This window comes from Salmo salar, chromosome 09 (genome assembly GCF_965601325.2).
Source record: "Salmo salar chromosome 09, fSalSal1, whole genome shotgun sequence".
Taxonomy (NCBI): domain Eukaryota; kingdom Metazoa; phylum Chordata; class Actinopteri; order Salmoniformes; family Salmonidae; genus Salmo; species Salmo salar.
The window spans coordinates 130,263,835-130,552,192 of NC_138299.1; the positions used below are offsets into that span (position 1 = coordinate 130,263,835).

General features: G+C 45.0%; 12 protein-coding genes and 2 long non-coding RNA genes across 21 annotated transcripts; 7 read left to right on the forward strand and 7 right to left on the reverse strand.

The window, feature by feature from the left end:
* Positions 1-7,706: 7,706 nt before the first annotated feature.
* Positions 7,707-10,279, reverse strand: LOC106612912 (uncharacterized). Its single transcript, XR_014378888.1, has 3 exons — positions 9,241-10,279; positions 8,825-8,946; positions 7,707-8,671 (listed from the first exon to the last, which is right to left on the reverse strand). It is a non-coding gene; the product is annotated as an uncharacterized LOC106612912 (long non-coding RNA).
* Positions 10,280-12,568: 2,289 nt separating this feature from the next.
* c15h3orf80 (chromosome 15 C3orf80 homolog) lies at positions 12,569-14,152 on the forward strand. Its single transcript, XM_014214570.3, has one exon. It carries the CDS (start codon positions 13,258-13,260, stop codon positions 13,900-13,902), a length of 645 nt encoding a protein of 214 aa, XP_014070045.1. The 5' UTR covers positions 12,569-13,257; the 3' UTR covers positions 13,903-14,152.
* An 8,605-nt stretch (positions 14,153-22,757) lies between these two features.
* LOC106612779 (intraflagellar transport protein 80 homolog) lies at positions 22,758-105,057 on the reverse strand. The gene is given in 22 exon segments (XM_014214253.3): positions 22,758-22,931; positions 38,135-38,225; positions 38,536-38,574; positions 38,576-38,678; positions 38,896-39,031; positions 40,164-40,228; positions 40,492-40,655; positions 41,538-41,609; positions 41,611-41,692; positions 41,695-41,716; positions 48,813-48,943; positions 48,946-48,970; positions 87,975-88,010; positions 88,012-88,113; positions 88,266-88,355; positions 89,891-90,004; positions 93,567-93,631; positions 93,763-93,792; positions 93,795-93,869; positions 103,417-103,701; positions 103,860-103,893; positions 105,034-105,057. Coding segments are annotated over 22 exon segments (1,959 nt in total).
* Positions 105,058-106,058: 1,001 nt separating this feature from the next.
* LOC145858082 (uncharacterized) lies at positions 106,059-109,776 on the forward strand. Its single transcript, XR_014378887.1, has 3 exons — positions 106,059-106,279; positions 107,790-107,941; positions 108,919-109,776. It is a non-coding gene; the product is annotated as an uncharacterized LOC145858082 (long non-coding RNA).
* Positions 109,777-110,061: 285 nt separating this feature from the next.
* On the forward strand, positions 110,062-128,524 carry LOC106612778 (structural maintenance of chromosomes protein 4). Its single transcript, XM_082955536.1, is given in 21 exon segments — positions 110,062-110,067; positions 110,834-111,011; positions 112,715-112,719; positions 112,991-113,155; positions 115,168-115,295; positions 115,472-115,606; positions 115,853-115,997; positions 117,248-117,394; positions 117,546-117,773; positions 117,880-117,940; positions 117,943-117,996; positions 117,999-118,048; positions 120,779-120,940; positions 123,091-123,313; positions 123,407-123,486; positions 123,598-123,773; positions 124,157-124,164; positions 126,156-126,324; positions 126,909-127,044; positions 127,173-127,387; positions 127,604-128,524. Coding segments are annotated over 21 exon segments (2,655 nt in total). The 3' UTR covers positions 127,788-128,524.
* A 138-nt stretch (positions 128,525-128,662) lies between these two features.
* Positions 128,663-139,947, reverse strand: LOC106612909 (tripartite motif-containing protein 59). 2 transcript variants are annotated; one of them, XR_014378886.1, is made up of 2 exons: positions 132,814-139,887; positions 128,663-132,731 (listed from the first exon to the last, which is right to left on the reverse strand). XR_014378886.1 is itself a non-coding variant. In XM_014214569.3 (2 exons), the coding sequence occupies exon 2, from the start codon at positions 136,725-136,727 to the stop codon at positions 136,200-136,202; it is 528 nt and encodes a 175-aa protein (XP_014070044.1). In that variant the 5' UTR covers positions 136,728-137,097; positions 139,895-139,947; the 3' UTR covers positions 128,663-136,199. The 2 variants fall into 2 exon arrangements, 1 of the variants encoding a protein (XP_014070044.1); XM_014214569.3 differs by adding an exon at positions 139,895-139,947 and having other exon boundaries at positions 128,663-137,097.
* A 487-nt stretch (positions 139,948-140,434) lies between these two features.
* kpna4 (karyopherin alpha 4 (importin alpha 3)) lies at positions 140,435-155,131 on the reverse strand. Its single transcript, XM_014214567.3, has 17 exons — positions 154,895-155,131; positions 152,228-152,272; positions 151,800-151,889; positions 151,279-151,308; positions 151,135-151,187; positions 150,720-150,815; positions 150,332-150,417; positions 150,059-150,145; positions 149,752-149,921; positions 146,679-146,723; positions 146,360-146,491; positions 145,514-145,642; positions 143,390-143,494; positions 143,200-143,271; positions 142,908-143,070; positions 142,681-142,775; positions 140,435-142,567 (listed from the first exon to the last, which is right to left on the reverse strand). The coding sequence occupies exons 1-17, from the start codon at positions 154,961-154,963 to the stop codon at positions 142,469-142,471; spliced, it is 1,566 nt and encodes a 521-aa protein (XP_014070042.1). The 5' UTR covers positions 154,964-155,131; the 3' UTR covers positions 140,435-142,468.
* A 5,165-nt stretch (positions 155,132-160,296) lies between these two features.
* On the reverse strand, positions 160,297-210,915 carry LOC106612907 (protein phosphatase 1L). Its single transcript, XM_014214565.3, has 4 exons — positions 209,950-210,915; positions 171,547-171,745; positions 163,963-164,124; positions 160,297-162,532 (listed from the first exon to the last, which is right to left on the reverse strand). The coding sequence occupies exons 1-4, from the start codon at positions 210,346-210,348 to the stop codon at positions 162,183-162,185; spliced, it is 1,110 nt and encodes a 369-aa protein (XP_014070040.1). The 5' UTR covers positions 210,349-210,915; the 3' UTR covers positions 160,297-162,182.
* A 189-nt stretch (positions 210,916-211,104) lies between these two features.
* On the forward strand, positions 211,105-222,713 carry nmd3 (NMD3 ribosome export adaptor). Of its 3 annotated transcripts, none has more exons than XM_014214564.3 (17): positions 211,105-211,355; positions 211,639-211,779; positions 212,326-212,398; positions 212,561-212,695; positions 212,873-212,969; positions 213,083-213,163; positions 213,709-213,837; positions 213,939-214,029; positions 214,558-214,636; positions 216,075-216,171; positions 217,016-217,133; positions 218,635-218,780; positions 219,951-220,063; positions 220,218-220,290; positions 221,598-221,704; positions 221,852-221,922; positions 222,063-222,713. In XM_014214564.3, the coding sequence occupies exons 3-17, from the start codon at positions 212,355-212,357 to the stop codon at positions 222,194-222,196; spliced, it is 1,515 nt and encodes a 504-aa protein (XP_014070039.2). In that variant the 5' UTR covers positions 211,105-211,355; positions 211,639-211,779; positions 212,326-212,354; the 3' UTR covers positions 222,197-222,713. The 3 variants fall into 3 exon arrangements, with proteins under 3 accessions (XP_014070039.2, XP_045580467.1, XP_014070038.2); XM_014214563.3 differs by having other exon boundaries at positions 211,148-211,471; XM_045724511.2 differs by lacking the exon at positions 212,326-212,398 and having other exon boundaries at positions 211,147-211,471.
* A 1,787-nt stretch (positions 222,714-224,500) lies between these two features.
* Positions 224,501-234,632, forward strand: sptssb (serine palmitoyltransferase, small subunit B). 2 transcript variants are annotated; one of them, XM_082956293.1, is made up of 3 exons: positions 224,501-224,855; positions 226,131-226,253; positions 232,828-234,632. In XM_082956293.1, the coding sequence occupies exons 1-3, from the start codon at positions 224,842-224,844 to the stop codon at positions 232,952-232,954; spliced, it is 264 nt and encodes an 87-aa protein (XP_082812419.1). In that variant the 5' UTR covers positions 224,501-224,841; the 3' UTR covers positions 232,955-234,632. The 2 variants fall into 2 exon arrangements, with proteins under 2 accessions (XP_082812419.1, XP_082812418.1); XM_082956292.1 differs by lacking the exon at positions 224,501-224,855 and having other exon boundaries at positions 224,862-226,253.
* Positions 234,633-243,995: 9,363 nt separating this feature from the next.
* On the forward strand, positions 243,996-251,193 carry otol1b (otolin 1b). The gene is made up of 5 exons (XM_014214560.3): positions 243,996-246,439; positions 248,818-249,236; positions 249,339-249,428; positions 249,544-249,615; positions 249,818-251,193. The coding sequence occupies exons 2-5, from the start codon at positions 248,837-248,839 to the stop codon at positions 250,711-250,713; spliced, it is 1,458 nt and encodes a 485-aa protein (XP_014070035.1). The 5' UTR covers positions 243,996-246,439; positions 248,818-248,836; the 3' UTR covers positions 250,714-251,193.
* Positions 251,041-259,911, reverse strand: LOC106612904 (high affinity immunoglobulin gamma Fc receptor I). Of its 2 annotated transcripts, none has more exons than XM_014214561.3 (6): positions 259,789-259,911; positions 259,626-259,661; positions 258,550-258,840; positions 257,332-257,598; positions 256,869-257,144; positions 251,041-251,513 (listed from the first exon to the last, which is right to left on the reverse strand). In XM_014214561.3, exons 1-6 carry the CDS (start codon positions 259,811-259,813, stop codon positions 251,314-251,316), a joined length of 1,095 nt encoding a protein of 364 aa, XP_014070036.1. In that variant the 5' UTR covers positions 259,814-259,911; the 3' UTR covers positions 251,041-251,313. The 2 variants fall into 2 exon arrangements, with proteins under 2 accessions (XP_014070036.1, XP_045580468.1); XM_045724512.2 differs by having other exon boundaries at positions 258,550-258,771; positions 259,789-259,904.
* Positions 259,912-260,670: 759 nt separating this feature from the next.
* LOC106612901 (rab5 GDP/GTP exchange factor) lies at positions 260,671-273,692 on the reverse strand. 3 transcript variants are annotated; one of them, XM_014214557.3, is made up of 9 exons: positions 273,499-273,692; positions 272,237-272,465; positions 271,698-271,873; positions 263,979-264,148; positions 263,641-263,722; positions 263,313-263,445; positions 263,120-263,211; positions 262,730-262,986; positions 260,671-262,601 (listed from the first exon to the last, which is right to left on the reverse strand). In XM_014214557.3, exons 2-9 carry the CDS (start codon positions 272,413-272,415, stop codon positions 262,200-262,202), a joined length of 1,491 nt encoding a protein of 496 aa, XP_014070032.1. In that variant the 5' UTR covers positions 272,416-272,465; positions 273,499-273,692; the 3' UTR covers positions 260,671-262,199. The 3 variants fall into 3 exon arrangements, with proteins under 3 accessions (XP_014070032.1, XP_014070031.1, XP_014070033.1); XM_014214556.3 differs by having other exon boundaries at positions 272,237-272,439; positions 273,499-273,689; XM_014214558.3 differs by lacking the exon at positions 273,499-273,692 and adding an exon at positions 273,243-273,264 and having other exon boundaries at positions 272,237-272,439.
* Positions 273,693-274,115: 423 nt separating this feature from the next.
* caspa (caspase a) lies at positions 274,116-278,951 on the forward strand. The gene is made up of 8 exons (XM_014214559.3): positions 274,116-274,322; positions 276,369-276,653; positions 276,786-276,895; positions 277,333-277,509; positions 277,613-277,853; positions 277,951-278,079; positions 278,169-278,278; positions 278,399-278,951. The coding sequence occupies exons 1-8, from the start codon at positions 274,316-274,318 to the stop codon at positions 278,489-278,491; spliced, it is 1,152 nt and encodes a 383-aa protein (XP_014070034.2). The 5' UTR covers positions 274,116-274,315; the 3' UTR covers positions 278,492-278,951.
* Positions 278,952-288,358: the final 9,407 nt, after the last annotated feature.

Consider the following 288,358-nt stretch of genomic DNA (forward strand, 5'->3'; position numbering starts at 1 on the left):
GTCTGAGTTTTGGAGTGTGACCCTGGCTATCCATAAAAAAAAAGAAATTGTGCCATCTGGTTTGCTTAATATAAGGAATTTTCAGTTATTCATACTGTTACTTTTAATATTTAAGTATATTTTAGCAACTACATTTACTTTTGATACTTAAGTATATTTAAAACCAAATAGTTTTAGACTTGAAAGTGCCCTAAATCCAGAGAATGCCAGACTTTGATGAAAAAGTTTCATGACCGAATTTGCCCACAAGAACGGCTGCCGCACCACCTTCCTGTTCAAGTTAGCACAGCACAACGCTGAGTCCAAGAGTGTCTTGGAGTATGCTGCTGCATAAATTATGTAATATACCAGGGAGATATGTATACTGTAGCTAAAAAAGTCATACTAAGTGTATGTTGTGTAGTAAACTGTTAGTTGCCCATTTGCCTCCCTTTAACTTCATAACTTAGCCTACTGTTCTGACTTGATGTAGCCTATATGCTGTTTTAGAGAAATGTCATCATTGAATATTGTAAGAGCTTTCATTGTCTATTTATATGCCCCCTTTATTTATCATATGGTTCTGACTTGGTGTACAGGAAGAACACTGTAAGATCAGTCCATTTCAAAAGTGCTGAATAAATAGTGATATTGACTATGTCCGTCTTAGCTCAGTCATTAATGTTTTCATTGAAATTACGGATTGCCTCTTATCCTGTCATCATTCCCTTATGCCATAGTTTGTATATCTCAATTGTCAGTAGAAACCACATTTGTTTAAGCAAGTCAGCCATATCAGTTATGTTTTTTAAAAAGGCAGTAAATGAGGCTGAATGAACTGTTTCACTGCCAGACAAGCCTCCGCTGATAACCAGATGTAGCGGTGGTAAGGATTCACTCCATGGTGCTGAAAAGAAAGCTCTGCTGTTGGGACAGCTTTATGTAGGCCCTAACAGTTTGTGGGCACCGTTTGTCACCATCATAGTGCAATTACTGTAGTGTTGTGTTGTGTAGTGTCTTTGCTGGCATGCATAAAAACATTTTTTTTTAAAGAGTTTGTCCCACCAAGATTTACATGCTAAAATCGCCACTGGTTAAGGTTAGGGGAAGGGTTAACTAACATGCTAAGTAGTTCCGAAGTAGCTCAAAAGTAGTTACAAAATTGGTAATTAACTGAAGTTGTCCGTGATGAGAATCGAACACGCAATCTTTGGGTTGCTAGACATTCGCGTTATACACCCATCCATCCTACACTGTTTATATAATAGCCTCAGCTATGGGACTTGCATCTAAATGGTTGTATGAAATGTATTAATAAGGATAAAGCTTTTTGTAATACATTGAGGTGCTATGTACTGATGTTAATGTGACAGAATGTATTTATGTTCAAAGATTAAATCAGTCATCGGCACGCCCCCAGGGACACAGACAGGACCAGGCGTCATGTGACAAGCCTGTTCTATGTTCAAGTAAAAAAAAACACCCTGATTTACTTTCTTCAGACCAGCTTACCTCAGAAGAGAGAGCCAAGGTTTTACCACCCAATTCCTCTACTGAAAGTTACCTATACCACGTGGTTAAACTTATAGACTATCGAGACCGACAGAATAAGAACAAGTCTTTGATATTAATTATTAGTCTGCAGCTAAGTAAATTATATCATTGAACGCGAAGACCAACGAAACATCCATTCTATAACGACATTAATGAATGTCGCTTTGAAAGATCCATTCTAACCGAGAGAGAGAGAGAGAACTCTCCAACAGAACGACTCTCCAACAAGGATCCCGACGACACACTGAGCGTAAATATATATTGATTGCAATTGTTCCCGAATGAGTGAGCGTTCATGTGCAAAGGATTAGCATATCAATTGTTAATATTAATGAACTCTGTGTGCCTTCTCAACTGCCCTTTATGACCCTCTGTTTAACAGGCCGCCATGCCTGTTTAGCCCACTAGGGCACATTACTCTACCAATTCTTTGTGACGATAATTACTGTTTGTATGCTTTCTGTGAATTACTTAGTTTAGTAAATTAATGATTTTAAGACAATTGATATATGGATGACTTTAGTAAAGGCTGGATTCGTGCAGATACAACAATTAACGACGTTTGGAGACTGGACGCGAGGTAAAATACACCATTTAAACCAGAAGATAATCGGCCTATACTATAATATAATATAATATATAATGTTATAATATAGGAAAGTTATATTAGGAAAATTATAACTTTGTAATCTGAATATTTTCCTTGGTGCCCCGATCTCCTAGTTAATTACAGTTAAACGATTAATCAGTTTAATCACGTAATAATAATTACAGGGAGTTAATTGATAAACATGTCTTCAGTTTAAAGGTGCCCAAAGACACGACACATGGAATTCTGTAACATATGCAGCTCAGAGGAAACCTGGCCCAGGTTTTCTTCACAATCCAGATAGTTTATTCAACCCTTTCAGGAGAGCCTTGCTCTTTGGAGCTTTGGTGAACTCGTCTTGGATGACCACCCAAAGCTGATGTGCCAATCAGAAGTGCCTCCTCACATCTTCACAATTCACATGGCAGGTTAAATTGGAAAGATGGTATGGACACATTTGTCTATGATGTCCAGAAATAGGGCATAAGGGACATTACCAGTGGACGTTAGTGTCCAGTAGCTCACAGCTTTGTGTTCTCCACAGTATCCAGGTCTCACTGGTTACTGTCCATACATATTGGGAAGGAGGTTCATCATGGCTCTCACAATCAGGCAGGCAATGTCTCTGGACACCATTTGGCTCCTGGAGGAGACACTACACTGAAAGATCATCTTGGATTCTGAGCTCTAGGCCAGTTGATCATAGACAGAGGCTACAACCTGTTTTGTCTCTGCTGGTTTCAAGTAGAAGTTTAGCTCTGTTTCTTCACTAGCCACTGACATTCCAAGGTGGTTCTTCAGATCATCCAGAAAGGGCAAGTGCCTCAGGAAGAGTTTGGCATCCTCCTTTGGGGCACCATAGTAGATTTGGTGCAGAAGTTTGGTCACAATAGTGTGCAGTGTGGCAGAACCAATCACAAGAAGTTCTCCATAGACAAGAGGGGGCTTACTGCCAAGGTGTGTCTCGGAGTTCTGTATAAAGTAAAGGTTTACACAGGAGGAGGGTCTAGTCTTGTGGCTACATGTGATAAGCTAACTGACACTTAGAGAGATCAGCTTTCATGACAGTTCTGGTAACTTTGCTATCTCCAGCACTGAAGGCTTTTCTCAGGGCAATGGGGCCACCAGCCACACTCAGCAGGTCATTAAGTATAGAGCTCACAATCCTGAATCCCACAGGCCTGGAGAAGAGGATCTGCTGCTGCTTTGTATCATTGAAAGCATCTGTGAAGTGCAGAGTACAAGCCAGGTCCTGCAGCACAGACATCACCACCCACATGATCAGGTTGACCAATGCAATGCTGGTGATCCCTCTTCCTCAGAGGAGTCTGCAGGGTTGGCTCTAATGCTAAGAATCAGACTGGTGACAATTTCCACCACCACCCAAAATGCACTCTGTAGATGGGAGGCTGGGAGGTAGGTCAAGTGACTGACAATGTCCTCAATGGCCCTTTGGAGTAAGCTTCTGCTCGTAAACCCAATTGATTTCCTTTGAGCCACAGTCTGATCTCCACTTGCAGCGTTTATGCTACCCGAAAAACAGAAAATAAAGGCCACAAGTTCAGAGACTATAAAAACACCTATAAACACCTGTATCAAGTGAAGTGACAGACTCATGGGTTAAGAGAGGAAAGGGAGGAGCACAGTGACTCTCCATGCCCATTCAGTCGCTGAGAGAATGGTCTGTCACTGTGGGATTCAGTGCAAACTACAGAAAATGTATCTTGTACTAGGTCCAACTCCCTCTTATGGAGTTTCAGGTGAGTGTTCACCTCCCACACATTAACAGTGTTCATTTCAACAACAAAAATAATGACAAAATTCTCTGTGACTAGAATCTGACTAAGTGGACTGGACTAGAGTTTTTGGAGAGATTGAAAGCTTTTCAGTGATAAGCACAAATAATATTAACAGGACCGATGCACAGCGCAGTTCTGTTCAGCAGTGGGAAGGTTGCGTCCCACCTGGCAAACACAGCCTACATCAGCTGGTGAACTGTGGTGGAGCAAGCAATGAGTGTGGGCAGACCAGGCCCCAGTGTCCGGTCTGGAGCGTGAAGTCAGGAGCTCTGCTGGTCTGCTAGCGGTGCCAAAAGCCCTGGTCTGCCTAGAAAGCCGATGTAAATTATGATCGACAGAACATCCAAACAAAAAAAGGCTCCCGGTTGACTCTGTCAGGCATGATGAAAACGACTACATCGACCATGATCCTTTGCTAGTTACGACCACTTTCACCATGATCTTTAGCAATTTTATGGTGTCATTCAGTCCAACTCAGCCCTGACCTTATTCTATTTATATTATTTTAGGTACTTTAATTTTTGAAACTCAATTAACGTTTAATGTTTTATTTTATTTATTTTTTATATTTACTTTAGAGTTATTTGATATTTCTTTAGAGAAAATATACATGTAGTGATTGTTTATGTATTGTAATTAGAAATGTAATAATAAAAAATATATATTAAAAAACTCGCTTCAAATTCAAATGCTTCCGGCTTCATGCGCCATCGGGAGTTTTACATAGGAATGCGTGGATGACGTCAGCGCTATCATTATCTACTGGTTTTAATAGAGAGCAATAGTAATGCCGTCTTTTTGTAGGCACTAATTCCACCATGGTTCGTTGGACAAAGCCTACAGGAACATGAAAGGATGTCACGACTTCCGCCGAAGTCGGTCCCTCTCCTTGTTCGGGCGGCGTTCGGCGGTCGACGTCACCGGTCTTGTGGGAGCTAGATGCTGACATTGAGCAGGCGCTACGTGCAGAGCCCACTCCCCTCCAGTGTCCCGCTGGACGTCTGTACGTTCCGTCTGTTGTCCGTGACCGGTTGATCTATTGGGCCCACACGTCACCCTCCTCTGGTCATCCAGGCATCGGTCGGACGGTGCGCTGTCTGAGTGGGAAGTACTGGTGGCCCACTTTGTTAAGGACGTGAGGGTTTATGTTTCCTCCTGTTCGGTGTGTGCCCAGTGTAAGGCTCCTAGGCACCTGCCCAGAGGGAAGCTACACCCCTTACCCATTTCACAGTGGCCTTGGTCGCACCTGTCGGTGGATTTCCTTACCAATCTTCCTCCCTCACAGGGTAACACCACGATCCTGGTCGTTGTGGACCGGTTTTCTAAGTCCTGCCTTCTCCTCCCTCTGCCCGGTCTCCCTACGGCCCAACAGACTGCGAAGGCCTTATTTACACGTCTTCCGGCACTACGGGGTGCCTGAGGATATAGTGTCTGATCGGGGTCCCCAGTTCACTTCGAGGGTCTGGAGGGCATTCATGGTACGTCTGGGGGTCTCGATCAGCCTTACCTCGGGTTTTCACCCCGAGAGTAACGGGCAGGTGGAGAGAGTGAACCAGGATGTGGGTAGGTTTCTGAGGTCTTATTGCCAGGACCGGCCGGGGGAGTGGGCGGCGTTCGTGCTATGGGCAGAGATGGCCCAGAACTCGCTCCGCCACTCCTCCACTAACCTCTCCCCCTTCCAGTGCGTACTGAGGTACCAGCCGGTTCTGGCGCCTTGGCATCAGAGTCAGATGGAGGCTCCTGCGGTGGACGACTGGTTCAGGCGCACGGAGGAGACATGGGACGCCGCTCATGTTCACCTTCAGCAGCCCGTGATGCGCCAGAAAGCCAGCGCAGTCTGTCACCGCAGTGAGGCCCCGGTGTTCGCACCGGGGGACCGGGTCTGGCTCTCGACCCGAAACCTGCCCCTCCGCCTGCCCGAGGTCAGTTACAGTTTACAGCTTCCCCCCGATTACCGTATTAACCCCTCGTTCCATGTGTCTCTCCTCAGGCCGGTGGTGGCTGGGCCGCTCCAGGAGTCTGAGATGCAGGAGGTTCCTCCACCCCCTCTGGACATCGAGGGGGCACCGGCGTATTCCGTTCGCTCCATACTGGACTCGAGGCGTCGGGCGAGGGGCCTTCAGTACCTCGTGGAGTGGGAGGGGTACGGTCCGGAGGAGAGATGCTGGGTTCCGGTGGAGGACGTGTTGGACCCTTCAATGCTGCGGGAGTTCCATCGTCTCCGTCCGGATCGCCCTGCACCTCGCCCTCCGGGTCGCCCCCCAGGGCCGGTGTTGGCGCGCTGCTGGAGCCGCGCGTCAAGGGGGGGGGTACTGACACAACTTCCGCCGAAGTTGGTCCCTCTCCTTGTTCAGGCGGTGTTCGGCGGTCGACGTCACCGGTCTTCTAGCCATAGCCGATCCACCTTTCATTTTCCATTTGTTTTGTCTTGTTTTCCCACACACCTGGTATTCATTCCCTCATTACATGTCGTGTATTTAACACTCTGTTCCCCCCATGTCTGTGTGTGTAATTGTTTATTGTTGAGGTTGGCACGCTTCCGGCTGGTTTGCGCCGGGTTTATTTTATTACCCATGCTTTGTGGCAGCCTGTACTTTGTACTTGTGTTTTTGTACTTTGTGCTGCCTCACTGGTTCGTTGGGCATTTGTTTTGTGACGCAGTTGCGTTCTGTGCAAATTATTGCCTTAGTAAAGTGCTTTGTCCACTCATCTCTGCTCTCCTGCGCCTGACTTCGATGCACCAGCTACACTCACCTCTTGACAAAGGAGTTATTTTTGGATTTTTGGATAAATATCGAAATAAGGTCTGTGGTAAACACAGGCATTGGAGATCTTATACGTTTTGTTCTATGAGATAAACTCAATCAGCTAACGTCACCTCTTGTGAATTTTGAAGCATTTATGTAATCAAAAAAGCACATAAAGGCTTCATAATTCATAAAGGTCATGTTAACTGACTGATATTATCTCATAGAACAAAACGTATAATATCTCCTAAGCCTGTGTTAACCTCACACCTTATTTTTGAAGTTTATCCCAAAACCCATTTTTTTCTACATTAATTTTCCCCATAGGAATAGAGTGCCACAGTGGATACATCATAATACCCATATAACCTAGCTGTCAAACAAGGAAATTGTTCTAAATGTTTTTTCACCATTCATTTTTCCCATAGGGGATTTTAGAACCACTTCAAACAAGGTCTGTGTTTCATGTAGGCTTTCACTGGTGTGACATTTTGATAACTGTGTAAATCTCTCACGGACAAGTTTACTTTTATCAATATATTCGTCTCTATTTACTCTCAGATTCGAAAATGCTAATTAGCATCAAAGTAGAAAGCATGCAAGACTACAAATCTCTGCAAGCTCCTGCACGTCATCTCTAGCTGACACCTTTGCTGTCAGCTAGCTAGCTACCTTGATCCAAAATGAACAATGAAAATAGAAACTCATATGTGCTGGTTTATTTATGCATTTGGTCTTCTGTCTTTTACAGAATACCATCCTAGTAGCAGTCAGGTATTTACATTGTTCCATGAATATTATACTTTTGCAAAGTAGCTAGCTACCCACCTACATGATATTAGCAACATACCCTTATTTTACCATATCCTCTTCTCCTTCAGCCAGGGGAGGTCTATATTTAATCTCTTATAATTTCTGCCAACTATATGAACGAGGTGAAATCTACTTCCCTTCATGGTGTCAGAATCCACTGCTGTATTAAAGCGATTCAGAACTAACTTGTTGCCATGTTCTGTTGCAGATTGAAAGCCAGATTAATTCATTGCAGAATGTATCCATAATCATGAATAAGCATATTTATTTGATAGGAATGCATCTAGTCACCCATCAATCACATCAAACACCTGAACTCCAACAATGACATTGTTTTAAATAAACAAAAATACTAAACAATGCATACATATGCCTATAATACATAACATATAAACATCTGACTTGAAGTAAAGATTAAATGATGTATTAATCAATGCTACAAACCTGGGACATCGAAGATCACCATATGAACTTCTATTACTATCAGAGAGCACACATGTTCTTCTGATTTTCCATTTTAGGAATTAAACCAGCACAAATAACACAACATGTAAAACAGAATATTGTGATTTTTGGTGGGTGAGTTACAAATGGAGAAACAACTGGATATGTAAGGTAGGTTTAATATAAAATACTAGCTCACCTCCAGCAGAATAAGAAACACACTTAACTTACTCAAAACAAGGAAGCCATGCCTGAACGCAGCTATATCAACACCCTTCTGGTCAATGTAACAGGCCCATATTGCTGATGTCAGCTGTGAGCAGAACATTTACCACTGCATTCAGTCTGAACCACAAAATAAGCAGGACAGTATTACACTGGTGAAAAAAAAGTTACAAAAACAGTGCACCACAACACTTTGTAACTTAGTCTAGACGTTATCAAATCAGCAGAAGAACCAATGTAGGAAGTAGCATAGAAAAAATGGGTGAAGTTAGGGTGGGTTTATAGAGATAGGATGGAGAGATCCAAAGTGTCTGAAGTTGAGGGACCATGGGGCATGAAAGGCAGTGTGGAATAAGGGGTAGGTAGAGGGATGGATGGCTGTGGAATAAACATAAAATGGGGGCTGGTGTGCTTCTGCAGCCCCTTTAGGTCGTTGTCACAAATATCCAGTCATACACATGTTCTCTGTGTGTCCCTCATTCCGTCTCAGTTGCAGCATTCAAACCGTGGTCATCGTGTGTCTGTGAATCACAACATTAAAGACAATGAGTGATCACAGCATTTCCAGAAATGAAGCCATACCAAATACAACTTAAGCATTGAGGACAGCCTTTTGTTGACAACATGGCGGTTTACACTATGTCTACTGTGTGTGAATGATAGAAGAATCTTACCCAAGCTGTAGGTCCATTTCAGTGTGTGGTCACTTAGGCCTGCACATCAACCAGTATTGGGACAATTGGAGACTTGGGATGCTTGCTCTCAAAGTTCTGCTTGAATGTCTTCTGGTCTGCGTCTATAAAGGTCAAGTACAAAATGGAGGAAGTTAATCTGTGGATTAGATTGAATACAAATTTGACACCAGAGGAGGCTGGTGAGAGGAGCTATAGGAGGATGGGCTCATTGTAATGGCTGGAAAGGAATATTGGAACAGAGTCAAACATGTGGTTTCCATATGTTTAATGTGTTTGATACCGTTCCATTCCAGTCATAGCAATGAACACATCCTCCTATAACTCATCCCACCAGCCTCCACTCGTTGAAACAAATAATAAACTAGGCACACACAGTACCAACCAATACTACTCACCTGACAGACAAGGCAGGTGTGGACCAGTGCTGCCTTCGCTGCAGTCTTCTGGTCCACAGCTGCTCCCTTAGCAGCCACTGCCTTGGCATCAGTCAACTAGTTCAACTTCAAATTGAGAGTGGAGCATGTGTTATACAGTTGAAGTCGGAAGTTGACATACACTTAGGTTGGAGTCATTAAAACTCGTTTTTCAACCACTCCACAAATTTCTTGTTAACAAAATATTGTTTTGGCAAGTTGGTTAGGACATCTACTTTGTGCATTGACACAAGTCATTTTTCCAACAATTGTTACAGACACATTATTTCATTAATTCACTGTATCACAATTCCAGTGGGTCAGAAGTTTACATACACTAAGTTGACTGTGCCTTTAAACAACTTGGAAAATTCCAGAAAATTATGTCATGGCTTTAGAAGCTTCTGATAGGCTAATTGACATAATCTGAGTCAATTGGAGGTGTACCTGTGATGTATTTCAAGACCTACCTTCAAACTCAGTGCCTCTTTGCTTGACATCATGGTAAAATCAAAAGAAATTAGCCCAAAAATTGTAGACCTCCACAAGTCTGGTTCATCCTTGGGAGCAATTTCCAAACACCTGAAGGTACCACGTTCATCTGTACAAACAATAGTAAGCAAGTATAAACACCATGGGACCATGCAGCGGTCATACCGCTCAGGAAGGAGACATGTTCTGTCTCCTAGAGATGAACGTACTTTGGTGCGAATAGTGCAAATCAATCCCAGAACAACAGCAAAGGACCTTGTGAAGATGCTGGAGGAAACAGGTACAGAAGTATCTATATCCAAAGTAAAACGAGTCCTATATCAAAATAACCTGAAAGGCCGCTCAGCAAGGAAGAAGCCACGGCTCCAAAACCACCATAAAAAAGCCAGACTACGGTTTGCAACTGCACATGGGGGCAAAGATCGTACTTTTTGGAGAAATGTCCTCTGGTCTGATGAAACAAAAATAGAACTGTTTGGCCATAATGACCATCGTTATGTTTGGAGGAAAAAGGGGGAGGCTTGCAAGCCGAAGAACACCATCCCAACCGTGAAGCACGGGGGTGGCAGCATCATGTTGTGGGGGTGCTTTGCTGCAGGAGGGACTGGTGCACTTCACAAAATAGATGGCGTCATGAGGAAGGACAATTATGTGGATATATTGAAGCAACTTCTCAAGACATCAGTCGGGAAAATAAAGCTTGGTCGCAAATGGATCTTCCAAATGGACAATGACCCCAAGCATACTTCCAAAGTTGTGGCAAAATGTTTTAAGGACAACAAAGTCAAGGTATTGGAGTGGCCATCACAAAGCCCTGACCTCAATCCTATAGAAAATTTGTGGGCAGAACTGAAAAAGTGTGTGAAAGGAAGGAGGCCTACAAACCTGACTCAGTTACACTAGCTCTGTCAGGACAAATGGGCCAAAATTCACCCAACTTATTGTGGGAAGCTTCTGGAAGGCTACCCGAAATGTTTGACCCAAGTTAAACAAATTAAAGGCAATGCTACCAAATACTAATTGAGTGTATGTAAACTTCTGACCCACTGGGACCCATTGTGATCCTAACTGACCTAAGACAGGGCATTTCTACTAGGATTAGATGTCAGGAATTGTGAAAAACTGAGTTTAAATGTATTTGGCTAAGGTGTATGTAAACTTCCGACTTCAACTGTATATCAATACTATCTAAATTAATCCCACCGATTGTACCCATAGTACAGAATAATGACTTAAAAGGGTGGCCATCTCCAGATTTGAATTGTAGGGGTGTGTATAAGCTTTTGTTCCAGACCAGCTCATACCTGAATACAAATCATAGCCTATCACCGTGATATGTTGATTATTTAAGTCAGGCGTTAGAGCTGGGCTGGGACAAAACCCTTTACACACTCTTGCTCTACAGAACCTGCAATGATTGAGCTAATCTTACCCCACACATCTATGCTTGATTCAGATTTTGTCCGGTCTGGACCGGCCTTGATTTCAATGTCCACAGTCGTCCGGTCTGGACCGGCCTATATTTGGCCCAAACATAGATGTCTATAATTGGTTCAGATTTGGTCCGGTCCAAATCTGAGCCAATCATAGACATCTATGTTTCACAAGTTTGGACAGAACAGTACAGCACAATGCAGAACAGTAGAGCACAGCAGAGTACAGTAGGCCTACATTACATAGTATAGTACAGTACAGTACAGTACAGTACAGTACAATACAGTAGAATATAGAGTACAGTGAAGTAAATAATAGTAAAGTATAGTGTACTCTATTGTATCCTACTTTACTCTAATGTACTCTACTGAATTAAACTCTACTGTACTATACTCTAATGAATTAAACCATACGGTACTGTACACTACTGTAAACGATTCTGTACCATACTGTACTCTACTGTAGTCTACTGAATAAAGCTCTACAATCCTGTACCATACCATACTGTACTGTGCTCTACTGTAGTGAACTGTGCCGTACTGTACTGTGATGTTCAAACTTGTGAAACATAGCCTAGACATCTATGACTAGTTCACTGTAGGGATGGTGCCAGGTTTCTACCAGACGTGACGCTTGGCATTCAGGCCAAAAAGTTCAATCTTGGTTTCATCAGACCGGAGAATCTTGATTCTCATGGTCTGAGAGTCCTTTGGGTGCCTTTTGGCAAACTACAAGCAGGCTGTCATGTGCCTTTTACTGAGGAGTGGCTTCCGTCTGGCCACTCTACCATAAAGGCTTGATTGGTGTAGTGCTGCAGAGATTGTTGTCCTTCTGTGATGTTCTCCCATCTCCACAGAGGAACTCTGGAGCTCTGTCAGAGTGACCATCGGGTTCTTGGTCACCTCCCTGAGCAAGGCCCTTCTCTCCTTATTGCTCAGTTTGGCCGGGCAGCCAGCTCTAGGAAGAGACTTGGTTTTTACAAACTTCTTCCATTTAAGAATGAGGGAGGCCACTGTGTTCTTGGGGACCTTCAATGTTGCAGACATTTTTTGGTACCCTTCCACAGACCTGTGCCTCGACACAATCCTGTCTCAGAGCTCTACAGACAATTCCTTCGACCTCATGGCTTGTTTTTTGCTCTGACATGCACTGTCAACAGCGGGACCTTATATAGACAGGTGTATGCCTTTCCAAATCATGTCCAATCAATTGAATTTACCACAGGTGGACTCCAATCAAATTGTAGAAACATCTCAAGGATGATCAATGGAAACAGGATGCACCTGGGCTCAATTTCGAATCTCATAGCAAAGGATCTGAATTCTTATGTAAATAAGGTATTTGTTTTTTATTTTTAATACATTTTGCAAAAATGTCTACAAACCTGTTTTCGCGTTTTCATTATGGGGTATTGTGTGTAGATTAATAAGGGGGAAATCAATTTAATACATTTTAGAAATGTAATACATTTTAGAATAAGGCTGTACAACAAAATGTGTAAAAAGTCAGGGGTCTGGAAACTTCCCGAATGCACTGTATGTGCAGTTGAAATTTGTCCATCGAATTTACTGCTGCTAATGTTGTATTTTCAACATCTGGAACATACATATTTTTTTTACATCTGGAAAATAACAAAAATACGTATTTTCACTTTTGTTTCAGCACTTAAAATGCACTGGATTTCAACAAACCCAAAATACTTATTTAACGTCTAGAAAATACACATTTTCGACAACCGGAAAATACGTATTTTCACCTTTCACTCGGCACCTAGAATGCACCTGACTTCAACGTCTGGAAAATACGTCATTTTGCTTACTGGGGGTCTTGTCCCGCGCACTCACACCCTGTAGAAGAGGCTACTCGTCTCACTCGCAGAACCGGAGGAGCTGGTGGCTATATTATTCTACAGTAGCTGTCTCCGGAGAGCGAATGAAGGAAGAGGATTGGAACAAACAGGCAGCAGACATAGTAGCTAAAACTGCTGTGGACTCTAACTCACCAAAAGAGGAACCAGACGGCAGGCAGGCACGGACGCACAAGTCTATCCTAACCGGACGAACCGACTAGTAAATGGACATAATGTTTAATCTATCCACCGGCAGCAGAACGTTCATATACAGCATCACCTTTCTGTCCGCGGTCGTGATTTCCTCCTGCCACGCGCTCCGCCGCTGTGGGGACGTCCAGTGCGTTGAGGGCCAGCAGTGCTGCCCCCCTACCATTACCGGCAACGGTAGCGCGAGTTCCACGGTGCGCTGCTGCAAGCTCCCGCTGCATATATTCTTCGACAACGTGGGCTGGGTGACGCGCAAACTATCGGGCATCCTGATCCTGCTGCTCCTCTTCGCAATGGGCTACTTCATCCAGCGCATCATCTGCCCACGGCCGCGCCGACACCCCGAGCACCCCGAGGAGCCCTCTCTCTTCCACGGACACGCCACCGCGTCCCAGGACTCCCTACTGGACCGGTACCCCGAATACAGTTTTGGGGACTTCACCTCGCCAGTGCTGCTACCCGCATATGACGAGGTGAAGTACCTGCCGACCTACGAAGAGACCATGCAGGAGGTGCACAGAGACCAGTCGGATGATAACTTACTGGTCCGGTCGGAGGAACCTGCTGCGGACCGAGGGACGAGGGGAGGACCGATACCCAGAGAAGAGGGACAGGATACTTCAGGACACAACACACGCGCGTCACGGAATTCTGTCTGACTAAATGTGATGGACTATCCAATTTAAGAATTGTTATTTTATTATGAACTAAAGGAGAGACTTACAGGCTTTATATATAATAACTTAAGTGCAATTACAATCTGTTGCAATGAATGTTGAAAATAATATGAACTGGCAATTTGGTCAATGACGTGAGTTTTATATGATTGGGCGGATGATTCCCCTTTTGTAAGCAAATTAAGACTTGGTATGAGAAAAGGAGACAATAAAAGAGATATGGTTGCTATAATTGGCCCTCTTTTGTGTATTGACAGGCAGCTAATTTGGCGCCGGTACAATCACATTAAGTTTTGCTTAACGGTTCAATTTACAAAGGCACCGTGAGACAGTTGGCTTTCTCCATATTTTTATTTTATGAGATGAGATGAACAGGCTGAGAATGAGTTTTTGAGTCTGCTGGGCCTGAAATACGTCTATTCATTCTTATATCTATATCCTAGAAATCATGTCATATAATAGTATTTGTCGTTTTTCACACATGTACAACTGTGTATTAATATGCATGCGAGAATTGGAAATGTTTTTGTTTTTTTCTTCATATCACAACTCTCCCAGTCACAGGCTGGGTCTATGAGAATCACCTAGTGCTGTGCAGTTTTCAGTAGCCTAGTGGGGATTCAAAATGAATAGAATAGTCACACCATGAAATGAATACAAATACTCTCTCCAACACATCTACATAAGCTATGCCTGACATTTTGTTACATCAGAAAGTTCTTTTATCCAATGTATCAGAGAGCTCAGCTCACACATACTGCATCACGAACACATTATCTCCTCCCTCCCTCCTCAATGAGAGATGATGATGATCCTAAATACTGATCCAAGGTCTAGTTACCATGTGAGTGAGCAGACCACCTCTGATAGTTTATCTTTGATGTAGTGACCATAGTTGAATGACAAAACATTCACCATCATCAGCATTAGAGCACTTGATTACAGACATGCCTTGCATGGAAAAAGGCAGGAAGATGACTGATAGACAATACAGACAGTCATAAAGACAGAAGTATAGAATAGACAGCAGTAAATAAAGAGCTAAGCTGGCAGACATAAAGCTGAAGCTGCAGACTGAGATAGCTGGTATACAGGAGAGATCAGTGAACAGAGATTACACCCTTGTCTGTTTATTGATCTGTCTGTCTGTCTGTCTGTGTCTGTCTGTCTGTCTGTGTCTGTCTGTCTGTCTGTCTGTCTGTCTGTCTGTCTGTCTGTCTGTCTGTGTTGCTGGCAGACAGCAGACCAGTTAGCAGGCAGGTACATTTCAATATCTTAATGCTCAATTCTAAATCGATTTGTAGCCCAGGAACCAGAAATAATATACAGTTGAAGTCGGAAGTTGACATACACTTAGGTTGGAGTCATTAAAACTCGTTTTTCAACCACTCCACAAATTTCTTGTTAACAAACTATAGTTTTGGTAAGTCGGTTAGGACATCTACTTTGTGCATGACACAAGTCATTTTTCCAACAATTGTTTACAGACAGATTTCACTTATAATTCACTGTATCACAATTCCAGTGTGTCAGAAGTTGACATACACTAAGTTGACTGTGCCTTTAAACAGCTTGGAAAATTCCATAAAATGATGTCATGGCTTTAGAAGCTTCTGATAGGCTAATTTACATAATTGTTGTCAATTGGAGGTGTACCTGTGGATGTATTTCAAGGCCAATCTTCAAACTCAGTGCCTCTTTGCTTAACATCATGGGAAAATCTAAAGAAATCAGCCAAGACCTCAGAAAAAAAATTGTAGACCTCCACAAGTCTGGTTCATCCTTGGGAGCAATTTCCAAACGCCTGAAGGTACTACGTTCATCTGTACAAACAATAGTAAGCAAGTATAAACACCATGGGACCACGCAGCCATCATAACGCTCAGGAAGGAGATGCGTTGTCTCCTAGAGAGGAACGTACTTTGGTGCGAATAGTGCAAATCAATCCCAGAACAACAGCAAAGGACCTTGTGAAGATGTTGGAGGAAACAGGTACAAAAGTATCTATATCCAAAGTAAAACGAATCCTATATCAACATAACCTGAAAGGCCGCTCAGCAAGGAAGAAGCCACTGCTCCAAAACCGCCATAAAAAAGCTAGACTACGGTTTGCAATTGCACATGGGGACAAAGATCATACTTCGGGGACACATGGGGACAAAGATCATACAAAGATCATGTCCTCTGGTCTGATGAAACAAAAATAGAACTGTTTGGCCATAATGACCATCGTTATGTTTGGAGGAAAAAGGGGGAGGCTTGCAAGCCGAAGAACACCATTCCAACCGTGAAGCACGGGGGTGGCAGCATCAGATTGTGGGGGTGCTTTGCTGCAGGAAGGACTGGTGCACTTCACAAAATAGATGGCATCATGAGGCAGGACAATTGTGGCTATATTGAAGCAACATCTCAAGACATCAGTCAGGAAGTTAAAGCTTGGTCGCAAATGGGTCTTCCAAATGGACAATGACCCCAAGCATACTTCCAATGTTGTGGCAAAATGACTTAAGGACAACAAAGTCAAGGTATTGGAGTGGCCATCACAAAGCCATGACCTAAATCCTATAGAAAATTTGTGGGGAGAACTGAAAAAGCATGTGTGCGCAAGGAGGCCGAAAAAACCTGACTCAGTTACACCAGCTCTGTCAGGAGGAATGGGCCAAAATTCACCCAACTTATTGTGAGAAGCTTGTGGAAGGCTACCTAAAACGTTTGACCCAAGTAAAAAAATGTCAAGGTAATGCTACCAAATACTTGAGTGTATGTAAACTTCTGACCCACTGAGAATGTGATGAAAGAAATAAAAGCTGAAATAAATCATTATCTCTACTATTATTCTGACATTTCACGTTCTTAAAATAAAGTGGTGATCCTAACTGACCTAAGACAGGGAATTTTTACTAAGATTAAATGTCAAGAATTGTGAAAAACTGAGTTTACACGTATTTGGCTAAGGTGTATGTAAACTTCCGACTTCAACTGTAGCTGTGTCCAGCTAAGCTTATGATAGACTAGGTGGCATTTTTGGCCATACTTTTTCAACCTTACCTATCCACTCTTCTCAGATCTACACAGAAAATGACACAGGGAGTAGGGTTCTATTTGGAATTGGGCAATAGATTTCTACATTTACAAACTACTCCTCTGTGCACAGCCTAGGATACAGCCACATCCTCTCCACAGTAGGCTGGGAAAGAAAAGTCATCAATCTTTCTGTGGAACAGTGGACTGTTGAGATGCACCAACTCTCCAAGAACTGGTTTATCTGAAGTGCATAAGAGTGGATAAGCAATGAGAAACTAAAGGATACTCATTAGGAGTTTGGGTTATAGGAGTGATGTCAGATAAATACTGTATGTGCTTTAGCCAGGCTTCCTAGTCTCAATGATACCATCATCTTCAATAGGGATTCTGACCATGGCCGTTATGGATCACGATAATGGGAAAGCTAGTCTGTCTGACTGGAGGGTAATCCTATACCGTCCAGCCAGGGCCGGCCTGTTGTGTTGGACACTGATGGATTTCCTCCACAGAGGAAATTGGTGGATAAGAGGAGTTTACACAAAAAAGCATTAAATCCACTGATGGATGAATGGAGGGAATGAGACAAGATGCAGACACATTACACATCACAGTACGTTTTAGTGACAGAATACAGATATGGTATTACTGGAATTTGTGATTTAACAGTAGAGATCACATTTTTGCATCTTCGGCTCTGAGGCTCTCCCACTCTGCAGTGGAGACAGCCTCTACAAGTCCTCTGCACTCAGGCTGTGAGTTCAGGGGCCTAGGGCACGCTCCAATCCTCTATAATCCCCAGCATTAATATTTCATCAGATGGAGTAAAACTCTGCTATTCTGCGCTTTGAGGAGTCACTCGAAGGAGATCTGAATTCAATAATGAGACAGACTGCTGACATGACTTGCTGCCACCAGCATACCACTCTTCATCCCACTGCTGGCGTACTTCTGAAGCTAAGCAGGGTTGGTCCCTGGATGGGAGACTAGATGCTGCTGGAAGTGGTGTTGGAGAGCCAGTAGGAGGCACCCTTTCTTATTGTCTAAAAAAATAATATCCCAAAGCCCCAGGGCAATGATTGCCCTGTGTAGGGTGCTGTCTTATGGATGAGATGTTGAACGTGTGTTCTGACTCTCTGTGATACCTAAAGATCTCATGGCACTTATTGTAGGAGTGTTAACCCAGGTGTCTTGGCTTAACTCCCAAGCTGGCCCCCATACCATCACAGTCACCTAATCATTCCCAGCTTACAATTGACTCACTCATCCCTCTCCCCTGTAACTATTCCCAAGGTCGTTGCTGTCAATGAGAATGTGTTCTCAGTCAACTTACCTGGTAAAATAAGGTTTAAATATATTTTTTAAATAGTGTCACCAGCGCCCCTGGAGTGTTGGTTAGAGTACATTGCTTAAGGTAAAAGTATTGTGTAGTTGTGTCTACAATCATGACAAGACAACTCATAAGTATTGAGATGCTTTGGAAACCCAGGCCATTTTTATGGGGTGTGTAACAGCCCAACCCGAGTGTGAGAAAAATAGACAATATACGGTAATTCTGTGTATCTAACAACTGATTATGCCAATGGAGCAGTTATTCAATGCATTAGTGGGAAAAACAGCAAAGAAACCAAGGCCAGATCAATGTGCATTAAGCTCCTCATAAATCCTACATTATGCCCCGTCAGGGTCTGAGCTTTGGTAGTAGCAGCATGGTTTGGATAAAGCGTATTCAATTCAGTTTGTGTGTCTGAGTGTTATCTGTGTGCTGTGTGTTTGAACATACTTGTGTAAGAGTTCAGGGAACACGTGCTTTGAGATGTGTGTATTCCGGTGGTAAGACGTAAAACCTGACTCCTGGCTGATACAGAGTGCTGCTCCTCTTGGGTCAGAGATGACTGGAGAGCTTCCACACTACCACTGGCATCATAGCTACCCGTCCCCCTCTCTCTAACTTTACTCTAGACAAGAACGGCCTGACTGCAGTTAGCTGGGGAAAGATGGAGGTAGTTCATTCTAGCCTGCACTTAGGACAATACCTGAGTGAACAGGGATCGATAGGATACAAAAACAGAGAGAAAAAGAGAGGACATGAAAAGAAGGGGGTGTGAGAGAGGCTGAACTTAATGATTCAGTCTTGCTCTGTAATAGTGTATGACAAGCAGCCCTAGACTGCTCCTCTACTGCGCCCGTTAGCCATCATCCTGTATCCATCAGGAACCCAGGAGCGCCGGTGGCCAGACCAGAATGACAGGGATCCATCCTGCTGCTCCTGGCTTCCATGCTGGGGCTGTGTTTGAGTGTGTGTGTTGGGAGTGGAGATCGATAGGGTGTAATGGCAAATTATGGGCTGGACCTCTGTCAGGGGAGGAAGCTGTTTCCCACCACCACAGAGAATACGCGTAAAAGCCTTAATACTTAATATAAACACAAATATCTATGATTACAATTTTTTAACGTTTTCTTTACCCCTTTTTCGTGATATCCAATTGGTAGTAGTAACAGTCTTGTCTCATCGCTGTAACTCCCGTACGGACTCGGGAGAGGCGAAGATCAAGAGCCATGCATCCTCCGAAACACGACCCGGCCAAGACACACTGCTTCTTGACACACTGCTCGCTTAACCTGGAAGCCAGCCCCACCAATGTGTCGGAGGAAACACTACAACTGAAGTCACCGTGCATGCGCCCGGCCCGCCACAAGGAGTAGCTAGAGCGTGATGAGACAAGGACATCCCGGTCGGCCAAACCCTCCCCTAACCCGGACGACGCTGGGCCAATTGTGCACCGCCTCATGGGTCTTCCAGTCGCAGCCGGCTGCAACACAGCCTGGGATCGACCCCGGATCTGTAGTCACGCCTCTAGCACTGCGATGCAGTGCCTTAGACCACTCCGTCCCTCGGGTGGCCTATGATTACTAGTTAAAACGGACTGGGCTGGGGCTGACTGCATTGAATTGAAATAGCAGTTGAGGAGATAAAAATAAGTCAGCAGAGTTGATCGATCTGATAAATATGTATTTATTAAACGTCTACATATGTACATTCTCAGAGATTAAGGCATTTAAGTTAATTGTAAAAATATATACTGCTCAAAAAAATAAAGGGAACACTAAAATAACACATCCTAGATCTGAATGAATGAAATAATCTTATTAAATACTTTTTTGTTTACATAGTTGAATGCGCTGACAACAAAATCACACAAGAATAATCAATGGAAATCCAATTTATCAACCCATGGAGGTCTGGATTTGGAGTCACAATCAAAATTAAAGTGGAAAACCACACTACAGGCTGATCCAACTTTGATATAATGTCCTTAAAACAAGTCAAAATGAGGCTCAGTAGTGTGTGTGGCCTCCACGTGCCTGTATGACCTCCCTACAATGCCTGGGCATGCTCCTGATGAGGTGGCGGATGGTCTCCTGAGGGATCTCCTCCCAGACCTGGACTAAAGCATCCACCAACTCCTGGACAGTCTGTGGTGCAACGTGGCATTGGTGGATGGAGCGAGACATGATGTCCCAGATGTGCTCAATTGGATTCAGGTCTGGAGAACGGGCGGGCCAGTCCATAGCATCAATGCCTTCCTCTTGCAGGAACTGCTGACACACTCCAGCCACATGAGGTCTAGCATTGTCTTGCATTAGGAGGAACCCAGGGACAACCGCACCAGCATATGGTCTCACAAGGGGTCTGAGGATCTCATCTCGGTACCTAATGGCAGTCAGGCTACCTCTGGCGAGCACATGGAGGGCTGTGCGGCCCCCCAAAGAAATGCCACCCCACACCATGACTGACCCACCGCCAAGCCGGTCATGCTGGAGGATGTTGCAGGCAGCAGAACGTTCTCCACGGCGTCTCCAGACTCTGTCACGTCTGTCACGTGCTCAGTGTGAACCTGCTTTCATCTGTGAAGAGCACAGGGCGCCAGTGGCGAATTTGCCAATCTTGGTGTTCTCTGGCAAATGCCAAACGTCCTGCACGGTGTTGGGCTGTAAGCACAACCCCCACCTGTGGACGTCAGGCCCTCATACCACCCTCATGGAGTCTGTTTCTGACCGTTTGAGCAGACACATGCATATTTCTGGCCTGCTGGAGGTCATTTTGCAGGGCTCTGGCAGTGCTTCTCCTGCTCCTCCTTGCACAAAGGCGGAGGTAGCGGTCCTGCTGCTGGGTTTTTGCCTTCCTACGGCCTCCTCCACGTCTCCTGATGTACTGGCCTGTCTCCTGGTAGCGCCTCCATGCTCTGGACACTACGCTGACAGACACAGCAAACCTTCTTGCCACAGCTCGCATTGAAGTACCATCCTGGATGAGCTGCACTACCTGAGCCACTTGTGTGGGTTGTAGACTCCGTCTCATGCTACCACTAGAGTGAAAGCACTGCCAGCATTCAAAAGTGACCAAAACATCAGCCAGGAAGCATAGGAACTGAGAAGTGGTCTGTGGTCCCCACCTGCAGAACCACTCCTTTATTGGGGGTGACTTGCTAATTGCCTATAATTTACACCTGTTGTCTATTCCATTTGCACAACAGCATGTTCAATTTATTGTCAATCAGTGTTGCTTCCTAAGTGGACAGTTTGATTTCACAGAAGTGTGATTGACTTGGAGTTACATTGTGTTGTTTAAGTGTTCCCTTTATTTTTTTGAGCAGTGTATATAATTTTATAAAAAACACAAACACAAAAATAACACTAACCATGTTTGATAAATGACCACTTGAAAATATGATGTACATTTGGTCCCTGGATGAGGTCAGAGGTGTGGGGTCAAGGGTCAGCATCAAGAGGCCAAGCTGCTCCTGACAGAGGTGATGGCAGCCTTCTCTCTCTCCTTAACCTTCGCCTGGATCTTTTCCCAGTTCATCTCTACCTGATGGGGTGGGGAGAAAGAGAAAGAGAAGAGAAAAAGAGAGAGAGAAAGATTAGAGAAGTGCGTCAGTCTAATGGGACATAGTGTGATAGAAAGGGCACATTGCCTCTTGTAACAAAATACTGTCTAGTTTCGAAGAGAAGAAGTCTTTACTACTATAGCTGGTTAGTGTTCACTATATGACAGTCAAAAGCAATGACATATCCTACCCTGTCAACGTACTGCATGAACCTCTTGTTGGTCTCTAAAGTCCTGCAAGAACTTGGAGTCTGTAGGCCAGCACTGTGTCCACATGGGTCTTATGTTTTACTGCCAGCTCCAACACCCTGAGGACACATGAAGCTTTCAGTCCCAATCACAGATGCATATGTAAGTATACACAGACAGACAAACAGAAAGACATGTCATAGAGACAGAAATATTAAGATTCACAGGCAGACAGACATTTAGAGACAGACACACACCCCCACACCTGTCCCGTTGTAGAGGTTGATGTGGACCTGTATGGCTTGGTAGACCAGGCCAGCCTGTAGCCGAGTGGACAGTAACATGTGGGCCACTAAAGATTCCTTAGATGGCAGATCCTTGATAGAGTTAATATACTGCACCTTATCCACCTGGAGAGAGAGAGAAAGAGAGAGAGAGAGAAAGAGAGAAAGAGAGAAAGAGAGATTGATGGAGGGTCTTACCTCTCCAATGGCAGCGTAGGCCACCTCCACTGTCGTCATCTCCCTATTGGCCATTGCCATGCCAGCGAGACACGCCCACAGCAACTAGTCCTATAGAAACAGAGACAGACATTAAGCAAATAGGAAATGAAATTTGCCATGCACACATTGTCTTAGCATAAATAAACGCATACACCACATACGCACGCATACACACACGCACGCACAAACAAACACACACATCCACACATGATAGGGAGCAGGCATGAGTGTCAGGGGACAGGGAGCCGGGGTATGGGGCTATTTGTCAGGGGGTGGAACTGCTGCTCAGCCTGACAGGCTGGTGGTGGCACCGGGGCGTAGCGCGTGGCCCAGCCCTGACCACAAGGCCCTGCACGGGGGGCTAGCTTAGCCCTGCTCGCCTGGGTCATTAAAGGGACGGGGCACTGAGAGAGAGGAGGGCTGTGTGTTATTAGAGGGATGGGAGGTCCATTACACTGGCGTCTCTACAGGGACACTCTTCCCATTACCAGTCTGCTCATCCTCACAACACAGGCCTTGTTAGTGTCACTCTGCAGGGCACACACACTCACACACACCCTGTAATCTGACTTCCGTGTGTGTGATTCTGATATCATACTCATTCAGGACACGCAGACGTACTTAGACAAACATGCAGGCACACACGCACACAGACATAATGTCACTCCCATTCACTCTTACAGTCACACTCAAACTACGCCACTCAACAGTATCGTTGAAAGCAAAGCCCAGAACAACATCCTCATGCATCCTGTCATCTCATCTGAATCCTTCATTAAGACAAACAACATTGGCCATAAAACTGTGAAGACAACAACAAAATCATCCTTTTCTAAAGCCACTAAATGCTGGTCAGAGAGTCAGAGAGAGATGGGCCAGTTTCCTCCAATCAGAGGAGAGATTGTGGTGTTGGCTCACTGTTAGAGCCTGGCTTGGGATTTAGTCACACTGCTGGGCTGCCCATGTTTGTGTGACTGTGTACAGTATGGTTGTTTGTGTACAGGCCTATCAGCATGTGTGTGTCTATGTGTGTGCGTGTGCGTGTCTGTTACCAACAATCAGTGCCATGAAAGTATCCACAAGGGGCTAATCCTCCATACCTGGCTGACAGGGCTTCCCCACAACACTCCTCCCACTCCGGGAAAAACCACACCAAACGGCCACGAAAGACCAAACCCTTACCAGAAATGGGGGGAGGAAGGAGGAGGGGTGGCTATTAAAAGTGGTGACGCTCCTTCTTCCATACAGTGCATTCAGGAAGTATTCACACCCCTTGACTTTTTCCACATTTTGTTGTGATACAGCCTGAATTTAAAATGGATTAAATTGATATTGTGTGTCACTGGCCTACACACAATACCCCATAATGTCAAAGTGGAATTATGTGCAAATTAATAAAACATTTAAAGCTGAAATGTCTTTACCCAATAAGTATTCAACCCCTTTGTTATGGCAAGCCAAAATAAGTTCAGGAGTAAAAATGTGTTTAACAAGTCACAATGAGTTGCATGGACTCACTCTGTGTGCAATAATAGTGTTTAACATGATTTTTGAATGACTACCTCATCTCTGTACCTCACGCATACAAACATCTGTAAGGTCCCTCAGGTCGAGCAGTGAATTGTAAACAAATATTCAACCACAAAGACCAGGGAGGTTTTCCAATGCCTTGCAAAGAAGGGCACCTATTAAAAATATACTTAAAAAAGCAGACATTGAATATCCCTTTGAGCATGGTGAAGTTATTAATTACACTTTGGATGGTGTAGTAATACACACAGTCATCACAAATATACAGGTATCCTTCCTAACAGTTGCCGGAGAGGAAGGAAACCGCTCAGGGATTTCACCATGAGGCCAATGGTGACTTTTAAACAGTTACAGAGTTTAATGGCTGTAATAGGAGAAAACTGAGGATGGATCAACAACATTGTTGTTACTCCACAATACTAACCTAATTGACAGAGTGAAAAGAAGGAAGCATGTACAGAATATGCAAAACATGTATCCTGTTTGCAACAAGGTACTAAAGTAAAACTGCAAAAAATGTGGCAAAGAAATTAACTTTATACCCTGAATACAAAGTGTTGTTTGGGGAAAATTCAACACAACACTGAGTAACACTCTTCATATTTTTAAGCATGGTGGTGACTGCATCATGTTATGAGTATGCTAGTCATCGGCAAGGACTAGGGAGTTATTTTAGGATAACAATAAACAATAGAGTTAAGCACAGGCAAAATCCTAGAGGAAAACCTGCTTCAGTCTGCTTTCCAAAAGACACTGGGAGACAAATTCACCTTTCAGCAGGACAATAACCTAAAACACATGGCAAAATATACACTGGAGTTGCTTACCAAGACAAAACAATGTTCATGAGTGGCCTAGTTAAAGTTTTTTACCTAAATTGGCTTGAAAATATATGGCAATACTTGAAAATGGCTGTTTAGCAGTGATCAACAACCAACTTTAAGAATAAAAAAAAAGAAATGGGAAAATATTGTACTATCCAGGTGTGCAAAGCTCTTAGAACCTATCCAGAAAGACTCACAGCTGTAATCGCAGCCAAAGGTGATTCTAACATGTATTGAATCAGAGGTGTGAATACATTTTCAATCAATTAGCTTTTTTTTTTACTCATTAGGCCAGACAAAGTTGAATTACAGGCTGACTACACCGCTCACATCGAGTGCGCGATAGTTGCAAAATAAATTAAGAAATCTATATTATTCAATTATTGCACCCACACTGCTCGCACACGCCAACAAGCGTCTGCGTTGCCAAGGGCTAAAATAGAAGTCAGTTCTAAAATGCACAGCCAGTTTGGATTCCGTGTTACTTTTTATTTTGGCCAATATATGCGGCTCTTTGTTTATAATGCACTGTCCGCTCTCCCTTGATGACATGGAACTCAAACCGGCTGTGCGCGCACGCCATCGTGCATACATTTATTTTGTCCCCCCACACCAAACGCGATCACGACACGCAGGTTAAAATATCAAAACAAAGTCTGAACCAATTACATTAATTTGGGGACAGGTCGAAAAGCATTAAACATTTATGGCAATTTAGCCAGCTAGCTTGCACTTGCTAGCTAATTTGTCCTATTTGGCTAGCTTGCTGTTGCTAGCTAATTTGTCCTGGGATATAAACATTGAGATGTTATTTTACCTGAAATGCACAAGGTTCTCTACTCTGACAATTAATCCACACATAAAACGGTCAACCGAATTTTAGTCATCTCTCCTTCTTCCAGGATTTTTCTTCTTTGAACTTACAGTGGGGGAAAAAAGTATTTGATCCCCTGCTGATTTTGTACGTTTGCCCACTGATAAAGAAAGGATCAGTCTATAATTTTAATGGTACGTTTATTTGAACAGTGAGAGACAGAATAACAAAAATATCCAGAAAAACGCATGCCAAAAATGTTATAAATTGATTTGCATTTTAATGAGGGAAATAAGCATTTGACCCCCTCTCAATCAGAACTATTTCTGGCTCCCAGGTGTCTTTTATACAGGTAACGAGCTGAGATTAGGAGCACACTCTTAAAGGGAGTGCTCCTAACCGCAGCTTGTTACCTGTAAAAAAGACACATGTCCACAGAAGCAATCAATCAATCAGATTCCAAACTCTCCACCATGGCAAAGACCAAAGAGCTCTCCAAGGATGTCAGGGAAAAGATTGTAGACCTACACAAGGCTGGAATGGGCTACAAGACCATCGCCAAGCAGCTTGGTGAGAAGGTGACAACAGTTGGTGCGATTATTCGCAAATGGAAGAAACACAAAAGAACTGTCAATCTACCTTGGCCTGGGGCTCCATGCAAGATCTCACCTCGTGGGGTTGCAATGATCATGAGAACGGTGAGGAATCAGCCCAGAACTACACAGGAGGATCTTGTCAATGATCTCAAGGCAGCTGGGACCATTGTCACCAAGAAAACAATTGGTAACACACTACGCTGTGAAGGACTGAAATCCTGTAGCGCCCGCAAGGTCCCCCTGCTCAAGAATACATATACATGCCCATCTGAAGTTTGCTAATGAACATCTGAATGATTCAGAGGACAACTGGTGAAAGTGTTGTTGTTAGATGAGACCAAAATGGAGCTCTTTGGCATCAACTCAACTCGCCGTGTTTGGAGGAGGACGAATGCTGCCTATGACCCCAAGAACACCATCTCCACCATCAAACATGGAGGTGGAAACATTATGCTTTGGGGGTATTTTTCTGCTAAGGGGACAGGACAACTTCACCGCACCATTTGACGGGGCCATGTACTGTCAAATCTTGGGTGAGAACCTCCTTCCCTCAGCCAGGGCATTGAAAATGGGTCGTTGATGGGTATTCCAGCATGACAATGACCCAAAACACACGACCAAGGCAACAAAGGAGTAGCTCAAGAAGAAGCACATTAAGGTCCTGGAGTGGCCTAGCCAGTCTCCAGACCTTAATCCCATAGAAAATCTGTGGAGGGAGCTGAAGGTTTGAGTTGCCAAACGTCAGCCTCGAAACCTTAATGACTTGGAGAAGATCTGCAAAGAGGAGTGGGACAAAATCCCTCCTGAGATGTGTGCAAACCTGGTGGCCAACTACAAGAAATGTCTGACCTCTGTGATTGCCAACAAGGGTTTTGCCACCAAGTACTAAGTCATGTTTTGCAGAGGGGTCAAATACTTATTTCCCTCATTTAAATGGAAATCATTTTATAACATTTTTGACATGCGTTTTTCTGGATTTTTTGGTTGTTATTCTGTCTCTCACTGTTCATATAAACCTACCATTAAAATTATAGACTGATCATTTCATTGTAACTGGGCAAATGTACAAAATCAGCTGGGGATCAAATACTTTTTTCCCCCACTGTATATGGTGATTGGCATCTAAACTTTCATAGTACTACCACAACGACCGACAACACAGTTCGTCTTTCAATCACCCACGTGGGTATAACCAATGAGAAGATGGCACATGGGTATCTGCTTCTATAAACCAATGATTAGATGGGAGAGGCAGGACATGCACCGCGATCTGCGTCACAAATATAACTGACTTCTATTTTAGCCCTTGGCAACGCAAACACTCATTGACACTGAGCTATGTGGGTGCAATAATTGAATAATATAGATTTCTAAATTTATTTTGCAACGCTCGCGATGTGAGTGGTGTAGTCAGCCTGGCTTCCCAAGTTGATGCCCAAGAGACCAAACAGCCTCAGATCACGCGCTCAGATCATGATCACGCGCTCAGATCATCACGAGCCTCGGATTGGACAGTGAAATACACATGCTCGCACCTGCAGGTGATGTGCAGTTGTTTAATTTCATGCCAGCGCAAATTCCTACTATTTATGTGTCGAGGTTAAACGTGGGACGTCCCTCATAAACAAACAGTCAGTTAAATTCATGGTGATGCCATCATTTTCAGATCTATTAGAAGCGATTAATGGACGAAACAACAATGTAATTTAACCAATTGACTGGCCAGAGATTAGAGCATTCATCAGCAAAGACGCAGTGCAAACTGATAGTATTTTCGATAACCAAATTGAAGTCAAAATGATTGATGAAATCGGTAAAATGTAAGTTATGAATCGCAAATCACCATACAGCTGAGTATGGTGATTTGCGATTCATAACTTACATTTTACCGGTAGTAGTAGGCCAACCGATAACACCACAACGGAATGCGTTTGAAGTGATGATGCACCGCCGAGAACAGCTAGCATATCCAGCAAAGTACATCGCCAGTGGCACGCACACACTTCGTGCAGATTAGCAAATGGGGGCTTTCCGTGGCAGCAAGACGAGACAATCGAATGAGGATGAGGTGAGCAAAGTTACTGGGCTCGAATTTAGTCACGTTTACTCTATATATATTGATGCTTCTAATTGTGCATGTTATAAACACACTTTTTTGGGGATTAAAGGTTACACTCTATGGCTGGATTTATGTATTTTTTTCTCAATGCTACATTCATTTGGCAGACCTAACTTGATTGACCCTCTTTTTACAAGGCCTAGTCTACGAGAGGCCTAATCATATTTGATTGAATATTTTGTTAACCTGTTGGGGATAGGGGGCAGTATTTGAACGGCCGGATAAAAAACGTACCCGATTTAATCTGGTTACTACTCCTGCCCAGTAACTAGAATATGCATATAATTATTGGCTTTGGATAGAAAACACCCTAAAGTTTCTAAAACTGTTTGAATGGTGTCTGTGAGTATAACAGAACTCATATGGCAGGCAAAAACCTGAGAAGATTCCTTACAGGAAGTGGCCTGTCTGACCATTACTTGAGCTTCTTGACTCTGTTTATTGAAGACTGAGGATCTTTGCTGTAACGTGACACTTCCTACGGCTCCCATAGGCTCTCAGAAGGCGGGAAAAAGCTGAATGATGTAATTCCAGCCCCAGGCTGAAACACATTAGCACTTTTGGCAAGTGCTCTATCAGAGGACAATGGGCTGAGGCGCGTGCACGAGTCGACCCCATGTTTTTATTTTCTATCGTCTTTGAACCTAAACACAGATTCCCGGTCGGAATATTATCGCTTTTTTACGAGAAAAATGGCATAAAAATTGATTTTAAACAGTGGTTGACATGCTTCGAAGTACGGTAATGGAATATTTAGACATTTTTTGTCACGAAATGCGTCATGCGCGTAACCCTTATTTACCCTTTCGGATAGTGTCTTGAACGCACGAACAAAACGCCGCTATTTGGATATAACTATGGATTATTTGGGACCAAACCAACATTTGTTATTGAAGTAGAAGTTCTGGGAGTGCATTCTGACGAAGAACACCAAAGGTAATAACATTTTTCTTATAGTAAATCTGACTTTGGTGAGTGCTAAACTTGCTGGGTGTCTAAATAGCTAGCCCTGTGATGCCGGGCTATCTACTTAGAATATTGCAAAATGTGCTTTCACCGAAAAGCTATTTTAAAATCGGACATATCGAGTGCATAGAGGAGTTCTGTATCTATAATTCTTAAAATAATTGTTATGCTTTTTGTGAACGTTTATCGTGAGTAATTTAGTAAATGTTTAGTAAATTCACCGGAAGTTTGCGGGGGGTATGCTAGTTCTGAACGTCACATGCTAATGTAAAAAGCTGGTTTTTGATATAAATATGAACTTGATTGAACAAAACATGCATGTATTGTATAACATAATGTCCTAGGTGTGTCATCTGATGAAGATCATCAAAGGTTAGTGCTGCATTTAGCTGTGGTTTGGGTTTATGTGACATTATATGCTAGCTTGAAAAATGGGTGTCTGATTATTTCTGGCTGGGTACTCTGCTGACATAATCTAATGTTTTGCTTTCGGTGTAAAGCCTTTTTGAAATCGGACAGTGTGGTTAGATTAACGAGAGTCTTGTCTTTAAAATGGTGTAAAATAGTCATATGTTTGAGAAATTGAAGTAATAGCATTTCTAAGGTATTTGAATAACGCGCCACAGGATTCCACTGGCTGTTACGTAGGTGGGACGATTTCGTCCCGCCGACCCTAGAGAGGTTATCGCCTAGGCTATATAGATGCATTCAGGTACTGAACTTATTATTATGCATCAACATTTTAATTTGCTGACAATTATTTATTGTCAATCATTCTTTAATTTGTTAGGCTATATAATTAAGTAGATTAATGAACTGAATACATTCATACATAACTTATTTTTCTAATAATTTTTGAATATGATAGAATATTGCATTCTATTATACATCCTGAATAATGTTCATTTGTGTATTATAATAATCATCTGAAAATCAGTCTGAAATTGAATATTTCTCCTATTGTTCATGTCCATATAGCAGCCCAGGACAATGTGGTAAATTACTGTTATTCCTTTACCACCTAATGATTTTATTTATTTATTTATATATATTTTTTTGCTCGCCCACCTCACTTTTCTGGGGGGAAAATCCGTTAAACAGTGAATCAATTTTGTCTGGACTTATGGGATATTGTGTGTAGCTGGGTGAGGACGAAAAAAAACAAACAATTTAATCAATTTTGAATTCAGGCTGTAATACAACAACATTTGGAATATTCAAGGGGTATGAATACTTTCTGAAAACACCCACTATACCCTCCCTCTACTCTACTCTCCCCTCCCCTGTCCCCTCTAGCCATCCTTCTCCAGGGTTGTGGTTATTGCATCATATCCAATGCAGTGCATAGGCTCTCACTGGGGTTGGCTGTGTGTGTGTGTGTGTGTGTGTTTGTGTGTGTTGGGAAGGTTAAATATACGGTAAATGGTGTCACCCAGGCTAATTAGAAACTAATTCAAAGCTGCTGGTCGTGTCTCGTTAAAGCTCCACTCCAGTGGCTCCGTCATGGACCCTTCACCATTCCAAGGCCCAGGGCTAAAGGCGTCACTACAGACCCGGGTTCAATCCCGGGCTGTATCACAACATGGAAAGACGTGGACATGGAAAGACGTAAATGAACGAGAGAGAGACTCACCTGCTCCTCAGAGACTCAGTGGGGGGTGTGAGACACCAACACAGGAGAGGAACATCACAGCGACAGACATGATGATGGCTGCCGTCTTATCAGCTTTTAATCAACAATGCTATTTTGTTTAACTTGTTTTGTAAATGATTTTATTTAACCTTTATTTAACTAGGCAAGTCAGTTAACTTCTTATGGCTTGGGGGCGCTATTTTCACGTCCGGATGAAAAGTGTGCCCAAAGTAAACTGCCTGCTACTCAGGCCCAGAAGCTAGGATATGCATATAATTGATAGATTTGGATAGAAAACACTCTGAAGTGTTTGAATAATGTCTGAGTATAACAGAACTCATATGGCAGGCGAAAACCTGAGAAAAATCCAACCAGGAAGTGGGAAATCTGAGGTTTGTAGTTTTTCAAGTGATTGCCTATCCAATATACAGTGTAAACTTGGTCAGATTGCACTTCCTAAGGCTTCCACTAGATGTCAACAGTCTTCAGAACGTTGTTTCAGGCTTCACTTGTGAAAGGGGAGAGAATAAGACAAGTCACAGTAGATGGCTCAGCTGAAAGCCTTTAGTTGTTGATCGCGCAAGCTCCGTTCCCTTTCCTTTCTAATGACAACGGAATTGTCCGGTTGGAATATTATTGAAGATTTATGATTAAAAACATCCTAAAGATTGATTATATACATCGTTTGACATGTTTCTACGAACTGTAATGGAACTTTTTTGACTTTTCGTCTGGACTTTGTGCTCGCGCCTTGTGCATTTGGATTAGTGAACTAAACGCGCGAACAAAAAGGAGGTATTTGGACATAAATATGGACTTTAACGAACAAAACTAACATTTATTGTGGAACTGGGATTCCTGGGAGTGCATTCCGATGAAGATCATCAAAGGTAAGTGAATATTTTTAACGCTATTTCTGACTTGTTGACTCCACAACATGGCGGGTATCTGTATGGCTTGTTTTGGTGGCTGAGCACTGTACTCACTCAGATTATCGCATGGTGTGCTTTCGCTGTAAAGCTTTTTTGAAATCTGACAGCGGTAGCATTAAGGAGAAGTATATCTTTAATTTTATGCATAACACTTGTATCTTTCATCAACGTTTATGATGAGTATTTCTGTAAATTGATGTAGCTCTCTGCAAAATCACCGGGTGTTTTGGAGGCAAAACATTACTGAACATAACGCGCCAATGTAACTTCTGATTTTTGGATATAAATATGAACTTTATCAAACAAAACATACATATATTGTGTAACATGAAGTCCTATGAGTGCCATCTGATGAAGATCATCAAAGGTTAGTGATTCATTTTATCTCTATTTCTGCTTTTTGTGACTCCTCTCTGGCTGGAAAATGGCTGTATGTTTTTTTGTGACTAGGCACTGACCTAACATAATCGCATGGTATGCTTGCGCAGTAAAGCCTTTTTGAAATGGGACACTGTGGTTGGATTAACAAGAAGTTTATCTTTAAAATGGTTTATAATACTTGTATATTTGAGGAATTTTAATTATGAGATTTCTGTTGTTTGAATTTGGCGCCCTGCAGTTTCACTGGCTGTTGTCAAATCGATCCCGTTAACGGGATTTGAGCCATCAGAAGTTATTAAGAACAAATTATTATTTACAATGACGGCCTAGGAACAGTGGGTTAACCTGTTAGGGCTAGGGGGCAGTATTGACACGGCTGGATAAAAAACATACCCGATTTAATCTGGTTACCACTCCTACCCAGTAACTAGAATATGCATATACTTATTACATATGGATAGAAAACACCCTAAAGTTTCTAAAACTGTTTGAATGGTGTCTGTGAGTATAACAGAACTCAAATGGCAGGTCAAAACCTGAGAGATTCCTTTACAGGAAGTGGCCTGTCTGACCATTTCTTGAACTTCTTTTCCATCTCTATCTTTTACTAAGGATCTCTGCTCTAACGTGACACTTCCTACGTCGTCCATAGGCGCTCAGAGCCCGGGAAAAAACAGAATGTCGTCATCCCAGCCCCAGGCTGAAACACATTATCGCCTTTCTCAAGTGGCCGATCAAGGGACTCTGGGCTTAGGCGCGTGACCCGACCGCCCCCGCCTTTGTGATTTTTTCCTCTGTTTGCCGAAAAGGAGATTCCCTGTCGGAATATTATCGCTTTTCTACGAGAAAAATGGCGTAAAAATTGATTTTAAACAGCGGTTGACATGCTTCGAAGTACGGTAATGGAATATTTAGAATTTTTTTGTCACGAATTGCGCCATGCGCGCGACCCTTCTTTACCATTTCGGATAGTGTCTGGAACGCACGAACAAAACGCCACTATTCGGATATAACGATGGATTATTTTGGACCAAACCAACATTTGTTATTGAAGTAGCAGTCCTGGGAGTGCATTCTGACGAAGACAACAAAAGGTAATCAAACTTTTATAATAGTAAATATGATTATGGTGAGTGCTAAACTTGCCGGGTGTCTAAATAGCTAGCCCGTGATGCCTGGGCTATGTACTTAGAATATTGCAAAATGTGCTTTCACCAAAAAGCTATTTTAAAATCGGACATATCGAGTGCATAAAGAAGGTCTGTATCTATAATTCTTAAAATAATTGTTATGCTTTTTGTGAACGTTTATCGTGAGTAATTTAGTAAAATGTTAGCGAATTCCCCGGAAGTTTGCGGGGGGTATGCTAGTTCTGAACGTCACATGCTAATGTAAAAAGCTGGTTTTTGATATAAATATGAACTTGATTGAACAAAACATGCATGTATTGTATAACATAATGTCCTAGGGTTGTCATCTGATGAAGATCATCAAAGGTGAGTGCTGCATTTAGCTGTCTTCTGGGTTTTGGTGACATTATATGCTAGCTTGAAAAATGGGTGTCTGATTATTTCTGGCTTGGTACTCTGCTGACATAATCTAATGTTTTGCTTTCGTTGTAAAGCCTTTTTGAAATCGGACAGTGTGGTTAGATTAACGAGAGTCTTGTCTTTAAATAGCTGTAAAATAGTCATATGTTTGAGAAATTGAAGTAATAGGATTTTTAAGGTTTTGAAAATCGCGCCACAGGCTTCAAGTGGCTGTTACGTAGGTGGGACGAATTCGTCCCGCCTAGCCCATAGAGGTTAACTGCCTTGTTCAGGAGCAGAACGACAGATTTGTACCATGTCAGCTCAGGGATTCGGTCTATCAACCTTTCAGTTACTGGCCCAACGCTCTAACCACTAGGCTACCTGCCGGTCCATAATGTTGCTGCTACCGTCTCTTATGACCAAAAAGAGCTTCTGGACATCAGAACAGCGATTACTCACCTCGAATTGGACAAAGAGTTTTTCTTTAATGCATCAGCTGGGAAGGATATACTACAAACACCCGAACAGGCCCTTATCCACGTCATTCGCTCGAGAAGGAAACAAAGATTTCATGGAAAGAGATCAGGGTGCCTTGTGAGGATCAGGCGACGAGTGGCTAATCTGCCTTTGCCATCCGTCCTGCTAGCTAACGTTCAATCACTAGAAAATAAATGGGACGAACTGAAAGCACGTATGTCCTACCAACGGGACATTAAAAATGTAATATCTTATGTTTCACTGAGTTGTGGCTGAACGACATTAATAACAGACACCCTATCGGCAGGATAGAACAGCAGCCTCTGGTAAGACACGGGGCGGGGGCCAATGCATATATTTAAACGATAGCTGGTGCACGATATCTAAAGAAGTCAAGGTTTTGCTCACCTGAGGTAGAGTATCTCGTGATAAGCTGTAGACCACACTATCTACCTAGAGTGTTTCTGTATTTTCCGTAGCTGTCTATATACCACCACAAACCGATGCTGGGACTAAAACTGCACTCAGTCAGCTGTATACCGCCATAAGCAAACAGGAAAATTCTCATCCAGAGGCAACGCTCCTAGTTGCCAGGGACTTTAATGCAGGGAAACTTAAATCAGTTTTACCAAATTTTTATATCAGCATGTTAAATGTGCAACCAGAGGGGAAAAAACTCTAGACCACCTTTACTCCACACACAGAGACGCTTACAAAGCTCTCCCTCGCCCTCCATTCGGAAAATCTGACCATAATTCTATCCTCCTGATTCCTGCTTACAAGCAAAAATTTAAGCAGGAAGCACCAGTGACTCGGTCTATAAAAAAGTGGTCAGATGAAGCAGATGCTAAGCTAAAGGACTGTTTTGCTAGCATAGACTGGAATATGTTCCGGGATTCTTCCGATGGCATTGAGGAATACACCACATCAGTCACTGGCTTTATCAATAAGTGCATCAAGGGTGTCGTCCCCACAATGACTGTATGTACATACCCTAACCAGAAGCCATGGATTACAGGCAACATTCGCACTGAGCTACAGGGTAGAGCTGCCGCTTTCAAGGAACAGGACTCTAACCCGGAAGGTTACAAGAAATCTCGCTATGCCCTCCGACGAACCATCAAACAGGCAAAGCGTCAATACAGGACTAAGATTGAATCGTACTACACCGGCTCCGACACTCCGTCAGATGTGGCAGGGCTTGCAAACTATTACAGACTACAAAGGGAAGCACAGCCGAGCACTGCCCAGTGACACGAGCCTACCAGATGAGCTAAATCACTTCTATGCTCGCTTTGAGGCAAGTAACACTGAAACATGCATGAGAGCATCAGCTGTTCCGGACGACTGTGTGATCAAGCTCTCCGCAGCCCATGTGAGTAAGACCTTTAAACAGGTCAACAAGGCCACAGGGCCAGACGGATTACCAGGACGTGTACTCCGAGCATGCGCTGACCAACTGGCAAGTGTCTTCATTGACATTTTCAACCTCTCCCTGTCTGAGTCTGGAATACCAACATGTTTCAAGCAGACCACCATAGTCCCTGTGCCCAAAAACACTAAGTTAACCTGCCTAACTGACTACCGACCTGTAGCACTCACGTCTGCTTTGAAAGGCTGGTCATGGCTCACATCAACACCATTATCCCAGAAACCCTAGACCCACTCCAATTTGCATACCGCACCAACAAATCCACAGATGATGCAATCTCTATTGAACTGCACACTGCCCTTTCACCCCTGGATAAAAGGAACACTTATGTAAGAATGCTACTCATTGACTACAGCTCAGCGTTCAACACCATAGTGCCCTCAAAGCTCATCACTAAGCTAAGGACCCTGGGACTAAACACCTCCCTCTGCAACTGGATCCTGGACTTCCTGACGAACCGCCCCCAGGTGGTAAGGGTAGATAACAACACATCCGCACAGGGGTGCGTGCTCAGTCCCCTCCTGTACTCCCTGTTCACTCATGACTGCACGGCCAGGCACGACTCCAACACAATCATTAAGTTTACCGATGACACAACAGTGGTAGGCCTGATCACCGACAACAATCAGACAGCCTTTCTGGAGGAGGTCAGAGACCTGACCGTGGGGTGCAAGCATAACAACCTCTCCCTCAAAGTGATCAAGACAAAGGAGATGATAGTGGACTACAGGAAAAGGAGGACCGAGCACGCCCCCATTCTCATCGACGGGGCTGTAGTGGAGCAGGTTGAGAGCTTCAAGTTCCTTGGTGTCCACATCACCAACAAACTAACATGGGCCAAGCACACCAAGACAGTCGTGAAGAGGGCACTACAAAACTTATTCCCCCTCAGGAGACTGAAAAGATTTGGCATGGGTCCTCAGATCCTCAAAAGGTTTAAAAGCTGCACCATCAAGAGCATCCTGACGGGTTGCTTTACTGCCTGGTATGGCAACTGCTCGGCCTCCAACCGCAAGGCACGACAGAAGGTAGTGCGTAGGGCCCAGTACATCACCGGGGCCAAGCTTCCTGCCATCCAGGACCTCTATACCAAGCGGTGTCAGATGAACGCCCTAAACATTTTCAAAGACTCCAGTCATCCTAGTCATAGACATGGTCTCTCTGCTACCGCACGGCAAGCTGTACCGGAGCGCCAAGTCTTGGTCCAAGAGGCTTCTAAACAGCTTCGACCCGCAAGCCATAAGACTCCTGAAAAGCGAATCAAATGGCTACACAGACTCATTGCCCCCCCTTCTACGCTGCTGCTACTCTCTGTTATTATCTATGCATAGTCACTTTAATAACTCTACCTACATGTACATAATTACCTCGACACCGGTGCATCCGCACATTGATTCTGTACCGGTACCCCTTGTATATAGCCCCACTATTGTTATTTACTGCTGCTCTTTATTTATTTGTTATTCTTATCTCTTACGTTTTTTAAAGTACTGTCTTAAAACTGCATTGTTGGTTAGGGGCTTGTAAGTAAGCATTTCACTGTAAGGTCTACTACACCTGTTGTATTCGGCGCATGTGACAAATAAAATTTTGATTTGAATAAACAACCGGACAGACACGAGACAACAAGACCGACATGAGACAATCGAACAGACATGAGACAACCACAGAGAAATGAGGAAAGAAATTTGACACACTGAGACCTGAGACAAGACATTGAGATACACACCCCACTTCCAAAGAGTGACAGTGAGTTCCCACGCTGCCTGTTGTTCCCACACTATGGTGGGGGGAACCCATAAGGTCTATCAGAACACAACACTAGAACCCTGGAGAAATCCCATTCACTGATCTGTGGCCCCCCAGCCCGAGTGGCCCCTCTCGGGGGCTGAGTGTTTCCCCTGGGACCAGGGCTCTGGTTCTCTGGTCCCTTTGGCCCTGCTTTGCTCTGCTGCAACCCACAATGTGCTAGCAATTACAGGCCGCTAATTACACCATTTATCCTAAATAACTGGCTTTAAGAGAGGGCTCAGAGCTCATGGCTCAGAGCAGCCCTCCTCTCCTGGGTAGAGTAGGGGCAGGGCCAGGGAGACAGCAGGCCTGGTGTTAGACATTTGGCACTGGATTATTTCACACCATTATTCTATTTTCAACATAATGTGAAGAGTTTTTTTAAGATGTGTTTTGTACAGTATTTGGTGTTGAATATGATGTGTGCTCTGCTCTATACAGATCAGACTCATTCTGCAGCGGACCAGGGAGTCACCAGAGAATGTCTCCATGAGAATGTCCCCTCTCCTGTCAGGTGTGTGTTACCTTGGCAAAGCGGCAGAGGCGCAGTGCGTCCTCCCAGCGAGAGGAGGCGCTGTACTCGTGCAGCACGGTGGGGTAGGAGACACGCTGCTGTACACCAACGAGCCGTCACCTGGGTCCCGACGTAGTTCAGGATGTGGGCCACACGGCTGAACTCAGTGTGGAGGGGGACAGACCGACAGATATAAAAATACATTCTGTACACACAGCCACTTAGCCTAAGGGCAGCCACTCAGGAATCTCTTTTAAACAGCTTTTACACAACATGAAAACATTTCAGATGAAGCAGTACCTTTTATTTCTGATAATGGGGAACTGTTTTCTGTGTGTGTGTGTGTGTGTGTGTGTGTGTGTGTGTGTGTGTGTGTGTGTGTGTGTGTGTGTGTGTGTGTGTGTGTGTGTGTGTGTGTGTGTGTGTGTGTGTGTGTGTGTGTGTGTGTGTGTGTGTGTGTGTGTTACCTGGCGTCTTTCATGTAGAGTGTTTTAGCCAGCAGGTCCAGTGAAGACCGCACTGGGATAGTGCCACACAGTGAACTGTGTGTCCTGAATACCACACAGGATGTTAGAGGAGTCGTTCCAGGACATAGTGTGGACCACAGTACCTATTGAGCAGGATAGAGACAGACAACACACTCTTACTGACAACACCCAGAATAACTAACTATAACCTCTACCACATGGTGTGTAGACCATAGTGCATGTGGGTTATGGTTAGAAAAATCTATCTGGTAGGCTTTAGGTGCTTAACAACACAAAGCAGTTGGAAATCTATCTCCCCCTCCCTTTCTCTCCTTCCCTCTCTCCTTTCCTCTCTCCTACCTATCTTGCAGATGTTGTGTTCTTTGTTAAGGCGATGGACAGCGGTCAGATACAGGTCACGGTTCTTGTCTATGACTGCGATCTTCCTCTCGCTGGACGGGCCACACTGGTCCAGAGCTATCTCCACCACCTCCATCTGGAACACACGCACGGGCACATGCAAACACACACACACACACACACACACACACACACACACACACACACACACACACACACACACACACACACACACACACACACACACACACACACACACACACACACACACACACACACACACACACACACACACACACAAACACAGTGAAATGGGAGGCAGAAAGTTGTGTGAGAGAGGCCTGGTTCACATGAGCAGGGCAAACTGAACCACCAGTGTCAAACCCCACCAGTCCCCATAACACATACAATATTGTATTTTGATACACTTCTCTTCTCAACACATGATCACCCATATCCCAAGCCCTCTCCTCTCCCCCTCCACACTCTCTATTCCCCAGTACAGCCCTGAGTACACAGCCACAGGAGGACTAGGAGGGAACAAATGAGCCCAGATCAGAGGGAAGATACTCAACTCAGAGGGAAGAGGTGGAGGAAAGGGGAGACGAGGGAGAAATGGGGGAGGCAAGAGAGTGGAAGGGGGTGCCAGCAGTCTGACCCCACAGCTCCTGGCCCATACTCCCCAACAGGAGTGTATATGCGTGTGTGTGACTGTGTGTGTGTGTGTCAGAGCCAGCTGGCTTCAGTGCAGTGCTCCTCTGTCTTGGAGCTGTGGAGTGCTGGCAGAGACAGTAACTACTGATCCTGGCTACTTCTCCTCCTTTTCTCCCTCTCTAATTCACTCCTTCTCTCTTTATCCCTTTCAGTCCTGTTCTTACTCCATAACCCTCCCCTTTTCTCTCCATCTCTTTCTCACACACATGCACTCATTCCAGTTTCCACACAAGCTGTATGTCTCCCTCTTAACTATCAAGTTTCTTCTTTTCCCTCAACACCACTAATTCTTCTCTGTCTTCTATCCATGGCTCCCTGACCTTTTCACCCTGGCCGTTGGGGGCACTCGAACCCACAGCTACCCTGAGGCACAGATCTAGGATCAGCTTACCCTCCCCCAATCCTAACAGGTTGCTCAATGTAACAGTATGGATTAAGATGTAGGCAGGTGGAGATATGCACAGTCTTCTCATGTCAGTGTGTGCACACTAACAGGAGAGTGTAATGTGTGCTATGACTGACTGTTGGTGTGTGTTGGTTGGTGAATCACCCACCTTGTCAGTCAGGGGCTTCCCTTCACCCAGGGCTTTCCCCGTCAGGGCATCAAACAGAAAGATGACTGGAGGAAAAGAAGAGAAGAGAGGAGAGGACGGAGAGAGAGAGAGCAGGATAATGATGGCAAACGGTCATTGTTCCAGTCCTGCTTAAGTCATTTCTCCAGCGTTTTATCTCCTGGTGAAGTGTAATCCTCTTGTTGGCAAAGTGCTACTGATGTAAATGTCATTGAGTGAAGAAGCCTAAGGCAAATCTCGCCCTGCTCTGTGGACAACAAAGTTTAGTATTGTAGTAGTGAAGGAACAGCTCGGCTGGCCTTCCACTCACCCTTCTCATCGCTCTTGTCCCGGAAGGCGATGGTGTCGTTGCTAAGGGAGACTGACTGGGCATTGAGGATGTCCGTTCTCATGCCGGGGAATCTGGGCGTGGAGATGAGACGGCCCTCGTAGGAGAACACATAGACCCCCGTTCCATCCACCAACAGGAAGTGTCTGAGACAGAGAGGAGCCAAAACAAAGAGGAGAAAGGGAAAGATAGAGAGATAAAGATGGGGGGAGTGATAGAAAGCAGGGTTAGGGACAGAGAGATGGAGAACAGAGAAGAGAACGAGTGATAGAAAGCAAGGTTAGGGACATAGAGATGGAGAAGAGAACGAGTGAGAGAATGAACAAACAATACTCTGAGCCACAGCTCCATACTACTTGTCAGAGAGCTGATGCTATAACCTCCTTGTTGGGGTGGGATTGGCGTGGGGTGTGGGGGGTCCGAGTGGGCTTTTGAACATTTCTTCGGATCCTCGTGTCTTACTCATTGTTATAAAAAAGTTTGGTCCAAATCAGATGTTAGGTACTATATTTATTTAATATATTATGAATCCTATAAATTAAAATGGCCAATTTGGGTGCAATGAATTATCGTAATTTCTCAGAGATCAAATTATATTTCAACAAAGTAATGTTGCAGGAATGCTCATCTGTTTCTATCAACAGAAACAATTTCAGAACAATCTGAGATGGTGGGAGTTGAAATTCTCTTTCTGGTGCTTTAAATGGTGGAACGACCCAGAGGAGAGAATGATAAATGTCCATCTCTTTGTTCCCCACTGCAGTTAGGCTTCCACAGCAGGACCTGCTCTGCTAATGGCACACACACACTCTCACACACAGTTCTCACAAACACACACACTCACACACACACACAGACGCACACACACAGAGTGTATTTGGCAGGAGAGAGGGGGAGGGAAAGAAAAGGAGAGGGGGTCCAGAGATCGGCGCAACAGGGAGATAGGCCGCAACAGAGATAGACGAGACGGGAAAGACTAAGAAATGGAGGAGGGACAGAATGAGATACAAGGCTAAAGAGAGACTTACTTCTCAGCCTGTACAATGAGGCTGATGGTTCCCTCCTTCAGGTCAAAGATGAGAGGATGGTTCCAGTTCTTAGCACTGGAGAGCGGTGGTGACCACCAGGTGACCGTGGGCCAGAGAGGCTTTGATGACCTGGTCCCTGAACTCCAGAACATCCCCGCATCATTCACCACGTTCCTCACCTGGGTGATGGATAGAGAGAGAGAGAGAGAGAGAGGGACTGTTTAGGAACACACACACACACACACACACACACACACACACACACACGTAGCTCCTCAGATCTTGACACACATAAACACATTGAGTAACAAATAATCTGAAATACTAACAAACTAATTGTAACAAACAGACTACAGCAGACACACACAGGACATATTTTCTGAGACACTCATAGATGTATAGTCGGTATGGAGGCACTCACGTAAACTCCAGAGTGGATTAACTGTTGATATATACAGGAAACAGCCCATGTCTAAGCATAGGACAGGAGGGGACAGAAACGCCTGGTGTGTATACGTACGTCCGCGTGTGTGTTTCTACTTTTTTCACCCGTTGGGATAAAAATGTTCTTCCACATTTCCCCTGTGAATGAATGAATGAATGAAATGTGGTTTTCCACCAGCAGGTAAAAGGTGTGGTGGGTATTTATTTAACGGTTTAAGCATCATCCTTCTTTAACCCCCACTAACAACCCAAATTTACTCACCAAACAACCAGGAATAAAAATGTTTAACCGCGAAGTGGTAAATTTAGCCGCCTGATTCACAAACCATTGGCAGATGTGCACTTTTAAAAAAGAGAGGGAGAGAAAAAACCCTGCAAGGCTGAAAATAAATGGCTGAAGACCCAGGTTTGTTTGGTTAACGCAAACAGTGCTCAGTGAGGGCTGTCTATGGTGAGAGTGCACGTATGTGTGCGTATGCGTTTATCCACGTGTGTGTGTCCATTACAGTGTGTGTGTGCGCGGGGGTGTGTGGACCGCGTGTAAACGCTACCTTGTGGTTTCTGAAGTTTAAACACACTCGGTGATGGAGGCTGCTATACAGGCTGGCCATTGTCACTGGTCCACACTGGGAGGCTTATAGCATAATGTATAGCCACAAGTACCCAGGCCTGGGGAATAGTCTGGCCCTTTAAATAGCCTGTTAACTTCACCTCACTAGCGTCTGCCTCTCACACCGGCCCATTCACCCTCAGTTAGCTGTCTCATTAATTCATTTAGGCTCGGGGACTGTTTGGCTTCTTAGGTGAAGTAAAGATTAAGACTTTTTCTGGAGGTTTCTCCAATCATATGGCATAAGGAACCTGAAACACCTGCATGGTTCTCCTCTTGGTGAGGGTGATCTGTGTGTTCTACCTGCGTGGTCCTCCTCTTGGTGAGGGTGATCTGTATGTTCTACCTGTATGGTCCTCCTCTTGGTGAGGGTGATCTGTGTGTCCTACCTGCATGGTCCTCCTCTTGGTGAGGGTGATCTGTGTGTTCTACCTGCATGGTCCTCCTCTTGGTGAGGGTGATCTGTGTGTTCTACCTGCATGGTCCTCCTCTTGGTGAGGGTGATCTGTGTGTTCTACCTGCATGGTCCTCCTCTTGGTGAGGGTGATCTGTGTGTTCTACCTGCATGGTCCTCCTCTTGGTGAGGGTGATCTGTGTGTTGTACCTGTATCGGCCTCCTCTTGGTGAGGGTGATCTGTGTGTTCTACCTGCATGGTCCTCCTCTTGGTGAGGGTGATCTGTGTGTTCTACCTGCATGGTCCTCCTCTTGGTGAGGGTGATCTGTGTGTTCTACCTGCATGGTCCTCCTCTTGGTGAGGGTGATCTGTGTGTTCTACCTGCATGGTCCTCCTCTTGGTGAGGGTGATCTGTGTGTTGTACCTGTATCGGCCTCCTCTTGGTGAGGGTGATCTGTGTGTTCTACCAGCATGGTCCTCCTCTTGGGGAGGGTGATCTGTGTATTCTACCTGCATGGTCCTCCTCTTGGTGAGGGTGATCTGTGTGTTCTACCTGCATGGTCCTCCTCTTGGTGAGGGTGATCTGTGTGTTCTACCTGTATGGTCCTCCTCTTGGTGAGGGTGATCTGTGTGTTCTACCTGCATGGTCCTCCTCTTGGTGAGGGTTATCTGTGTATTCTACCTGCATGGTTCTCGTCTTGGTGAGGGTGATCTGTGTATTCTACCTGCATGGTCCTCCTCTTGGTGAGGGTGATCTGTGTGTTCTACCTGCATGGTCCTCCTCTTGGTGAGGGTGATCTGTGTATTCTACCTGCATGGTCCTCCTCTTGGTGAGGGTGATCTGTGTATTCTACCTGCATGGTTCTCGTCTTGGTGAGGGTGATCTGTGTATTCTATCTGCATGGTCCTCCTCTTGGTGAGGGTGATCTGTGTGTTCTACCTGCATGGTCCTCCTCTTGGTGAGCGTGATCTGTGTGTTCTACCTGCATGGTTCTCGTCTTGGTGAGGGTGATCTGTGTATTCTACCTGCATGGTCCTCCTCTTGGTGAGGGTGATCTGTGTGTTCTACCTGCATGGTCCTCCTCTTGGTGAGGGTGATCTGTGTGTTCTACCTGCATGGTCCTCCTCTTGGTGAGGGTGATCTGTGTGTTCTACCTGCATGGTCCTCCTCTTGGTGAGGGTGATCTGTGTGTTCTACCTGCATGATCCTCCTCTTGGTGAGCGTGATCTGTGTATTCTACCTGCATGGTTCTCGTCTTGGTGAGGGTGATCTGTGTATTCTACCTGCATGGTCCTCCTCTTGGTGAGGGTGATCTGTGTGTTCTACCTGCATGGTCCTCCTCTTGGTGAGGGTGATCTGTGTGTTGTACCTGCATGGTTCTCCTCATGGTGAGGGTGATCTGTGTGTTCTACCTGCATGGTCCTCATCTTGGTGAGGGTGATCTGTGTGTTCTACCTGCATGGTCCTCCTCTTGGTGAGGGTGATCTTTGTTCTCTACCTGCATGGTCCTCCTCTTGGTGAGGGTGATCGGTGTTCTCTTCCTGCATCGTCCTCCTCTTGGTGAGGGTGATCTATGTGTTCTACCTGCATGGCCCTCCTCTTGGTGAGGGTGATCTGTGTGTTCTACCTGCATGGTCCTCCTCTTGGTGAGGGTGATCTGTGTGTTCTACCTGCATGATCCTCCTCTTGGTGAGGGTGATCTGTGTCCTCTACCTGCATGGTTCTCTTGGTGAGGGTGATCTGTGTGTTCTACCTGCATGGTCCTCCTCTTGGTGAGGGTGATCTGTGTGTTGTACCTGCATGGTCCTCCTCTTAGTGAGGGTGATCTGTGTGTTCTACCTGCATGGTCCTCCTCTTGGTGAGGGTGATCTGTGTGTTCTACCTGCATGGTCCTCCTCTTGGTGAGGGTGATCTGTGTGTTGTACCTGCATGGTCCTCCTCTTGGTGAGGGTGATCTGTGTGTTGTACCTGCATGGTCCTCCTCTTGGTGAGGGTGATCTGTGTGTTCTACCTGCATGGTCCTCCTCTTGGTGAGGGTGATCTCTGTGTTCTACCTGCATGGTCCTCCTCTTGGTGAGGGTGATCTGTGTGTTCTACCTGCATGGTCCTCCTCTTGGTGAGGGTGATCTCTGTGTTCTACCTGCATGGTCCTCCTCTTGGTGAGGGTGATCTGTGTTCTACCTGCATGGTCCTCCTCTTGGTGAGGGTGATCTGTGTATTCTACCTGCATGGTTCTCCTCTTGGTGAGGGTGATCTGAGTGTTCTACCTGCATGGTCCCCCTCCTGGTGAGGGTGATCTGTGTGTTCTACCTGCATGGTTCTCCTCATGGTGAGGGTGATCTGTGTGTTCTACCTGCATGGTCCTCCTCTTGGTGAGGGTGATCTGTGTGTTGTACCTGCATGGTCCTCCTCTTGGTGAGGGTGATCTGTGTGTTGTACCTGCATGGTCCTCCTCTTGGTGAGGGTGATCTGTGTGTTCTACCTGCATTGTTCTCCTCATGGTGAGGGTGATCTGTGTGTTCTACCTGCATGGTCCTCCTCTTGGTGAGGGTGATCTGTGTGTTCTACCTGCATGGTCCTCCTCTTGGTGAGGGTGATCTGTGTGTTGTACCTGCATCGGCCTCCTCTTGGTGAGGGTGATCTGTGTTCTACCTGCATGGTCCTCCTCTTGGTGAGGGTGATCTGTGTATTCTACCTGCATGGTTCTCCTCTTGGTGAGGGTGATCTGAGTGTTCTACCTGCATGGTTCTCGTCTTGGTGAGGGTGATCTGTGTATTCTATCTGCATGGTCCTCCTCTTGGTGAGGGTGATCTGTGTGTTCTACCTGCATGGTCCTCCTCTTGGTGAGGGTGATCTGTGTGTTCTACCTGCATGGTCCTCCTCTTGGTGAGCGTGATCTGTGTGTTCTACCTGCATGGTTCTCGTCTTGGTGAGGGTGATCTGTGTACTCTACCTGCATGGTCCTCCTCTTGGTGAGGGTGATCTGTGTGTTCTACCTGCATGGTCCTCCTCTTGGTGAGGGTGATCTGTGTGTTCTACCTGCATGGTCCTCCTCTTGGTGAGGGTGATCTGTGTGTTCTACCTGCATGGTCCTCCTCTTGGTGAGGGTGATCTGTGTGTTCTACCTGCATGGTCCTCCTCTTGGTGAGGGTGATCTGTGTGTTCTACCTGCATGATCCTCCTCTTGGTGAGCGTGATCTGTGTATTCTACCTGCATGGTCCTCCTGTTGGTGAGGGTGATCTGTGTGTTGTACCTGCATGGTTCTCCTCATGGTGAGGGTGATCTGTGTGTTCTACCTGCATGGTCCTCCTCTTGGTGAGGGTGATCTGTGTGTTCTACCTGCATGGTCCTCCTCTTGGTGAGGGTGATCTGTGTGTTCTACCTGCATGGTCCTCCTCTTGGTGAGGGTGATCTTTGTTCTCTACCTGCATGGTCCTCCTCTTGGTGAGGGTGATCGGTGTTCTCTTCCTGCATCGTCCTCCTCTTGGTGAGGGTGATCTATGTGTTCTACCTGCATGGCCCTCCTCTTGGTGAGGGTGATCTGTGTTTTCTACCTGCATGGTCCTCCTCTTGGTGAGGGTGATCTGTGTGTTCTACCTGCATGGCCCTCCCCTTGGTGAGGGTGATCTGTGTGTTCTACCTGCATGGTCCTCCTCTTGGTGAGGGTTATCTGTGTGTTCTACCTGCGTGGTCCTCCTCTTGGTGAGGGTGATCTGTGTGTTCTACCTGCATGGTACTCCTCTTGGTGAGGGTGATCTGTGTGTTCTACCTGCATGGTCCTCCTCTTGGTGAGGGTGATCTGTGTGTTGTACCTGCATGGTCCTCCTCTTGGTGAGGGTGATCTGTGTGTTGTACCTGCATGGTCCTCCTCTTGGTGAGGGTGATCTGTGTGTTCTACCTGCATGGTCCTCCTCTTGGTGAGGGTGATCTCTGTGTTCTACCTGCATGGTCCTCCTCTTGGTGAGGGTGATCTGTGTGTTCTACCTGCATGGTCCTCCTCTTGGTGAGGGTGATCTGTGTGTTGTACCTGCATGGTCCTCCTCTTGGTGAGGGTGATCTGTGTTCTACCTGCATGGTCCTCCTCTTGGTGAGGGTGATCTGTGTATTCTACCTGCATGGTTCTCCTCTTGGTGAGGGTGATCTGTGTGTTCTACCTGCATGGTTCTCCTCATGGTGAGGGTGATCTGTGTGTTCTACCTGCATGGTCCTCCTCTTGGTGAGGGTGATCTGTGTGTTGTACCTGCATGGTCCTCCTCTTGGTGAGGGTGATCTGTGTGTTGTACCTGCATGGTCCTCCTCTTGGTGAGGGTGATCTGTGTGTTCTACCTGCATGGTCCTCCTCTTGGTGAGGGTGATCTGTGTGTTCTACCTGCATGGTCCTCCTCTTGGTGAGGGTGATCTGTGTTCTACCTGCATGGTCCTCCTCTTGGTGAGGGTGATCTGTGTGTTCTACCTGCATCGGCCTCCTCTTGGTGAGGGTGATCTGTGTTCTACCTGCATGGTCCTCCTCTTGGTGAGGGTGATCTGTGTGTTGTACCTGTATCGGCCTCCTCTTGGTGAGGGTTATCTGTGTGTTCTACCTGCATCGTCCTCCTCTTGGTGAGGGTGATCTGTGTGTTCTACCTGCATGGTTCTCCTCTTGGTGAGGGTGATCTGTGTGTTCTACCTGCATTGTCCTCCTCTTGGTGAGGGTTATCTGTGTGTTCTACCTGCATGGTCCTCCTCTTGGTGAGGTTAACCTCGTGTTCTACCTGCATGGTCCTCCTCTTGGTGAGGGTGATCTGTGTGTTCTACCTGCATGGTCCTCCTCTTGGTGAGGGTGATCTGTGTGTTCTACCTGCATTGTCCTCCTCTTGGTGAGGGTTATCTGTGTGTTCTACCTGCATGGTCCTCCTCTTGGTGAGGGTGATGTGTGTGTTCTACCTGCATGGTTCTCCTCTTGGTGAGGGTGATCTGTGTGTTCTACCTGTAATGTCCTCCTCTTGGTGAGGGTGATCTGTGTGTTCTTCCTGCATGGTCCTCCTCTTGGTGAGGGTGATCTGTGTGTTCTACCTGCATTGTCCTCCTCTTGGTGAGGGTGATCTGTGTGTTCTACCTGCATGGTCCTCCTCTTGGTGAGGGTGATCTGTGTGTTCTACCTGCATTGTCCTCCTCTTGGTGAGGGTGATCTGTGTGTTCTACCTGCATGGTTCTCCTCTTGGTGAGGGTGATCTGTGTGTTCTACCTGCATTGTCCTCCTCTTGGTGAGGGTGATCTGTGTGTTCTACCTGCATGGTCCTCCTCTTGGTGAGGGTGATGTGTGTGTTCTACCTGCATGGTTCTCCTCTTGGTGAGGGTGATCTGTGTGTTCTACCTGCATGGTCCTCCTCTTGGTGAGGGTGATCTGTGTGTTCTACCTGCATGGCCCTCCTCTTGGTGAGGTTAACCTCGTGTTCTACCTGCATGGTCCTCCTCTTGGTGAGGGTTATCTGTGTGTTCTACCTGCATGGTCCTCCTCTTGGTGAGGTTAACCTCGTGTTCTACCTGCATGGTCCTCCTCTTGGTGAGGGTGATCTGTGTGTTCTACCTGCATTGTCCTCCTCTTGGTGAGGGTGATCTGTGTGTTCTACCTGCATTGTCCTCCTCTTGGTGAGGGTTATCTGTGTGTTCTACCTGCATGGTCCTCCTCTTGGTGAGGGTGATCTGTGTGTCCTACCTGCATGGTCCTCCTCTTGGTGAGGGTGATCTGTGTGTTCTACCTGCATTGCCCTCCTCTTGGTGAGGGTGATCTGTGTGTTCTACCTGCATGGTCCTCCTCTTGGTGAGGGTGATCTGTGTGTCCTACCTGCATCGTCCTCCTCTTGGTGAGGGTGATCTCGAAGCTCCTCCACTTCCAGCGCTGCTCCACCACGTAGGCGAAGATGACGTGTCCTTTCCCACAAGCCCTCGTGAGCTGCGTGCCGTCTGCTGACCAGTGTTAGGCTTCTCCAACGCATACGACCACTAGAGAGAGACAGAGAGAGACAGACAAAGTGAGAGAGAGACAGACAAAGAAAGAAAGATAGAAAGAGAGAGAGATACAGACAAAGAAAGAAAGAGACAGACAGACAGACAGACAGACAGACAGACAGACAGACAGACAGACAGACAGACAGACAGACAGACAGACAGACAGACAGACAGACAGACAGACAGACAAAGAAAGAGAGACAGACAAAGAAAGAGAGAGAGACAGACAAAGAAAGAAAGAGACAAAGAAAGAAAGAGAGAGAAAAAGAGAGAGACAGACAGATAGAGAGACAGAGAGAGAGAAGGAAAGAGGAAGTCAGAGAGAGACAGAGAGAGAGATTGTTGAGTAAATGGCAAAAAAAAAATGTATTTGGTAGTACTGTACTTACTTAATCAATGCACAATTTCAAACAATAAGACAGATACTGTGCAGACACAAAGGGCTATAAGGGGTACAGTAAGCCAGGGCGGTTAGGGATAGAGAGAGGGGTGGGGGTGAACAGGGATAGGTGCAGTATGGGGGTAGTGGGGGTTTTGGTTGGGTGCATGACAGCCCCCCCCATGTAAACTGTGTGTAAGAGACACGGGTTGAGTCAGGGCCCAGACACTGAGCTGTGATGAACTGTGAGACACTGAAGGAGCGTTCAGGCCTGCCAAGTCCAGCACTCGCGCTCGTAAACATGCACTCTGCTATCCTCATCTATTACAACTAGCCAGAGTTCTGGGGGGGGGGGGGGGGGGGGGGGGGGGTGCACACACAATCAAGAGCCAAACAGTGATTACCCAAACCTTTTCCTTTCTTTTTAAAGGTATATTTTACGTGTGTGTGTGTGTGTGTCGGGGGTGTAGCGGAGTTATTTTGGTGTGTTGGTGTGAGTCAGTGACACCCATCGAGGCAGCTGAAAAGAGGCTGCAGCTCCTACCAACTCCCCAGCATGCCGTTTGGAACACACCACACCACCACAACAACACAGTTACTCACTAAGGCCACTAGAACACCCCCCCCTCTCCAAGATATTCCTTCGCACTCTTTTCTTCTCTCACTGCTCTCTCTCTCCTCTCTCTTAGCGTTCTGCAGAGTATCACACAAAGCCTATTCTGTTATTTGGCTTCTGGTTTAGAAATCCAGCCTGTCAGAGGGCTTATGATTGAGATGAGATAGTTTGAGCTTGCAGTTGTGTTTTTTCAACCTGTTGGGGTGCGTGTGAGAGAGAGATCTCAGTGTTGATGGATGATATTTGGGGCTTGACTTATGGAGAGGTCAGATTAGCAATGCCAAACTTAAACAGCTAGCTACACAAGAACCAGGACTGTAGTGTGAAAGGGAACTCTCCTGCTTCCCCACTCAGTCTCGTCCGTCGCTCTTTACCCTTCTTTCTCAACTATGTCTCTCATTCTCCACCCTCTCTCTCTTTACCCCTCACTACCCTGTCTCTGTACCCCTATCTAGCCCCCCTCTGTCTCTCCTTTACTCCTCCCTACCTCCTTTCACCCCTTCCCTCTCTCCTCTCTTTGTCCACAGTCTAAATTAGGGACATTCCTCCATGTGCACCCAAAGACAATGATGACCTTCCCTTGGTGACCTTTAACCCCTGACCCCTCAGCCCCTTCCATTGTGCAGGTGGCTGGCAGGGCTCACCAGCTTTACCAGCCATCCCTTTTTTCTGTGTCACCCCTCTCCTCTGGTCTAGTCTGTGACCCCTGACCTCTATGCCTCAGCTCTTTCCTGTGTGCAGGTGGCAGGGCTGAGGCTGCTTACAGAGGGAGAAACTGCTAACACTAACATTACCCTAGCGCTGCCTGTTAGAGACTGGACGGGACGCCAAGTGCTGCGCTGCACAGAAAAGGTCTGTGTTGGTTTCATGTGCTGAGGTGTGGCTTTGTATACGGTCTCAGCCAGCAGGTTGGGGCAATCTCTCTCTCTCAGAGTGGCCGGTGGCCACGGTCAAAGCAGAGGATTTCCTTGGTCAGCTTCCTCCCGTGTAGTACTGTATCAGGACCCCAAATAGCCACAACAAAAAAAATGATATAAAAAGACCCTCTTTACCAATCTGGACAATACATTTCTTGTTAAACTCATATCAAAGGTGGTGTTTTCTGTCATTTCGCTTCTGCACGGCCTGCTCCTTTTACCTCTACCGCGCTCTCCCTCCTTCCTCATAAATCCTGCGATAGAAATTACTTTCCTTATTTTTCGGTGTACGCGTGCATGTGTGTGCTGCAAAGATAAACAGGGTCCGGCCACATAAAGGCCGCTGCAGGGCTTTGAAGTGTACTTTTATATACCTTTCGTCCAAACATCAGCGCTGTGCTTGGACAGGCTCCACCGCCAACGAGAGCATACACGCTTAAAATAATAATACCCCATCTATTCTTCAGCAAAAATCCAAGCCGCTACGTTTTAGAGCTCCCCTGAGGGAGAGGAGGGGGCGGAGGGGGGAGAGGGGGTCAGAGATGCAGCTGAATGTATACACATGATATCGGCCTGAGAAGCATTTTTGGATTTGTGCTTACTTAATGCTTTTAACACATTGGGCCATTTGACTCCTGCTGCAGCAAGCATACGTTTGTGCGTGTATGAGAAAGAGAGAATACGGGTGTAGAATGAAATGTGTATAAGACAGATGGTGGGGTGTGCAAATGTAATGTATTCACAGTGTGTGTGTGTGTGTGTGTGTGTGTGTGTGTGTGTGTGTGTGTGTGTCTAAAAGGTGAGAATCCCCGGACTCAGTTGCACTTTTGTTGTCAGGCAGTGAGTGAGTTTGGGACACTGGGGGGAGTCCTGTAGCTCTTGTGAGAGAAGAGGTTACTCTACCTCTTTCTGCTCCCTTCTCATTCTACCCCCCCCCCCCCGCCCCCCTCCCCTCCCCCCATGAATAACCTCCCTTTCACTCTCCTTTCTCTACCTTTATCTTTCCCCAGGACTAGCCCCCCTATCACACTCTCTCTTTCGTAACTCCCTTCCTCTCACAAAAGGTGTCAGCATTAGGTAGTACTGTAGCAAGTGCTTCCCAAAAGCGCAGAGTCCTATTATGGCCCTCTTTAAGATCCCGGGGGTCCACTCCACAACATAGATCTGTCGATAGACTGTCTCCAGACTGCAGGAGTAAATCAGGACCTGCCTGGACCTGGAGCAGTGCTGGTTCACCTCTGGGCCACAGAGCTCCACTCCAGGACTCTCTGTTCTCAACCACAATTCAGTATTAGGAAGGTCTCAGCCATAGACAACCATAGAGCGCTTCAGCCATAGACAACCATAGAGAGCTTCAGCCATAGACAACCATAGAGAGCTTCAACCATAGACAACAATAGAGAGCTTCAGCCATAGACAACAATAGAGAGATTCAGTCATAGACAACCGTAGAGTGCTTCAGCCATAGACAACCGTAGAGTGCTTCAGCCATAGACAACCGTAGAGTGCTTCAGCCATAGACAACCGTAGAGAGCTTCAGCCATAGACAACCGTAGAGTGCTTCAGCCATAGATAGCTTCAGCCATAGACAACCATAGAGTGCTTCAGCCATAGACAATCAGAGTGCTTCAGCCATAGACAACCGTAGAGAGCTTGAGCCATAGACAACCGTAGAGAGCTTGAGCCATAGACAACCGTAGAGAGCTTCAGCCATAGACAACCGTAGAGAGCTTCAGCCATAGACAACCGTAGAGAGCTTCAGCCATAGACAACCGTAGAGAGCTTCAGCCATAGACAACCGTAGAGAGCTTCAGCCATAGACAACCGTAGAGAGCTTCAGCCATAGGCAATCGTAGAGAACTTCAGCCATAGACAACCATAGGGAGATTAGTGATAGAGTGGGAAATAGGGAAGAGAGGAGCGAGGGAAGGGGAGAGAAGGATGAGAGGAGGGATATAAGGGCTGAAAGGGGATGAGAGGAGCGATGGAGGCGGATCAGTCAGCAGTAGATTTGCTGACTAGTTTGATTGGAGCCAAAAGGGATGATCCTGGCCCTGCTTCAACCACTCTGCTCTCTCCTCAAGAACACTTGACTAGCTAGGGGATATTCACAATCACTCTGGAAACTGGGGAGGGAGAGAGAGGGGGGAGCAGCAGGAGAAGGGGAGAGCCCTGTGAAGAAGAAGGGTGGAGGGGTGCTGGTAAGGGTCTGCTCTGGTCACTGAGCCGTGTCTATAATGGGCAGCTTTGTGGCCAGAGGGAAGGTGACAGACATGACGTGGAGCTCTGCTGAGGTCTGTGGGAGAGAGAGGGGGGAGGAGAGAAAGAGAGACCCTTGGCTCTTACAATGATCTCATGCACACAGACAGCACACAGCAGCTTAACACTATACAACATATACACACAGCAGCATAACACTATACAACATATACACACAGCAGCATAACACTACACAACATATACACACAGCAGCATAGCACTATACAACATATACACACTGCAGCATAGCACTATACAACATATACACACTGCAGCATAACACTATACAACATATACACACTGCAGCATAACACTATACAACATATACACACTGCAGCATAACACTAAACAACATATACACACTGCAGCATAACACTATACAACATATACACACTGCAGCATAGCACTATACAACATATACACACTGCAGCATAACACTATACAACATATACACACTGCAGCATAACACTATACAACATATACACACTGAAGCATAACACTATACAACATATACACACTGCAGCATAGCACTATACAACAAATACACACTGCAGCATAGCACTATACAACATATACACACTGCAGCATAGCACTATACAACATATACACACTGCAGCATAACACTATACAACATATACACACTGCAGCATAGCACTATACAACATATACACACTGCAGCATAACACTATACAACATATACACACTGCAGCATAGCACTATACAACATATACACACTGCAGCATAACACTATACAACATATACACACTGCAGCATAACACTATACAACATATACACACTGAAGCATAACACTATACAACATATACACACTGCAGCATAGCACTATACAACAAATACACACTGCAGCATAGCACTATACAACATATACACACTGCATGATAGCACTATACAACATATACACACTGCAGCATAACACTATACAACATATACACACAGCAGCATAACACTATACAACATATACACACTGCAGCATAACACTATACAACATATACACACAGCAACATAACACTATACAACATATACACACTGCAGCATAGCACTATACAACATATACACACTGCAGCATAGCACTATACAACATATACACACAGCAGCATAGCACTATACAACATATACACACTGCAGCATAGCACTATACAACATATACACACTGCAGCATAACACTATACAACATATACACACTGCAGCATAACACTATACAACATATATACACTGCAGCATAACACTATACAACATATACACACTGCAGCATAGCACTATACAACATATACACACTGCAGCATAACACTATACAACATATACACACTGCAGCATAACACTATACAACATATACACACTGCAGCATAGCACTATACAACATATACACACTGCAGCATAGCACTATACAACATATACACACTGCAGCATAACACTATACAACATATACACACTGCAGCATAACACTATACAACATATACACACAGCAGCATAGCACTATACAACATATACACACTGCAGCATAACACTATACAACATATACACACTGCAGCATAACACTATACAACATATACACACTGCAGCATAGCACTATACAACATATACACACTGCAGCATAACACTATACAACATATACACACTGCAGCATAACACTATACAACATTTACACACAGCAGCATAACACTATACAACATATACACACTGCAGCATAACACTATACAACATATACACACTGCAGCATAACACTATGCAACATATACTGCTCACATGATCATTCAGAGAAGTAAAGGATATACACACACCTGTCTAGAGAGTTAACATGGGTGTATTAACCTGATTCACACCTCACCCTCACACACTCCTCACCCTCACACTCTCCTCACCCTCACACACTCCTCACCCTCACACACTCCTCATCCTCACACACTCCTCACCCTCACACACACCTCAGCCTCACACACTCCTCACCCTCACACACTCCTCACCCTCACACACTCCTCACCCTCACACACACTCCCCTCACCATCACACACTCCTCACCCTTACACACACCCCACCCTCACACACTCCTCACCCTCACACACTCCTCACCCTCACCCCACCCTCACACACTCCTCAGCCTCACACACTCCTCACCCTCACACACTCCCCACCCTCACACACTCCTCAGCCTCACACACTCCTCAGCCTCACACACTCCTCAGCCTCACACACTCCTCACCCTCACACACTCCTCACCCTCACACACACCCCACCCTCACACACTCCTCACCCTCACACACTCCTCACCCTCACACACTCCTCACCCTCACACACTCCTCACACACACCTCACACACACACCTCAGCCTCACATGATCATGCGTTAGCTGCACTGTGGTGATAAGCCCGGTGGCTGAGGAGAATAGACTCTATGGGATGATGTTACTAAGGAGTATGATTTGTGAAAGTGGCACTTTGTCCTCTCCCCCTTTGTCTTTTCATTGTCTGGATCCCTCTTTCTTTAAAGCTCAAACTCACGCGATGTTCCAGACTATGGGTTCCAGCACGCAACCACCTACACACGCAGGCATACATACAAAGAAACACACTTCAACAGAGACACATACTTGTACACACACAAGAAGATAAACTCAGTCACTCACTCAAACACAAGCCCCCTCTCTCTTACACACACAGGCAACAGACCAGTCAGACAACAGTGCCGCCCTCTTTAGGGAACATTTGCTCCCTCCCTCCGTTTCACTGCACATACGTTTGCCATTAAGATTGGCAGGTGCTGTGAGCCTGCCGCTTCTCCCGACTGCTGTAACGTGCCACAGCGAGCTGCAGGGAAAAATACTTCAAACTGATCTCAAAGACATGGAGGCGGTAACTACTCAAACCCCCCATCCTCACTACAGCACCAGCCAGAGAGGCAAAATTCTCCCTCCCTCCCTCCCTCCCTCCCTCTTGGTTTTTTGGGAGGTTGGAGGAGAGGGAGAGATAAAGAGAAAGACAGTGATTTTTAAATAACAGATCGGTCCTCCCTTCATCCCTGCCCTGAGTTCTCTCCACCTGGAGCAGTACTTTGGGCTGGGGGCTGGAGGGGGGACTTGGCTGGGACTGCAGAGGGGACTGGGCTGGTCTGGGGCAGGGAAGGGGTTAATGACACATGTTTGGGCTAATGGCTCCCAGCGGAGCTATCTGCTGATTCAGCCCCATTACATCAGACGCATTAAATATGTCTGCACTGACCGCTGCAGACAGGTCTGCTTCTCCTCACAGCACGCTAATCGGCAGGGTGGCATGTCCCTCATCTCCCAGGTCTCCCCCTCCTGAAGGCCTCCCTACTCTAAAGGGAGAGAATAAAGGAGGGGGACAGAGTGAGAAAGAAGGAGAGTGCAAGTATGTGTGTGTGGTTCCTCTTTATCACTGTTTAAACCCACTGTCTCTCTCTGAAGACCTAGTCTAGCGTTTGCTTAACTTAATAAAGTTAGTTAGCCTAGCTCTGATCTATCATCGACAGTGTGGCTAATTCTATATTAGGCACACCAGTGTGGCTAGCCTATAGCTTGGTTAACATGATAAATCAGTTTGGCTACTGGATAGCTGGCTGCTTGAAGAGCCCAGCTGGCCTCAGTTAGCCTCAGTGTTCCTGAGAGACGACCTGGCAGGGCAGATATGGGGTGTAAATCCCTACACGAACCCTCACATTAATGTACACTACCACGCAGGCATGGACAGACACACACGTGCGCACACACACAAGCACGAACGTGTGTATGCACGCAAGTGCGAGCTCGCACACACACACTCTTGATGGCACTCATAACTCAATATTTTGTCGATCCGCTGGACAGGGTGGATGAGAGCGGTTAATAAATAGCAGCATAGCATCTCCATCTGATTGATGCACACTGAGGGAGGGAGTCGGACCATTAGAAGACTCATAGAGCATTTCCTGTACACACACACCATCTTTCTCTCTCTGTTCCCCGAACTCTGCCAGCTGCAAGAAGCACCAAACAAACAGCAAGCCCAATAAAGGGGAGCATAAATCTGCTGCTAGTAGAACAGTGTGTGTGTGAAGGCATAGACATCCATGGAGTCTAACACTCATGGCTTGTTCTCTGCAGACATCCACAAACAAGGAGAAAAATGCTCACATTTTCCACTGTTATTATTACTGTATCTAGTGTCACAGCTCTGTCATTATTCTTGTAAGTAGTGTAAGAAAGGCTAAAAGTAATCCATGTGTTGAGGTGGAGGAGGGAGAGGTGGAGGTGGAGGGGGGCCCATCAATCTCTCAGCAGATTAGGAGGAGTTGTAAACATCGCTCTGCAGTGACCCGGGCCCCCCTCACAGGCCCATGGAGCTGGGGCTGTAGTAGCTGGACTGTGTTGGGTTGTGCTTTGTGATCTGGGTTGGTACTTTGGCCTGTGCTGGGCTGTGCTGAACTGGCATGGCAAGGCTTGGGCGTGTTCTGGGATGTACTGGGTCGTGCTGGGGGCTGGAGGTGAGGAGGTAAGGAGCTCCCAGCTAGGGAGAGGAGCTGTAGGGACGAGCTGACCCTGTTTAGAACACCTCTCCAAGGTGGAGGGGGTGGTGGCGTTGACCCCGTACAAACCAACCCCTCCCTTGACCTTGTCCACCCCTCCCCAGGGGCAATCCATCATACCAAACACACACATACAACCGTCTGCCTAAAACTATATCTGCAGATAAAAGTCTTTAAGAGGGAGTAGAGAGGCAAAATGTCAAGGGCTCTTTGGGAGCAAAATGATGTGCATCTCTTTCTAATAAAGCCTGGCCCACTGCATTAAATTACACGCTATCAAACAGAACCAAGACTCAGGCCCATAAAAGAGCTGCTTTGAAACGTCCCATGGCACCGCATAGTCTGAGCTTCCTTAATCACACTGAGACTCACACACACGCTCTGCTCAGACCCTCTGTCTGTCTGCCCACTGTCTCAGAGAGAGAGACACACACACAAACACACACACTTGCATGAATACACACACACACAAGCGCACTGATCCACTTTTCACTGTTTTTTTGTGTAACCAGTCACCTGTGAGGAGAGCATATCCGTGTGCAAAACTGAAGTGGCCCCCTATTCTCAGCCTCTGGTCAAAACTAGTGCACTACATAAGGAATAGGGTGTAATTTAAGATGCAGCTTGTGTATTTTTACCCCGGCAATAGGAACTTAAGATTGTAAAATAAACTAGCAGTCAGGAAGGCCTAGTTCATCAGCACTGGAAGAGGTCTCCACAGAATCTCTTTCACATTACTTTCTCTCTGCCTCTCTTTGCTTTGGCACTTTTTTGTCAAAGTGAGGGTATTCCGAAGTAAAAAAATTCAGGAGCCCGGCTTGTGTGTGAGAGAGAGCGAGAGAGAAAGAGAAAGAGAGAGCAAGTGTGTGTGATGCAGAGCATTCTAGAGGGAGCCAGGATTGCGTCCCCTCAGTGAAATTCAATGCCTTAATAACACTGTATCCATAACACATCCCAACTACGTTTCCGTCTGTCAAAAGAATTGACACAATAAAGGCTCCAACTCCCGTCTACCTAGAGACCATCTTTCAGTCTCCGCTAAACGTGAAACATTAAGACATTCTTAGAAACTGTCTATAATAACACACAATAGTCCGTATATAGAAGTAAAAGCTAGAGATAAACATAGGCTGGTGAAAAGCAGGCCATCTCTCTGCATTGTAATATAGGCTTGGCTCCCAAAGACACAGAGCCTTGGCCTGGGGGTTGTATCGAGTGGCACAAGTCAGAGATTTGGCAGGAAGGGAGAGGGTAATGATATACACATGGCTTCATGCTGGAGCCTCAACACAGTAACCATAGACACATGCTGGGGCCTCCTGGGAATCATCAGCAGGACACAGCTGTGTGCCCGCCAGCAGAATTCAATTAGCACCACTCAGTTGGGGGCACTACACAGCTGGGGGCACTACACAGTTGGGGGCACTACTCAGCTACGGGCACCACTCAGCTAAGGGCACCACTCAGCTAGGGGCAACACTCAGCTAGGGGCACCACTCAGCTAGGGGCACCACTCAGCTAGGGGCACCACTCAGCTAGGGGCACCACTCAGCTAGGGGCACCACTCAGCTAGGGGCACCACTCAGCTAGGGGCAACACTCAGCTGGGGGCACCACAGAGCTGGGGGCACCACAGAGCTGGGGGCACCACTCAGCAACGGGCACCACTCAGCAACGGGCACCACTTAGCTAGGGGTACCACTTAGCTAGGGGCACCACTTAGCTAGGAGCACCACTCAGCTGGGGGCACTACTCAGTTGGGGGCACAACTCAGCTAGCAGCACCACACAGCTGGGGGCACAACTCAACTGGGGGCACTACTCAGTTTGGGGCACTACTCAGCTAGGGGCACTACTCTGTTGGGGGCACTACTCTGTTGGGGGCACTACTCAGCTACGGGCACCATTCAGCAGCTAAGGGCACCACTCAGCTACAGGCAACACTCAGCTAGGGGCAACACTCAGCTCGGGGAAACACTCAGCTCGGTGCAACACTCAGCTCGGGGCAACACTCAGCTAGGGGCACCACTCAGCTAGGGGCACCACTCAGCTAGGGGCACTACTCAGCTACGGGCACCACTCAGCTACGGGCACCACTCAGCTACGGGCACCACTCAGCTAGGGCACTACTCAGTTGGGGGCACAACTCTGTTGGGGGCACCACTCAGCAAGGGGCACCACTCAGCTAGGGGACTAATCAGCGGGGGCACTACTCAGCTACGGGCACCACTCAGCTACGGGCACCACTCAGCTAGGGGCACCACTCAGCTAGGGGCACCACTCAGCTAGGGGCACCACTCAGCTGGGGGCACTACTCAGCTAGGGCACTACTCAGTTGGGGGCACAACTCTGTTGGGGGCACCACTCAGCAAGGGGCACCACTCAGCTAGGGGACTAATCAGCGGGGGCACTACTCAGCTACGGGCACCACTCAGCTACGGGCACCACTCAGCTACGGGCACCACTCAGCTAGGGGCACCACTCAGCTAGGGGCACCACTCAGCTGGGGGCACCACTCAGCTACGGGCACCACTCAGCTGGGGGCACTACTCAGTTGGGGGCACAACTCAGTTGGGGGCACTACTCAGCTGGGGGCACAACTCAGTTGGGGGCACTACTCAGTTGGGGGCACAACTCAGTTGGGGGCACTACTCAGCTGGGGGCACCACTCAGCTGGGGGCACCACTCATTTGGGGGCACTACTAAGCTAGGGGCACTACTCAGCTATGGGCACCACTCAGCTAGGGGCACCACTCATTTGGGGGCACTACTAAGCTAGGGGCACTACTCAGCTAGGGGCACTACTCAGCTGGGGGCACTACTCAGCTGGGGGCACTACTCAGTTGGGGGCACTACTCAGCAAGGGGCACTACTCAGCTAGGGGCACTACTCAGTTGGGGGACTACTTAGCTAGGGGCACTACTCAGATAGGGGCACTACCCAGCTGGGGACACTACTCAGATAGGGACACTACTCATCTAGGGGCACGACTCAGATGGGGCACTACTCAACTATGGGCACTACTCAGTTGGGGGCACTACTCAGCTATGGGCACTACTCAGTTGGGGGCACTACTCAGCTATGGGCACTACCCAGCTGGGGACACTACTCACCGAGGGACACTACTCATTTGGGGCACGACTCAGCTACGGGCACGACTCAGGTAGGGGCACGACTCAGGTAGGGGCACGACTCAGGTAGGGGCACGACTCAGCTAGGGGCACGACTCAGCTAGGGGCACGACTCAGCTGGGGCACTACCCAGCTAGGGACACTACTCAGCTAGGGGCACTACTCAGCTGGGGACACTACTCAGCTGGGGGCACAACTTATCTGGTGGCACTACTCAGCTGGGGGACACTTCTCAGCTGGGGACACTACTCAGCTATGGGCACTACCCAGCTGGGGACACTACTCAGCGAGGGACACTACTCATTTGGGGCACGACTCAGCTACGGGCACGACTAAGCAAGGGGCATGACTCAGCTGGGGACACTACTCAGCTGGGGACAACACTCATCTAGGGGCACTACTCAGCTAGGGGCACCACTCAGTTGGGGGCACTACTCAGTTGGGGGCACTACTCAGCTAGGGGCACTACTCAGCTAGGGGCACTACTCAGTTGGGGGACTACTTAGCTAGGGGCACTACTCAGATAGGGGCACTACCCAGCTGGGGACACTACTCAGATAGGGACACTACTCATCTAGGGGCACGACTCAGCTAGGGGCAATACTCAGCTGTGGGCACTACTCAGCTAGGGGCACTACTCAGCTAGGGGCACTACTCAGCTGGGGACACTACTCAGTTGGGGGACTACTTAGCTAGGGGCACTACTCAGATAGGGGCACTACCCAGCTGGGGACACTACTCAGATAGGGACACTACTCATCTAGGGGCACGACTCAGATGGGGCACTACTCAGCTATGGGCACTACTCAGTTGGGGGCACTACTCAGCTATGGCCACTACTCAGTTGGGGGCACTACTCAGCTATGGGCACTACCCAGCTGGGGACACTACTCAGCGAGGGACACTACTCATTTGGGGCACGACTCAGCTACGGGCACGACTCAGGTAGGGGCACGACTCAGGTAGGGGCACGACTCAGCTAGGGGCACGACTCAGCTAGGGGCACGACTCAGCTGGGGCACCAGTCATCTAGGGACACTACTCAGCTAGGGGCACTACTCAGCTGGGGGCACTACTCAGCTGGGGGACACTTCTCAGCTGGGGACACTACTCAGCTATGGGCACTACCCAGCTGGGGACACTACTCAGCGAGGGACACTACTCATTTGGGGCACGACTCAGCTACGGGCACGACTCAGCAAGGGGCATGACTCAGCTGTGGACACTACTCAGCTGGGGACACTACTCAGCTGGGGACAACACTCATCTAGGGGCACTACTCAGCTAGGGGCACCACTCAGTTGGGGGCACTACTCAGTTGGGGCACAAATCAGCTGGCGGCACTACTCAGCTGGGGGACACTTCTCAGCTGGGGACACTACTCAGCTATGGGCACTACCCAGCTGGGGACACTACTCAGCGAGGGACACTACTCATTTGGGGCACGACTCAGCTACGGGCACGACTCAGCAAGGGGCATGACTCAGCTGGGGACACTACTCAGCTGGGGACAACACTCATCTAGGGGCACTACTCAGCTAGGGGCACCACTCAGTTGGGGGCACTACTCAGTTGGGGGCACTACTCAGCAAGGGGCACTACTCAACTAGGGGCACTACTCAGTTGGGGGACTACTTAGCTAGGGGCACTACTCAGATAGGGGCACTACCCAGCTGGGGACACTACTCAGATAGGGACACTACTCATCTAGGGGCACGACTCAGCTAGGGGCACCACTCAGTTGGGGGCACTACTCAGTTGGGGCACAAATCAGCTGGCGGCACTACTCAGCTGGGGGCACTACTCAGCTGGGGGACACTTCTCAGCTGGGGACACTACTCAGCTATGGGCACTACCCAGCTGGGGACACTACTCAGCGAGGGACACTACTCATTTGGGGCACGACTCAGCTACGGGCACGACTCAGCAAGGGGCATGACTCAGCTGGGGACACTACTCAGCTGGGGACAACACTCATCTAGGGGCACTACTCAGCTAGGGGCACCACTCAGTTGGGGGCACTACTCAGTTGGGGGCACTACTCAGCAAGGGGCACTACTCAGCTAGGGGCACTACTCAGTTGGGGGACTACTTAGCTAGGGGCACTACTCAGATAGGGGCACTACCCAGCTGGGGACACTACTCAGATAGGGACACTACTCATCTAGGGGCACGACTCAGCTAGGGGCAATACTCAGCTGTGGGCACTACTCAGCTAGGGGCACTACTCAGATAGGGGCACTACCCAGCTGGGGACACTACTCAGATAGGGACACTACTCATCTAGGGGCACGACTCAGATGGGGCACTACTCAACTATGGGCACTACTCAGTTGGGGGCACAACTCAGCTATGGGCACTACTCAGTTGGGGGCACTACTCAGCTATGGGCACTACCCAGCTGGGGACACTACTCAGCGAGGGACACTACTCATTTGGGGCACGACTCAGCTACGGGCACGACTCAGGTAGGGGCACGACTCAGCTAGGGGCACGACTCAGCTAGGGGCACGACTCAGCTAGGGGCACGACTCAGCTGGGGCACCAGTCATCTAGGGACACGACTCAGCTAGGGGCACGACTCAGCTGGGGCACCAGTCATCTAGGGACACTACTCAGCTAGGGGCACGACTCAGGTAGGGGCACGACTCAGCTAGGGGCACTACTCAGCTATGGGCACTACCCAGCTGGGGACACTACTCAGCGAGGGACACTACTCATTTGGGGCACGACTCAGCTACGGGCACGACTCAGCAAGGGGCATGACTCAGCTGTGGACACAACTCAGCTGGGGACACTACTCAGCTGGGGACAACACTCATCTAGGGGCACTACTCAGCTAGGGGCACCACTCAGTTGGGGGCACTACTCAGTTGGGGCACAAATCAGCTGGCGGCACTACTCAGCAAGGGGCACTACTCAGCTAGGGGCACTACTCAGTTGGGGGACTACTTAGCTAGGGGCACTACTCAGATAGGGGCACTACCCAGCCGGGGACACTACTCAGATAGGGGCACTACCCAGCCGGGGACACTACTCAGATAGGGACACCACTCATCTAGGGGCACGACTCAGCTAGGGGCAATACTCAGCTGTGGGCACTACTCAGCTAGGGGCACTACTCAGCTAGGGGCACTACTCAGCTGGGGACACTACTCAGCTGGGGACACTACTCAGCTAGGGGCACTACTCAGCTGGGGGCACTACTCAGTTGGGGCACTACCCAGCTAGGGGCACTACTCAGCTGGGGGCACTACTCAGTTGGGGCCCCCAGCTGGGGCACCCAGCTGGGGGCACTACTCAGTTGGGGCACTACTCAGCTGGGGCACTACCCAGCTAGGGGCACTACTCAGCTAGGGGCACTACTCAGTTGGGGTACTACTCAGCTAGGGGTACTACTCAGCTAGGGGCACTACTCAGCTAGGGGCACTACTCAGCTAGGGGCACTACTCAGCTGGGGACACTACTCAGCTAGGGGAACTACTCAGCTGGGGACACTACTCAGCTAGGGGCACTACTCAGCAAGGGGCACTACTCAGCAAGGGGCACTACTCAGCAAGGGGCAACACTCAGTTGGGGGCACAAATCATCTAGGGACATTACTCAGCTAGGGACACCACTCATCTAGGGGCACTACTCAGTTGGGGCACTACTTAGCTAGGGGCACGACTCAGATGGGGCAATAATCAGCTGTGGGGACTACTCAGCTATGGGCACTACTCAGCTATGGGCACTACTCAGCTATGGGCACTACTCAGTTGGGGGCACTACTCAGCTATGGGCACTACTCAGTTGGGGGCACTACTCAGCAAGGGGCAACACTCAGTTGGGGGCACAAATCATCTAGGGACATTACTCAGCTAGGGACACCACTCATCTAGGGGCACTACTCAGTTGGGGCACTACTTAGCTAGGGGCACGACTCAGATGGGGCAATAATCAGCTGTGGGGACTACTCAGCTATGGGCACTACTCAGCTATGGGCACTACTCAGCTATGGGCACTACTCAGTTGGGGGCATTACTCAGCTATGGGCACTACTCAGTTGGGGGCACTACTCAGCAAGGGGCAACACTCAGTTGGGGGCACAAATCATCTAGGGACATTACTCAGCTAGGGACACCACTCATCTAGGGGCACTACTCAGTTGGGGCACTACTTAGCTAGGGGCACGACTCAGATGGGGCAATAATCAGCTGTGGGGACTACTCAGCTATGGGCACTACTCAGCTATGGGCACTACTCAGCTATGGGCACTACTCAGTTGGGGGCATTACTCAGCTATGGGCACTACCCAGCTGGGGACACTACTCCGCTGGGGGCACTACTCAGCTATGGGAACTACTCAGTTGGGGGCACTACTCAGCAAGGGACACTACTCATTTGGGGCACTACTCAGCTACGGGCACGACTCAGCTAGGGGCACTACTCAGTTGGGGTACTACTCAGCTAGGGGTACTACTCAGCTAGGGGCACTACTCAGCTAGGGGCACTACTCAGCTAGGGGCACTACTCAGCTGGGGACACTACTCAGCTAGGGGAACTACTCAGCTGGGGACACTACTCAGCTAGGGGCACTACTCAGCAAGGGGCACTACTCAGCAAGGGGCACTACTCAGCAAGGGGCAACACTCAGTTGGGGGCACAAATCATCTAGGGACATTACTCAGCTAGGGACACCACTCATCTAGGGGCACTACTCAGTTGGGGCACTACTTAGCTAGGGGCACGACTCAGATGGGGCAATAATCAGCTGTGGGGACTACTCAGCTATGGGCACTACTCAGCTATGGGCACTACTCAGCTATGGGCACTACTCAGTTGGGGGCACTACTCAGCTATGGGCACTACTCAGTTGGGGGCACTACTCAGCAAGGGGCAACACTCAGTTGGGGGCACAAATCATCTAGGGACATTACTCAGCTAGAGACACCACTCATCTAGGGGCACTACTCAGTTGGGGCACTACTTAGCTAGGGGCACGACTCAGATGGGGCAATAATCAGCTGTGGGGACTACTCAGCTATGGGCACTACTCAGCTATGGGCACTACTCAGCTATGGGCACTACTCAGTTGGGGGCATTACTCAGCTATGGGCACTACCCAGCTGGGGACACTACTCCGCTGGGGGCACTACTCAGCTATGGGCACTACTCAGTTGGGGGCACTACTCAGCAAGGGACACTACTCATTTGGGGCACTACTCAGCTACGGGCACGACTCAGCTAGGGGCACGACTCAGCTAGGGGCACCAGTCATCTAGGGACACTACTCAGCTGGGGCACCAGTCATCTAGGGACACTACTCAGCTAGGGGCACTACTCAGCTGGGGGCACGACTTATCTGGTGGCACTACTCAGCTGGGGGACACTTCTCAGCTGGGGACACTACTCAGCTGGGGGCACGACTTATCTGGTGGCATTACTCAGCTGGGGACACTTCTCAGCTGGGGACACTACTCAGCTGGGGACACTACTCAGCTACGGGCACGACTCAGCTAGGGGCACGACTCAGCTAGGGGCACGACTCAGCTAGGGGCACGACTCAGCTGGGGGACACTTCTCAGCTGGGGGACACTTCTCAGCTGGGGACACTACTCAGCTGAGGACAACACTCATCTAGGGGCACTACTCAGCTAGGGGCACTACTCAGCTGGGGGCACTACTCAGCTGGGGGCACTACTCAGCTGGGGGCACTACTCAGCTAGGGGCACTACTCAGCTGGGGGCACTACTCAGCTGGGGGCACTACTCAGCTAGGGGCACTACTCAGCTGGGGGCACGACTTATCTGGTGGCACTACTCAGTTGGGGCACAAATCAGCTGGGGGCACTACTCAGCTGGGGGCACTACTCAGTTGGGGCACAAATCAGCTGGGGGCACTACTCAGCTGGGGGCACTACTCAGTTGGGGCACAAATCAGCTGGGGGCACTACTCAGCTAGGGGCACGACTCAGTTGGGGGCACTACTCAGCTATGGGCACTACTCAGCTATGGGCACTACCCAGCTGGGGACACTACTCCGCTGGCGGCACTACTCAGCTATGGGCACTACTCAGTTGGGGGCACTACTCAGCGAGGGACACTACTCATTTGGGGCACGACTCAGCTACGGGCACGACTCAGCTACGGTTACGACTCAGCTAGGGGCACGACTCAGCTGGGGCACCAGTCATCTAGGGACACTACTCAGCTAGGGGCACTACTCAGCTGGGGGCACGACTTATCTGGTGGCACTATTCAGCTGGGGGACACTTCTCAGCTGGGGACACTACTCAGTTGGGGACAAGACTCATCTAGGGGCACTACTCAGCTGGGGACAACGCTCATCTAGGGGCACTACCCAGTTGGGGGCACTTCTCAGCTGGGGACACTACTCAGCTGGGGACACTACTCATCTAGGGGCACTACCCAGCTAGGGGCACTACTCAGTTGGGGCACTACTCAGTTGGGGCACAAATCAGCTAGGGGCACTACTCAGCTGGGGGCACTACTCAGCTAGGGGCACTACTCAGCTGGGGGCACTACTCAGCTGGGGGCACTACTCAGCTAGGGGCACTACTCAGCTAGGGGCACTTCTCTGCTAGGGGCACTACTCTGCTAGGGGCACTACTCTGCTAGGGGCACTACTCTGCTAGGGGCACTACTCAGTTGGGGCACTACTCAGTTGGGGCACTACTCAGTTGGGGGCACTACTCAGTTGGGGGCACTACTCAGTTGGGGGCACCACTCAGTTGGGGGCACCACTCAGTTGGACCCTACTCAGTTGGGGCACCACTCAGTTGGGGGGACCACTCAGTTGGACCCTACTCAGTTGGGCACCACTCAGTTGGGGCACCACTCAGTTGGGGGCACCACTCAGTTGGGGGCACCACTCAGTTGGGGGCACCACTCAGTTGGGGGCACCACTCAGTTGGGGGCACCAATCAGTTGGGGGCACCAATCAGTTGGACCCTACTCAGTTGGGGCACCACTCAGTTGGGGGCACCACTCAGTTGGGGGCACCACTCAGTTGGGGGCACCAATCAGTTGGGGGCACCAATCAGTTGGACCCTACTCAGTTGGGGCACCACTCAGTTGGGGGCACCACTCAGTTGGACCCTACTCAGTTGAACCCTACTCAGTTGGGGCACCACTCAGTTGGGGGCACCACTCTGTTGGGGGCACCACTCAGTTGGGGGAACTACTCAGTTGGGGGCACTACTCAGCTGGGGGCACTACTCAGCTGGGGGCACTACTCAGATGGGGGCACTACTCAGTTGGGGGCACCACTCAGTTGGGGGCACCACTCAGCTGGGGGCACTACTCAGCTGGGGGCACTACTCAGCTGGGGGCACTACTCAGCTGGGGGCACCACTCAGTTGGGGGCAGCAATCAGTTGGGAGCACCAATCAGTTGGGAGCACTACTCAGTTGGGGGCACTACTCAGCTGGGGGCACTACTCAGCTGGGGGCACTACTCAGCTGGGGCACCACTCAGTTGGGGTCAGCAATCAGTTGGGAGCACCAATCAGTTGGGAGCACTACTCAGTTGGGGGCACTACTCAGCTGGGGGCACTACTCAGATGGGGGCACTATTCAGATGGGGGCACTACTCAGATGGGGGCACTACTCAGATGGGGGCACTACTCAGATGGGGGCACCACTCAGTTGGGGGCCCTACTCAGCTAGGGGCACTACTCAGCTGGGGGGAGCAGTACTGACTATACCTTTAGCAGCACTCAGCTGAGAGTCTCCTGCGGCCAACAGTAACAGCAGCAGAATGAGTTAGGGCCAGCCACCGGAGGACTGGGGGGGTCAAAGATCAGGGGGTGAGGTGGTGACACATCTCCCATAAGTGTGGAGTGTGTGTATTATTTTTGTGTGTGAAAGACAGTGTGTGTGTTGTACTCCATCTATGAGTGTGTGAAAAGTGTGTTTGTGTGTGTATGCGTGTGTGTGTTGGGGGGAGGGTTGAGAGAGAGGGAGAGAGAGGTTATTAATTCTCCTGAGCAGCGGCACTCGTGGCAGATTCTAATTAGATTACCCATCTCAGGGTAGAGATGTGAGCCAACAGGCGGGGCCAGGTTACCCCCGTAACACTGAGGTGTGTGTAGAAAGAAGCTAATAGCAGCCCTCTATAGGACTCAGTCCCAAATTGACCCTGGTGTAGTACACACACTGTTGATATTGGTAAGCATGGCAGGAGAGGACTGACTGGAGAAGCACTAACAACACATATTTACTGCTGTCAAAGGGTAAAATGTCTGACTTACTTTTTTACATAATACCTTAGTATTCCTGCACACACAAACAGGCATCCACACTAATAAATAGGGCTCTTACGTAATTGAATAACCGTGTAACTGATAAAAACCATCATGAAAAAAATAACTAGAAAAAACTTTTAAATAGCCCTACATTCATTTTAGGATTTTTTGTTGTTGTATTAACTTTAATTTCATGTAGATAAACATTATCTAATAGCAGGGAGTGATTACAAATGATTATAAGTAATTATTTTGCTAACTTAGTCTGTTAAACTTTCTCATCTTTCCCCCCTTGCTTTGATGCTTAAGCACCTAAGCTAGATGCTTGGGGTATAGAGCGGTATAGGCTATGGCACTTCAGTAAAAAAAAAAAATCTTTGATGTGTGGACTTTTTTTTATACAATGCACGTTTTCATTGCTTGCTAGTAAATAAATGAGTCAGGCTTCTTTAAAAAAAAAAGGTTGGATGTATCTGACTATTCATTAATTATTCAACAGCAGTCGATAAGGTTGTTCTGGCTCTGAGGTCTATAATGCACAAATGTTATTTCAAATGGACAATGTACCAATCCACTCCAACTTGGAATGGTTTCATTTGATAAGGAATTTTTTCTTAATTTACAGTGCATTCGGAAAGTATTCAGACCCGTTGACTTTACCACACGTTGTTATGTTACAGCCTTATTCAAAAATGTCTCAATTGTTTGGTTTTTTTCATCATCAATCTACACACAACACCCAATAAAGACAAATCAAAAGCAGACATTTTTGCAAACGTATATATATATATATAAAATAATATATATATATATATATATATATATATATATATATATTGCATTTACATACAGTACCAGTCAAACGTTTAGACACAGCTACTCATTCAATGGTTTGCTTTATTTTGACAATTTTCTACATTGTAGAATAATAGTGAAGACATCAAAACTATGAATTAACACATATGGAATCAAGTAGTAACCAAAAAAGTGAAATAAATCAAAATATATTTTAGATTCTTCAAAGTAGCCATCCTTTGCCTTGATGACAGCTTTCCACACTCTTGGCATTCTCTCAACCAGCTTCACCTGGAATGCTTTTCCCAACAGTATTGAAGGAGTTCCCACATATGCTGAGCACTTGTTGGCTGCTTTTCCTACACTGCGGTCCAACTCATCCCAAACCATCTCAATTGGGTTGAGGTCGGATGATTGTGGAGGCCAAGTCATCTGATACAGCACACCATCACTCTCCTTCTTGGTCAAATAGCCCTTACACAGCCTGGAGGTGTGTTTTGGGTCATTGTCCTGTTGAAAAACAAATGATAGTCCCACTAAGCGCAAATCAGATGGAATGGCGTATCACTGCAGAATGCTGTGATAGCCATGCTGGTTAAGTGTGCCTTGAATTCTAAATAAATCACAGACCGTGTCACCAGCAAAGCACCCCCACACAATCACACCTCCTCCTCCATGCTTCATGGTAGGAACCACATATGCGATGATCATCCGTTCACCTACTCTGCGTCTCACAAAGACACGGCAGTTGGAACCAAACATCTCAAATTTGGACTCATCAGACCAAAGGACAGCTTTCCACCGGTCTAATTGCTCATGTTTCTTTGCCCAATCAAGTCTCTTCTTCTTATTGGTGTCCTTTAGTAGTGGTTTCTCAGCAGCAAATCAACCATGAAGGCATATTCACGCAGTCTCCTCTGAACAGTTGATGTTGAGATGCGTCTGTTACTTGAACTCTGTGATGCATTTATTTGAGCAGCAATCTGAGGTGCAGTTAACTCTAATGAACTTATCCTCTGCAGCAGAGTTAACTCTGGATCTTCCTTTTCTGTGGTGGTCCTCATGAGAGAGAGTTTCATCATAGCGCTTGATGGTTTTTGTGACTGCACTTGAAGAAACTTTCAAAGTTCTTGAAATGTTCTGCATTGACTGACCTTCATGTCTTAAAGTAATGATGGATTGTCGTTTCTCTTTGCTTATTTGAGCTGTTCTTGCCATAATATGGACTTGGTCTTTTACCAAACAGGGCTATCTTCTGTATACCACCCCTACCTTGTCACAACACAACTGATTGGCTCAAAACCATTAACAAGGAAAGAAATTCCACAAATGAACTTTGAACAAGGCACACTAGCTAATTGAAATGCATTCCAGGTGACTACCTCATGAAGCTGGTTTAGAGAATGCCAAGAGTGTGCAAAGCTGTCATCAAGGCAAAGGGTGGCTACTTCTAAGAATCTCACATATAAAATATGTTTATTTGTTTAACACTTTTGGTTACTACATGATTCCATATGTGTTATTTCATAGTTTGATGTCTTCACTATTATTCTACAATGTAGAAAATAGTAAAAATAAATAAAAACCCTTGAATGAGTAGGTGTGTCCAAACTTTTGACTGGTACTGTAAGTATTCAGACCCTTTACTCAGTACTCTGTTGAAGAACATTTGGCAGCGTTTACAGCCTCAAGTCTTCTTGGGTATGACGCTACAAGCTTGGCACACCTGTATTTGGGGAGTTTCTCTCATTCTTCTCTGCAGATCCTCTCAAGCTCTGTCAGGTTGAATGGGGAGGGTTGCTGCACAGCTATTTTCAGGTCTCTCCAGAGATGTTCGGTCGGGTTCAAGTCTTGGCTCTGGCTGGGCCACTCAAGGGTATTCACTCCTGCGTTGTCTTGGCTGTGTGCTTAGGGTCATTGTCCTGTTGGAAGGTGAACCTTTGCCCCAGTCTGAGGTCTTGAGCACTCTGGAGCAGGTTTTCATCAATGATCTCTCTGTACTTTGCTCCGTTCATCTTTCCCTCGATCCCGACTAGTCTACCAGTCCCTGCCACTGAAAAACATCCCCAAAGCATGATGCTGCCACCACGCTTCACCATAGGAATAGTATCAGATTTCCTCCAGACGTGACGCTTGGCATTCAGGCCAAATAATGAAACCAAGATTGAACTAGACCAGATAATCTTGTTTATCATGGCCTGAGAGTCCTTTAGGTGCCTTTGGGCAAACTCGAAGTGGGCTGTCATGTGCCTTTTACTGAGGAGTGGCTTCCATCTGGCCACTCTACCATAAAGGACTGATTGGTGGAGCGCTGCAGAGATGGTTGACCTTCTGGATGGTTCTCCCATCTCCACAGAGGAACTCTAGAGCTCTGTCAGAGTGACCATCAGGTTCTTGGTCACCTCCCAGATCAAGGCCCTTCTCCCCCGATTGCTCAGTTTGGCCGGGCGGCCAGCTCTAGGAAGAGTCTTGGTGGTTCCAAACTTCTTCCATTAAAGAATGAGGCACTGTGTTCTTGGGGACCTTCAATGCTGCAGACATTTTTTGGTACCCTTCCTCAGATCTGTGCCTCGACACAATCCTGTCTCGGAGCTCTATGGACAATTCCTTCGACCTCATTGATTGGTTTTTGCTCTGACATGCACTGTCAAAAGTGGGACCTGATATAGACAGGTGTGTGCCTTTCCAAATCATGTCCAATCAATTGAATTTACCACAGGTGGACTCCAGTCAAGTTGTAGAAACATTTCAAGGATGATCAATGGAAACTGGATGCACCTGAGCTCAAGTCTCATAGCAAAGGGTCTGTGATGGTATTTCAGTTTTTTAAATTTGCTAAAAAATCTAGAAACCTGTTTTCACTTTGTCATTATCGGGTATTGTGTGTAGATTGATGAGGAAATACATTTATTTAATACATTTTCGAATAAGGCTGTAACTTAAACTGTGGATAAAGGGAATGCTTTCCCGAAAGCGCAGTATTGAGTGGACTAATCAAGCTGGGTCCTAGCCATTCATTTATATTAATTAAAGTCATTTACCGTTCTTATTCTCGGGGTGGAAATGTTGTTAGCAAAGTTCACAACCTGCTACACTTGTGAGAAACACGGTTTGGTTTATTTCATAACATAATTTACGCGCTCCATGTGAGCAATGAACATGTGTCTGGTTTCTCTGTCCTGCTAATGTTGACTGAGCACGCATAGAAGTACATGGCCTACTTCTCGCAAATGTCAAATGTAGGAAAGTGCCCAGTTGGGCTTCTGAGTAATTTTTTCTTCACCTCACACAGTAAGTCAACTTAGTCCGTTTTTTTTTATCTATTCAAATGATAATAAAGAGTTACTCACAGTACTTGAAAAATATTTCCAACACTCTTCTCCTCTAATCAGCGTCGCTGATAAACAGACTATGGACATGTTGCGTGTATTTGTTTCTATTTTAATGATTGTCAATTTCATACTATAGAATAGCTGTCCCCTTCATACTTTCCTTTTCAATTCATTATCTTCTAGCCTACTTTCGGAAAGCCTAAAACGTTTTAAGGAAAGGAGAAATATTTGCTCGTGTCTGACATACGCTGGTGGCTTTGACTGACGGGTGCTTTTACTGGGTGTGCGTGTGTGGGTTTGCTGATTCTCTATAGTCTATTCAGAAAATGTCCCAAAGTAACCTGTCTGGACTCAAACTCTTTAATAAGATTCAAACGCTCCTGTCATGATTTCATCATGTAAAAGGCCCATTTTCAGTAGCTTAGTCTACATTATTCATCTAATTACGACGTCCTCGCTTGCCACTGCCATCGAATGACCGCAGCAGCAGGGTTTGTGATATTATGCGAATATTTCGGGGAAAGTGTGAGATCCGATCGGACTTTGTTTGAACTGTTTTGTGCTTCGAAATAGTATATGTATTTACATTTTTTATATGCACAAAGGACAAGGTAGCACATATCTTTATTTTGACTCCGTTAATGTTGTGTCAATACGAAAATGCTACAGATACTCTCCAACCTGGCGTTTCTTAATTTGTTGATTCATTTTTATAAGTAATAACCTGAATAATAATGATAATAACGAGGTGTAATGGCTTGTTTCAAATAGGTTTTATTAAGAAGCTTATCCCCCTACAGCATGCTCTTACGATCATCAGACACACAGTGGTGGAAAAATGACCCAATTTTCATACTTGAGTAAAAGTAAAGATACCTTAAACGAAAATGACTCAAGTGAATGTCACCCAGTAAAATACTACTTGAGTAAAAGCCTAAAAGTATTTTGTTTTAAATATACTTATGTATCAAAAGTAAAAAAATAAAGTATATATACATTTCAAATTCCTTATATAAAGCAAACCAGACGGCATCATTTTAAATTTTTATTTATTTACGGATAGCCAGGGGCACTCTCCAACACTCATAATTTGCTAACTGCATTTGTGTTTAGTGAGTCTTCCAGATGAGAGGCAGTAGGGATGCACACTGCCCTAAGCATTCAAAATGTAATGGTTACTTTTTGGTGTCAGGGAAAATGTATGGAGTAAAAAGTACATAATTTTCTTTAGGAATGAAGTAAAGGTAAAAGTTGTCAAAAATAGTAGTAAAGTACAGATACCCTAAAAACTACTTAAGTTGTATTTTTACTTAAGTACTTTACACCACTGCAGACACACACATGAACGCAAAAACATTATGGCAAGACCATCACTTATTTGTGGACGCAAACAGATCTATCAAATTATGCCATTTGTGGAGGCAGTCAATAAATTAGTCAATGTCAAGAAGTAGAGCTTGTCTATGTGGAACAAAGAGGGGAGAGAGAAACTCTGGGGACCAGCCAAAATCTTCGACCCCTGCTTCTACCCCCCTTACCCCTTTCCTTACCTCACCCCTCCATCCCCCATTCTCCCCTCTCTCCCTGGCCTCTCCCCTGGTCCCCAGTAATAGCATAATGAACTTGGCAGCCCTGCTTGTTACGCCACTGAGATTGGGCCATGTAAATAAGCGGTGAAAATTAAGTGAAACACCAATAAACAGTCGTCTTCAGCCCCCCCACCCCACACGGAAGCATGCACACAAACGCAAGAGCAGTAACACACACCAAATACAACATCTCTCACAGCCATACAACACCAAACTTTGGGAGAAATGTGGAGGCTGCTTGTGTGCTTTCATGGTGAAATTAATATTTTAGCTGAATGTAGAACCTTTTATTGACATTGATATTAATAACACTTCTTAACAAACACTATATACACAGTACCTCACTCACTTTCTCTTTGCATCTCTGATCCTTATTTTTTATACCTCCTTCTCATTTCTCTTTTAAAACATTTCACTCCTTCGAATTACCCACATCTTGCCTCCCATTACATCCTCGCTCTCTTTCCTTGTGTGTGGAGATAGTGATTTAGTGGTGTGGGGAGATAGTGATTTAGTGGGGTGGGGAGTGATGACTGTCAGAGGGCCTGGCATGGCACTGTCTCAGGCTGTCATACATCTTACCCTACACCAGACCAGAGAGGGGGAGTGAGGGGAAGGGGTGAGGAGTTTGGAGAGAGGACAGAAGTGGGGGGTAACCACCATCGTTTATGGAGACCAATTCTCCCAGCCCCACTCTCCAGCCAACTTCACAGGATATATTGGACAGATCCACACTACATTTCTCCACCATCAGCCGTTCCCCCTTTTATTTTTACTCTTTTTCACGCTCTCTCCATTCACTTTCCAACATGGCAAGCCTGAAGCCCAACTCCAGAGAGGTGTAAAAATAATACCATGTCAACAAGTGCCTCTCACTCTTACTGATATCACACACACACACACACACACACACACACACACACACACACACACACACACACACACACACACACACACACACACACACACACACACACACACACACACACACACACACACACACACACACAACGGAAGTGCAGTCAATCATCTGAAAAAAGGCCGTGAAACACATACACTTTTCCACTAGCCGTGCCAACAAAAGTCCAAGCACAGCAAACCAACACCTGGTAATGACTGTCCCTCCACATCCTTACCTGAAGACACTATTATAAAATAGAGAAAATAGGATGCTGCTTTAACAGGGACTTTATTTTTTATTTGATGCAGGTTGATGTAGCATTCCACTGTCCTGCACTGCTCATTTAAGACCAGGACTTGAACCTGCCTGCAGTGCCAGGCTGTGTTATTACCATGCAAACTGGAGAGACATACATTTGATGGCTGTTTTAACTGGCTGAGAAGTAGAGGCTGTTAAAACCAGAATGTGCCCACTTGTTCAAAAACATTTCATAGGCAGCCTCACCCAGACGTGTTAAAAGGAGAAGTAAAAATTATTTAAAAGAAAACAGAGAAAATGTGTGAAGGAAGAGAGGCTTGACTTAAGTGGTAAGATAGACCCCAAAGTGCCCTTTTCACTGCTTAAACTCTCTACCTCTAAACTGGAGCTGGTGGCAGAGAGTGAGCGAGAGAGAGAACATGTAGAGAGTTTGGCTCATAAGGGGAGGAGAAAGGTGGAAAAAAGGGAGAATGAGTGTACTGAGAGTTTCCACCTTTAAAAAAAAATAGAGTTCATTTGATAGTTATCTTCATACTTTTGATCTAATGAACTGTCTTTAACTGCTATGACAAGATTGTTGTACCTGTAAACTGCATGGCAATAAAGCATATTTTACCTTTTTGAGAGAGAGCGAGAGAAGGAGATCGAGGAGACAAAGTAGGAGCATGTGGAGTGTGTCAGGCAGAGCGAGAGAAAGAGAGAGAGAGTGGAGGAGCCCAGCCCAGTTGCCTGGGGAGAAAACTGCTCTGCAGTTGCTGACTCAGGACTCTCTTTGTTTCACTGCGCTCTCTCTCCCTCGTCCGCTCTATCTCTCTCTCCCACTCTCTCCCTCTGGTGTGTAACCCCCCCACATCTGCTGTTTTTCCATGCAGCTCTCCTCTCTCTCTTTCTTTCCCCCTGTCCCACTCGTGCAGCCTGCCCTCTCACTTTTACAGTGACATTTTTGCCATCTGCATTCCGCTAACCATCATAGCTCATGTGATGAAAACAGATAAAGCAGAAAATACTAAAACATCTACAATAGTTTTCTCTGCCCTTTTCATGCTCCACTAAGAGCACTTCAGGACTTGAACCAGCGTTAAGTTAAGAGGGTTTTTATATTGCTACAGCAGCAGGGAGAGTTTCCAGGCCAGCCATTGGCAGCCAGGCAGGGCACACTGGAGTGGTACAGCCTGGAGAATAGAGACTGATACTTTATAGGAAGGGAGGGAGGGAGAAACACCGATGCCAGCCTTACAGGGTCTAAGCTGGCAGGGCCTCAGAGGGAACCTAAAGTCACATACCTTCCCCAGAGAGAAAGATAAAACTGAGGGAATAGGAGTGGTGGGATAAGAAGTGAGTTAGGAGAAAGACAGAAGCCAGGGCAAATGGATGAGAGAAAAGAGAGCGACCCAGGGGTGGGTATGAGGAATAAAAAAACGTGGACTGATAGCAGTCTCGTAGAAAAACTGGAAGAGAGAGATGCTGCTTATAAATAGGGCAAGGTGACTGGGAACAATAGCTTGGTTAAACAGTACAAATACGATCTACGCAGATTGATCAAGATGCCGAAACACAACACAAAGTGGAGGAGAAATTCAGCAGGTTGGATACAAGGCGTGTGTGGCAGAGGCTCCTAGTGATCACGGATTAAAAGAAGAAAGCCAGCCACATCGCGGTCACCAACGCCACCCTACTGGAGGAGCTAAACACCTTTTTCTCACGATTCGAGCACAATGACCCTGAACTGCCGAGGAGAGCCCCTGATGACAATGTGGGCTACACACTCGCAATCTCTACTGAGGACGTATGTAAGTCATTCAAACGTTTTAACCCTCGTTAACACTAACTAATTAATTAATAATTCATTAGGCTGCCGGGCCAGACGGCATCCCTAGCCATGCTCTCAGAGCATGTGCAGACCAGTTGGCTGTTGTGTTCTCTATCTAGCTCAGGCCGCTATACCCACCTGTTTCAAGATATCCACTATCATCCCTGTGCCCAAGAAAGGGAAAGTAACTGAACTGAATGACTACCGACCTGTAGCACTCTCTTCCGTCATCATGAAGTGCTTCGAGAGGCTGATCAAAGACCATATCACCTCCCTCCCTGACACACTCGACCCTCTTCAATTTGCCTACCGCCCTGACAGATCCACTGAATACACAATCACCATTGCACTGCACACTGCCCTTACTCACCTGGACAAAAGGAATGCATACAGTTGAAGTCGGAAGTTAGGTTGGAGGTGTTTTTCAACCACTCCACAAATTTCTTGTTAGCAAACTATAGTTTTGGCAAGTCGAGTAGGTCATCTACTTTGTGCATGACACAAGTCATTTTTCCAACAATTGTTTACAGACAGATTATTTCACTTATAACTCACTGTATCACAATTCCAGTGGGTCTGAAGTTTACATACACTAAGTTGACTGTGCCTTTAAACAGCTTGGAAAATTCCAGAAAATGATGTCATCGCTTTAGAAGCTTCTGATAGGCTAATTGACATAATTTGAGTCAATTGGAGGTGTACCTGTGATGTATTTCAAGACCTACCTTCAATCTCAGTGCCTCTTTGCTTGATATCATGGGAAATTCAAAAGAAATCAGCCAAGACCTCAGAAAAAAATTTGTAGACCTCCACAAGTCTGGTTCATCCTTGGGAGCAATTTCCAGACGCCTGAAGTACCACGTTCATCTATACAAACAATAGTACGCAAGTATAAACACCCTGGGACCACGCAGCCATCATAACGCTCAGGAAGGAGACACGTTCTGTCTCCTGGAGATGAACCTACTTTGGTGCGAAAAGTGCAAATCAATCCCAGAACAACAGCAAAGGACCTTGTGAAGAGGCTGGAGGAAACGGGTACAAAAGTATCTATATCCACAGTAAAAGGAGTCCTATATCGACATAACCTGAAAGGCTGCTCAGCAAGGAAGAAGCCACTGCTCTAAAACCACCATAAAAAAGCCCGACTACGGTTTGCAACTACACATGGGAACAAAGATCGTACTTTTTGGAGAAATGTCCTCTGGTCTGATGAAACAAAAATAGAACTGTTTGGCCATAATGACCATCATTATGTTTGGAGGTAAAAGGGGGAGGCTTGCAAGAACACCATCCCAACCGTGAAGCACGGGGGTGGCAGCATCATGTTGTGGGGGTGCTTTGCTGCAGGAGGGACTGACGCACTTCACAAAATAGATGGCATCATGAGGATGGAAAATTATGTGGATATATTGAAGCAACATCTCAAGACATCAGTCAGGAAGTTAAAGCTTGGTCGCAAATGGGTCTTCCAAATGGACAATGACCCCAAGCATAATTCCAAAGTTGTGGCAAAATATGGCTTATGGACAACAAAGTCAAGGTATTGGAGTGGCCATCACAAGGCCCTGACCTCAATCCTATAGAAAATTTGTGGACAGAACTGAAAAAGCATGTGCGAGCAAGGAGGCCTACAAACCTGACTCAGTTACACCAGCTCTTTTATTTCAGCTTTATTTAACCAGGTAGGCTAGTTGAGAACAAGTTCTCATTTGCAACTGCGACCTGGCCAAGATAAAGCATAGCAATTCGACACATACAACAACACAGAGTAACACATGGAATAAACAAAACATACAGTCAATAATACAGTAGAACAAAAGAAAACAAAAAGTCTATATACAGTGAGTGCACATGAGATAAGATAAGGGAGTTAAGGCAATAAATAGGCCATGGTGGCGAAGTAATTATAATATAGCAATTAAACACTGGAATGGTAGATGTGCAGAAGATGAATGTGCAAGTAGAGATACTGGGGTGCAAAGGAGCAAGATAAATAAATACAGTATGGGGATGAGGTAGGTAGATAGATGGACTGTGTACAGATGGGCTATGTACAGGTGCAGTGATCTGTGAGCTGCTCTGACAGCTGGTGCTTAAAGCTAGTGAGGGAGATGTGAGTCTCCAGCTTCAGAGATTTTAGCAGTTCATTCCAGTCATTGGCAGCAGAGAACTGGAAGGAAAGACGACCAAAGGAGGAATTGGCTTTGGGGGTGACCAGTGAGATATACCTGCTGGAGCGCATGCTACGAGTGGGTGCTGCTATGGTGACCAGTGAGCTGAGATAAGGTGGGGCTTTACCTAGCAGAGACTTGTAGATAACCTGTAGCCAGTGGGTTTGGCGACGAGTATGAAGCGAGGGCCAACTAACGAGAGCGTACAGGTCGCAGTGATGGGTAGTGTATGGGGCTTTGGTGACAAAACGGATGGCACTGTGATAGACTGCATCCAATTTGTTGAGAAGAGTGTTGGAGGCTATTTTATAGATGATATCACCGAAGTCGAGGATCGGTAGGATGGTCAGTTTTACGAGGGTATGTTTGACAGCATGAGTGAAGGATGCTTTGTTGCGATATAGGAAGCCGATTCTAGATTTAATTTTGGATTGGAGATGCTTAATGTGAGTCTGGAAGGAGAGTTTACAGTCTAACCAGCCACCTAGGTATTTGTAGTTGTCCATGTATTCTAAGTCAGAGCCGTCCAGAGTAGTGATGCTGGACAGGCGAGCAGGTGCGGGCAGTGATCGATTGAGTAGCATGCATTTAGTTTTACTTGCGTTTAAGAGCAGTTGGAGGCCACGGAAGGAGAGTTGTATGGCATTGAAGCTCGTCTGGAGGTTAGTTAACACAGTGTCCAAAGAGGGGCCAGAAGTATACAGAATGGTGTCGTCTGCGTAGAGGTGGATCAGAGAATCACCAGCAGCAAGAGCGACATCATTGATGTATACAGAGAAGAGAGTCGGCCCGAGAATTGAACCCTGTGGCAGCCCCATAGAGACTGCCAGAGGTCCGGACAGGCCCTCAGATTTGACACACTGAACTCTATCAGAGAAGTAGTTGGTAAACCAGGCGAGGCAATCATTTCAGAAACCAAGGCTGTTGAGTCTGCCAATAAGAATGTTGTGATTGACAGAGTCGAAAGCCTTGGCCAGGTCGATGAATACGGCTGCACAGTAATGTCTCTTATCGATGGCGGTTATGATGTTGTTTAGGACCTTGAGCGTGGCTGAGGTGCACCCATGACCAGCTCTGAAACCAGATTGCATAGCGGAGAAGGTATGGCGGGATTCGAAATGGTCGGTAATCTGTTTGTTAACTTGGCTTTCGAAGACCTTAGAAAGACAGGGTAGGATAGATATAGGTCTGTAGCAGTTTGGGTCTAGAGTGTCACCCCATTTGAAGAGGGGGATGACCGCGGCAGCTTTCCAATCTTTGGGAATCTCAGACGATACGAAAGAGAGGTTGAACAGGCTAGTAATAGGGGTTGCAACAATTTCGGCAGATCATTTTAGAAAGAGAGGGTCTAGATTGTCTAGCCCGGCTGATTTGTAGGGGTCCAGATTTTGCAGCTCTTTCAGAACATCAGCTATCTGGATTTGGGTGAAGGAGAAACGGTGGGGGCTTTGGCGGGTTGCTGTGGAGGGTGCCGGGCAGTTGACCGGGGTAGGGGTAGCCAGGTGGAAAGCATGGCCAGCTGTAGAGAAATGCTTATTGAAAGAGAGGCATGCGAGAGGCATATGAGAGGCATGCGTAGCCAAGTGAACATATTGGTCCAGTGAGTGGTTGGGCTGACTGGGGACACGGCGATTCAGACAGTTAGCAGGCCGACGCTAACAAGCTAACAGTTAGTAGGCCGGGGCTAAACAAGCTAGCAGTTAGCAGACCGGGGCAAGCAAGCTAGCAGTTAGCAGACTGGGGCTAGCAAGTTAGCAGAAGGGCCTTTGGAGGACGTCGCGATGGAGGTAAGTCTGTTTTTGCCTCTTCGTGCGGTGACGTCGATAGACCAGTCGTGGATTAGTAGGGTTCCAAGTAGCTCTAGGTAGCTAGCAGGCCGCGGTTAGCAGAATGGGCCTTCAGCAGACGTCGCACCTGAGGGGCCTGTTGGAATCCTCGGGAAGACTATGTCGGTATTCCAGTCGTAGAGGATCGGCGGGGATCCGTGCTCCGTACCGGCAGTAAAAGGGGTCCGGATATTGTAGCCCAGGAGTGGGCTTCGGTGGTAGCACAGGAGCCCTGGCCGGGCTTGCTTCAGGCTAATTGGTGCTTGCTCCGGGATGGAAACGCTAGCCAGGAGTAGTCACTCGGGATTGCGGTTAGCTAGTTGCGAAGATCCAGATGAAAATGTTCAGAGTTTGCGGTAGGAATCCGGGGATATGGAGAGAGAAAAAAAAGGTCCGTTATGCTCTGGTTTGAGTCACGTTGTTTGAACTGGCGAGAGCTTTCCGAGCTAAAGGTTAGCTGATGACCGCTAGCAATGGTTTGCTGACTAATAGCTGGTAAGTAGTTAGATGGCTAGCTTCAGTTGAGGGATTCATGATCCGAAGTAAATAGAAATACTTTAGGAAAAAAACAGATCCACGCCACATTGGGTGAGGCAGGTTGCAGGAGAGTATTTAGAAGTTGAGGTTTAGGAAAATATTTTAAAAAGATATGTCAAGAAAAAGATGTAAAAAGATATATACAAGGGACACGACAGGACAAAGACAAAGACGTCTGACTGCTACGCCATCTTGGATGATAGAGTTACACCAGCTCTGTCAGGAGGAATGGGCCATAATTCACCCAACTTGTTGTGGGAAGCTTGTGGAAGGCTACCCGAAACGTTTGACCCAAGTTAAAGAATTTAAAGGCAACGCTACCAAATACTAATTGAGTGTATGTAAACTTCTGACCCATTGGGAATGTGATGAAAGAAATATAAGTGGAAATAAATCCTTCTCTCTACTATTATTCTGACATTTCACATTCTTAAAATAAAGTGGTGATCCTAACTAACTAAGTCAGGGAATTATTACTAGGATTAAATGTCATGAATTGTGAAAAGCTGAGTTTAAATGTATTTGGCTAAGGTGTATGTAAACTTCCGACTTCAACTGTATGTGAGGATGCTGTTCATCGACTACAGCTTGGCCTTCAATACCACAGCGCCCTATAAGCTCATTACAAAGCTCAATCACACCTGCCCTGGGTCTGAACTCCTCCCTATGCAACTAGGTCCTGGACTTCCTGACGGGCCGCCCCCAGGTGGTGAAGGTAGACAACATTACCTCCTCAACACTGATTCTCAACATGGGGGCCCCACAAGGGTGCGTCTTCAGTCCCCTCCTGTATTCCCTGTATACCCACGACTGAGTGGCTTTACACAGTTCCAACGCCATCATCAAGTTTGCTGACGACACAATAGTAATAGGCCTGATTACCAATAACAGGGAGGTAGACAGGCACTCTGATGGCATGGTGCCAGGTAAACAACCTCTCCATCAACATTAGCAAAACAAAAGGAGCTGATTGTGGACTTCAGGAGGAACCAGGCTGGACATTCCCCCATCCTCATCAACAGCGCCGCCGTGGAGACGGACAAATTCCCCGGCGTACATATCTCAGAAGATGAAATGCTCTAACCACATGGACACCGTGGTGAAGAAGGCATGACAGCAAATCTTCAACCTCAGGATGCTGAAGAAATTCTGCCTGTCCCCAAGGGCCCTCACAGTGTTCTACAGGAGCACCATCGAGAGCATACTGTCGGAGTGACTCACAGCCTGGTACGGAAACTTCACCACCGCAGACCACAAGGCGCTTCAGAGGGTGATACGTGCAGCCAAACGCAGCATTGGGTGCACACTGCCTGCCCTACAGGACACCTACAACACCAGGTGTCGCAGGAAGGCCAATAAGGTCATCAGGGACCCAAGCCACACCCTGTCCTCTATAGTTTCTACCCCCAGACCATCAGGCTGCTGAATAACCACCACCTGCTCCCCCCTCCCCCCTGCTACTCCCCCTATTGACATATCCCCCCCACACCCCATCAACGGTCACTTACCTTAAATGCTGCTCCCCCATGCATACCCCCGCCCCCCCAACTGACTTTTACTCTGCAACCCACCCCAACGACATTCATCACTGTTGCAGTTGTTAATATGTACTGTATATTCTAGATTTTTGATTATAATAATTGGTATTGTTTTTATTTCACTTGGTCCCCACACACCCTCAATGGTCATGCTGTTCCCCCTATGGCCACCCCTCCCCCCACCCCCTAAACACTCTTTTCACCCTAATGGACATTTCTTTCATCAATGCTACAGTTATGATGTATATAGTGTTATTTCTATTTGTTATTTATTTATTTATTAACATTTTCATTATTTTATTTTATTTAACTTAATCCTGCATGTTGGAGCTCGGAGACTAAGATATTCACTGTACCCTGCAATCACACCTGCAACCCTGTACATGTGACTATTAAACACTGTGAAACTGAGGAGAGGAATGAGAGAGAGAGCAGGATGGGACACACAGGTCAGACCAGACTACACTGACCCTGACCTCATAGGATTCTCCACATCACACCATGTTACACTAAAAACCCTCCTACAACGTTTCCAAACGCTATCAGAACCCATTGTATGGAGTATTTTCTGTGTAGTTATGTGAGCCAACACACTGAAATTGTATCAGGCAGAGAAATCACAGCTGGAGACATTAAATCAATAAATCATTGATTACATTGATTTGGGACCTTTTGCGTGTCGCACAAAATATCAGCTGCATTACACCAGATACCGGTGGTTTTACACTCCAAATCATGACCCCCTCCTCTTCAGAACAACGCTGCAATCGTGAGCTATAAATTTGACGACTTATCTCCTATGGCTGTGTGAGTGGGACAGGCAGATGTTATGGGAGTGGAGAGGGAGCCTCAGACTTTCCTTTTCCAGTGTGTGTGTGCGTTGTGTGTGTGTCAGGTGGTAGGAAACAGATTGAGGATACATTTTGACTTCATGTCATTACATGTAACAGCGCTGTTTCAGATGAGGTGAAATAGATGGGCAAATAGCTGCTTTAAGAAGCCATCAGCCGCTCCTGATTAAGTATAGGCTTTCTATAGCAGGCCAGCCATTGGTTTTGGCTAATTAGTGGAGTGAAGGGTTCCTGGTTGCTGGACTGGGCCAGAGCTGGGCCACGTTTTCAGTCCCAACCACATCGCGGGAACAGCAGGTATTAATAGCCCAACGATTGTTCTGGCCATTTCAATTAAGACCTGAAACAAGACCCAACATGGGACAGAACACGGAGTCTGGCGTGCGTGTGTTCGTTTTTTTAGTAAGATTGAGTGGGGGATTCTGGTTGGATGGTTTGGAAGAGTCTACCGTCTTACCGTCATGTCATAACATCCACAGGAACGTCATCATCAGTCTGCATTAGTTATCCTGACAAATTAGTCGAACACACACACATACACGCACAGTCACACATACTCGCACAGTCACACACACACACACTAACAGGGTCTATGATAGTGTCTGTGTACCGATCTGCAGATGAGAAGGAAAGACGGAGAAAAAGAAGAGAGAAGTGAGGGAGAAAGGGGAGGGAGAAAGGGGAGAGGGGAGAAAGGGGGGAGAGAGAGGGGAGAAAGGGGGAGAGAGAGGGAAGGTAAAAAAAAGAGAGGGGGAGAGAAGGAGAGAGGGCACAATGAGTCACACTTGTTAGTGAGTGTCACAGTGTCAGGGATCGTGACAGAGTCCAGACGCTAGACACCAGCTGCAGTGCCTCGTAAATAGACTGCTGTCTCGCAGGCACATTGGAGTGCATGTACGGATGCACACACACACACACACACACACACACACACACACACACACACACACACACACACACACACACACACACACACACACACACACACACACACACACACACACACACACACACACACACACACACACACACACACACACACACACACACACACACACCACACACACAGATTCACAGACAGACTCACTTCTTGTGCTCAAATCCAGTAAAAGTGCCAGAATCCAACGTCAGCCATGCCTAAAGAGGAGAGGGGGTGGGGACTTAAAGATCCTTATTCAAGCCAATAGAACACCATATTTCCAAATAATCAACAATCCATAAAAAAAGCCCATGAGAAAAAGTGATCAAGTTCAGCCCAGGGCTGACATTGAGACTAGCCCCAACATGTGTGTCTGTATCGGTGCATCTGTGTGGCTCAGTATCTGTGTAGTGCGCGTGCGTTTGTAATGGGGTATTCCCCCTTCTCCCAGCCCTGTGATAATGAGGGGGGTAATGCGCTTCATCTGTCCCAGGGGGGGGAGTCTTGCTGGAGGTTAGGGGTTAAACGCGCTGGGCCGTTCCTGCTGAGGCAGCGCTCTGTAAAGTGCAAGGTTTCATTGTACCAGATACAGAATGAAACTCCTGCACATTAGTCATGGTAGTAACAGCAAAGATTCCTCACTGTGCTTAACTCCTGCACCGCAGCCCAACTACAACCCAGATACAGGCAGGGATGCAACAGTTACCATGCATGTACTGTAACTCAACATACACAACAAATGTGCATGAGACTGAAAGCAAGGGCCGCTGGGCCGACGGAACACGGGATCAGATTCATCAGCTCATCAAGGAGGAGTCACGAAGTGACTTCTGAGTGGCCTTTTCTCTGTCTCTCGTCTCTTTGTTTCTCTTCTTCCTCAGTCTTCTTCTCCATGGTGTTGAGCAACCCTCCCACGGCGGGCCAGGGCCGGGCTACAGTATACACTACACTCTCTCTCTGTGGCCTGGGAGGAGCTGAGGAGGTGGTGAAGGTAAACAGACCCTTACCCCAGTTAGTTAGAGTTACTGTACGTGTCATCATCATCAGAGAGCGAGAGAGAGAGAGAGAGAGAGAGAGAGAGAGAGAGCCTCAGTCAACCCCACCACAAGACACAGAGTTGCACAATGACAGACAGACTAGCAACGTCAACAAACTCATAACACAGAGACACAATTGTCATTGTGAAGAAAGGTGATTTAGGTTCCTTATTCGACACAATTACACCCGCTCAGAGAGTTTCTGTGGTCCCAGTAGTCCAAATAATCTTCTTGGATTTGTGTACTCAAAAAAACAAGCAATATTTACAGTGTGAAACGAAGATAGTGCTTATTACTGTACTCTTGCTGCAATCTTGTTTCTGACTTGTAATCCCCAAAAGCTAGCAACAGGCTTTGACTGGATAGCGTCCTACTGAGGGTTCAACTCAGAAGACCAAGATGGCTTCTGTCCTCTTCACATCTACTTTCCTTCATCCACACTGATCTGTAACAACTAGACAAGTGAAAGAGAATACCCTTGAATACACACACAAACTTAAACACACAGTGTTTACATGCACACACACGCACGCACGCACACACACACACAAACTCTTTCATAACCTCGGTGTTGTGTAGACATCTGCATTGGCTCAGAGTCTCTCTCCAGACCATTTGTTCGGTGCAACAAAAAAAACGCAATTTGATCCTAATTAGATCAAAATGTACAGTGTAGCATGAAATACGTGGTGATCAGTACAGAGGACCAGAGCCCTGTGCTGTTTGTTTTCATTAGGCCACGTCTCATAGAACAATACACTGACATTTCTATTCTAACTAAACAATAAACCCAGCTGAGACTCCACATGTTGTTTCTGGCCATACGCTGAAGAATAACAAAACAACAATTATAAACTGGCCGATTTGAGCCCTGAATACTGATTGGCTGACAGCCATGGTATATTTTACCGTATACCACGGGTATAACAAAACATTTATTTTTCCTACTCTAATTACATTGGTAACCAGTTTATAATATCAATAAGGAACAATGGGGGTTTGTGATATATGGTCAATATACCACGGCTAATATACCTCCGCGTTGCGTCGTGCCTAAGAACAGCCCTTAGCCGTGGTATATTGGCCATATACCACACCCCCTCGGGCCTCTCTTATTACAAGTCCACTTACTATCAGCACCAGGTATTAATACGAACATGTGACAGGGACTAGTGAGAGAGGTATACAGAGAAACTCACACCATGCATACACCATCTATTTCCACACATACCAGGGAAGAGACGGACGACCTCTTACAGAACCAGGTTTGTCACACTGACACACACACTGTGACAGTACACAGAGGTGTGTGGGGGATTGGCAGAGGACAGGGTGTGAGGGGAGCCCTTACCCCGGGCTTGTCACAGAGATGCAGGCTGTTGAAGGAGTCCACTTGCGAACACCTCCCCATCTGGAGACCAGGACATGGAGGTCACAGGGTAGTCATGTGACGAGGACGTGTAGAGCAGACGACCATAGCTGTCCCACACCTGAGAGAGAGAGAATGAGGGAGATGACGGAAGGAGGGGGAGCGAGCGAGAGAGGTGGCAGAAGGAACAGGGTCAGTTACACAGCGTTGCGACTGTGTGATGCACATGTTATAACATAGATAATCATTTTTGGATCATGGGACACACTTGACCTTGTATTTACAGTCCTCTCCACTTGACAGTATCAGGTCATTCACAGAGTTCCAGTCCACCTTCAGAATGATCCCATCATGGGACTTCCACTGGCGAGAGGAAGGGAGGGAGGGAGGGAGGGAGGGAGCGAGGGAGAGAGGGAGGGAGGGAGCGAGGAACAAGGGAGAGAGGAGAGAGCAGATGTTTATGCAAGAGCAAGGATATTCTCCAAACACAACCAATACAATCAGGATCGCACCTCAGTTAACCAGTCCCAGGCTCTGTCCCACACCTGAGAGACAGAGGGAGGTAAAGAAAGAGAGAGAGAGAGAGAGGAAGGGGGTTAGATGGGGAGAAGCGGAGAAGCGAAGAGAGGTTTAATGAGAGGGGGGGTAGATGGGGAGAAGCGGAGAGAGGTTGAATGAGAGGGGGGGTAGATGGGGAGAAGCGGAGAGAGGTTGAATGAGATGGGGGGTAGATGGGGAGAAGGGGAGAGAGGTTGAATGAGAGGGGGGGTAGATGGGGAGAAGCGGAGAGAGGTTGAATGAGAGGGGGGGTAGATGGGGAGAAGGGGAGAGAGGTTGAATGAGAGAGGGGGGCCCAGGTCCATATCAATATACTACCCTCTGGGCTGCAGGCTAATATGACTCTGAGTTTTTTGTTGTCAAGGACAAGCAGGAGAAGACTGCAGGGAGAGTTCACACACAGGAGACATGATAAAGCAAATACAGGGGAGAGGAGAGAGTTCTTATCAGAAGGAGGACAAGAAGAGAGAGAGCTAGAGCTGAAGGTCGAGCGAGGTGCTCTCTCTGACAGCCTCCCAGTCTGCTCTGTGTTAATGTAATAGTGTGGACTTGGCTCTAATTGGAAACAGGGCAGAGCCTTCACAGGTCGCCACGGGGACGAGATCACACACACGACCCCGTCAGAGACCCCATTACATCTCTGTTAAACACACACACTAACTAACTCACACACCCCAGCGTTCGCCAAGTGACTTACTGACAAATCCTGATGTGTTGCTTATTGTTCAGCATACTGAATGGGACTGGGAAAAATCTCCAGAATAGTTTCCCCTTCAAAAAAGTCAGGAAAGGTCAGTCACACACGTCAATACTCATGAGATGTATCGACCAACAGATAACCAGAGGCACGTGCCATAAAAGGAGGACAAGAGGAGTCAACTCAGCCATTATCTCCTTTCTCCTCCTGCCATGTGAAGGTTATCACTACAACCCCTGATCTCCACCCCCCGCCTCCCCAAACCCCTCTCCCTCCCACGGGTCTGTCTTTCCCAGAGGGAGCAGGGGGATGAGGTGAGGGGGTTATAGGAGTTGGGGGATGGGGGGGATTGCAAGGGTCACAGAGTTGTGCAGGGGGCTTCTCCATACACAGCCAGCTGCTGCTCTGCTCAGGGGGAGGGGGGGTGAAGGGGTGGTGAGGTGAGAGGGGTGAAGGGGGGGGGGGAACACTAAACCCTCTGGTGTTTACTCAGGGTCCCAGGTACAATTCAGTGCCAAAAAGAACAATAAACAAATGTACATGAACAAGGAAAATACTCACTGTAGTGCGAGGTCTTCAATCCCCCCCCCCCCCCCCCCCCCCCCCCCCCCCACACACACACACACACACACACACACAGTACCTGTAGGACCTTGGCGCTGGGTTGCAGGGGCCTGATTATCAGCAGTCTGCCTAACGTGTACAGGATCCTATCAGAGTCCGGGCTCCAGGCCACCGAGTATACAGGAGACCCTGAGAGAGAGACGCACACACACACACACACACACACACACACACACACACACACACACACACACACACACACACACACACACACACACACACACACACACAGCAGGAGAGGTGAGGAATCACACTGCTGAACAATGTTCGTGTGATTAAACAATAACTTTTATAATAGTATTTTCATAACACATCCATAAAAAATTACGAGAATTATGAAAACTGAAACTTGTTTAAGGCCATTTCACAGTTGCATCTCCTCCTCAAACAGCAAAACATATAATAAAGTAATTCTGTCAGTAGAAGATCCACTAGTTAGTTGACTCTGGTTTCATCAGAGCATTGATTAGCTATCACACAGTTTACCTCCAGGCAGTCCTTATCAAATAGGGAGAAGAGCTTGGTATGCCTTACAAACACAGAGACACTGCAGTAGCTGGAGGAGATTGCATTTGTAATTTCTACACCACAGCAGTGTCATATTTACTCTGAGGGTTCACTTCGTACAGCCTGTAGGAATGGGATTTAGCATGCAAAGCTTGCTTCAATCCTGCAGACCTGGCTGTGTGTCACAGCAAGACAGCTGAGCGTTAAGAGAAACCTGCCTAAACTCTGTGTGTGTGTGTGTGTGTGTGTGTGTGTGTGTGTGTGTGTGTGTGTGTGTGTGTGTGTGTGTGTGTGTGTGTGTGTGTGTGTGTGTGTGTGTGTGTGTGTGTGTGTGTGTGTGTGTGTGTGGAGAGAGAGGCAGGCAGGCAGGCAGGCTGACATTTAACCCTGCTCCAGGTGCTTGCGGTTTCTCACAAATGCCAAGAGGTCACATGATTGCGGGCTGACAATGAGAGACGGCTGAGACGAGTTCTCTCTGCCCCCCCCTCCTCCCCCTATCCACCCCCTCCTCTCCTCCCTCTCTCTCCCCCTCTCCCACACAAAGGGGACACGGTTACATCATCGCACTCAAGACTCACAACAATGGCCCCCAGCTGTACCTGTGACTCCTGCAGTGTGTGTGTGTGTGTGTGTGTGTGTGTGTGTGTGTGTGTGTGTGTGTCTGTGTGTATGTATGTGTGTGTGCACGTGTGTGTCTGCATAAGGGGGAGCAGCACCTGCACAGATGCATCTGCAGTGTGGATGAGGTGTCTACACCTGTTAGGAGACACCACCAGTTCCTCCATGCGCTCTACAAATCTGTACGTGCAACAGCGGCTGTGTTGTGCAGCTCACTTCCTCTCAAGCCTGTCCAGTCAATGCCATGGTTCACAATCCCAACAGCACAGACTGACACATTAAACAGAGGACTGAGGGAGAAACAGAGCCCGTTCATTTAGCACAATGCATCCACATCAACGCCGAAATGTTGAGAACACTGAAGATATTTCAAATGGCACAATGAATCAATTAATAAGAGACCCATCTGTACTGAGTGAGTACTGGATAGAGAGATTTATCATTAAGAGTCTTTTTTATAGATTTGAATAAAACTCCACTCCAATAAACCTTTAAAACTTTATGGTGCTTTTAATAAAAAAATGGAACTGGAGGATTGGCTGCATTTTCAACTGTATCCAGCAGCATTACACCCTAATAGTCAACACACACACACACACACACACACACACACACACACACACACACACACACACACACACACACACACACACACACACACACACACACACACACACACACACACACACACACACACCTCTCTCTCTGCCAGATTGTCATCTTAAATCATCTGGCTGGACTAAATCACTGTTAACACAAAGGCCATCTTTCAGATCATCGCACCGGCATAGTTTACAGCAGTTTCAAACACACTCAGACACGCACTGTACGCACACACACACAAATCCCGACTGTGGAAGTAAATGTGAAAGTCAAAAAATTGTAAGAACATGAGGCATAACCTGTAGTGCTTCAAACTGTATTAGTCTATCTATATGTACGGTGACGACATTATCTAGGTTACTATATAACCTCTGTTCTCAGAGCTGTCTAATGGCAGCGCATCATGCTCCACTTAGCGTCAACCAAAAGCTCAGTTTAAGCAGAGAAACTTTCGTGTCATGGCACAGAGGGAAGGGCTCCCTGAATATACATCAATAGTATTGTACCCCTCTGTGACAAGCCTTTTCCCTTTTCATCAGATCCCTTTCTCTCTCTCTCTCTCTCTCTTTCATCCAGTGAGGTGCCCTCAAAAGCAGAAGAGGCCTTAATGAACACTGCGGTCTGTGTGTGAGAATATAATTGGAGGCTGTGTGTTGCCTTATGTTTACAAAATGTCCACCAGTGCAGTCTCTCTCTCTGTAACTCACGTGGCTGTGTTCATGGGTTTGACCTCATTACAACTGTCCCAGGCCCGGCCCAAGCCACAGCAGCAGCAGGTCCTCTGACTGGGCACACCAGAGTGTGAGAGAACTACCGACGGCTTGAGAAAGCACCAGGGTGACACACTCAGCCCCTATGATTAATACTGTGCATCCTCATTCACACATGGATAGTGAAATAACATCCTAGTTCCAAATTGAGGTTTCAAAATGAGTTCAGTGATTCATTCAATAAGTACAGTGATTAATTCAGTGAAAGCCAATATCAATATACATGTTGTGTGTAAAAGCACATTCAGTACTTGGACTGGTTCTGTTAGAGAGTAACAGAACCACCTGTAGGTGACTTTACAGACAGGGACATGGCTGAGTACAGCAATGGTACAGTACAAGACCTGACATGTTAGTGCTAACCACACAGCACCAGCAGGGGTCCACATGCTTCCCATCCAAAACAGTTTGTGCATATATTATGATGACATTTTGGGACATTTAAGTTCGATTTGGTCTTCAGCACAGGTTTTTTCGACTGTTCGTGCACAAAACATTTTTTCATTGAGCCAAGCCGAAGTCGGTAGACGAAGTCTATGCCCCGTTGATTGGTCAACAGTAGGGATTCTTCAATTAAGTATTTGTTGTCATTCGTTTTTCATGCACATTTTTTCACTTGAGAAATACTGCACCAAACATCTTAGTTAGATGTAAAATTGCGCGACTAAAATGTCCTTGGAATATACGTAAAAATAATTACAGATTTCTTGAGTTATCGTGGGATTAATTCTGACTATTTTGAGGAAGCGTATACTGGCTATGGCATATGAAGAAGGACAAACAGAACTATTGCTGCAAAGGTCTTTTGAGGGAGTATGCGAGCACACTTGTTCAGTTCGGCTAGGCGCCAGCCGAACCGAAGCATGCTGACAACACCGGGCTGGAAGATTAGCATACACACACACACATGTTCACATACACCTCTTCACACAGAGAGAGTGCAATGCTGGCTCTACACTGTGGAGCAACTGCACCACAAAAACTACAGGGCCCCATTCTGACAAAACAGGAAATTGTTAAAAGGGACAATATTGGTGGCTGCATTTGTTTCAAAACAAAGTGTGGCTATGCACTACGAGTCTGCTGCACTCCAAATTTGTTTTGAAATACAGTCATTTCTGAGCTTGAAAGGATAGTTTGGATGTTTGAAAGGATGTTTGAAAGGATAGTTTTAAACTTTTTTTCCTAGTAATCTTACCTGGCCAAGGTGGACCTCAGCATGCCACTCTTAGACCAGAACTTGACGTGCCAGTCCTCCCCAGCTGAGGAAGCAACATCAACAATCTAAGTTACAACCTACGGCAATTATAACAAACTTGTTACTGAACAGCGTATTACATTTTAGTGTTCTTGTTGTGTGTGTTGTGTGCTTATTACCCTGTGTATCCCTCACCTGTGATGAGAGCGGTCCCGTCGTTGTTCTCCCGGCTAATACAGCTCCTTTGTGGGCCTCTGCACTCTTCTCAATACGGCCCGTCTTAGAGGCCAGGCGGAACTTACCTACAGACGGACAACAGAACCAACAGTTAGAAGACAGGTACAGTCCATTAGATATGAAGGAAATATACTGTCTAAACTGTCTCTCCATTTCTAAATCTCACTTGAGAGGCAACAAACAGTCAAAAGTCACGATAAAAAGCATATGGCATGATGTGAGGAGAGTTAATAAATACAAAAGACCAAGAACATAGGCACTCGGCCTCACACATATACAAACTGAGATAAACATACAGAATTGTAACCCATGGAGTCAGGTTCCAATACATACTGCCTTTTGCTCCACTGTCCTGGTAGGTAGCAACCTCCCGAAGACACGTTTCTTACACAAAACGGAAGAATGAAAGCAAAGTCTCTCTGCTGCTTAAATTAAACAGTTTCCTATCTGCTAGAGACGGGGAGCGATCAGGCATGGAGACAGTTATCAAAGACACTAGCCTACCATATACTTTGTGGCGGTGTGTATTAAAAAATACAGAGTGTTCTATGTAATTTCTGGTTGCCTAAAACTGCAAATCAGCATGATGCTGCTCTCTCCCGTTTCTATATTTGGATGTCCTAACAAATGTGAATGTCGCCGACCCAGAAAAACAGGTAGTGTGTATACGATCATGCTGTATTAAAAGGACGCTTAGAATTAAAATAGCCTTTTAAAAATGTCAATTCTATTAAAGACCCGACTGTTAAACACCACATTCAAACTGCTCCCAGCATTTGCTCTGTCTGTCAGTGCTATGAACCAAACCCATTTTTGACATATCGACTCAGACAGAGGCCCACGCACCAAATGAGGTTGGAGAAAGCCACAAAAGTTACTATAGATTTTCCCCACCCACCAAAGCTATACATCTGTGGTTTCTATTTAACCATTTCATAGCCATGTGAAGTTTCACTGACATTAAAAACAGAAAACAGAAAAATATGCCGTTACAAGCTGCTGTGGACTATTTTGCCAATCCACCCCAACATTTTGAGGTTGCTGTGCATTAGGATATAGGACTAGTACACTAAAAACATATACACTGCCTCTCCATAGAGGAGACCAATGACTTGCTCTAAAAAGTAGTCGATTGTGACAATATTACCTATATGATGACTATAATCATTCTGTACCAGAAAGACAGATGCAAACATTTTCATGACTACATGGTCTGCCAGGGAAAATTGTTGCTTCAGTTTGTGGGTGTGTTTATGCAACCCTACACTGCCATTAACATTGTGACCACACGTCGCCTGCCATCGCCGCACATCTCCACTCTGTGTGTTTAGAGCTGATATAGACAGAGCCCTCTGCTATGAATCAGGTTTGAGGACTTAGCGAGGTAACATTTGTCATCTCTGAGTTTAACTTGGGATAACCGGTACCACGAAAGTGGCTCACCATTTAGCCAGGTACATTTCTATGACAATGAATCGTTCAGAACTAACCTGATCCGGGCAGGCTAACTCAGGGCTAACTCCATTTATCCTGAATTAAGTGTCTGAGCCATGAGTTGAGGACCAATGAAATCAGATACCATCCCTCTCGCAAAGATTGTGTCATCATCCTCTTCATCTGAGGAAGACGGCAGATCAAATATTTTATTCAAATGTTTTTTTTGCGTGTAAAAAAAACAGTAATGCTAAAATATATATCGCATTACACATTTAATAAACAGCATTTGCTTTTCAAACTGTACGTTTTTCACGTGATTGAAAGAAGGCAAACCGACAGCCGCAACCAACCATAGGCATACAGTATAATCCATAGATGGCAGTTCCCATTCAAGTCAAGACAGGCAGCCATTGTTAGTGTACCCATGAGTTTAACAGTCAAATTGCCTGGGTTAGAGACTCCAAAACCCTTCTATGGATTATAAATACAGTGCCTTCAGAAAGTATTCAGACCCCTTTACTTTTTCCACATTTTGTTACGTTACAGCCTTATTCTAAAATGGATTAAATAAAACTATTTCCTCATCAATCTATACACAATACCCAATAATGACAAAGTGAAAACACGTTTTTAGAAATGTTTGCAATTTTTTTTTAAACAAAAAAAAAGAAATATCTTATATACATAAGTATTCAGACCCTTTGCTATGAGATTTGAAATTGAGCTCAGGTACATCCTGTTTCCAATGATCATCCTTGAGATGTTTCTACAAATTGATTTAGTCCACCTGTGGTAAATTCAATTGATTGGATATGATTTGTAAAGGCACACATCTGTCTATATAAAGGTCCCACAGTTGACAGTGCATGTCAGAGCAAAAACCGAGCAAAGAGGTCGAAGGAATTGTCCGTAGAGCTCCGAGACAGGATTGTGTCGAGGCACAGATCTGGGGACTCTTCCTAGAGCTGGCCACCACGCCAAACTGAGCAATCGGGGGAAAAGGGACTTGTCAGTAAGGTGACCAAGAAGCCGATGGTCACTCTGACAGAGCTCTAGAGTTCCTCTGTGGAGATGGGAGAACCTTCCAGAAGGTCAACCATCTCTGCAGCACTCCACCAATCAGTCCTTTATGGTAGAGTGGCCAGATGGAAGCCACTCAGTAAAAAGCACATGACAGCCCACCTGGAGTTTGCCCAAAGGCACCTAAAGGACTCTCAGGCCATGATAAACAAGATTATCTGGTCTAGTTCAATCTTGGTTTCATTATTTGGCCTGAATGCCAAGCGTCACGTCTGGAGGAAATCTGATACTATCCCTATGGTGAAGCGTGGTGGCAGCATCATGCTTTGGGGATGTTTTTCAGCGGCAGGGACTGGTAGACTAGTCGGGATCGAGGGAAAGATGAACGGAGCAAAGTACAGAGAGATCCTTGATGAAAACCTGCTCCAGAGTGCTCAGAACCTCAGACTGGGACGAAGGTTCCAAGACAATGCAGGAGTGGCTTCAGTACAAGTCTCTGAATGTCCTTGAGTGGCCCAGCCAGAGCCTGGACTTGAACCCGATCGAACATCTCTGGAGAGACCTGAAAATAGCTGTGCAGCAACGCTCCCCATCCAACCTGACAGAGCTTAAGAGGATCTGCAGAGAAGAATGGGAGAAACTCCCCAAATACAGGTGTGCCAAGCTTATAGCATCATATCCAATAAGACTCAAGGCTGTAATCGCTGCCAAAGGTGCTTCAACAAAGTACTGAGTAAAGGGTCTGAATACTTATGTACAGTTGTGGCCAAAAGTTTTGAGATTGACACAAATATTAATTTTCACAAAGCAGTGTCTTTAGATATTTTTCTCAGATGTTACTATGGAATACTGAAGTATAATTACAAGCATTTCATAAGTGTCAAAGGCTTTTATTGACAATTACATGAAGTTGATGCAAAGAGTCAATATTTGCAGTGTTGACCCTTCTTTTTCAAGACCGCTGCAATCCGCCCTGGCATGCTGCCAATTAACTTCTGGGCCACATCCTGACTGATGGCAGCCCATTCTTGCATAATCAATGTTGGAGTTTGTCAGAATTTGTGGGTTTTTGTTTGTCCACCCGCCTCTTGAGGATTGACCACAAGTTCTCAATGGGATTAAGGTCTGGGGAGTTTCCTGGCCATGGACCCAAAATATCGATGTTTTGTTCCCCGAGCCACTTAGTTATCACTTTTGCCTTATGGCAAGGTGCTCCATCATGCTGGAAAAGGCATTGTTCATCACCAAACTGTTCCTGGATGGTTTGGAAAAGTTGCTCTCGGAGGATGTGTTGGTACCATTCTTTATTCATGGCTGTGTTCTTAGGCAAAATTGTGAGTGGGCCCACACCCTTGGCTGAGAAGCAACCCCACACATGAATGGTCTCAGGATGCTTTACTGTTGGCATGACACAGGACTGATGGTAGCGCCAGACAAGCTTTTTTCCGGGTGCCCCAAACAATCGGAAAGGGGATTCATCAGAGAAAATGACTTTACACCAGTCCTCAGCAGTCCAATCCCTGTACCTTTTGCAGAATATCAGTCTGTCCCTGATGTTTTTCCTGGAGAGAAGTGGCTTCTTTGCTGCCCTTCTTGACACCAGGCCATCCTCCTCTTCGCCTCACTGTGCGTGCAGATGCACTCACACCTGCCTGCTGCCATTCCTGAGCAAGCTCTGTATTGGTGGTGCCCCGATCCCGCAGCTGAATCAACTTTAGGAGACGATCCTGGCACTTGCTGGACTTTCTTGGGCGCCCTAAAGCCTTCTTCACAACAATTGAACCGCTCTCCCTGAAGTTCTTGATGATCCGATAAATGGTTGATTTAGGTGCAATCTTACTGGCAGCAATATCCTTGCCTGTGAAGCTCTTTTTGTGCAAAGCAATGATGACGGCACATGTTTCCTTGCAGGTAACCATGGTTGACAGAGGAAGAACAATGATTCCAAGCACCACCATCCTTTTGAAGCTTCCAGTCTGTTATTCGAACTCAATCAGCATGACAGAGTGATCTCCAGCCTTGTCCTCGTCAACACTCACACCTGTGTTAACGAGAAAATCACTGACATGATGTCAGCTGGTCCTTTTGTGGCAGGGCTGAAATGCAATGGAAATGTTTTTGGGGGGATCCAGTTCATTTGCATGGCAAAGAGGGACTTTGCAATTAATTACAATTCATCTGATCACTCTTCATAACATTCTGGAGTATATGCAAATTGCCATCATACAAACTGAGGCAGCAGACCTTGTGAAAATTAATATTTGTGTCATTCTCAAAATTTTTGGCCACGACTGTAAATATAATATTTCAGTTTTAAATGTAAAATATTAGCAAACATTTCTAAAAAACAGTTTTTGCTTTGTCATTATGGGGTATTGTGTGTAGATTGCGGGAAAAAAAACGATTTAATCTATTTCAGAATAAGACTGTAACCTAACAAAATGTGGAAAGTCAAGGGGTCTGAATACTTTCCGAAGGCACTGTATATGGCCACAACACAACAAGCTGTTCCACAGATAGAAGGATGGATAGGATTCAGAAAAAGGTGCTTGTGCATTGATAAGCACACCAAAGCCGGCATTAACGACAAGTAATAAAATAAAGATGGCACTAGGAAAAAGCTACAGTGGGGGGAAAAAGTATTTGATCCCCTGCTGATTTTGTACTCTTGGCCACTTACAAAGAAATGATCAGTCTATAATTTTAATGGTAGGTTTATTTGAACAGTGAGAGACAGAATAACAACAAGAAAAAAATCCAGAAAAACGCATGACAAAAATGTTATAAAATGATTTGCATTTTAATGAGAGAAATAGGTATTTGACCCCTCTGCAAAACATGACTTAGTGCTTGGTGGCAAAACACTTGTTGGCAATCACAGAGGTCAGACGTTTCTTGTAGTTGGCCACCAGGTTTGCACACATCTCAGGAGGGATTTTGTCCCACTCCTCTTTGCAGATCTTCTCCAAGTCATTAAGGTTTCGAGGCTGACGTTTGGCAACTCGAACCTTCAGCTCCCTCCACAGATTTTCTATGGGATTAAAGTCTGGAGACTGGCTAGGCCACTCCAGGACCTTAATGTGCTTCTTTTTGAGCCACTCCTTTGTTGCCTTGGCCGTGTGTTTTGGGCCATTGTCATGCTGGAATACCCATCCACGACCCATTTTCAATGCCCTAGCTGAGGGAAGGATGTTCTCACCCAAGATTTGACGGTACATGGCCCCGTCCATCGTCCCTTTGATGCGGTGAAGTTGTCCTGTCCCCTTAGCAGAAAAACACCCCCAAAGCATAATGTTTCCACCTCCATGTTTGACGGTGGAGAGGTGTTCTTGGGGTCATAGGCAGCATTCCTCTTCCTCCAAACACGGCGAGTTGAGTTGATGCCAAAGAGCTCTATTTTGGTCTCATCTGACCACAACACTTTCACCAGTTGTCCTCTGAATCATTCAGATGTTCATTGGCAAACTTCAGACGGGCATGTATATGTATTCTTGAGCAGGGGGACCTTGCGGGCACTGCAGGATTTCAGTCCTTCACGGCGTAGTGTTACCAATTGTTTTCTTGGTGACTATGGTCCCAGCTGCCTTGAGATCATTGACAAGATCCTCCCGTGTAGTTCTGGGCTGATTCCACACCGTTCTCATGATCATTGCAACCCCACAAGGTGAGATCTTGCATGGAGCCCCAGGCCGAGGGATATTGACAGTTCTTTTGTGTTTCTTCCATTTGCGAATAATCGCACCAAATGTTGTCATCTTCTCACCAGGCTGCTTGGCGATGGTCTTGTAGCCCATTCCAGCCTTGTGTAGGTCTACATTATCTCATTGCAACTCCCCTCCAAATCTCCGACCACTACCTTGTATCCTTTTCCCTCTCGCTCTCATCCAACACTTCTCACTCTGCCCCTACTCGGATGGTATTGCGCCGTCCCAACCTTCGCTCTCTCTCTCCCGCTACTCTCTCCTCTTCCATCCTATCATCTCTTCCCTCTGTTCAAACCTTCTCCAACCTATCTCCTGATTCTGCCTCCTCAACCCTCCTCTCCTCCCTTTCTGCATCCTTTGATTTTCTCTGTCCCCTATCCTCCAGGCCGGCTCGGTCCTCCCCTCCTGCTCCATGGCTCGACGACTCACTGCGAGCTCACAGAACAGGGCTCCGGGCAGCCGAGCGGAAATGGAGGAAAACTCGCCTCCCGGCATCCTTTCACTCCCTCCTCTCTACATTCTCCTCTTCTGTCTCTGCTGCTAAAGCCACTTTCTACCACTCTAAATTCCAAGCATCTGCCTCTAACCCTAGGAAGCTCTTTGCTATCTTCTCCTCCCTCCTGAATCCTCCTCCCCCCCTCCCTCTCTTCGTCAACCATTTTGAAAAGAAGGTTGACGATATCCGATCCTCGTTTGCTAAGTCAAACGACACCGCTGGTCTTGTTCACACTGCCCTACCCTGTGCTTTGACCTCTTTCTCCCCTCTCTCTCCAGATGAAATCTCGCGTCTTGTGACGGCCGGCCGCCCAACAACCTGCCCACTTGACCCTATCCCCTCCTCTCTTCTCCAGACCATTTCCGGAGACCTTCTCCCCTACCTCACCTCGCTCATCAACTCATCCTTGACCGCTGGCTACGTCCCTTCCGTCTTCAAGAGAGCGAGAGTTGCACCCCTTCTGAAAAAACCTACACTCAATCCCTCCCATGTCAACAACTACAGACCAGTATCCCTTCTTTCTTTTCTCTCCAAAACTCTTGAACGTGCCATCCTTGGCCAGCTCTCCTGCTATCTCTCTCAGAATGACCTTCTTGATCCTAATCAGTCAGGTTTCAAGACTGGGCATTCAACTGAGACTGCTCTTCTCTGTGTCACGGAGGCTCTCCGCACTGCTAAAGCTAACTCTCTCTCCTCTGCTCTCATCCTTCTAGACCTATCTGCTGCCTTTGACACTGTGAACCATCAGATCCTCCTCTCCACCCTCTCCGAGTTGGGCATCTCCGGCGCGGCCCACGCTTGGATTGCGTCCTACCTGACAGGTCGCTCCTACCAGGTGGCGTGGCGAGAATCTGTCTCCGCACCACGCGCTCTCACCACTGGTGTCCCCCAGGGCTCTGTTCTAGGCCCTCTCCTATTCTCGCTATACACCAAGTCACTTGGCTCTGTCATATCCTCACATGGTCTCTCCTATCATTGCTATGCAGACGACACACAATTAATCTTCTCCTTTCCCCCTTCTGATAACCAGGCGGCGAATCGCATCTCTGCATGTCTGGCAGACATATCAGTGTGGATGACGGATCACCACCTCAAGCTGAACCTCGGCAAGACGGAGCTGCTCTTCCTCCCGGGGAAGGACTGCCCGTTCCATGATCTCGCCATCACGGTTGACAACTCCCTTGTGTCCTCCTCCCAGAGTGCTAAGAACCTTGGCGTGATCCTGGACAACACCCTGTCGTTCTCCACTAACATCAAGGCGGTGACCCGATCCTGTAGGTTCATGCTCTACAACATTCGCAGAGTACGACCCTGCCTCACACAGGAAGCGGCGCAGGTCCTAATCCAGGCACTTGTCATCTCCCGTCTGGATTACTGCAACTCGCTGTTGGCTGGGCTCCCTGCCTGTGCCATTAAACCCCTACAACTCATCCAAAACGCCGCAGCCCGTCTGGTGTTCAACCTTCCCAAGTTCTCTCACATCACCCCGCTCCTCCGCTCTCTCCACTGGCTTCCAGTTGAAGCTCGCATCCGCTACAAGACCATGGTGCTTGCCTACGGAGCTGTGAGGGGAACGGCACCTCCATACCTTCAGGCTCTGATCAGGCCCTACACCCAAACAAGGGCACTGCGTTCATCCACCTCTGGCCTGCTGGCCCCCCTACCTCTGAGGAAGCACGGTTCCCGCTCAGCCCAGTCCAAACTGTTCGCTGCTCTGGCACCCCAATGGTGGAACAAGCTCCCTCACGACGCCAGGACAGCGGAGTCAATCACCACCTTCCGGAGACACCTGAAACCCCACCTCTTTAAGGAATACCTGGGATAGGATAAAGTAATCCTTCTACCCCCCCCCCCCCCCCCCCTTAAAAGATTTAGATGCACTATTGTAAAGTGGTTGTTCCACTGGATATCATAAGGTGAATGCACCAATTTGTAAGTCGCTCTGGATAAGAGCGTCTGCTAAATGACTTAAATGTTAAATGTAAATGTACAATCTTGTCCCTGACATCCTTGGAGAGCTCTTTGGTCTTTTCCATGGTGGAGAGTTTGGAATCTGATTGATTGATTGCTTCTGTGGACAGGTGTCTTTTTTACAGGTAACAAGCTGCAGTTAGGAGCACTCCCTTTAAGAGTGTGCTCCTAATCTCAGCTCGTTACCTGTATAAAAGACACCTGCGAGCCAGAAATCTTTCTGATTTAGAGGGGGTCAAATACTTATTTCCCTCATTAAAATGCAAATCAATTTATAACATTTTTGACATTCGTTTTTCTGGATATTTCTGTTGTTATTCTGTCTCTCACTGTTCAAATAAACCTACCATTAAAATTATAGACTGATCCTTTCTTTATCAGTGGGCAAACGTACAAAATCAGCAGGGGATCAAATACTTTCCCCCCCCCACTGTATTTCACACCATAGCCTGCTGAATTTGCAAGATATATTTTCTTTCATTTTGATTTTGGCACAAATTTAAATGTGTCACTGACTCGCCCATGGATTGATGTTTCAGCATTGTGTCAAAGAGCTCGACGTTCGAGTAACCACGTTCAAGTCAGCGGCAGGCGGACGAGCAATATCCACCGTCGTAGTACGGCTGAAGCCTGTCCTGGAATGTGCAGCTAACTGAAGATGGCTAGCTTTATAAAAGCCTGAGTAGATCTAACTTGCTTCGTAGTATACCACTTAACACCTGGACACACAAAGAGCTTGTGAGCTTGTCAACCAGAGACATTTCACACAAACCATGCAGTTATGTACCTTTGAACTCATATCCTCTTTCACCTACCTAATTCAATATCAATCTGTCTTGTTGAATAATGTGAGAAGGTATCATTGTTTTAAAATTCAACATTTATTTTCTATGTTAACGGTGCCATAAACATGTTTCAGATAGCACTTTAAGGTTATCAAAGTCTCTTACGAGAAAATCATTATTGGACCCTTCTGTGACTTGCCGTCAGTACTGGTGAGCACAAAGATCTCGGCCTGGATGTGCTTCTTGCCTCCCACCGTCTTGGGGACCCAGTGCAGGTCAATGGGGAAGAGGTCCTCCAGCACCTTCACCACCAGGCTGATCTCACTGGTCAGCAGGTTCTATCTTTGGATCTGGTGATCCTCACTGCAGGAGTACAATTTGTCTGCAGTGGTCGAGCCCACACAGCTCACATGCTCTTTGTGTGTCCAGGTGATAAGGAGGACAATGGTAAGGTGGAAATAGATCAGTGGTTGCTGCAAAATATCTCATTTTAATTACTTGAACCAGGTGTATTCGAGTTAAACTGGTACAACCGTTTTCACACCCTGTAGACTAACTCTTCGGGTCCAGGGTTGGTGGCCGCAGTAGACAAACACAGTGGTTGCTTTCAGCCGAATTAATAAACACAGATCCTGTATTCACCTTTCTTTGTATTGAGGTAGGTGAGATCGACACACTGATGTGATCACAAATAGCACATAGAAAATCTTTTCACCTCCATATAGGTTGCAAAAAGCATGCCTTTATAGTAAAAAGATTCCAGTCAGACTTGGGTTCAAACACTATTTGAAATCTATTCTTTATCTGTGCTTGATTGAGCTTAGTGGGCTTAATGAACCATTAGAATAGTCCCAAAACTGCCCATCTGGCACTCCGGGCAGGGTAGAGCAAACACTAAAAATATTTGAAAGTTTTCAAATAGTATTTGAACCCAGGTCTGGTGGTGCAAGGTGTACTTAATATCATATGTCTCAGGCAGCCCCAGCTTTGGTCCATGGTGTTAGAGCAACGGGTATTAACCACCTGGACCAGAGCTAAGGAGGCCTAGTATGTTATTAGAGGCACAACTTCATAATAGATTTTTAATTCATGATTGCTGACTGTGCATATTTTTTTTTACAGAAAAGACCAACAATCAAGTCAAAGCACTGTTGTAGTATCTTTCTATCATTCACACACTTGAAAAGGATATGTTCTGGTTCCTTGAGTAATGATGTCTTTAATCTCTAATGTGAAAGAAGTATTCCGAAAATAGGTACTTGAAAACCCTTCTGTTTACAGTGGGTGCCATCGATCATTCAAATTGGACATAATAGTGACTGTAGCTACAAAACAGACTATTAGCTTATTATACAATTAGCAAAGAGAGTAGCAAAATAGCTAGCTATTCATAGCTAACGATACTCGGTTTGCAAGTATCACTTGCTGATCTTGGTCTGGTCAAAAATAAAACTCCGTTGTCTAGCTAGCTAAGTTAAGCCTGCATATAGCTAGCAATAACATTAGTGTATAGCAAATAATAAGTAGCGGATAGTTCCTGACTAACCGTAGCTGCTACGCTAGCTACAGTACCTATCTAGTCAAACAAGCGTTAGTCGTTGCTACGGGACATGCATTGAAGCTAACGCGTGGTGAGTTTTCTTCACTGTTGTCACACTTGCTAGCAGACAACTAAGCATGTCCAGTTGCCATAGTAGCTCCACCGTTAATAGTTCATGCATATAAGGTGATATATATTCCTCAACAATTATACTTATCGACAAAACCAGACAAATAGACTGATCGCTATACAAGCTAGCTCCGTTCTGGAACGTACCCAGAGATACTCCTTTTCCAACATCGCTGACGTACCTCGACTTTGTGAATAACTATCGCGAGAGTTCCTTGTCAACAAACTTGGAAAGAGAACCTCTGTTTTTTAAAATAAAAATATAGGACAAAACACACGTCATGACAACACAACACTACATAAAGAGACTTAAGACAACAACATAGCATGGCAGCAGCACAAAACAGGGTACAAATATTATTGGGCACAGACAACAGCACAAAGGGTAAGAAGGTAGAGACAACATTATCAAGAGGGACAACCATGGTCATCCCAACTGCCTCTGATCTGGCAGACTCACTAAACACAAATGCTTCGTTTGTAAATTATGTCTAGGTGTTGGTGTCCCCCTGGCTATCAATAAATTAAAAAACTAGAAAATGGTGCTGTCTGGTTTGCTTAATATAAGGAATTTGACATTATTTATACTTTTACATGTACTTTCGATACTTAAGTATATTTAAAACCCGAATACTTTTAGACTTTTACTCAAGTAGTATTTTACTGGATGACTTTTACTTGAGTCATTTTCTACTAAGGTATGTTTACTTTTACTCAAGTGGGTATAATCAACTTGGGACTCTTAACTCTCTTATGCATTCTCTCTAGAAAATAATGTAACTCTATGGAAGGCTAGTGCCACTCCACTAGTGCGTCGTGGCACACACCTTCCAACTAGAGCATTATTTTCCAGAGAACACATAGCCCGTAGTTGATTATCCCTTACATATTTTCGACTATTCAACCAATACAATCCAAATACAAAATAATAAATTGATCCGTACTGTAAACAACACCCTTCCGTCGTCTCTAGGTAACAGTGCCCATACTTCACTGGGCACGTTCTATTTTAAAAAATGTTATGAAAATATCAAAAATCATTACCAAAATATAATTTATATTCATTATAATGTTAACTTGAATGCAAAAAATGTATACGTTTATGTTCATGGTTGCCTGGCGTCGGCCTTCTTTTTGATTTTTTTTTTTACCAATATCGAGGTTCCATGGTGCCTTGCATCAGTTTGTAACGAATTTTGGTTCGACAACAGAGTTTAGGCGCCATTTACGAGTGAGTTTGCAGCAAGCTAACGATTTGAGATGACACAGGGTTGACTTTTACGCACTTTATTTATTTTTTCAGTTTTGGGATATCGAGAAACAGTTTTCAATTGGCTTTGAAAAGAGAGTAATACACAGGGAATTCTTACAACAAAATAACTTCGTCCGCAAGGTAAAGCTGACATTTTATCTGAACACGAAATAGCTAGTTAACGTTAGCTAAAATAAAACGAGTAAGCTCGCTAGCTAACTATCAAACCATAGCTATCTAGCAAGCAAGTTTGTGGGCACCTTTCGTCGGTTATATGTGGTTGTTGAGGTAGGTAAAGTAAGCTAGCTAACGTTAACTTAAAATGATCAGATGACAGCTCACATTTAGCTATATCCCATTTGTCTATCGGCAACACATAAATAAACTAACTAAAATTGCCTAGTAACATTAGCTATCTACCTTGGCGAACCAGTGTTAAATTAACTTTACTTGTAAGCAAAGTACCGGTTTCCCCTATTCATCTCTGCTCTAGTTGTGTTCGCTATCCAGGTAGCGTACTTTAGCTAACGTTATCTAAATTTGTTCGTGGCTAACAGATGACGTGAGAATAATGCCTAACAAAGCCCAATGTGGCCTACCTGACTAACGTTAGCTAGCTAATTACCAGACATTAGTCTACTCTATACAGCAGCTAGATAGTGTAAATGGGAATTTCCACGTGTTCTCAGTTTAGGCAAATTATTAACGTTAGCTTAACTAGATTACAAGAGGACAACTGAAGCATAACACTAACGTTACTGTTACCTAAAAAAACAAGACCAGTGAAATCTTCTATACACAAGTTACATTTTTATTCGCTCAGTAACGTTAGTGATATAGCTATTTAGTTAGCCATATTGTAGCTACATTATCTTAAATTATTCAATTGATTAGAACTCTCGATCTGTAAAATAAACATTACACGTTCAACTGTTGCTGGTCAATTTGGACTACTGAGTGCAGCCTACATGGCACTAATGATAACGTGACTCTGATTGGCTACTTCAGTGTTATGACTTTATTTTGCACATTTACCTCCCATCTTTTTCTAGTTCTCGGTAGCAGTTGATTTACTTTTGAGCTCAGTTTGGCGTTACTGACAGCCTGTAACGTCACAATTTTTGTCCGTATTTTAGTTACACGCACTTGACGGAAAACGTATCAGTTCATTTCTCGATAATTGAGTGAAAATCGATGCATGTTGTCAGCTTACGTTAGAGAAAATCACGCTATTTGACTAGGGGAGATTTAAGTTAGACAGCTAATTAAGTTTTGTTAAATTGCAATTTCGTGTCAAGTATTTTCTATTATTTTGGGTTATGGTTACATCTCTGAATATCGCTTATTACACCTATGGTACAGTTTAAAACGAAACATATTTATCAAAGAAACTAAAACAAAACACTTTTAGATCTGTGGTCTTATCAGACAGCAGACTGGCAATTTATTTGCAGCTTTATAATTGATTGGGTAACCGATTTATGACCCGAGGTGAAGTTAACTCTTTGGATAAAATGCCCGTTGATGGGAGATGACGGAGGGGGGTAACGGGGTGCTTCACGTTGACTATCAATTGTGAAGAAGTGAATGACAAGCGAAAACACCTCATGGATTTTACTTTTACGCCTGTGATTTGAATGATATCTTTTAGATTCTAAATCATGACAGCCAAAACGTCGAAAAGTATAACTACTTCCAAGCCTAGAGGGAAAGGATCGCAGCCTCGGGATGACTCCGAAGACGAGTTGGACGTACCCCATAAAGAAGCGAACTCCAATGGCCAAGAGGCTCCGCCGACAAATGGTAAGTAACAAAGGGTGTTTTGGTGTCTGCATCTAAATAAGTTGCGCGTCTACTCAATGGCAACGTGTTTTGTTGAATGTAAGTGCGTGATGGTTGAGTCCAACTGGCACAGTTGTGGTAGTTGTTGTCTTGATTCATAACACGTAGCTTGCTGGCTAGTTTTTCAAACGTGAGCAAGGCATTAATAAATGTCTCTTGTGATTTTTGAGATGATTATAATGGTGGCATGTGCGCGTTTGTCTCCAGCCTTCGCAACTAGCAAGGTAATTTATGTTTGGATATGAATGCGTTTTAAACGATTCGATCATCTAGAAGGATGGTTATGATTTTCTATCTTTCGATTTATTTAACGTTGGTCAACGGTTTGTCAAGAAAACTTCGTCTGAAAACAATAACCGTATTTGACATGTTGTCTACTCTTGATTTAGAAAGTATTATGGTTGCAGCGTTTGTTGGCCGAAAACTATTGTCAGGGTCATTTTTCTTCTTTTTTTTTTTTACTGAGCACAATAGACTTGAGACCAAGCGTTTTGTCATTGTGATATGGTACCATAATCGGTATGCATTTGCAGCAAGGCTCGATTTTTATTCATTTGTTTTGATTGGAAAGTAGGTTTTGGTGTGGGTGAAACAACGTGGAATCAGATGTTCGAAATATAATAAATTATGTTGTCGTTGGTGAGTGCATATTGTGTATTTGCTTTGCAATGTGAGCGTTTGTGAAAGGGGTTACTTCAAGCGTTCGTTTATGATTAAGTTTATATTGTTATAATTTAGTTTTGTGAACAAAGATATAGTACATGTGCGAGTTAACATTCGATCTTCCTCTGGAGTCTTTGTTCCTCCACTGTGACTTGCTCTATAATGCTTATGTTTTGTTTGTTTGTTTTTTTGTTTCACCACCCCTCCCCCATACACCAGTGTCCCCACCTGAAATGAATCGCACTGGGGAATAAAAGTTAAACTCTTTGCCCTAGCTCCGGCTCCCGGGGAGGGTGCCGAGGCTGTTGATAATCGAAGTTTGGAGGAGATTCTTAGTAGCATCCCTCCACCCCCGCCCCCAGCAATGACCAATGAACCAGGCGCTCCTCGCTTGATGATTACACATATAGTTAATCAGAACTTCAAATCCTATGCTGGCGAGCAGATTCTGGGCCCTTTCCATAAGGTACGAAAAAGCATACTAACTCCCCGTTATGGCTCTTTTGTGACACTAGGAATTGTGGTTTTGTGTTTTAATCATTGTCTCAGTATGGGGTGTTGACCATTTCCTTAACTTTTATTTATATATATTTGTATCTTCAGTGACAGCAGCATTTGGATAGTTGTAATTTAATTGTTGATTATTTTACTGGATAAAGTTGTCTCCATAGTTTGCAGCATATCATACTCCTCCATTTTGTGTGTGTGTGTGTGTGTGTGTGTTTTTCACACTAGTGGTGATCTAGCTGTGTCTTATCCTCAAAAAGATACAAAATAGGGTTTCCCACTAACTTTCCCCCTATCAAATTTTCTTAGTAGTTCTCTTTATTGCATCATGGACACAGGTGCAATAAAATATCTTAAATACACCCACTGAGGTTAGAGGCCCACCATTTTAATCCAGCAGAATTTTCTAGTTATTCAAAGCGGTCTAAAATTGTATTGTGAATACGGTTTCTATTTAATTTAGTCTGATTTGAACAGATTGGAAGTACAGATTGGAAGTACATTTTTATTTTCCACCCACTTCATTTCTCTTTTTTTTCTCTCCCTTCCCTGGCGTTTTTCTTGTATCATTGGTCCAAATGGCAGTGGGAAGTCCAATGTGATAGATTCAATGCTCTTTGTGTTTGGCTATAGGGCTCAAAAAATCAGAACCAAAAAACTCTCTGTGCTGATTCACAGCTCTGACCAGCACAAGGATGTGCAGAGCTGCACTGTGGAAGTGCATTTTCAGAAAATTACTGACAAGGTAACACACACTTACTTGCTCAGCTGTAACCAAACAATTTAACATTTTATAAGAGATTTGGGTAAAGCGGCAGAATCGTATATATTTTTTGTATATATGCATGTTATTTTAGGGTGTAGCTTTAATTGTCTTGTATGCATTTGGTTTAGTATTTTTATTTTTTACAATGACGGCAACAGACTCAGAATAGCCATTTGAAGTTAACTGACAATCAAGTAAATTACAAACTTTGCCATTGTTCCTTTATTTTTGTGGTTTTATATTGATTAAGACCTCAGGGGAGTTTTTTTTCTTCAGTTTAGTGGTGATTAAATGAATGTTAGTGGACAATACAGTTTCTCCTTTTCTGTGCAAACCTAGAATCCTGTATATATTAATTGCATGCAGAGTAAGAAATATTTTTCCAGAATTGTAAAACATATTGTACTACCACTGGGGGTGTAGTACAGTAATTAACAACATAATTGACATTTAATGTAAAATAATCTCTTTGCAGCCAAGCTGTTTTTTGTCAAATCGTTTCAACCATCTCCTAACACTGCAGTTTTAAGCCTACACACTATATATTTCTCTATTAAAAAAAGTTGAACATGTTATAGCTATTCTGTTTTTGCCCCCCTTCATATCTTGACAATGTGTTGACAACATGTATTTCCTGTTGTCTCAAAATTAGTTGAATTTAATAAACCATATGAATCTTAATTTTTAATAAATGTGCAAGTTAAATACATTTTACTTGTTATCACACCAATATCTGTTTGCAGCAACATTTCTGTGGTTGAGGCTTCACTTTCATATGTAGGTGTGTGTTTAGATGGTTACTTGCCTATATTTGGGAGGGTTGTATTGCTAAGCATTTTTATTTTTTTGTCCTGAGTGTGTTCTGAAGACTGGATCTAAGCTGGTGTGTTTCTTGTGCCCCTCCCCCTCTGAGTCAGGAAGGAGATGACTACGAAGTCATCCCCAACAGCAAGTTCTATGTTTCCAGAACTGCCAGCAAAGACAATTCCTCGTCCTTCCACATCAATGGCAAGAAGGCCACTTTCAAAGATGTGGGGACTCTGCTGTGTAGCCATGGCATTGACCTGGACCGCAACAGATTTCTGATTTTTACAGGTAATTAAATAGTTATTCATTTTTAGTTTTCCTTTCAGTTTGTCTTTGATCCTTCCTGTATCACACATCCCATCCTGTAAAAGCTTTGCTGCTCAGACTTGACCCCTTTCACTCGGAGGAAAACCGGTATTATGCCTGTGTGAGTGACCTGTTAAGTGTGAAACGGACTTGGACTGCTATAGCAGCGCATCATGGTTTGAAACAATGTTGGAAAGGTGCGAACCATCATTTGCTGCTTTAGTATTTTAAGGAAAATCTAACATTCCTGGAATTGTCTAGTGGGTGAATGGAGACGCAGGTCCGTTTGGCCCCCCTTTACCTGCCACGCTATAGCAGCACGTAAATATTGGCGTGAGAATACAGACCCCGACCCCAATATTAGCTGTGCTGCTTCAGTGTGGTAGGATCAAGCATCCACTCTTCATTTCTATCATTTGAGTGCATGATTATGTCTTCAGTTTGGATTTCGTTGGAATTATCTTTCATGGAGTGTAATGTCAATGTGTGTAGTTGTTCAAAGACATATTATTTTGTTTGCGTTGGGTCATATTTGCTGCTTTTTGCCAGTCACGGTCCAAATGAATACATGTAGAATTTTTATTTTTATTAATACAGTTTTGGAACATCCCTGTGGTGTTCAGCTTGGTGTGTAGACTCCTCCAGGGGTTGTTTGAAGAACAAGCCAGTCCACTTGTTGCACAATACAGTTTTGGGGGTTTTCTAGTACCTATCAACTCTTGGATGAATGAGAGGACTCACTTTTTTAGTGAATATTAGATGTTGTGCTGCATTTTATAATATTTATTTTGGGAGAAGATGTAGGTTCTCTCCTGTCCTGATTTGTGCAATTTTCTTCATCCTCTCTTTTTTTCTGGAATTTTAGGTGATTTTCGAGCTCATTAAATATGACAGGGTTGTTCTGACTAAGGCAAGAAGCTTCAGTTTGTTCTCCAAAGTCACTTTTACAGGCCTACGGCTCAGGGGAAGGTTCCTATTTAGTGCACTGGTCAGGCAGAGCAGGAAAATGCATTTTTCTCTCACTCACTCACACACACACACACACACACACACAGACACACAGAGAGAGAGGATTAAACAAGATTGACCATTCTGATAATTATATAGGCCATCATTCAGGCTTGTGTTTAATAAATGTTTCAAGGACTGTTCAGTCAAGGACTATTACCCCATGTCTATGACATAGAAAGGAAATTCATAATTTTATTAAAACACAGGCACCAGTTACATTTGCCAGATGCCCCTTTTAGTTTATGTATTTATTTCTTGACCTCATAAAATATAAAACCTTTATTGTAGCGGTTCCAATTGATGAGATGTTTGGTTCTATGTTTAAGTGATTATTATAGTTTTGCCTTTCATTGTTTTGTCATGGATATGGACAAATGTTATGTGCAGTAAATTATTATTTGAGGCTCAGGTGTGTGAGTTGGGAAGTTGTGTGAGAAGTACAGTACACTAAAATGCCCAAATGTACTGCAAATAGCCCATATGACTGGCTGCCCATGAAAGCTGTAGGGTTATATCATAAAGGAGAGGTTAAAGTGTTTTAATGAGGGGTTATCATAACATCAGCAAAGTTTCCTCAATACTTTAGTGAGCAAAGCAACCAATTTATTTCAAATCATCAATAATTAAATTGCTGTTTGAGATTCACACAGAAGTTGCTGTCTTTCTGGTTTTAGCCCAGGTTAGTTTGAATTGCATTTTAACTTGCTTCCGAAAGGGTGAATTCCCAAAAAATATTTCAGGTATTTTTTTCCCTCGTTGCTTTTCAGACTTTAGAAAGTTATAAATAAAAAAAGTATAAACCCACCCATCAATGTCAATTCTGGGATGGTAATCAGGTGGTTTCGAACACAAAATGTATCCAAGGTGTGTGTTTGTAGAGTTTCTGGTAAGAAGCTGCTATAACCGTGTGTGTCCTTGCTTGCGTCTCTCCCTCCCTGTGCATTGGTCAGGGTGAGGTGGAGCAGATAGCCATGATGAAGCCCAAGGGGCAGACGGAGCATGAAGAGGGCATGCTGGAATACCTGGAGGACATCATTGGCTCCTGCCGCCTGAAGCAGCCCATCTACACCCTGAGGTGCCGTGTGGAGCTCCTCAACGAGCAGAGGGGAGAGAAGGTGAGAAACAACCCCAGTAACAAGACATTAGTCCATTTGTTGTATTTAAAAAAATATATATATTTATATTTATACATACACATACATGTTTTTCCTTTTTGAAATGATGGTTTCCCCTGTGGGGGTGTGTTGGGGACCTGTTTCACTGTGAAATCTGTGAGGTATGTTGTGTCTTGGCCAGAATGACTGCCCCTGGCCTGACACCTGCCTCTCCTTACAAGGCAGCAAATTATCTCCACACACACACCTCAGAGATCGCTGTATCTAGGCTAATCCCTTTGCTTGTTTGTTACATTTTTATTGTTGTGCCAAAAACAATTGCTTTGCAATCAGTCATTTAATTATTATTTTTAAAGAGCGGTTGAGAGAAGGCATAAGAACGGGATGCGCAAGTTCTTTTTTTAAATTTTTTTATCGAATACATTTAATGACCAGCCCTAGATCAGATTTTATTAGAAATGTGTTAGTAATTATGTTAGCTGGAGGTGAAGTTTGGCTGATAATTACATGATTTTGTTAATATATTTCTTTGTATTGCAGTACTAGTGACATATTGTTATTTGGATATGGTGTTGCAGTGTACTAGCCAGGTTAACAGGGTAGTGTTTCATTTGAGGTGAAATACTGGATGTCTGGTGAAGCAAGCCGGTTCAGTAAATCTCTTGCAGGCTACACTAATATAACATCACTAATTAGGCCTGTTTAGAAGAAAAAAAGTTTCTCCCTGTACTGTAATGTATTTATTACTTTAACATATCTATGATTTTTCATATGGGTGACATGATTTAGACTTTTTGGTTCATGCAGCTTTACAGTAGTCAATAGATTTAGTATTCAGAAATCTGCATTTTCATAACGCAGACCAAATCTGCATTTTCATAACGCAGACCAAATCTGCATTTTCATAACGCAGACCAAATCTGCATTTTCATAACGCAGACCAAATCTGCATTTTCAAACCATTTCACCTGTTTTTATGTTGAAAGTGTATTTTTTTTTTTTTTTTTGCTTCAATAGTGATCAGGGGCATGCAACTATAATTTCTTTACACAAAATACATTAGTGCAACACAATAGGCAGACAATAGCTTTGTTTTCATCAAATGAGAAGTGCAAAGCTAGCAGACGCAAGTAAATTAGTTTGCAATGGGGGAAAAGCTAGTTTTTTTGCAAAAATGACACAGCCATCATATTTCAGATGTTTATCATAGAATGTAGCCAGCTACATTTCCTAGTTAATCTTGCATTTTAACTTGCTAAAACTACCAGAGAAAAGTACACATCACTCAGAGCGCTGTCTGGTGATCCAATGCCGGTTTGTGAGTGGTGGAATTTGATTGGGCAAGATGAGAGCAAAGCTATTTCATCCAAGTGGAGAAGTGTAAACGAAGCACAAAATTAGTCCTTTTACATTGATTTGGAACAAACCCTGACTGAAGCAGAGCAGAATTTACAATGAGGAGCATTTTAGATCTGTTTGTGGACGCGGTAAGATTTGTTCTGTGTTAACGCAATGCCTGCAGTAGATATAGCAATACCACATACACAGGGTCAAATGCTGTGTTATTTGAGTCATGACCAGTTTTGACTATCCTCATGTTATTAGACTATGGGTTGATCTTATGGCATTGTGCAGTGTCGCATCCTATCACACTTCTGCCTTTATCTGAGTTCTATCGTTTCTCATTACTCTGCATTTGTCTATTTGATTAAGTCACATATGGCTTTTGACTGACTAAAAATTGCATAATTTTGGTATTGAAGCCAAATTAACCCAAGCTTGTGGAGTAAAGTTGTAGTTTTTGGGAAAGCTCAGAGTTTATCAATACATGTCTGGCATGGTCAATCACAGTGACATTTTTTTTTCTTCTAAGCACACCTGAGAAGGAACAAAAGTAAATTCAAACATTTATTCAGGGCTTGATCTTATGACAATTCAGCATGAATGTTTAAGTCAGGGGTGCTGTACACTTTGTTTTCCTGTTTCATCATTTTGCGGACCATGTGTTACAGCTAAACAGGGTCAAAATGGTGGAGAAGGAGAAGACTGCTCTGGAGGGAGAGAAGAACATAGCCGTTGAGTTCCTCACTCTGGAGAATGATATTTTCAAACAAAAGAGCCAGCTCTGCCAGTACTATGTGTGAGTATTATAACCACACAGGGTGTTGCTAAATTTAGTGTATTTTACTAACAGGAAATCAGGTTTGAAAGAATCTGGGAGGAAGCGTTGATGCAGTTGGGTGTAATTACCACAGATGGTCACTTTTTAGAGTTCATATATCCATGTTGACCAGAGTGTGATTGTTTCTTTGTTAGCCATAACCTCCAGAAGAGAGTGGCAAACAAAGAGGAGAAGCAGAGGATCCAAGACGACACCAAGGAACTCGCAGAGAAAAACACCACCATTGCTGAAGAGATGGAGAAGAACCAAGATCTGAAAAATGTGGAGAAGTAGGCCTTTCTATTTTTTATTTGTTATTCATGGGTTTTGTTGCTTACATGGAAATTGATACCAAAGGGACACATTTATGAGCAAAATATAGTCCTAATGTAAAATGAATGTCAGTTCAGTGCAATAATGTTATGAAATGGAAAATGTTCATGGGCCTGCTGGCAACCAGTGATACAGAAAAGCAAAATTAGCAGTAATTTGTTTGATTGCCATTCATAATGTCCATGTTGTGATTTTTCTCCCAGGAAACAAGGCAAGCTGACCAAGTACATTGAGTTCCAGAAGGAGAAGTTTACCCAGCTGGACCCGCAGGATGTAGAGGTCTGAGAGAAACTGAAGCACACCAAGAGTAAGACCAAGAAACTACAGAAAGAACTGGAGAAGGAGAAGGTGTGTTTAGGTGTGCATGTGTCCCTTTTCCTGTGAACATAATTCAGGTCTCTATAATCGATGCTTCAGTGATTCCATTTCAGGGGGGTTTTGTAACTTTGACCATTTATTATATTGGCCAATCTCTGTGTACATGGGTTGCTCATGGTGGCTCTCCAAATCTATACGTTAGGAGGCTGTGATTGTGGCGAATGTGCTACATAACTTACAGGTCATACTCATAAACAAACACAATGGTGCTCTGTCCTCTCAAGACAGGCCAGCACCAATGGCCTGACACTTCACTTTTATTCTGTTGATTTTGTCCCCTGGCCAAAGTGAAACACGGCCACTCGTAATACAGTTTCCCTCTATACAAACACAAGGCCTGTTGTGCTGAGGCCCTGGAGAAGGCATTGCCCAGGGGTTTACAGATGACCTTATTAGTAATTGCCGTATTGCGTAATTACACATTTTATAATTACTTGCATCAATGTCACAAATAAACAAATGTGTTCATTTTTATTACATTAACTTGCTTGGGATTGGCTCTGGGTGAGCAAGGGTGTGTATCCCACATATTAATATATTTTTCTGTGTCATGAGGTCCCTCTTGATAAAATTATATTGTTACATTGCTGAGACTAAAATGAATTGATAAAGTGGCTGGTATACCCAATTTATTTAATAAGAGAAACTCCTCCAGTTGGCCACTAGGGGGTAAAACTTAAACGCAAACCCTCCAAAGCATGACTGCTTGGCTCTGCTGCCTCTCACTCACTTTCTCCCATGCTCTTTTCTCTCTCCTCCATGGGCTCTTTTTTTTTCTCTCCACACTCAATATGCTCCAAGTCTCCCTTCCTTTCTCTGCCCCTGTTCTGCAGCCTGTATGATACAGCACCAGTGGCTGTGATTTGGCAGTGTTGGGTTGTGAAGGCCGGGTAGAGCAGAGCAGTCCTCTGGGAGCCGTGTTCTGCAGTGTGGTAGTGAAGTATGGCTTTGTGTAACACTACCAGCAGCCACATTCACTCTTCACCCACAGTTAACCCTGCTAGCATGGCTTCCTCCACTCCCTCTGCTACTCCCTCTCACCACCCCGCACACTGGAGAGAGGTGCAGTTCACACAGACTGCCTGCCAGTCTGATGGCGGTGCTCCTAACTCTGTCTGCTAGTTGATTTTAAAATAGTATATTGGTCTTTCCTGGGTTTTTTTTAAAGGTTGTACCTCCCTTAGCCTCATCTTTTCTCTCCCCCCTTTCTCCTCTGTCAGCTGGAGGAGGTGCGTAACGTGCCGGCCAGCAGTGAGAAGACCATCTCTGAGGCGTCCGCTCGCAGGGAGGAGTTGGGGAAGGAGGAGAAACTGAAGGAGAGTCTGAAGGAGGAGACCAGTGGCCTGCAGCAGGAGAAGGAGGTGGGTGTCTTTCATTATCAGGAATTACTGATTCGTTTGAAGTAGGAAACACTATTCCTGATTTAATTGAATTTGACCGGTATCCTTTTCCCCCTGGTATTCCATGTTTTCTGATCACATAATCGTGTGGTTATTATTCCCATGGCTCCGTCCCCAGACGAAGGAGCTGATGGAGCTGAGTAAGGCTGTGAACGCGACACGCTCTTGTCAGGACGTGGCCCAGTCTGAGCAGGACATCTACCTGAGTCGCCACAACACCGCTCTGACCTAGCTCAACATGGCCACGCTGTCCCTGCAGACCGCCTCCGACACGCTGCGAGACCGCCGCGCCGCCATCAAAGAGCTGCAGGTCAAAATACCCCAGTGTGAGCAGGAGCTCAGGAAGGTACGTTAGTGTGAGTGTGTGGGAAGGGTCTCAAGTGTCGAGCTGTTCTTAAGGTTAGGGGTGGACTGTGATTTGTGGCAGTAAGATGTATCTCTGTCTGCTCTAGGATGAGGCGGAGCTGGAGCAGCTGCTGCAAGCAGATGATCAGTCCAGGGAGCTGGTGGGGGACATGAGGCCAAGAGCTCCCTGTCCTATAACCGCAGCAGGGGGAAGGTGCTGGACGCCTCATGCAGCAGAAGAGGAGCGGCAAGATCCCCGGCATCCTGGGATGACGAGTGAGGACCATGTCCATGTATAGACTACACCAGGGGTATCAACCTCATTCCATGGAGGGCCTAGTGTCTACTGGCTTTGGCTTGGTTTTTCTTTTTCAATGAAGACCTAGACCAGTGGTTCCCAAACTGTGGGGCGCCTAGGGGAGGTGCGAAGGGTCGGTGAGGGATCCGGCTTTCAACCTACTCTTGAAAGTTATAATGGTAGAATGCACAAGGTGCTATTTTGAAATTGGGTGGTGCGGCATCAGTTTTCCTCTTGTCATGTTAGCGCTATATATAACTGGTCAGAAATGTCCAGATCAACTAGCCCATGTCAATTAACGTTTTTTAGCCCATAGATTTAGTTGTAATGTTTGTCACTCAAATATCACGACTAAACATTAGACATGGCAACTAGAGGTCGCCCGATTATGATGTTGCAACGCCGATACCGATTATTGGAGGACCTATTTATAAAAATAATACAAATAAAAATGCCGATTCCGATTAATCGGACGATTTTTATTTTATATATATTTTTTTAAACATTTATTTATTTGTAATAATGACAATTACAACACTACTGAATGAACACTTATTTTAACTTAATATAATACATCAATAAAATCAATTTAGCCTCAAATAAATAATGAAACATGTTCAATTTGGTTTAAATAATGCAAAAACAAAGTGTTGGAGAAGAAAGTAAATGTGCAATATGTGCCATGTAAAAAAGCTAACGTTTAAGTTCCTTGCTCAGAACATGAGAACATATGAAAGCTGGTGGTTCCTTTTAACATGAGTCTTCAATATTCCCAGGTAAGATGTTTTAGGTTGCAGTTATTCTAGGAATTATAGGACTATTTCTCTCTATACGATTTGTATTTCATATACCTTTGACTATTGGATGTTCTTATAGGCACTTTTAGTATTGCCAGTGTAACAGTATAGCTTCCGTCCCTCTCCTCGCTCCTACCTGGGCTCGAACCAGGAACACATTGACAACAGCCACCCTCGAAGCAGCGTTACCCATGTAGAGCAAGGGGAAAAACTACTCCAAGTCTCAGAGCGAGTGATGTTGGAAACGCTATTAGCGCGCACCCAGCTAACTAGCTAGCCATTTCACATCGGTTACACCAGCCTAATCTTGGGAGTTGACAGGCTTGAAGTCATAAACAGCGCAATGCATTGCGAAGGGCTGTTTGAATGAATGCTTACGAGCCTGCTGCTGCCTACTATCGCTCAGTCAGACTGCTCTATCAAATCATAGACTTAATTATAATTAACATAATAACACACAGAAATATGAGCCTTAGGTCATTAATATGGTAGAATCCGGAAACTATCATCTCGAAAACAAAACGTTATTCCTGTTACGTCATAATTACGTAAAATTCTGGCAAATTAGTTCGCAACGAGCCAGGCGGCCCAAACTGTTGCATATACCCTGACTGCGTGCAATGAACGCAAAATGACAATTTCACCTGATTAATATTGCCTGCTAACCTGGATTTCTTTTAGCTAAATATGCAGGTTTATATGCAGGCATTGATGTTTATGGTTAGTTACAGTCGTGCAACGATTGTGCTTTTTTCGCAAATGCGCTTTTGTTAAATCATCTCCCGTTTGGCAAAGTCGGCTGTCTTTGTTAGGAAGAAATAGTCTTCACAGTTCGCAACGAGCCAGGCGGCCCAAACTGCTGCTTATACCCTGACTCTGTTTGCAAGAGAAGTGACACATTTTCCCTAGTTAAAAGAAATTCATGTTAGCAGGCAATATTAACTAAATATGCAGGTTTAAAAATATATACTTGTGTATTGATTTTAAGAAAGGCATTGATGTTTATGGTTGGAGCAACGTGTACCTAAGCGATTATATGCAACGCAGGACAGGCTAGATAAACTAGTAATATCATCAACCATGTGTAGTTAACTAGTGATTATGATTGGTTGTTTTTTATAAGATAAGTTTAATGCTAGCTAGCAACTTACCTTGGCTTCTTACTGCATTCGCGTAGCAGGCAGGCTCCTCGTGGAGTGCAATGTAATCAGGTGGTTAGATCGTTGGACTAGTTAACCGTAAGCTTGCAAGATTGAATCCCTGAGCTGACAAGGTAAAAATCTGTCGTTCTGCCCCTGAACAAGGCAGTTAACCAACTGTTCCTAGGCCATCATTGAAAATAAGAATGTATTCTTAACTGACTTGCCTTGTTAAATAAAGGTCTAAAAAAAAATCGGCGTCCAAAAAGACCGATTTCCGATTGTTATGAAAACTTGAAATCGGCCTTAATTAATCAGCCATTCCGATAAATCGGTTGACCTCTAATGGCAACATTTATAGAATTGGAAGAAAATTTGCTTTAAAACTGCCAAATGTTCTCTGCACCATGTGACAAAATGTGTAGAATTGCAGGAAATAAGCTTTGAACCTGCAAGATGTTCTCTTCGTCAACAAGAGTGGTGTGAACAGTTTGACATTAACAGTGATTCTGCTCGTAGAAATAGACATTTTCCCCAATGCTGGAAGGGAGGCCTGAGTGAAAAAGTTTGGGAACCCCTGACCTAGAGAACCAGGTGAGGGGAGTTCCTTACTAATCAGTGACCTTAATTCATCAATTAAGTACAAGGGAGGAGCAAAAACTGGCAGACACTTGGCCCTCTGTGGAATGAGTTTGACACGTGGGCTACACAGATGACATGTGGCAGCTGAGAGATGCACACACACTCAGTGAGACTGTTCTTGTCCCGACAGGGTGATCTTGGGGCCATCGATGAGAAGGATGACATCGCCATCTCATCCAGCTGTGGCTCTCTGGACAACATCCTGGTGGACAGCATCGACACAGCCCTGAAATGTGTCAACTTCCTCAAGGCCCAGAATATCGGAGTGGCCACCTTTATTGGCCTGGACAAGGTGAGAACAACTCTCAAACACCTGTGGCCTCTTATCAATATTGTGTAGGAACTATTATAAAATACTACTTACGAACGGAGTTTAGAATGTTTGTATGCATAGAAAGTGTGATTTATAAAACAATCCTACAAGCTTCATACGCACACAGGTAAAAGAGAACCATTGATAAATATCAATTGTTCTCTGCCTCAGTGCTTGTACACGACTTCAGCCATTTGCATTTCGAAAAGCCCCTAATTAACCATATGGTCAAAATCATCCATTTAAAGCCTGTGGGGAATATTCAATGCCGTACCTTGAAATGCAATGGAGCAACCAAAACAAAGCTTAGGAAAATAATTGGACTGAAATGGAGATGCTCATGTCAGAGATTGGGCATACCCAAAAGGTTTTATTTGGCTCGTTCAGTTGTGGCTTAACCAGTGTAAAATAAAAACATGGCTACAAAGAGAGGACCGATGGCAAATATAGGCAACACTCACCAGTTAGCCAAACATCCATCCTCAACAGCTCCCTCCTGTAGGTTTTTAGGCCAGCATTGCTGTTCTGTAGAATTAATGGTTTTGTGTGCTCCACCTGGCTAGTAGCCAACACATTCAGCAGTGTCTTTTGCGCATCACACCTGCACATTAAGAGTGAAAACTGTCTGTTCAAATCATTTTGGGGTAGTTATTTAATAGCGGTGGGTGCCGTCTATTGCGCCGTTCGTATTTGGGAACCTATTGATGGCAAAGAAACCCCTCTTGACTTCAACCTCTTTTGCGATGGTGTATGGAAACTGTATGTGTTAAACGTTGGCTTATCGAGGGCTGTGAGATCCCGATTTGGCAAGCTCCCGTTGAAAAGTGCCTGTTGCCAAAACCCTAAGGGTAGATAGTACTTGGATGTGCACTGGAATGGCATGCGTTTGCCTTTTGAAAGCAGGTCTCATATCCTTGCAAAAATCCTATAAATTGTTTTTGGGAAATGATATCTGATGAGCCAATCTGTTAAAGTCCCACCTGTCTCTTAAAAACGCGCTCTCTGAGGAATGTGGTGTGTGCCTAATTTTCCAGCAGAGCAACATCAACCATCTCTCATTCGATTTCCCATTGTCTTGTAGTATTTCAACAACGGTTTCACACCTGCCTCTAATTAAAAAAGTTACTGTACTTTATATGGGTTATTATTGTAACAAATGCACTGATGTGGTCATATTTTATATAGCTACCCTGTCAAGATATGTTGCATGAATTCACAATGGAAATGCAATGAAACTGAAACATTTAATTATTGCTCCCATTCTACACTTGACAAACAGTTCCCTTATTCCACCACAAATGTTCATAAATCTCAGTTAAATTTTGTTTATTTTTGTTTTACTTTTTCTCCCCAATTTCATGGTATTCAATTGGTAGTTAGTCTTGTCCCATCGCTGCAACTCCTGTACGGACTTGGGAGTGGCGAAGGTCGAGAGCCATGCATCCTCCAAAACATGACCCTGTCAAGCCGCACTGCTTCTTGACAAACTGCACGCTTAATCAGGAAGACAGCCGCACCAATGTGTCAGAGGAAACGCCGTACGACTGGCGACCAAAGTCAGATTGCAGGCGCCCGGCCAGCCACAAGGAGTCTCTAGAGCGCGATGGAACAAGGACATCCCGGCTGGCCAAATCCTCCCCTAACCCGGGCGACACTGAACCAATTGTGCGCCGCCTTATGGGTCTCCCGGTCACGGCCGGCTGGCTGTGATAGAGCCTGGGATCGGACCCGGGGCTGTATTGATGCCTCAAGCACTGCGATGCTGCGTCACTCGGGAGGTCCTATAAATCTCACACTTTGCGTGGAAATGATCCCACATTTGTACCTATGCATGATTGATAAATGAGGTTTAATTAACACTGGTCATGCCTCGCTTGCAGAAATTACTATGTTGCAGGTTACACTCTCAGTTTGAGTCATCAGGACATTGATCTGGCTCAATCTGAAGTTTGTTACAGTATACCTCACTCTACTAGCCTTTCTGTCTTATGGGTTTTCTGAAAAGACAGCTGGTACAAAGCCTTTAACCTCAAATGTAACACCCTACAAGAGTTTTTGTTATTGCCCAAGCCTTTTTGAATGCCCATACTGTAGCTAACACTATGACATCCACTCTTTTCCTGTCTCAGATGGTGTGGGAGAATAAGATGGGGCCCATCTCCACCCAAGAGAACATCCCCTGCCTGTTTGACATGGTGCGGGTGCAGGATGATAGTATGAAGCCAGCCTTCTACTTTGCCCTGAGGGTCACCCTGGTGGCCAAGGACCTGGAGTAGGCAACACGGCTCGCCTTCCAGAAGGACAAATGCTGGAGCGTGGTCACCATGCACAGACAGATCATAGAGATGGCTGGTGGGTATACTGAGAGGGAGCGCATCTCTTCTGTGTCTCTATAGATGGTCTATGTGGATGATATGTCTGACACAATTTTCTGTCCCGTCTCAGGCACCATGAGTGGAGGTGGAGGGAGAGTGATGCGGGGCAGGATGGGCTCCTCCATCGGCACTGAGGTCACCCAGCAGGAGGTGAGAGATCTTCTGGACACTCTTCTAGAGCTTTCTCTGGCCTCCAATCACTGTTATGGCTCACTTTAAGCTCTGCTGTGGTTAATGACCTGTCTTCTTTTTGTGTGTCAGCTGGACTGTATGGAGAGCAAGCTGAATGAGAAGGTGGTGCAGCTGCAGGGCTGCCAGGTGAGGAAGCTGCAGCTGGAGGAGAAAGTCTAGAGACTCTGACAGCAGCTCAGAAACATGAAGAACACCCTGGAGAAATACAGCATGCAGGTAACACACACAGTATACAGATATGAAATGTATTTGATGTTGGTGTAATTCTTGTTCATCACACTTGTTTAGGTAAAGCTGAATGTATATATTTTTTTGGCTTGCTTGTAATGCCGCTTGCTGTATCATAGCTCGTCTTTCTAGATTTGCCCCTCTATTGATTTGGTTTGGATTATGTCTACCATCTACACAGCAACAACTATTGCCCAACGGTCATAATTACCTGCAATATGCAATAGCCTACGAAGCACAAGTCCTTCATACACAGGCTCACACATTTTATTTTAACTATTGAACATTAGGCCTATATTATGTCATCAGTAATGATTTGATGGGATAAATGGTCTCTAGACTGAATTGGCTATTGCTCCTGTCAGATTGACCGGATTATTATTTGCAATCATTGTAACAGGCTCTCAGGTACGTTTTTTTTGTAATTGATGTGTTGTTTTTTTTAATTGCCGAGTGAAAAGTAAAGGGAGACTTGTCAGAACCTGGCCATGGGATGCAGGGGGGAAAGACTTTTTACTTTTAAACTCAATACTACTCTTTTCATTTTTGTAAAGCAGTTTGTTAAACAGGCAAAGCTAAATGGTGATTACGGGGAAGCAAGAGTCACGCAATGTGTAGCCTAAGATTGGAGGTGGAGCCTGCTTGTCGCCCACACTCATTGTTTGCTCCTCTGCAGTTCACCAGCTGATGTAGGCTGTGTGCCGGTGTCGTGCATCCTTCCCACTGCTAGACAACCAAACCCTCACTGCTCTGCGCACCCAGTGCTGCTAATATTCTGCTTATCGAGTGCAAGTACGAGCCACGAAAATTAGGACTCGAGTCTGAGTTCTCGATTAGAGTACTACAACACTTGAGGCTGGTGATTGCGGGTGAGGTTGTGGTTGACTGTGTTTCTTCTCAGAGCTTGGCAGAGCAGGAGGCTCACCTGAAGCCTCAAAATTAAAGAGCTAGAGGCCAATGTCCTGGCTGCTGCCTCCGACAAGAACAAACAGAAACAGTTGCAGAAGACCCTGAAGGACTTGTAGAAAGATGAGAACTTTGAACCCCAAATGTAACATGAAGTGAAGTCACTTAGAAATTGCAGGCTACACTCTGTCAGTTCTAGTCTTCAGGACAATGATCTGGCTCAATTTGAGCTTTGCTACAGTGAACCCCAGTCTGACTCCACGAGGCATTGTCCCTCATGGACTTGCTGCGGAGACAACTGGTACATACAACTAGGGGTGTGCCGATCTCATCCTACTTGTAATTGTATCCGTTTTGTCACACTTGATACTCGTAAAAATGCCAGTAAAGCTTATACCTCAAGTGCGCTATCACAGAGCACATCGCTATGCTCACTCACTCACATATTGTTCAAATCAAAGAAATGAGCCCAACAGCTGAAAATGCACATGATCAATTTACTTACTTAGTCCTATTAAATTAACAATAAATAATTCATGGCTGACTACTGCTGCTTGTGTTTATTCCAGACACAGATTTAGGTAAATTGCTTGCCCCATATATTGTTTCACTTATGAGAAGAGCAAAACTTTTCTCTCCTGACACTTACGGCTCAACCTACACCCCGCCAATTTAGTTATTTAGAGCGCCCAGCGCTTTCAACAGTGTGCAATTGGGTGTTCCTGCATGTGGGCATTCCTCCGTCTGCAAAGGACACTGCCTACCGGTCGCCCCCGCCTCCAGCTAGCACAGCAGGCGGGAGCGATACCGTGCATCACCTGCTGTGTAGCAGAGAAAACTATGCCGACAGGCGGGGGTGAAGGACACAGCCTAGCGCTAGCTTCTCCAGGACACAGCCTAGCGCTAGCTTCTCCAGGACACAGCCTAGCGCTAGCTTCTCCAGGACACAGCCTAGCGCTAGCTTCTCCAGGACACAGCCTAGCGCTAGCTTCTCCAGGACACAGCCTAGCGCTAGCTTCTCCAGGACACAGCCTAGCGCTAGCTTCTCCAGGACACAGCCTAGCGCTAGCTTCTCCAGGACACAGCCTAGCGCTAGCTTCTCCAGGACACAGCCTAGCGCTAGCTTCTCCAGGACACAGCCTAGCGCTAGCTTCTCCAGGACACAGCCTAGCGCTAGCTTCTCCAGGACACAGCCTAGCGCTAGCTTCTCCAGGACACAGCCTAGCGCTAGCTTCTCCAGGACACAGAAGGCTGGGGCGACACTGCTAGCTAGAGGGGGAAAGGTGGAGGCGGAACGCACCGAATTGCAGGCTGCAGTTGCACCCTTCTCCACACTTTAAGTGACGGTGAGATCTCTAGATCGTTACGATAGTGGTTTTGTCCATGTATTTGGCACACCCCTAATACTTGACCTTTGAGGCTTAACCCTGCTCCTTTCTTTTATATATGTGTGTGTAACTTTGTCCCCCCCGTCTCTTTTCTCACGCTCTCAGACTTTGAGGCAGCTTCTAGTAAGGCAGGGAAGGTTGAGGTGAAGAGGCTCCTCATTGTGGACATCAACAGACACAAGCTGAAGGCTCAGCAGGACAAACTGGACAAGGAGCTGGACGACTGCTCCTCAGCCATCACCAAGGCCCAGGTAGCCATCAAGACCGCAGGGCGGTAAGTGTTTATACACCTGCTCTCTCACACACACACGCAGCTCCCGGTTGTGAAGCTATTACGGAAAAGCTCAGATAAGCCCCAGCTGATGGCTGCTGCTCTCCTCCACAGTAACCTGAAGACGGTGTGAGTCGCCCAGAGGGAGAGCTGGAGGAGAATGAGAAGAGCCTGGGAGAGCTGACGGAGGCTGGGGAGCTCATGAAGGCCTGCCAGGAGGCTTAGGCGGCACTGCCGGAGGTGCAGGAGCACACTCACCAGGGGGTGGTGAGGGAGATCAAGGTCCTGCAGGAGCACACTCTACAAGAAGTAGAGTGGAGTCCCTCAGCGTCCAACTTCGGGTGGAGCAGATGGACACCCATCACTGAACACACCAACAAGATCAAACACTGGCAGAGCGAGGTGGGTGTTGTGTGCATGTGAGATTCATGCATGCTTCGCTGTTACCCTGTTGGTTTGGTGTGTCCTAGAGGTCAACCAAACATTCAGCTAGTTGGTGCATCAGTGTTCTATGCATTACCTGGGGAACAGTATCATCATCTGACTTAAATTTTTCCTCTTCTCTGCTATTTACATTTTAGTCATTGAGCAGATACTCTTATCCAGAGTGGAGGCGCTGACCTGGCGGCCATCAAGGGGCCTGATGTCAACCAGGTCTCCCTGATGGAGGCCCGCTGTGCCCAGATGAAGCCCAACCTGGGAGCCATCGCAGAGTACAAGAAGGTACAGACCCAGCTCTCTCTAGGTCTAATCAAGCACCTTGATACCTTGTTTTTACTCTTGTCTGCGATCTCCACAAGTTTATTTCCCTCTAAGAGAAGGTAGTCATTGTGGGTCATGTCTCTCTGTAGGAGGAACTGTACCTGAAGCATGTGGCTGAGCTGGATGAGATCACCACAGAGAGAGACAACTTAAAGCGTGGATGCAAACAGAGGCTCAACGAGTTCATGGCTGGCTTCAACGTCACCAATAAGCTGAAGAACTACCAGATGCTGACACTAGAGAATGACGCTGAGCTGGAGCTAGTCGACAGCCTGGACCCCTTATCTGAGGGCATCATGTTCAGGTCAGCAGACACTTTGACCCCAACCGGCTGTTTGACATCTATGATTTGTGAAGACAGCTCTGGATAGGTCTTTCAATCGTGTGAATTTTATATTTTTTCTTTTATCATCAAAACGTACCTAGCGCCAACCCAGTATCCCCTTCTCCTAATTTCATTGCTGTATTCATTAAATCTATGAATGACTCTTGCTCATCCTCTCTCTGTCCATGGCCACAGTCTGCGTCCCCCTAAGAAGAGCTGGAAGAAGATTTTCAAGCTGTCTGGAGGAGAGAAGACCCTGAGCTCACTGGCCCTGGTGTTTGCTCTGCACCACTTCAAGCCCACGCCACTCTACTTCATGGATGAGACTGATGCAGCCCTGGACTTCAAGCATGTCTCCATTGTGGCCTGTTACATTTGAGTTTCACATGCACACACAGCAGTTCATGGGAACTCTATTCCACGTGAAACAGCTTTGAGTAGTATTTGCCATTCTACTCCTAATTCTATGCTGCTGTGCTTGTTGACTCAGTGAGGGACATGGGGTCAGCTCATCTGTGTTAATCATTAGTATTGTATAATGGGAGCTTATTGAAGGCGCTATGGTAAGGTGTACAGCCTATTGTGAGAAATCACTCGTTTTGCAAAGCCCTCTGTTGGCAGCATGTTGGTCCATTGTTTACTCCTGTCACGGCGGTTGGTGGTTAATTCTTCCCAGGCCACTGTTTAAAAGAGCTCGACTCACATAAGCACGTAAAAAGAAAAATGGATACTGGAGATTTACAGCCTTTGACTTCCCATTGATGATTGAATGTTAATTTATTTCCCTACAGGAGCAAACCAAGAATGCTCAGTTCATCTCCCTGAGGAACAACATGTTTGAGATTGCTGACTGTCTGATCGGCATCTACAAAACCCACAACACCACCAAGATTGTGGGAATCAACCCTAAAACCATTGTCTTCAAACAAACAATCTCAGTTTAGAACAGCAGTGACTCTGGTTTCCCCCCTTAGCCATTCCTAGTAAGACATAGAAATATTAATGTAGGTTTTCTTTCAGTTTACTGTTCTTTCACACCATGTATATAAAACCATGGCTTTAACCTATGTCACTCTTTTTTTTACTGATGAAGCTAATAAATATTTTATCACCGGTCTTTGAATACTTTGATTACTTAACTCATTAGTAACATTTTCTATAGCCCTAAATTGGACATGTTGCACTGGAAAACTTGTGGGGAAGTACTATCACAATGAGCTGTTGGTCTTCCATCATTTAGGTAAAAACCCTGAAGACTGGCTATGTTCATCAGTGAGGAGCTGAGTGATATTTCATGCCTCACTGACAATTCTAGCAAGCACTGCTTATGCAAAAAAAAAACTACTGAACAACTTCCTCACAAGATACAGGTGAAGTTGGCGTCATTAACTTGTTTTTCCAACCACTCCACAAATGTTTTGGCAAGTCGGTTAGGACATCTACTTTGTGCATGACAAGTAATTTTTCCAACAATTGTTTACAGATTATTTCACTTATAATTCACTATCACAATTCCAGTGGGTCTGAAGTTTACATACACTAAGTTGACTGCCTTTAAACAGCTTGGAAAATTCCAGAAAATGATGTCATGGCTTTAGAAGCTTCTGATAGGCTAATTGACATCAGTTGAGTCAATTGGAGGTGTACCTGTGGATGTATTTCAAGGCTTACCTTCAAACTCAGTGGCTCTTGCTTGACATCATGGGGAAATCAGCCACGACCTCAGAAAAAAAAGTAGACCAAGTCTGGAAATTGCTCCCATGGATGAACCAAACGCCTGAAGGTACCACGTTCATCTGTACAAACACCATGGGACCACACAGCCGTCATACCGTTCAGGAAGGAGACGCGTTCTGGCTCCTAGAGATGAACGTACTTTGGTGCGAAAAGTGCAAGTCAATCCCAGAACAACAGCAAAGGACCTTGTGAAGATGCTGGAGGAATAAAGGTACAAAAGTATCTATATCCACATAACCTGAAAGGCCGCACAGCAAGGAAGAAGCCACATCTCCAAAACCGCCATAAAAAAGCCAGACTATGGTTTGCAACTGCACATGGGGACAAAGATTGTACTTTTTGGAGAAATGTCCTCTGGTCTGATGAAACAAAAATAGAACTGTTTGGCAATAATGACCATTGTTCTGTTTGGAGGAAAAATGGGGAGGCTTGCAAGCTGAAGAACACCATCCCAACCGTGAAGCACGGGTGTGGCAGCATCGTTGTGGGGGTGCTTTGCTGCAGGAGGGACTGGTGCACTTTACAAAATAGATGGCATGAGGAAGGACATTTATGTGGATATATTGAAGCAACATCTCAAGACATCAGGCAGGAAGTTACAGCTTGGTCGCAAATGGACAGTAACCCCAAGCATACTTCCAAAGTTGTGGCAAAATGGCTTAAGGACAACAAAGTCAAGGTATTGGAGTGGCCATCACAAAACATTTGTGGGCAGAACTGAAAAAGATTTTCTGAGCAAGGAGGCCTACAAACCTGACTGTTACACCAGCTGTCAGGACGAATGGGCCAAAATTCACCCAACTTATTGTGGGAAGCTTGTGGAAGGCTACCCAAAACGTTTGACCCAAGTTAAAGAATTTAAAGGCAATGCTACCAAATACTAATTGAGTGTATGTAAACTTCTGAGCCACTGGGAATGTGATGAAAGAAATAAAAGCTGAAATAAATCACTACTATTATTCTGACATTTCACATTCTTAAAATAAAGTGGTGATCGTTACTGACCTAAAATGGAATTTTTACTAGGATTAAATGTCAGGAATTGTGAATAACTGAGTTTAAATGTATTTGGCTAAGGTGTATAAACTTCCGACTTCAACTGTAAGTGCACTACAATTGGGATATCGCTGGAGGAACACACAAACCACTCATCCTGAGATGGAGACTTGTCCTGTCTTCCCATTAATTTGAGAGGCATCACGAGATTATTGTAAGAAACATTTAAGTACACATTGTAGTTGACTTGATTTAACAGAAGGCTTTTCTGGTGAAGGTTAAATGTCAGTTCTATAGTATTATTTATTACAGTATACTACATGTAGAGTTATAGAATGTCTTTGAAAAAGCTGTACTTTAACCTCCCTGGGCAAGGTGGGACGTTTGCGTTTTTTATCCGGCCGTGCAAATACTGCCCCCTAGCCCCAACAGGTTAATGCTAACTGTGCCTAGTGATTGGAGCTTTCCTGATGGAGCAGGATACAGTTGACAGAAAACACGTGTTACTTCTGGAACTAACCCTGACCCCAGCTAAAGCTCTTCACAGAAAGTGAAAACCAAACTTTTCAAAAATCACAAAATGCATTCAGCAGATGCTGTTATATTTAACCATAAGCCATAACCTGTTGGGGCTAGGGGGCAGTATTTTCACGGCCGGATAAAAAACGTACCCGATTTAAACTGGTTACTACTCTTACCTAGAAACGAGAATATGCATATAATTAGTAGATTTGGATAGAAAACACCAACGTTTCTAAAACTGTTTGAATGGTGTCTGAGTATAACAGAACTCATATGGCAGGCCAAAACCTGAGAAGATTCTATACAGGAAGTGCCCTGTCTGACAATTTGTTCTCCTTCTAGGGCATCTCTATCAAAAATACAGCATCTCTGCTGTAACGTGACATTTTCTAAGGCTTTCAGTGGCTCTCAGAAGGCACCAGAAAGTGGAATGAGAGCTCTGCAGTCTGGGCGAAAAACAGCAGGAGATTTTGTGAGTGGTCAGGCAGGGAGCACTGACACTGGAGCACGCTTGCACGAGAGGACTCCATGTTTTTCTTTCTCTCTTTGAACGAATATAACGTTGCCCAGTTGGAATATTATCGTTATTTTACGAGAAAAATCGCATAAAAATTCATTTTAAACATCGTTTGACATGCTTCGAAGTACGGTAATGGAATATTTTGAATTTTTTTGTCACGAAATGCGCCCGCGCGTCACCCTTCGGATAGGGACCTCAACGCACGAACAAGCTATTTCAATATAACTATTGATTATTTCGAACCAAAACAACATTTGTTGTAGAAGTCCTGAGAGTGCATTCTGACGAAGAACAGCAAAGGTAATCCAATTTTTCTTATAGTAAATCTGAGTTTGGTGAGGGCCAAACTTGGCGGGTGTCAAATTAGCTAGCCGTGATGGCCGGGCTATGTACTCAGAATATTGCAAAATGTGCTTTCGCCGAAAAGCTATTTTAAAATCTGACACCGCGATTGCATAAAGGAGTTCTGTATCTATAATTCTTAAAGTATTTTGTGAAAGTTAATCGTGAGTAATTTAGTACATTTGCGGTGGGTACGCTAGTTCTGAACATCACATGCTAATGCAAAAAGCTGGTTTTTGATATATGAACTTGATTGAACAAAACATGCATGTATTGAATAACAATGTCCTAGGAGTGTCATCTGATGAAGATCAAAGGTTAGTGCTGCATTTAGCTGTGGTTTTGGTTTTTGTGACATATGCTTGCTTTGAAAATGGCTGTTATTATTTTTGGCAGGGTACTCTCCTGACAATCTAATGTTTTGCTTTCGCTGTAAAGCCTTTTTGAAATTGGACAATGTGGTTAGATTAACGAGATTAAAATGGTGTAAAATAGTCATATGTTTGAGAAATTGAAGTTATAGCATTTGAGGTATTTGTATTTCGTGCCATGCAATTCCACTGGCTGTTGACGCAAACGTCCCACCTTGCCCAGGGAGGTTAATTCCAAACCAAAGGAGTATAACCTTACATCACCAGGTGCTTGGGTCCTTCCTGAAGTGAAGACCCATGTGTCTTTCTGTCATGAGCTTGAAGGATGCCAGCTGTTGGTATGTGTTCTCCCCCAGTGTGGAGAAGAGCTGCACCTCCACTGTCTGTGCGTACAGGAAGCCTGCTGTCTCCCATAGTGAGGCGGTCAGTTCGCTTCTTAGGCCGTGTACCATCTAAGCTTGGACAGCAGGGAGAAGCCCAGAGATGCTCCCCCAACAGGATTCACCCACACGGCCAGCAGGAGCACCACAGGGGGAGTGGGCTGGAGCTGCAGCAACAGATCATGGGCCCAGCCTCCAGGGTGACTCCCTGCCTCAAGAACCGTCACCAGAATGGTGGGCTTGGCACAGCAGAAGAACCGAGGCACCAGCTCTTCCACCAGCCCTTCGATGGTACTCAGCAGCACAAGGATGATGGAGAGGGATAGGACTTTGGGCAAGGGTGGATTTACCAGTACCTCCACCTCCCAGAACAGGTAGAACTTCTCCGGTAAGACCAGGGGAGAGTCTTTGTCCTCCACAGCCGAGCCCAGAGACAACAGGTCCAGCTGCTCCTCCTGTGTGGAAGGGTGGCATAATATACAATCAAAGGTGAGGAAGTATTGTCATGACAATAACACTGACCCAGGCTATACTTACCTGCAGCTCCAGCCTCAACGAGTGGATCGTAGGCCAGAAACACCTCTACGCTTGCGGTGTCCAGGGCCCCCATGAAAGCCTCTATTGGAAGTACTGTTCCACAGCCTGCCGGCCCTGCCTCATTAGGCCCTCACAGCTGGCCTTCTGCTCCAGCTGCTAACACACATTCAGGTAAACTATCCAGAAGACTATAAAATTGTAAATTGGTCAAAAGCATTAAATCCATTATTACAGGTAAATACTGGTAAAAGTGATAATGGTGCTAGAGGGGATGGCTGCTGTTTTTACAGGTTCCTAACCAACTGTATTATTTTGTTAGTTTTTTTCGCAACTCATTTTGTACATAATGTTGCTGCTACCGTCTCTTATGACCGAAAAGAGCTTCTGGACATCAGAACAGCATTTACTCACCTCGACCTGGAGAAAGATTTTTTTCTTCAATATGTCCGACCGAAGGATTAACTGCTTTGTCGACAAGGCCCAAATCTTGTCATCCACGTGAAGAAAAGATTGAGGAAGAGGAGGGTGGGGTGCCTTGTAAGAATTCACAGAGTACGTAAACCATCACTACCCTCCGTATTATTGGCCAACGTGCAATCATTTGAAAAAAACTGGACGATTAAGACTATCCTTCCAATGGGACATTAACTGTATCTTAAGTTTCACCGAGACGGTGCTACGCATAATATAAAGCTGGCTGGCTTCTCCGTGCATCGGCAGGACAGAGCAGCTACGCCTGGTAAGATGAGGGGCGGGGGTGTGTCTATTTCTATATCTACTAGTGTGCGATGTCTAACATTAATGAAGTCTCGAGGTATTGCTGGCCTGAGGTAGAATACCTCATGATAAGCTGTAGACCACTATCTACCAAGAGAGTTCTTATCTATATTATTCGTAGCCGTCTATTTACCAACACAAATCGATGCTGGCACTGTGACAGCACTCAACGAGCTGTATAAAGGCTATAAGCAAACAAGAAAATGCTCATCCAGAAGTGGCACTCCTAGTGGCTGGGGACTTTAATGCAAACTTAAATCCGTTTTACCTCATTTCTACCAGCATGTCACATGTGCAACGAGAGGAAAACAAACTCTAGACCACCTTTAATCCACACAGGCGGATACAAAGCTCTCCCTCCATTTGGCAAATTTGACCACAATTCTATCCTCCTGATTCCTGCTTACAAGCAAAAACTAAAGCAGGAAGTACCAGTGACGTGGATGCTACGCAACAGGACTGTTTTGCTAGCACAGACTGGAATGTGTTCCGGGATTCATCCAATGGCATTGGAGTATACCACCTCAGCCATCGACTTCATCAATAAGTGCATCAACGACGTCGTCCCCACAGGGACCGTATGTACATATCCCAAGCAGAAGCCATGGATTACAGGCAACATCCGCACTGAGCTAAAGGGTAGAGCTGCCGCTTTCAAAGAGCGGGACACTAATCTGGATGCTTATATGAAATCCCGCCATGCCCTCAGACGAACGATCAAACAGTCAGTGTCAATACAGGCCTAAAATGTAATCCTACTACACCGGCTCTGACGCTTGTCGGATGTGTAAAGGCTTAAACTATTACCGACTACAAAGAGAACCCCAGCTGCGAGCTGCCCAGTGACACGAGCCTACCAGACGAGCTCAATGCCTGCTTTGCTCGCTTCAAGGCAAGCAACACTGAAGCATGCATGAGAGCACCAGCTGTTCCGGACGACTGTGATCACATTCTCGGTAGCCGACGTGAGCAAGACCTTTAAACAGGTGAACATTCACAAAGCCGTGGGGCCAGATGGATTACCAGGATGTGTACTCCGAGCATGCGCTGACCAACTGGCAAGAGTCTTCACTGACATTTTGAACCTGTCCCTGACTGAGTCTGTAATACCTAATGTTTCTCACAGACCATCACCCTGTGCCCAAGATAGCGAAGGTAACCTACCTAAATGATTACCGCTCCGTAGCACTCACGTTGGTAGCCATGAAGTGCTTTGAAAGGCTGGTCATGGCTCACATCAACACCATCATGCCGGAAACCCTAGACCCACTCCAATTCGCATTCCGCCACAACATATCCACAGATGACGCAATCTCAATCGCACTCCACACTGCTCTTTCCCACCTAGACAAAAGGAACACCTATGAGAATGCTGTTCATTGACTACAGCTCAGCATTCAACACCATAGCTCCCACAAAGCTCATCACAAAGCTAAGTACACTGGGACTAAACACCTCCCTTTGCAATTGGATTCTGGACTTCCTGACGGGCCACTGCCGGGTGGTAAGGGTAGGCAACAACAGATCTGCCATGCTGATCCTCAAAACTGGGGCCCCTCAGGGGTGCATGTGCCAAGCACAACTCCAACACCATAAAGTTTGCTGACGACACAACAGTGGTAGGCCTGATCACCGACAACGATGAGACAGCCTATAGGGAGGAGGTCTGAGACCTGGCAGTGTGGTGCAAGGACAACAACCTCTCCCTCAATATGAGCAAGACAAATGAGCTGATCGTGGACTATAGGAAAAGGAGGGCCAAACAGGCCCCCATTTAACATCTACGGGGCTGAAGTGGAGCGGGTCGAGAGTTTCAAGTTCCTTGGTGTCCACATCACCAATGAACTATCATGATCCAAACACACCAAGACAGTTGTGAAAAGGGCACAACAACACACTTCCCCCCTCAGGAGACTGAAAAGATTTGTCATGGGTCCCCAGCTGCACCATTGAGAGCATCCTGACTGGCTGCATCACCGCCTGATATGGCAACTGCTCGGCATCTGACCGTAAGGCGCTACAGAGGGTAGTGCATACGGGCCAGTACATCACTGGGGCCAAGCTTCCTGACATCCAGGACCTATATACTAGGCGGTGTCAGAGGAAGGCCCAAAAAATGGTGAAAGACTCCAGTCACCAAAGTCATAGACTGTTCTCTCTGCTACCACACAGCCAGCAGTATCGGAGTGCCAAGTCTAGGACCAACAGGCTCCTTAACAGCTTCTACCCTGAAGCCATAAGACTGCTGAACAATTAATCAAATGGCCACCAGGACTATTTAAATTGACACCAGCCCCCCCCCCCCCCTGTTTTTACACTGCTGCTACTCGCTGTTTATTAGCATTTATATGCATTGTCACATTACAAATTACGCTGACTAACCTGTACCCCCGCTCATTGACTCGGTACCAGTACCCCCTGTATATTGCCTTGTTACTGGTATGTAATTTTCTTGTTACTTTTTGATTCGACTTTTGTTTATTTACTAAATATTTTCTTCACTATTTATTGAACTGCATTGTTGGTTAAGGGCTTGTAAGTGAGCATTTCACGGTAAGGCTGTATTCGACACGTGACAAATAAAATGTTATTTGAAATAAACTGATACATCACCTCTGCCCGGCGACCCAGGCAACACCGACCTGCAGCTCCTTCAGTTTCTGGATGAGTGGATCATAGGCCAGAGACACCTCCACGCTTGTGGTGTCCAAGGCCCCCATGAAAGGCTCTTTCTTCCTGGCAAGCTCTAGCCCCTGGAAGTACTGTTCCACGGCCTGCTGGTCCTGCCTCACTAGGCCCTCACAGCTGGCCTTATCCTGCTCCACCTGCTCACATACCTTCAGGAAATAACACTTCAGGTAAACTATCCAGAAGACTACAAAATGCTCTGAGAGCCTCGCCAGCAGGTGAGTGGGCGCCTGCCTCTCCCTGATAAAGGCTGCCTGCAGGTCATCGATGGGATGTCCCTGGTGCTGGCCCACTGTTAGGCAGAAGCCACAGATGAGCTGGTGGTCCTGGACACAGTAGACATTGAGGGGCTGTCGGTGATGCTCAGGGCAGGAGGGGGGCCGTGGGTGGCTGTCCTTCTGGAACTGACAGGTAAGGATGGGAATAAAATAAATGATATACCACTTCATTATACTGTACACTATTAAGATGGGGCATAAGATCAAATAAAAACGTATTAAACAAATGGTTTCCTTCTCAATGATGGCGTGGAGGGAGATATTTATGGGCAATGCGTCAACACCCGTTGGTGGTAGCTCTAAAACACTGGCAGTTGGGGCACTTGAGTGGGAGCCGCAGCGGACGCCAGATGGAGTACGTTGTCCAGGCAGGACTTACAGAAGGTGTGGGAGCAGGGCAGGACCCGAGGATCAGCGAAGAGGGAATAGCACACTGACCATGTCAGGTCCTCCTCTAGGTTATCCATGCTGAGGTGATGGGACAATGAGGCTCTGCGTACCTGGCTTGTTTCTTCCCTTGCAATTCAATGCATCGTTTAGCCTGAAATTGGAGAAGCAGACAACACTTGCGTATTCTAAATCAAGACGGAACTTCAAAGGTTTGAGTTGTCGTGACAGACTACAACCTCACTTGGCTTGCTATTTGTAAACCAATTGTTGATGAGTGAGTGTTTGGTTCTTTAGGTGTTGTTCTTTACCATTCGGCCATCAGATTTGCCACCAATGCTCCTTATAGGACACATCACTGCACTCTGTATACCTGTCGCAAGACCCACTGGTTGATGCTTTTTATTCAAAAAAACTTAGGCCTCACTCAGCCCTCATCCTCCACATACAACACCCGTTCTGCCAGTCACATTCTGTTAAAGTCCCCAAAGCACACACATCCCTTGGTCGCTCTTTTCATTTCGCTGCAGCTAGCGACTAGAACAAGCTGCAAAAAAACACTCAAACTGGACAGTTTTATCTCCATCTCGACATTAAGACGCAATCATGAACACTCTTACTGACAGTTGTGGCTGCTTCATGTGATGCATTGTCTCCACCTTGCCCTTTGTGCTGTTGTCTGTGCCCAATAATATTTGTACCATGTTTTGTGTTGCTGTCATGCTATGTTGTCTTTATGTAGTGTTGTCTTTGTTTGGTCCTATATTTGTATTTTTAATCCCCGCAGTAGGCTGTCATTGTAAATATTTTGTTCTTAACTGACCTGCCTAGTTAAATAAAATGTGGAGTCGTTTCATGACAACCTGCAAAGTTGTGGTTGGTACTTATGTGGCCTACCAGCATATTAAAATGACTGTCAAACCAGTACCTCCAAACCTGGATAGCAGTGGATGACGACTTCACACCGGATGACTCTCACCTCACCACTAGAAGCTATTTCAAACTGACCGGATGATCTGCAGTTTCTACAGTCTCGGTCTAACCCATGTATAGGTTTGTAGGGCACTACAATTATTGGCAAATGTCCCTCCTAACAGAATTTACATTTTAAAGTTAATTTCCTGCAGTCCTACACATTTTGCCATGGGTCGGAAAGAAAATGTAGCAATTTTATAACACATTTCATGAAATTCTACATGGTTTGCCATGGGGCAGAGGGATTTTGTTTATGTTGCAGTTTTAAAGCTAATTTCCTGCAATTCTACACATTTTGCCATGACTTATGCCCTGACATGAGTGACTAAGTCAATGGCGGCCCCGTGCAGGTCAGGGCCCCTGGGCATGTGTCCTGCGTGCCCGGTCGGTATTTGGACAGGATTACTACAAATTATGCCTTAAACTGGCCCTGGTTACAAAATGACTAAAGAGTGGTTTTCCTGGGACAGGTTGCCCAACTACAGTATAATGCAGTCCGTTGGGCTAGTGTAGTGCAATTACCTGAAATGTAACGGAACAAATAAATGTAGGAAACAGTGAAAGCGCCAGCTACCAGAGATCAAGACTACTAGTACTGTATTACATTGATACTGTGGGGGTTTGAAGAGCCTACTCATTTTGGTGGCAGGCTGCACTGAACTAACTGTACAAGAGCAGTTTGTTCAATTGGCACCTCAAGTTAGATTGCTCACGTGATGCTGCCCAACACCTGAGTGACACTATTCTTGTTGAAATAATATTGACAGTTTAGCGGTCTGACCAGGTCTAGAATGATATTTCGCTTAAAGGTGTTGATTAATTTGGATTTATTACGAAATTTAGGCTACAAGTGTTAACTTCCTATTTGTGCGGCACTGTTGGCAATGTACAACAATAGACATAGCTTGTAACATAGTAGCCTATAACATGGACATCGTTCACACGTAATATTTCTGGCATAAATAATATCTTAATTACCAAAATAAAAGCATTGAGACACTAAAAACGCTGCCGGAAGTTTTTGCTTTTGGAAGAAAACAGTGATGCCAGTATAGGCTGGAAAATAGAACCGAGTCAAAATTCGCCCAATGCTGAAAAATGGCAAAAGAACGTTGGCTAAGCAGGAACACTAGCGAGCCCATAGCAAATGGTGGAATCGAACGATCGCAGAGCCTGTTTTGACTGGAGTGACGCTGAATTTCGCCTAAATAGCAAATACCAAATAATTTATACCTTTTTATTTTACCACTACAATCTGTTCTTTGGACTTAAGACATAACTCATGTAGAAAGTCAACATCCGCACATTGATGGTGCCAAGTGTGCTTATGTCTGCATATCGAGGTAGGGAAAAAAGTGAACTTGACTATTTCTGGTCTAGCGATCGATGACAGCAAGAGTACGCTGCCAAACTCTAATTAGAAAGAGATCATCCTGATTAACAAATGGTGTCCGACTTAAAATAAAAAAAAAGCGAGATATTGGCTAAATAGACACATGCATACATGTCCCTATAGTGAACAATGGGATCTCAGAGTTGCATGAGGAAATGTGTTGTTTGCATTTGAACTACGAGCAACGTGGGCAGCAGGCATTGTGACGTGGAACAACAAACTGGGAATAGAACGTTCCGAATGAGAGTAGGTTCCACGGTGCTCAATAGAACTAATAGGAGCTGGCATTGTGAAACATGCCCTAAAATAAGGCATGTTTTTTCGTAATTACTTCCAACTACGGCAAGCAGCTGGGACATATGGTAATATTATGAAACTGGGCTCCACGGCGGATGCAAATAACTAGTTATCAGAAAAAAACACTGTTAAAAACGTAGTGTCCAGCCTACCAGTATCTGCCTGACACAGCTGGTTATTTGGGCTGCATTTCAACGAGGTTACTGTGCATTTTTAATCAAACTCAAAACGGTTTCAAACTTGGATCGATCATTTCAAAGTACAGTATGTTATTTTTAAAACTCACGATGCCCGGACTTCGCGAATAAGTGCAGAAGATCCCGATCCGTCCTCGGTTTGGTCCCTGACTATAGTATCTCAGTGCGCATGCGAATTACAACAGCCTATTTCCAATCATGTGCCTGCCTCTAAGAAACTTGAAATCAAGTGCACTGGTAAAGCAACCAAAAAGGTGAGATACCCAATGGCTTGACGATACTAATCTTGAAAAAACGTACACGAAAAACTTAGAAATCAATCAATCCGCCATCATTAACAAAATGGATAATCTAATATTTTATTTGATAGCCTGAGCGACCGAGAAAAACTAATTGATACAATTTATGGGCAAGTGGCAAAATCATGCAGGCTTTAGGGATGGAGGCGTGAGCATGCGTGTCTGGGTAGATAAGATGTTTATGTAGAAAAAAATATATACACTTATGCTTAACTTCTTTCACCATAGCACTGCATCAAGGACGTTATTTTTGACAAAGATATTGAAATGCCAGATCTGATCCTAAATGAAACCTCTGAGGCAACAACACAAAAAGACAGACCATACCTGTAGGTTTCACTATTTATTTTCTTGAAGACAACCTAGCCTGTAGATCCAACTCAACAGGATAACCAACTTCTTCCATTCCATTTATTTTTTTGAAACCACATCTTTGCTAACAAGGAATGCTGCTGCTGCTAAAAAAAAAAAAACCTATGTTCAACAGAAAGGAAAGATTGTGCACCTAAATGGAAAAGAGGGGGAAGGAGCAAGGGGTTGGGAGGTACTGCAAACTTGTTCATGAGTTTTAGATTAAGGAATAAGGCTCAACATGTATAATTGAGACACCTTGTCGAGGCTAGGGGGTCCAATCCCCGATACTTACCTTTCCCCAACTCAGGGGTGCCTCAACATCAGAGGCAGAACAATTATTGCCCCCCCTTAAAAAAAAATGTTTCTCAAATTCACTAAAATGGCTCAACATGAGTTGATCATGGCTACAACTGAATATAAAACAAGATTGTGGTTGGATGATGCATATTGTTGGTGTTAGCAGGTATGATTTGAGAGTCTAACCACACCTTTTGAACGACTTCAGGCCTCTCACTCTGCAGTACATGTGCAAAACTGTTCAGATTAATCTTCAAATCAGAAATTTAGGTCAGTAGGGGAGGGGGAGACATGTAACATTTAAAACAGCACAGTTTACAAAAAAATAATAATTACTGTGTACACAGCCTAAAGAAACAAAAAAAAAAATGTTTTAATTAACTGTGCTATAGTTTAGTACATGCAAAGGTTATGAATCGATGTTACATAACTGCCATTTTTCATTTCCCCTTATGATAAGTCAAAGCTCAAAGCTATGGCAACAATACTGCAAAGCAGTGATTTTTGCTTCAAGAGAAAGAAAAAAACATTAAATCATGCTAGGGGAGTATATAAGTCATTTGGTTGACAATAGTCATGTCAGAATTTCACAGCATCAAACCCATATCTGGTGCAAAGGTATGGTTATTGTGGGAAGGTGGAAAATGATCCTTATCACCATAAGCAATGAAAGTAAAAGCAGGGGGGAAAAAAATAAAAATTGTACACTGGATGCAAAAAGAAAAGCCGACAAATGCATCTGAATACAATGCACCCACTGCTCCACCTGCCAAAAGCATTGCCCAGTGTTAATTAATACTAACTTAACTATTAAAACAATCAAAACCCTTATGATGTCGTCTTATTTTTTTTTTCATTTCCAAAGTTCTTCCTTTCAGGGATTTGTATCTGCCTCTTTAGAAGGCAGAATTTCTTCTTGCATTTTCCTTCGTTTGCGCTTCTCGGTTTTGTTACTCTTATGTATTTTTTTCTCTCTGCATGCGTTCACATCCAGTCTTCTTGCACTCTCCAGACACGCACACACGCCACTCGTCCATTCTCTCGCACACGCGCAGCTGGACTCTGGCCCTGCCCACCACCGCGGGGGGGAGACGCCCCATCGAGGGCCTCTGGTTGGAGGAGATGAACCTGGCTCCTCAGCACTGAGTCCAGACATTCATACACAATGGGTCCATTCACACACACGTCTGATGGCGTGGCCGATTGGGGGATGGGCGCACAAGTGGCGCCCCCTCCGGTCGGAGGACCGCAGAATTGTCATATGGTTCATCTTATGCTTGTTTTGTTGGTTTTCCTTTTGTGTTTTTGTGATTTGTTGCCTCAATTTCTTGATTTTGATGTATTTGGTTCTCCCGGGCTGACACCGCATTTTTGTTGTCATTGTAGTAGTTTTCCGTTTTAGTCGACAGCTCCAATAACATGGAAGTTACTTGGCATGTCTCAACGCATTCGATGTAGATGTTTGTTTTTTTGCAACATGTAGCCACTCACTCACACCCACTCGCCATCTCAAACTTCATTTGGGCTGGTTCCCCTGGAATGCCAAACGAAATCCACACATTTTCTCAGATAAGATGCAGCCACGGATCCCACGAGCCAAGCACAATGGATCTAATTTCTCTCACACTCTTTCGCTCTCTTTTTCTCCTAATTTGTTTAATGTTGAACAGAGTGCTGCATCGCGAACAAAACTCCAGACTCCCGAGATGCCTTCTAGAACTGGAACCCCTCTGTTGGCACGTTGGTGGAGGAATTGAAGCCGTACGTTCCCCCCTGGATCGCCTCCGGAACCAGGCTGGAGTCTTCATCAATCTGAACATCAGACAATAACAAGTTAATAATCTATACCAATAAGACATTCCCCACAATGTAGTATGCAGTACCTTCCCCAACCAAAACATGACCATATTAGTGAACTGACTTACATCATCAGATGAGAAGAACTGATCAATAATTTCATACGCCAGTTTATAGATGTCTTCATTCTCATGATTCTGGAGCTGCTCCACCTTCTCCAGACCTGAGGGGCAGGGAAGAGAGCGAGATGGCTCAGCAGTCAAATCTACACAGCCACTTAGAAACACTATACTTCAACATAAACAGTAGGTAGGAACAATTATGTTTGAGAGGTCACAGTGGGCTGGGCGCTCACCTCCACACTCCTCGATGAGGTTGGCGATGGTCTCGGCCTCGTCGTCGGCCATCTTGAGGATGTTGCTGAGTCCGTCCAGGACCACCTGCACCACCTGAGCATCCTTCACGGTCAGCAGGTTACAGAAGGGAGGGATCACCTGCTGCTGGATCAGGTACGCCACCTACAGGACCGGAGGAGAAGGGTCAGCTTTAGTGTTTACAAAATACATTTTTTACAAAGTGGCAATTTGAGTGTATGGATGTCAGGTGAGGTGTATGTGGTAAAGCGGGTAGGCCTTAGTGGAGCTCACCTGGTCCTTCCTCCCGCTAATTGTCAGGTTGCTGATGGCCCAGGCTGCTTCTTTCTGTGTTCCAAAGTCTCCCTGCAAAAACATTTGTATTAATATTTCACCAACATGAGATTCTCAGTACTGCTTCATTTTGTGTGACAGAAAGCGCTGATGAAGTGATGAATGAAGCCGTGAAACTCATGAAACAGACCTTGTCCAGAAGGTGGATGATCATGGGTACCAGGTTGGCGTCGATGACGGCCTGCACCTGCTGCTGGTTGCCTGCTGTGATGTTGGACAGGAACCACACTGCCTCCTGCAGGATGGGAGAACAGCAGTACTCAGTCTGACTACTCCTTCAAGTGTTGTGTGATAGAGGCAGGGCTTACAGAGACTGAATAAGGAGTCAGTGTGTGCATATGTCAGGAGGACTGCAGACATGATGATTAGTTCCCATGTGGAATTCAAAGGAGTGTGGACCAAGCTAGATCAGACTCCAGGGGCCTGCTCAGAGCTGAGGCTGGGCAGGGGCGGTTGTGAGGCCCTAATCATTGGCTCAGTCACTGAGGGAGAGACAGGCCTCAGATGCACTCCGATATCAGCAGAGACCCATGGATCTTCAACGCCCACTATCCTCCACCCAGAAATACTACACACACACACACACACGCACACCATACTCTACCCACTGTCCCAGACCACCCCAAAAATGTACTTAACCTGTTAGGGCTAGGGGGCAGTATTGACACGGCTGGATAAAAAAACATACCCGATTTAATCTGGTTACCACTCCTACCCAGTAACTAGAATATGCATATACTTATTACATATGGATAGAAAACACCCTAAATTTTCTAAAACTGTTTGAATGGTGTCTGTGAGTATAACAGAACTCATTTGGCAGGCAAAACCCTGAGACATTTTCTGACAGGAAGTGGATACCTGATGTGTTGTATTACCTTTAAACCTATCCCATTGAAAAACACAGGGGCTGAGGAATATTTTGGCACTTCCTATTGCTTCCACTAGATGTCACCAGCCTTTACAAAGTGTTTTGAGTCTTCTGGAGGGAGATCTGACCGAACAAGAGCCATGGAACGATGATGGCCCATTAGACACCTGGCGCGCGAGTTCATGTTGGGTACCCTCGTTCCAATACGTTATAAAAGAGTATGCATTCGTCCACCTTGAATATTATTCATGTTCTGGTTAAAAAAGGCCCTAATGATTTATGCTATACAACGTTTGACATGTTTGAACGAACGTAAATATATTTTTTCCCCTCGTTCATGACGAGAAGTCCGGCTGGCTTAGATCATGTGCTAACAAGACGGAGATTTTTGGACATAAATGATGAGCTTTTTTGAACAAAACTACATTCGTTATGGACCTGTGATACCTGGAAGTGACATCTGATGAAGAGAATCAAAGGTAATGGATTATTTACATAGTATTTTCGATCTCCCCAACATGACGTCTAGTCTGTATCGCAACGCGTATTTTTCTGGGCGCAGTGCTCAGATTATTGCAAAGTGTGATTTCCCAGTAAGGTTATTTTTAAATCTGGCAAGTTGATTGCGTTCAAGAGATGTAAATCTATAATTCTTTAAATGACAATATAATATTTTACCAATGTTTTCTAATTTTAATTATTTAATTTGTGACGCTGACTTGACTGCCGGTTATTGGAGGGAAACGATTTCCTCAACATCAATGCCATAGTAAAACGCTGTTTTTGGATATAAATATGAACTTGATAGAACTAAAAATGCATGCATTGTCTAACATAATGTCCTAGGAGTGTCATCTGATGGAGATTGTAAAAGGTTAGTGCATCATTTTAGCTGGTTTTATGGTTTTGGTGACCCTGTCTTTGAATTGACAAAACATTACACACAACTCTTGTAAATGTACTGTCCTAACATACTCTAAATTTATGCTTTCGCCGTAAAACCTTTTTGAAATCGTAAAACGTGGTTAGATTAAGGAGATGTTTATCTTTCAAAGGGTGTAAAATAGTTGTATGTTTGAAAAATGTGAATTTTGACATTTATTTGGATTCAAATTTGCCGCTCTTGAAATGCACCTGCTGTTGATGGAGTGCACCACGGGTACATAGAGGTTAAACTGCAATTTCCATCAGCTTCTTGATCCAGCTCTTCCATGGTGTGAGTACCTAACTAATAGTTGTATCCCCATTTACTGTGATTCATATAGCATTCACACTAGCACCATGTCTCTGATATCATCACCTCTAGCATGATCAGTCCCACTGACACACCTGCTGTGCTGTGGCAAGGTGAAGCGGTGTGGAGTGTGTTTCACGGCGTGTTACCTTGTTGATCTTCTCCTTGGGGTGTGTGAGGAGAGAGGGGAAGTGTCCCAGGGCGTCACAGTTGAGCACCACCTGGGTCTGTTCATCTGTTCCAGTCACTATGTTGCCCACTGCCCGCAGAGCAGCCGTCTAGAGAAACACACACAAGAGTTCCACATAGCAGTCAATACAAACAACTCCAAGCATCAATGAACATTTATGCAACTAACTAAAGTAAGCAAACCAACCAATAAATGCAACCACCACCCAAAGAATGACTTGAGTATGAATATCAGCACAGTAAGCACCAGACTGGGGATCAGGAGTAAGACCCATCCAAGTCCTAAGCAGTATCATCTAGGGTCAACTTACCTCCCCCCCCCTCCCCCCCCCCCCCCCCCAAAACAGGCCAGAGAGGAATCCGTCTCCAGTCAAAACACTGCAGCTCAGGACAAGAGCTCTTTTCCTAACACTTGCTCCCCCCCAAACGTAACTGTACCTTGCTACCGCAGTGCACAGGTCTCCAAGTACTTGACCACCCCTAGCCACACCCCCATCAGTGTTTGCAGACCTGAAGGAAACTGATAGGGGGTAAGTAATATGATGATGCTCTACCTATCCTTCTAATGAGCATAGAGAAGCCACCGCCATATTGCTTACACACCCATCTGATTCCATCACATCTGTAAAAACAGCTATGGTAGGGTAACGGCTCAGTCCTTACAAAAGCGGTCTTCCTGAGCCCCACTGAGTAGGATGAAGCTGCTCCTAGATGCTGATCTACAGACAGTTTTGTGGTTAATGATGGGATTTGGGGAGGCTAAGCTGATCCTAGATCATGGCCCACTAGCATCTGTGTCTCCGTACCTGGACTTTGACCTCCTGGTGGCTAAGCAGGGGCACCAGGTTGGGCACGATGCCCGAGTCGATGACCATCTGAATCTGCTCGTTGCCGGCGTCCGTCAGGTAGGACAGAGCCCACACCGTGTCCACCAGGATCTACAGGGGTCAAAGGTCCCAAAAACTAAATATTGACTCTCATTCATCAACACATGGATCATATATCAATATCTGCTTGTGGCTATTAAATGTGGAGAAAAAACCCCTAACAATATTATCAATGTCAACTTTTACTATTCAGGTTGTCTCTTTCTGGATACCATCATGGAGATTCAGGAATACTCACATTAACATCAGTGTGGTGGATCAGCACACAGAGAGCTGGAAGAATCTGAGAGAGAAAAAAAAGGAGGGAGAGAGCAAGATAGTCAATGAGGGAGATGCCAACAAAATTACAGGAATAGGATATTCCCACTATGGATGTGACAACTGGACAATTTTTAAAAACAGCCTTTTTGGAGGGGGTTCTGTTAACACAAAAATATTCTTAAAATTCCATGTGAATTCTCAATGCGGGTGTGCTGCTGCCAGCAACGGTTTTCAGAGCGACCCCATCACATGGTTAGCATTGCACCTGTACTACCATTACTGTACCTCTCAGAAAGTTGGCCTTCACTTCTCATTCAACTTGTCAAAGTATTACCATACAGGACTTACAGTTGAAGTTGGAAGTTTAAATGTATTTCGCTAAGGTGCATGTAAACTCAGTTTCACAATTCCTGACATTTAATCCTCGTAAAAATTCCCTGTCTTAGGTCAGTTAGGATCACCACTTCATTTTAAGAATGTGAAATGTCAGAATAATAGTAGAGAGAATGATTTCAGCTTTTATATCTTTCATCACATTCCCAGTGGGTCAGAAGTTTACATACACTCAATTAGTATTTGGTAGCATTGCCTTTGTCCATTTGGAAGACCCATTGGCGACCAAGCTTTATCTTCCTGACTGATGAATTGAGATGTTGATTCAATATATCCACAATTTTCCATCCACATGCCATCTATTTTGTGAAGTGCACCAGTCCCTCCTGCAGCAAAGCACTCACAAAACATGATGCTGGCACCCCTGTGCTTCACGGTTGGGATGGTGTTCTTCGGCTTGCAAGCCACACCCTTTTTCCTCCAAACATAACAATGGTTATTATGGACAAACAGTTCTATTTTTGTTTCATCAGACCAGAGGACATTTCTCCAAAAAGTATGATCTCTGTCCCCATGTGCAGTTGCAAACTGTAGTCTGGCTTTTTTTATGGCGTTATGGAGCAGTGGCTTCTTCCTTGCTGAGCGGTCATTCAGGTTATGTTGAAATATAAGACTTGTTTTACTGTGGACATAGATACTTCTGTACCTGTTTCCTCCAGCATCTTCACAAGGTCCTTTGCTGTTGTTCTGGGATTGATTTGCACTTTTCGCACCAAAGTACGTTCATCTCTAGGAGACAGAACGTGTCTCCTTCCTGAGGGGTATAACGGTTGCATGGTCCCATGGTGTTTATACTTGCGAACTATTGTTTGTACAGATGAACGTGGTACCTTCAGGCGTCTGGAAATTGCTCCCAAGGATGAACCAGACTTGTGGGGGTCTACAATTTTTTTATGAGGTCTTGGCTGATTTCTTTTGATTTTCCCACGATGTTAAGCAAAGATTCTCTGTGTTTGAAGGTAGGCCTTGAAATACATCCACAGGTACACCTCCAATTGAATCAAATGATGTCAATTAGCCTATCAGAAGCTTCTAAAGCCATGATATCATTTTCTGGAATTTTCCAAGCTGTTTAAAGGCAGTCAACTTAGTGTATGTAAACTTCTGACCCACTGGAATTGTGATACAGTGAATTATAAGTGAAATAATCTGTCTGTAAACAATTGTTGGAAAAATTACTTATGTCATGCAAAGTAGATGTCCTAACCGACTTGCCAAAACGATTGTTTGTTAACAAGAAATTTGTGGAGTGGTTGAAAAACGAGTTAATGACTCCAACCTAAGTGTATGTAAACTTCCGACTTCATCTGTAACTGCTGTTGCTTGCCTTTCCCTGTCATTTTCCCAACTGTTAATGATGATGACGTACGTAGTGGTGGCGAGTCATCTCCAAAATAATTGATTCCAACTCCTTGCACATTGACTCCCATTTCCGATTGTCAAGATTAGATTCCACTAGGAACTCGACTCCTAAGATTCAGTATTTTTGGAACGGCGGAGACGGATTAGTTGCCGTACTTCCGAGAACACAAACACGAGCTAGCGAGGGACGGAGAGAAAGGGGAGGGGCACAGTATAGGCAGGTCGCCCACCAAGCCAAGCTGTATCTCACAATGTTTGGGGCTTGCCATGTCTCACAACTTCAGTAAAGCAGGGCCCATCATCACTGAATAGGTTAGGATATTGAGATGGAACACTTCGCTCTCTGACGGTCACACACAGTATCTGCGTGGGTTCACTTCACGCCATTCACAGGGTGGTAGCCAGGGCACCAAAACAGTGGAGAGCCTTGAGCAAAAATTGACCCACTATATGCTGTTTACTTTCTGCATCTACTTCATATCACCGAGTCTACCTTCAAATTACACAACTTAAATGTATTAAACTTATATAGCGTGATTCAGTACATACAGAAATCTGAAACGGATTTAAAGCAACAACAAAACAAGCAAATTAAAAACAACATAATCATCATGAGTTGATCGACGGACAAGAGACTGAAGGTTGAGAAAGTTCATGGCTTGAGTGAGGTCAGCGGAGGGAGGAGGAGGGCGTCCAAGGGGAGAGCCTTTATAGCCCATCATCTAGTTAGGCTAGAAGACTGAAAATAATATGTTTTGTGATAACTGAACTGCGATTGTTTTCGATTAGGGATTCTTCTTAGCGATAAGGATCCAAATTTCCCACGCCTTTTTTATAAGGGGCTTGTGGCAGTTTAGAGACATGGTCCAGTATTATCCAGCAGTGGTGCCTCTTCCACAGACATGCCGCTCTGAGCACTAAATCAGCCCTCATTTCCCCAGCTTAGGAGCACACCTGCTGGGTACTGACTAATCCTGCTCGCTCCCTCCCTCCATTCATCCCACTGACAACCAGCCAACTACTGATCAATTCCTCCATCTCTCACATGAGGGGAGAGTGACATTGGCAGGAAACAGGAATGTACAGCAGGAGCTAGGAGGATAGACAGATGGTTACATATACCCCAGGGACACACACTTTACACTACTGTAAATAATGCTCAGATTCAACAACACACTGACAGAGAGAGATTCAGAGACAAACTAACAGAGCCAGTAACTCCTGGATAGTGTCCTCAGGTCATTTTGCCAGGACAGTGACCATAACTCAGGTGGCATACACACTCCCTCTCTTACCTCCTGGATGGTCTCCATGGGTGGCGGTGGGTCCTTGTGGCGGCAGAGGTTGACCATGACCCAGGTGACGTTACGGAGGAAGGTGATGGGGATAGAGGGGCTGATGAAGGACAGCAGGGGCTTCACCACGCCCAGACTGATCACATAGTCCCTGCACTGGGGGCCATCGCCTACGAACAGACGGTTTCAAACACTCACCGATAATGCCTCGAGACAAACATCAGAGAATCCCTGAGCCATTCCTAAAAAAAAAAAATCTGCCTCCATTGTTAGTGTCCCAGACACATAGTGAAGGATCCAGACTCACCTATGATGTTGCCCAGGGCCCAGACCGCCTGTTCACACACGTTCTGGTGAGGAGAGTGCAGCAGCCTCAGGAACAGAGGCACAGCATCTGCAGGAGAGGAAGTACTCTCAATATTCAATAGCTAACTCAATCACCAAAGACCACAAATAATCTACTTTTCAGGGTCACATAAACAACAAATCCAAGACTTGGTAGGCATGACGATCGAAAATCCCACCTAGCCCCCAGAGAGTGCTGGCAGTGGTAGCACCGAGGTCGTGAGCTGGTACTTACTGGACTGGACCACTGCCTGGGTCTGCTCTGAGGTTCCTGAGGCAATGTTGGTCAAAGCCCAGGCAGCTTCAAACTGTAGAGATGGACTGGAGGCAGGAGTAAGATGAGGTAGAAAGAAAAAAGGGTAGAGAGAGAAAGAGAGGGGAGGGATAAAGAAACAAAGAGTGATGAAACGAGAAATGGAAAGGGTTATGGTAATACGAGGGTTATGACAATCCTCACATCTGATTCTAGAAAATCCTGACATTTGCACTTTCATCATCATCTGAAAAGATCTGTTCTCAGTGCAATGATGCTTAGCATACATTCACTGCAGCAATGCTTAGGTCACAACCACTGTTGTGTTATGCAAGACAGAATATCTATAACAAAGTAAAGCCCTGCTTACTTGTCATCTCTGTCCAGACAGTGCACCAGGATGGGGAGAATGCCAGACTTGATCAAGTCATCTATGGGAGGGTTACGGTCACTAGACAACAGCTTCCTGCAGAAGAAAAAGTTATTATTTCACACAATTGCACTTAAGATAGTCAAAACACACTGAAACACAGACACAAAATAAAGGAATGTGAAATGTAGACATTGAGCTGTTGCGCAACACCGGTGCTGTTGAGTACAGACACGTCATAGAAATACAATCGCACAACGCTTACACAAAACCGGTGACAATGACGCAGCATGCTCGCCGGAAACCATGAAACAATTAACTGCACAACATTCTAGAGATGGTTTTTGGAACCATGTTTGAGTGTGCATCACCATGGCAACCAGCAGAGCCGGGTGTAGGAGGAGAGAGTTCCTACCTTGCAGCCTGCACGGCACTCAGCTGAACTCCCTGGTTATCACTGGTGGCATTCTGCAACACAATAGCACACAGGGGATCACATACATGGGAAGGAAATCAGTGTCGAAGACATTTTTCAAACATGGAAGTGAGATGCACTTACTTGTACTATTGCTTCAAGAGAGGTGTTTTGCTGCAAGATAAAAGTAGGTACTTGGTTAGGGAACAATTTTATTTTGCCAATGTCAAACACGGCCAGAGGTATTGTCATGCGTTTGTTTGCACTGTGGCCACACCTCAGGGTAATTAGTCAGGTCTTAAGAGGCAGTCCTGACCGGGAAAAATAAGTCAGAATGTATGGAGACACTAACCAGTCCCTGAGGAGTGTCAACATGGATAAAACTTTGAATGTCACAAATCATTACAAAAAAAACGGGGGAAAAAAGAATGAAAAAGAAAAAAAACAGTACAGTCGATATTCATCCTATTTAGTTCATATTTTTTACTGCAACAGCAAGAGGTCCCCTCCCATTTGATTTGGACTGCATGTGGATATCTTTTAGCTAACAGTTCTAGGAACTCAGTCTTACCATAGATCTCAATCCCCTGTTAATTCCCATCAGTCATTACTTCAAGGAAGGACAGAAAGATGCTTTTTCAAAGTATTTGAACAGAGCCACGTACCGATCTGAAGTCTCCGTCGGCATCAGAGTCCTCACAGATGTCCTCGTGGGGCACGTTTCTCCTCTTCAGAAGGTGCTCGTCCCTTTTGTTCTGCATAGAGCAGGGCAAGGCAGCCGTCTTAACATACATGTATCAGCATGGCAACATGCTCAACTACTAAACAGGAATTTTAAAGGGGATACTTCGGGATGCTAGATAGACTTCCAGTCATAGCGCTATGGGTAACGCTAGTTAGCATTGGCTCGCAAAACTACCTTCAGACAGGACACAGACATACAAATGGTATCCACAAGTTCATCGGACTCTGGGGAAGTAGTTAAAGAGCCTCAATGACAAATCCCGAAGTATCCCTTTAAACTCATCTTCAATAACCTGATTGAAATGCATTTGTATCTTGTCTGACAGATTAAAGGAAAGTGAATGATTACCTTGCGCAGTTCCACCACCACCTCCGTCCTCTGTCTTCTCATCGTCTATAGGGGAGGAAACGCATACATTAGCCTAGTCCAAATATACACTGTGTGCCTGATTGTTTGTTGATACTTCCACAAGCCCAAAACATAAATGAGATGTTTATCCTCCCAATATGAAGAGATGACGACATCCGGTGTACTCATGCCTAGAGCTGTTCAGAGTCCAATTGTTCATTCGTTTCCATCCACAGCCATGGATGGCACAGTGATAGAAGCAGCCTGTTATACCGATGCCTGAAATCACCAGCTCACACTCAAATTATGACACTGACACGATTTCCATATAGACTGACTTACCACAGATCTCAACTGCTCCAGGGCTGGTGTTTTGTATGTTATGGTTCATGTTAATATTGGGTGGTAATACGAGGGACCATTGTCAAGCACCTGATTGACAGACATTACATTTTTGATAAGGCCTTATTAAGTAATTTGCTGTCATAACATACTGGCCTTTGGCCATTTGTCATGATCGGATGAATTTATATTCTTCCTTCGGTCTAGAAGGGCACTACCCATTTCCTCCTTAGAAAATGCTTATATTCCCTCTCCACAGTGAAGTGGGAGACAGTTCAGCACTTCTATCATGTCTTGGTGTGATTTAGCCTAGTTATGCACACTAGTTGTTATTCAAGAAATATGCTTGTTCCCGCCGCACACAATGCCCCTGCCGTTAACTAGCCATATTACTTCATTAAAAAGAGGCAGGCACTTGTTGTTAAACCGGATACAAAGACAACATGATTTCCTGACCATCTAGCTGAAACACCATAACACATAGGCCTAGCTGGTATAGGTGTTCCTCTATCATCTGTTTCCCTTGCCTATAATCATGTTGCTTCCACTAGTTTGAACTGAAAATGTAGCTAAGTTGAAGAAGCCTTGGGTGTTGGTGTGATGCCCTCTCCCCCAGACCGTTCCAGATGGGGTGCAAACTAGCTTTGGGACACATCATCAGGAGTCTGTATTAGTTGGACTCCCAGAGTGTAAAATAACCCTACCACGATATAGCCTGCTTAACCCCCAAAAAAACATTCCCTGTCAACAAATGCATGTGTATAATCTCTAGGAACTCTACATACCAGATGTAAAAGTGAAATGTGTCCCTGCTATCAAATAAACGTCTGAATCCAACTTTCGTCTGAACAGCACCATATTCCTGTTTAGTTAGACAGTGGGCTGCCATTAGACCACACACACACACACACACGAGACTTGCTACCACAGTACACAGCATGAATATTGTGCAGTTCGGTCAAAAGTTAGATTAAGATTTTTATTTGATAGCGAGGGTAACATTTCACAATATATCTGATAAATAGAGTTCCTAGAGATTATACATATGCATTTGTCGCCACCCACTAGAACGATTTACAACTAAGGGAGTCCAACCAATAGACTGACTCCGGTGTTGTGTTCCAAAACTAGGGAAAACACTGGTTAGTATAATGTAACGTTAATGTTAAACTCTCCTACACTTGTTGCCTATCCATCTACCTCACAATGGTTATAACTTACGTTATGGGTCTGCCAAGGCCTGTAAAGGGGGCCTGACCAGCTAAATTCCGCCGTTGTTTTGATGAGCTACGCTAGCAAGTTAGATACTAACCTAGCTACCGTCAATGGGTACTGGCTAGCTAGATATAGTGTTAACGACCCTGGGTTTATAAACGCGGATTTCGGCTCTGCCGCTTGAGCATGCTTTTGGGGCACAGTCGATAGCGCGCTGGACTTCGGGCTAGAGGGTCGAGGGTTCGAGACCTGCTCCTTTAAAATAGTTAAAGAATTGTCGCTAAGGACGCTGCTAACTAGTATAAGGTAAACATTTACCATTACATTTGACACTACAAACTACGAATATAAAGTTCAATGACAAATGCAGTAGGGTGGTTAACTTAGCTGACCAGCTAGCTAGTATAGTTGAGGTTCTTACTGCGTAATTTTCTCTTTGAGGTCATTAGTTATCTAGCCAACGTTACCTACTAGTTTCAACATTGTATTGGCTACTTTGATATAACTAACGATGTATACCATCTGATAATTGCGTATAAATTAGTTAACTAGCAAAGTACAACATTAGTCGGGGATGGGTGGTACTATAACTGGCTAACTAACGTTAACTAATCCAAACCACTGAGACGGCTGACTAGCGCTGTTGTTTGAAAGGGATACGAATCTCGTTTAGTTAATCAAATTATCCCCCGAAAAGATGTGGTTAGGTATGTCAATTCCAAACCTGAACACCAAAGTCGATGGGCTGTCTGACACAGGTACCTAACTACATTTCAGATGACAGTCGAATAGAAAATCTAGCTATATCGAACAGCGTGTTTGCTATCACGGCCTGTAGTTAGCTAGCTAGCTTAGATGGAACTGGAAGTCATTGCTAGTTCGGTTAGCATGGGACGTTTCACGTGTTGATGGTTACTTTTATTCAGGTTCAGAAAGTCGGGTGGATTGATAGAAATTACTTGATCTATTTGACGATCAGATAAGGCCTGGTTTGGGCTGGGTGCAAAGTTCCAGATCCTGAAAATTACAAACGACGTCACACAGCGCAGCCCCAAACCACAAAATAGCGCATACGAAAAAGGACCCCTCGACGGAATCAGAATACTTTACCTCCAAATCGCGACCCTTGTTCTTGAAATTCTTCAGCCGCTGGTTGTCTAGTTTCTCGTTGTCAGCCATATTAGCAATTTTAGCTATATTTTAACACCGTTAGAAATTAATTAGCTAGCAGCTACCCCTTTCAAGTTCTTTTTTTCTCAGGCCTTTCAGTTACCGGACTATTTTTTGCTGGTCTGTCCGCGGTGCATACTGGGAATGCCGGTGGTAGAGGCACAGCCTCGCTCTGGCGTAGAAGGGTGGGGAATTCCCCTTATTGCTCACTCATTGGTCTTGCGAAATAGGTTATTATTCTATTAAACCCTCACTAGGTTGCGCTGTGGTAGTTCAGACCACCACACTGTATCTCCGATTATTATTAGCAATAAATTCTACAAATAGTGGGCATGAAAGTTATTCTATAGTCTCATGATTGAGTAACGTTAACGTTATGATCTGTCAATGAGTCCATTCTGGTAAAGCGTTAGACCTTAATAGTTACTAGTTCTATACTGATATATAGATATCGATATAGACTAATTCCATATCGCTGCCCATCAGTAATACATATCAAGTTATGTTTTAATGACTTTTGGACCCTGAAACTATCAATAGTAATCACTATGGCAACAATCATAAATGTCGCTAGGCACCAACTGCCAATGTCAAATGTCAAGTTTTATTTAACTTCACAATCTTTTATAATTACAATATTACGCACAAGGACAACATACGATATACTAAATTACACAGCATATCTATATCCATTAATACATTAACGTTAACAATGTGAATGGACATTCAGAATAGGCTACAAGCAGATAGCTAGTAACATTACAACAGTAAGTTAAAGTTAGTCGTTAACGCTAGCTATGACTTATAATTAGCGAAAGTAAGATATTTATACCATCAAATATGTTGTTTTCAACATAAAACAACTATGTTGTGCATTATAGTGAGCTTCGTAGTGTATAGGCATACATACCTGCAGGTCCATTTGCTAAACACAATTAATATTTCCAGGGAAATGCCAGTTGTCTAAAGTGCAAAGTTCTCCAGTTTTATCAAAATAATGTTGTGTCCCAGAGAAAAACACTTATGTATATTCTAGAATGTTGAACATGGAACAAAAACTAAATAGGATGTTACAGAGCCAATTCCAATTGAACTGTATGGGACATACCATTATGGAAGCACTGTTTTGGGACATATTTATCATTCTAATCCACAGATACTACACACTATTTTGAGATCTCTCAATCAGTGTATTTGGTATAGGCCTACTACTACTTTTACTAAACTTGTAATTTCTAAACCACAGCGACTGAAATGACACTTAACAAAGAGTTAAAGTTAGTTACAGAGTGGGTGGCAAGGAATAAGTTAGCCCTAAATATTTCTAAAACTAAAAGCGTTGTATTTGGGACAAAACGTTCACTAAACCCTAAACCTCAACTAAATCATGTAATAAATAATGTGGAAATTGAGCAAATTGAGATGACTAAACTGCTTCAAGTAACCCTGGATTGTAAACTGTCATGGTCAAAACATATTGATACAATAGTAGCTAAGATGGGGAGAAGTATGTCCATAATAAAGCACTGCTCTGCCTTCTTGACAACACTATCAACAAGGCAGGTCCTACAGGCCCTAGTTTTGTCGCATCTTGACTACTGTTCAGTTGTGTGGTCAGGTGCCACAAAAAATGACTTAGGAAAATTGCAATTGGCCCAGAACAGGGCAGCATGGCTGGCCCTTGGATATACACAGAGAGCTAATGTTAATAATATGCATGTCAATCTCTCCTGGCTCAAGGTGGAGGAGAGATTGACTTCATCACTTGAATTTATGAGAGGTATTGACATGTTGAATGCACCGAGCTATCTGTCTGAACTACGGGCACACAGCTCGGACACCCATTCATACCCCACAAGACATGCCACAAGAGGACTCTTCACAGTCCCCAAGTCCAGAACAGACGCACATTACTACATAGAGCCATGACTACGTGGAACTCTATTCCACATCAGGTAACTGATGCAAGCAGTAAAATTAGATTTAAAAAAAAACAGATAAAAAACACCTTATGGAATAGCGGGTACTGTGAAGCAACACAAACTTAGGCACAGACACATGCATACACACACATGATAACATACATACACATGGATTTAGTACTGTAGATATGTGGTATCGGTGGAGTAGGGGCCTGAGGGCACACAGTATGTTGTGAAATCTGTGAATGTATTGTAATGTTTTTAAAATGGTATAAACTGCCTTAGTTTTGCTGGACCCCAGGCAGAGTAGCTGCTGCCGTATACTTAAAAAATGACAAGGAAATGCAGAAATTCACACTTTTGAACAATCAGCAAAAGTGCAAAATACTAGCTTTCAGCGTGAGATACGTTATGATCTCAAGTTTGTTTGGAGAGTCTTGTTCCCTTATTCAAGTATGAGTGGGTCAGAATGAACCAACACTGGGCATTCTGAATCTTCTCCTACTCTGCTCAACATAATCCTGAAGAAGAATACAAAATAATCCAAGGGAGATTATTATACCCATCCACAGGGTTTTATAGTCACTGGTCCTAGCTGCAGCCCAGTCCTTTTGTCTTGGTCATCATCGTTATGGCTTTGGGTTTCAGTTGTTTTATTGTGTTCTTTATATCCTCCCGAGTGTCGCAGTGGTCTAAGGCACTACAGACCCTGGTTCGATTCCGGGTTGTATCACAACCGGCCGTGATTGGGAGTCCCATAGGATGGCGCACAATTGGCCCAGTGTCGTCCGGGTTATAGTTTGCCCCGGGATAGGCTGTCATTGTAAATAAGAATTTGTTCTTAACTGACTTGCCTAATTAAATAAAGGTTAAAGAAAAATAATCTATATTTATATCCGCCTCAGTCTGCTTTAGCGAAGTCTTCAACAGATAGGCAACCCTTCTGAAGCCTTCCAGGCCCAAACCAGTCCTCCCAGAGCACGGCTGGACAAACCTGTCCCTGTGCCCACACCCTCCTCAGGTCCAACCTTTGGGTGATCTCCTGTGGGCTTGCTGAGGTCCTGCTTAATGGCTAGCACCACCAGAGGAACACTCTTTAGACTCCTGCTCCTCAGCACCTGTTGGGTGAAAAGATCAGTATACACATTATTATACCCAATAACAACATGGCCCAATATGACAAGAAAGAGAACTGGATATGACCTGTAATTTATTTACATTCATGCATCAGGATTTGGCTGAATTGTATAAAGTTTTACTATGAATAAAAAATGATTACCCGATGGAGCTCTTTGCCTCCTCCAGACGCCTGCGGTCCCAGCTGTCCACCACAAACACCAGGACCTCCGTGCCCAGGTAGTGGTGCTTCCGGTGGGGCGTCATCCTCGGCTGGCCTACCACGTCCCACATGGTCAACCCCAGACCCCTCGCCTCCGTCTCCAGCATCTCTACTCGCTGTACTTGAGCGTGTAGAGCAGGGTGGACTTCCCCGCGCTGTCCAGGCCCAGCATCACAATCTGAGCCTGCTGAGCATGCTTAGACCCATGCAGTCCCATGCTCAACCCAAACACAGGTCCTGTTGTCTGGAGAAGAAGGCTGGCTTGTGTTATTGTTGCTGCCTCAGCTCTGTGCAGCAATGCCCTGCCCTGCCTGCAGTTACTTTGTGCTCTGCTCTGTAAGCTCTGGTTGTTTCTGAGCTCTGGCTCGGATGAATCCCCTCTTATAAAGGCAAGGTGCAAATATGAATGGCTTATGTACCCCTCCCCCCGTTTTAGGAAGATGCCCAAGTCATTACGCAGCTTTCAGCTGGTGATGGTTCAGGTTAGAGCCTCTCAGTGTCTTCTATGACTATTGCACCGCTGAGAGTCACCTGCTTCAGGTCATCACACTCAGCAGGAAGTCCTTTTTAGGGTGTAGAGGGGTCTGTGTTCCTTCCTGAGTGACCTTCTCCTGGAAATGGCATCAGAGTGACAGTTTTAGACCAATAGGTCATGGGTACTCATCTGGCCTGTATGGTTAATTGGTTACATCATATAATTACAGTATCTTTGAAGCCACAACATGCCAGACCAGCCCTCCGTCACAACAAAACCATTTAGCGAAGTTGGCTGAGGGTGTTGATTCCAGGCAGCATAGCATGAGATAACTTTCATAGTCCTCCATATAAATAGGCTGGTCTATTGTTCAAACATAAATGTCATGATTAGGATCACCAGTATAAATCATATAGTAAATCATATTAATTGTATATCATAGGCTATATCATAGGCTATATCATTTATCTACACGGAACAAAAATATGAACAACATGTAAAGTGTTGGTCTCATGTTTCATGAGCTGAAATATAAGATCCAAGAAATGTTTAATAAGCGCAAATAGCTTATTTCTCTCAAATGTTGGCACAAATGTGTTTAAATCCCTGTTTAGTGAGTTTTATCATTTGTCAAGATAATCCATCTACCTGACAAGTGTGGCATATCAAGAAGCTGATTAAATGGCATGATCATTACACAGGTGCACATTGTGCTGGGAACAATAAAAGGACACTCTAAAATGTGCAGTTTTGTCATAATGAGGGTGTGTGCAATTGGCATGCTGACTGCAGGAATGTCTACCAGAGCTGTTGCCAGATAATTGAATGTTCATGTCTCTACCATAAGCCACCTCACAGTACGTCCAACCGGCCTCACAACCGCAGACCACGTGTAACTACCCCAGCCCAGGACTTCCAGATCCGGCTTCTTCACCTGCGGGATCCTCAGAGGGAGGGAGGATGAGGACGAATATTTCTGTCTGTAATAAAGCCCTTTTGTGGAGAAAAACTAATTCTGATTGGCTGGGCCTGGCTCCCCAGTGGGTGGGCCTATGCCCTCCCATGGCTGCACTCCTGCCAAGTCATGGAAAATCTATAGATTAGAGCCTAATGAATTTAAATTGACTGATTTCCTTTTATGAATTTAGCAAAATCTTGGAAATTGTTGTACGTTGCATTTATATTATTGTTCATTATAGATAGTGCAGTTCAAAATGCTGAAAACAGGGCACATGAGTTGTCAGATCAAAAAAACAATCACAATGAACAGTAGATTTATAAAACAAATAATTACAAATTTATAAAATACATAAAGCCCATTATAAATAATTCAAAGTACACCTTAATGTAAAGTGTTACCTGGATTTACCCAGTCAACATCTACCACCATGTGTCCCATTTACCGTACGAAATCAAATCAAAAATACCATACAAAACAAGTGCTAGTGACAAAGCAACAGGTGGCATGATCAGGCTTCTTTAGGCCACTCACCAGCACTATCAAGCTTGGTCATTGAAATACTCTATTGCAGCGCTCTCAAAATCAATCAAATATAATTTCTCAACATCCGTTTTTTTCTTCCATGAATAAAGACAAAAGACAATGTTATGATCATTAATCCTTTTATTGTCATCATCCGTTTGATTTTATCTTAAAATTCACATATTTCTTTTTTTACAGTTTCTTAAATTCAACAAAAACAAATACAAAGTCCACAAACATACATTACTTTGGAAGAATGTACAACTGAAAAAGCACATAAAAACATACTAATCTAGTACATACTGCTTTTGTTAATCTACCAAAGAGTTGGTGCATTGCTTTCTTCATTGCAGATGTGAAGGGGGAGGATAACATGGGAACAGCATGTACATTCATGTTACACTTCCTCGTCTCATGGAGACCTCTGTGATGGTATTATATACGTGACATATGATATCTACATGCGATGTGAATGGCATGTCAAACGTTACATTAGAAACCAAGGAGTTCATTTTGGCAACAAATGAGGAAATGTATATTTAAAAAAATAAGGCAACAAGTACATATTTCATTCAAAGGCTTCATATTACGTTTTGAGTCCGTCAGTTGACAGAAATAAACTTTAAAAGTTAACTGTACAATATGACAGGCAGTGACAGGGATGGTCTTTTTTACTGTGTACTCTCCCACACCAGAGAACCCTGATGTAGAGGGAGCATGAGACCATAGAACTAAACCCAACTTCAGAAAGACAATCGTCTGCCAATGATAAGAATAAAGACGTGTAGACTATTCAAACAGTACAATGCCATCGCGCCTGTGAAAATCTATTTGTATACTTAATTTAAAAAGACTGACATAACAATAACAGCATGGCGCAAACATTTGTGCAACTATTGTCAAAGTGCCACTCATTCCTAAATCAGGGTTAACTGGAGATTAGAGTTATAGAAATGCATTCTGGGCAGATGGTTATACACAGATTGTTGTTGACAGACAGGCATAGATGACATCATTAGTAGTTTGCATAAATGAGGAAAGGAATATTATATTTAGTACCAATAAACTTCAGAACTTCAAAATACAGTTGCAATTTTCAGTGCAGTCATTTGGGGGTACTCAACTGCAGGTCAAAAATCAACATGGAGATCAGGAGCTGACTGGTGAGCCGACAGACAAGATGGAATGTTTAGAATGATAGAACAATGTTAGAAATCAAGGGGGGACAGTGAAGCATCAAACTGAATGTGATTTCTATAAGACTCATTTGATATGAGGACTGCAGAGCATGTACGTATCTCCTAATGCCATTTAAATCCAATCGGTCACATTGTCTGTTTTATTGCCCCCCCCCCCCCCCCCAAAAAAAAAAAATTTGGCCATGCCAGACAAAACAGAAGAGAACACAGTTAAGTTCGTCTCGTCTTAGCTCTCTTTAAAACAGACAAAGTATTTAGCCCCTCCGGCTAACCAAACAGGTGCCCAGTTACCGATGCTCTGATGTATGTAAGCACCAATAAGATGAGACATCTGCTGATAAAGGTTCTCTCAGAGATGTACAAATCACTGCCTCGACTTCAAATTATGTCAATATCTCGGTGTACCTCTTATGCAAAACAGTGACTCAGTGTCGGGGGAAAAAAATTGTGGAATGTATGGATTCACTACTGTAAGTCGCTCTGGATAAGAGCGTCTGCTAAATGACGTAAATGTAAATGTAAATGTGTCGGGCCTGGAGGATATGACTGCTTAAAAAAACTAAAACATAAATGACATGTTATCTAGATTGAAGAAAAAAAACTAAACAAGTGACTGATGGAGAGAGTGAGTGAATTTGTAAGTGTACGTTTTAGTGTTTGCATCATGTGGTGAACGGCTAATTTCTGTAAATATCTTCGATACAAACAGTTCTCGCTCCAAAAACTGCGGGCTTGTTTTGTCTTTTCTCTTAAACCTATACATACAGTACATATACAATATAGATTTCTTGTTTGGATGCATCAGTAGGTCTACTGCTCTGTGGCCTTGCCACCAGCACCTTTAAACTTGACCACCATGACGGTTATGTTGTCTGGGCACCCGCGGTAGAAAGACTGCAGGACGATGCTCTTGGCACCAAAGTGGGGTTCGTCGAGGCGCTCTTTGATGAAGCGTATGGCCTCCTCGTTGCTGAACGCATCCCACAGCCCGTCCGATGCCAGGATCATAAACTCTGGCTGCAGCTTATCTAGGTCAAAGGTCATGATGTCAGGGTCAGGGATGACCACATTCAGGTTCTTCAGAGGGTAGTCGCCCAGCGAGCGAGACATGGCCAGGATGCCCTGAACACGCCACGAACCGTTGAAACTGATGAAGCCACCTGGAGGGGGGAGGATGGGGAGAGAGAGGGATGACCGAGAGGACAAGAGAGGAGAAACCGATGGCTTTTAGTTACAGCAGACGGGATGAAGAGGTAAAATACATTGTGTTCCTAAGCCCATGAGCAGATCCATGAATCTTCATCAACAGTATCAAGCCTTTCAAGTGAAGGGTGAAAAATAAATCTATGGATCCGCGCACCAAACCTTTCTTCGGTTTAACGTCTTTTCACTGACAGAATGGTTTATATTGGACAGTTCACATACTGAAGTTCAAAGGTAAAGCAGAACAATAAACAGTACACACAGAGGTCTGCGCAGCCCATCCTGTGTGTCTCTGTGTTTGTATTCTCTCCCACTGCCAGAGCACCAGATAATTACCCATGAAGAGGAATCAGAATAACACACTGGATAAAAGGCTTTACTTGGAAGCCATACTCAACGGGAGGGAAACAGGGTTACCCTTAACTTGAACCCTGCATCATAATAGCTATGTCATAATAATGACAGAGCAGATGTAGACAGTCATGGCAGCTGGTGTGAACTTATGACCACTGACACAGTTATTTAAGTCAGTTACTGGAAACCGCTAGCCAACGAGCTTACCCAGTTTGTGTGTAATTTGCTGTCATTACTTATTTGCAGCTCCACTACCCACAGCAACCTGTAGATGGTGAGCTGAGGACAGCCACCAATAAGAGTAGTGTGTCCTACTTGATTTGTTACTCATTTGACTGAAGGCAAAATTTAATCAAAATCACGTTCACATAAAGGAGATTATGAAACAGTATTAAAATGATAATTACATCACAGGCCAAAGGGCTCTATAGACATTTTTGGGGCTTTCTTGAGGAGTGCATTCCATTCCTCACTCACTGGCCCCCCTGATCTATATATATCTATATGTAAATAAGAACTTGTTCTTAACTGACTTGCCTAGTTAAATAAAGGTAAACATACATATATATATATATATATATGTTTACCTTTATTTAACTAGGCAAGTCAGTTAAGAACAAGTTCTTATTTACAATGACGGCCTAGGAACAGTGGGCTAACTGCGTTGTTCAGGGGCAGAATGACAGATTTTTACCTTGTCAGCTCGGGGATTTGACTCACCAACATTTCGGTTACTGGCCCAACGCTCTAACCACTAGGCTACCTGGGGTTAGAGCTATAATGAAATCAAGGAAACATTAAGATAATATTCTGAGATCAAGGTCGTGGGAATAGTCATGGATACAGCTCCTGATTATAATTTTTTTTTAAATCTTCATTTGGAAGAGGCTTGGTTTCTACACCTCAGTATAGCTACAATATAACAGCTGAACCAGGGATAGTTGTGTAGTTTCATCTATAATGTTTAGGATCAGGGCTAGTGGTGGAGAGAACTGATTCTAAACCAGTTATTAAGGCATGTTCTTTTGCTTACCAGCTTTCTTGATCCTCTTGCGTTCTTTGAGCTGGTAGGGCTTGTGATCATGTGACAGGGCGATGGCGTTGCCATCTTTGTCACAGAGCACTCCACGCGAGTCGCCAACGTTCGCCACCGTCAACTCTTTATCAGACAGCAGGGCCACCAGACATGTGGTACCTGAGAGAGGCAGGATAGAAGAGGAGGAAAATAGGAAAGAGGGAGGAGAGAAAGAGAAAATACATCCATGTTAGTCTAGAATTGAACTTGAACATCCTATTGTCAAAGACACACTATAGCACACTATAGACACACTAACCTCATTCCAACCAGGTGAGGGAAGTTCCTCTAATCAGTGACCTTACTTCAACAAACAAAGTATAAGGGAGGAGCGAAAACCCACAGACACTCGGCCCTCCGTGGAATGAGTTTGACACGTGATCTATATAGTGTCTGCTTGTCCTCTTCGGGTTGTTTTCTTCTCCCTTTCCCTTCTTTGTTTGGTTTCCCAGTCTCTGGGCTGAGACTGAAGCCCATTGTCTGAGATCCAAGGCCCTGCAGTGAGAACAGACCAGTCTGTTTGACCATCTGTCTGTTTGCACACCACACAACTCAGAACAGGACAGAGGGGGGGGGGGGGGGGGGGGACGTCTGACTGGACCACCCCAAGGAGGAGAGAGGCTTTGGGAATGGCAGGGAGAGTGAGTGAGGGGAGGTCCATTTCATTGAATGAACTGAACCTGCCTTTAGTTTCAACCTTGCGCCTACATTGCATGTCCACATTTATGATTGTGATTTTCCATTGTAGGAATTGGGTTATACTCTGCGGTTTCAGGGCTTAGTGAGGAAATTAAACAGGTCCAGCTCCCTGGTGATGTGTTTTTTCATTCACTTCAATCATTTAGAGGCAAAGATGCACAGAGCCGCCTGAAGCTGACCAAGAAATAATGTGGGAAGAAGGAAAAATGGGGTGAGAGATGCAGAGAGAGAGATGGTGAATAAAAGGGGAAGGAGAGAGGAAGTGAGAGGAAAATTAGATTACTTCTCAGCCGGACATTGATTTTATTATTCCCATGTATAGCTTTGAGTGAGGGAAAAATGACAAAACAAACGGAGAAACCTGATCGAGAGAGGAAACAAGAAGGGTAGGTGGGAGACAAAAAGTTAGCTATTTTATCTTTTCATCTCTGTGTGTGTCTAATCCTCTCCTGCTCCGGTCTACAGCTGGCACCTCTGTCCCATGCCGTCCAGCTAATTATTTTTATCGGGTTCCCGTGGTGATGGAGAAAATGGGCTGCACTGCCCTGCAAGCGCACCCTTCCCCAATTAGCTTCACGAGCCGCACAGACACACACCTACCCTTCTCCATTAAAACCATCATCCTAGCACACACATACCACTCTCTGATTAGCTAAACTTTACCCTGTGCACATCCACAACTCCAATTAAAACCTAGCACATCTACACAGACTGACTTCTACAAATTAGCCTAGCATACCTTTGCTAGTTCACTTCTTCAATTAGCCAAGGATACCTACACAGGTTGACTTCTCCAATTAGCCTAGCATATCTGCGCTAGTTCACATCTTCAATTAACCTAAAAAACCTAGGCTAGCTCTCTTCTTCAATTAGTTAGGCTCTACCATGTTCCAATCTCTTTTTGCTGAGCATTAGTCATGGCCTGGGCACGTCAACTTCTCCAATTAGCCTACTTTAGTGTGTGTCCATGACATTGTCTACCCGCTTACATTTTTTTAAAAATAATCTACTACTCAGTCCAAAAGAAATGGCTTCCCCATACATGCTCTGAGGCTGCATTTATTGTAGCTGGGGATTTTAACAAGGCTAATCTGTCGGGCTGTATAACCGCCTGGTACGGCAACTGCTTCGCCCACAACCGCAAGGCTCTCCAGAGGGTAGTGAGGTCTGCACAACGCATCACCGGTGGCAAACTACCTGCCCTCCAGGACACCTACATCACCCGATGTCACAGGAAGGCCAAAAAGATCATCAAGGACAACAACCACCCGAGCCACTGCCTGTTCACCCTGCTATCATCCAGAAGGCGAGGTCAGTACAGGTGCATCAAAGCTGGGACCGAGAGACTGAAAAACAGCTTCTATCTCAAGGCCATCAGACTGTTAAACAGCCATCACTAACATTGAGTGGCTGCTGCCAACATACTGACTCAAATCTCTAGCCACTTTAATAATAAAAATTGGATGTAATACATTTATCACTAGTCACTTTAAACAATGCCACTTTGATGTTTACATATCCTACATTACTCATCTCATATGTATATACTGTACTCTATACCATCTACTGCATCCTGCCTATGCCATTCGGCCATCGCTCATCCATATATTTATATGTACATATTCTTATTCATTCCTTTACACTTGTGTGTATAAGGTAGGTGTTGTGAAATTGTTAGATTACTTGTTAGATATTACTGCATGGTCGGAACTAGAAGCACAAGCATTTCGCTACACTCGCATTAACATCTGCTAACCATGTGTATGTGACCAATAACATTTGATTTGATTTGTGCTCTAGCTGGTCTAGGTATCAGCTTTTCCCTACTAAACCCAGGTCCCGACTATAAAAGAATAGTTGTCCTCTAGAACATACCAGGCCAAAGAAAGGTTCAATAATGTATTAAAAGACTATTCAAACAGATTTATCTCTTGGCCATTTCATCAGAGGCCTCTCACTCACTTCTCTTTTCCCTTCTATTCTTCCCAGATAAAACAATGGATGGATGGATGGATGGATGAAGGGATGAGAGGAGAGGGATAAATCTGATATGAGGTTGTCCTGGGGACTCTCTGCTCGTCCTGATTATAACAAAAGCTCAGAGCTCCAGTCCCCAAATTATGTACCCGCTAAATCAGATACAAGGACAACAATCAAAAACAATTACCAGTCCAACTCACCCTCCCCCCCAAGACTCAGGGAGGTAGTTTAGCAGAAAACTCAGAGCCAAATCAATACGTCTGACTAATGCTTTGAAACACAAAAGCAGTTTTTTTTTAATGTCGTGTAGCTTTACGGTAAGATTATCTTTGGGCTCAATCTTAATCCTTACTGTCATCCAAACAAAGGGGGGAGTGAAATATGGGAGGATAATGAACAGAATGGGCCTAGGAGGGGACGGTTGTAACCTGTCTGGGAATCAACAGGTCACGTTGCTTTGGAGGGACGGAGGGGTGGGAAAGAGGGAGGGATGTGAGAGAAGAAGGCAGATTGGACTGGATCAGTGGACAGGCTAGTTTACTCTTTTCCACTAGACTTGGAGGTTGAAGCAGATCACACAATAGAGATTTATATCAGCAGCTGGGGTTGCTCCGGAGAGTAGGAGGTCAAAGGAAGACGAGTGGTCCCGTGTAGCTCAGTTGGTAGAGCACGGCGCTTGCAATGCCAAGGTTGTGGGTTCATTTCCCACGGGGGACCAGTATGAAAATGCACACACTACTGTAAGTTGCTCTGGATAAGAGCGTTTGATAAATTACTAAAATCTAAATGAGTGTAGAGGTAGTGCCTTCGCTAAGTGGGCACGTCGCAGGAGGAGTAACCTTGCCTGGGAGTACCTTAAAAAGTCAACTGCCGCCCCCAGACCGGGAGTTAACTTATGGTCTCGGGTTCAACACCGGTCCATTCTACTTTTACAATCAGGGTGTCAAATGACCTCCGGTAGAATGTGACTGACAGCTTGAATGGCCCTTTTATACCAGACACTCATGTAAATTACACACTCATCTGAGTCATGTGAGGTTCTGTGCTGTGAATAAACTACTATAGTGTTCTGTACACTCTACAAGATACACTCCATCGCTCTCTCCCTTCCTCACTCTCCACCTCATAATAAGTTAACATGCAAGGAATTACACTGAACAAAAATATAAAACACAACATATAAAGTGTCCTTCCCATGTTTCATGAGCTGAAATAAAAGATTACAGAAATGTTTCATACACACAAAAAGCTTTTCTCAAATGTCGTGCACAAATTTGTTTACATCCCTGTTAGTGAGCATTTCTCCTTTGCCAAGATAATCCATCCACCTGACAGGTGTGGCATATCAAGAAGCCAATTTAACAGCATGGTCTGTTTCCAGAGAATTGAATGTTCATTTCTCTACCATAAGCTGCCTCCAACGTTGTTTTAGAGAATATGGCAGTATGTCCAACCGGCCTCACAACCGCGGACCATGTATATATCATCATGTGGGCGAGTGGTTTGCCAACATTGTGACAAACCCATGGTGGCGGTAGGGTTATGGTATGGGCAGGCATAAGCTACGGACAATGAACACAATCGCATTTTAGTAAATGCCAATTTGAATGCACAGAGACACTGGGATGATATCCTGAGGCCCAATGTGTGGCCCATTTGTTTTAAGGTATCTGTGACCAACAGATGCATATTTGTATTCCAAGTCATGTAAAAATCTTTGAAATTGTTGCATGTTGTGTTTATATTTTTGTATATTTGCGTTTATATTTTTGTTATGTAAATATTCCGTAGACACCCTCCGTCTCGATGTCTTACTAGTTTGTTCTCTTCCTCTCTCTCGGACTCTCCCTCTTTCTCCACCTCCCACTCTGAACATTAAGTTAGAATGTCAGGATCGGGAATACGTGGAGAGGCAGAGACATTCCGTGTGCTGCATTCCTGAAATCGCAGTGTGAAGCGAGTCTTTACCGCCAGCTTATCATGAATATTTTAGCTCTCTTTTCTCTTCCCTACATTCTGAATAAACCATCAGTGCATCTGTGGTGACAACTTCTCTCCACCTCGCTCTCCCCCCCACGCTTTCTCTCCCGCAAGGCTTTCCCTCCCACTGCTCTTTGGTCCTGTAGGTGCTAGATGAGTGTGGGTGGAGGTGAAGACGGATGGAGCTCCATCTCTCTCTCCTTCCCTCCCTAGGAGTTCAGGACTACACCCTTCCCCTTTCAGTATCACCTTCTGTCATCTCTTTATCATATCACTGTCTCATCCCTATTTTTGTCCCTTGGCTTCACCCTCTTCTCTCTCTTTCTCCCCCACCCTCACATCTTTTTCTCTCCTTTCCATACACTGGCCCTTTGTCGCTCTGTCCAGCCTTTTGTTCTCTTTTTGTCCTCTTTCCCTTTATTATGTAACTATACCCTCTCACCCTATACACAGTGCCTTCAGAGATATTCGCACCCCTTGACTTTTCCACATTTTGTTGTTTCAGCCTGAATTTAAATTGATACATTTGCGATTTTTTGGGTCCCTGTCCTACACACACACACACACACACACACACACACACACACACACAAAATACCCCATAATGTCAATGTGGAATTATGTTTTTAGACATTTTTACAAATGATAAAAAAAGGAAAAGCTGAAATGTCTCAAATCAATAAGTATTCAACCCCTTTATGGTAAGCCTAAATAAGTTCAGGAATACAAATTTGTTTAATAAGTTGCATGGACTTTTTGAATGACTACTTCATCGCTGTACCCCACACATACAGATAATTGCAAGGTCCCTCAGTCAAGCAGTGAATTTTAAACAGACTCAACCACAAAGACCAGGGAGGCTTTCCAATTCTTTGCAAAGAAGGGCACATATTGGTAGATTGGTGTAAAACATTTTTTTTAATAACAAAATAAGACATTGAATATCCCGTTGAGCATGGTGAAGTTATTAATTGCACTTTGGATGTTGTATCAACACACCCAGTCACTACAAACTCAGTTGCAGGTGAGGAAGGAAAACCACTCAGAAATTTCACCATGAGGGCAATGGTGACTTTAAAACAGTTAGAGTTGAATGGCTGTGATAGGAGAAAACTGAGGATGGATCAACAACATTGTTGTTATTCTGCAATACTAACCTAAATAACAGAGTGAAAAGAAGGAAGCCTGTACAGAATAAAAATATTCCAAAACATGCATCCTGTTGGTAATAAGACACTAAAGTAAAACTGCAAAAAATGTGGTAAAGCAATTAACATTGTATTCAAGAAAAAAAGTTGTTTGGGGCAAATCCAATACAACACATTCCTGAGTACCACTCTCCATATTTTCAAGCATAGTGGTGGCTGCATCATGTTATGGGTATGCTTGTAATCGCTAAGGACTGGGGAGTTTTTCAGGATATAAAATTAACAGAATAGAGCTTAGCACAAGCAAAATCTTAGAGGAAAACCTGGTTGCCTGCTTTCCACCAGACACTGGGAGATGAATTCACCTTTCAGCAGGACAATAACCTAAAACACAAGGCACAATAACCTAAAACACAAGGCCATATCTACACTGGAGTTTCTTACCAAGAAGACAGTGAATGTTCCTGAGTGGCCGAGTTACAGTTTTGACTTAAATCTACTAGGAAATCTATGGCAAGACCTGAAAATGGTTGTCTAGCAATGATCAACAACCAATGACACAGCTTGAAGGATTTTTAAAGAATAAATGGGCAAATATTGCACAATCCAGGTGTAGAAAGCTCTTAGAGACTTACCTGGAAAGACTCACAGCTGTAATCGCTGCCAATGTGCTTATACAATGTATAGTTTCAGGGTTGTGACTACTTATGTAAATTATATATTTTCCTCTTTCATTTCTAATAAATTTGCAATAAAAAAAAATGTTTTCACTTTGTCATTATGGGGTATTGTGTGTAGATGGGTGAGAAAAAACATCAATTGAATCCATTTTGAATTCAGGCTGTAACAAAATATAGAATAAGTCAAGGGTATTTGAATACTTTCTGAAGGCCCTGTATCTGTCAAGCCACCCTGAGGAGAGACAGCGTGGGCACTCTCTCTCTCCCTCTTTTCTCTTTGGAATCAGAAGAGATAATTGCTACATGTCTGATGAAGATAAAGCTGTATTTTAATAGCTGAATAAGCAGCATGGCCGGAGCCTGAGCCCACTGTAAACGACCGTGAACAACTCAGAAATACTATGCAAGCAGACATTTAGGGGTCCTACAAAAACAACAAGAGTAGGAATGGGAAAACCCATGTGAGAAAACATTGCACTAGTAATGGGCTCCTTCCTTAGAAGAGTCCAAGAGAAATCCATGGCGGCACCTACCCTACCCCACCCATGTACACAAAACAAACTAAGGCATACACTTACGTGCACGCACATGCACGCACACACGAGCACCCTTGAACCACAGCTATTTATACAGGCTTCATTTCCGCTAGCTCTCAATGTCACATAAACACCATAGCTATTTTAACAAACTCTCTGCCCTGTCCCCAAACATACCATAGCCGTAATTTGTGAATTTTTTCACAGCCTACGTGTTAGACAACACTGTTAAAGCATGCAGAAATGAGTGCAATCAATCCAAAACAAAGAATTGCGGTCACTGTAGAACACATTTCTCAAGACTGACGCATCCAACTAAAAGTTAAGTTAGCTCTACATATTCTAGCCTATTCATTCTATTTGTGTGCGAAATTTGTGTGAAATAATTAAAATAATTCCCTTGAATGGTTAAGTTCAGGATTAAGGTATAAACTGTTGCTAGATTAGTGGCTAGGGGCAGCTGTCTGCCCACAGAGGTGTGGCTGTGACCTTTAACCCCTGGCTGCCCTGCACTCTGACCTGCTTCGTTGTAGACGGCTGACAGCTTGTCCAACATGTCCCTGTCCAGAGCCAGGATCTGCTGCTCCAGAATGGAGGGATAGGACAGACCATCGCTGCGCTCCTTTTCATCCTTCTCTTTCTCCTTCTCTCGGTCGTAGCTCAGGAGCTGCTGACGCAACGCCTCCGACAGATGGGCCTTGGCAAAGTCAGCCGCCGCCTGGGAGGAAGAGGAGGGAGGGGAGAGAGGGCTACAGTGAGCTGGCTATACTGAAGTCAGAGTTATGTATGGTGTAAACTGTAAGAAATTGTAAGCCAAGAGATGTTCACAGCTCTGCCTCGCCGCACAGCAGCAAACTTTTTGTGTGACTACAGTGCAGGCGGGCGCACGCACGCACGCACGCACGCACGCACGCACACACACACACACACACACACACACACACACACACACTTGGGGGAGAAGACTGAGGCTACAGTAGCGGTGACCTGGCTGTCCTTCGTTCCTTGCTGAAACCCAGATAAAGCAGGAGATAAATAGCCAGAGATGAGGGGGAGAAACTACACCACTAGCCAAACACGCTTCCCCTCCCTCCGCCGTCCTGTGGAATACAGCTGAGCAAGAGAAACTCAACCCTCCCCTATCCATTTCAGCCAGGCGATAACGGCACTGCACACCCTTTTACGGACAAATATGCAACGCTTCCCGGCAAAAAGATTGGCTCGTTTCTCTACTCCTTTCCTGAATCATGGCCAGAGAGAGAGAGAGATTCAAGCCAAGCCGAGCTGAGCCAAAACCAAAAGAGAAAGATAGCAGTGTAAAACTAATGAGGGTTTTTGGCCTGTTATATTGCCTCACCATGTTTCCATCCACTAGCCTTGTTTCAGCCATGTTGTGGCCTGGCTGATTATCAGGGGGCTTGGAGTTGTATACAAGGTCAAGGGCCGCAGACAGTGCCTGAGCTTGTGCCTTATCATTCTGAAACCTTCTCTGCCAAACAATTCAACTCACTTCACATTCTCTTTGACTCTCCCTCACCATATCTCTCTCCGACTCTCTCCCTCACCATATCTCTCTCCCTCACCATATCTCTCTCCCTCACCATATCTCTCTCCGACTCTCTCCCTCACCATATCTCTCTCCCTCACCATATCTCTCTCCCTCACCATATCTCTCTCCGACTCTCTCCCTCACCATATCTCTCTCCCTCACCATATCTCTCTCCCTCACCATATCTCTCTCCGACTCTCTCCCTCACCATATCTCTCTCCGACTCTCTCCCTCACCATATCTCTCTCCGACTCTCTCCCTCACCATCTCTCTCTCCGACTCTCCCTCACCATCTCTCTCTCCGACTCTCCCTCACCATCTCTCTCTCCGACTCACTCCCTCACCATCTCTCTCTCCGACTCTCTCCCTCACCATCTCTCTCTCCGACTCTCCCTCACCATCTCTCTCTCCGACTCTCCCTCACCATCTCTCTCCGACTCACTCCCTCACCATCTCTCTCTCCGACTCTCTCCCTCACCGACTCTCTCCCTCACCGACTCTCTCCCTCACCATCTCTCTCCGACTCTCTCCCTCACCATATCTCTCTCCGACTCTCTCCCTCACCATATCTCTCTCTCCGACTCTCTCCCTCACCATCTCTCTCTCTCCGACTCTCTCCCTCACCATATCGCTCTCCGACTCTCCCTCACCATATCGCTCTCCGACTCTCCCTCACCATATCTCTCTCCCTCACCATCTCTCTCTCCGACTCTCTCCCTCACCATCTCTCTCTCCGACTCTCTCCCTCACCATCTCTCTCTCCGACTCTCTCCCTCACCATCTCTCTCTCCGACTCTCTCCCTCACCATCTCTCTCTCCGACTCTCCCTCACCATCTCTCTCTCCGACTCTCCCTCACCATCTCTCTCTCCGACTCACTCCCTCACCATCTCTCTCTCCGACTCTCCCTCACCATCTCTCTCTCCGACTCTCCCTCACCATCTCTCTCTCCGACTCTCCCTCACCATCTCTCTCCGACTCACTCCCTCACCATCTCTCTCTCCGACTCTCTCCCTCACCGACTCTCTCCCTCACCGACTCTCTCCCTCACCATCTCTCTCCCTCACCATCTCTCTCCGACTCTCTCCCTCACCATATCTCTCTCCGACTCTCTCCCTCACCATATCTCTCTCTCCGACTCTCTCCCTCACCATCTCTCTCTCTCCGACTCTCTCCGACTCTCTCCCTCACCATATCGCTCTCCGACTCTCCCTCACCATATCTCTCTCCCTCACCATCTCTCTCTCCGACTCTCTCCCTCACCATATCTCTCTCCGACTCTCTCCCTCTGAGTGTCCCTTGCTCTCAGTGTCTGACCCCTTCCCCTTTGTCTGCTGTTCCCACAACCCCTCAGTCCTCTGTGTTCTCTTTGGTGCAGAGGCCTACGGGTGGAATATCCGTCTAGGCCTCTTTCTCTGGCCTTTCTCGGAGCTGCATGGGGACGTATCTTACGTAGTCTCAGACATTCCTTCCCTCCTGTGGTTACCATAGTGACCGCAGGGATCATAAACAGAGGTCAGAGAGAGAAAGATAAGTCTTTCTGGAGGAACTACATGGGACAGTAATGACCACATTAATAGCTGCTTTGGAACATTGTTATTGTGACTTACGAGGCCTGTCTGGGTTGACAATGGCGATTCATCCTTTCAGACATCCCAAGAGCAGCTGTGTGTGTGTATATGAGTGAGTGAACACAGCCATTAAAGTTTGGATAAGCAAACAAACAAAGAAACAACACAGGGATATGTCTTAATTATCCTGTTAAGTAACAGAGTGGATGATCAGACACCTGTTAAGAGCTCAGCCTCTGATCCCTGCTCTACTCTGACCTGTCCTACTCCCACTACACACTGATCAACACCACATGTAGTACACTACTTTAGACCTACTGGGATGTCAACGTGTCTACGATTACCCAGATATGATCAGACGCCTGAGAGGAGAAAGTAGGGTGGTGGGGAAACAGATGAAGGGGCAGCAGTCACCGTTTGGACAGACAGAGAGTGTGTGTGTGTGTGTGTGTGTGTGTGTGTGTGAGAGAGAGACTTATCTGGGCTGTGTTATTTGCTGTGTCCAGTGATGGAGAGCGGAACGGAGGACTGTGGAGAGAGAAGAATAAAGGGATGACAGAAGTATGGAGTGCGGGATGATGGAGGGATGCTAAAGGAGTGTGTGTGAGAGAGATCAGAGTTATCAGAGCGGTGTTATCTGCTGTGTGGGCACGCACGACCCCAGCAGCCACGCACGACCCCAGCAGCCACGCACGACCCCAGCAGCCACGCACGACCCCAGCAGCCACGCACGACCCCAGCAGCCGACAGTTCTGCTGATGCAGGGACATCTTAATCATTACCGTGTGTGTGCTGACTGGAGGGTTTCAATAGCCACAAACTACATCATTCTACCACACCGTCCGATGGCAGTTGGGTTTCAGACTACGTATTCTCAATTATGCTTAACAAGCTTTAGTTCCTAATTTACTGCCTGACTATTTAGTTCCTAACTTTATGTATTCTTAATTATTTAGTTCCTAACATTCTACATGTCTGTCAGTTAGAATGACATCACTCACCTTGAAAATAAATGTATACGAAAAACTTGGAAGTCATTAACACAATTGAAAAATCTAATGTTTAATTATTGAAATAGCATGTTCGACCGAGAAAAAAACTATTGGTACAATTTAAAGCCATGTGGCAAACAATAATGCAGGCACTAGGGATGGGGGTGTGAGCATGCGGGTCTGGGCAGAGGAGATGTAGTTGTTTGTGTGCGTATGTATACGTTTGTTTTTGGAATGTAAAAAAAATATCATTTTTTTGAAAGACGCCGTGGATGGCAGTAGCAGAAGGCTCACCAGCCTATCCTAATGAGCAAAATGACCATGTACTGGGAGTTGGCCTTGAGACGATGCTTCACCAAGGCAACAACAAAGCAGCAGATCATAGGAGAGAGGCGTCTTTCAGCAAAGAGATGGAAAGGCAGCAAGCATGCTCTCCTGATGAGACGCACACATTTATCACTTCACACAGGGGAGTATGCCTTGTAGCTTTGTTCTACAAGGAGATTCCCCCTCCCTACACACATGAACACACACAGCTCCCCTTATATAACCAAACACTCTGAAGACCTTCTCTCCCCCCAACTGCACACTTTCCAAATCCCCTCTGCCCCCCATACCATCACCATATTCCTTGCCCAATCCAAATGCATAACCCATCCACCCTCATCCAATGATAACAGCCAGATCTCTTTACCATAGACATCCATCAGACAGTGAGGTTATTAGATCCAGGGAGAGTTATGTACTGTACGTCTCTTCAGGCTGACTGAGGGAGGAAGAGAGAGGGGGACTGAACAGAATGACCGCAAGGGAGAGGACTGAACAGCTTCTCTACTGCCAGGTTTAATGATGGATAAGGAAGGGGGAAAGTTATTTTTTCATAAGGAGGGGAGTGGGTCTGTCTGATTTTAACTGCTGTTTCTCCAACAGAGTGAGAAAGGGAGAGGGGGGTCAGTTAACTAGCATAACTGAAGTACACCATTAAAATACATTCTCCATTTGTACAAAGAGAGGACAAGAGAGAGCGGGAAGTAGAGGGAGCGAGAGGAGTACAGAGCGAGAGGACGGCAGTGGATTAGCTTTGCTGAAGTACATCATTAAAAAAATACTCTCCATTTGTACAAAGAGAGAGAGACAGAGAGCGAGATATTCAGATATCAGTAAGAGTCAAAGGCCTGGCTGACAATGAGGATAGAATGCTACAGAGGAAGAGTCTGTGGCCATCTTTGATTGAACACAGAGATGTGGGGGGATACTCGTCTCAGCTCACCTCTTAGCTACCCAGTGCCAACGTTGTCCAACATGAAGGAGTGGAACACAGAAAGGCAGCTGTACTTTGTTGTAAACTACTGTCAAACTTACAGTGCATTCGGAAAGTATCCAGACACCTTGACTTTTCCCACACTCCGTTACAGCCTTATTCTAAAATGGATAAAAATGGTATTTTCCCCTCAATCTACACACAATACCCCATAATGACAATGCAAAAACTATTTAAAATGTTTGCAAATTTATTAATCACACTTACATAAATATTTAGACCCTTTACTCAGTACCTTGTTGAAGCCTCTTTGGCAGCGATTACAGCCTCAAGACTTCTTGGGTATGACCCTACAAGCTTGGCACACTTGTATTTGGGGAATTACTCCCATTCTTCTCTGCAGATCCTCTCAAGCTCGGTCAGGTTGGAGCGGGAGCATTGCTGCACAGCTATTTTCAGGTCTGTCCAGAGATGTTCGATCGGGTTCACGTCCAGGCTCTGGCTGGGCCACTTAAGGACATTCAGAGACTTGTCCCGAAGCCACTCCTGCGTTGTCTTGGCTGTGTGCTTAGGGTCATTGTCCTGTTGGAAGGTGAACCTTCATCCCAGTCTGAGGTCCTGAGCGCTCTGGAACAGGTTTTCATCAAGGATCTCTCTGTACTTTGCTCCGGTTATCTTTCCCTCAATCCTGACTAGTCTCCCAGTCCCTGCCGCTGAAAAACATCCCCACAGCATGATGCTGCCACCACCATGCCGTGGTACCACCGTAAGGATGGTGCCAGGTTTCCTCCAGACATGACATTTGGCATTCAGACCAAAGAGTACAATCTTGGTTTCATCAGACCAGAGAATTTTGTTTCCCATGGTCTGAGAGTCCTTTTTGACAAATTCCAAACAAGCCGTCATGTGCCTTTTACTGAAGAGTGGCTTCTGTCTGGCTACTCTACCATAAAGGCCTGCAGAGATGGTTATCCTTCTGTGAGGTTCTCCCATCTCAACAGAGGAACTCTGGAGCTCGATCAGAGTGACCATTGGGCTCTTGGTCACCTCCATGACCAAGGTCCTTCTTCACAGATTGCTCAGTTTGGCCAGCTCTAAACTTCTTCCATTTAGGAATGATGGAGGCCACTGTGTTCTTGGGGACCTTCAATTCTGCAGAAATTTTTTGGTACCCTTCCCCAGATCTGTGCTTCAACACAATCCTTCTACCTCATGGCTTGGTTTTTGCTCTGAGATGTACGGTCTACACTGGGACATTATATAGACAGGTGTGTGCCTTTCCAAATCATGTGAAATTGAATTTACCACAAGTGGACTCCAATTAGGTTGTAGAAACATCAAGGGTGATCAATGGAAACAGGACGCACCTGATCACAATTTCAAGTCTAGCGAAGGGTCTGAATACTTAGGTAAATAAGGTACTTGTTTTTTTATTTAAGAAATTTGCAAACATTTCTAAAAACCTGTTTTCACTTTGTCATTATGGGATATTGTGTGTAGATTGATGAGGAAAAACGTTTTATTTAATCAATTTTATAATAAGGATGTAATGTAACAAAATGTGTAAAAGGGGAAGGGGTCTGAATACTGTCCAAAAGCACTGTAACATGGCAAAACAACACAGGTGATTAAGATTTTGTTTAATTTCTAATCTTGAATCATCTATTTTGGATGGAAACATTTTCATGGCTGGAAAAGCCATGATGTTTAACCTCAACAGGCCCATGTTTACTACCACTCCCCCGTACATGTATCTGGCTCCATGACAATGTACTGCAGCTCTATAGGTTAGTTTGCTGCAGAGGTGTAGCGTACTGTAACTATATCCTTACAGTGACATTGCAGAGGTCTGTCCTTAGCAGTGGAGAGTGCTAGCCTAGCGGTGAGAGCTAATTTCATTCGGCTAGCATCATGTGCTATGTGTCAAAACTGCGTCAAGTACAGGCTGTAAGTGGGTGTGGGAGTGCGTATGTGAGAAAGAGGGTGTCATTGTACCAAATATAGAAGCCATTCAAAACCAACATCCGTGTCAATGTAATAAGTGCCCTACACTCTTTCCCCCCCGTACCCTTAGAACTGCATGAACCACACTCATGAGTTTACTGGTCTGCACACACACACACACACACACACACACACACACACACACACACACACACACACACACACACACACACACACACACACACACACACACACACACACACACACACACACACACACACACACACACACACACACACACACACACACACACACACACTCTCTCTCTTCAGGCTGCAGTTTCAGAAGAATAAAAGAAAAGTGCATTGTCTGGCATTTCCCAATATATTGTCAAAGCAAACCGCTGCTGTTTGAGGTTTTAATAAGAGTGAAACTGTTCTGTTGATTTCTGTCCCTGTTCACCCTAACACTGCAAGCACCCCAGTACAGACAGACTGACTGACTACAGACAAGCCAGAGACTGAACCCTAACCACAAGTCAGGGCGGTCATGGTCCAGTGCTTAGCCAATAAACCACAGTAGGTGCAGGCCTATAGTCAATCCAGCTCCAGTGTTACTGGAAGTCATTAGGTGTTGTTCAGCTGGCTATGTCTGACCTTTTGGGAATAACACTCCTCATCCTGGGTCTTTGATCCAGACCCACCGCTGAGGGATCCAGGGAACGAGGCCTCAGGCCTAGAATGCTTCTACAGTACTATGACTAGACCCATCTGTCAGTAGGACCTGGGATTACCATCAACCCCTGATCTCTCCTTTATGACTACCAACACCAATGTATGTGTCCTCTGCCTGTCAAAGTCTCGGCCCAAACTGAAACACACCCCTCTAACGTTTACGTTTACGTTCAGTTGCCGTTCGTGTTGTGGAAATTAGGTGGGATGCCCCTTTAATATAAGAGTAAAGTGGAAAAGGAGGCGAGGGAGGAGAAGGGAGGAGAGCTGAGGAGGGTGTAGGGGTGAAAGGAAGGAAGGTGAGGGGCAGAGAGAGCTGGGGGGGGTCTGAGTGAGGAGAGAGCCGGAGATGAGGACAGAAGGGAGCTGGATTCATGACTGGGAGCACTCCTGGCAGATGCTGATAAGGCACACACACACACACCATTCCACCAGCAAATCAGATTCAAATGTAATATTCATATTTCAGAAAAGGAGGACTGAGGATGTGGTAGCCTACACTGTCTCTGTGACAGAGTGGACTGGGGGCGTGAAATGCTGTAAATGCAAAGTGAATGGAGGTTAGCGATATAAACCGCTGGGCTGTGAAAGTGGAGAGGTGACTAACGACATTAACAGAGGAAGCTTACTGAATGAAGCCCACAGATGAAAGGCTCTTCCTCTTATGAGTGGTGTGTGTGGTGAAGTAAAGCCTCAGTATTGACTGTTTCGTGAGATTTGGCGAGGTGTGAAGACGGTGTTGACATCAGAGCAACCCCTTCAATTGGCTGTTCTTTCCGACCTTGCCAGCTGTGACATTCCAGGTCCCTTCGGCACAATCAAGCTCTTTGACGTGCAAAAGCCCGCCCCCCCAGGGGTCAGTGGCACAGGTGGTTGGCTCTTTTGAATGCCAATAAACAGTCAAGGTGACCATCTCCACCTTTAAATCATGACATTCAGGGGAGTCAACTTCTAAACCGAGACACGTACCTCCTTCCTCATAAAGAGATGGGAATTATTATGACAGCAACGCACACCCTGCTTACTCAAAAGGATGGGAAAATGTTCACTGATAAGTGATTCACATTCAGTGAAAGGAAGGAGACATCTGTCAGTATGACCCCATCCATCCACACACACACACACACACACACACACACACACACACACACACACACACACACACACACACACACACACACACACACACACACACACACACACACACACACACACACACACCACACACACACACACACACACACACACACACACACACACACACACCTTACCCATAAAGTGATAGGAATTATGAAAGCAACACACGCACGAGCATGCGTGCACATTCATACACACCTTCAGAATGATCAGTGTGTCCCTGTGAGGACAGAGGACACAATTACAGAAGGTGAGACACATTAAACAAACTAGACAACAGGAGGAAATTGTCTTTGTAGACTATTTCAATTAGGATTAAGGCTTGAAAAACAGAAGACTCACTGAAGGGTGCTGAAATACATGCATACTGCTGAAGCATGCAATGAATTCAAGGTCTGTCATGCTTTCCAGTGTGTGTGTGCACGTGCGTGTGTGTGTGTGTGCATGTTAACGCATGTAATGCACAGAGGTGTGCTGATATGCAAACATTACAGCAAGGATGTAAGCAAGATTTACTCCCATCTCTCAAAGTCACATACACAAAGCTGCCAAAATGCCAAGACTTGCACCTTTTTACAGAATGCCTTTCGTTAGGTATTGCAGGCCTGTAATTTCTGTGATCTATATGGTGTTGGTACTGCAGTGTGTAATAACACAGAAACGCTGGCGTTAAGGGATCAGGTAAAACCAGCCATTACTCTCACATGGGCGCTCCCCACCTCGGCACTATGGCTCTGGGGCTAGTAATTACAGACTCCTATTGACAAATCAACACTGGCTATAAAAACACTTTAGCTGTGAACCCTGCTGAGGAGGAGAGCAAGGGAGGGAACAGCCTCACCATGAAACAGAGAGATGGACAGGAAGAGAGAAGTGACAGAGGGAGAGAGGGGTTGAGAAAGACAGAGAGAGGGGGATAGAGAGAATAGAGGTTAGAGAGTAGAGGGAAGGGGTGAGAGAGAAGAGAGAACGGGGTGGAGCCTGAGACAATGAGAGACAGAGAATGTGAACTTGATGCTTATACACACACTGGGTTATTGTAGGAAGCAGATTGAACTTGTGCACAATAGCCATTATTCAAAATGAACAGACAGAAAGATAATTCTGAGTATTTCCTTTTAGAACACAGATGGGTTCACTGAGATCTGTATCTCACCCAACAAACGTCCTTGGGCTGAGAACAACACTGTACAATATCTCCTAAAAGAGCAGTGAACTACTTGGCTTACCAGTCATCTTGATACCATCCTGCCATTACCACTCACATCCATTGTTGTACTCTGCTCCATATCTCCACACACACACACACACACACACACACACACACACACACACACACACGAAAAACCTGGTTACTCAATAAACCCCCAGCTTCTGTCCCTGTCTGCACCCTAAAGATAATACCTGGCCTATAAAACAGGTAGAGAGAGGTATAACAGGAGAGTGACAGACCAACAGAGAGAGCGAGAGGTTTGCGACAGAATAGATGAGTGAGAAGTTCAAAGTTTCCTCTCCACAGGCCTGCCCTGAGACCTCCATTATACATTCACTTGTCCTCTCGCCCCTTACCCGATCCCCAGTCTATTTTTATACACACCTCTGTGGCAGGTGTGTGTGTGTGTGTGTGTGTGAGAACGAGAGAGAATGCTGACGTTTATTTTCCTCTACTCCCCTTCAGGCTCTCTGTGCTCAATATTTAAGAAGTAGGAGATGGACAATCATTGACGTTCCCTGAAACACATTTGGTGGATGCCTCCACGGAATGGCAAAGAGGTGTATAGTCCAGCAGCAACCCAACCCTGGATACTGGGTATAGTCCAGCAGTAACCCAACCCTGGATACTGGGTATAGTCCAGCAGCAACCCAACCCTGGATACTGGGTGTAGTCCAGCAGCAACCCAACCCTGGATACTGGGTATAGTCCAGCAGCAACCCAACCCTGGATACTGGGTGTAGTCCAGCAGCAACCCAACCCTGGATACTGGGTATAGTCCAGCAGCAACCCAACCCTGGATACTGGGTATAGTCCAGCAGCAACCCAACCCTGGATACTGGGTGTAGTCCAGCAGCAACCCAACCCTGGATACTGGGTATAGTCCAGCAGCAACCCAACCCTGGATACTGGGTATAGTCCAGCAGCAGCAACACCCCAACCCTGGATACTGGGTATAGTCCAGCAGCAGCAACACCCCAACCCTGGATACTGGGTATAATCCAGCAGCAGCAACACCCCAACCCTGGATACTGGGCATAATCCAGCAGCAGCAACACCCCAACCCTGGTTACTGGGTATAGTCCAGCAGCAACCCAACCCTGGATACTGGGTATAGTCCAGCAGCAACCCAACCCTGGTTACTGGGTATAGTCCAGCAGCAACCCAACCCTGGTTACTGGGTATAGTCCAGCAGCAACCCAACCCTGGATACTGGGTATAGTCCAGCAGCAACCCAACCCTGGTTACTGGGTATAGTCCAGCAGCAACCCAACCCTGGTTACTGGGTATAGTCCAGCAGCAACCCAACCCTGGATACTGGGTATAGTCCAGCAGCAACCCAACCCTGGATACTGGGTATAGTCCAGCAGCAACCCAACTCTGGATACTGGGTATAGTCCAGCAGCAGCAACACCCCAACCCTGGTTACTGGGTATAGTCCAGCAGCAACCCAACCCTGGTTACTGGGTATAGTCCAGCAGCAACCCAACCCTGGATACTGGGTATAGTCCAGCAGAAACCCACCCCTGGATACTGGGTATAGTCCAGCAGCAACCCAACCATGGATACTGGGTATAGTCCAGCAGCAACCCAACCCTGGATACTGGGTATAGTCCAGCAGCAACCCAACCCTGGATACTGGGTATAGTCCAGCAGCAGCAACACCCCAACCCTGGATACTGGGTATAGTCCAGCAGCAGCAACACCCCAACCCTGGATACTGGGTATAGTCCAGCAGCAACCCAACCCTGGATACTGGGTATAGTCCAGCAGCAGCAACACCCCAACCCTGGTTACTGGGTATAGTCCAGCAACACCCTGGATACTGGGTATAGTCCAGCAGCAGCAACACCCCAACCCTGGTACTACTCCTGTGCTATCCCCCTGGCCCACTGACCTCATTCACACTAGTGATTACACACGTCTCGATTTCACAAGGTGACCATTTCAGTGGGGATGTGTGATGAAGACATAGCACAATTCCTTTTCCTGGAGCACACAGTAGAACAAAACTGTCAGCAACAAACATCTTAGTGTTCTCTCTCCACCCCAGAATTCAGATTCCTGGCTGGACACACACACACACTTCCTGCTAGACAGAGGAATGAGTCCTGATAGAGGAGAGGAGCCCCAGGGATGGATGATTCAACAGTAGCAGGGGAGACTGGGCTTTCTTCTGGACCTGACCCCGTCAACTGGGAGATTACTCCGGCTGATAAACTACCTGTTCACCCACTGTATCGCTCACACAGAAAAATGATTGTCCAAAGTGCAGCGAGTGCAGTCATAAGCATCTCAAGCCCCCAATCAATCATTTAATGTTTGATTAATCTGGCCTGCAATGATCTCCCGTTTGATTGCTCATGTCTGAAAGCTTCTTTATGGTCTGTCTGACAGCCCTAGACGCTTCACTGAGGCAGCCAAAAACTGACCGTGCACAGTGCACACTCTAGTGCACTTCATCAGTAGCCTGTTCTTACATGCCGGGCAAGGGTTCGCCTGCTGTGGAGGTGACAGGGCAAGGGTTCGCCTGCTGTGGGGGTGACAGGGCAAGGGTTCGCCTGCTGTGGGGGTGACAGGGCAAGGGTTCGCCTGCTGTGGGGGTGACAGGGCAAGGGTTCGCCTGCTGTGGGGGTGACAGGGCAAGGGTTCGCCTGCTGTGGAGGTGACAGGGCAAGGGTTCGCCGGCTGTGGAGGAACTAAAGACCCTCGTTGCTCTGAAGTCATCTCCCCTCTACCACAATGTTTTTTCGGCCTCATTGCGCAGCAAAAGTCCCGTACCTCACACACGCAGAAACTCACAGAATCCAATGCAATCACCTAGATGCACTCTATAGATCTGAAAGGTCTATTTGCGCTTTTCTCCACTTCACTGCAGGTACAATGCGACATCACACTACCTCACTCCTTCCTCTCATTCTGTCTGTCTCCATCTCATTGTCTCTCCAGCTCAGGCCCTGATAAAGGTCTAATATATATCATTAATAATGCAGGCCTGTTTCTCTCTCACTCTCCTTTGAGAAGCCAACCTGCCCTGCTCTTAATTACAGAAAAAGGTGAAAAGAGAAAGTGAGCTCCCAAAATCCCAACAGAGCGATATTAGGAGAAGAGTGATTTGTACTGCAAAAACAAATAATGGAAAGGACGAAAGATTTAACCATGAAATAACTCCCCCAGTTGTCAGCCAGTGGAGGCTGGTGAGGGGAGGATGGCTTATAATAATGGCTGGAACGGCACTAATGGAATAGCATCAACCACATGGAAACCATGTGTTTGATGTTGTTGATACCTTTCCACTGCATCCATCACCACGTGCCTGTCCTCCCCAATTAAGGTGCCACCAACCTCCTGTGTTGTCAGCTGTGTAGTTTGAGAGAAGCAAGCAGAGTTTACACCTGCCATCAGGCTCATGAAAGCAGGGCCTGTACCAGGAGGGAGAGAAGAGAAAAGGAAGGAGTTGTTTGCCTTCTAAATCAAACACACTGCTTCACTGTTCTTGAGTTTTCCCTCCTCCTCTACTCTTCCTGTCAGATGTGGAAGCATTCTCAGAGATCTGAGTAGGATGAAGTGGTCCCTAGACACTGACCTATGGTCAATGTTGTTTTGTTCCTTCTCAGGGTTAAGGTAAGGATTTGGGGAAGGCAAGCTGATTCTAGATCAGTATCAACAGGCTCTCGCTATACCAGGCAACACACTGCCACACTTGACAGGAGATGTCATTCTAATTCCCATTACGATTCGGTCCCTCTCTCCCAGCTTCCTGAGTTCCTCCATCCATTTATCCCCTTCCTCTAACCAACCATTCATAGGCTCTCATCTCCATTCAGCTTGCCAGCTCCGGACACCACATTACATCCTGATGGTATCCCAGATCACATTCAACAGTGGGATTGGGGACAGCTAAGACTGATCATTTGAGAACAGGTAAGACTTGACCAGACTTGCAAAATTCCAGGAAATTTCAGTAAATTCCCTGGGTTTTCCAGAAAATCTGGATTTCCTGCTTATTCCCTCCTGATTCCAGGTATCTGCCAGCCAGGAATTTGGGAAAACCTGAGGATTTATTGAAAATTCCTGGTATCTTGCAACCTTAGTCACACACAAGCAAATGCACACACAGCTTGTGTGTTTAATTTCGATAGATATATATAGATATATATAGATATATATATATATATATATATATATACTGCTCAAAAAAATGAAGGGAACACTTAAACAACACATCCTAGATCTGAATGAATGAAATAATCTTATTAAATACTTTTTTCTTTACATAGTTGAATGTGCTGACAACAAAATCACACAAAAATAATCAACGGAAATCCAATTTATCAACCCATGGAGGTCTGGATTTGGAGTCACACTCAAAATTAAAGTGGAAAACCACACTAGAGGCTGATCCAACTTTGTAATGTCCTTAAAACAAGTCAAAATGAGGCTCAGTAGTGTGTGTGGCCTCCACGTGCCTGTATGACCTCCCTACAACGCCTGGGCATGCTCCTGATGAGGTGGCGGATGGTCTCCTGAGGGATCTCCTCCCAGACCTGGACTAAAGCATCCGCCAACTCCTGGACAGTCTGTGGTGCAACGTGGCGTTGGTGGATGGAGCGAGACATGATGTCCCAGATGTGCTCAATTGGATTCAGGTCTGGGGAACGGGTGGGCCAGTCAATAGCATCAATGCCTTCCTCTTGCAGGAACTGCTGAAACTCCAGCCACATGAGGTCTAGCATTGTCTTGCATTAGGAGGAACCCAGGGCAAACCGCACCAGCATATGGTCTCACAAGGGGTCTGAGGATCTCATCTCGGTACCTAATGGCAGTCAGGCTACCTCTGGCGAGCACATGGAGGGCTGTGCGGCCCCCCAAAGAAATTCCACCCCACACCATGACTGACCCACCGCCAAACCGGTCATGCTGGAGGATGTTGCAGGCAGCAGAACGTTCTCCACGGCGTCTCCAGACTCTGTCACGTCTGTCACGTGCTCAGTGTGAACCTGCTTTCATCTGTGAAGAGCACAGGGCGCCAGTGGCGAATTTGCCAATCTTGGTGTTCTCTGGCAAATGCCAAACGTCCTGCACGGTGTTGGGCTGTAAGCACAACCCCCACCTGTGGACGTCGGGCCCTCACACCACCCTCATGGAGTCTGTTTCTGACCGTTTGAGCAGACACATGCACATTTGTGGCCTGCTGGAGGTCATTTTGCAGGGCTCTGGCAGTGCTCCTCCTGCTCCTCCTTGCACAAAGGCGGAGGTAGCGGTCCTGCTGCTGGGTTGTTGCCCTCCAACGACCTCCTCCACGTCTCCTGATGTACTGGCCTGTCTCCTGGTAGCGCCTCCATGCTCTGGACACAACGCTGACAGACACAGCAAAACTTCTTGCCACAGTTCGCATTGATGTGCCATCCTGGATGAGCTGCACTACCTGAGCCACTTGTGTGGGTTGTAGACTCCGTCTCATGCTACCACTAGAGTGAAAGCACCGCCAGCATTCAAAAGTGACCAAAACATCAGCCAGGAAGCATAGGAACTGAGAAGTGGTCTGTGGTCCCCACCTGCAGAACCACTCCTTTATTGGGGGTGTCTTGCTAATTGCCTATAATTTCCACCTGTTGTCTATTCCATTTGCACAACAGCATGTGAAATTTATTGTCAATCAGTGTTGCTTCCTAAGTGGACAGTTTGATTTCACAGAAGTGTGATTGACTTGCAGGACATTGTGTTGTTTAAGTGTTCCCTTTATTTTTTTGAGCAGTGTATATATGATGCATGTTGAACAGGCGCCCCCAAAATAAGGGCACATAAATGAGAGAGAGAGGGGTACTGTTAAAGAGAGAGCGTGAGGGAGAGGGAGAGTAAGCATCATCCTGTAGGGAAGATGTGTCTCACACTGAGGCAAGCCTGGTTTCCGTGATGACTTGCTTTCCTGGGATGCACATTATGAATAAATTGATGGCTCTTCATTTCAATAACACCTTACCACCACACACTAAAAACAAAGTCTCATGTTCCCTTACTCTTCCCTCTCATTCCATCTAAATAACCCATCTTCTGCCACTTTTGTACCAATTTTACTAGTCCGTCTTCCTCTCCATGTCTTCCCTCCTTACCCCTCCCTCCATTCCTCCCTCTGGAGATGGATGCAGCATTTATCACATTAATTAGAAACTGCCTCCTCTCACTGAGCGCTGACAGCCGAGAAAGAACAGCAGTGATGAAGACAGAGGTGTGTATAATATAATGTTAACATGTTCCCTCTCATCAACCCAGTGTGGCAGACTTAACCCCTGACCTGGCTCTCTTCTGATCAGACTGGGTCCTCCTGACATAGATCACTGCATCACTGAACTGAATCCCCATTCATCAATAAGCAGGAAAAACAGAGATCAATGCAGCAGCCCTGGTAAGCGCCGCACGACGCAGAGCTCAGCTATTAGCTGATAAACATTCAGACTCATGAAAATCAATATTCATCCACAGGCCTCCAGCCGCTGTGGCTGTTAGGGGACTGGGAGAGAGGATGAAGGAATTAAAACGCATGCCACTGGGGTAAGTGAGTGTGTGTGTGTGTGTGTGTGTGTGTGTTCATGAAAGTGTGGATTGATTGTTCTCAGCAGGTCAGTGCTTTGATCTTCTCCAACTCGAAGGGGAGTGTGTGCGTGTGTGTGTGAGAAAGTGAGTGACAGAGTTTGAACGTTTTGTTTAGAAGATAGGGTGTACATGATGTATGGGAATGAGAGATGCGAGAGAATGTGTCTGTATGAAAGTGTCTAGGATTGGGAATGCTAGTGAAAAATGATGAAAATCTTACAGAAAGTTAATGTGGGCGTTTATGATGCATGGGCAAGAGAGACACCACAACATCTATCTATATGAACGGGGGGGGTGTGTGTGTGTGTGTGTGTGTGTGTGTGTGTGTGTGTGTGTGTGTGTGTGTGTGTGTGTGTGTAGGTGAACTCCAGGCCTACATAGATGAGAACAGCATTGACCAGGGAGGCCCATAGCGACACACTGACTCCATATTGGCTTTAACTCAGACCATAGCCAAGTTTCCCCAGCCAATAAATCAGGGAAGAGAGCACAGCCAAACACCAACAGTGCAGCGCAGTTTCCTTACACAGAGCCAATCCCCGAGTGACTCCATTTTGGCTCAAATCCATACCATAAGTATTTTTCAGAAGCCTCCAAGCGGTAGCCTGAACAAAGCCTGAGGTAGGTACAGTCCAAATCTCACTGAGCAGCACTAACCTACAAATCACATCAACGTCCACCACCCCGCACCTCTCTGATTCAGAGGGGTTGGATTAAATTACATTTCAGTTGTACAATTGACTAGGTATCGCCATTTCCCTTTCCAAACAAATGGCCATTTTATTTACTATTACATAAATATTAGTAAATCTACTCATCGCTTAGCTAAGGCCCACCCTTAGCTTTCAGACGACAGGCAGCAATTCTATCGATTGTCCAATAGGAACACTCCTCTTGCTAACGGTTGGTCCAGTTAGGCTCTAGTGAAGTAATCACCCAGGTCCAGGTAGTACATGCCAGGCTGACTGCCATCTGAAGCCCTGTTTCCACAGCAGGTGCCTGGTCAGAAACCAGTTTGGCCTGTTCACTGTTTTCAGTTTTAACCCAGAACCAGAGGAAAGCCTGCGCTTTCTAAGTATAGCAGTAAGCAGGCAGCAGCATTGTGATTATCAGTCTGTCCAGACGGCAGGCCGACGGCCCAGGCAGTGTTGCCAGTAGAGATGAGTCAGGATTCCCAGGCTAGCTTCACTGAGGCACAGAGACGCACAGCAATTACACCCACCAGCAGAGTCCTGGCATTGCCGCCCCCCACACACACACACACACACACACACACACACACACTCTCGCACACCACGCTCATCTGCACACACACACACACCTGCAGATGTGGAAATGCTCATCCACAGACAGCAAATAAGGAGAGAAACAAGAATTCTCGGTGAAGATAATATACACTAACTGAAAATCTGTGGATAAATGTGTGTGTTTCTGTGATGTCATACCAATATGGGAGTGTGTTTTCAGGAAAAGATAAGGGCAGCTGACAGGCAGCATACGTGTGTGTAGACATGGACCCCTCAGGGTTGTAGGCAGCAGACTCTTCAATATTGCAGAGCAGTGATAAAACAGAGACTGCAGGGAGATAACGTAACTCCGCAGAGAGGAGAGGAAGAGAGAGAAACGCATCTCTTTCACTACAGGGGTTAGAAAACACTCATCTCAGCCTCAGTATGCAGATGTACCATTAACAATGTACCATGAACAAACACACAAAGCTAAAAGAAAACTAATTAGCAAACAAACATTAATTTCCTCTCCCGTGGAGAGCAGAACACAATATGGATGGGGTTGTAATATGGCAAGCCTCGGAGATTAACAATGCAGTGCATATTACACACACACACACACACACACACACACACACACACACACACACACACCTTTCTGGGAGTGGTGCGGTGATTCAGATAACATTGACCAAGGCCAGGCAGCCAATCAGTGACGAGAGCCGAATTGGAGTGGGATGATGCTGATATAAAAAGGTCTGATTTATTGTTCCAGAAGTTGTTAAATTGCAACTTCTAAGCAGAGCGAGGCAGATAACGGCCATACAGTGCACTCGAAAAGTATTCAGACCACTTAAATTTTTCCCACATTTTGTTTACGTTACAGCCTTTTCTGAAATGTATTAGTTATCAATCTATACACAATACCCCATAATGACAAAGCAAAAACAGGTTTTTAGAAAAATTTGCAAATTTATGAAAACAAAAACATATTTACACAAGTAGTCATACCCTTACTCAGTACTTTGTTGAAGCACTTTTGGCAGCAATTACAGCCTCGAGTCTTCTTGGGTATGACGCTACAAGCTTGGCACACCTGTATTTGGGGAGTTTCTCCCATTCTTCTCTGCAGAGCCTCTCAAGCTCGGTCAGGTTGGATGGGGAGCGTTGCTGCACAGCTATTTTCAGGTCTCTCCAGAGATGTTCGATCAGGTTCAAGTCCGGGCTCTGGCTGGGCCACTCAAGAGAATCTTGTTTCTCATGGTCCTTTAGGTGCCTTTTGGCAAACTCCAAGCAGGCTGTCATGTGCCTTTTACTGAGGAGTGGCTTCCGTCTGGTCACTCGACCATAAAGGCCTGATTGGTGGAGTGCTGCAGAGATGGTTGCCCTTCTGGAAGGTTCTCCCATCTCCACAGAGGAATTCTGGAGTTCTGTCAGAGTGACCACCGGGTTCTTGGTCACCTCCCTGACCAAGGCCCTTCTCCCCTAATTGCTCAGTTTGACCGGGCGGCCAGTTCTAGGAAGAGTCTTGGTGATTCTAAAGTTTTTCCATTTAAGAATGAGGGAGGTCACCGTGTTCTTAGGAACCTTCAATGTTGTAGAATTTTTGTTGTACCCTTCCCCAGATCTGTGCCTCGACACAAATTCTGTCGCGGAGCTCTAAAGACAATTCCTTGGACCTCATGGCATGGTGTTAGCTCTGACATGCACTGTCAATGGTGGGACCCTATATAGACAGGTGTGTGCCTTACCAAATCATGTCCAATCAATTGAATTTACCACAAGTGGACTCCAATCAAGTTGTAGAAACAGTTCAAGGATGATCATTGGAAACAGAATGCCCCGGAGCTCAATTTCGAGTCTCATAGCAAAGGGTCTGAACACTTATGTAAGTAAGGTATTTCCGTTTTTTTACATTTGCAAACATTTCTAAAAACCTGTTTTCGCTTTGTCATTATGGGGTATTGTGTGTACATAGAGGGAAAAAAATAACAAAATGTGGAGAAAAGAATAAAGGGGTACGAATACTTTCCGAATGCACTATATGTTGGGTGTCTGAACAGGGCAATGGGAAGTGAGTACAGTAGGAAACCCGTCTGTGTCCTTCACCCTGTTAACTTCCTGTCTCACAACACAGGCAGGCAGGCAGGCAGGAGGCTCGGCTTGCACTCCCCTGGCATTAGTCTCCCAGAGACACTCAAGGTGAAGAACAGTTTGATTTCTGGAAGAAGGCAGGGATGGAAACATGGAACGGAAGATAGTGTGGGGAATGGAGAAAAAAATGAAAGTAATAGAGCAAAAGTTCAAAACAGACAGGAAGAGAGGGAGAGAATATAAAGACAGACAAAGAAGAGAGAGAATGCCATGTTCATATTGTCTGACACTAGAGAGAAGAACGCTTGTCAGTCTGCCCCACAGTTGAAATGACTCATGATCAAAGAGAAAAGCACTAGTGCCTCTTCTTTCACACACACACTATTTCTCCCTCACTAAACAGACAAATAAAGAAAATTGTCACTGCCACTTCTCACTAATGTTGTTGTTGCGAATCGGTGTCCCTGGGCTGCTAAGCCTTTGAGGTAGGAATGTTCTCCTGCACACTCAAGCAGAAGATCAAAGACTAGACTAGCACCTGACTGGCTGCATGTTCCACTGACTCACTCTTTACATCTGCTTTGATGCTGCTAATGCAGCCTTCTGCATGCTACACACAGCACAAAAATACACCCTGCAGACATGCGTCTTCTCATCCAGATATATAGATATAGATACACAGCTCAGTCTCTCTTCCTCTCCACCCGTTCCCTTCATCCCTTTCTTATCTTACATAGTCTTCCTGCCGCTCTCACTTCTTCGCTCTCTTCCATCTCTCCCCTCCTGCGGCGGTTGTAAGTCCACAAAAAAAAAAAGTTCTAAAGCTGGACTCTCTCCCTTCCCTTATCCCCTCTACCTCTTACTTGACGATTCTACTCATCCCCTTTCAACTCTCCTCCTGTGGATGGTGTAAGCCTGTTAAGAGCAGCTGTAAACTTATAGCCACTTTCCAATCAATCAAATTTTGTCCTTCATTATCCCTTCTCACTCTCCATCCTTCACCCTCCTCATACCTCTCCATCCTTCACCCTCTCCTCATTCTTCTCCATCCTTCACCCTCTGCTCCATCCTTCACATTTACGTCATTTAGCAGACGCTCTTATCCAGAGCGACTTACAAATTGGTGCATTCACCTTATGATATCCAGTGGAACAACCACTTTACAATAGTACATTTATATATTTTTTGGGGGGGAGGGGGTTAGAAGGATTACTTAATCCTATCCCAGGTATTCCTTAAAGAGGTGGGGTTTCAGGTGTCTCCGGAAGGTGGTGATTGACTCCGCTGTCCTGGCGTCGTGAGGGAGCTTGTTCTACCATTGGGGTGCCAGAGCAGCGAACAGTTTTGACTGGGCTGAGAGGGAACTGTGCCTCCTCAGAGGTAGGGGGGCCATCAGGCCAGAGGTGGATGAACGCAGTGCCCTTATTTGGGTGTAGGGACTGATCAGAGCCTGAAGGTACGGAGGTGCCGTTCCCCTCACAGCTCCGTAGGCAAGCACCATGGTCTTGTAGCAGATGCGAGCTTCAACTGGAAGCCAGTGGAGTGTGTGGAGGAGCGGGGTGACGTGAGAGAACTTGGGAAGGTTGAACACCAGACGGGCTGCTGCGTTTTGGATGAGTTGTAGGGGTTTGATGGCACAGGCAGGGAGCCCCCGCCAACAGCGAGTTGCAGTAATCCAGACGGAGATGACAAGTGCCTGGATTAGGACCTGCGCCGCTCCCTGTGTGAGGCAGGGTCGTACTCTGCGAATGTTGTAGAGCATGAACCTACAGGATCGGGTCACCGCCTTGATGTTAGCAGAGAACGACAGGGTGTTGTCCAGGGTCACGCCAAGGCTCTTAGCACTCTGGGAGGAGGACACAATGGAGTTGTCAACCGTGATGGCGAGATCATGGAACGGGCAGTCCTTCCCCGGGAGGAAGAGCAGCTCAGTCTTGCCGAGGCTCAGCTTGAGGTGGTGATCCGTCATCCACACTGATATGTCTGCCGGACATGCAGAGATGCGATTCGCCACCTGGTTATCAGAAGGGGGAAAGGAGAAGATTAATTGTGTGTCGTCTGCGTAGCAATGATAGGAGAGACCATGTGAGGATATGACAGAGCCAAGTGTCTTGGTGTATAGCGATAATAGGAGAGGGCCTAGATCTGAGCCCTGGGGGACACCAGTGGTGAGAGCACGTGGTGCGGAGACGGATTCTCGCCATGCCACCTGGTAGGAGCGACCTGTCAGGTAGGACGCAATCCAAGAGTGAGCCTCGCCGGAGATGCCCAACTCGGAGAGGGTGGAGAGGAGGATCTGATGGTTCACAGTATCAAAGGCAGCAGATAGGTCTAGAAGGATGAGAGCAGAGGAGAGAGAGTTAGCTTTAGCAGTGCGGAGAGCCTCCGTGACACAGAGAAGAGCAGTCTCAGTTGAATGACCAGTCTTGAAACTGACTGATTTGGATCAAGAAGGTCATTCTGAGAGAGATAGCAAGACAGCTGGCCAAGGACAGCACACTCAAGAGTTTTGGAGAGGAAAGAAAGAAGGGATACTGGTCTGTAGTTGTTGACATCGGAGGGATCGAGTGTAGGTTTTTTGAGAAGGGGTGCAACTCTCTCTCTCTTGAAGACGGAAGGGACGTAGCCAGCGGTCAATGATGAGTTGATGAGCGAGGTGAGGTAAGGGAGAATGTCTCCGGAAATGGTCTGGAGAAGAGAGGAGGGGATAGGGTCAAGCGGGCAGGTTGTTGGGCGGCCGGCCGTCACAAGTAGCAAGATTTCATCTGGAGAGAGAGGGGAGAAAGAGGTCAAAGCATAGGGTAGGGCAATGTGAGCAGGACCAGCGGTGTCGTTTGACAAAAGAGGATCGGATGTCGTCAACCTTCTTTTCAAAATGGTTGACAAAGTCGTCCGCAGAGAGGGAGGATGGGGGGAGGAGGATTCAGGAGGGAGGAGAAGGTGGCAAAGAGCTTCCTAGGGTTAGAGGCAGATGCTTGGAATTTAGAGTGGTAGAAAGTGGGTTTAGCAGCAGAAACAGAGGAAGAAAATGTGGAGAGGAGGGAGTGAAAAGATGCCAGGTCCGCAGGGAGGCTAGTTTTCCTCCATTTCCGCTCGGCTGCCCGGAGCTCTGTTCTGTGAGCTCGCAATGAGTCGTCAAGCCACGGAGCAGGAGGGGAGGACCGAGCCGGCCGGGAGGATAGGGGACATAGAGAGTCAAAAGATGCAGAAAGGGAGGAGAGGAGGGTTGAGGAGGCAGAATCAGGAGATTGGTTGGAGAAGGATTGAGCAGAGGGAAGAGATGATAGGATGGAAGAGGAGAGAGTAGCAGGAGAGAGAGAGCGAAGGTTGCGACGGCACAATACCATCTGAGTAGGGGCAGAGTGAGTAGTGTTGGAGGAGAGCGAGAGGGAAAAGGATACAAGGTAGTGGTCGGAGACTTGGAGGGGAGTTGCAGTGAGATTGGTAGAAGAACAGCAACTAGTAAAGATGAGGTCAAGCGTATTGCCTGCCTTGTGAGTAGGGGAGGACGGTGAGAGGGTGAGGCCAAAAGAGGTGAGGAAAGAAGGAGGCAGAGAGAAATGAGTCAAAGGTAGACGTAGGGAGGTTAAAGTCACCCAGACTTTCACCCTCCCCTCTCCATCCTTCACCCTCCCCTCTCCTCATTCCTCTCCATCCTTCACCCTCCCCTCATTCCACTCCATCCTTCACCCTCCCCTCATTACTCTCCATCCTTCACCCTCCCCTCATTCCTCTCCATCCGTCACCCTCCCCTCATTCCTCATCTGTCACCCTCCCCTTATGCCTCTCCACCCTTCACCCTCCCCTCAATCCTCTCCCTCCTTCACCCTCCCCTCATTCCTCTCCATCCTCCCCTCATTCCTCTCCATCCTTCACCCTCATACCTCTATCCTTCACCCTCCCCTCTCCTCATTCCTCTCCATCCTTCACCCTCTCCTCATTCCTCTCCATCCTTCACCCTCCCCTCTACTCTCCATCCTTCACCCTCCCCTCTCCTCATTCCTCTCCATCCTTCACCCTCCCCTCATTCCTCTCCATCCTTCACCCTCATTCCTCTCCATACTTCACCCTCATTCCTCTCCATCCTTCACCCTCTCCTCATTCCTCTCCATCCTAATTCCTCTCCATCCTAATTCCTCTCCATCCTTCACCCTCCCCATTCCTCTCCATCCTTTACCCTCATTCCTCCACCCTCTCCATCCTTCACCCTCTCCCTTTACCCTCCCCTCTCCTCATCCTTCACCCTTTCCTCCCCATGCTTCACCCTCCCCTGTGCTTATTCCTCTCCATTCTCCCCTCATTCCTCCCCCTGCTTCACCCTTATTTCTCTCCATCCTTCACCCTCCCCATTCCTCTCCATCCTTCACCTCCCCTCACTCCTCTCCATCCTTCACCCTCCCCTCATTCCTCTCCATCCTTCACCCTCTCCATCCTTCACTCTCCCCTCATTCCTCTCCATCCTTCACCCTCATTCCTCTCCATCCTTCACCCTCATTCCTCTCCATTCTTCACCCTCTCCTCATTCCTCTCCATCCTAATTCCTCTCCATCCTAATTCCTCTCCATCCTTCACCCTCCCCATTCCTCTCCATCCTTTACCCTCATTCCTCCACCCTCTCCATCCTTCACCCTCTCCCTTTACCCTCCCCTCTCCTCATCCTTCACCCTTTCCTCCCCATGCTTCACCCTCCCCTGTGCTTATTCCTCTCCATTCTCCCCTCATTCCTCCCCCTGCTTCACCCTTATTTCTCTCCATCCTTCACCCTCCCCATTCCTCTCCATCCTTCACCCTCCCCTCACTCCTCTCCATCCTTCACCCTCCCCTCATTCCTCTCCATCCTTCACTCTCCCCTCATTCCTCTCCATCCTTTACCCTCATTCCTCCACCCTCTCCATCCTTCACCCTCTCCCTTTACCCTCCCCTCTCCTCATCCTTCACCCTTTCCTCCCCATGCTTCACCCTCCCCTGTGCTTATTCCTCTCCATTCTCCCCTCATTCCTCCCCCTGCTTCACCCTTATTTCTCTCCATCCTTCACCCTCCCCATTCCTCTCCATCCTTCACCTCCCCTCACTCCTCTCCATCCTTCACCCTCCCCTCATTCCTCTCCATCCTTCACCCTCTCCATCCTTCACTCTCCCCTCATTCCTCTCCATCCTTCACCCTCATTCCTCTCCATTCTTCACCCTCCCATCATTCCTCTCCATCCTTCACCCTACCCTCCCCTCATTCCTCTCCGTCCTTCACCCTCCCCTCATTCCTCTCCGTCCTTCACCCTCCCCTCATTCCTCTCCGTCCTTCACCCTCCCCCCTCCTCCTCATTCTTCTCCATCCTCCACCCTCCCCTCTCCTCATTCATCTCCATCCTTCACCCTCATACCTCTCCATCCTTCACCCTCCCCTCTCCTCATTCCTCTCCATCAGTCACCCTCCCCTCATGCCTCTCCGTCCTTCACCCTCCCCTCATTCCTCTCCGTCCTTCACCCTCCCCTCATTCCTCTCCGTCCTTCACCCTCCCCTCATTCCTCTCCGTCCTTCACCCTCCTCTCATTCCTCTCCGTCCTTCACCCTCCCCTCATTCCTCTCCGTCCTTCACCCTCCCCTCATTCCTCTCCGTCCTTCACCCTCCCCCTCTTCTCCGTCCTTCACCCTCCCCCTCCTCATTCCTCTCCATCCTCCACCCTCCCCTCTTCTCATACCTCTCCATCCTTCACCCTCACCTCATTCCTCTCCATCCGTCACCCTCCCCTCATTCCTCATCTGTCACCCTCCCCTTATGCCTCTCCATCCTTCACCCTCCCCTCAATCCTCTCCCTCCTTCACCCTCCCCTCATTCCTCTCCATCCTCCCCTCATTCCTCTCCATCCTTCACCCTCATACCTCTATCCTTCACCCTCCCCTCTCCTCATTCCTCTCCATCCTTCACCCTCTCCTCATTCCTCTCCATCCTTCACCCTCCCCTCTACTCTCCATCCTTCACCCTCCCCTCTCCTCATTCCTCTCCATCCTTCACCCTCCCCTCATTCCTCTCCATCCTTCACCCTCATTCCTCTCCATCCTTCACCCTCTCCTCATTCCTCTCCATCCTAATTCCTCTCCATCCTAATTCCTCTCCATCCTTCACCCTCCCCATCCTTTACCCTCATTCCTCCACCCTCTCCATCCTTCACCCTCTCCCTTTACCCTCCCCTCTCCTCATCCTTCACCCTTTCCTCCCCATGCTTCACCCTCCCCTGTGCTTATTCCTCTCCATTCTCCCCTCATTCCTCCCCCTGCTTCACCCTTATTTCTCTCCATCCTTCACCCTCCCCATTCCTCTCCATCCTTCACCCTCCCCTCACTCCTCTCCATCCTTCACCCTCCCCTCATTCCTCTCCATCCTTCACCCTCTCCATCCTTCACTCTCCCCTCATTCCTCTCCATCCTTCACCCTCATTCCTCTCCATCCTTCACCCTCATTCCTCTCCATCCTTCACCCTCCCCATTCCTCTCCATCCTTCACTCTCCCCTCATTCCTCTCCATCCTTTACCCTCATTCCTCTCTTTCCTTCACCCTCTCCATCCTTCACCCTCCCCTCTCCTCATCCTTCACCCTTTCCTCCCCATGCTTCACCCTCCCCTGTGCTTATTCCTCTCCATTCTCCCCTCATTCCTCCCCCTGCTTCACCCATTTCTCTCCATCCTTCACCCTCCCCATTCCTCTCCACCCTTCACCCTCCCCATTCCTCTCTTTCCTTCACCCTCTCCATCCTTCACCCTCCCCTCTCCTCATCCTTCACCCTTTCCTCCCCATGCTTCACCCTCCCCTGTGCTTATTCCTCTCCATTCTCCCCTCATTCCTCCCCTGCTTCACCCTCCCCATTTCTCTCCATCCTTCACCCTCCCCATTCCTCTCCATCCTTCACCCTCCCCATCCTTCACCCTCATTCCTCTCCATCCTTCACCCTCATTCCTCTCCATCCTTCACCCTCATTCCTCTCCATCCTTCACCCTCATTCCTCTCCATCCTTCACCCTCATTCCTCTCCATCCTTCACCCTCTCCTCCTGTGGATGGTGTAAGCCCGCTAAGAGCAGCTCGAAAACCTCACCGACAGCTCTGCCGCTGGCTAAGCTCATTATACATGCATCGCACAGCCTCCTATAGCCACCAGCCTTCCCTGTAGGAGGGATGTAGAGAAGAGAGGAAGAGCAGAGCCAACAGTGAGATGGAGAGATAGTCAGAAAGATGAAGAGAGAGAGACCAGTGGAGGCTGGAATGGAATAAATGGAACAGAAACAAACATGTGGCTTCCATATGTTTGATACCTTTCCAATGAGCCCGTCCTCCTATAGCTTCTCCCACCAGCCTCCACTGACAGAGACAGGCCAGAGGGAGGAAAAAAAATAAATACAAATAAATAAAAAAGAGTAAGAAAAGTAAAAGGTTATAAACATATTTCCAATCTCTGAACTGGGATTAGTGTAGTTCTAATCCGCCCTGCAGTCTCCTCTCCTCCCTTCTGTCATGGATTTAGAGAGACAGTCACAAGTCAGGAGGAGGAAAGCAGGATTTCCCTGCGGCTGCAGCGGTTACCATTAGCCACCGTCACCATACGCAGCCCCCGACTTCACTAATCAATTTAGCAGCTCAGCCCTGAGCCACCAGCCCATCACTCATAAGCCATCACCCTCAGCTCTACAATCCACCTAGCTCTCCGGTCTCTGCATAGAAAATATCCAGGGAAATTCCAAGAAAAAAAAAAAAGGACATTAGGTTGTAACGTAAGGAGTTCCTCTCTGGCAGATGATCATGTAAGGTGACCTACAGAGAGTAAAATAATCAGTCAGTCAAGCTAAACAGTAATGCCTGCTTGCCTATGGAAGACTCAGTGGGCATGGATCCAGAAGCATGTCTGAGTATCCAAGCCAATTTAGCTAAGCCATAACTTCATCATGGTTATTATCTAAACTCCCAGCCTGGTCTAACAGAGTGAGTTTTTAGCTCAGGCCTCAGTGCACTGGGGGTCACACACACACAAAAGTATTAAAAAATAAATGAAAGCACCTCTACGGGTCATAAATCTCAGAGGGACAAACACACACACCACACACAAACCATCTGAACACATTTAGAAGAACACAAAAAAAGAGAATGAAAAATCTCAGAGACATAATCAGAAGTACATAGCAGAGTTCCAACAGGTCTACCAGTATGGGACGCATGCACCTTTAACCCTAAAATGAATGCAACTGCTCCTCCCACTAAAAGGAGGAGTTTACACACTCATATGACAGATTAGAATAGAACATTGAGTATTCATATCTTTGAGAAGCCCAGTCTCTGCGCTAAGGAGAGGAGAGTTCAGGTCCATGCTGTAGTAGATAGAAACCCTCTGCTCACATCAGTCACTCATATGTACTGCATTCCTCCTGTCTGACCAGCCAACACACATGCCCTGCAGATAGTCTTGTGTTATAGATTACCTCTCCTAAACACAGACCCATGCATGCTCACACACGCACCATAGTGTACAGAGTGAACTATACACACACACACACTATACAGAGTGAACTCACACATACATACATACATACATACATACATACATACATACATACATACATACATACATACATACATACATACATACATACATACATACATACATACATACATACATACATACATACATACATACATACATAGTACAGAGTGAACTACACACACTGCTCCCAAAAAGAATGCACCCGCCCCATCCGTGCCAAGCCACTGGTCAGCAGCTCACCCAAAGAGGAGTCCGGTAGAAGTGACAGCTGGGACAGATGCATACACCAGTGAGCATCACACACACCTACCTGTATATCCATCACAAACACACACTGTGAGTGACCCTCTCATTCCCGTGTCAACATTCCTCTGCCTACTTTCCCCACACACACACACACACACACACACACACACACACACACACACACACACACACACACACACACACACACACACACACACACACACACACTTTTCTGCCTGTAAAATGCAGCTGACGCCAGTCCACTCAGCAGGAGCCTTAAGTCACCATGGCCATTTAGCCCTGTTCATTCATAACCTATTCACACAGTGAGAAAGAACAGGTTAAACAGAGCACCTCCCCAAAGCCCACAGGGAGAGGGAGGACAAATAGGTGTCTTGCCCACCATCCACAGAGGCAAAAAGCAAAGAGACCTGACAGCACAGAATATACCCCTGCCCTCTATAGAACCACATCAGAGGCCATGGAGAGGACTGTGTGTGTGTGAGAGATGTAGAATATGAGGGGTCTCCTCTCCACATCTCCCTCCTCTCTGTCCAAAATCAGAAACAAGGCCAACTTGTCCCTCCTCAGCCCATCCACAAGCCTCATACACAGCACTACAGGGAGCAGACAATAGTCAGCATTACAGATTTTTAGATAGGGGGCTTTTAGCAGAAGAAGCGCTTAGCTGGCAGAGGGAGTGTTGAATTATTGAACCACCGGGAAGGACACCATGCTGGGACCTTTTTGGGGGGCTCCACATGCAGCACACACACGAGAAAAAGTAGGTGAACCCTTCAGAATTACCTGGATTTCTGCATAAAAGTCATACATTTTGATCTGATCTTCCTCTAAGTCACAACTATAGACAAACACAGTCTGCTTAATCTAATAACAAACAATTATACGTTTTCATGTCTTTATTGAACACACCGTGTAAACATTCACAGTGTAGGTTGGAAAAAGTATGTGACCCCCTAGGCTAATGACTTCTCCAAAAGCTAATTGGAGTCAGGAGTCAGCTAACCTGGAGTCCAATCAATTAGACGAGATTGGAGATGTTGTTTAGAGCTGCCCTGCCCTATAAAAAACACTCACAAAATGTGAGTTTGCAATTCACATGGAGTCATTGCCTGATGTGAACAATCCCGCGAACAAAAGAGATCTCAGAAGACCTAAGATTAAGAATTGTTGACTTGCATGAAGCTGGAAAGGGTTACAAAAGTATCTCTAAAAGCCTTGATGTTCATCAGTCCACAGTAAGACAAATTGTCTATAAATAGAGAAAGTTCAGCACTGTTGCTACTCTCCCTAGGAGTGGCCGTCCTGCAAAGATGACTGCAAGAGCACAGCGCAGAATGCTCAATGAGGTTAAGAAGAATCCTAGTGTCAGCTAAAGACTTACAGAAATCTCTGGAACATGCTAACATCTCTGTTGATGAGTCTACGATACCTAAAACACTAAACAAGAATGGTGTTCATGGGAGGACCACGGAAGAAGCCACTGCTTTACGTCTGAAGTTCGCAAAAGTGCACCTGGATGTCCCACAGCGCTACTGGCAAAATACTCTGTGAACAGATGAAACTACAGTTGAGTTGTTTGGAAGGAACACACAATTCTATCTGTGAACATCGAAACCTCATCCCAACTGTAAAGTATGGTGAAGGGAGCATCATGGTTTGGGGCATCAGGGACTGGACAGCTTGCTACGATCGACGGGAAAATTAATTCAAGTTTATCAAGACACATCTGTCCGCCAATTGAAGCTCAACAGAAGTTGGGTGATGCAGCAAGACAACGACCCAAAACACAGAAGTAAATCAACAGAATGGCTTCAACAGAAGAAAATATGCATTCTGGAGTGGCCCAGGCAGAGTCCTGAACTCAACCCGATTGAGATGCTGTGACATGACCTCAAGAGCGGTTCACACCTAGGGATGGGTACTGAAACCCAGTATTAAACGGGCCCTGGGGCTAGATTATGAAAGACCGTAGTATCGATAAACTCTGACGATATCAGTTCTGCTTTCGATACTGGAGAAATTAAGAAAACACATTTCCTATTTATTATTGCTACATAAACGTCATCTTGCACATTTTCTCACCAACGGTTTCTAATTTGCAATGAGATTAAGACATTCGTCTATGATGCATTTTCGCTATTCCCAATCCAGAAGAGAGATCTCTCTCACGCTACAGCACACACACACACACACACCACACACACCACACACACCACACACACACACACACACACACACACACACACACACACCCTGCTCTTAAATTAGTGACGATGGCGGCGAGAACTAAACGTTCAAAAGTGTGGTTACACTTCAGAGTCGATGCTGACGATGCTCGTTGCCACAAGTGCAACGAGACTTTTGCTTGTAAGGACGGAAACACGAGCAATCTGTCCAAACATCTATGGAAAGTGCATCATGTACAGGCAGAGAAACACTTTGACTGGCTAGCTCGTAGTTCATCTCTCGTTGCCTGATCTACGTTAGGTACGTATGCTAGCAACCTAGATCCCACACACTGAGTTAACTAAATTATGAGAACATAGGTTCCTGATCAAAAGGAACCACTAGCCAGCTGATTGTTTAGCTATGGGTGCGTTCAGAAATTCAACCACCCATTTAAAGATTTTGCAACTCTTTTGTTAAAGTTGCAGCTACAATGAACCAGCCCACTCCCTCTAATACAGCTGGTCCAAGCCAAAGACAAGCCCAAAGCCCCGTCACGCTGGCAGCTAGTGGGAGGATGACTGAGGAGAGGGTGAATGAGTGCCACCTAGCCATGAACAAGTTCAAAGTGAAGGCTTTGTCCACTTTGCAACAGTGGAGTCCAAGGGCTTTAGGTAACAGTCGGTCAGTATATATTGAGTTGTATTCATTTTTAAAATATAGTAGTATAAAAAGTGTTGTATTGTTAGTACCATCCCTCCACAATACCACAATAATGATAATTCAACACATGAACACTTTTTTACTGTAGGGAGATGAGCAAGGCACTCAACCCCAAATATACCCCTCTCTCCAGGAGTTACCTCAGTGACACATTCATTCCTACCTGGTATGGTGTAGAAAAGGCCAATGTGATCACTGAGCTGAAGGACGTGCCAAAGCTGGCCATCACATCAGACGGGTGGACCAGCCTCTGTCAGGACCACTATCTCACTGCTACAGTGCACTACACAAGCCAGGGCAGTGTGAAACAGAAGGTCCTCCACACCAGGGCAGTGTAAAACAGAAGGTCCTCCACACCAGGGCAGTGTAAAACAGAAGGTCCTCCACACCAGGGCAGTGTAAAACAGAAGGTCCTCCACACCAGGGCAGTGTAAAACAGAAGGTCCTCCACACCAGGGCAGTGTAACACAGAAGGTCCTCCACACCAGGACAGTGTGAAACAGAAGGTCCTCCACACCAGGGTAGTGTAAAACAGAAGGTCCTCCACACCAGGGCAGTGTAACACAGAAGGTCCTCCACACCAGGGCAGTGTGAAACAGAAGGTCCTCCACACCAGGGCAGTGTGAAACAGAAGGTCCTCCACACCAGGGCAGTGTGAAACAGAAGGTCCTCCACACCAGGGCAGTGTAAAACAGAAGGTCCTCCACACCAGGGCAGTGTGAAACAGAAGGTCCTCCACACCAGGGCAGTGTGAAACAGAAGGTCCTCCACACCAGGGCAGTGTGAAACAGAAGGTCCTCCACACCAGGGCAGTGTAAAACAGAAGGTCCTCCACACCAGGGCAGTGTAAAACAGAAGGTCCTCCACACCAGGGCAGTGTAAAACAGAAGGTCCTCCACACCAGGGCAGTGTAAAACAGAAGGTCCTCCACACCAGGGCAGTGTACAACTTGCAAAGTAGTAGCAGAGGAGATCTCAGACATTCTGGAAGAGTTTGAGATAGAGCCAAGCAAGAGCCAAGCAAGACTGTAGCTGTGACTGTAGATAATGCTGGCAAAATATGGATGTTGCCATCAAGAGGCTACACATCCTAAAAATAGGATGCTTTGCACACACATTGAATCTGGCAGCTCAGACAATCTACAAAATGACTTCCATTGATAAATGGGCAGCCTGAATTAGAGCAGTGGTCGTGTGGTTCAAGAGATCCTCGATGTCCAAAACAGTCTTGAAGGAAAAGCAGCAGCTCCTTGGTAAGAAGCCAGTTCAATCTATTCAAGTATTATTTAGAAATTCCCACATTTTAAGAATTTAATTCAATATGCATGTGTGCGGTAATTAAATGTATGTTGTTGTCGTCGTCTCAGGCCTGCCGCACTCACTCGCTCATCCTTGATGTCAAGACCAGATGGAACTCGCTCCATCTAATGATAGAGAGATTCAGGGAGCAGTATCCAGCGATCCAAGCAGCAGCCTTGGACCCACGACTGCAAAAAGCAATGACCAAAGACAACCTGGACCGTCTGAAGGACGAGGACTTCCATAAGGCTGAGGAGTTTGTCCAGCTCATCAGAATCCTCTATACATCCACACTGTGTGTGTCATGTGAAAAGAATGCCCCCTGTGGACAGATCAAACCCATCCTCCAAAAACTGGAAGAGAACTTCACTGTGAAGCATGAAGATACATCGTTTGTGGCAACCATCAAAGAGAAGGAGTGGGAGAACCTCTCTGAGCGTTATCAGGATGAGGACATTCAAGCCTTCCTGCATGAGGCCACAGCAATGGACCCCAGATTTAAAGGGAGGCCGGTGAGTGACGCCACCTGGGACAGGCTGAGGAAGACAACAGTTGAGGCCAATGTGACAGGAGCAACACCAGGGCTGTCAGAGGAGCCGGAGCAGACAGACACAGAGCACCAGCAACAGGAGGAGGAGTCTGAAGGAGAGGAAATGGAGCACACAGTCCCTCCATTGTACAAAACAAGGAGTGCCTTAGAAGAGCTGTTCTCAGAGGAGGACAGGGAGTTGAGGTTGACGATCCAACAGGACACCTCGTCCCTCACCCTCAGCGAGCGTGTTGACCTAGAGGTCGAGCTCTACAAAGGCCTGACTCCCATCCCCATGGCTGAATATCCTGTGATGTGGTGGTGGGAGAAGAGAGCTACTCTGCCCCTCCTCACAAACATTGCAACAAGCTACCTCTGTGCTCAAGCCTCCTCCACCCCTAGAGAGAGGGTATTTTCTACTGCAGGGAACACAATAAGCCAGGAAAGGTCCCGACTTCTGCCAGAGAAGGCAAATATGTTGATCTTTCTCCAGAAAGCCTACCTGCATGCACCACCCGTGTTGCTCTATACCACTGCAATTTCTATTGCTGTAAATAATTGTTTATTTTACATTTCAGAAAATAAAGCAATGTTAATTCGGTTCTTAATTTGTTTCATTTTTTTTGTATAACCGGTAAGAATACCGTTAAAAGTACCGGATCAATAAGCAGTATCGGTAAGAGTAGCAATACCGTTAAAATCTTAATGATACCCATCCCTATTCACACCAGACATCCCAAGAATATTGATGAACTGAAACAGTTTTGTAAAGAGGAATGGTACAAAATTCCTCCTGACCGTTGTGCTGGTCTGATCCGCAAATACAGAAAATGTTTGGTTGAGGTTATTGCTGCCTGCCAAAGGATGTAGTTATTAAATTCAAGGGTTCACATACTTTTCCCACCCTGCACTGTGAATGTTTACACGGTGTGTTCAATGAAGACATGAAAATGTATAATTGTGTGTTATTAGTTTAAGCAGACTGTGTCTACTGTTGTGACTTAGATGAAGATAAGATCAACTTTTATGACCAATTTATGCAGAAATCCAGGTAATTCCAAAGGGTTCACATACTTTTTCTTGCCACTGTATTTGCTTAATGGAAAAGAATGGTGGGAAAAACAGAATGTTACACTCAATACGAGTTTAATACTGTACAAAACAATTGCCCATGGCAGAAAATACTTAAAATGGCAAATGGGGGAATTGTGACATTTGGGTTCCGTATTTACAGTGTTCCACTCGTCGGGTTCCGCTTCTCAAACAATGCGTGACAGTCTTCTGGGGCCAGTTGCACCATCCTGGTCTTAACTCTACGCCCAATCTAGGATTGAAGACCAACTTTTTTATGCCCAACTGGTGCGGAATGAGTAAAAGTTCAAAACTGTAGAAAAGCTCCCAGTCCATCTCTACAGGGTGTTTTTCCAACAAAACATCACCTTTCCTGCTCACTGCTCTTTCCATAACATCAACGCAGGCTGAAAGAAATGTTGAGCATCTGCTTTTGCCAAAAGCAATAAAAATGTGTCCAGGAATCTGCCTCCAGAATGAAGGGTGGTTTTGAGCAGAACAACCATGAGCGGTGCAGAGTTATTTTGGTTAGCCAGAGTGAAGGGTGTATTCGTTTTGTATATTATTCTCATCAATTCTATTATTTTACGGCTCCTGGAGGAATACATTTCACTTCGATTTCGGAGGTCTGAGGCTTGCGGGGGACAATCGGCAGGAAATGACATCGTCTGGAACAGGTGTGTGAAGCCCAGATTGGCATGTTATCGTGAAATGCCACTGCCATTGCTGCTGGTTGTTCACTTCATTTAACGTCCCCTGAAAATCCATTACTTTAGATTTGCACATGAGGGAACACACTCACGGTAACACACACACACACTAAGTAATCCTCTAGAATGCTGACACTACAATTAGTCATGCTGCTTCTTTCATCTCCAGTGTGAGTGGGCTCAAGAGGGATCCAGGATGCTGAATATCTAAACCACACACACGCATACACCACCGCAGACACAACTGTCCACAATCACAAATGGACGCACTCCTGGAGACCAGCCAAATGAGCCCACTAGCCCTGAATAACAGGTGAAGAGGGTTTATTCCCATGCGGAGGGAACCATGAGCCTGATGCAGACACACACACTGGAGCCATTCTGCACCAGGGCTACAGTATAGAGGAGATGAAGTGAGAGAAAATGGCAGTAGGGAGATGGGAATGAAAGGAGTTCAATTGAAAGCTCCTCAAATAGTGCTCCAGTAATCAGACTGCAGTTACTGAGCTGTAATCACACTGACAACCTGAGTGGATGAAAGAGAGGAGAAATGGAAAGAGAGAGAGGAGAATGAAAGCAGGTCAACTATAATATTCAAGGGTTCAGCAAACTGCAAGCAAAGGGCTTCCCTCTGTAAGAGTCTCTCATGCATGCCCTCGACTCACACATCGTCTCAGACACTCAGTCTCTTACACACATACTCTGTCCCTCCCCAGGATTAAAATGCAAACGGTGCCCTTTCCACTAACAGAGGCCTTTATTGTTAGTGTAAAAGGAAGGTGAACTCCGGTGAGGGCCAAGGTAAGAAAGAAAGGGAACGAGTAAAAAAAATAAAAAAATAAAAAAATAAAAACACTTAAAAAAGGTCAGGCTTGTGTTCTTTCCTCTCATCCCTCTTAACACAATATTTCTCTCCATCTTCTCCTGTTCAGAAACTGCTTACGCACACACTCTCCTCTAAACTGAACTTGAAGACGGCAGAGTTGGGGGAGTGAGGGAGAGGAAATATCAGCACAAAAGGAAAAAGATGACTTCATTATCAGAACTGCCGTTCTCCATTGAGAGAAAAGGAAAGATAACATATTAGGAAAGTAAGGAGTTCTAAATGTCTCCACTTGGTATTCTATTGTGGACGTACAGTAATTGTGTGGAGCTAGTAGTAGTAGGACTATTCATCAGACCCCCAGGGTATTATCTTAAAGACCATCGCCCATGTAGAGAGCATCTCTCCCTACAGAATATCAACAAGGGATGAATTTTAGTCAGGTTATTTTTTACATGGAGTCAGAACAAACAGCCTGGATTGGATAGATTACTTAAACGTCATGAATTGCTATCTCCAGAGACATCCACATGCATACCAAATAACCAGCAATTAAGGAAAGACATGTTCATTCTTTGCAAGGTATCCTTGCAAGGTATTGCATTTAGTGTGTGTGTGTGTGTGTCCAGCTTTCTATTCTTCTCTGAGAGGCGATGTATCTTTCTGTGGGTAAATCGATTAGTTCCAGGCCAGTGTCAGAGCTAGGACAAGGTATCCTGGCTGGTAACTCTGGCTACCAACCCTCTCACCCACCTCCCCCAACCTACCTCAGCCTTCAACCCCTCTCCTGCCACTAGGGCTTGGCGAATCATGTCAACTTTGTTTTGAGTGAGTGAGAGAGTGAGAGAGTGAGAGAGAGACTATCTGGCCCAAAAGATCGACAAATCATTGACCTGTTTAGAGAGGTAGAGGGAAATAACCAATAGGCTGAGCTGAGTCCTCCTCCAGCCCTGGTCTACACTGCAGCTCTCTGCTGACGCACCGCCCCTGGCCAGGAATACATAAACAATAACATACTGTAGCAGCAGAACCATTTGAAAAGCTGGTGTCTGGCAACAGTTTCAAACACTTCAAAAGAGAGTGAAGGAATAAAACACACAAAATTGTCACCCAAGGCCAAAGAGAGGTGTAAGAAAATCCCCTCGCCTACATGAGCAAATCTGAAGTGAACACCCTCTTTCTCTGCTCTCCCACACAGAGCTGAGGATGGCTTTTATAGCCTGGTTTACCATTCTCTATAAGGAATCTAGGGAAGGAGGAATGAAGGCCCAAACTCAAACATGCTGCAGGGAAAACCAGACAAATGGCCAGTTTTGGTCAAAGGGAAGCAGTGAGCTGCTGCACTAGAGGCCACAGTTTAATCTACCCTGAAATAATGGTTATCCTCCACATCCATCGCTGTCTTTTTTTTAGAATGTTATCTTTCAGCATGGGTCAGGCCAGAATAGTCAACTTCTGTATTAAACAGACTAGAGCAGGCCTGGGCAGTAGAGCTCCTTAGAAAAACACCCATAGACTGGGTCTGGGAGAGAGGCAGTGTGAGGGCGAGGAGAGAGGGGCACCTTGTCAGAAAGAATTTGCCAGTGAGTTTCTTCACGTAGCTCCATGGCGTCAGTCAATATTGGGCTGTCAGGCCCGCACGGCCACAGCTGCAGCCCACGGAGACAAGGTCGCTGTTCAAGAAGGTCTGGCCATCATGATCAATCAGTGTTGTTACCCTGCCAACGATGGAGATAAACCCCACCCCCCAACAACAACAACAAAACACATTCTTTCACTTCTGGTCAGGTCAAGGAGTAACAAGACCAGTATCCCACTTTCTGTCTTATGCATAGAGTATGATCATTACATTCACTGACTGCCTATCTCACTCTCCCCCCCCCCACACACACACACACACACACACACACACACCACACACACACACACACACACACACACACACACACACACCCACTCGCCCCTCTATAGGGACATCTGGCTGATGAGAGTAGGAAGTGTATTTCTGTGAGACAAGCTGCTCGATCTGTGCCACTGAATGCTTGTCATGGTGTCAAAGACCTACAGTTGCCAGGACTTTGTCTGTGACCAGAACATGGAGAGGGTGACAGGTGCATGAGCATCGGATGACAAGTTATGGTCATGCACAGGACACCAGTGATTTACTGTATTCAGACCAGAATATGACCCATATCTGAAAGCACCTCTCAATGGGGTTGGAAATGATCAGCTCTCTTGTATAATCCGTTTAGACTTCATCTGCAGCATACTACACAATCTTGTTATGTCTACAAGTATTTTAAAAGTGTAAGACCATGAATGATGGTCTCTTATGTTTGGCACAACTTCACAAAGTGCTAAAGTGCCTTCTGCATGTCCCTGTGGAGAGGGATTCATTTGATTTGATGCATAGTAAGTGCATGTGCAAGTGTTGACCAAACCACAACAAGTATAGCCTCTCAACAAATGAAATATATCAGCCCATTTATCTTACCTCTCCCCCATGGCCATCAAAAATCCCAAATATAGAAGGGTGACTCTTGTTCACGATGTCAGTGACGACCTCGAAGCGGTCTTCCATGTGATCTCTCCGGCCTTGGATGGAGTACACCGCCACATTGTTGCTCTTGAACTCCCAGGTTTTGGAGAACTCTGCGTCCAGAACGTCGAGACCCCCGAATTTGTCATTCTGCATAATCTCCGCCACTTTCCCCTTGACCATTTTGACAGCATCCCGGCTGGACTTGACGATGGTTTTCACCTCATCAGTGTGGAAGAAGTAACTCCATAGAGCCAGGCTTATGCATAGGAGGAACAAGGTCTCTGGTCTGAGCAGAAAATAACGCATGATCCGACCCAAAAGAGACAACAGTGTCATCGTATCCTCTATCATTTATACAAACAACAAATCACTGCAGGTTGTTATTGTTTACCCGCAACTTTCAGTCCATTATTATCGATGCTACAGTAAATAATCAGCGAAACCAAATTCAAACGTAGTCTACAGCACATCTGGTGTAAAAATCTGAATTAATTCAACCCAACACGGATAGCTCACATGTAGCAATGCGGCTTGATGTATTGGAGAATCCGTAACGTTAGACACTGCGGGGTGTAAGACTGCCTTGGCTGGCTCACTCTAGCCTAAAACCCCGTGAACCAGCGATTGTCCCTTGTCCATATGATGCAGTGAATCACAACCGTTGCAAGGAGGAGAATGGTTGCTATATTAAACCTCAGTCGGAGAGACCCCACTTTGAAGTACCTCGTTTAACGCTAACTTGAACGCAGACTCCCTCAACCTTTGACAGCGAGGTTGCGATTGAGTTGTAAATAGTGCACTCAATTTGAAGCCGAGAAAGTGTTCGTTTTCAGGACCGCACCAATTGGAGCACGTGAGGTGTGCACCATGCAACCTTGTTTAGGATAACATACATCATATTTCTGGAGGGGCAAACTAAATGTCATGTGCAACTTTATACTGGCTGAATAGACCATTTATAGAATTTGGGTAAATTAATTTTCGATCTACGTAATTTATTGACGGATGCACCCACCCCCCACGGCGGATTGTTTTAATCTGAGCCCACCTGTTTATATATGTTACGGCAAGCCCCGAGGACCAGACCAGGGGTTTGTCTACTAAGGGATAGAGCTGTGGTGAAAATTGACTTTTCGGTCGAAGCATGTTAGGAGAATTTACGCAGTAGGTTAGGAGAATGAATATGACAGGTTTTATGAGAATTGGGTTAAGGTCAGCAAAAGCGTTCGAGTAAGCTAAAATACACCAAAAATATATATTTTTGACGTCAATTGGACAAAAACTGTATCCCATCTAGACATGACCCCAGTTCGCTTATAAAACAGATAAGGCAAAGGTTTAGAAACTCTATGGATAAGGTACTTTGTAAAATTCTACTTTTGTTTGTTGTTGTTTTAATAATGGCGACGAGGAAAGATAGAGGAGGAAGGTATAGATAATGATAATGCCTTTGGTTCGATAAATCGATCTTTGGGTAAATTCATTTACCTTATATTTTTAAAATGCCTTCTTGCCTTCTTGCCCAATGTATATCAACAATAATGAATTTGATTATTGCAACATTTGTCAATCATATCATAACGTCCATATACCGGTAGTGTAGTTTATTCTGTCTGTATTTAATTTGAATGGTTTCTGAAGCTACTGCACTCAGGCAAACGAGAGGGGACTGGGTCCTTTTCCACGAGAAAGCGGTGTGTCGTCATCACCCTGCTCCTCCTTTCCAGTTTGTGCTGGTGAAACGTGGAGGTCCGCAACGTGGCTTGGAAAAACATTCTGCAAGTATGTGTTGTTTATCAGTTGTCTCATTAAATGGCACTAAGCCCCCTCCCCGAAACCTTTTAACACGGCGCCTCCTATGTAATGACAAAACTGTCACGATCATCGCAAATTAGTTAGAAGGAAAGCTGTTCCCTGTTAGCTAGGCTAAGGCTGGCTAGCAAGTAAAGTTACCGGCCATTTAAATCGGCCTTTTTCTATCTAACGGTTACTGGTTGCCGTTTGGTGAAGTTAATCCAATTGTATACATAGCTAACGACAACTGGCAGCAAAAAGGGGTTTGTCAGATGAGTTGTGACATTGTGATAAATGGTTAACTACCTGAGAGATATCATAGAATTGTAGCTAAGTGTCATGTGTGGGGGAAAAACATTACCAGGGAAGTTAGTGCACTAGATAACGTTAGCTGGCTACCATGTATTGACCATAATCAATACACATTACCCATGTGGATGTGTTGTATGCTAACATCATTACTTTTTTGTATATCATCTAAAAAGTAAAGATTTATCTGATTCATAACATCAATCTGATCTGTCATTTATCTAGATCTCACTACAACACCCACACCAATTATAATGGAGTACATGCAAGCTCCTGCTACAAGCAGCCAGGGTAACATGTAAGTATATATATATATATATATATATATATATATATGATCAGCCTCCTACAGGCTACAAATAATTATCCTTTACCGTCAGTGTGAATGTGTACATTCATAACTTTTTCAAAGGTATCAGCTGGTACACAGTACTAATTAAGGAATGGTTTCTCTCCTTAGCCTCTGCTGCACCTGTGGCATCCCTATCCCCCCAAACCCAGCCAACATGTGTGTGTCCTGCCTCAGGACCACAGTGGACATCTCCGAGGGAATCCCCAAACAAGTCAACCTGAACTTCTGCAAGCAGTGTGAACGGTACTGCCCAGACCACCATCACAAGCCTGTCAAATTTAGTGCCACAGCTAAGATGTTTAAATCCCTGTCTTGTGCTCTTACTGACCAAAGCTTCATTAGTCAGTAAACTGTGGGATCTTACCAAGGCTCCAACATTAGTTCAGATGGATTGATTGCACCTCTTTCTCTTCCATGCAGGTACTTGCAGCCTCCAGCCTCCTGGGTGCAGTGTGCTCTGGAGTCCAGGGAACTGCTCGCCCTCTGCCTTAAAAAACTGAAGGGCAACATGACCAAAGTGAGTATCCCTTCCCTACTCTGCTCTATTTACATTCAAACATGCACTTGTTCAAAATGTTCAACAGGGCTGTAGCCATTCACCTCAGAAACTCATGTGACCTCCTAATCCAGGTGCGTCTGATCGATGCTGGATTCCTGTGGACGGAACCCCACTCCAAGCGGATCAAGTTGAAGGTGACCATACAGAAAGAGGTGAGAGGAGAAATAAGAGGCGTCAGAGTGTGATATTTAATAGGATAGATTAGTGTGGATTAGGATCCAGATCAGGTGGACGTGTCCCACCGCTGACTTCCATGTTGTCATTATTTAATCCAGGTGACAGTAAAGGGGTAAAGGGCTGACTTTGTAGTTTCAGAGCACAGTGATTGGGTGAAGATTAGCCAGTGGCTGTCATCTTAACTTCATGACCTTTCAGAGGAATCTGAGCTCCTCAGGGCCCAGGCCTTAGTCTGGAGTGTAGGAGGTTTTGTGTGACCAGTTATCTTGAATCTAGATGCCCTTTAGTCACCAGAAATAGCAGAACCAAACCCTGATGAATAAAGTCTTACACATCAGTGTTTCCCAAATGATGGGTGGGTAATGATCCGCTGGTGGGTCACAGCTTTCTAGCCCAGTTCTGTATTTAAAAAAAAAAAAAAAAAGTGTTTACCTGGTGTGTCGCATTAGTCGTAAACTATGTTCTGAGTCAGTCATATAAGAGAATAGTGGTTGATGGTAGTTTGGTCTGTCCTGTCCAGGTGATGAACGGAGCCATCCTGCAGCAGGTGTTTGTGGTGGAGTTTGTCATCCAGGGCCAGATGTGTGATGACTGCCACCGTGTCGAGGCCAAGGACTTCTGGAACTCTGTGGTACAAGTCAGACAGAAGGTACCACTGATGATTAGAATTATATTATTCATGTTGCTCACCACAACAATAATTTTTAACATGTTGTGTTGGTAACCTAATATTGGGCTGTTCCTTTTTAGACTTCTCACAAGAAGACCTTCTACTACCTGGAGCAGCTCATTCTCAAGCACAAACTCCATCAGAACGCACTCAACATCAAGGAGATCCATGGTGGGTTTGGGATAGAATATACTGCTCTAAAGTGGGGGGTTTCATCCAGGAAGAGACACCAGACCATTGCTATTGATGATTTTCTAAAAGCTTTCCTATCCTGGGCTTTAGAATGACATGGCCATGTGTTTAGAATCACTGTGGTCGGATCATAGCACTGAGCATTCCATTTACCATGCCAACAATGCTTTTGGACTCGGTCCTATTTTCAGTCACACACACACAATGTGTAGAGAGAGATATTTCAGAACCAGCGCCCAGTGTGGTTGGACCAGATTGTAAGGGAAAAGCTGCCCTTTGACAGTTCAATATAAATGACCTCCCTCTCTAGCCGGAGTTAAAAGCCTTGAGGTTTCAACATGTGGTGGCCATATTTCCCCCCGCGGTGCCCATCTGGGCGATATTACTGAGACTGGTTTGTTAAGTGTTGGAATGGTGATGACGGAGCTTACGTGTGCTGTGTGTGCGTGCCTGTGATTGATTTATCGATTGAAGACTGATTGGTTTTTAATCTTTCTCCTCTTCCAGAGGGTATTGATTTCTACTATGCCACCAAGCAGCATGCTCAGAAGATGGTGGATTTCCTCCAATGCACAGTCCCCTGCAGGTAGGAACCAGTTCACCAGAGTCCCTCCACTACAGGTAGAGGTTTCCCTGTAGTGACAGAACAATCTGACCTGAGGTCAGTGTCTAGGGGTGACATCATCCTACTCTGGATGGCGCCTTCATGGTTATTGTATAATGCCCATGCAATGTTCATTTGGTGTTGAAACATGTTAATGATGAATTGAACAGTGATGAGCTAGACCACACTAACCACAGTAAGTGCAGTCTGTGTGGCTAGTGCTACGGTTATTCAATGTCTATACACTTATGTTTGGACACACCTACTCATTCCAGGTTTTTTTTTTTAAACTATTTTCTATATTGTAGAATAATAGTGAAGACATCAAAACTATGAAATAACACATCATGTAGTAACTAAAAAAGTGATAAACAAATCAAAATATATTTTATATTTAAGATTCTTCAAAGTAGCCACCCTTTACCTTGATAACAGCTTTGCACACTCTTGGCATTCTCTCAACCAGCTTCATGAGGTAGTCACCTGGAATGCATTTCAATTAACAAGTGTGCCTTGTTAATTTGTGACATGAAGGTCAGTCAATGTGGAAAATGTCAAGAACTTTGAAAGTTTCTTCAAGTGCAGTTGCAAAAACCATCAAGCGCTATGATGAAACTGGCTCTCATGAAGACCGCCACAGGAAAGGAAGACCCAGACTTACTTCTGCTGCAGAGGATAAGTTCATTAGTTAACTGCACCTCAGATTGCAGCTCAAATAAATGCTTCACAGAGTTCAAGTAACAGACACATCTGAACATCAACTGTTCAGAGGAGACTGCGTGGATCAGGCCTTCATGGTCGAATTGCTGCAAAGAAACCACTGCTAAAGGACACCAATAAGAAGAAGAAACTTGCTTGGGCCAAGAGACACGAGCCATGGACATTAGACCGGTGGAAATCTGTCCTTTGGTCTGATGAGTCCAAATTTGAGATTTTTGGTTCCAACCGCCATGTCTTTGTGAGATGCAGAGTAGGTGAACGGATGATCTCCGCATGTGTGGTTTCCACAGTGAAGCATGGAGGAGGAGATGGTGTGGTGACACTGTCAGTTTATTCAAGACTGTTGGAAAAGCATTCCTCATGAAGCTGGTTGAGAGAATGCCGAGTGTGCAATGCTGTCATCAAGGCAAAGGGTGGCTACTTTGAAGAACCTAAAATATATTTTGATTTGTTTAACACTTTTTTGATTACAGCATGATTCCATGTGTGTTATTTCATAGTGTTGATGTTTTCACTATTATTCTACATTGTAGAAAATAGTAAAAATTAAAAAAAAACCTTGAATGAGCAGGTGTCCAAACTTTTGACTGGTACTGTATATATATCTTTGGCTTTGCATGGAGATGCTTGAGAATGTTGCTTATTTTCTCTCTGACGAGATATATTCTTTATGGTTTCTTTGTCACCCTGTCTTGTTTAGGTCGAAGACCTCCCAGCGCCTCATCTCCCACGACATCCACTCGAACACATTCAACTACAAGAGCACCTACTCCATTGAGATTGTTCCTGTTTGCAAGGTATACAGCATCTTCCTCAAAAATATTGACGGTCAAATGCTCTACATGTATCTCAAGGGGCTGAACATTGGTTGAATAGGTGAACAGAGCCCACCTATACTCAAATGCTCAGATCCAAACAGGCCTGGGCAGAACTATACCGATTCCCCGTTCTTATCATAACAGACACAGCTTCCCTTGGATAGAACTGTGATGTTTTAAAAGATGCTTTTGAGCTGTCCAATGGAAACTACATTTGAATCAATCTGGGTGTGTCTAAGTCTTTACTCAAACGTTTTTGTTGAGTGAATGATTCTTGTTAATGCTCTTCTGTTGGATTCATGTAGTAGATTCATCTACTCATAGGTTCTAACATGTAGACTGAGTACACACGTATCGATGCTTGGCTTCTGATCATACATGTGAAGAGTGAATTTTGTTGATATCCAATTCTATCCATGTGTTTTTATGCATTTCTATCCAATGACTGAATGAAGCATTGCAGCACTGTCTCATTCAGTAAACAGATATGACTTAACTTTTTCAAGATCAATGAAATGCGTTCCTAATCAGCATGTTATTTTCTTTTGCATTGTGAGACAAATTGTAATCACGCTGAGGAAACAAAGAGAACATAGCCGACCCCTTGTATAACCAAACTGGCAATGACAGCCTCTGTTATTCAGATTGTTCATGAAGGTGTAGCCTAATCCAGAGTTGAATGTTAATTTCTGCTGTACTACAGTTTACTGTGCGTTTCTCTGGGGAATAATCCGGTGGGAAGGTTGGCATTGGGTAGAGGTTCCAAAGTTCTCTCTGACCTGACCTCAGTCTGACCCCTGGTATGTTTTGTCTCATTGCCCAGGACAACGTGGTGTGTTTGTCGCCGCGTCTGGCTCAGAGCCTGGGGAACATGGGCCAGGTGTGTGTGTGCGCCCGAGTCACCAGCACCATCCACCTCATCGACCCCAACACCCTGCAGAGTGAGTACAGTACACACCATTACCATCCACCTCATTGACCACAACACCCTGCAGAGTGAGTACAGTACACACCATTACCATCCACCTCATTGACCACAACACCCTGCAGAGTGAGTACAGTACACACAGCACCATCCACCTCATGAACCCCAACACCCTGCAGAGTGAGTACAGTACACACCATCCACCTCATCAACCCCAACACCCTGCAGAGTGAGTACAGTACACACCATCCACCTCATCGTCCCCAACACCCTGCAGAGTGAGTACAGTACACACCATCCACCTCATCGTCCCCAACACCCTGCAGAGTGAGTACAGTACACACCATCCACCTCATCGTCCCCAACACCCTGCAGAGTGAGTACAGTACACACCAGCACCACCTCATCGTCCCCAACACCCTGCAGAGTGAGTACAGTACACACCAGCACCACCTCATCGTCCCCAACACCCTGCAGAGTGAGTACAGTACACACCAGCACCACCTCATCGTCCCCAACACCCTGCAGAGTGAGTACAGTACACACCAGCACCACCTCATCGTCCCCAACACCCTGCAGAGTGAGTACAGTACACACCAGCACCACCTCATCGTCCCCAACACCCTGCAGAGTGAGTACAGTACACACCAGCACCACCTCATCGTCCCCAACAACCTGCAGAGTGAGTACAGTACACACCAGCACCACCTCATCGTCCCCAACACCCTGCAGAGTGAGTACAGTACACACCAGCACCACCTTTACTGTCGGCCCCTAGCTGCCAGGGGACAGAGGCTGTTTCAACACATGATTTTCTGGCTACTGAAACATTTATTTTACAGATATGCTTTGCTTCTTTGATTGATCTATTGCTGATGTGTTGACAAGTCAATGTTTCAAGGCGATTGGATGTGTGTGTGTGTGTGTGCATGAGTTTGTGCTTGTGTGATAAAGCATCAACAGTTTACCATCTGTTCCAAATTTTTAGCATCAGTTTTTGATTAGACTGATGGAATGTGATTATATTCCACTTGATTTAAGTCTTTTGTACCGAACTGAACCCAGTATCGTTTACAGTGTGTCTGTTCACCACATGCTCATCACCCTCCCCTCACTTTCAACAGCTTCCCTCTGTGTCTAATCAGGGCATTCCACACATGACACACTCATTTGTTGTCACTACTGCCTGTGTGCTGTGCGTGTAAAAAAAATTCCCACTGTGTTTAATTTGGATATTTTGAAAGGCAGGGCACACGTTTTTAATTAGTGTTCAAAGAAAGGCTATTTTTGCTCCAGTCTCAACCCCAGCCTCTGGGCAGAACAATGATCCATGCTAGCCAAATCACTCGACTGCAAGAGGGAGTGAAGTTCAAATAAATCAATTTATCTTGCATGCGTACACAAGCATGTGTATGTGAGTGTAGGAAATTATTGGTGTTTTGAGCAGTGAAAATTGAAACTCTGGACTGTCCATAGAGATAAACATCTAATTCTATTTCTCCTGTCTGACCCAACAGTCGCTGAGGTGGACGGGGGCACATACTGGCGCAACCCTTTCAACAGCCTCGTTAGCCCACGGCAACTGGAGGAGTTCATCGTCATGGATACTGACATCATCAGGAACCAGAAGCTGGGGGCGGGAGCAGGCATAAGGTCAAATAAGGTAGGAGTTCTGAGGGAAATGGGCGGTGATTTGGAATTGGGCTGTCCCGTCGCTAGTGCGCGATGGGACAGGAACATCCCTGCGCCGGCCAAACCCTCCCCTAACCCGGACGATGCTGGGCCAATTGTGTGCCGCCCCATGGGTCTCCCGGTCGCGGCCGGCTGTGACAGAGCCTGGACTCGAACCAGGTTCTCTAATGACAGCCTTAGACCATTCCGCTACTCAGGAGGCCCACCAATTGTCATACTTGAATAAAAGTATAGATACCTTTTTTAATAGACATTTACTCAAATAAAAGTGAAAGTCAGCCAGTAAAATACTACTTGACTAAAAGTCTAAAAGTATTTGGTTTTAAATATCCTTAAGTATCAAAAGTAAAAGTATAAATCTCTTGAAGTCCCTTATATTAAGCAAAGCAGACAGCACCATTTTCTTGTTTTCAAAATTTACGGATAGCCAGGGGCACACTCCAACACATTATTTACAAAAGATGCATTTGTGTTTAGTTAGTCTGCCAGATCAGAGGCAGTAGGGATGACCAGGGATGTTCTCTTGATTAGTGTGTGAATTGGACCATTTTAAGCATTCAAAATGTAATGAGTACTTTTGGGTGTCAGGGAAAATGTATGGAGTAAAAAGTATAATATTTTCTTTAGGAATGTAGTGAAGTAAATGTTGTCAAAAATATAAATAGTAAAGTACAGATATCCCAAAATGCGACTTAATTAAGTAGTACTTTAAAGTACTTTTACTCAAGTACTTTACACCACTGTGTGTATTCATGCGTGCAACTTCCCTCACTCCATGTGTGTGTTGGCGAGACCGCTTGACTGCGGGGCTTTGGTGTGTTTGTGGCTTTAATGACAGCGTTTTTAAGCAGATTGAATTATGGGGAATATTTCTCTTTTCTTGGAAGAAATGTCAATGGGTAACCATTACATTATTCCTGAAGCTGCACATCAGATTAGAGAAAAACCCTCCACAATACATGGAAGTGTTTCTGTAAAATGAAACAGGAAATTGGTTTGCTACGGTACGATAACGTCCCCTCCCCCATCTAAGGACAACTAAACACACTTCATCCGTTTAGTGGAAAGGAGTAGAAGTAATTTTGGTGCTAGGCTAAATCTTGTGTGTGGTGTGTATGTGTTCTGATTTGTGTGTTTCCAGCACACCCTGGCTGAGGTGTGGGTGCAGAAGACCTCCGAGATGGACACGGCTCAGCAGTACCACTGTCGCACACACCTGGGCCACCTGCTCAACATAGGAGACCTGGTTCAGGGGTAGGTGACTGTCATGGGCTGCTATACAGCTACTAAACTCTTAAATGTTCATCTAACTTTTTGCTGTATAAGAGAATAAAAACAATACCTTACTCTTTTGATTGTGAAGTTAGAGAAAATATGCTGTTCACTGTTCACTTTTGTTTCCCTCTAGCTTTGACTTTGCCAATTCCAACGTTAATGACGAGTTTCTGAACAAGATGAACCCGAGTCATATTCCTGACGTGGTAAGAACCAGTACATTCTACTGTGTGGACACACTCATGTATCCTTCAAAACAGGGATCTCCAACAGGTAGATTGTAGCTCGCAGCCACATATGAGTAGCTGCCAATCAATTCTGAAAGTACATTCAGTTTTCCATCACAAACTGTCATAAACATAAAGCTCCCAGCTACTATTCAATCAGTCACATTGACATTTTCCCACCTCTGGTTAGCCACTATTGGCTTAAAAAGCCAAAAGTAACACAAAATCTGCCAATTAATTTCCAGCAATGTTGCCCGTCTGTGTGTTTTGTACGTGCATTTGTCTCACTCCGTATGTAGCCAGTTAGCGACGCTAATGATAACGTATTTTTTTCTTCAATTGGTTTGTGTGTTTGAGGTTCAAACCCACATAATGTACGTTGTGCACATTTTGATACAGTAGGGTGGACAGACTTCCCCAAAAACTTTCTCTATTAAATGTTAACCTCAAAGTAGGCTTACCTGACAGAACTATAAATCATGGTTATTTGTTTCAATTGGGTGGCCATTGTTTTTCAAACTCTGCCATGGCATGTGCTTCAGCAGTAGGCTTATCAGCAGAAACATCACTAGACCGACACATTCCACTCTTGCTAGATGCTCAGTTAAAGGGGAATTACACACTTTTTCCAGACCTCATAAATGTTATTCTGATGTGATTTAAATATGGACATGGACTCAGAACATACATTTGCGTTGTTTCTCTATGAATATTTGTAATATTGAGAATGGAAAACATAAAAAATATCCAAAATCAGGAAAAATAAAATTCAGGAAAATACAAAATATAATTTTATGGGGCCTGTGATGCCAAATACTGTTTATCAACCATTATTTGACCTGGTATATTTACAGAAAACACATATCTTGTACACCAAGGACCCTGGGATGAGGTAGAAGAGAACAATGTGCCTATTGGAAAGCAATAAAATAAATTATAGCTCGCAATGTTTATTAAAAAAAAAAAAAAGTAGCTCCTGCTAGAAAAGGTTGGAGAACCCTCCTCAAACAGACCTCTTTTACCATGTACTGCACTCTGTCTGTATTAGATCACATTGCCCCCTGGTGGACATTGTGGTATTAGTTTGATTTTGTTTGCTGTATTGAGTTGAAATGTCAATCCTTTAATGGGAAAATTGGCCACCTGACCACGTACTGTTCACTTCATTTTGAAATGAGAGCTGAACTCCATACCTTTCAGCACATGACTGCAAAGGACAGAATACATCAAAACAAAATTAATGCATGTATTGAAGCCATTTGAACATGTTTGTTGTGGACTTGCAGGTGCTGATCAAGAAGAGCTACAACCGCAGCAAGAGGGTGAAGCGCAGGAACTGGAAGCTGAAGGAGATGGACAAAGATAGAGAGGGCATGGCGCCTGAAGACGAGAGGTAAGGAGGAGAGGAAGAGCTGATGAGAGAGGAGGAATGTAGAGGGGGAGAAGCAGGAAGGGATGAGGAGAAAGTGAAGGATGGAAATGCTCTATATCCAGGTGATGACTTTGTAAGTTGTGAAAGGTGTCTGTCTTCCTGTTTCAGACAATACCAGGACTTCCTAGAGGACCTGGAGGAAGACGAAGCCCTGAGAAAGAACGTCAACATCTTCCGAGGTGAGTGAGACCGCAGCTTTCTGCTTCTCTTTATAGTTCTTCTTGCAAGAATCTGGATGTTTTCCTCAATTGTCACCCATAGCTTTCTATTGATCCATTTTAGCTGTAGCCTCATGATGAAGTTTTGTTTTATATTGCAGATGCGTCCAAGATCCCAGTGGAGAGTGATACGGATGACGAGGGCGCCCCTCGGATCTCTCTGATGGAGATGCTGGAGGACCTCAGCCTAACAGACGCCACCGGGGGAGAGGGAGCCGACATGCTGACCGAATAGACCAATCACTGGCCTACTTACATCCACATAATGACTGTTCAGACCAATCAGGGTCTTAATAACATCAACATGATGTTTGACTAGACAAATGGGTGGCGCAGCGGTCTAAGGCACTGCATCTCAGTGCAGTGTTCGAATCCAGGCTGTATCACAACCGGCTGTGATTTGGAGTCCCATAGGGCGGCGCACAATTGGCCCTGCGTCGTCCGGGTTTGGCCGTCATTGTAAATAAGAATTTGTTATTAACTGACTTGCCTAGTTAAAGGTTCAATAAAAATCCTACTAATAACATGAGTGATTAGTAGTCCAATAAGGATGGCAATGCCACGCGCTGTCAGCTACCATTGCTTACAGTCTCCCCCCCAACAGCAGCCACTCAGAATGCAGCAGAAGGGTCACTTCGGAGGTTGCTGAGTTATTGAGTGGATCCTGCCCTTTGTTTGACCCTTCCCTGTCTCCATATTAGAGGCAGTGGTTTGTGGTGATGTACATCAAATAAAATATAACCTGGTTACAATATGACTTTTTCATTCGGGGAAGCACAGCATTCGCTAAGGAGCTGGAGAAGTGGGGAAGATGTTACTGAACTATAAGCATGGGCCTCACTCTCAATAGAGTACCTAACACTTAGGCAGAGACTGGCCACATGGTGAAAGTGGTAGAATGTACCAGTTGGGAATGCATGGGCACCTTCTATGAGTAGCTAGTTCTATGTGTAGATATCCCAGGGTATACGTGTATGCATTCTGGATTGGGTATGCTTGTAATAGGCTGCAGACGGGCATCTAGATTCTCTACCTAACAAAACCAAACCCACTCACATGCTGAGCTACTGTCATGTGAAATTGGTTCCCCATCATCAAGCAAAAATGAAATCGCTGAACTTCAGAAATTAATCAATTCAAAAATAATTTGGGACTCGGACTCAGTGGGCACATGTCCCCTACTATTAGACTGTTATCCAATGCAAGCTGCTCTATTGTTGCCGGGTAGACATTGTAATTATAGTAGGAGCTGAAGGGGAGAGGTTGGTGCAGGGGGAGGTTGAGTGCTTCAGAGGAAATGTTATCTTGGGGGCTTAGATATTTTAGGGGAGAGAGAGGTGTGTTATGTGCCACTTCAGTCTTGCTTGAAGAGGGAGGAGGCGGGATCTTGTTTTTTGGCAACTTAAACAGGTTGTTAGGGGTAACCAGATCCTTGGGAAAATAACTTTAGGTCCCTTCGAGTCAGAGGAGGACAATAAGGTAGAGCGGGGGGTTCTCTACCTTCCCTCCCACTCACTCCCCCTGACCCCCTTTTCTCACCCACCTCCCCTCCACACACCTACGGTATATGCTGTCTCTGTCAACCTGTTCTTGTCACCCACCTCCCCTCATTTTATCATCCCCTTTTTTCTGACCTCGTATGTCCACTTTTCACTCTCCTTCCAAGAATACTATTGAAGGAGCAGTGGGCTACCTGACTGTTCAACTGTTCAGGGTCCCAGACAGTGACATGCTCCTTCATGCAGTGAGTTTGGCTTCCAGACTTCCACCTGGTGCACAGTCTGTATGCTTGGAGACTGTGTTCAGTCAGCTGGACAGAGCGGCTCAGCCATGTCTTTACACATCAATAATGTAAGCAGCTGAGAAGTTGTAAAAACACATTTTATTCCCAAAGACAGACAATGAAAGAGAGTACTGGGATATCAATGTGCTGAAAATATATCCTCATCATTTGATTTATAAAAGAATAAAGGCTATCAGCTAAATAGGCTATCCAATCACTCAACATTTTGGAGCAATCTCAGTCATTTTGCCAGTTCTGTAGAAACCCTATGACTTCTTGCATCCCCTGTCAGTTGCAGAGTGCGCATTGCGCTGTTATGGGTGAATTATGTTTTGGGATAATTCAGTGCATAGTCCACTTGCAGTCAGTGGAGATTATGAATTTAATTCCCTGTGTGGCAAGTAGAGGGGGGATGCCTTTAGAGAATTATAGAGGAGTCTTCTTTGTATCTGTCCCATTATGGTGTCTGTGCGCATGGGCAGTGCTATTAAGGCCATCTCCATTTTGAAGTAGTCCATTTTCTTCTTCAACGAGTTTTCAAACAAACTGGAAGGGTGCATACTGCCACCTGGAGAGTGTTGTTTGAACAGGTATGAAGCCAAGGTTGGTGATTTACTGCCACCTGCCGTTATGGAATGTTTGCTCACAAGTATAATTCATTATATGATCCTTCCTTAACCCATAGGAAGTCCCTCAGTTGATTACTTCAAAATGGGCACTGCCCATGCTAAAACAGGCTTTTGGACACAAGAGTCCTCTATCTCTATGAGGATGCCATACAAAAGTTGCACGGACACGCGCGTCAGGTGTCTCCTATCCAATAAAGCAGGACAGAGTTTTGATGACTATTCCACTGACTAAACGACTATGGATTAGTCCTATTTGTGAATAATCGTGCCTCATTTATAGAGTTTGAAGACACGTGCGCCCATACCCAACTCCACATGAACGCCGGGTGAGTGTAAAGAGTAGTGGGTCTGGTGTAGACTGTATGACCTGCTACAGGTAGTCTATATTTGTGAACTGGTAGTGCAGTTCACACCACAGTAGTGGGACACAGGCCATTCTCTCTGAACCGGGGGAGCACGGACAGCGGCATGTTATCAGACAGGTAAGCTCACTTTTATATGATCCATATTGTTTTTTGTTGTCCTACACATTATTACAGATTATTATTGTGTCATATAGGCATGTAGACTACCTTATTGTGAGAAGGCCAATTCAATTGTTACAATGTCTCTACGGCATTAGTTTAGCCATAATTATTTGTGTAACAGGATAGGACCTGGAAAACAAGCAAACATGCTTGGATTATATTTTAGGTTTATTTATTGACATGCCACAGTGTGTGTCATTAACTATTTGGTCCATAACTGTTTATTAATGAGTAGGCTATTACTCTGGTGAAGAAGTGTGCATTGGTGTCAGTTTAGATTACCTGACACCTGTCAACGCACACTGAGGCACTGACTCTGTGAGACAGAGGCTTTCCTATTATGCCCTTAGACACTTAATGTCAACTACCCTGTGTGGAAGTAGAGTAAATGTCTGTTCTCGTTCCTTATGATGGAGTAAATGTCTGTTCCTTTCCACCATCTGTACGGTGGTGGACATTTTGACAGCATTGACAATAAAAAGAAAGGTGCCACGTGTGCTGTTTGAGTGGGATACTGTGTGTGTGTGTACTGTGCATGCATGCGTGTATGCAGATTTAATTTACCTTGTCTGGGGCTCGCAGGAGCTAATTTCTACAGTGCCTCCCCACCAGAGAGACCCCAGTGGCCCCCAGGGGCCATGGGCTGTGATTGACCCTGGACCTTCTCATTAATAAACACAGACCCACATGTAGTGTGCTTTCTAATACCATTTTCCATTGTTAGCTCCCCCAAGATATGGTAGGTATGTAAGACATGGGTAATTACATAGTTGCAGGTGCATTGAAAGCTAAAGAAGACTAGTGTTTAAAATGAGACTACGACAAAAACTTGAGGTTATACCACTGAACTACTTTTTCCCACAAACACCCACACACATGGTAAGTTCATCTTTCACCTACTAAGTGTTTTCCCTTTTTCAATTGGTGTTTCCTCCTGGGAAAATAGGTTTATCTATCAGGTAGTGCAGGTGAAGCGACTAACTGTATATCTTTCCACATGATTGATGTTGTGTCATCTGTCTTGTGTGTTTGTTTGTGTGATTATGCCCATTATGTGTCCCCTGCTGCCATCATCACTGCCATCCTCCTTTCTCTCTTTCTCCCTCTCTGTCTCTGTCTCTGTCTTCTGTCTCCTATCTTCCTATCACTCCCCATTCCCTCTCTCTATCTTTCTCTCTGTTCCTTTCTCTGCCCCTCCCTCTCCTATCCTCACCCTGACCACTGGAGCAGTATGAGGGCGGATTTTAAATACCTGAAGGAGTACCTGGGCTGGCTGTACTACCAGTACCTGCTCATCACAGGCATATATGTGCTTGAGCCCTGGGAGCAGTCCATCTTCAACTCTGTCCTCTTCTCATCTGTTACGAACCTCTTTGGCCCAGCGGTCTAGGGGGGATGGATACGAGACCCGTAACATAAATCATGCAAATTATAATCGTGACATGTAACAGTGAGAACCAAAAACCACAGACAACTGAAATCTACCGTCAAACTCAAAAGGTTTATTTTAAACACACGGTAAAGGGGTGTGGGAAAAGGGGCTGAGCTGGACCCAAGCAACGAAACAATAATCCAAAACCACCCCTAAGCTAGACTAGCCTATTTCAACAACAGCTAGCTAACTAACCAAAAATACAGTGGGTGGTCCGCCCAGTTCTAACTATGGTACTTAGACACAGTATTCCTACGGGTAATGTATGCCCATGGGCGACTTGTCTTGGTACCCCCTTTTCCCACCAAACAAACAAACAGTCAAATAACAAAACAATACTCACAGGATTACCGGACAAATGTGACATGTAGTTTGCAAAAACAAAAGAGATCAATACAGAGAGAGAGAGACACGGGGAGATAGTGATTGGACACAAGAGCGAATGAGCACAAAGATTGATCACAGAGTGAGAATGAGCTCGCGAGATAAAAATGAGCTCCGGGAGAAAACAACTGACTGGGTTTTTAAACCAAGGGAAAGGGACTGTGATTGGTTGAGGGAGAAGGAACAGGTGTCTTCTGATTGGGGACTGATGATTGTCACCTGTGATGGGGAGAAGGAGAGAAAAGAAACACACAGGATACACACTTGTATCCGTAACACTCCCACCCTTAAAAGAGCAACCCCCAGGGGGGATTGCGACTAAAAGTATGTACACAGTTTATACAAAAGTATCTACAATGAATACTCACAAAATCAAAGTCAATCTTCCGAAACATACAAAAATTATTACACACGAGACAAAGCATCTGCTAACATATTTTCAGAACCCTTTTTGTGGCAAATCTCCAAATTATAATTTTGTACAATAAGAGCCCAACGCATAAGGCGCTGGTTCTGGTTGTACATACGGTGGAGAAACACTAAGGGGTTATGGTCCGTATATACAGTCACAGGTAGGGCACTAGACCCTATGTACACCTCAAAATATTGCAGAGCTAACAACAACGCTAGAGCTTCTTGCTCGATGGTGGCATAGTTTGTCTGACATTTGTTAAATTTTCTGGAGAAATAACACACCGGATGATCCAGTCCACTCTTGTCCTGCTGAAGTAGAACAGCACCAGCACCTCTGGCACTAGCATCTACCTCAAGTTTAAATGGTTTTTCAAAATACGGAGCTGCAAGTACAGGGGTATTACATAATAGTGCTTTAGCAGTTTCAAAAGCTACCTTACAGTCCGGGGACCACACAAACGATCTTGCCGGACTGAGCAAATCGGTCAATGGAGCAACTACCGCAGAGAAGTTTTTACAGAAGCTACGGTAGTAGCCAACCATCCCCAAAAAGCGGCGTAGCTCTCGTCTGGTGGTAGGCGCAGGGAATGCAGTGATAGCCAAGACCTTAGCATCAACAGGGCGCACCTGTCCATGGCCTACCTCTTTGCCGAGATAGGTAACAGTGGCCTTCCCAAACTCGCACTTTGCCAAGTTCAGGGTTAAAGAAGCAGCGGCCAAACGTTCACATACTACCCTTAGAGAGTTAACATGATCTGTCCACTCAGATGAATAAATCACTAGATCATCTAGATATGCACTACAATTAGGAACGCCAGCTAATACGGTGTTAACCAGTCGTTGAAAAGTGGCTGGTGCATTTCGCATCCCAAAAGCCATGACAGAGTATTGTAGGAAGTTGTCTGGGGTAACAAAGGCAGAAATCTCAGAAGCACGTGAAGTTAACGGAACCTGCCAGTAACCTTTTAAGAGGTCCAACTTAGTTACATAAGTAGCAGCACCAACAGTGTCAATACAGTCGTCCAGTCTGGGTAACGGGAAAGAATCTGGCAATGTGACAGAATTTACCTTTCGATAATCCGTACATAACCTGGACGTACCATCAGGTTTAGGAACCAGAATGCAAGGAGAACTCCAAGGGCTTGAACTTGGCGTGGCCAGGTCATTTTCCAACAAATATTTCACTTCATCCCTCATTATCTTCCTCTTAGAAGCATTGACACGATATGGGTGTTGCTTGATAGGGGCAGCATTTCCAACATTAATGTCATGTTCCAACACATTTGTGCGAGTAGGAACGTCATTAAAGAGACATGGAAAACTGTGGAGTAGCCTCACAATATCGTCGGCCTGTCCTTCCGTTAAGTGAACCAGACCTGACTGGAGAGACATCAGCATTTCTGAGTTGGGCAATCTAGCACACTGCTGCTGAGTATTGCGCAACTCCAATCCATCTCCATCAACATCATCAATATGACAGTCCACTATCATAGCCGTAGAAGCAGCAGAAATAGCAGTAACTTCCGCTGTGGTTGAACCATCTACCTGGGTGATGGGTCGGGTTTGGTATGCTTTCAACATGTTAATGTGGCACACACGAGATTGCCGTTTTCTATCAGGAGTTTGAAGCACATAATCAGTTTCACTTAACTTCTTTTCAATCAAATAAGGACCAGAGAAACGAGCTGACAGTGAAGATCCTGGAACAGGCAATAACACCAGCACTTGGTCACCTGGCTGTAGTGGACGAGAAACAGCCTGTTTATCATAGTGTCTTTTCATACTTGTTTGTGAGGAAGACAGAGCTTCCTTAGCGAGAGCACAGGCTTGGTGTAGGCGCTCACGAAAGCGACTAACGTAGTCCAACACATTCTCTTCTTCCGTACACAACTCTTGGGACAAAAACTGTTCTTTAAGGACTTTCATTGGTCCTCTCACTGTGTGACCAAACACTAGTTCAGCTGGGCTGAACCCTAGGGACTCCTGTACAGTTTCACGAGCAGCAAACAAAACTAGAGGAACTCCCTCATCCCAATCTTTCTCAGATTCCAAACAATATTTACGTAGCATAGACTTCAGTGTCTGATGCCATCGTTCAAGCGCACCCTGAGACTCTGGGTGATATGCGCTTGATACACGGTGCGCAACTGACAAGGATTTTAACACCTGCTTGAAGAGCTTTGACAGGAAATTTGTACCTTGATCAGTTTGTACCACCTTAGGTAACCCGAATGTCGTGAAGAACTTAATTAAGGCTTTACTCACCACTGGAGCTGTAATCCTTCTCAGAGGAATGGCTTCGGGGTATCTTGTTGCCATACACATTATCGTTAACAGAAACTGGTTACCCGATTTTGTCTTCGGTAACGGTCCAACACAATCAACCACCACATGTTCAAATGGTTCACCTATGACAGGTATAGGACAAAGAGGAGCAGGAGGAATAACCTGATTTGGTTTTCCTGTAACCTGACATGTGTGACATGTCCGACAGAACTGAGCCACATCTTGTTTTAAACCTGGCCAAAAGAAATGTCGAAGGATCCGATCATAAGTCTTCGTGATCCCTAAGTGTCCAGACCACTGGTGATCATGAGCAAGGGATAACACATTGTGTCGAAAGGCTGTAGGAATCACTATTTGGTAAACAGCATTCCAATCTCCCTCCGCGCCACCATGGGATGTCCATTTACGCATGAGGAGATTACCATCAAGAAAGTAAGCCACATTCTTCTTCTTTACCTCTTCCAATGAGACAACACTAGAAAAACATTTAGCAAGCTTGTTGTCAACCTTCTGGTTAGCAATCAGCTGCTCCCGAGTGACTGGTAACTGTATTGCCTCAGCAATAAGTTCAACATACTTCGATTCTTCCCTTGTCTGTTTGTCAGAGGTGATCAGCTTCGCAGAGGTAGTACACAACCCATCCTCTTGATCATCTTCTTTGAACAGAACAGTGTTCGACAAATCTATCACGTCACCCACTTGTCTTGCCTGAGCACGAGTGACAGCACAAGCGGGGAACACATGGGGATAACTCTGTGCCAACTCATTGGAGAGAGAGTGGTCACTTTTATCCAACACTTCCAATACGGGTACTACCTTTCCTCCAGCAATATCGTTACCCATTATAAAGGTCACACCTTTTACTGGCAACATAGGACGTACCCCCACTCTGAATATTCCACTGATCAACTCAGAGTGTACATTCACAAAGTGCAATGGCACTGGGACAAAACCCATTTCAATACCCTGAACTAACACACTGGAACCACAGTATGTATTGTCGGATAAGGGCAACACATCAGACAATATAAATGACTGTGCCGCACCAGTATCTCTAAGGATTTTAACAGGACGCTGAGATGCTTCGTCATTCGCTATGGACACAAACCCCTCGAAAATGAACGGTTCGTAACTGCGGTCGGGTACTGAGACTTTCAAACTACATTTACCCTGAGGCACTGGTTTCGTTTCAGACCTCACAACAGTACGAATTAGCCCAACACCTGTCGGCGGCTTTGCACGAATAGGCATCCCTTGTTTGCGTTTTAGTAGGAAGCAATCATTAATCATATGTCCCACTTTATGACAATAGAAACAGGGACGCTCATTTTTCTGGCGTGCTTGATATACTGCGGGCCGACCAGGACTAAAAGTAGGCAACTCAGTAGCTCTACTCTCAGTATGAGCCGAAAACACACTCTTGTGCGTCAACACAAACTCGTCTGCCAACACAGACGCTTCTGACAGGGAGGATACTTTCTGTTCATTTAGGTATACTACAATGCGTTCGGGTAAACAATTTTTAAACTCTTCCAACAAAATTAACTCCCGGAGAGAGTTGAAATTAGTTACCTTACTAGCAGCATGCCATTTATCAAACAGATTTCCCTTGTCTCTAGCAAACTCCACATAAGTCTTATTAGAAGACTTTCTATGAGACCTAAATCTCTGTCGGTATGCCTCAGGCACAAGCTCATAAGCGCGAAGAACGGTAGCTTTGACCACTTCATAGTTCAAACTATCTTCCAGAGGTAGCGCTGATAAAACCTCTTGGGCTTTACCAGTTAATTTACATTGTAGCAATAAACACCATACTTCTTCAGGCCATTTCAAGGCTACAGCTATACGTTCAAACACACAAAAATAGGAGTCAACCTCTGACTCTCTAAACAAAGGTACTAAGGCAATCTGCCTACTAATGTCAAACGTGTTGGAAGCTACAGCTGGTGAGGACGACTCACTAACAGGCACAGTAGGAACGAAGGCTAGCCTCGCTGTCTCTGCTTCCAGTTCCATTTGGCGCATTTTGAAATCCATCTGCCGCTGTTCTCTTTCTTTTTCAGCCTCTATTTTACAGATTTCCAACTGCCGCTGTTCTCTTTCTTTTTCTGCCTCAAGTTTACACATTTCTAACTGGAGATTTTCTCGCCTAATTTGGGCTCTCTCTTCTGCCTCCAGTTGAAACTGTATAGAACGGACATCCCTTCTGGCATCACCAGTTGACAGTGGGGAGAGTGGATCAAAACGGGGCAATGTAGCTGGAGCTTTAGCCTCGCCTTCGGTCTCAGACACCGACGGGCTTACAGGAGCAGCAACATCCCCTACAGGGGTAGTAGGCTCAGGCAGCGGTAACACAAGCACCTGCTCTTTCAACAATACATTTAACACTAGTTTCTTAACCTCCGCCTTAACTAAATTGTGAGAAATAGACAATGAATAATGTTCTGCCAAGGTCATTAAATCAATTTTACGACATTTATTAAACACCTCCCACAAAGGGTTATCCAAAAAGGATTTCAACTCAAAAGTAGCCATCTTGAACTACTACCAAACACAAAAGCCAACAAATAGCAAACACTAATGCTTATGACGCTCAACACTGACTAACCACACAATAACAATCTGCATGAGCGGTATGGGCGTCAGTAATGACAGATCCTGGATGAGCCCCCACTTATGTTACGAACCTCTTTGGCCCAGCGGTCTAGGGGGGATGGATACGAGACCCGTAACATAAATCATGCAAATTATAATCGTGACATGTAACAGTGAGAACCAAAAACCACAGACAACTGAAATCTACCGTCAAACTCAAAAGGTTTATTTTAAACACACGGTAAAGGGGTGTGGGAAAAGGGGCTGAGCTGGACCCAAGCAACGAAACAATAATCCAAAACCACCCCTAAGCTAGACTAGCCTATTTCAACAACAGCTAGCTAACTAACCAAAAATACAGTGGGTGGTCCGCCCAGTTCTAACTATGGTACTTAGACACAGTATTCCTACGGGTAATGTATGCCCATGGGCGACTTGTCTTGGTACCCCCTTTTCCCACCAAACAAACAAACAGTCAAATAACAAAACAATACTCACAGGATTACCGGACAAATGTGACATGTAGTTTGCAAAAACAAAAGAGATCAATACAGAGAGAGAGAGACACGGGGAGATAGTGATTGGACACAAGAGCGAATGAGCACAAAGATTGATCACAGAGTGAGAATGAGCTCGCGAGATAAAAATGAGCTCCGGGAGAAAACAACTGACTGGGTTTTTAAACCAAGGGAAAGGGACTGTGATTGGTTGAGGGAGAAGGAACAGGTGTCTTCTGATTGGGGACTGATGATTGTCACCTGTGATGGGGAGAAGGAGAGAAAAGAAACACACAGGATACACACTTGTATCCGTAACATCATCCATGGCCATGGTCATCTACACCTCCTACGTCTTTGTGCCTGTCCACGTGTGTCTGGCACTCAAGTTCTTCTGCGGGATCTGCGGGGAACAGCCAGAGAGCACCATGGCACTCATAAACTAAGCAGTGGATGGATAGATGGATGGATGGATAAATGGATGGCGGGAGGGAGGGAGGGAGATTGGGAATGAGAAGGGAGGACCCCATCTAAGATTTTGACCTTGACCTCACTTGATTCGATAGCTGTCTTACCCCTCAGGTCTCTCTCACCGCCCTTACCCACACACAGTCACCCACGACTCTCCCGAACCACAATACTCTACTACCTACTCAGCAAAAGAAGGCTAAGTTTAGGATGTTTCCGTGAAATATTCTGGGAGAATACCTCCCTTTACCCCATTACCTACGGTATTATACTGTACATCACTGTACACTACTTTCACACCTTTGCTGTGAAACGCCTTGTTTGTTCTTTTACATTTTTCTCATTCTATAACAGTCCAGGGGCCTCATTTATACAATTTTTCTTAGATTTATACTTGAACTTAGTCGTAAGATAATTTCCGACGGTGTGCTTACGTTCGATTCATAAAAGATACTGAGCATAAAAAACTTGCTTACGCAGGTTCTAAGAAGCCCATTTGTAACTTATAAATCTCAAATTAACTTAACATTGACGGCACCTGAACATGCCTTACAATCAGCGATTTCCCGTTATAGAATGCTAGCACAAATGAGGGTTTAGTCAGGAATAGCCATGGGCCAAAAGAGAAAAGCTAACTTTTTGGAAGACGAGATCACGGCGATGGTAGAGGAGATTGAAGACAGGCAACACGTATTATTCGGTGGACTAAATAGTGGGTTGACAAACAAAGCCAAACAGGTAGCTTGGGAGTGTATCGCCGCTGCAGTGAACGAGGTGGGGCAGCAAGACAGAACTTTGTCTGATGTGAAAAATAAATGGTTTGACCTTAAACTGCAAGGGATAAAAAGAATAGCCGTACATAACCAGCAGGAAAATCACTTCCGTCAAGTCTAGACTCTGAGTAGAGATAAGATCATTTCCACGTCAACGTAAGGTTTTATAAATGACTACTTATACGTGCTTTTCTGCGTGAAGTCATACTTAAGATCAAAATTGATTGTTAGTCCGTTTTATAAATGAGGCCCCAGGTATCCTGTGTGAGTGCAGATCACGTCTCTGTGTTTTGCATTTGCCTGCAGGTAATGACACTTATCACTGGCTGTTGACGGCTGTCTGATATAGAGGGAGACATTACTGATCCCAACACATTTACATGCACTTAAACCCACTGGACAGTGCTAATGATGACCATTGACCAATGGCTGGCATCTTGCACTTAAATTACTGAGTCATTAAGCAAATATTTCCCAAGACTAGAGTCTCCTGCTATACAATCTAATCAGAGATATTGAGTCCTGGCGAAGATTACAAGGTTGTGAAATTTTCCTCCCAACCCTAAATTTAACCGGTGATTATTCAATGCATACATTGATCAAACTCAACAATCATATCCTTGTGTACACAGCCCTGTCCCTATCTGCAGTGTTTTCACTGTTGCTATGTCACGAAGGTCGATGTTGAGCAAGAGGAAATTAGCTCTCTGGTTCAGGCTTTGCTTTGTCATTGACTTTGCTTGATCAACCATCATTCTTCCGAATGCATAGAGCTGAAAGGAATTATATGAATCAAAAACAGTCAAATTGGCCTGAATGAAAAGCGATGTCAACCCACCCTCATCTCTCTTGTGACCCTACAGTTGAACTGTAACTTCTGAGAGAAGAAAACAGAAGCCTAGTACTTATCACTGCGTGACTAGAAGATCTGTTAACATGTATTTGTTTTGGTGATCACATATAAACTCAGCAAAAAAAAGAAACGTCCCTTTTTCAGGACCCTGTCTTTCAAAGATTATTTGTAAAAATCCAAATAACTGCACAGATCTTCATTGTAAAGGGTTTAAACACTGTTTCCCATGCTTGTTCAATGAACCATAAACAATTAATGAAAATGCATCTGTGGAATGGTCGTTAAGACGGTAAGCAATTAAGGTCACAGTTATGAAAACGTAGGACACTAAAGAGGCCTTTCTACTGATTCTGAAAAACACCAAAAGAAAGATGCCCAGGGTCCCTGCTCATCTGCGTGAATGTGCCTTAGGCATGCTGCAAGGAGGCATAAGGACCGCAGATGTGGCCAGGGCAATAAATTGCAATGTTCGTACTGTGAGACACCAAAGACGCGCTACAGGGACACAGGACGGACAGCTGATCGTCCTCGCAGTGGCAGACCACGTGTAACAACAACTGCACAGGATCGGTACATCTGAACATCACACCTGCGGGACATGTACAGGATGGCAACACCAGCTGCAACAACAGCTTCCCGAGTTACACCAGGAATGCACAATCCCTCCATCAGTGCTCAGGCTGTCCGCAATAGGCTGAGGCTGGACTGAGGGCTTGTAGGCCTGTTGTAAGGCAGGTCCTCACCAGACATCACCGGCAACAATGTCGCCTATGGGCAAAAACCCACCGTCGCTGGACAAGACAGGACTGGCAAAAAGTGCTCTTCACTGACGAGTCGCGGTTTTGTCTCACCAGGGGTGATGGTTGGATTCGCGTTTATCGTCAAAGGAATGAGCGTTACACCGAGGCCTGTACTCTAGAGCGGGATCGATTTGGAGGTGGAGGGTCCGTCATGGTCTGGGGTGGTGTGTCACAGCATCATCGGACTGAGCTTGTTGTCATTGCAGGCAATCTCAACGCTGTGCGTTACAGGGAAGACATCCTCCTCCCTCATGTGGTACCCTTCCTGCAGGCTCATCCTGACATGACCCTCCAGCATGACAATGCCACCAGCCATACTGCTCTTTCTGTGCCTGATTTCCTGCAAGACAGGAATGTCAGTGTTCTGCCATGGCCAGCGAAGAGCCCGGATCTCAATCCCATTGAGCACGTCTGGGACCTGTTGGATCGGAGGGTGAGGGTTAGGGCCATTCCCCCTAGAAATGTCTGGGAACTTGCAGGTGCCTTGGTGGAAGAGTGGGGTAACATCTCACAGCAAGAACTGGCAAATCTGGTGCAGTCCATGAGGAGGAGATGGACTGCAGTACTTAATGCAGCTGGTGGCCACACAGTGAGAGGACGTTTCTTTTTTTGCTGAGTTTATACGCTTAAGGGCTTCCTGATTTAGTCTGTATATGATTTGTAACTATATTTATATTGATGTTTATATGCTCTGGTAAAGCTTGGCTGGTTACAATGTCAATTACCAAAACTGTGTGTTTTCTCGTGGCCATATACAATACAGATTTTTTTTCTTCCTCAAATGAAAGTGCTTTTATATAATTTCTGTAAGCCTAATCGTTAGCGGTTGAGACATTTATGATAGCTTGATCACAGAGTTGATTTAGGACAATAGATCACTGTGTTGCCTCAGGCATTTATTGATATCTATGTTAAATTTATCTCTCATGACTGGATTCTTCAGAAATAAAGCAATTTTACAAATATGAAAGAATGATCTTTTGGTGTTTACGTTGAATTATATTTGCATTGAAGACCTAAAATAGAGGGTCAGAGTAGTATTGATTTCAGTGCAGCTGTTTTGAGTCAAGTGTATTGATTTGATCTTGCACAGTACATTTTGTATGAATATTTTTGTGTACAGTCTATTATATAACAGGAAAAGATTATTGCCTTCTAACCTACTGTATAATGTAAATGGGGTTGCAGAGTGGTTATGACTGAAAACGAATCAAAATCACAACAAAAGCCTGGGTGGCACATTCCATTTATAAGGAACAGCTGTCGGTCCAGGGCATTGAGAGTGCTGTGCCACCCAATCGGTTCCCTCAAAGCACAGGAATGAGTGGCCAGGGGGTTTGGTTTACACACCTGCGACATATCCTTTTATCTGGAGGCTTATTATTATTCTCCTAAGACTCTTACTTCTTACCACAGTAGTCTACTAGGCTGGTCTAAATCCTAGAAGAAGAGGCTACTGTACATGTATGTCCCTCCCTGACATGCGGTGGGTGTAGCTGGTGCATGGAAGTCAGGCGCAGGAGAGCAGAGATGAGTAAACAAAGAAGCACTTTACTGAGGCAATTGTGAGAACAGAACGCAACCGCGTCACAAAAACAAATGCCCAAAGAACAAGCGAGGCAGCACAAAGTACAACAACCAAGCATTGAAGGGTCCAAAACGTCCTCCACCGGGACCCAGCATCTCTCCTCCGTCCCGTACCCCTCCCAGTCCACGAGGTACTGAAGGCCCCTCGCCCAACGCCTCGAATCCAGTATGGAGCGAACAGAGTACGCCGGAGCCCCCTCGATGTCCAGAGGGGGCTGAGGAACCTCCCGCACCTCAGACTCCTGGAGCGGGCCAGCCACCACCGGCCTGCGGAGTGACACATGGAACGAGGGGTTAATCGATCGACAGGTGCGACCATGGCCATTGTGGAACGGGTAAGGGGTGTAGCTTACCTCTGGGCAGGTGCCTAGGAGCCTTACACTGGGCGCACACCGAGCAGGAGGAAACATAAACCCTCACGTCCTTGGCCAAGGTGGGCCACCAGTACTTCCCACTCAGACAGTGCACCGTCCGACCGATTCTGGGATGACCAGAGGAGGGTGACGTGTGGACTCAATAGATCAACCGGTCACGGACAGCAGACGGAACGTACAGACGCCCAGCGGGACACTGGAGGGGAGCGGGCTCTGCACGTAACGCCCGCTCAATGTCCGCGTCCAGCTCCCACACTACCGGCGCCACCAGGCAGGAAGCCGGGAGTATGTGAGTGGGATCCATGGGCCGCTCCTCTGTGTCATACAGCCAGGACAGTGCGTCTGCCTTCACATTCTGGGAACCTGGTCTGTAAGATAGGGTGAAAACAAAACGGGTAAAATACATGGCCCACCTTGCCTGGCGAGGATTCAGTCTCCTCGCTGCCTGGATGTACTCCAGGTTGCGGTGGTCAGTCCAGATGAGAAAAGGGTGTTTAGCCCCCTCAAGCCAATGTCTCCACGCCTTCAATGCTTTGATGACAGCCAACAGCTCCCGGTCCCCCACATCATAGTTTCGCTCCGCCGGGCTGAGCTTCTTCGAGAAGACGGCACAGAGGCGGAGCTTCGGTGGCGTGCCCGATTGCTGAGAGAGCACGGCTCCTATCCCAGCTTCGGACGCGTCCACCTCCCCCATGAACGCCAAAGAGGGATCTGGATGCGCCAGCACAGGAGCCCAGGTAAACAGAGCCCAGGTAAACAAAAGCCCAGGCCGCCTCAGCCGACCACTGCAAACGCACCGGGCCCCCCTTCAGTAGTGAGGTAATGGGAGCCGCTACCTGACCAAAACCCCAGATAAACCTCCGGTAGTAATTGGCAAATCCTAGAAAACGCTGCACCTCCTTGACCGTGGTGGGAGTCGGCCAATTACTTGGCCGACTTCCAAGAAGAAGGCGAGAGCCAAATCGGAATATTCGGGGGGAATGCACATGGTGGAGACCTGGTCTGGACTTTCCACCATAGTAGCACCAACGGAAACCCCTAAACACCTCCCGAGCACTCTCGCGACCACCCCGTGAGAGCCCTCCGCTGCCATGAGACAGTGGGGTCATGACAGGCTAACCAGGGAAGGCCTAAAACCACGGGAAACGCAGGAGAGTCAATGAGGAAGAGACTGATTCTCTCCTTGTGACCTCCCTGCGTCACCATGCCCAGGGGAGCGGTGGCCTCCCTAATAAACCCGGACCCTAAGGGTCGGCTATCTAGAGCGTGAACTGGGAAGGGCACAGCCACTGGAACAATGGGGATCCCTAAACTATAAGCAAATGCTCTGTCTATAAAATTCCCAGCCGTGCCTGAATCGACGAGCGCCTTATGCTGGGAATGCGGGGAAAACTCAGGAAAAATGACATGCAAAAACAGGTGTGTAACAGAGGGCTCTGGGTGAGAATTGTGCCGGCTCACCTGGGGTGACGCTAGAGTGCCCTGCCTGCTGCCTCGACCCCCAGAGGAACCAACTCGACACCGGCCGGCAGTGTGACCTCTGCGGCCACAGATGGTGCACACAAAGGCCCCTCCTCTGGCCTCCCTAAGCTTACTTAAGTATATTTAAGTATACTTAAGTATATTTAAAACCAGATACTTTAACACTTTTTGTCAAGTAGTATTTTACCGGGTGACTTTCACTTTTACTTTAGTCATTTTGCATTAAGGTATCTTTACTTTTACTCAAATATGACAATTGGGTACTTTTTCCACCACTGCCGAGGGCCCATGCCAAATCTTTTCAGCCTCCTGAGGGGGAAGAGGCGCTGCTGTGCCCTCTTCATGACAATGAGGGTGTGTGTGGACCATGTTAAATCCTTAGTGATGTGGATGCCAAGGAACTTAAAGCTCTCGACCCGTTCCACAACATTCCAGTCGATGTGGATGGGGGCATGCTCTCTCCTCTCCTGTGGCCCACGATCAGCTCCTTGGTCTTACTGACGTTGATGGAGAGGTTGTTGTCCTGGCACCACACTGCCAAGTCTCTGACCTCCTCCCTGGAGGCTTACTAATCGCCGTCGGTGATTGGGCCTACCACTGTCGTGTCGTCAACAAACTTGATGATGGTGTTGATGTGTGTCATGACCAGCCTTTCAAAGCACTTCATAATTACAGATGTGAGTGCTACTTAGGCAGGTTAACTTGGAGCTCTTGGGAACAGGGACTATGGTGATCAGCTTGAAACATGTTGGGATTACAGACTGCGACAAGGAGAGTTTGAAAATGTCTGCGAAGACACTTGCCAGCTGGTCTGCGCATGCTTTGAGAACGCGCCATGGTATTCCGTTTGCCTTGTGATTGTTAACCTGTTGAAACGTTTTGCTCACATCGGCCACAGAGAGCGAGATCACACAGTCATCTGGAAAAACAGGGGCTTTCATGCAAGGCACGGTGTTATATTCCTAGAAGCGAGGATAAAAGGAATTTAGCTCGTTTGGGAATTCTGCATTGCTGAGCAACTCATGGCTGGGTTTCTCTTTGTAATCCGTTATCGTCTGCAAGCCCTGCCACATACGACGAGCGTCGGAGCCAGTGTAATAGGATTCCACCTTCCTCCTATATTGTCCGTTTGCGGGTTTGATGTCTCATCGGAGGATGAAGAGGGCTTTCTTGTGTGTCTACAGATGTGTCTGACCTGGACTTAATTCCCTAATAATTCCACCACCCTTTACATGCAAGGAAACCATGAATAGGGTGGAAAAAGCATATATTTTTTCCGATGGAAATAACAGCATTCTCCATGCACTGTAATGTATAAGAGCTATTGATAAGAGCTAGGCAAGTAAGTGAACAGAAAAACAGTTTGAAAAAACACTACCTGATCAAAATGATATGCCACCTCATTGCTGCAGCTTAATTCCAATGAAGCATATTAAGTGAAACAATGCACGGGAACCCTCTCCGTCCCTCCCCTCCCCACCAGATTGGGTTATGCTTCATTAATGTCAGGAGATTAAAGCACCATTTTTACTGTTTGTTTTGAGGGTAGTGTGTTTGCTTTACCAGGTTGGATGGAGAGATCATTGAGGTCAGTCACAAGACTGGTGTGTACATGCGTGCGTGCCTGTGTGTTTGTGGGAGAGAGGAAGAAAGGGTTATCTATGGTTGAACAGGTGTACAACTCCTACAATGCAAAGATGGAAGGGATCAAGGTGAGCACCTGTTTCTGTGGACAGCTGGATGCCCCCCCTGCTGTCCCCTCCAGAGATCAGGTGAGCTAGGTGAATAGACTGACCATGGAGTTATAGAATTCCATTACGCCCTGAGCAAACTCAACCTCACATGATCACTACTGATGTATTCATGTATTGTTGTCTCTACCTTCTTGCCCTTTGTGCTGTTGTCTGTGCCCAATAAGGTTTTGTGCTGCTACCATGTTGTGTTGCTACCATGTTGTGTTGCTACCATGCTGTGTTGTCATGTGTTGCTGCCTTGCTATGTTGTTGTCTTAAGTTTCTCTTTATGTAGTGTTGTGTTGTCTCTCTTGCTGTGATGTGTGTTTTGTCCTATATTTATATAAATGTGTATATATATATATATATATATTTTATCCCCCGTCCCCGCAGGAGGCCTTTTGCCTTTTGCTAGGCTGTCATTGTAAATAAGAATTTGTTCTTAACTGACTTGCCTAGTTAAATAAGGTTAAATAAATAAAATAAAAATACTGGTTTCAAACTAAAGAGAAAAGGAGGCATGGGAGTGTGGAACCGATAGTCAGTGGTGGGAAAAGTACTCAATTGTCATACTTTAGTAAAAGTAAAGATAGATACCTTAATAGAAAATGACTCAAGTAAAAGTGAAAGTCACCCAGTAAAATACTACTTGAGTGAAAGTCTAAAAGTATTTGGTTTTAAATATACATAAGTATCAAAAGTAAATGGAATTGCTAAGATATACTTAAACGTATAATTCCTTAAATTAAGCAAACCAGACGGCACAATATTTTTTTTTTTTTTTTTTTTAAACAGATAGCCAAGGGCACACTCAGACACAATTTACAAACGATGCATTTGTGTTTAGTGAGTCTGCCATATCAGAGGCAGTAGAGATGACCAGGGATGTTCTTTTAATAAGTGCATGAATTTAACCTGTTTCCTGTCAAAATGTAACAAGTACTTTTGGGTGTCAGGGAAAATCTATGGAGTAAAAAGTACATTATTTTCTTGAGGAATGTAGTGAAATAAAAGTTGGCAATAATATAAATAGTAAAGTACAGATAAAAAAAATACTTAAGTAGTACTTTAAAGTATTTTTACTTAAGTACTTTACATCACTGCCGATAGTCACCCCAGAAGGTTTGGCTAGTAAATTAATTTCAGTACAGTACAGTACAGTACACCTATAGGTGTTTTTTTAATATATTTTTTTTACCCCTTTTTTCCCCCAATTTCTTGGTAATTCGTCTAATTGGTAGTTACAGTCTTGTCTCATCGCTGCAACCCCCGTACGGACTCAGGAGATGCGAAGGTCGACAGCCGTGCGTCCTCCGAAACAACCAACCAAGCCGCAATGCCTCTTGACACAATGCCCGCTTAACCCAGAAACCAGCCACACCAATGTGTCGGAGGAAACACGGTACACTGGGTGACTGTGTCAGCGTGCATATGCCCGGCCCGCCACAGGAGTCACTAGAGCACGATGGGACAAGAACATCCCTGCCGGCCAAACCCTCCCCTAACCTGGACGACGCTGGGCCAATTGTGCGCCGCCCCATGGGTCTCCCGGTCATGGCCGGCTGCGACAGAGCCTGGACTCGAACCAGGATCTCTAGTGGCACAGCTAGCATTGCGATGCAATGCCTTAGACCACTGCGCCACTCGGGAGGCCCCTTGCTTATAGCTTTACATGATGACACCACACACTGATCAGGCAAATGAGGCTGCATTAGAGTAGTTTAGTCAAGCAAGTACAAGATAGTGATGAAGTGGACATGTCACCATGTATATGGTTATGCATGTGGAGAGATGGTTAGGGTTAAAACTGCCTCCCCAGTTCCACTTCTTGTCTTTCTGTCATGCATCATCACATAATGAGATTGTACTCTTCCTATAGATAAAAGACAGCAGATAAATCAATATGAATCGTGGTGTTTCACACTGCAGACCTATCTATGTTATGATGAGTAAACATACAGGAGTAGCTCAGGACAGACAAGCTTCGGGTCCTGTTGTTCCAAGTTGTGTACCTCAGTGACTTATTTGATCAAACAACACTGTCACCTAGTGGCTATGTAGTAGGAACAGGGTGTTAATGTCAGCGAGAGAGGGGGAGGGATAGAGAAGGAGCAAATTTTAAACACAGGGGACGGGTCAGGTTTGTAGGTCAGGGTTACCATCAGTAAGTGTGTGGCTTGACATCACTGTGTTCCACTACGGATGATGGTAGAACTGATCGCTCAACCATAAGTAATGCCCCCCCGCTGTCAATCTGTTCTCAAAGGCATACTGCTAATGTGACATATACAAGCATCATTTGACCATCAGTGCTGTTTAGAAAAATCTCTGTCACTCTCTCTTTCCCACTCTTTTCAGCCCTCCTCTCGTCTGCTCCATTTCTCGTTCTCTCCTTTTCTCCATCAACAGTGAATACTGACCATCAGGCTGTCCGGACACAAGACAAGGCCAACACCTGATGCTGGTAAACGTGCATTTTTACCGTCCTTCTGTAGATATTGAGGCAAATTTGACTATAGCCACATTTTTTGCAAATAGTTAAAACATGCTTCTAAGTAAGTATCTCTATGTTAAAGTGGAATAGGTCTACATTTATTTTTAGGTGAACTAGACCTTTATACTAAACATTTGCCTGTTTTGATGATAAAGAAATCTAACTTTTTTCTAACTTTTTAAAACAATTTATTAATGTAATTAATGGATATTTGATAAGTTGTAGAATGTTTGCCTGAATTAACTATTCTGTAGGCTATGGTAACCCCTTGAATACTGGCCCAAGTTTTTTTTTTACTTCTGTAAAATATGGAGTTTTGGCATATTCTCTGGAAAGCATGTGTGGCTATTCTTTATTAGTAAGATGTAGGCCTAAAAGCAATGGATAGAACACCAAACCCTGTGTGTTGGAGGGAGAGAGAGAGTGAAAGTGAGGTGGTTTTTAAAAGCTTTTCTAATAGTTCATTGAGGACTTAAAGCCTGTCCTTTCTCCACGGGGTCATAGAGAAGTCCATTAGGAGCTCTACACCTGATCACAGTCTGGGCTAGTCTACCTCTACCGTGGGACGGGGTCGGAGCTGGGGCAACGGGACAGGTGGAGAACGGAGGTGGGGGGAAACAAGTGGGTGTTACCAGAGCACTTTCACCTTGTTCCACCTGTCCCCCTTTACCTGCCCCCACCCCCATCTCCCTTGCACTCACCTGACCATGACCCCCCCCCCCCCCCTCTCTCTCTCTTTCTCCCCTGTAACCCACCCCCGGACCCTGTTTCCCCCCACTGCCCCCACCCCCTGTAGCCCTGGGCTCCTTGCTCCCCACCCTCCATCTCTCAGCCCCCACAACCCCCTACTCAGGGATCACTCTCCTGGGGTCTCTCTCCACACAGACACCCCTCTGTGTCTCTGGGGAGTCCACCTGGGTCTCTGATACCCTTGCAATGCTTCAGCTTCCATCTCACAAGACAATTAGGCTCTGTGCTTGAGTGAAAAAAAGCAAATACTTTTTTACACTGGCTTCTTCAGTAACGCTCAATGGCAAACCAACAACCAAGATCTCATAGAAAATAGGGTGTACCTGTTCTAGATTGATATTTCCATTTCAGTATTGAACAACTCTAGAAAAGTGTGACAGATAATATGAAGGTATTGCTGGGTCTCACTACATAAGAGGACTATATTTCTTTGCCAAGACTTCAAGTGCCAAAGTCATTAGTTGCTAATTCCAAGGTCTCTAGATTTCACTTGATAAGGCAGGCTGGGCTGCAGAACAAGAAGCTGTCTATGGCCAGGTTAGTGTACGAGGGGATAATCTGAGAGGGAAATGATCTGGTGTTTTGGTAGTGGGAATTTCATTCTCTGAATCAATCAGAAACTAATGCTGACATTTTGATCCTAGTTTACTTTAACTGTCATCTTTCTCACTAGGGCTAAAAGGAGATGTTCACCCAGGAGGCAAACAACTGTCATCCTTCTCACTAGGGCTAAAAGGAAATGTTCACCCAGGAGGCAAACAACTCTCATCCTTCTCACTAGGGCTAAAAGGAAATGTTCACCCAGGAGGCAAACAACTGTCTGGTCTTTCACACATGCACACACACTCACACACTTACACCTCACACACCTTCCCACCTGCACTCCTACATCCTCTATACTGACACTTAAAGATCTTCTTTCCATGAAGAGTCTTAGTTAATGTAAAGTATCCATGCAAGTCATCCTGCCTCTGTCCCTGCTCCACTGCTGCTGCTTAACTCTTGGCTGTATATGTTTTTCTCCGTGGTGCTGTGGGAGCGCCTGGGGTCACGGGCAGTGCCAGTGTTAAGTGAGTGGGCAGGTGAGCGGCGCTTGGCTCCCTGTGGCGAGGTTAGTAAACTGACCGGTTCTGTTGTGTGGACTGAATAGAGGAGTGAGACTGAGGGGTGGAACCTCAACGGGCCATCTCAGGGACGGACCACAGCAAAGGGAGAGAGAGTACGGAGGGAGAGCAGGGGGCAGGAGGGGGCTAATAAGAGACTGCAAGAAGGAGAAAGATAGAGAAAGAAAGAATAAAAAACAGCTGAAAATGGAATATATGCAAATGTATGTCTTTGTGGGAGGTCAAAGCACAGTCGTATATATTCAATAACTTGAATATATAAGTACACACAAAGTTCTTTCTCACTACACCTGGAATCCACCCCCCCTCGCTCTCTCGATTCCTCTCCCTCCACCTCACCCTCATCTCCCCTCTCTATTTCCCTCTTTCATTTCCCCTCTTCCTGCAAATGTTTTTGGCTGGTCATAGATCCCTCAGGTGGAGGTCTTTAACTACTGAACCATGACCTCTGGTGGTAGTAGTTTCATTTGTTTCAGCCATAAGCTGTCCTGTTACCACTGGGAGATTGAGTTTCATATCATTTATGGAAAGGAGGACCATTCTTCTAACAAGAGAAGTGTGAAATCGAACCCTAACCCATATCCTGAGGAGATGTAACCTTTTCTCTTACTATACCATAATGTATGTACATGGTCTTTTGCAATTGGCTGTGTGGATAGTTGGTCCCACTGACTGTGCAGTGTTGCTGTGTTTTCACCTGTAGAGAGGGTTAGAGAGATAAGCAGTTTCCTTTGACGACAGCTCAGGTTTAGTAACTGTTGAGTGAGACAGTGAGATTATCAGTGCTCTTTAGACTAAAGCTTTTCTTGGACAATCACCAAGTAGATAGTAATGATACAGATCCTTGTCCTGCGGTAGATATAGAGAGAGGATTTGGGCTCAGTAGGCGGGTGAGTAGGGCACCTGTAGCTAATGATTTACAACTGTAATCACTATCACATCTATACTCATTTCCACAAGCTCACAAGGACTTGACCAATATGGCCAGGAGAAATGTACCTTCTTGTATTGCGCTGCATTCCCTCCACCTGTAGTAAGACGGACGTGTCTGAACCCCACTATGGGGCTACTGGAAGCCTCCCAGCTTGGCTTTTGTCTCCCAGTAAGAGTGGGGCAACAGGGTGGCTGCTGGAGGAATTCCTCTTATATCAGGTGACCCGTCGCCCCTCTCCCCTCGCCCGGCCCACACCGGGGTAGTGCTTCTCACAGGCACTGTATCCAGTGTCACAAAAGCACATTTTACACAACGGGTACAGAGAGTGGGCCACGGTGCGGTGCAGTGGTTCTGCTTGGTCCAGCTCCAGGCTCAGATAGATTAGCATGTCGTTGGGTTTCAAACCTCCCCCTGGGCTCACAGCTCTACTCCTCATTGGTGGGGATGTCCATCATCAAAGCCTTAAAGAGATATCAAGAGGTCTGGTGTTGCTGCTGCTTCAGTCTCCATTGTACTGTTAGACAGGGAATCAATGATTAGACGGGCCCGTCATAATTAGGTAAGTGTCCATTTGGATTTATTGCTTTATACTGAGCTCTGTTCCATAAGCGGTTTCTGTTTTGTTTGGCCTTTTTGTTTGACAAACCATTGTGAGGTTGAGTGTCTGTAAGTTCTCAATCAACATCTTTGTGATGAAGGCATGTCTGGCTGTGCTGTGACAGTGAAATATTGAGTGGTTCATATACAGTGGCAAGAAAAAGTAGGTGAACCCTATGGAATTACCTGAATTTCTGCATAAATTGGTCATCAAATTTGATCTGATCTTCATCTAATTCACAACAATAGACAGTGTGCTTAAATTAATAACACAAATTATTGTATTTTTATTGTTTATATTGAATACATAATTTAAACATTCACAGTGTAGGTTGGAAAAAGTATGTGAACACCTTGGCTAATGACATCTCCAAAAGCTAATTGGAGTCAGGAGTCAGCTAACCTAGAGTCCAATCAATGAGACGAGATTGGAGATGTTGTTTAGAGCTGCCCTGCCCTATAAAAAACACTCACAAAATGTGAGTTTGCAATTCACAAGAAGCATTGCCTGATGTGAACCATGCCTCAAACAAAAAAGAGATCTCAGAAGACCTAAGATTAAGAATTGTTGACTTGCATAAAGCTGGAAAGGTTTACAAAAGTATCTCTAAAAGCCTTGATGTTCATTAGTCCACCGTAAGATAAATTGCCTATAAATGGAGAAAGTTCAGCACTGTTGCTATTCTCCCTAGGAGTGGCCGTCCTGCAAAGATGACTGCAATAGCACAGCGCAGAATGCTCAATGAGGTTAAGAAGAATCCTAGAGTGTCAGCTAAAGACTTACAGAAATCTCTGGAACATACTAACATCTCTGTTGACGAGTCTACGATACGTAAAACACTAAACAAGAATGGTGTTCATGAGAGGACACCACGGAAGAAGCCACTGCTGTCCAAAGAAAACATTGCTGCACGTCTGAAGTTTGCAAAAGTGCACCTGGATGTTCCACAGTGCTACTGGCAAAATATTCTGTGAACAGATGAAACTACAGTTGAGTTGTTTGGAAGATACACACACCACTATGTGTGGAGAAAAAAAGGCACACCAACATCAAAACCTCATCCCAACTGTAAAGTATAGTGGAAGGAGCGTCATGGTTTGGGGCTGCTTTGCTGCCTCAGGGCCTGGACAGCTTGCTATCATAGACTTTAGAATTCATTTTTCTGTCGATCAAGACATTTTTCAGGAGAATGTTAGGCTATCTGTCCGCCAATTGAAGCTCAACAGAAGTTGGGTGACGCAACAGGACAACCCAAAACACAGAAGTAAATCAACAGAATGGCTTCAACAGAAGAAAATATGCCTTCTGGGGTGGCCCAGTCAGAGTCCTGACCTCAACCCGATTCAGATGCTGTGACATGACCTCAAGAGAGCGGTTCACACCAGACACCCCAAGAATATTGCTGAACTGAAACAGTTTTGTAAAGAGGAATGGTCCAAAATTCCTCCTGACCGTTGTGCAGGTCTGATCCGCAACTACAGAAAAAGTTTGGTTGAGGTTATTGTGCCGAAGGAGGGTCAACCAGTTATTAAATCAAGGGTTGACATACTTTTCCCACCCTGCACTGTGAATGTTTACATGGTGTGTTCAATAAAGACATGAAAACATATAATTGTTTGTGTGTTATTAGTTTAAGCAGACTGTGTTTGTCTATTGTTTTGACCTAGATGAAGATTAGATCAAATTTTATGACCAATTTATGCAGAAATCCAGGTATTTCCAAAGAGTTCACATACCTTTTTCTTGCCACTGTAAAGTAGAACAGTCTGCAACAGAGAGAAACAGAGGAAGGAACAGGGAGATGGATGGAAAAGAGAGCAAAAGAGAAGGTGTCAAACTTAATTTATCTGAAGAGTTGATAAATTATAAGATGTTTTATAGATGTTTTTTGGAGGATTGTTGTTGTTATGAGGTCTCAAATTTTCCACTGCCCTGAGTTGAAATAACGTTACTTTTGAGCTACTGTAAATATTAACGTGGGATGTACACCTAATAATTTTTTTTACAGGTCAGAACAGGTGAGCATCTCATGAAAAAGGCTTTGGTTGAGTAATCTGCTACTGAGATCCTCACTAAAGTCATTGGAGCAAAGTTTCTCCTCAATCCTATTTTAGTCTCGATTGTAATTTCCCCATATGCAGAGCAGTGTAGCGATTTAGGAAGAACAACCACAGCTGGGTTTGAACCAAAAACCATGCAGTGGCAGGGTAAGCTCAGTATATCCTGTGCCATAAAGCTCCAGACCTCTTGGCAGAGGCTGTAGTAAGTAGTATTTTTACATACAATGACGCTACATCAGTGTAGAAGAAGTGACAATTTCTCAATTTCTCCCTCGTTAGATCCTTCTCTAACATCAGGATGCTCCCCTATCACTCGGCACTCTTGGCAGTGATGTCACTCACAGTGACCAGTGTATCGACGAAGACCACTCAGCGGCCAAAGTACCAATACACCAAGAAGCCCATGCTTTACCGTGAGCAGCCCCAGATTACCATGCAGCCCCTAACCACCATCATCCCTAAGACACTGAAATCAGTGGAGAAATCAGATCCCATGGACCCCTACCCTCTGGCTACCACAGAGACTACAACCTACCCCAGCGAAGCCTACCAGGAATACTATACTGAAACCACAGGGCCCCCTGGTGTTGGGCATGATAATTACACCATGGATTATACTGAGTGCTACTTCAATTTTTGTGAGTGCTGTCCACCAGAGAGGGGCCCTCGAGGGCCAAAAGGAGACAGAGGACTACCAGGTATTGAAATCACTATGACAACATAGGGACATTTAACAATACCAGTATGCTGTAGTGGTGATCCATGGATTTTGATGTCTTGTTGAAACAATTTTCTCACAGGTTCACATGGAGAAGAGGGGGAGCGAGGACCCAGAGGCTTTTCTGGACTGGCTGGTTCAAATGGAACTATGGGGCCAAAAGGAGACAGAGGTGAACACAATCCAATTTTTTTAAATTAGAAATATGTACATTTTACTGGCCGTGTGAGCAAACAGTAGATTTATTGATTATTCAAAGTTCTTTGTTTTCTATCTCCCTTTTCCAGGAGTTAAAGGTGACCTAGGATACCGTGGAATGGCAGGAACTCCGGGTAACCCAGGGAAACCAGGGGAGAGAGGTAACAAGCCATTCCTTATAACACATATAGGCATGTGATCGGTACAACATAGAAAATCATGAAACAAGGCTACCTGTACCTGTTCAAGCCTCCATATACGGATTATGAAATCAACATAGAATGAATTCATATCTTCCTCATAGATTCTGTCTGGGCCTTGATGCTGAAACGGTCCACTTACACTGTGCTCTGCGCCCTGCAGGTGGATTTGGCTTCAAAGGTGAAAAAGGTGACAGCGGGCCCCCTGGTGTCAAAGGTGACCAGGGGGAGAAGGGTGAAAGCCAAAATGGGACTAAGGGTGAGAGAGGGGAACCTGGAATGGAAGGCCCAACAGGTCCTCCAGGGCTGGCTGGAGTGCAAGACCAGAAGGGGGACAAGGGGGACAAAGGAGAGTGTGGGACATTTGGGGAGAGAGGACTGAAGGGCGATAGAGGGGACCCTGGGCCTCCAGGTATTCAGGGACAGGTGGGCCTTCCTGGGGTGGATGGCATGCAGGGCTCCCCTGGTGTGGTGGGCGATCAGGGGGATCCAGGACCCCCAGGGGCTCAAGGTGAGCCAGGGGTGCGAGGATTTCCCGGACCCCAGGGAGGGAGGGGGATGTTTGGGCCAAAGGGTGACAGAGGCCCCCACGGGATGAGAGGGGACAGGGGCCCTCGGGGGATCAGAGGGGCGAAGGGTAACGGGGTGATTCAGAAACGCTCAGCTTTCAGTGTGGGCCTCTCTCCCAGCAAGTCCTTCCCTCCATCAGGCTTCCCCGTCCGCTTCGACAAGGTCTTCTACAACGGAGAGAACCATTACAACTCCTCCTCCAACAGCTTCACCTGTGTCCACGGGGGGGTCTACGTGTTCTCCTACCACATAACCGTACGGAACAAGCCCCTGCGCGCCGCCCTGGTAGTCAATGGGGTGAGGAAGGTGCGGACACGGGACTCTCTGTATGGCCAGGACATCGACCAGGCGTCCAGCCTGGTGCTGCTGCAGCTGGCGGTGGGGGACCAGGTATGGCTGGAGACACTGAGGGACTGGAACGGTGTCTACGCCAGTAGTGAGGACGACAGCACCTTCTCTGGCTTTCTGCTCTACGCTGACAAGCCCTGACAAACGCTCTGATATCTAATACAATCTACACTGTAACTCTACTGTACCTCCACAGTACCTAAACAATCTCTACTGGCACTCCTCCATACCACCCATACTGTACCCCACAGACCAGCCCCTCTGTACTCCTGCTCTACACAGACAAGTTATGACAATGGAGCCCACTATACCACCACAGTACCAGGGACTGTAAAACACCTCTATATGATATGAATGGCAGCACTCACCCCATCTCTCTTCATACTCCCTCTATAGGCCCATCAACATATAGACATCTTTACAAGACTGTCAATCTGGTAGAATGAAAAATAATGCAAGTAAGACTGATAGCACTGGAGTAGTTAATGTTTATTACTTGAGGAATACTAATCACATAATGTTTCCCAGGTTAGGTTAAGGAATCAGAACATTGTATCGCTGTATTATGAGCTTTTTGAAAATGAGCTTTTGTACACTTTTGAAATAAAATCAATATGTAAATGTTTGACTTTGACTGGATTTATTTGCATTGAACTTACAATTGACAGTTCAAATACAATTCATTGTTTCATTCACAACCTAAAAGACAAATAACATATTAATGAATAATTATGAAGGAATTTAGAAGTCCTTCCAAACCACTGTTCCATCATCTGAACCAACACCAGGGGCCAGTGTGTTTGGAGAATCACCGGATACATCGGGGAAGGTAGGGGGCTCAGAAGGCTGGATAGAGGTGGTGGTCTGGGGAGGTCCTTTCATAGGATCTGGATGAGATGGAGCTCTGGGCTGGAGTGAGACAACTGGTCCCTGATGTATCCCTGTTAACACAGAGTCAGCATCAGGGGCGTCAGTTGGGCATGTCAGAGTATGGCAAATAACATTTTATTTTGTCAAATGAATACAACAGGTGTAGTAGACCTTACAGTGAAATGCTTTCTTACAAGCCTTTAACCAACAATGCTTAAGAAGTTAAGAAAAAAAAGAGTTACGTAAATAATAGAAAATAAAAGTAACAAATAATTATACAGCAGCAGTAAAATAACAATAGCAAGGCTATATACAGAGGGTACCGGTACAGAGTCAATGTGCGGGGTCAAAGGTTAGTCGAGGTATTTGAGGTAATATGTACACTACCGTTCAAAAGTTTGGGGTCACTTAGAAATGTCCTTGTTTTTCATAAAAACATACATGAAATTAGTTGCAAAATTAATAGGAAATATAGTCAAGACGATGAGAAGGTTATAAACAATGATTTTTGTTTGAAATAATAGTGTCCTTCAAACTTTGCTTTCGTCATAGAATCCTCCATTTGCAGCAATTACAGCCTTTCAGACCTTTGGCTGTCACTCCCTGACCTTAGAGAGACGTTTTATTTCCTCTAGGTTGGTTAGGTCAGGGTGGGGTGGGCAATCTAGTTGTTGTATTTCTTTGTTGTTTGGCGAGTATGGTTCCTAATCAGAGGCAGCTGTCTATCGTTGTCTCTGATTGGGAATCATACTTAGGCAGCCCCTTTTCCTTCCTTTAGTGTGGGATCTTGTTTTTGTACAGCTCAGTATAGCCTGCAGAACGTGACGTTCGTTTTCCATTGTTTTGCTTTAGTGTTCTGAGTTATAATAAATATTGAACATGAGCACTTACCACGCTGCACTTTGGTCTCCTTCACCTTACGAAAACCGTCACATTGGCATTCTAGTTGTCAATTTGTTGAGGTAATCTGAAGAGATTTCATCCCATGCTTCCTGAAGCACCTCCCACAAGTTGGATTGGCTTGATGGGCACTTCTTACGTACCATACGGTCAAGCTGCTTCCACAACAACTCAATAAGGTTGAGATCCGGTGACTGTGCTGGCCACTCCATTATAGACAGAATACCAGCTGAATGCTTTTTCCCAAAATAGTTATTGCATACAGTAGTTTGGACCTGTGCTTTGGGTCATTGTCCTGTTGTAGGAGGAAATTGGCTCCAATTAATAAAAGCTGTCCACAGGGTATGGCATGGCATTGCAAAATTGAGTGATAGCCTTCCTTCTTCAAGATCGCTTTTACCCTGTACAAATATCCCACTTCACCACCACCAAAGCACCCCCAGACCATCACATTGCCTCCACCATGCTTGACAGATGGCGTCAAGCATTCCTCCAGCATCTTAAAAAATTTTCTGCGTCTCACGAATGCTCTTCTTTGTGATCCGAACACCTCAAACTTAGATTTGTCCATCCATAACACTTTTTTTTCAATCTTCCTCTGTCCAGTGTCTGTGTTCTTTTGCCCATCTTAATATTTTATTTTTATTGGCCAGTTTGAGATATGGCTTTTTCTTTGCAACTCTGCCTAGAAGGCCAGCATCCTTGAGTTGCCTCTTCACTGTTAACGTAGAGACCAGTGTTTTGCGGGTACTATTTAATTAAGCTTCCAGTTGAGGACTTGTGAGGTGTCTGTTTCTCAAACTAGACACTCTAATGTACTTGTCCTCTTGCTCAGTTGTGCACCGGGGCCTCGCACTCCTCTTTCTATTCTGGTTAGAGCCAGTTTGCGCTGTTCTGTGAAGGGAGTAGTACACAACGTTGTATGAGATCTTCAGTTTCTTGGCAATTTCTTGCATGGTATAGCCTTCATTTCTCAGAACAAGAATAGACTGATGAGTTTCAGAAGGAAGTTATTTGTTTCTGGCCATTTTGAGCCTTTAATCGAACCCACAAATGCTGATGCTCCAAATACTCAACTGGTCTAAAGAAGGCCAGTTTTATTGCTTCTTTAATCAGAACAACAGTTTTCAGCTATGCTAACATAATTGTGCTAACACAGCGTGACATTGGAACACAGGAGTGATGGTTACTGATAATGGGCCTCTGTACGCCTATGTAGATATTCCATAAAAAATCTTCAGTTTCCAGCAACAATAGCCATTTACAACATTAACAATGTCTACACTGTATTTCTGTTCAATTTGATGTTATTTTAATGGACAAAATGTTTTGCTTTTCTTTCAAAAACAAGGACATTTCTAAGTGACCCCAAACTTTTGAACAGTAGTGTACATGTAGGTAGAGTTAAAGTGACTATGCATAGGTAATAAACAGAGAGTAGCAGCAGTGTAAAAGAGGGGTCTGGGTAGCCCTTTGATTAGCTGTTCAGGAGTCTTATGGCTTGGGGTAGAAGCTGTTAAGAAGCCTTTTGGACCGCTTGCAGTGTGGTAGCAGAGAGAACAGTGTATGACTAGGGTGGCTGGAGTCTTTGACCATTTTTAGGGCCTTACTCTGACACAGCCTGATATAGAGGTCCTGGAGGGCAGGAAGCTTGGCCCCAGTGATGTAATGGACTGTATGCACTACCCTCTGTAGTGCCTTGTCGGTCGGAGGCCGAGCAGTTGCCATACCAGGCAGTGATGCAACCAGTGATGGCCTGTATAACCTTTTGAGGATCTGAGGATACATGCCAAATCTTTTCAGTCTCCTGAGGTTGGTAGTTTGTTGGTGATGTGGACACCAAGGAACTTGAAGCTCTCAACCTGCTCCACAGCAGCCACGCCAATAAGAATGGGGGCGTGCTCGGTCCTCCTTTTCCTGTAGTCCAGAATCATCTCCTTTGTCTTGATCACATTGAGGGAGAAGTTCTTGTCCTGACACCACACGGCCAGGTCTTTGACCTCCTCCCTATAGGCTGTCTCATCGTTGTTGGTGATCAGGCCTACTGCTGTTGTGTCATCGGCAAATGATCGTGTTGGAGTCGTGCCTGGCCATGCAGTCATAAGTGAACAGGGAGTACAGGAGGGGACTGAGCACGCACCCCTGAGGGGCCCCCATGTTAAGGATCAGCATGGCGGATGTGCTGTTACCTACCCTTACCACCTGGGGGCGGCCCGTCAGGAAGTCCAGGATCCAGTTGCAGAGGGAGGTGTTTAGTCCCAGGGTGCTTAGCTTAGTGATGAGCTTTGAGGGCACTATGGTGTTGAATGCTGAGCTGTAGTCAATGAATAGCATTCTCACATAGGTGTTCCTTTTGTCCAGGTGGGAAAGGGCAGTGTGGAGTGCAATAGAGATTGCATCATCTGTGGATCTGTTGGGGGCGGTATGCAAATAGGAGTGGGTCTAGGGTTTCTGGGATAATGGTGTTGATGTGAGCCATGACCAGACATTCAAAACACTTCGTGGCTACAGACATGAGTGCTACGGTTCAGTAGTCATTTAGGCAGGTTACCTTAGTGTTCTTGGGCACAGGAACTATGGTGGTCTGCTTGTAATATGTTGGTATTACAGACTCAGTCAGGGACAGGTTGAAAATGTCAGTGAAGACACTTGTCAGTTGGTCAGCGCATGCTTGGAGTACACATCCTGGTAATCCATCTGGCCCTGCAGCCTTGTGAATGTTGACTTGTTTAAAGGTCTTACTCACATCGGCTACGTAGAGCGTGATCACACAGTTGTCCGGAACAGCTGATGCTCTCATGCATGCTTCAGTATTGCTTGCCTCAAAGTGAGAATAGAAGTAATTTAGCTCGTCTGGTTGGCTTGTGTCACAGAGCAGCTTGCGACTGTGCTTCCCTTTGTAGTCTGTAATAGTTTGCAAGCCCTGCCACATCTGACGAGCGTCAGAGCCGGTGTAGTATGATTCAATCTTAGTCCTGTATTGACGCTTTACCTGTTTGATGGTTTGTCGGAGGGCATAGCGGGATTTCTTATAAGCTTCCGAGTTAGAGTCCCGCACCTTGAAAGCGGCAGCTCTACCCTTTAGTTCAGTGTGGATGTTGCCTGTAATCCATGGCTTCTGGTTGGTGTATGTACGTACAGTCACTGTGGGGATGACATCCTCGATGCACTTATTGATAAAGCCAGTGTCTGATGTGGTGTACTCCTCAATGCCATCGGAAGAATCCCGAAACATATTCCATTCTGTGTTAGCAAAACATTCCTGTAGCTTAGCATCTGCTTCATCAGACCACTTTCTTACTGACCGAGTCACTGGTGCTTCCTTCTTTAGTTTTTGCTTGTAAGCAGGAATCAGAAGGATATAACTATGGTCAGATTTGCCAAATGGAGGGCGAGGGAGACCTTTGTATGCGTCTCTGTGCATGGAATAAAGGTGGTCTAGAGTTTTTTTCCCTCTGGTTGCACATTTAATATGCTGGTAGAAATTAGGTAAAACGGATTTGAGTTTCTGTGCATTTAAGTCCACGGCCACTAGGAGCGTTGCCTCTGGATGAGCGTTTTCCTGTTTGCTTTTGGCCATATACAGCTAATTGAGTGCGGCCTTAGTGCCAGCATCGGTTTGTTGTGGTATGTAGACAGCTATGAAAAATACAGATAAACTCTCTTTGTAAATAGTGTGGTCTTCAGCTTATCATGAGATACTCTAACTCAGGCGAGCAAAACCTTGAGACTTCCTTAGATTTCGTGCACCAGCTGTTGTTTACAAATATACATAGACCCCCCACCCCTTGTCTTACCAGATGCCGCTGTTCTATCCTGCCGAAAAAGCTTAAAACCCACCAGCTGTATGTTATTCATGTCGTCATTCAACCACGACTCGGCGAAACACAAGATATTACAGTTTTTAATGTTCCGTTGGTAGGATATACGTGGTCGTAATTCGTCTATTTTATTATCGATTGATTGTATGTTGGCTAATAGGATCGACGGTAAAGGTAGATTACCCTCTCGGCAACGGATCCTTACAAGGCACCCGTACCTTCGTCCTCGATACCTCCGTCTCTTTCTCCTGCGAATGACGGGGATGAGGGCCTTGTCAGGCGCCTGAAGTAAAACTTTCCTGCCCAACTCGTTGTAGAAAAAGTATTCCTCCAGTACTGGGTGTGTAATCGCTGTCCTGATATCTAGAAGCTCATTTCGGTCGTACACAATAGCACAATTGTAAAACGGCAGCCATCTCCTTTGGCACCATACCCTAGCTCAAGACCAAAAATGTTAAACTTGGCTACAATTTTTTTTACTAAAATCATTCCAAACCCAATTAAAATGCAACAGCTGTTTAGCGTGTTGGTTGGCTGGCTTCAGGACCATGAGGAGCATCGCTCAAAGAGAAGCTGTCCCCCCCTTCCCTGCCATACCCTAAGTTCAGCTGAACTGACGCCACTGGTCAGCATTATGAATCATCCTAAAGAGAGACTGCATCACTACAATTTGTTTCTGGTTTCTCATGTATTCTGAGTGTTCACCTGTCACTCGCCCATAAGGTACGGGCTCGCTGAGCCTCTTCAGCCCCAGAGTAGGAATGCTGGCTTTGCACCAGTACCGGCCTGAGTCCCTCAGTACTGTGACCCTGTCCTGGGAAGAGGCAGGCCCCAGACTCAGCCCGTCCTGGTAGAAGTAGTAGTGGATGTGTGAAATGGGCTCACGGGCGTTCAGTTGAACGTGACACACCAGGAGCATACGGTCTTTATGGATCAGAGGGTCATTGGGCACAATCTCCAACATGGGCTCTGTCAGAACCTCTGCAGGGGAGAATACAGAGCATTAATACTGAAAAATATTTCTCACATACCTACCGGTATTCAATTACCATTAAATATGATATAATAGTGATGATAATGAAATGATGAGGGCAAATCTCATTTGAAATCTGATTCCTCATCCTACACAAACTCAAAATGACAAATCACACCTGTCTATCAACCTCACCTATGATGGACACCGAAGCAGCCACTGAGATCACAGAGTTGGTTTGCCTCCGTCCATCCCAGGATGCTCTGCACCAATAGGATCCGTGGTGTTGCAGGGTAAGGTTGGTGACACGCAGCTCTGGTCCAGGCTGTCTCTGAAGCTCCACCCCGTCCTTGTAGAGAATGACCTCTGTCAGTCTGGGGTTGCCACGGACACGACACATCAGGGTCATTGTCTCTCCAACCAGCATGGGCAGGGGTGGGGCCTGCAGGATGGCCCACCCACCTGGGCAAAGAGTAGTAAGTGATTTTAGTTAACGAGATGGTGTAGTCCCTGTCTGGCCTGTTGACAGGTACCCTCTATGGTCTGGTGTGCTACAGGTATAACTTAGCCTGGTTGTCAGTCTGTTTCTGCTTCTTTTGCTATTGTCACACGTTTGGTGTGACAACAAGAAAGGAGTTGTCTAATACAGACTGCTAACAGAAGGTCAACCAAACTACACTGAACAAAAATATAAACGCAACAGATAAAGTGTTGGTCCCATGTTTCATGAGCTTAAATAAAAAATTCCAGAAATGTTCCATATGCACATGAAGCTTATTTCTCTCAAATGTTGTGCATTTCTACTTTTGCAATGCATCCCCCTGACAGGTGTGGCATATCAAGAAGCTGATTAAACAGCATAATCACTACACATGTGCACCTTGTGCTGGGGACAATAAAAGGCCAATCTAAAATGTGCAGTTTTGACATGCTGACTGCAAGAATGTCCACCAGAGCTGTTGCCAGAGAATTGAATGTTTTAGAGAATTTGGCAGTATGTCCAACTGGCCTTACAATCACAGACCACATGTGACCTCGCCAACCCGGGGCCTCCACATTTGTTTTCCTCACCTGTGGGATCGTCTGAGACCAGCCAACCAGACAGATGATGAAACTGAGGAGTATTTCTGTCTGTCTGTAATAAAGACCTTTTGTGTGGAAAAACACATTCTGATTGGCTGGGCCTGTGCCTGGCTCCCCACTGGGTGGGCCTATGCCCTCCCAGGCCCACCCATGGCTGCGCCCCCTTTCAGTTGTGTGAAATCCATAGACTAGGGCCTAATGAATATATTTCAATTGACTGATTTTCTTATATGTAACTCAGTAAAATTGTTGAAATTGTTGCATGTTGCATTTATATTTTTGTTCAGTATAGATGTCATCATGGCTCAATATTGATATGGGTTCTCCTACCGTCCACCTCTATTTCTATGGGCAGGCTGTGGAGGGTATGTTGTGTGCTTATCCATGTGGTTCTCAGGCCCTGGCAGTAGTACTTCCCACTCTGCTGTGGCCTGGCCTTCCACAGGACCAAGTACTCAGACTCCTGGAGCTGCTCTCCCCCCCTGAACCACTGGTACCTCCACTCGGTCGACACATTCCCAGGAACACTGCACTTCAGACGTACTCTCTCCCCTGAGAAGATCCAGGGTCCCCCATTAACTAGCTCAGCCACGGCTGTCAGCGGAGCCCTCATAGGGAGAACTTGAAGAAATGTTGACAGGTAAGTCTTTCTGAAGTTTTGAGTAGATTACTATAGCTGCCTTTACACAGGCAGCACAATTCTGAAATTTCTTTCCACTAATTGGTCTTTTGACCAACCACATAAGATCTTTTCACATCAGATCTTTTTCAGAGCTGATCCGATTGCTCAAAAGACCAATTAGTGAAAAGAAATATCAGAATTGGGCTGCCTGTGTAAACACAGCCTACTAGAGAGACTTAAGCATCATTTCTGAGCATAAACGGTAACTTAAGTCTTATTTACATGGTCACCTAACATTACAAAAGACAGCTAATGTTCAGTAGTGTATAGCTATTACGTAACTCATGAAAATAGACAATTTACATGTATTTTTATTTAACCTTTATTTAACTAGGCTAGTCAGTTAAGAACAAATTCTTATTTACAGTGACGGCCTACCCCAGCCAAACCAATTGTGTGCCGCCTTATGGGACTCCCAATCACGGCCGGGTGCGATACAGCCTGGAATCAAACCAGGGTTTGTAGTGATGCCTCTAGCACTGAGATGCAGTGCCTTAGACCGCTGCGCCACTCGGGAAATACATACTGTATTTCATATGTTTCTATTATACAAGACAAAACTGGTTTGAAAAGAAGGATTTGAATCTCAGAGGCTGAGTTTACACAGGCAGCCCAATTCGGGTCTTTTGCCACTATTTAGTATTTTTCACCAATCAGATCAGATCTTTTGCCAATAATTGGTCAAAAAGTGTAAATGCAGCCAGATAGTGTACTTAATACATACCTTGTGGTACAGCCCATTTAGGTAGTGTTGAAACAACTGAAACAATAAATAACCATTAATCATTAAAATAACCCAAAATAAATCCGGTGTCAATCAATCAATGATCATCTATACACAGAAATAATTGTCTGTAATCTCTTAAAGTAGACTGAAAGGAACTCACCAAGGAGGCTCAGTAACAGCTTCATGTTGAGTGTTCTGCTTGTGCTTCTGATGGGGATGATTACACTACAATCTCTATATATTGTCAGGGGAAATGAGACTACTTTTCAGTTTCGATTGCAAAAAATACCATCTAATTTTTATGAAATAATTGCATAATGCTCTTCCTGACATCACAAATAACTTTGGGGAAGTTCCTTTTAAGGAATGAGGGAATTACCAAAGCCCTGGGATGCAACCTCATGTGTGCTGTTTTTTTTTTAACATCAATAAGTTAGCCAGGTCAGCAAGTATATCATTTTGAAGCTGTATCACAGTACTCAAATCAATATAGCCTGTGTACAAAACATTAGGAACACTTTCCTAATATTGCGTTGCACCCCCTTCTGCCCTCAAAACAGAATTCGTCAGGGCATGGACTCTACAATGTGAGAAAAGCGTTCCACAGGGATTCTGGCCCATGTTGACTCCAATGCTTCCCACAGTTGTGTCAAGTTGGCTGGATGTTCTTTGAGTGGTGGACCATTGATACACATGGGAAACTGCTGAGCATGAAAAACCCAGTTCAAAGGCACTTAAATCTTTTGTTTTGCCCATTCACCCTCTGAATGACACACACACACACAATCCATGTCTTAAGGCTTAAAAATCTTTCTTTAACCCGTCTCCTCCCCTTCATCTACACCGATTGAAGTGGATTTAACAGGTGACATAAACAAGGGATCATCGCTTTCACCTGGTCATTTAGTCATGGAAAGAGCAGGTGTTCTTAATGTTTTGTTCACTGTGTACATTGCAAACACACCTTTGCTTGCTCAACTTTTTTTCTACTTACCCTAGATTGTCATGTTACAGCGGTGACAAAGCCTTCTAGACACAGACCAGCTTTTGAGTTATTTTATTCATCAACACAAATAACCCATGGACACTATAAAACAAAACTGTCTCAATAAGTTACATTAAAATACAAGACAATGTTGAGTTACTCCTTCAACATACAAAAACAAACCTACAAGGTTGTACAGATGTGTGTGTGTGATATATATATATATATATATTTTTAACATTGCTTTCAAAAATACCTGATCATTGATTGCTGTGTGCTATCCAATGCCTAGTTATTTCAGTTAGTGTTTAAATTGAATGGATTTTGGCAACCAGGATTTGGCCATTTGTACACCGATCTGATAGTTACAAATGTAATAAAATGAAACATGATAACAGAACAGAAAATATATAGGTAGTATGTAAATTGACCTTTCTGTTGCATCAGAGATACTACTCATTCAACTCAATGTCTACTGTTCCTTCATATATCCATCTGACCCTGAATGAATGGTTACTACATGGAGCTGAGATCAACATTGTTATGGCTATTCTGTTTGGCAACATTTACCCCCAAAACATTTGTACAAATAATATACACCACTGTAAAATAATATAAAGAACTTACTAAAAGTACTCTTCTTAGATATAAACATTCTAAATATCCACCCTTTCTCTGTTCTTCTGAAGAAGCTGCTGTTCAGCAGTCAAACAAGGCCAAACAAGAGAGAAGTGACTGTTAGTATCTCCTATACTCTGAATTGCAAATCACGTATTTCTTACAGACAAAATGTAAACTTTGAGCTACAGTATCAATCTAGCCATTTTAATAGGATAAAGATCATTATCCCCTCTCAGAAGACTATAGCCTGAATAATCGAAAAATAAAATAACTTCCTCAAACTGAGCGCATGACTGAACAGGTTTGGCAGGGAAATGAAACTACACACACACACACACACACACACACACACACACACACACACACACACACACACACACACACACACACACACACACACACACACACACACACACACACACACACACACACACACACACACACACACACACACACACACACACACACACACACACACACACACACACACACATATACATACATACATACATAGACATCTTCAGGGGAAATTTGGTCGTGGTCACATACACTCACGCGACCCCAACAGATCCCTCTCGCTTGGGCTTCTGTACTCTGACTTGGGTTCAGTCAGGAGGAGTAATATAGGGGACAAAGGAGGGCAAGATCAATGAACTGTGTCCCAATACTCTTAAAGCTTCCTTTCCTCATCTCCTTTCCTTCATGACCATGGAAGAAGGCAATATGCCTGCAACCCATCTTGTCCTCTTACCAATCAGTGGGGAAGACAGACCGAGAAAGTTGGCTATTTAAGAGTACTGGGGTTCAGGCAACTGCAAGCATCTATTTTAAGTGTGCATACAAATGGGGAGGGTTGGAGTTATATTTCTTGGATCCATTAGAGGCAACCTATATGTGCATAAGGACAGGAGACACTTTCCAGGGTGGAGAGAGAGAGTAACAAGTCTAAGGGGGGGGGGGGGGGGTCAGCCGGCAAACAACTGGGGCTGGAGAGGAGAAGGCAGGTGGTCGTTTTCCACGTTGTCAGCATCTATGGCAGAAGAGGCGGTGGGGGACGCTGGGGGGTGCATTTCCAGGGGGAACCTCTCCAACACATCCTGCACTTTGTGCTCTACCCCATCCCTCCAGTCGATGAGGTCACTCTCCAGGCGGCGAGCCCCCTCCATGACACGTTCCTGCCTCACGCCCAGCCCCGTCAGTAGGTCCAGACTGTCGTTCATCTGGCTGAAAGCAGCACTACAGGCGGGGGAGGGGACAGCCTGGGGCCGCTGGGGAGACGCCTGGCCTGACATGTAGAGATCAAACTCCTCAACGCTCAGGTTCAGAGACTGGCCATCCAGCTTCTCTATGAAGGCCACCGCACAGCACTGCAGAGAGAGAGGAGAGAGACAGAGGGGAATTAGGGGAATCAGAAAATACATTCTTAATATGTGTAAATTGAGTTTGTTTGGTACAGCTCGTCTGTCTGTTTGCTTTGTGGACACAGCCCTCTCACCAGGTTGGTAAAGTAGTATCCGTCTTCTCCGCTCATGAGGCGGCTAGGGTTACAGAAGCGGGTGATGTACTGGATGTTGGACTGCAGTCGCGGAGGGTTGGCCTTCAGGACGATGTAGATGAGGGTGGGCAGGAAGTCATCAGCAGATGCCGCCTCCTTCTTGGTGGTATTGATGGCATTGAAGATGTGCTTACTGCAGCGTGTGATGCAGGTCAGCTTGTCCCTGGGCACACGCTTCGAGTCCATCTCGATCACGTCTACAGGAGGTTAGGGTGGAACAGAGTGGTAGTTAATGTGCTATGATGACATTCTACATCACATGCATGTTCATTTAATGTTTGTGTCTCTTTGTAAAAAACTAAAAACAAATTAATATATTGTAAGTCTGACCTGTGATGGCTTTGACCACATTATCAGACACCTCTGGAATCTCCTCATCCACAGGGACACACAGCATCTCAATGGTGACCCAATGCAAGGCCCTGCAACCCACCCCCACCCACTTTAGTGAACAGATGTACAAGGAGGCATACAGCAGCTTCAATACTCAAACTCAGTACCATATCTGTTTCAATGTCTTTACCTGATTCTCTTTTGAATGGCCAGGTCTTTCTTCTCATCGTCTGTGGTCTCAGGACAGAAGACCTCCTCGTAGAGACGTGTCATCATGTACCTCTCTACCTCGTCCATCACACTCTCTACGCGCTCCGACGACCCTGGGGTCAACACGGACACAGACGGGAAAACAGCAAATGAGTTATTCAAGGCCTACCTTTAGGAGAGCTCTCTGAAAGAAAAGTATGTTCCTTCTTCTTCATTGTCACCAGCAACTTTATCATCAAGCCCCTACTTCAAGATATCCTTAATGTTCCAGTATTAGAGTAGTAGAGGTGAGGAAAGGAGAGGTGTACCTTTGAAGTGTGTGTGCAGGCGGTCTGAAAGGTTCTGGTAGAAGTCTTGAACGCACTCAGACAGCTCATCAGCACCCAGGTCCTGGGGAACAAGCTCACTATAAGCTTGAAGGGATTGTCATACATTTTCATTCATTTCAAGTTCAAGGGCGAGTTCATTTGGTTATACACTCAATGCTCTAGAGTAACCTCAGCGTTTGTCTTTGTCATCCTTCTTCTTCTACGACGAGGAAGTGAAATGGTCCAAACAAAAGCCGGAGGGGTGAATGAATAGAGGTAACCCCCATCAGGCTCTCCACATTCAAAAGCCCCTGGTGGTATTGTGGGGTACTACTCACCCTCTTGTAGGCCATGCTCTCTGTGAAGGCTCGGCACTGTTTGAAGATCTCCCTGCCAGGTTTCAGTGTCTTGAGGAAGTCGATGAACTCTTGTGTGGTGCGGTCCGTCTCTAAGGGCTTGCGACTCACTGAGGGGCTGGGGGTCGACAGGGCCTCGCCAGGGACGGATTCTGGGAGGGGGGAGGATACATAAACTCAGCAAAAAAAGAAACATCCTCTCACTGTTAACTGCGTTTATTTTCAGCAAACCTAACATTTGTAAATATTAGTATAAACATAACAAGATTCAACAACTGAGACATAAACTGAACAAGTTCCACAGACATGTGACTAACAGAAATGGAATAATGTGTCCCTGACCAAAAGGGGGGTGGGGGAGGGGTCAAAATAAAAGTAACAGTCAGTATCTGGTGTGGCCACCAGCTGCATTAAGTACTGCAGTGCATCTCCTCCTCGTGGACTGCACCAGATTTGCAAGTTCTTGCTGAGAGATGTTACCCCACTCTTCCACCAAGGCACCTGCAAGTTCCCGGACATTTCTGGGGGGGAATGGCCCTAGCCCTCACCCTCTGATCCAACAGGTCCAAGACGTGCTCAATGGGATTGAGATCCGGCCTCTTCGCTGGCCATGGCAGAACACTGACATTCCTGTCTTGCAGGAAATCACACACAGAATGTGCATGTTCATTAATTGTTTATGGTTCATTGAACAAGCATGGGAAACAGTGTTTAAACCCTTTACAATATAGATCTGTGAAGTTATTTGGATTTTTACGAATTTTCTTTGAAAGAAAGGGTCCTGAAAAAGGGATGTTTCTTTTTTTGCTGAGTTTATAATGGAGGGAATGATATACCTGTGTATTTACAATATTCCTTAGGTGCTTGATATAAAGTAGAGAAAAATAAGGGTGGGCTTTCTATTCATCTCATCCTTGACCAGCACAGCTTGCAGAGTTGTGATTTCACACAACATCCTTCTGCAATTTATGTTTAGCTAGTTACTTTTTGCTACGCATCAAATAAACGGTTCAACATGAATTACATCAACCATGGCTTGTCCTGTATTATCTGAACAGTTCTGTCTTAAAACCCTCTAGAGTCTAAACCGGGGGATGGGTTCTAAACTAACATGGGGACTTGTTTTAAGATGGTCATACATATTATTTAGCTTATTGATTTTACCCTTAACCTGTTTGGGATAGGGGGCAGTATTTTCACGGCTGGATGAAAAAAACGTACCCGATTTAAACTGGTTACTACCGTAATTTCCGGACTATAAGCCGCAACTTTTTCCCCACGCTTTGAACCTCGCGGCTTAAACAATGACGCGGCTAATATATGGATTTTTCCCGCTTTCATTTTTTCCCCCTGTTACGGATACAGGTAGTGTGTATCCTGTATTTGAATTTCTTTTCTCTCCTTCTCCTCCTCACAGGTGACAATCATCACTCCCCAATCAGTCATCAATCAGTCCCCAATCAGAAGACATCTGTTCCTTTTCCCTCAACCTATCACAGCCCCTTTCCCTTGGTTTAAAAACCCAGTCAGTTGTTTTCTCCCCAGATCAATCTTTGTGTTCATTCTCTCAATCGCTCGTGTCCAATCTCTATCCATCTCTGTATTGATCTCTTTTGTTTTTGCAACTACATGTCACATTTGTCCGGTAATCCTGTGAGTGTTGTTTTGTTGTTTGTTTGGTGGGAAAAGGGGGTACCAAGACAAGTCGCCCATGGGCATACATTACCCGTAGGAATACTGTGTCTAAGTACCCTAGTTAAAACTGGGCGGACCACCCTCTGTATTTTTGGTTAGTTAGCTAGCTGTTGTGGAAATAGGCTAGTCTAGCTTAGGGGTGTTTTTGATTATTGTTTCTTTGCTTGGGTCCAGCTCAGCCCCTTTTCTCACACCCCTTTACCGTGTGTTTAAAATAAACCTTTTGAGTTTGACGGTAGATTTCAGTTGTTTGTGGTTTTTGGTTCTCACTGTTACATGTCACGATTATAATTTGCATGATTTATGTTACGGGTCTCGTATCCATCCCCCCTAGACCGCTGGGCCAAAGGGATTCGTAACACCCCCCCAAAAAAACGCATTCTGTGACGTGCTCAGTTTTTTTGGCGGCATGAAGCTTTCATTAGACCAATGAAGTTGCCGAACAGGTTAAGGTCAAATAACTTTTTTGTTTACTGTTTAGATTAAATCGAGCACTTTCAAACTTCCCATCATTCTGATTACGGTAGTCATTTTGTCACCCTCACCATGGCAAAGACACGGAGAAATGCATATGATGCAGCTTTCAAGTTGAAGGCGATGGATCTGGCTGTTGGAAAAGGAAATAGAGCTGCTGCACGGGAGCTTGGTCTTAATGAGTCGATGATAAGACGTTGGAAACAGCAGCGTGAGGAATTGACTCAGTGCAAAAAGACAACTAAAGCTTACTGCTAATTTTGTTGTTGTTACAAGTCGTGTTTCGTTAAAGCCTGTGTAAAGTTAATTTGTTTCAATGTACCGGTAGGCACCTGCGGCTTATAGACATGTGCGGCTTATTTATGTTCAAAATAAAATGTATACTTTAATTCAGTGGGTGCGGCTTATATTCAGGTGCACTCAATAGTCTGGAAATTACGGTACTCTTGCCCAGAAATGAAAATATGCATATTATTAGTAGATTTGGATAGAAAACACTCTGAAGTTTCTAAAACTGTTTGAATGGTGTCTGAGTATAACAGAACTCATATGGCAGGCAAAAACCTGAGAAGATTCCAAGCAGGAAGTGGCCTGTGAGAATTTGTAGTTCTTTCTAGTCCCTTTCGAAACTACAGTATCTGTGCTGTTACGTAGCACTTTCTAAGGCTGCCATTGGCTCTCTAAAGCCTTCAGAAAGCGAAATGATGCGTCTTCTGTCTCTGGGCAGAGTAGAGGAGCTTAGTTTGTCAGTGGTCTGCCTGGTGACTAAGAGATTGGATATGAGCGGTCCCGCAACCATGCTGTTTTTTCTTTTCCTCTTTGAATGAATACACTATTGTCCTGTTGGAATATTATCACTATTTTACGAGAAAAATACCATAAAATGTGATTTTTAAACAGCGTTTCACATGCTTCTAAGTACGGTAAAGGAACATTTTGAATTTTTTGGTCTCGAAATGCGCTCACACGTTACCCTTTGGATAGTGACCTGAACGCACAAACATAACAGAGGTATTTGGACATAACTAACAACATTTCTTGTGGAAGTAGCAGTCCTGGGAGTGCATTCTGATGAAGATCAGCAAAGGTAATACAATTTTTCTAATAGTAATTCTGAGTTTAGTGAGCTTGAACTTGGCGGGTGTCAAAATAGCTAGCTGTGATGGCTGAGCTATGTACTCAGAATATTGCAAAATGTGCTTTCGCCGAAAAGCTATTTTAAAATCTGACAGAGCGATTGCATAAAGGAGTTCTGTATCTATAATTCTTAAAATAATTGTTATGTATTTTGTCAACGTTTATGATGAGTTATTTAGTAAATTCACCGGAAGTTTTGGGTGGGAATGCATGTTCTGAACATCACATGCCAATGTAAAAAGCTGTTTTTGGATATAAATATGAACTTGATTGAACAAAACATGCATGTATTGTATAACATAATGTCCTAGGAGTGTCATCTGATGAAGATCAAAGGTTAGTGCTTCATTTAGCTGTGTTTTGGGTTTATGTGACATATATGCTTGCTTGGAAAATGGCTGTGTGATTGTTTTTGGCTATGTACTCTCCTAACATAATCTAATGTTTTGCTTTCGCTGTAAAGCCTTTTTGAAATCGGACAATGTGGTTAGATTAACGAGAGTCGTGTCTTTAAAATGGTGTAAAATAGTCGTATGTTTGAAAAATTGAAATTATTGCATTTTTGAGGTTTTTGTAATTCGCGCCACGTTCTTCCATTGGATATTGGCGAGGCGTTCCGCTAGCGGAACCCCTAGATGTAAGTTAAGGTATCAAAAAGAAAATTATAATAATTCAACATTGAATTTGGCATTACTGTTATTAGCCAATAGAAACACATTGAATAACAGATTCACTACATGGAACAACAGTCCCCCCCAAAAAAATCTAAAGGAAGTTTATTCTGAAGTGTCTGCCATATATCTGAGAGATAAGATTTTTTTTTTTTTTTTACATATACTTATCCCCTTATTTTAGGCATTAAACTTTCATTTTGTTAACTGGTATTGGGGACCTTCAGATGAGTCTTATGAGGCTTGTGGGTGTCCTAGAGCAAAAACAGAGATCATCATCATGATGTTCGTGAGAGTCTCAGCTTTCCACAGAGGGATCATATTAGTGTGCAGCCATTCGGACGCTACAGACAGAAGTTGGCAGACGTGGCTGTACTGACTTCAGACAAGTATTTTGACGCTTGTGGGCGTCCTAGAGCAAAATGGAGAACGCCATCGTTCGGACGCTACAGACGTTTGTGAGAAGACCAATTTTCAGGATGTCTTATGTCTGACAAACACTGCTCTAGCTCTGCCACCTATTCACCAATATATATCTCTAGCTTAAAACAGACAGGGATTTTTTTGTGTGTGTTAATTAGATTTCCGCAGAGGCGTGGAAATTGAAGGCTAAGGGTTAAGGTGTGGTGATTTTATTTCCTCTATATGACCTCACAGATTAATGTAATTAGGGTTGCCTTGGGATACGGTCTTCAAATCAATTTTTATTTGTCACATAGACAACAGGTGTAGACTAACAGTGAAATGCTTACGAGTCCTTTTCCAAAAACGCAGTAAAAAAAATAAAAAATGAAATTAAAATGTAAATAGTGACGAGGAATAAATACACAGTGAATAACGAATAAAATAGTATAAAGTATTCAGACCCCTTGACTTTTTCTACATTGTTACGTTACAGCCTTATAACATTTATTAAATCGTTTCCCCCCCCCCTCAATCTACACACAATACCCCATAATGACAAAGCAACAACAATAAAATTATAATAATGGTGAACCTTCGCCCTAGTCGGAGGTCCTGAGTGCACTAGATCAGGTTGTGTACTTTGCTCCGTTCATCTTTCCCTCCAGCCTGACTAGTCTCCCAGTCCCTGCCGCTGAAAAACATCCCCAAAGCATGATGCTGCGACCACCATGCTTCACCACAGGGATGGTGCCAGATTTCCTCCAAACGTGACGCTTGGCATTCAGGCCAAATAGTTCAATCTTGGTTTCATCAGACCAGAGAATCTTGTTTCTCATGGTCTGACAGTCCTTTAGGTGCCTTGCTGCCATGTGCATTTTACTGAGGAGTGGCTTCCGTCTGGTCACTATACCATAAAGGCCTGATTGGTGGAGTGCTGCAGAGATGGTTGTCCTTCTGGAAGGTTCTCCCATCTCCACAGAGGAACTATAGAGTTCTGTCAGAGTGACCATTGGCTTCTTGGTCACCTCCCTGATCAAGGCCCTTCTCACCAATTGCTCAGTTTGGCTGGGCGGCCAGCTCTAGGAAGAGTCTTGGTGGTTCCACACTTCTTCCATGTAAGAATCATGGAGGCCACTGTGTTCTTGGGCACCTTCAATGCTGCAGAAATGTTTTGGTACCCTTCCCCAGATCTGTGCCTCGACACAATCCTGTCTCGGAGCTCTACGGACAATTCCTTTGACCTCATAGCTCGTTTTTTTTCTCTGACATGCACGGTCAACTGTGGGACCTGTGGCTGGAGTCTGACAATGTTTTGGGCCTTCCTCTGACACCGCCTGGTATAGAGGTCCTAGATGGCAGGGAGCTCGGCCCCAGTGATGTACTGGGCTGGACGCACTACTCTGTAGTGCCTTGCAGTCAGATGCCAAGCAGTCGTCAGCGATCAGGCCTACCACCGTTGTGTCATCTGCCAACTTAATGCTGGTTTAATGATGGTATTGTGAGTCGTTCTCATCTACAGGGCGATATACATTTATACAGGTTACCTTGGCGTTCTTGGGCACAGGGACTATGGTGGTTTGCTTGAAACATGTACAGTGCCTTCAGAAAGTATTCACACCCCTTGACTTTTTCCAAATTTTGTTGTGTTACAGCCTGAATTTAAAATGGATTAAATTGAGATCTTTCGTCACTGGCCTACACACAATAACCCATAATTTCAAAGTGGAATTATGTTTTTTTGAAACTTTTACAAATTAAAAATGAAAAGCTGAAATGTCTTGAGTCATTTCAGTCAAGTATTCAACCCCTTTGTTATGACAAGCTTAAATAAGTAGAAATGTGCTTAACATGTCACATAATAAGTTGCATGAACTCACTTTGTGTGCAATAATACTGTTAAAGATGATTTTACCCCAAACATACAATTATTTGTAGATCACTCAGTCGAGCAATGCATTTCAAACACAGAATCAACCACAAAGACCAGGGAGGTTTTCCAATGCCTCGCAAAGAAAGGCACCTACTGGTAGATAGGTAAAAAAAAAACAACATTGAATATACCTTTGAGCATTGTGAAGTTACTAATTACACTTTGGATGGTGTATCAATACACCCAGTCACTACAAAGATACAGTCGTCCTTCCTACCTCAGTTGGCGGAGTCAAAGGAAACCGCTCAGGGATTTCACCATTTAAATGCTGTGACAGGAGAAAACTGAAGATGGCTCAACAACATTGTAGTTACTTCACAATACTAACCTAAATGACAGAGTGAAAAGATGGAAGCCTGTACAGAATACAAATATTCCAAAACATGCATCCTGTCTGCATCATGGCACTGAGGTAAAACTGTTAGGGGCAAATCCAATGCAACACATTACTGAGTACCACTCTCCATATTTTTAAGCATAGTGGTGGCTACATCATGTTATAGGTATGCTTGTAATCGTTAAAGACTGGGTTGTTTTTCAGAATAAAAAAAGAAACGGAATGGAGCTAAGCACAAGCAAAATCCAATAGGAGAACCTAGTTCAGTCTGCTTTCCACCAGACACTGGGAGATGAATTCACCTTTCAGCAGGACAATAACCTAAAACACAAGGACAAATCTACAATGGAGATGCGCACCAAGAAGACAGTGAATGTTCCTGAGTGGCCGAGTTATAGTTTACTTAAATCTGCTTGAAAATCTATGGCAAGATTTGAAAATTGTTGTCTAGCGATGATCAACAACCAATTAGACAGAGCTTGAAGAACAAAGAAAAAATAAAATAATAGGCAAATATTGTAGAATCTAGGTGTGCAACACTCTTAGAGACTTACCCAGAAAGTCTCTGTAATCGCTGCCAAAGGTGATTCTAAAATGTATTGACTCAGGGGTGTGAATACTTACGTAAATTAGATACTTCTGTATTTCATTATCAATACATTGAAAATATGCCTTTTATTTTATCATTATGGGGTATTGTGTGTAGAAGGGTAAGAAAAAACATATTTAATAAATTTTGAATTCAGACTAACACAGCAAAATGTGGAATAAGTCAAGGGGTATGAATCATTTCTGAAGGCAGTGTAGGTAATAGACTGGGTCAGGGAGAGGTTGAAAATCTAAGGAATTCTAGCTGGATGCCCCATGTGACCTCCTCCATAGTGACTGGGGGGAGAGAGTGGTAGTGGAGCAGAATTCTGAAATAGCGGGGGAAAGAGAAACTGTACACCAACATTATGCAGTGGGAAGGTAGTTTTGGTTTGGATCTGCTCATACCTCAAGTAATGGTAGAGAAAACACTATAAACCCTATCTCAAAGACTTGGACCCTACCTTTCTTGGGCGGTGTCTTTGCTGAGGGAGTGAAAAACTTAGTCATTGTGTTGACTTTACGTGACTTCTCCTTGGTTTTCCTCTCTTCAAACTTGCTGAAGGGTGCGATGGCAGGCTGGGGCTGGGTTGCCCCCTGGTGGTTGTTAGCATACGCTGCCTCCTCCTCCTTCTGTAACCTGGGACAAAGAACAGGCATTGTTGTTACTACCACATGATCAATACTTCAGACAGACAGACAGGCAGAGATGGAAAAAATGTCAGAGATCAAAAAGGCAAGAATCATTTGAACTAATGACAGACAGCAACATGACACTGTTCCATTTGCTTCTGTGAAAATGGCTGTTAAAATATTTTTGGACCAATGATCAAAAGTTACAGCTGCATTTTGTTATTGTTTTGTTTTTGACTGCACCCCTCAATTTTTTGCGGGGCATTCAGTGTTTGCCACCGGGTTCCTAGATTTAAAATCGAGTGCTACCTCCTCCGCCCAACAGCTGGGGGTCGACGCAAAACAAGTTTGCTCAGATAGACAACCACACCTCTCTGCCAGTGCATGGTCCTCCTGGATCTGTTTGTGTCTGGTTTGTTGGTACTCCTCCCGCCAGCACTTGGAGCAGAGGCCCTGCCAGGCCGCGTTGCCATAGAAACCACATCCCTTCGTACACAGCAGCTCTGACTGGTCCACATGGATCCCACGACGTTCTGACCGGTGGCTCATTCCTCACGGCTAGCGTGGATACCGCTGGGAATAACAGGAAAAAGACAAGACTGTGAATGGTAGAAAGATCCGCAGTCAGAAGAAGGCCTACATCAAACTTGATGGCTATTTTTTATTCATCAGGACTTTGACAAAGTTGAATGCCTACACACTATGGGCCACATTCAGGTTGAGGTATTTGATAAAAATGTATGTTTAATAGAGGTAGCTAGCGTAATGACACATTTCAATCCACACACTGAAAATCTTAATGAATTCCTGTGCGTATCGAAATATGATTTCATATGGCAGTGTTTACACCTTTACCACATAACATTAAGTTCAACACAGTGGAAATCTGACAAGAGTTTGAACCCCTAAGAATCTGCCCATTTCTGATGATTTTGACTACCGACTCACGTTGGGAATGTATGATACGAAAATCAACACAGGAGGAATTTAATGGATGACCACAAACACTGGTAAAAATGTTTATGGCCTTCTAGCTGTGTCAAATCCCAATAGTGTAGCTGCCCTACACTTGACTTTGTTTGAAGCCACATTACAACGTTACTAATAGCTAAACATCCTGATTTATTAACACGCTAGTTAGCTACTTTACTACCAAATATTTGTATAACTAACCCTACTACTGTGTACTATACATGTAGCAATGCAATGGGCTTAGCAAAACTCTAACTAGCTTGCTAACATTAGCTAGCTCTAAATTCACGAAAAACGCGACACAATGACATGACAAAGCTAGCTAGGCTTCTTCTGGTAGCTAAATATTAACAGTAAACTTAGCTACAAAAATACCATAATTAAGTATTCCACAATGCACCCACCTGACCACTGGGTCCTTAGCTACAAAAATACCATAATTAAGTATTCTACAATGGACACACCTGACCACTGGGTCCTTACCAGAGTAGAGATTGAACTAGGGGTTGGCTCACACTACCAGAAGCTAACATTAGCTAGCTAGCTAGTTTGCACTTGTAGTTGACGTTAGCTAGCTAGGGTGACAGTAATTTCAGACCCAACAAAATTGACAAACAATTCAACAATTTCGTTAGCTAACAACATTCTGCGACTCCTTACCTTTTCAGAAAGATTATTGAGTGTAGATATGTAGTTTTTTTCTGCAGCCATTGACACCATCTACTACCCACCCGTCTGACAGACCAGTTTGTTTACGTAGTCACCCTTCTTCCTCGTTAGTCGATATCCAATAGCGCGCTCTTGAGACCATTTCAGGTATACAGACAGTCCTGTGCAACACCATATTCTTTAAAATGGGAAATTATAAAAATGTTATTCATTTTATAAGGGGTTCTTATTCAGAGCGATTTACATGTATGAATCTTAAGGCAGCTAGATATGGACAACCACATATCACATTCATAGCAAGTAGCTATATAATAAAGTATTGATGTCAGACGTTTTCGGAAGATGGGCAGGGATTCAGCTGTCCTGACCACTGGGTCCTGGCAAATTATGTGTATAAACCCTGGATGACTGACAGGGGGGCGCTGTATTGAAGCCACCGCGCAGCCATCCTGGCACTCCTCCTCAATTGTAAAAAATATTTTGGAAGCTATAGTATAGAAATGCACATTTCCTTTCTTGTAAATCAGAAAAATACAACATATTTTTCAATGCATATCACAGTCCAACAAACCTGTTATGTACATATATGCACCAAACCAGCCAATCAGGTTACTGTATAAAATATACGGGAAGTTGCTAAGACTTTTTATGACTCCAGTAGCCTATGTTGAGAAGCATTTGGGATGATCGAAAATCATCAAGAAAACGCCTAGGCATATCTTTATTCTATGCGAAATAGGCATATCTTTATTCTATGCGAAATAGATAGCAGAAAGAAGAGAATAGCTTCATCCACCTCATCTAAGGAATGGCAGGTAAATAATAAAAACGTATATGTACAAACATTATCGACTGTTTTGCTTAGGTACAATTTGGTTTTAACAAACATGGTATTTATGGTATTACTCTGACAAATATAAATATGAAGAATATTGCAATATTTTTGTTGGAATTCTGGACAATTTCTTTCCACTTCGACAGCATGCATACTTTCACTTTCGCTATTGGCGTCAAACTCAAGACTGACTGGTGCAAGCAAAAGGCACGGTCGATCCCCCGTTTTTTCTATCTGGAGCAGTTGATTTGATAACAATGTGTGCATGTGTGATAATTTGTTTATATTTCTCTCTTTGTGTGTGTGTGTGTGTGTGTGTGTGTGTGTGTGTGTGTGTGTGCGCGCGCGCGCGCGCGTTCGTAAATTTGCTCTGCCCATCAACTCCGATTTCAGAGCGCTCTGACGAATTTATGAACGCTCAACACGCTTTGAATATGGCGAGAGTCGGTAAACGTCAGCAAACTAGCAAACTTTAATCTTTGCTACCCGGGTTAAATAAAGGTGAAATAAAATAAATAAATAAAAGTTCCCTTGCGACAATTTAGCTTTTGCAACGAGACCATTAAATATATTTAAGATAATGGTAGAAGAGAGTGTAGTTCTGTTCAGTTTGGACTTCAGTTTATCGCTAACCTTATCACAGGGACTTTGAAGCACTAACTTACATCATCTTCATGCTGATCTTGGAATACATTGACGATAGCAAAGATTCCATCTTTGACGACGCCACATAAATGGAATAGGTACTAGCTAGTTTAATAGTTAATATTTGCGCGCTAGCTCTGCATATTCAGCTAGTGTGTGTGTGTGCGCGATTGACTGGATGAACCTCACGGCAGTTACGTGCAAACTAAGGAACTGGCAGTGGATCAAACCATTGTGAGGCAAAGGGTGGGGGGTCGCAATCTTTTGAATCTTGAAAACGCGCTATTAAGTGTCTATAATCAGCACAATTGCTTTCATTGCGTATTATTAATATTATTTAAATTACATAGTTATGTTTCAGTGATATATTGGGGGGGACAAATCATATTTTTCCCAAGATGGGGGGGTCGTGTCCCCCCCGTCCCCCCCGGGATTTCCGCCCCTGATTAACGAACGTCCCGAGCGCAGTCTGAGCGCACTCTGGCACTCCAGATTGAATTTACGAACACACCCCAAGAAAGACACTGTAACGCCCTGGCCATAGAGAGGGGTTTTTTGTTCTTTATTTTGGTTAGGCCAGGGTGTTACATTGGGTGAGCGTTCTATGTTCCTTTCTCTATGTTTTTGTATTTCTTTGTTTTGGGCCGTGTGTGGCTCCCAATCAGGCACAGCTGAAGCTCGTTGTTGCTGATTGGGAGTCACACATAAGGAGCATGTTTTTCCTTTGGGTTTTGTGGGTAATTGTTTCTGTTTAGTGTTTGCACCTGACAGGACTGTTTGGCTGTCGTTTTTTTTGTCTAACGTGTTCTTTCTGTAATAAATTCCTGAAGATGAACACATCCTCCGCTGCACCTTGGTCTAATTCTAATGACGGCCGTTACAGACACGAACCAAAACATTCTGCATAATAGAAGAGACAAACTGCAGTTGCTACATCAATTGTTAGACTTTTAAATTAATGATATACACATTGATTCTTGAAAAAAAATAACATATAGATGAGCTTAGTTCAACCGTCATGCTCATCAAAATATAAGCTTGGTTTATTAATTTGTTTGTAAACAATGTAATTGTAAACAAACACTGTATAGCCTCAAAGCATGGTTAAACTATCATGTTGATATCATGGATGGTCAGTCTTTGCATCCATAGCTCTGTCCATGAGTTTGAGAGTGGTTACGTTTCTCCAACCCCATCCCTCAGTTGTTTACCAAATCAGTGGCGGGGTGTCCACTTTGTTATTGTTCGAGCTGCAGATTGTCCTTTTAAAGGATGAATTGAAATTTAGGATACACTGTATGCTCAATTACAAAGCAGATGCATAAGACTTAGACATCACTCCAACAATGACTAAATTGTAGCTCCTATTTACTTTAACCAGACAAGGTGCTCTCCAATGCTCGGAAGACATTCATAGACAGTGTGACGAAGCCAGTGATCAAGCAGCTCCTGGACGACCTTTTGGAGGACAAGGTGCTGAACGATGAAGAGACAGACTCAGTGACGGAGGAGAACAGCACTAGGGCAGAGCAGGCACGATGCATTATCGATATGGTGCGGAAGAAAGGGAGCAAAGCCAGTGAGAAGATGATTGCCAGAGTTCAGGAGAGGGATCCTGGAGTTTATGACAAAATGGGTCTGGCCCCCAGGCAGCCTGCCCAGATGAGTGAGTGAAACTGATACACCATTCAGTTACGTCTGTCACAGTCCCAAACTTCTCTTAGACTTGATAAGTTAGTAAGAACTTAACAGATACTGTAAATGTAATGTAATGTAACATGCTGTATTTTCCCTGCAGGACCATCATCGCCCCAGTTATCACGGCAGGAGGAGCACCAGGTGTCCTCCTACCTCATCCCCAGCACAAAGGACTTTAAGAAGGACATTCTTCAGAGGAAGGGTAGCGAGGTTCGAGCTCTACTTGGTTGTCAAAGGATAGATCAGTGTACATGTATCGGTTTTCTGAGTGCTCCGATAGAATTAGCTTCTGAGTTTATAGTTCTCCTATTAGACCAGTAAGCTTGCTTATGAACCCCTTGGGTTACCGGTGTCACAGTTTAGGAAACACAGTTACTCTAAAGTCTTTAAAAAAAAAAATTATAATAATAATATAGACGTGAAAGTATAGTCCTGCAGTGTAAACAAACCATCAAAGTTTCAACTTGTAATTTCACAAGCTGCAATAACTGTGTAACAATGTGTACCTACACTGTTATTACACAGTGGTTTTAGCACGATTTGTAAATTGGGACCAATTTCCACACATATTTTGACTGAGTAGAATTGTTGCTAGGCTATATTACTGTTAAATAACCTTTGCACCTGTCATTGCTTTGCTCGATCAGATTTACCCTCCAATGGATAAGTCTGGTCGAAAGCGTCTGGCCCTGCTCATTAACAACGTGGAGTTTGATGATAAGACCATGCTGAGACGAGGGGCAGAGAAGGACGAGGAGAACATGGAGAGGCTTCTCAGGGATCTGGGATATGATGTGGTGAAACACAGAAACCTGTCTGGACAGGTAAACAGAGGGAGGAAACATCTCTCCTGCTTCTAGAAGAATGTTTACATGTTTCCTTAGTCTATGGTTTTTCTCATCTGTGACTGACAGTATGCTCTTGCAGGAGATGGACGAGGCTGTGAAAGCGTTCTCTAAACGTGAGGAGCACTTATTGTCGGACAGCGTCTTCGTGGTGATGATGTCTCACGGGGTGCTGGGAGCCATCATGGGTGTCCATTACAAGGAAGGGGACCCTAATTCTGACATCTTCCACATCAACAACATCTTCACACACCTGAACACAGAGAACTGCAAAGCACTGATTAACAAACCCAAAGTCATCCTCATTCAGGCCTGCAGGGGAGGTGATTCCTTCATAAAAAATACACATTTCCTAAATGAAAGTTAACCTTTTGTACAGGCAACACCTCCATATTAAAGAGGATTTGCATGTTGTTTCAGGCAAGGATGGGTCTGTTTGGGTCAGTGACAAAGTGCCTGGGTCCAGCCTTGACCAGGGGTTTGAGAGTGACTCAATCAGGAGGGAGCACAAAGAGAAGGACTTCATCTCCCTCCTCTCCTGCACACCAGGTTAGTGTGTCATATTAACACATTCTCAGGCATTATATTGTTTGTAAATCACTGTGAGTAAACCCTCATTACATTCCCTCCGCTTTCAGATACTGTGTCCTACAGAGATCCAAAGTTGGGCACCCTTTTTCTCCAACGCATCATGGAGATATTCAACACCAATGCCTGTGATGATCATATAGAAGAATTGTTCAGAAAGGCAAGTATCTGGAAACAGAACAGTTAACATTGTTCTTTCCTCATTGCACTGTATAGAATGATTGATCAGCTTTGATTTACTTTGAGCCACAATAACATATTTGTATTTTCTTCCATACAGGTCATGGGACGCTTTGAAGATTTCCCCAGACAGATGCCGACCAAAGACAGAGCCACTCTAACAAAGCACTTCTACCTCTTCCCAGGCCTCTGAGAAGTTGTGATGATTGATTAATTGTACTGTAATCACAATGGAGGAATAAGGGAGGAGCATATTTTCTGTTATTTTGTATGAAAGTGTTTGGTATATACTCCTTTTAAGATCATCACCAGTATGTTTTAAATTTATACATATAATGAACCTTTTAACATTATTTTATCTACAAATTATTTATAATCTGCTAATTATAATATCCTCCTATAGAGCAACTGGGTAGCCTATGTAGTCTTGTTCTAGCCCTGCTCTAACACACCTGATTCGGCTAATCAATGTCAAGATGTGTTAGAGCAGAGCTGGAACAAAAACGTATTGGGTACTGGGTACGAGGTTACCCAATAACTCTCCAGGAGGAAGATTGGCTACTCCTGTTTTAACATTTGGAAGATAAGTCAAATAAGTCTCTGTGACAAAAGCACTATTTCCCGAAATAAAAATATCTCACTGCACTCAAAAACATGTAATACATTTAACAGATGTGATGTGCCTTTGGCTACAAATGAAAATTAACTTAATTTTGCCTATCCACTATTGTTATCAGGAATGAAGGTAAGACCAAGATGCAGACTGTCGAAGTAGCAATGTTTATTGTGGCAACGGGCAGGCAAAGACAGGTCAAGGCAGGCAGAGGTCAAAAATCCAGGGAAAGGCAAAGGTACAGGACGGCAGGCGGACTCAGGGTCAGGGGTACGCAGAGTTCAGTAATCCAGAGGTGGAGCAAAGGTACAGGACGGCAGGCAAGCTCAGGGTCAGGCAGAGAGGTCAGGCGGGAGGGTACATGGTCAGGACAGGCAAAGGTCAAAAACCAGGAGGACGAGGAAAGAGGCTGGGAAACGATAGGAGCTGACAGGAAAAACGCTGGTTAGCTTGAACGAACAAGACGAACTGGCAACAAACAGACAGAGAACACAGGTATAAATACACAGGGGATAATAGGGAAGATGGGCGACACCTGGAGGGGGGTGGAGACAAACACAAACAGATCAAGGTGAAACAGATCAGGGCGTGACAATTGTGAGGCAGTGAGCAAGTTTGCCTATTTGTATTTCTTAAGGATCCACATTAGCAGCTACTCTTCCTGGGGTCCAGCAACATTAAGGCAGTTATATACAGTTTAAAATATGACATGACATTACATTTGATAACACTTAACCCAATACATTTAGTGTGTTCCCTCATGTCACTGCTACACAATCACATATTTACAATACAACATCCTTGTGTACGTGTGTGTTGAGTGCGTGTCTTATCATGTGTATGTAATTTCGGTAAGGAGAAGTAGCGTTTTTAAAACCACAGATGAGGTCTAAACTAATGACTTATCTCCATCATAAAAAGTTTTTTAAATGACTAGCAGGCCTGTTCAAGCAGTGTTGTCTACACCTGTGTGCTACTTGGTATAAACTACAGTAGATTGGTATGGTAGGGTTACCAGTGGCCAATTTGGCATAACTGATCGGCACCCAGGCTCGAATTTTTTTATTCATAAAAAAAAAAAATGTAAATGTAATTTGATTAGAAATTCAGTTTAGCTTCAGTTAGTTTTCAAACCTGATTTGCTCATTTTTATTTAGTTTGAGTTGTAAAAATTTTTTTATATGATTTAGTTTCAGTTTTAGTGTTAGAGACAGAAAGCATGCGTAGGATGCTAGAAGCCGTTTGTGTTGTATTGTTTTTTTGTGGTGTTTTTTTTTATGTCGCTTCTTGCGACTGGGGGGCAGTGATACATAAAGTGATGGGTCAGGTCACAGGTTAGGTCAGGGTTTCCCAAGCGGTGCACGTTTTGGTTTTTGCACTAGCACTACACAGCTTATTCAAATAATCAACTAATCATCAAGCTTTGCCCTAACACTAGGGTAGTGTTAGGGCAAAAACCAAACATGCACCCCTTAGGGTCCCGAGGACCAAGTTTGGGAAGCACTGGGTTAGGATAAAATTATAAAGTCAATCTCAATGTGATTTGGATTTGAAAGGAATAGTGCAGAGACTGGTGCAAAAAACATGGTATAAGGAAATTCTCTCTCAGCCTTATGTTTACATCAAATGAATGTAGGGCTACATACCCTGATCTGTTTCACATGTCTTTGTGATTGTCTCCATTATCGCCCATCTTCCCCATTATCCCCTGTGTATTTATACCTGTGTTCTCTGTTTGTCTGTTGCCAGTTCGTTTTGTTTCGTCAAGTCTACCAGCGTTTTTCCCTCTATTCCTGTCTCGCGATTGTTCATGTTTTCTAGTTTTCCCGGTTTTGACCTTTTCTGCCTGCCCTGAGACTGCCTACCGTCCTGTACCTTTGCCCCACCTATCTGGATTACTGATCTCTGCCTACCCTGAGCCTGCCTGCCATCCTGTACCTTTTCCCCACCATCTGGATTACTGACCCCTGCCTGACCTTGAGCTGTCTCTTGCCTGACCCTGTTGGATTAATATACTGTTGGTAATTCAATGTTGTCTGCATCTGGGTTTTACCTTGAAACGTGATAACATGTAAAAAAAATATATATATCCCACTGGGCAAGAACTGGTTGAATCAACATTGTTTCCAAGTCATTCAAAAAAATCTGTGATGATGTGGAAAACTGATTAGATTTACAAAAGCGGGGACCGAAAGACTGAAAAACAGCTTGTATCTCACGGCCATCAGACTGTTAAATAGCCATCACTAGCACGGAGAGGCTGCTGCCTACAAACAGACTTGAAATCATTGGCCACTTTAAAAATGTCACTTTAGCCTCTCTGGGGTATGTGGGACGCCCACTCGCCAACAGCCAGTGAAATAGCAGGGCGCCAAATTCAAAACAACAAAAATCGCATCATTCAAATTTCTCAAACATACAAGTATTATACACCATTTTAAAGATACACTTCTCGTTAATCCAACCACAGTGTCCAATTTCAAAAAGGCTTTACGGCGAAAGCATACCATTAGATTATGTTAGGACAGCACCTAGACAAGAAAAACCACACAGCCATTTTCCAAGCAAGGAGAGGCGTCACAAAAAACTGAAATACAGCTAAAATGAATCACTAACCTTTGACAATCTTCTTCAGATGACACTCCCAGGACTCAATGTTGCTCGATAAAGTTCATATTTATATATAAAAAAAACATTTTACATTGGCGTGTATAATGTTCAGAAATGTTTTGCCTCCAAAACTGCCGGTGAAGGAGCACATCAATTTACAGAAATACTCATCATAACCGTTGATAAAATATACAACTGTTATGCATAGAATTAAAGATAAACTTCTCCTTAATGCAACCGCTGTGTCAGATTTCAAAAAAGCTTTACGGCGAAAGCACACCTTGCAATAAAACAAGCCATACAGATACCCGCCATGTTGAGGAGTCAACAAAAGTCAGAAATAGCATTATAAATATTCACTTACCTTTGATGATCTTCATCGGAATGCACTCCCAGGAATCCCAGTTCCACAGTAAATATTTGTTTTGTTTCGATAAAGTCCATATTTATGTCCAAATACCTCCTTTTTGTTCGCGCGTTCAGTTCACTATTCCAAATGCAAAATGCGTGAGCACTAAGTTTAGACGAAACGTCAAAAAAGTTTTATTACAGTTCGTAGAAACATGTCAAACGATGTATAGAATCAATCTTTAGGATGTTTTTATCATAAATCTTAAATAATATTCCAACCGGACAATTCCTTTGTCTTCAGAAATGAAAAGGAACGCAGCTCGCTCTCACGGCCGCACGCGTGACTGAGCTTATGCCATTCTGCCAGACACCTGGTTCAAATAGCTCTTATTCTCTCACCATTCACAGTAGAAGCCTGAAACAAGGTTCTAAAGACTGTTGACATCTAGTGGAAGCCTTAGGAAGTGCAATATGACCCCACAGACACTGTATATTGGATAGGCAAATCATTTGAAAAACTACAAACCTCAGATTTTCCACTTCCTGGTTGGATTTTTCTCAGGTTTTCGCCTGCCATATGAGTTATGTTATACTCACAGACATCATTCAAACAGTTGTAGAAACTTCAGAGTGTTTTCTATCCAAGTCTACTAATAATATGCATTTCCTAGCTTCTGGGCCTGAGTATCAGGCAGTTTACTCTGGGCACGCTTTTCATCCGGACGTGAAAATACTGCCCCCTACCCTAGTGAGGTTAATAATGTTTACATATCTTGCACTACTCATCTCATATGTATATACTGCATTCTATACTTTTCTACTGTATCTTAGTCTGTGCTGCTCTGACATTTCTTGTTCAAATATTTCTATATTCCTAATGCCATTCCTTTACTTAGATTTGTGTTTACTGGGTATACAGTTGAAGTTGGAATTTTACATACACTTAGGTTGGAGTCATTAAAACTCATTTTTCAACCACTCCACAAATTTCTTGTTAACAAACTATGGTTTTGGCAAGTCGGTCAGGACATCTACTTTGTGCATGACACAAGTCATTTTTCCAACAATTGATTACAGACAGATTATTTCACTTATAATTCACTGTATCACAATTCCAGTGGGTCAGAAGTTTACATACACTAAGTTGACTGTGCCTTTTAACACGCTTGGAATATTCCATGAAATGATGTCATGACTTTAGAAGCTTCTGATAGGCTAATTGACATCATTTGAGTCAATTGGAGGTGTACCTGTGGATGTATTTCAAGTCCTACCTTCATCATGGGAAAATCAAAAGAAATCAGCCAAAATATTGTAGACCTCCACAAGTCTGGTTCATCCTTGGGCACAATTTCCAAACGCCTGAAGGTACCACGTTCATCTGTACAAACAATAGTACGCAATTATAAAATTGAAACATTGAGTAAAATCATTTATTTGTGAAGTCAAAACCCTCAAAACAATCAGGTATCATACATATCAGATTTGTTTTATTTACAGTTAAATATCTATTACCCTTCTGTACCATTTACATAGCACCAGTGCTTAATTTGAGCCGGCACCTCTCAGATTTGACTTTGTTTGTTCCGACACCCATTTGCCCAGATCCTGTATGATTTATTAATTATTTCACTGTTCGCACTGTAGACATTTTAATAAAAGCGATCAGCATTAAATCAAGCCTCCTCGTTATTTCTCCCACGGTGATCCTTCGACGTAATCATCCTATCCTGCCACACTGATTCCAGACCTGCTCTCTTATTTGTACATAGAGGTTATGGGGAGGGCCAGTGGGGTGCGTAACTGATCTTGACACAGGTCTTGGTAGTGGTGGTCAGCTAGTGAAGAAGTCTCTACGTAATCACGTCACGTAGCATAGGCTAGTCTAGTCATCTCCCTAATGAATTTGAATCGTAGGAAAGCCAAATAAAAAATAGATATGAAAAGGCAATCGAGTTTGACATTTTTCAAGTCCAATAATCCAGGGAAAGATTGCAAATCGAACCCAGAACGAGCCAGAGAACTGTCCATTCCAGAGGAGAGGAGTGAGCGGCAAACTGTTCCTGATGGCGACGCCAATACCGCCAGTTCAGCATCACCACCAGCACCTGACTAGCTAGTAGGCTTACTAGCGAGACAGACTCAGCGGGAGAGGGAGACGGGGAGCTGGGCAGGTGCGGGGCAGTGCATCCACTGATGCACTGCTCAGAGCAGGTGCAATTTGCAGCTCAAGAACAAGCAAACGCGTAGCCCCTGGCTTGTCATGCAAAATTCAAAGTTGGGCTGTACAACATGCAAAAAGGTAGGGAGCTTGGGTCTTTGAAACGACTGGAGGGAACCTGTTTGGGATAGGGGGCAGTATTTTCACGTTCGGATGAAAAGCGTGCCCAGAGTAAACTGCCTGCTACTCGGGCCCAGAGACACATATTTACATATTATTAGTATATTTGCATAGAAAACACTCTGAAGTTTCGAAAACTGTTTGAATGATGTCTGTGAGTATAACAGAACTCATATGGCAGGCAAAAACCTGAGAAAAATCCAACCAGGAAGTGGGAAATCTGAGGTTTGTAGTTTTTCAAGTGATTGCCTATCCAAACTACAGTGTCTGTGGGGTCATTTTGCACTTCCTAAGGCTTCCACCAGATGTCAACAGTCATTAGAACCTTGTTTCATGCTTCTACTGTTACTGGGGAGAGAATAAGAGCCCATTCAACCAGTGGACTAGCCTGAGACCAATGAGTTGTTTACTGCGCAGTCACACAGGCGCGCCGTTCATTCGTTTTCCTCTGTAATGAATACGCTTTTGTCCGGTTGGAATATTATCGAATATTTATGATAAAAAGACCCTAAGGATTGATTGTAAATATCGTTTGACATGTTTCTATGAACGGTAATGGAAATGTTTGACTTTTCGTCTCTGGTTTTGCGCTCGCGCATTTTGCCTTTGGATAGTGATCTGAACGCGCAAACAAAAGGAGGTATTTGGACATAAATATGGAGTTTATTGAACAAAACAAACATTTCTTGTGGAAGTGGGAGTCCTGGGAGTACATTCCGACGAAGATCAGCAAAGGTAAGTGAAGATTTATAATACTATTTCTGAGTTTTGTTGACTCCAGAACTTGGCGCGTAACTGTATAGCTTGCTTTGATGGCTGAGCTCTGTACTCAGAATATTGAACAATGTGCTTTCGCCGTAAAGCTATTTTGAAATCTGACACAGCGGTTGCATTAAGGAGAAGTGTATCTATAATTCTTTCAATAACTGTTGTACATTTTCTCAACGTTTATGATGAGTATTTTTGTAAATTGATGTGCTCATTTACCGAAAGTTTTGGAGGCAATTTCATTTTCTGAACATCACGCGCCAATGTAAAATGGGGTTTTGGATATAAATATGAACTTTATCGAACAAAACATACATGTATTGTGTAACATTGAGTCCTGGGAGTGTCATCTGATGAAGGTCGTCAAAGGTTAGTGATTCATTTTAGCTGTATTTCTGGTTTTTGTGATGCCTCTCCTTGCTTGGAAAATGGCTGTGTGGTTTTTCTTGTCAAGGTGATGTCCTAACATAATCTAATGGTATGCTTTCGACGTAAAGCATTTTTGAAATCGGACAATGTGGTTGGATTAACGAGAAGTTTATCTTTAAAATGGTGTAAAATAGTTGATTGTATGAGAAATTTGAATTATGAGATTTTTGTTGTTTTGTATTTCGCGCCCTGCTATTCCATTGGCTGTTGGCGAGGGGTCCCGCTGGCGGAACGGGGTTCCGCTAGCGGAACGTCTGTCCTCAACTTAATAACCTCTTACATCTAGACGTTCCGCTAGCGGAACACCTGCTCCAATATCCAATGATAGGCGTGGCGCGAATGACAAATTCCTCAAAAATACAAAAACTTCCATTTTTCAAACATATGACTATTTCACAGCATTTTAAAGACAAGACTCTCCTTTATCTAACCACACTGTCCGATTTCAAAAAGGCTTTACAGCGAAAGCAAAACATTAGATTATGTCAGCAGAGTACCCAGACAGAAATAATCAGACACCCATTTTTCAAGCTAGCATATAATGTAAAAAAAAACCAAAACCACAGCTAAATACAGCACTAACCTTTGATGATCTTCATCAGATGACACACCTAGGACATTATGTTATACAATACATGCATGTTTTGTTCAATCAAGTTCATATTTATATCAAAAACCAGCTTTTTACATTAGCATGTGACGTTCAGAACTAGCATACCCCCCGCAAACCTGCGGTGAATTTACTAAATTACTCACGATAAACGTTCACAAAAAACATAACAATTATTTTAAGAATTATAGATACAGAACTCCTTTGTGCAATCGAGGTGTCCGATGTTAAAATAGCTTTTCGGTGAAAGCACATTTTGCAATATTCTGAGTAGATAGCCCAGCCATCACGGCTAGCTATTTAGACACCCACCAAGTTTAGCCCTGACCAAACTCCGATTTACTATTACAAAAGTTTGATTACCTTTGGTGTTCTTTGTCAGAATGCACTCCCAGGACTGCTACTTCAATAACAAATGTTGGTTTGGTCCAAAATAATCCATTATTATATCCAAATAGCGGCATTTTGTTCGTGCGTTCAAGACACTATCCGAAGTGTAAATAAGGGTCACGAGCATGGCGCATTTCGTGACAAAAGATTTCTAAATATTCCATTACCGTACTTCGAAGCATGTCAACCGCTGTTTAAAATCCATTTTTATGCAATTTTTCTCGTAAAAAAGTGATAATATTCCGACCGGGAATCTGCGTTTAGGTAAACAGACGAAAGAAAATAAAGCATGGGGTCGACTCGGGCACGAGCCTGAGTCTCACAGTACTGTAACCAGCCACTACCCAAACGCGCTACTTTTTTTCAGCCAGAGCCTGCAAAGCCACGATTCAGCTTTTTGCCGCCTTCTGAGAGCCCATGGGAGCCGTAGGAAGTGTCACGTAACAGCAGAGATCCCCTGTAATGGATAGAGATAATCAAGAAGGGCAAGAAATTGTCAGACAGGGCACTTCCTGCATGGAATCTTCTCAGGTTTTGGCCTGCAAAATGAGTTCTGTTATACTCACAGACACCATTCAAACAGTTTTAGAAACGTTGGAGTGTTTTCTATCCAAAGCTAATAATTATATGCATATTCTAGTTTCTGGGCAGGAGTAATAATCAGATTAAATCAGGTACGTTTTTTTATCCGGCTGTGAAAATACTGCCCCCTAGCCATAACAGGTTAAAGTAGCAAAAGAGTAGGTGGAATGTACAGAAAATTGACATCCTATGCATCAGACGTAAAATACAACAAAGAGCCCCCCGAAAAATTGTTTTTCGACCATGCCTGAACCAAGGCGCATTTGATGGCAGCAAGTCTTGTAGACAAGACCCAGGTTAACTCAAAATGGAGAAAAAAATTGCCACTACAGTCAGAGTCTTCAAAACAGCTTAAGGAGGCTAAATATCACAGCCACATGCCCGCTCATGGCTTTGAGCAAGAAGTTGATGCCCCATGTACACTAGCACAAGATGCTGCGTGGTGGAACACCTCTTCCCATTCATTTTCAATGGAAGGAAAGCAGAGAGGGCGACCTATGGGCGGTGTGAACGTGGCGTGGGAGGTGGTGAAAAATATAAACTTTTCTCAACTTTATGCAAATCACCAGCGGCGACTGCTGAGCAATGACCAATCATATCGAGTGGTTCCCATGATGAATTTGACGCTATGCGACCCAAGGCTGGAGACTGTCTTCAGCAAAGATGGCTGACAAAAATACTAGGATGGAAGCAAATGTAAGTGATTAACTTTAGCAAGCTAGCTAACTAGCTAACATTAGCCAGCTAGCTGGCTAGCTATTCTGGGTGTTGTGACATGAGTATGAAATTGTAATTCTGGTTGTTAATGTTTTAGGGACTCCTGAAACAACCAGCAAATCAGGCTGTTGTCTTGTGAAACAGTGGATGTAAAGAATCTAGCTAGCTAAAGCATTTACTGCAAATTGAATGTACAATTGTGTAGGCTTGCCTTGCTGATATTTGACCTCAGAACCTAGCTATGAACCTCAGCTATCATAGCCAGTTGTATCAACATCAAAACAGTCTGAATGACATTAATGAAGTCTATAGATTGAGTAGAATATAATATAACTTTGTGCCAAGTATGCAAGTTGTATATACATGTAGTTATTACCATACATGAGATCCCCACATTGTAGCCTGTACATTTAATATATTCACTGATCATGTACTATACCTTGACAAATAAAGGTGTAGTTCAGGTATGAATGTCTTTGAGATTATTTTTCAGTCATATCCAATACCAGGAGTATCAAATTATAGTATCTGATGCTGTGTCTGTATGTATTACAATTATACACTTCAACGGTGTTTACCAATCTTGGTCCTGGGACATCAATGGTTACACTAACTATGCAATAGACTAGAAACATGATTTAACTAGTTA

Excerpts from the sequence above, each read along its gene's own strand:
- c15h3orf80 (XM_014214570.3), top strand. The coding sequence starts at position 13,258 with ATGGACATAATGTTTAATCTATCCACCGGCAGCAGAACGTTCATATAC.
- LOC106612909 (XM_014214569.3), bottom strand. The coding sequence starts at position 136,727 with ATGAAGTGGTATATCATTTATTTTATTCCCATCCTTACCTGTCAGTTC.
- kpna4 (XM_014214567.3), bottom strand. The coding sequence starts at position 154,963 with ATGGCTGACAACGAGAAACTAGACAACCAGCGGCTGAAGAATTTCAAG. Across the intron at positions 151,890-152,227 it reads TGGTGGTGGAACTGCGCAAG|AACAAAAGGGACGAGCACCT; the intron begins GTAATCATTCAC and ends TGCTCTATGCAG. Across the intron at positions 143,495-145,513 it reads CCAAGGAGAAGATCAACAAG|GAGGCAGTGTGGTTCCTGTC; the intron begins GTAACACGCCGT and ends CCCATCCTGCAG.
- LOC106612907 (XM_014214565.3), bottom strand. The coding sequence starts at position 210,348 with ATGATAGAGGATACGATGACACTGTTGTCTCTTTTGGGTCGGATCATG. Across the intron at positions 164,125-171,546 it reads AGCCGTCTACAACGAAGCAG|GTACCACATGTCTGGTGGCC; the intron begins GTCAGAGTGCAG and ends TGCCTCTCTCAG. Across the intron at positions 162,533-163,962 it reads CAAGAGGATCAAGAAAGCTG|GTGGCTTCATCAGTTTCAAC; the intron begins GTAAGCAAAAGA and ends TCCCCCCTCCAG.
- nmd3 (XM_014214564.3), top strand. The coding sequence starts at position 212,355 with ATGGAGTACATGCAAGCTCCTGCTACAAGCAGCCAGGGTAACAT. Across the intron at positions 216,172-217,015 it reads AGATTGTTCCTGTTTGCAAG|GACAACGTGGTGTGTTTGTC; the intron begins GTATACAGCATC and ends CTCATTGCCCAG. Across the intron at positions 218,781-219,950 it reads CAGGCATAAGGTCAAATAAG|CACACCCTGGCTGAGGTGTG; the intron begins GTAGGAGTTCTG and ends GTGTGTTTCCAG.
- sptssb (XM_082956292.1), top strand. The coding sequence starts at position 225,898 with ATGATTGATGTTGTGTCATCTGTCTTGTGTGTTTGTTTGTGTGATTAT. Across the intron at positions 226,254-232,827 it reads ATCTTCAACTCTGTCCTCTT|ATCATCCATGGCCATGGTCA; the intron begins CTCATCTGTTAC and ends TGTATCCGTAAC.
- otol1b (XM_014214560.3), top strand. The coding sequence starts at position 248,837 with ATGCTCCCCTATCACTCGGCACTCTTGGCAGTGATGTCACTCACAGTG. Across the intron at positions 249,429-249,543 it reads GGGGCCAAAAGGAGACAGAG|GAGTTAAAGGTGACCTAGGA; the intron begins GTGAACACAATC and ends TCCCTTTTCCAG. Across the intron at positions 249,616-249,817 it reads AGGGAAACCAGGGGAGAGAG|GTGGATTTGGCTTCAAAGGT; the intron begins GTAACAAGCCAT and ends TGCGCCCTGCAG.
- LOC106612904 (XM_014214561.3), bottom strand. The coding sequence starts at position 259,813 with ATGAAGCTGTTACTGAGCCTCCTTG. Across the intron at positions 257,599-258,549 it reads CATAGAAATAGAGGTGGACG|GTGGGTGGGCCATCCTGCAG; the intron begins GTAGGAGAACCC and ends CTCTTTGCCCAG. Across the intron at positions 257,145-257,331 it reads TGCTTCGGTGTCCATCATAG|AGGTTCTGACAGAGCCCATG; the intron begins GTGAGGTTGATA and ends TCTCCCCTGCAG.
- LOC106612901 (XM_014214557.3), bottom strand. The coding sequence starts at position 272,415 with ATGAGCCACCGGTCAGAACGTCGTGGGATCCATGTGGACCAGTCAGAG. Across the intron at positions 263,723-263,978 it reads AGAGCATGGCCTACAAGAGG|GACCTGGGTGCTGATGAGCT; the intron begins GTGAGTAGTACC and ends CTTGTTCCCCAG. Across the intron at positions 263,446-263,640 it reads CCTGCACACACACTTCAAAG|GGTCGTCGGAGCGCGTAGAG; the intron begins GTACACCTCTCC and ends TGTTGACCCCAG.
- caspa (XM_014214559.3), top strand. Across the intron at positions 276,654-276,785 it reads CAGGCAGCCTGCCCAGATGA|GACCATCATCGCCCCAGTTA; the intron begins GTGAGTGAAACT and ends TTTTCCCTGCAG. Across the intron at positions 277,510-277,612 it reads ACAGAAACCTGTCTGGACAG|GAGATGGACGAGGCTGTGAA; the intron begins GTAAACAGAGGG and ends ATGCTCTTGCAG.